The sequence below is a fragment of the Gambusia affinis genome, linkage group LG05, assembly GCF_019740435.1.
Source record: "Gambusia affinis linkage group LG05, SWU_Gaff_1.0, whole genome shotgun sequence".
Taxonomy (NCBI): domain Eukaryota; kingdom Metazoa; phylum Chordata; class Actinopteri; order Cyprinodontiformes; family Poeciliidae; genus Gambusia; species Gambusia affinis.
The window spans coordinates 7,911,361-8,199,718 of record NC_057872.1 but is presented as its reverse complement, the minus strand read 5'-3'; the positions used below and the strand labels follow the sequence as shown (position 1 = coordinate 8,199,718).

At 41.7% G+C, this 288,358-nt stretch overlaps 2 protein-coding genes across 6 annotated transcripts; both read left to right on the top strand.

Annotated features, from left to right (window-relative positions):
* The first annotated feature begins 27,144 nt into the window (after positions 1-27,144).
* On the top strand, positions 27,145-44,222 carry has2 (hyaluronan synthase 2). Its single transcript, XM_044117839.1, has 4 exons — positions 27,145-27,215; positions 38,480-39,106; positions 40,194-40,295; positions 40,425-44,222. Exons 2-4 carry the CDS (start codon positions 38,480-38,482, stop codon positions 41,352-41,354), a joined length of 1,659 nt encoding a protein of 552 aa, XP_043973774.1. The 5' UTR covers positions 27,145-27,215; the 3' UTR covers positions 41,355-44,222.
* Positions 44,223-73,195: 28,973 nt separating this feature from the next.
* znf407 (zinc finger protein 407) lies at positions 73,196-264,500 on the top strand. Of its 5 annotated transcripts, none has more exons than XM_044117749.1 (11): positions 73,196-73,292; positions 76,478-77,109; positions 77,301-79,502; positions 87,648-87,762; positions 155,950-156,024; positions 188,140-188,306; positions 199,270-199,353; positions 200,824-200,944; positions 206,373-206,551; positions 223,511-223,635; positions 263,137-263,318. In XM_044117749.1, exons 2-11 carry the CDS (start codon positions 76,545-76,547, stop codon positions 263,167-263,169), a joined length of 3,666 nt encoding a protein of 1,221 aa, XP_043973684.1. In that variant the 5' UTR covers positions 73,196-73,292; positions 76,478-76,544; the 3' UTR covers positions 263,170-263,318. The 5 variants fall into 5 exon arrangements, 4 of the variants coding, with proteins under 4 accessions (XP_043973684.1, XP_043973683.1, XP_043973681.1 ...); XM_044117748.1 differs by having other exon boundaries at positions 223,511-223,641; XR_006370709.1 differs by lacking the exon at positions 223,511-223,635 and having other exon boundaries at positions 200,824-201,048; positions 263,137-263,270.
* Positions 264,501-288,358: the final 23,858 nt, after the last annotated feature.

The following is a 288,358-nucleotide window of genomic DNA, read 5'->3' as shown; positions in this document are numbered from 1 at the left end:
ACACATGTGCTACCGATTTCTTGTGCTACCGCTGGTTCTACCCCCCAACCCCCGTCTCCCCATCTCCACCCCCGTTGCATGTGTGTCCACGATTCTACCCCCGCCAACAAAAAAAGAAGTGTCCTCCTTTTCAGAAACCCAAATCTGGTGACCCTACACTTCTTCATCACGGCTGCTTCTCCTACAGTTTACAGCTGTCCTACCTATGGCAGTCTACTCATCATAAGCCTTCTATAACAGTACAGCGGCTTTTTTAACCCGTCAACATCTTTATCCTTATCCCTTTTCCTTTTTTTGTTTTGCGCCCAGGACAGTTTTTTTGCACTGCCGCTCCATCTTGTTGCCACTAAATAAACATTATATTTTCGACTAACGTTAGTCCCAGGCATCGCTAAATCATTACACATAAAGTTAACCTCAAAACCTGGACTTACGGATGAATTATACGGCCGAGATAACGAATATAAGTTTGCTAAAAAACAGTGGGACTTACCGTGACAAAACTTAGCTGCAGCAACCGCCGTATTGTTGACAGTTTGGTGTTTCTTTCAAACACGTCGTCACTCGTCAGTGTCCAATGCGCATGTGCGTTCAACGAGAGCTGCCGAATGATGCCGAGTTTTCTGCTGGTTATGCAGATGCGTTTTGCTCACTCATAACTCCAAGTTCGGGTTACTTGCTGCTGATGAGTTTGATTACTTGCCTCAGTAGAAAGTTGTCTTTGCTAAGTTTAAGTTAGTATAGTCAACAGACTAAGCTGGAATGAGTTCAGGTCACTTTTCTTTTTGAGTACACTTTACTTTTACATTTTACAGTGTGGTATAGAGGTAGAAAAAGACAAGTACAGATTTTCGTTTTTTTTCCTTTTGTTCTTGTTTTACAAGGCACTAAGGCTTTGGATTTGACATGAAAACTGTAGAAAACATCAAACACCTTTTTTATACCCTTTTTGTAAGACATCGACTGTCACGCAGTGGAGGCCGTTTAGGTTCTTATCATGTACTTAACAGGCTCCCTTGAAGGCTGCCTGTTTGAAACTGCGGCACTAAAACACATGGGATTCCCTTTGTAGTGCAAAAGGAGGAAGTGGGGTTTACCATTTAGTGAGAGTGATAAAGCTCCAAAATGTTGGGAGCAAAAAGTTGCTTTGGGACGTACACATTGGTCCTTTGAGCAGGAGAAAATCACAAGGCAGTCTTCCATCAATGTTTTGATAATAATACTTGATCCTAAGAAGAAATCCCTAAGAACAGACCCAAGTGCTTAGAGAAATCCAAACTCTTCAAAGTGGAAACAACGGTGGTAGAGGATGGCCCTTTCAGACCTTCGCGGTTTGGCTTTTGAGGTTATCCAGGGTCCAGACCCCTTAATTTGGCGGCTCTTTCACACACAACTTTCAAACTGGTTCTGTGATCATAGGCCTGAAGGGTCAATTGCGGCCTGACACTGTGCACTCTGACCCCTGAGGCTAGGGGCCACGCAGGCGATTATGTCTGGCCGCTGACTATGTCGGAATCAAAGGAAGAGCTGCGATTTGGTTTACGTGCAAATCGTGTTACGCTAATAACTGCGGTTGCCCAGGAAAGAGCATCGACTGTCAACTCGAGATGAAATGACGCATTCTGGTGGCTCCCATGTTTGTTTTAAGGCATGTGTGTTCTGCATTAGGAAGTATATGCCTCTGGATAAACATGGAGATTGTTTAACAGAAGTTAATGGACGTTTGACCTCAGACTAAAGTAGATCCAGTTTGGTCACTTGTTCATCTGGATTTCAAAATAAAACTAAATTAAAGAAAAACAACTTGACATAGTTGCTTGTTTAAGAAGAGATAATATTAATTGTGGGTTCTCTCCAGGTATTCCAGCTTGATTATTCTAAATTTCCCTTAGATGGTTGTGTGTCTCTCTCCTTTGATGGACCGACCTTTTGTCCAGGGTGTGTCCTGCCTCTCAAAAAAAAAAAAAAAAAAGACTTCTGGAGACAGGCACCAACTCCATCTGAAGCTACAAGGACAAGTGTGTATAGGCAATGATGGACAATATTAACTGGTGTTTATGAGAGTGCAAACGTTAAACCAAAATAGCCGTAAGAAACCCTGAAAGTAACAGCAATAAAGTCTTAAACGTGGGAATGCAACTTTGAAGAAACATAAAAGGCCCTTTGCTGTAACGCTTTGAGTCTGCAAATTAGAAAAGTCTGTTCTCAACTACACAATGCTGCACTTTATCCATTCATAAAATTAATGATTGTTTGACTAATTAAATCAATGTTTGTTTTTTAAAAGGAAGAAGATGTTGGTGAACCAAACTGTACTTTCTCCCTAGAAAAAACATCTCATGTCTGAGCCAACAAGTCACTTTGTGACCAGATGTTAGAATCGTTTCAGATGCCTCTGCCAAACACGATTGTGGTTTCAAGCAAGTTTTTAAGTTGTTTTTCTTCTAGATAGGAGATCTCTTTCATTACTTATAGGCACAACAAATGATTAGAGAAAGTGTGTTAAAATGTCCATTGAATTTTTTGAATCTCATATGTCAGGAAGCACCAGGAGGGAGATCAGATTGTTTTTTTGTTTTCGATCAGATGCGTTGCTGTAAAACTGAGTGAAATTCAATTGAAAGAAAATTCTTGTATGATTTAGTCTCATGTTCGCAAAACAAATCAACGGAAAGTGCATGCATTTAGTGTAATAACCTCACTCAGGATTTTTTCAGAGTGAGGCTCAAAAAAAAACCATTAATGTTTTGAACGTGGTTAAAAAAAAGATGCTAAAATGTAGCAAATGATGCATGTTGCTCACTTTAATGGAAGTAATAATTTTAACATTAAATCAGTACTTAAAAAAAAAAAATCCTCCTGTCCTCATATCTGTATGCTGACTAATTAACGGATACACATTTTATTTTTTGTGTCGTCCATTAGAGGAAGCATCGCTTACGGAGGCCTGTTTCCTTTTAATATCAGCTTCCAGTGGCGCTGCTGTTGGTGGAAACTGCTGCCAGGTTCATTTGACAAGCAGCGATTTGATCCCCAAAGCAGTGTCTGGAAGTCGTTTCCAGCTGAAGACTTGATACTGAACTCAAGGCCAGGACCTGACCCCCAGAGTAATGTATGGAAAGAGAACTAAGATCGTACACACCATTTCTGTTTTAAATCATCTTTTTATGAAGTTTGTGTTTGGTTCATTTTGTACCAGATTTTCAGAACAAGTGCTTGATTCATGTAAATCCTCCAAAAACTTCATCGGTGACCGATGAAGTTTTTAACCACTCCACATCTGATACCCGCCGCTTTAGAGGCACGCTAAACACACGGGTAGATTAGCCTATTATTGACTTCCAGCCTTCATCAAGATTTCAGATAAAGGCCCCTGAGTACCATGAGTGCAGCCATTTTTTTAGTGACAGTAGCTCTTTGAAGCACCGGAGCGGACAGCGGTTGCAGTAAAAGGGCCGATCATTTAGACCTGTGCAGTTACGTCAGTGTTTGTTGAACCAAAAGGCATTCTTGTAATGACCAACAAATGTCGCTTTGACACAAACCACCCACCTACAGAGTCAAATCCACCCCCACGTCTGTCGACGGGCACCGACAGCCCCGGCCCCCTGCCTAAGAGGACTTCCAAACGGCTGGTTGGAGACCGGCGTCACATGCAGCATAGCCATGCACCCTTTTCAAGCCCGAAAACTAGTAGGAAGCGTTACAAACTGTACATGCAAGCAACAGCGTAAATACAAGTCTTTCTATGCCACACGTGCAGCCGCTTTGGTGGTCACCAAACAGACAGAGGTGCAAAACTGTTACTCATCCCTCAGTGTTCGTTGTTTGGTCACAAGGCAACTGTGCCAAATCGCACCATTGTTAAATTACAAGGCAGCCATTTTGGATTTTATGGATCTTAACACGTTTACCAATGAGTCTGATGAGATACTTTAGACGTTTTAGGAAAGGAGTTTGAATTTGGGGGTATTTGAGTTGACTTTTTAAAAATTTTTAACTCAAATCTTCCAATTTGGGTTGACGTGCAATGCCCCCTAGAGGACATAGGGGAAAAAATTATTTTGCGTTGCCTCGCAAAACTTTTCATTTACCTTGTAAAAGTAAGTAAGTAAGTAAAGTTTATTTATAAAAGCGCTTTTCACAGACGTAAAATCACAAAGCGCAGTACAATAAAAATCGACCTTAAAATCCCTAAAAAACACAAAACCACCAGAAGAAACAACAAAATCAAGAGATAAAAGCCTGGAAAAATAAAAATGTTTTTAGATGCTTTTTTTAAAAAAAAACAGAGTCAGCAAGATTGGATTTCTTTAAAAGAGGGGTCACTATTTTTTAAAATACAATCAGCTGTTAATTATTGACAAGATTGTTGGACCGATGGGAGTTAGAGCCTGGACAAGCAGACAGGGGGGCAATATTTCCAACGAACAGGTAGAGAGTTTCATTTTACCAATTAGTGAAGTCAGTTCATTTAATGTAATTGGAACAAAAGAAGAGAATGAATCCGAAAACTGAGGCTCATCAGGAGCTCGAAGGTATTTTCAGGTCCATCACCTTCTTTATAAAAAAACCGAGGAACACATTGCAGTCGTCATTTGAGGTCAATAAAACATGATGTGCTGGAAGAGAAACAATAGCACTGATAGTTTTGAATAACACTTTTGGATTATTTCTGCTCTGGTGAACAGTGATGTCAGTAATGTGTTAATTTGTAATGCGTTACTGACGTCGGACCACTTTTTTCAGTAACAAGTAATCTAACGTGTTGCTATTTCAAATCCAGAAGTCAGACTACAGTTACTTATATAAATCATTTTTGCGTTACTGTGCATTACTATCTTCTTTTGTTATTTAATCGTATTTCCTCTACGCGTCTTGTCGAGTGACCGACGTCTCTATCAGATTTTGGACCACATATGGAAGTGACACAAATCACTTTTTTTGGGAGGGTGAAAAAATTGCAATTTGGCTGTTCAGACAGCGATTAAACGGTCGGCTTTGGATCTGATTTATCCGTAGTGAGAACTCAGCCTAAGTTGTCTTTTCCATCATAATGTGAAAACAGGGAGAAGCTTTTTGGAACAGCGTTCCCTATGGACTGAGGTCCAGCTTGACGGAAGTAGATCCTAAACTCAATCATGGTCACTTGGTCTTGACAAGGAGCTGGTACAAAAATCTAACTTTTGTCATGTTGTTGCTAATTAACTTTGGTGTTTTGAGGATTTAACCTCAATGTTAAATTAGCATCTTTAAACATTTTTAATAATTCTTGATTTATCTGAACCCAAAGAAGCCCATAGCAGTTGATCTGCATTGTGCAAGTAAAAATGTAGAATTTAAACAACTTTGTTCTACATAGCAATACAAATATTCAGAACAGTGCCATTTATGTTAAATATTTTAATAATGGTGCTGCTACAAATGAAGTACAAAAAAATGTCAGCTCGCAGTTCTCCTTTAAGAAGCTAAACTATCTTAAAACTGGTTCCATGCTCAGGTCATATTAGTTGGAAATTTAAATTTATTTCATGATCTGTAACATTTAAATATGAAATCTGTAACAAATGATGAAAGCCATTTCACAGCTCTGTAAATCCTACCATCAGTCCAGTTTTTGACACTCCATAGGTCCGTTTCCGGCCAGCCATCTTGGTTGTGTTCCCCCGTTTTGGCAGCGTCAACGAATCGCCTCATCAGTACCGCCATCTCGTCCTCTGTGATGTCGTCGCTACGGAAACGCTGCTGGAGCTCCAGGCTGCACTTGTTTAGGGTACGGCGACCAGCAAAGCTTGAGACGTTCACCACCTGTCCTAAAACGAATGCAGAGATGACTTAAAGTTACCAACAAGTTCTGTATCATTTCCAAAATACTACAACAGATCAAAATAGATTCGTTCTCTCCATTAACTACAGTTAAAATGTTTAGTAGGGAGGCAGTAAGTAGAGGTGCACCGATAAATAGGTTCCGATTTCCTTAATTTAACGCGGTTGGCTGATATTTGCATGTCATCCGAAAATGTCTGAAAATCAGTCGCTATATTTAACGACTTTACTGGCAAAAAAAAAATAAATTAAAATAATAATTGGTATCGGCCACAATCAGAATTTGCAGAAAGTCTGCAGGTCCAGCTTTTTAATGATTGCTGATTGGCCAGAAAACTTCTACGAGGAAGTAAAGTCCTTAGCTGCTGAGCTAAAGATAATTTGGCTCATTTGAACATGAGCTGAACCTTAAATGAGTTCCTGTGAAGGAGGAGCCTTGTGTCTCACTTCTTCAGATGCAGCTGTGTGTTCGTACCGCCTGGTTTGATGAGCGGCAGGAAGTGAGTCAAGAAGTCTCTGGCAGCAAAGAAGTTTGTCTGTAGGGTCACTTCTGCCTGGACAGCCACCGGAGTCGTGTCTGCAAATAAAGACAGTTTATAAGATCTAAAATCAGCCCCTCATTACACAGTGAATTAAAATAATATTCATGCCCTTGGATTTTTAACATTTTTTGCCGTTTTCATACAAAATGTGATGCATTTTATTGTAATTTTATGTGAGAGATCAACATAAAGGACTGCATTTAAGGATGTACTGATCTACTTTTGTTCCTTTCGACATAATATCTGAGGTTTATTATCGGCCAGTACCGGTCCAATACAGTAAAACAGCTGAATCGACTTAAAACATTTCTTTTTATAAACACAAACAATAATGTACTCCAGTTCTTAATCCAAAGTTTTAATTTTTGGTTACGTCTTTTTAGGGTTAAAATAAGTCCTCAAACTAAAGTTACTGCTTCAACGTTGTCGTCCATGTTTGTTTACTCTAAGTTCAAGTGTGGTAGCGCAGAATTTCAAGGGATTTCATATCTGGAATTGGAAAGTCCTTGAGTGAAACCTCACACTCTACAATCGAGTGTGTGGTAATACCTACAATTTTTAATCGACCAGTGTGTGGTCTCTCACGTCTTGAGAATCGGCCGACATTTCTAAAATTATGTAGTGTGAACTGGGCTTAAGACGTATATGTGCTTGTAAGATTTGGCTGTTTCTACAATAAAGTTATATATATATATATATATATATATATATATATATATATATATATATATATATATATATATATAGGCTGGAAAGTGAGCTGGCTTTGCTGTTGCCTAGCAACATTGCATACATTAGATTTTTTCCACTGATGGAATCTGATGATGTCAAAGTGTTATGATGTCATAAGAGACAGAAGCCTTGAATATCCTGCATCTGAATCAAACTGGCAGAACGCAAGCAGCAGCAGCACAGACGGTGGAGTTGATATAGTGGATTTATCGTTACATTTTTTCGTAGCTTTGTGAAAGATCAGTTGGATAATGAAAATGTCGTCATTTGATACAGATTCATTGAAACTTTCCCAAATTAGACTATTGTCTAGAGAGGAATTGATTACATTGGTTGTAGATTTTCAACAAAGGTTAAAAGAGAGACCTGCCATCCTGATCAAGGACAAAACACTGGCACAGGAATTGATTAAAGCCCATGATCAAATTGAGCTTCTAAACGAGAAAATTGCTCAGGAAAAACGGAGAAGCAGGATTTTACAAGAATGCTTAATGAAAAAAGATCGGCAGCTCAATGAACTCCTGTATGAGCAGGCAAAGAGACGACCCTCGAAGGTAAGGAGAGAGGCTGAGACACACAAAAAAAGTTTAGAACCTACAATATCGGATTGGATACAGTTAAAAAAAGACAATGAGGCTTTAAATGCTGAAATATCTGTACTAATGGAGAACAGCCAAAAAGATCAGAGTCAAATAAATGAACTTACCAAGCAACTGTCAAAGATCAGAAGAGAGGTGGTCATTGAGAGAATTCAACTAGAGGATTTGGAGAAATCCATAATTAATACAGAGGAGGACATTGCTGTGGTGAGACCGGATATCGAAAGCAGTATAAAGCCAATAACTGAAAAGAGAAAAAATAGATATCTACCACCAATTGTCCAGCCACCCAAACCAAAGTCGTCTTCAAATCAAAGAACTTTGTGTTCGGATGAGGGCATGCCAGATTTGAAAGGCAATCTAGCAACTCAGTTTCAGCCAGAGCCCCCCAGTGAAAGGAACCCGGGAAGACGTCCGTTTACAACGGGAGGCAGGAAGCTCTGGAAATTTTGAGGGGAGATAAAAAATAGCAGTCAACCTGGAGGGAGAGGAGAGCGGTAAAGTTCCCTCATTAGAGGTTGAAGCCGACAGAATATTATGAGGTGCGATTGTGAACATCGCATACAAGAGGCGTATACACCTTGGGGCTGGGCTTTAACCCATGGAGCCCAGCAGGGCACAACCGAAGAGGAGACGGGATTCCCTAGCAGAAGGTGGGGACCTTGGTGATCTGATCCTGGGCTACAGATGCTCCCTGTACTTCCAGAGTCTGGTCCTCATTGCCGGCAGCAACTCGGGCTCGTTTCCAGTGAGAGTTGGACTCCGCCAAGGCTGTTTGTCACTAATTCTATTCAATACTTTTATTGACAGAATGTTTAGGCACAGCCAAGGCGTTGAGGGGATCCGATCTGGTGACCTTAGGATCGCATCTCTGCTTTTTGCAGAAGATGTGGTCCTACTGCCTTCATCAGGTCGTGATCTACAGCTTTCACTGGAGCGATTCGCAGCCGAGTGTGAAGCGGCCGGGATGAGGATCAGTGCCTCCAAATCCGAGGCCATGGTCTTGGATTTGGAGACCATCTGGTCAGGATGCCTCCTGGACGCCTCCCTGGTGAGATGTTTCAGGCACTTCCCACCGGGAGAAGGCCAAGAGGAAGACCCAGGACACTATGGAGGTTTCTCAGCTGCTCTGGGAACTCCTGGACCAAATGGCTGTGGAGAGGGAATCTGGACCTCCTTACTTAGGCTGCTACCCCTGTGATCTGAAGTGGATGATGGATGGATGGATGGATGGACAGTTTGTATACGCCTCTTGTATTAAATAGTAATGGTTAGACTTTTATTTATTCTTACTGTTTGGCCATAGCCATAATTTTCTGTGTTAATCTAATCAACTTTAGATTAACTCATCAATAACTTGCATTCCTCCCTGTCCTGGACGTTGTGTTTTTTTCTACGAAACACTCATTAAACTCAATACATAGGTTTTCTCCGGGTGCTCCGGTTTTTCCTACCTTCGGGAAAAAAGTGATTACGCTAATTGGTGTCTTTTAAATTTATTGTGGTTTCTTGCTCACTGACTGTAAAAAATGAACTTAGGGGGTTATCAGATTAACAAAAGAATATCATGTACTTTTAACTAAATAATTTCATGTTTCAAACAAAAACGTGATACAATCATGTTGGATAAACAAGAAATTCAACAACTTCACGTTTATGAATTTTAATCATGTTGAGATAACACGATTCATTATAGTCAGACTGATATAGTGCTGAAGACGAGTGAGTTTACGTGAGACAATCGTTTTTGTCTCAACTTGAATAACGTATTCAAGTTGAGACGATGTGATTCAATTTAGTCAGATTCATTTCCCTCCGAAGAGGATCTACTGAGATCAGGGGATCACGAGAGATTATACGACATAAGTGTTTTGCACCTGGGAAAACTTCAAAGAGGTTTTAGTTACACATTAAACTATAGATATTTGTTTTTCTCTGCAGGGCAGAGAAAAACAAATATCTGCACTGTTACAGAAGTGCACTGTAACAGTGCAGTTCTTAAATGGACTGATACAGTGCATTTAAGAACTGTAAAAATTTAAGAACTGTAAAAAAAAGTTCTCAAAGACATTTTTTCTAAAAAGTCAAAAAGGTCTTTGACTTTTTAAAGAAAAGTCTTTGAATTAACATAATTAAATCATGGAAAGGATTTTCACACGATTAAATAGTTTTCTTTCAGCATGATGTATGTTTGTTGAGCTAATTTCATTTTCATGAATTGGATCAACTTAATAATTAGTGAAGGAATCACTGTAACATAAGATGGTTTTTCCAGCGTGCTCTGGTGGCGCAGGGGTTTAGCACACTGCACGTTTGGAGGCCTTAGTCCTTGATGTGGATGTTGCTGGTTCGACTCCTGGCAACCTTTGCTGCATGTTCTCACCCTGTCTGCCTACTGTCTCAAAAAAAAATATGAGCCACTAGCGCAGCAAAACTCTTCAGAGAAAAAAAAAAAAAGTTGGTCTCAACTAAATTGCCGTTAATCTTGGTCAAGTAAATTATTTGGTCCAAAGTGTTGCACATTAGTTGGGCTGGCTTTATTAAATTACATTGGATCCAATCAACCTTAAAAAATTAAATTGAGCCAACACATTTGCTTTAAATTGGAATAACCATAATACAATAAGTTGAGCCAACTCATTTTATTTAAATTAGAATAACCTTAATAAATTAAGTTGACCTAACACATTTGCTTTAAATAGGAGTAACAGAATTACATGGTGCTGAAATAAAGTAATCAGGTGGAAAACCTTTCCATGATTTTTTATGCTCCTCTTAAAGAGGTATCTTTTTCAGTGTATTTATTCTTGCACTTTGACCATAGTCATAATTTTCTGTTTTAATCTAATCAACTTTAGATTAACTCATTAATTAATAACTTGCATCCTTACCTGTACTGAATATAGTGTTTCTTTCTACGATACACTCTTTAAATGGGATGCATAAGTTTTGTCGCAGCCTTCCGAAAACTAAACTTTCCAACCAAGGCCTCTAGGGGGCGCAGAGTAAGCGACAGTAACAGCGAGCGAGCCATCCAGTAAAGTTAAGTGTAGCCATATATTTATAGTTTTCTTCTGTTACCACTCTGTGCAACAGAAATGTAAACAATGGAGGGAGATGCGCATTTTGTTGGTGGAAAAACTGGAACTATTTTGAGTTTCTGTCGCCAAGTCCGATTATTATAAACGGCTTTGGGCTTCATTTTTTTTAAAGTCGCTTGAAAATTTAATGAGTGGCAGGTTGCGCCTTTTTGGGCTCGTTTTTGAACGTGAAGTTGCTCATTTGGGCTTTGAAATAAGCAGAGACTCATAATAAATCCCAGAATTTGTCCGTCATTATGGTAGTTTTAGTCAGTCTCTCCCTTTTCATCATTTCCCGGCTGATCCGTCCCGCTTTGTCTTTGTTAATGTCAAGTTAATGTATTACCTCTGAATGACGTCGAGCTTCGCGTTGCGCTCCAGAAAACTGCAAACATCGAGACCAATATGAACAGCGCAATAAACGTGTCCGTAGTTGCCAATAATTGTAATGGCAACTTAACGTCATTATAATTATTAATATTAAGATAAGTGTCACAAGGGGCGTGCTCCGGTGGCGTAGAGGGTAGCGCGTCCCACGCCTGGAGGCCCCCAGTCCTCGACGCAGCCGTCGCGGGTTCGATTCCCGGACCCGACGACATTTGCCACGTCTTCCCCCCTCTCCTTCCCCCCCTCCTGCCAGCCCACCATGCAAAGGGACACCAGAGCCCACAAAAAGAACCCCCTGGTGGGGAAAAATAAATAAATAAATAAAAAAAGATAAGTGTCACAAATCTGTGCAGCCATCTGAGCTGTGGAGCTGCAGGAGGAGTTTTGAATTGCAGTTTTTACATTACAAAAATTGTTCGCTGCTCTCCAACCTGAATGGGGTGTGTGGGAAGTGGGTGAGAGGCAGGATTCATCCTGGACAAGTCACCCGTCTATCAAAAGGACAACACAGAGACTCACAACTGACCTCCTCATTAACATATGCACACCATTTGCACGCCGTCCTCATTTGCTCTTTTCTCCTGCTTTGGGCTCCATCCCCCACGGCAGGCAGGAGCAGCTCATGCTCCTTTCTTAAAGCAGACGCAGAAAAAGACTGATGCAGGTTAACCTGCTTAAATACTGACTGAAGAATTTTAAAAAATAACTAAACAAGTGAAATCATTTTAATATTATGGTCAGCCAAAAATACAAATAATAACATTGTTTGGAGCGGATGATTGATGGAGACGATGGAGGCAGATGATTAAATACTGACAGATGATTCACCGTAGCAACCCTTGGAGGAAAAAGCCGAGTAAGACGTTTGTTTTCTCTGTTTTGAGTTCAGTAGCCATAACCTTTATAAGAACCTGTTTTTACTTAAGATCCCCCAATTATTTAAGAGGTAATGATGCCTCTTTTTCCAATTCAGTGATAAAAGTGACAGTATGTCTCCTGCAGGCAGCTTTTTATAAGGCTACCTACCTTCACAGCAGGACTTCATCTGTTTACTTTCACACCACTACGCTAAACTAATAATGTGATTTAATCTCTACTCGGTGTTTAAATGTATCAGTTCAGAGGAATGTTGCTGGTTCCGTGTCACATATCAGCACAATAAAATCTTTATTTTTTTCTACTTTAATGACATCATAGGAGGACTGAGAGGTTTCTATTTGTTTGTACAGTGGAAATGTTAAGTATTAATAAGTGGCTTAAATTCCAGCACTTACAGCTGGAGTTAATTTTACAAAGTCCGACCCCAGATGGACTTTTGTTTTGGTTTCCTGTACAAACCTCATTTTATCCCTTGGTCAGTGGTGTGATTGTTGCAGGTGCTTCTTATAACCAAGTAGCTACACGGCAACGTAACTTGTCAAAAAAAATGTCTGAAACATTGGTGGCATGGAATGGTAGCTAGTCTAGCTATTCTGAATGTTTGCTCACCTCTGCTTAACATCTTCACACACATTTACAGTTTTAAACGAGAATCCCACCTCATCCTGCAAATTTACATCTGAATCTGGCTCAATACGTTATCCGGTCATCTTTAGATTTGAATAATTGCCGCCAAAGGTCAGACACTTGAGGAAAAGCAACATTTGATGACAGATGTAGGGGGCAATGTTTTACCAGCTGCTTTTACAGAAGACCTGTGTCATCGACAGATCTGGAACATGGCAGATTTTATAAAACATAAAAAGAAGTGGGCCAAGAGCTGAGTGTTGGAGGACACCTTTGTTAAGTTTTCCTCACAGTTCACAGTTTTCAGAATATTTTCATAACCAACGTGAACTTCCATCCACCCATCCATCCGTTGTCTGTACCCATTGCATTACCTCTCCTTCATAGAAAAATATGACCTAAAGATTACCGTTACTGAACAATATGGCCATCTGAGAGAGTTAGTGCTCTCGCTGTGGCGCTATGAAAGACTTTAAAAGAAATATTTGATCACTAAGACGTTGGTTATTCATTGTCTAAACACCAACGAACAACCTCGTCATTTCTGGAAACGCTTGTTCTAGATCAGGGGTCTCAAACTTCAGTCCTCGAGGGCTGCAGTCCTGCAGTTTTTAGATGTGCCACAGGTACAAAACACTGGAATGAAATGGCTTAATTACCTCCACCTTGTGTAGATCAATTCTCCAGAGCCTTAATTATTCTATTCAGGTGTGGTGCAGAAGAGGCACATCTAAAAGTTGCAGGACTGCGGCCCTCGAGGCCTGGAGATTGAGACCCCTGTTCTAGATGGTCTCGCTTTCAAAATACTTGAGAAGCAGTTTTAAAATGTTACTCGAAGAAGACTACGGCGTCTTGACATCAGAATAGTGAAGTAGCGCGGTCGACAAACAGACCGATGGCCCACAGAGGACCAGACCGGGAGGCTGTAATGACATACTGATGCAGCGTATCGCTGGAGTAATCCATCAATCTCAATTCGTAACGCTGGGTTGTACTGAAAACCCAGAGGATTGTCACTAACTTCATTTACTTGGCTCGCCCTTTGAGTTGTGTCATAAAGCGTTAAATCTCCCCACCACTACGACCCCCTCGCAAGGAATATTTGTCTGCTGCAAATAATTTTGGCCTCTAACGGAGAAACTACACGTAATAGACAGTAGCAGGCCATTAATCCCGTGTTATAGCTTTTGGTTCCTAATAAATAGATGGATGACCCTGTAATAGTCGATGTGTAGCATGTGACGTGAAATACAACGGCAGGGCTTCTAATTTATAACAACGTTCATGAGAAATTATGTAAATAATCCCTAAACGGATATGAAAACACACTAGAGGGGATTTATTAGAGTAGGTTATGGGCACAGGCAACCCTGAGGTGAAGGAAGTGTCACATTTTACACAAATGACAACACAGACATCCACATGTGATGAGAAAGTTGCAGCGCCTTCTGCCTTCCAAAAGGAGAACGTAAAAGAGAGTGTTTACACAAGGTAGCTGGGGGCGCATGAAACCAAAACTAAACTAATAAATTCTCACAGCAAATTGAGGCGAAGTTGCTTTTTAAGATTCACTTCCAGGTTTTGTGTTTCTAAGCACTGACACATGCCATGACGCATACTGTGTTTTTCAGACGTATTCAGGCCATTTTTATTTATTTTTTTATTGGATTTTGTCGCATTACAACCACAAACAGAAGTGTATTTTATCAGGATTTTATCTTTCATCCCAATGCAAAATAATGCACGTTTGTGAGGATGAGTGACAAAAAGAAAGTCATTGTCGAAAGAAAGCTGTCGGGCGTCCTGTCAGAAGACCAAAGGAACTGCAAAACCCTTTGTGGTGGAAAACTAACACCCATGTTATTATAATATCCATCCAATCTGGTTGAGGCTTTTAGTCCCTAGATGAGCAAAACTAGAAGAGCCGCACCACAAATTTTCAAAACAGTAATTTCCCTTCGACTTCAACAATTTCACACTACGTTGTGTTTGCCCGGGACCTAAACTTCCAGTGAAATCCGTTCCTGTAACATCAAACCCTAACGAAATGCGAAACAAGTTGAAACGGAACGATGTTTTTGCAAGCCACCGCGTTTCATGTCTATCGGTATTAATCAAGGTTAAAATTTGCATTTAGCAGAAACTCTGCTCTCAGGCTCAAAGCACAGGCCAAAGTTGACATAACAATTGGGGTACTTGGAGAGCTTTTCTTACATGAAATATTATATTCTCTCTTTGTTGCCATGTTGCAAACATATGGAGCTGTTGGTAAATGCAGCTCATTGTATTGTGAGGTGGAGGGGGAATGATTGAGTGCGTGTCGACTGTAATTCTCCCAGGTTGTGGCCCTGAGGTCTGTGTGACCTCAAAAAAAACACGCAGCACTGCCCTGAGACGTCAGGCTGACGGGAACAGAGGCCGACACAGGAGAAGGGAACAGAAAGAAACGTACAGAACAAAGGGAGGGGTGGAAGAAGAGAGCAGACGGAGGCAAGAGTTATCCTCTAAAGCTCAAAAACTGCTCCTCTAATTCAAAATGATCTGCTCTGGTTTTGAAAATCGCCATGGCAACCTCAGCGAAAACAACCAAATGGGTGGGGTATTCCCCATCCAGTCCCCATTTCCCCTCTTTTTCTCTCCCCTTTTTTTTTTTTTTTTTGCCTCTCAAAACAACATCTTTGACACACACATCTAGCTCGGCCCCTTTAATGAACATGCCGTCACGGAGCACACCAAGACCAGCGCCACCGGCGCTGATTGCTCCAATCTCCTGCTCTCTGTGTCCTTTCTCTCTTAGGTGGTCACAGTGACACGCGCATATGGGTGTGTGTGTGTGTGTGTCCCACCACAGCTTTTGTCCGCAGATGATAGCAGCTCAGCGGGTCATCGTGGCGATAGTGGAAACTCTGAGCCTTTACCCGAAGGGAGGAGGTGCAAGATCAGGAGGAGGAAGGTTAGGGAGATGCTTTCCTCTTGGGATCAAAGGTTACCTCTATCCATTATCACCACTGCTCCACCTCAACTTACTGTGTGGTGGGAGAGATTAACGTGCCTGTTGGTGGGTTCACCGGGGGTGAAGAGGATTCACTGCTGAAGGATCAATCGGGGACGTGGAAAGCAGCACAGATGGAGAGACGTCGATCTGCGGCACATGGAGTCCTGCAAAATGCAGGGACGTCTCCATACGGGTTTCCATTAGCCAAGAATTGTGCAAATTGAAGACACAGAAGTATATTTGCTTAATGGAATCGCGGCAATTTCGAAAAACAAAAAACCTTTTTTTTGATAACAGTTGTTGCTCTAGCACAGCGCTTCTCAACTCCAGTCCTCAGGCCCCCCTGCTGTGCATGTTTTAGATGTACCTCTACTGCAGAGCAGCTGATTCAAATGATTGCATGACCATCAAGTGCTGTAGAAGCCTGTTAATCACCCACATATTCAATCCAGGTGTGTGGCAGAAGGGAAACACCTAAAATGTGGAGGGCAGGGGGGGCGTGAGGACCGGAATTGAGAAACACTGCAGTAGCATGAGGTGGTTTTTCAGCTGCATCAAAATAGATGTATTTCGCAAAACTGCAATGGAAACACGTTTTCCGCATCACTTGAGTCAAATGATCAACCAGACGAAGACAACAGAATGTAGTCTTCTTTGTGGTCTGTAGTTTGTTTTCGTTAAGTTTACAGTTTATTTTTGTTTGTTTTTAACATTATATATCTCTCTCCACCAGAGTGCTCATAACATTGAACAGTTCATAAAACATTGTGTGTCATTTGGTCTTGTGGAATCCATAGCTCTTCTCCTACAATTTCCCCCAAAACGCTACACACGTAGCCGCTCCCAACCATCAGGAACTTGACACTCCAACGCCTGAATAAGACGCTGACGTCTCTGATGGCTGCTGAGAGCTAGCACCGTGGCTGGATTGTGAATATGTCTCATGTACATCTGTCGCTGCCACAGTAATTTGTAGTGACTTATCGCGTGAACAAACTTAGTCACGCATGATTTTGAGTTCCTGTCTTACTTAATGGAAATACCACAATTGGGAAATAGTGTGGGGAAAATATAGACATGGATTTGTGCACATTTGTGAATGTCACCTTACAGTGAGTCGTAAAACTGTTATACCTCTCACGTTTTTTTTTTTCATCTTATATGATAGAGCAACACAAAGCAATGCACAACTGTCAGGTTTGTATTATAAGTATATTTGTATTCTTGACTCCAAAGCAACTAAATAAAATCTAGTACAGCCAATTGAGTTCAGAAGTAACTTAACTAGATTTTCATTCAGGAGTATCCTGCTTTTAGCTCTGTCCATCTTTATTCATTCATTCATGTTCAAGAATCCACTCGGAGGCGCCTAAATGCTTGCTCTCGCAAAGTGCCGCCTATTTCCACAAACTTCTACTCGGAGCCTGCAGTCTCCAGCCGAGCACCTCGCCTTCGCCACTCAGCTCCTTCAGACTAGTGGCAGCAGCAGTTAGCAAACACCTGGTGGAACTGAGAGTCTGCTGAGATTATCACATGACATACTTCTCAGTCTAACGCTCCTAAAGAAGGGTTGTAAACCGTATAACGAAGGAGAGCTGTTGTGATGACGGGCTGAAGTGGGAGTGTCGGAAAGAGCAGTAGCTTCTTAAAGAGACGGAGTCCAATTTCAAGGCTTCAAATTGCAAAGTCAAAGTTATTTTATGTTATTTCTGAGAGTTATATTTGCATATAAATATGGTGTGTAACATGTTGAAATTATATATAAACATGCTAACATCAGTAATTATTACCGAAGATAACAGTTGCTTGATTGTGCTATAAAATGGCACTATGTGCCTGGAAAATACATAAAAGGGCCGCTTTAAAAATATTTGACACCCTCAGATACAGCTGGATTCATAGTGATATTAAATTACACACAGGTTGTATTGACTAATTCAGTTACTCTCCATCTCATTTGGTTGCCCCGGGTTTTATTGAGAGCAGTCTGAGTCAAAGGGGCTAAACACAAACGCACAGAACACTTTTTAGGTTTCGATTTCTAAAATGAAATATTTGAAAACCATGAATCAATTTTCTTCTGTTTCACAATTATGCACTACTTTGTGTTTGTCTATCAAATAAAATCCAATAAAACACTTTGTGGTTTGTGGCTGTCAAACTGAAAAATGTGCAATTGTCCCCCACCTCCAAATAAAATTCAGTGCAACCAATTGCATTTAGACGTAATCCAATAGATACAGTCCTCCCCGAAGTTTGTGTTCATAACATTGTAAAATACAGTGAGGAGAATTCAAGGGGTAGAAACACAAGCTTAGCAGGTTTAGTAAAACTACATTCGTGACACGACAGCAGTGCTGGTTTATTTATGGTGCTGAAACCCAGTTGGAATTGCACTGCAAATGAAACGTTGGGCGGTTGTTCAACTTCCAGACTCTGGGCTCGTAAACATAAGGAATGTGATCTAGTTCCATTTGAAACAAATATATTTCCATTAAATAAAAACAAACAACAACAAAAAAAAACAAGCACACACACTTGCTCCTCGACAGCTATTGCATCATCCTTCAGTCCCCTGTAAGCATCTGATGAGGTAAAGAAAACAATAAGTAGGGGTGGGATTTACCACATAGGAGAGACCAACGGTGGGGGAAGGGTCTGACAATCCAAAGCACACATTAAAGACTACACACAACCCACATGCTCTTAAGTAAAGCAGTCTGGAGGGGGTCTGGACTCTATTCTGGTTGTCACTACAGGCAAGAGGTTGGGATATACCCCGGACAGGTCAGCAGTCCATTATAATGCTAACATATTCAGGTGAGGTAATGTATATACACATACTCACATCTGAGGTCAGTGTATAATCACCAATTAACCCAACATGCCTGCTGTTGGACTTTGAGAGGAAACTGGAGCACCTGGAGAGAATCAACAGCAGGCACTGAGAAAATATACAAGCATCAGTCCATAGCAGAGCTTTTACACGTAGATCTTCTTGTGTGGAATTATTGCTAAGAAGAGCCGAGTCTGTTGCCTTATTAACTTTTGAAATGTGCAACAAGCAATATTATTATTCTCCTGTATGATATCACTTTTCTGAGATGTCTCATACGGTACACATATGCCATACTGCAACAGAAATTAAGCAAGTATTACTCAAATATCGCAGCAATAACCTGATAACAATCCCATTCCAAACTATGCAGATGCTCTGTCTGCACCAGTGAAAACACTCACCTATCAATTGCTTGGAGAATCTCCTGCTGATGGCAGCCCAAACTTTTTTCTGAAAAATTTGACAAATAATTATTTGTGTACTTATAAAGTATTGACCTTTGATCCTCAGTTTGTCGGTTGATCCTTTAACCAATTAATGATTTATTTAATTTTGGGACAGCTCTGTGGGCTACCTTTATAATCCTCAATGGCATCCTGATGCCTGGAGGCACCGAGTTGGTGATCCCTGTTTTAAACCATTCACCATTACATCCTTGCCTTTGAAGACAAAGGAAATGTGCCTAATTTTTTCATGCTTACAGCTGTGTAACATACATTTTTACACAGTTATCAATCCTAAATGATAATTTGGGAATTCATCATGGACATGCATGAACAGGAAGGGAAACGGGGCAGCAGCAGCTTGAGGAAACACTCATCTTGGACAGAGGTGAAATAGGCTTGTTTTTAACTCTTAAAATGACTTAGTTTAACTCAATTTCATGTAAAAAGAAAAAGGAAGCAATAAATGGCAATAAAACCTTATCATATGCAACAACCTTTCTGAATTAGTCAATACTGTTCCAAATACAGAGACAAGACTGAGAGAGCCAAAAAAGGCTAAATAGGAGAAAAGGCAGCTGTTCAACTGGTGATAGGAGACTGGGGATTTGGTAAAGGCCACCCACTGTGGTACAAGAGCCTGAGAGCAGACTTGGAAGCCAAAGCACTGAATGAGGCTGGTGTCATGAAACCTTGAACATTCACTGCAGAATCATCTCCATTAAGAATGTCTCCCCGGCCACGTTTGAGTCTTTTTGTAAACAGACACACCGTCAGATCGCACCAGTTGTTTTAAGAGTCCTGATTTGCATGAAAATTGTGGCTTTACAGCTTTGCCCTTTCATTTATTTAGATATGGAAATGTCCTGTTAAACTGCCCTCGGGCATTTTCAGTGGGGAACCTTGCCTTTCAGAATTTCCTACACACCTTGATCTTTTTCTATTACTAAACAGCTTTAGATCTTGTCTGGACATGACAATTCAACATAAAGAATTTGCCGGGTCACGTACAGTGATGACCGCTTATGTACAAGTTCATTTTAATGACTATCTGGGTTTGTTAGGTTCTTGAACATAAAGTAGCCCCTTCCCCCCCTCACACACACACACACACGCCCACGCACACGCCCAGACACACACACACCAGCTAAATGAGGCAGCTGCACACCATTATTGAGTCTCTTCCTGATAAAAGAGTCTTTCTTCTCCAGTGTCACCATGGGCTATGGTCAGAATTGAGGATCAAGTCCAAGTCCAAGTAATTGGTTTCTCGAGATTTTTAAGAAGTGACACAACACAAATATTGCCACATAAGACTGAAGCATAGTAATAAGATTTGGATTATGATTTCCATAAACTTTATCATAATTGGTTCCCTCTCTGTTCTCCCACAGCCCAAAGAAATTCCGTTCTGGTCCAATGTTTACATCTACTGTGAAATTCAGTGTGAACGTCACACTGAATTTGGTTAGAGAAACCAGGAAAGCAATCACTGTGTGCATGATTTAGGGAATCGTCGTGGTTCTTCTTGAACTTACACGGGTTCAAAATTATACATGCCGGCACAACAATATGCATGCATTGTTATATGGTTAAATATCCATTAAAAAGTTACTCCCCAAGCACAAAGTTTTGGTAGTCATTAGCGAACTCCTGGCTTAATTCTGGCAGGGTGTTGGAACACTCATCTTGGCACAGTCACTGGATATTATTTAAACTGGTTTGTTTTCCTGCTACCCAGCTTTTAGGAATAGTCCATAAAACTCAAATTGCGTTGAGGCCAGGGCACTCAGGAGGCCATTCAGGAAGTTTAACATGAGCCTTCCCACCAAAGCTTTGTTGAGTAGGTGGGATTATTTTCTTGTTGGAAAACCAAGTTTCAACAATCTCTCACCCTCGCATGAAAAGAAATTGTTTTTGTTTTGTTTTGTTTAATAAAAGTTTTACACTCAACGATGAAGCTTTTTGGACACAATAACAATAGCGTGAAGGTTTTGGAAGTCTAGTTTGAGGTCCGTTCACTTTATTTTCAGTCGTCACACGTCTAAAAGGGCCTGACCTTCTCCATGTTGGAAAATTTATGGGCTGAGCATGACCGTCCCAGGAAACCACTCAAATACGATGAGCATCAACAGATATGAAGGGGGGTGCAGAGGGTTTACATTTCCAGCCAGAATGATGCTGGCGCCTTTTTGGTGGCTAATAAAAGCCTGAGCAACTTTCCCTAAAAACATTTGAACAAATATTAGTGAGGGTGTATGTGTTATGCTTGCTAGTTTAAGGTGGGACAAAAGTACAGACATGACTTCAGGATAACCATAAAACATATCTTTTATAAACAACTGATGAAACTAACTTTCTTACGACCGGGCACATGAGTTAGAACACAGAAGGAGCTCAGTGAAGAACAATGAAACCGGAGAATTACATATACTCAGAAAATGACATGGGCAAATGCCGAGGCAACCAGGTGAAAAGTAACACCTGTTTCTGGTGGGTTGAAGGGAACAGAGGAGGGCAGACAAATGAAATTGAGTAAAGGGGATTCCTGAATCTAAGATTAGCAGAAAGGAAAAGTGGATCCAAATGGAAAACAATAAGAATAAACTAACTAATTAAACACACAGAGGAATGAACAATAAGGCAAGCTTCTAACACATCAAACACATACAGATCCTAACGGTAATAAATTTTAGAGTCTGTATGGAATTAAAAATAGATCAACAATAAGTTCACATTTGCGTCAATTCTTGCATAAGAAATACATCAATCTTGTTGGTGGTATAATAGCTCCACCCTGAAAAAACTGCTCAAATGAATCACCAAAAAGCCCAAATTATTATGATTCATTCCCATTGTGAGAGGAAGTATACAGTTTCAAACAGAACATACATTTGTAATAGGCTGCATTTGTCAGCACAGATGATTTAGTTTTCTCTGCGTTAGTCCGTCAGCTCAAATTGGCTGTGTTCAGTTTGGAACTGCGGATTTATACGCATGTTTAAGTAATATTTGGATTTGAAAGGCTCTCATCTACTTTATCGTTCTGCGTCTTATTGCATCCATCAATGAGTGAAATAACATAATTGTTGTTTAATGAGACAAACTCAGCTGAAGGTCTCTGCCTTCCCTAAATATTATTCCATCCTGACGAATGATTGCGTTTCTAGGGAGGAGGGCAAGCGAGATTTTCCCAATTTCCCTAAATTTGGTCAAATGACAGTTTGACAAACAACACCCCAGAGACATGTAAAGACATCACTTATAGAAGGTTGTGATGAATTTAAGAGAAGGAACACATGGTACCAATTCAACCTGACCTCCTTCGAGTAACATTCTTTAAACCCAGGGAAGAGCCTGCAGATCTACTGCGTGTACATGTGTGTGTGTGTGTGTGTGTTGGGTGTCTCCGCATCCCACCCAGCCTAGTCCTTTGTGTGTATGTGTGCATTTAAAATCCGATGCCGCTAACATAACCCCTGCATCCACAAGTCCTAATGTCGACATCCAGTCAGAGGCCAATCTTTGGTGGCGTTTCTGACTGAGATTTGCACACCCTGAAACCACACCTCGAAACGCCCATTACTTCACATCCCAAATTAACTACACGAAAACTTAACTAACCCTGGTTTCTCCCTGCCAACCCCACAACTCATAAAAATGTTAACATTCTTAGTAAAAACCAACCAAGGGATATATTGGCGTTCTGCTATAAATTATTTCATGTAATACGCACACTAACACACAGCAGTGAAAGTGTTTATGATGAAGTAAAAACAACATCCAATTTGTCTGATGAGCATTTAGCCGAAACGGTAAGGTACCATGTTTAATGGCACAGTTGGTAAAATATGTGTAGAATGCCTGAAAATAAATGGATCATTTATTACAACAGCACATCTGCTGTAAAATGTTTAAAAAACAAAAAAATCCACCTTTGATTCTAGTATCTTTATTCTATAAGTAAAAAAAAAAAAAAAACTGTGGTAAGAAATGTTTGTTTTCAATAAAATCACCAGTGGCCCATATTGCTAACATGAGCCCAAGTAAGGACCAGCGATAGTCAGGTTGACATGCCAAAACCGGCTTTCATCGCAGTTGTGTAATGAAAGTTCTGTCATTTTCTTCTCGACCTCATATCGTCCACTGCTTCTTGTCACACCCCTGCTACTTTTCGCTCCCTGCTACATGCTAAGCTATTGTGCGTTTGGTCATAATTTCGTGGGCGTTTGTTTAAGTGGAAAACTGTTTGGACATCGATGTTGTCAAAAGTACATGAAGTGCATCTCACTATCCATCTGCCGTAACTGTTGGACCAAAACACTGAACACCCCCATGCAGCGGGCAAATGTCCCACCGACGCCTTCTGTTCTTTTTTTTTCTTTTTTTCTGGCTTCTAATAACATGGAAAATAAAATGAGATTTTTCAGCTTGGCAATCATTAACTCCTCAAAACTTGTGAACACGTAATGGTTGTTCCTCATGATTGCTGCTGTGTTTACTGTACTGTTGTAAACCACAGCTTTCGAAGCCAAAACACCATGGCATACACTGCAGTGGTAGGGGTTTCACAGGAAACCACACAGGGTGTCTTGTGGACCGTGAAGGGTGTGTGTGAAAGCGAATGACCACATATAGACCGTTCCGGCTTTGACTAGGCCAAAGTAAGTCTTCCTCTTGCAGCGATCTTTGTCTTCTCCTAACTATCCATTCCCTCTGGATCACCTAGAATCTCCTGTCCTCCTCTCATCTCTCAGGTTTTCTATGCGCTTTAGATCTGGGATATTGTAAGCGAAACGGTGAATCAAATTCCACCAGAAATAACCTCCTTGCATCTCAAAGAGATCAGTTCAAAGTGCTTCACATCGTGAAAACAAAGAAACGTCACAAACGCATCTTATAGTCAACAGTTGTGAACTCCAATTGGAGCCATTACATTTTGTCAAGAGCCATTGTCAAAACCATCAACACACATAAAGTAAGTTGATCGATGTTCCTACAGGTTGGCATGCATCCTGTGTCAAATGCTTGTTCTGGAGACCTGGACACCCGAAACAGTTACCAGGCAACCATTGTTACAGCTGGATTTTTGTTTTGCCCATAACATCCAGATGTTAAATGGTCCCTTCAGTCATTACACTAGTTGAAAGATCACTCCTCTTGCTTGGAGAGTTTTTCCAGTTAGAGAAGTTCACATAATCAACTCAAACCAAGCATGATTTTTTTCTTTTTCTTCTTCTTCTTCTCTTGCCTTGGAGCTCTTCTGTATTGCCCGGTGTTGGACTGGCAGCCTGTTCAGGGTGTAACCCGGCTCTTGGCCAATGACCACTGGAGAGCGACACCAGCCAAACCACGACCCAGTGAGGATAAGCGAGTACCGGCAATAGATGATGGATGGGTAGATGGTAGTCAAACCAAATCAATTCTCAGGCAAGGCTACATTTACAAATTAATTTCTGTCATCAAAGAACATGAACTCAAAACTTTCTTTGCAGTTTGGGTGCAAGCAGTAAAGCTATTTTGAACAAGTGCCACTTCTTCATGACTCAGTTGCTTACATTGTCACTAATTTCTCAAATTAACAGCCTTCATGTTGCTGAATGAAAGTGCAATATCAGTGAATTACTAGGAGTTGTTCCATCTCCTAAATCTTACTTTGATATCCAATGCTCATCCAAGAAAAAAGCTATAAAAGTTGTGTTGTGCAGCAGAAGCTGCTCTTCCACTACAAATGTGCATAAAACTTTAATATTTCGCTAATGTCACTAATTAATTCTTATTTAATTGCAGGGTTTCCATTAATTAAGAAAAAATTAGTTAAAATCATACGTGAATAATAAACATCATCATCCTCCCACCATTCCTGTCGTCTTCTTCATCTTTTCCGCCAGGAGTGACGTCCAGATGTTGACACAGCGGAAAAGCCGCCTCATTCTAGCGCAAAAATGTTTTATAGGACAATGTATTTGTCAAAACTGACGTGTTTCCACTGAGCAAATTTATTTTCTTTGTGCCATTAATGGAAACGCAGCTACTGATGAGACAAAGAAATTTATCTGCGTGTTTTGCTCTGACTCTGTCTTCTGCAGATAAGGTACCGACTTCACATAGTTGTGCCACAAAACCACAGCAAAAATCTAAAATGAAAATGTCAAACCACCCCCTTCGAACGTAAGCTGCACAAGTGAAATAAATCATTATCTGCCAGCATGAAAGATTTGTGAACAAAAGCACAAACAGAAAACTTTACCCTCCTTGACGATTGCTCAATATAGTCACCAACACTTTGCTTCTTCTTGCCTTCGTAGCAGCTGACAAGGGGATCCAAGGGGATCTTGTCCTGATTTCCCATCTGAACAATGACCTCAAACAAAGAGCAAAGAAGCTACAATAGAAAGGTTTAGATCAAAGCATTATTGTGAGTTGGAATGGCCCAGTCAAAGTCCAGACCTGAGTCCATTTTAGAATTTATTCTGGTTGAAACTTATACCTTATTATTGTGATTTTTCTCACTACATCTTACAGAAAAATCTGTTGCTCCTAGCCACCTTCAAAACTGAAGAAGCCTAGTGGATGGGATGTGAAACATCCTCAAGAACCAAGAGAGGAAGTTCAGTTGGCTTTGACTTAAATGTGCACTTTGATTTTCATGCTCCGGAGTACTTGGAATCTAGACCAACGTATAAGTTTTACTTCACTAGAGATCTGCAACGTAATTGCTTAAATGAGAAGTCAAGTGTTTTCTGGTGCAGAAAGTGAAGTTCAAAAGCTAACTTTTTGATTTTGCAGAACGTGCATGTAGATTGGGGGTTCCTTTGCTCTGATCCACTTCATATCAGTCACCTTAGAAATCCACGTTATCACTGGGGTGATGGAGTGAGACTGAAGAGAACGGAAAAGTGTTATTTTTGTCTGATTTTCACAAAAGCAGACTTATTTATGTGAAAGTTCTACATGTTCTATGTACAATGAAAGAGTTCACTGTATTGTTCTTCAGCGATAACCTCTCAGACTTCCGCAGCGCTACTGTAGTACAAACAGGATCTCCTGAGCTGCGTTCTGTGTTGAACAGCACCCCGTGCTGGTGAAAAACGTGAACTGCATGCAGAGAATCAATGAGATGACTGAGATTCCAGCATTCCCCGTGCGTTATTTCTATACAACTCAGTTGTGATCTGGTTCTTCTTCCAGAGCCTCCTACTTTATAAACTAGTTTTATCTACTTCGGACTCCTCCACTGTCTCTTTGCCAATCACCCGCTATTTGTTTTAAGCATTATAATTAAAAATGTTGAAAGGCGGGGGGATGAATGGGTTGCATGCATCTATTGTGTCGCCACCTCTGGGAATCTGAGTGAGTTTCGATGGGTCTCTTTCTTATTCTGCCGCCTTTTTATTCAACCCATGCTCCTCCTTAAACACCCCCCCCCCCTCCCCCCCCCCCCCCCCCCCCCCCCCCAAAAAAAAAAAAAAAAAAACTTCCCCCCTCACATTAAAACAACACGCCAATCTGTTTCAGCCCGGTAAAAAAAAAAAAAAAAAAAAAAAAAAAGTTTTCGAGCCACAGCAGTCATAAAGGAGGCTCCACACACAGACACACATACACACGCAACCCGTCTGGAAGGAATTAGACAGCTGAAACAGCGGCTGAGAGAGACTTTGGCCACTCTGTGTAACCTGGATGCTTGAGGAGACTAAAATACTTACCTTGATGCTCCCCAAGAGAGCTGAAGCCGGCTGCAGAGATTTAATTACCAAAAAGTTACTTCTATTTTTTTTTAAATTGTAATTCATTTTTTATGAAGTTTTCTTACTTTCTTTTCTCTCTTTTGTTTGTGCAACTTTTATAAACCTTTCTTAAAATATGACTGAAACTATTCAAAGCTGATGAAGATTTTTTTTTTTTTTTTTTTAAAGCTTTGGTTTGACAAACTTTTTTTCATATAAACAATGCCAAAGCTGACTGACAAGAGGTTTGAATTCGTACACACTAAAGATGCACGTGGCTCCCGACTGATTAGTTAAAGGAGAAGCAGTGTCCTCTTTTCCCGAGGATAAGGATTTTTAAAAAAACGTTTATCTTTTACTACTACTAATAATAATAACATTATTATTATTATTCATGAGGACAATATTGAGCGGATTCATGAGAATCACTGCAGCTCGAACTTTTTTGCCACTTTCTTCACCGGTGGACCTCTACCAGAGCTGACGGAGGTGACCGCATCCCCTCTGCGGACCAACTAGCGGACTGCAGCTGCGACAAGGTAGGCGGTCACTGTGGTGGAGTGACCCTAATACCGAACGACTGTTTTTAATGTCAACAGAAGATTACAAAAAAAAAAAGAGTTTCTATCACCTTAATTAGTTATGTGAACATACCAGATGCTCTCATATATTGTCTGTTTAAATTATTTAAAGGTTAGTTCGTGTATTTGAATAATAGCTCGTGTCTGATAAGAAGGTTGTTCAAATACAAGGACGCTGAACGCTTGGTGAGCTGGTTCACGTTTATCCGACGCTACCTATTATAATATATTGAGTGGAGTTTGCGAACTTACATCATTCATTGTACTTTGCTATAGCCTACTCATTTTTCTTTTTATATATAAAAAATGTTTTTCACTTGGCTAGAAAGGTATTTCTAAGTCTTCAGAAAGAAACGGTCTAGAGCTCGGTTAAGAGTAAATACAATTTATGGGGAGTGCTGCGTCATTCCTTAGTAAACTTTCTGAGCCAATGGGAAGGTTCCATCAAGATATTAAAAGTAGGAGCGCGTAATTTGATGTCTCGCGTGGGTTATAAACACGAGAGACCGCGGCATGGTCTTAAAGGGATACAGTCCAGCTTTTTGTGAGGTTAAAAATGGGGGTGTGGCAATACGTCCAGTTCACAAGTTCTGACATCGGTTTCATGACAAGGAGATGAGATTTTACGGATACTTTAGGGGAAACCCGGTATTTGTGTTTCAGAAATCGCTATCTGTGTTGTAGAAAATATTTGCTCAATGTAGAAGGAACAGGTTTGGGATTCTTTGTTTTGAAGGAGAGCTGAAGAGTTTGCCAGCTGCTGTCTACTTCCAAGGCTTACAAATCCTCTGTCTTCTCTGGGTCTTTGTCACTGTTTTACCTTTTGGGGTTATTAAAAGTTTGGAGGCGACTTTTAATGATTTTTGTAACCAAGTGTTGTCGGCCAGCTCAAGCAGCCCTTATTAGTAGAACAAATTGTATGCACTTCAAATGCACTATTTTCACTACTGACTTTGAAATGCAAAAACATGTGCTATGGATTAAAAAAAAAACAAAAAAAAACAAAACGACTGGCGGACAGTTAGCTTAAACTGCTATGTTACATTTGCATGCTACACTTATGTTTACTTTTGAAATCAGACAGCTTAGTGGAAAATGGAAAGGTCTGTTCTCACTGTGCTTCAAGCAGGAAGGTTATTGGTTGTGTATTGTCTCCTACATAATAATTTTTTTTTATGTAAATAATCTCCCAATGCTAATCTGACAACGGTTTAAAGGTTAAAACGATAGCATTAAAATAGTGTATCTTGAATTAAGGCCAGTCGTTTTCTTTAACTCCAGAGTCCAACTAATCAGCAATTACACTAAGTGAAGATAACAAGAAAGTCATCTACTGCAGGGAATGCATTTACTGTTTTTAAATTATAAACAGGACCTAATGTCAAAGAGTCCGAGCCATCGATACAGATGACATCATTTTATTGTTATTGTGGGTCTGGATTTGTTCTTGACACCGGGGGCTTCCCGGCATACGACAACCACACTGGCATTATTATGAACATCTGTGCACTGCATATGCACATAAAAATGGACATCTGTCACACTTTGACCTATTTGCTTCCTCTCTCCACCTACTGGGATCTCTGAGCGTCCAGATAGCCTACCACTTTTGGCTCCTGTACTGTATAACCCACACGAGGAATGCCCATCTGTTTGTTGGATGCCTGAGCATTCCTGACATTTATTCAAGTCGCACAAAATAAAATAAAAAAATAAAAAATCCATCCCACACATGGAATTCACTTCCTACTGACCAGGGATATTGTTTCTTGTTGCTGTTTAATTCCTCAAACATGCACCGTCAGCACTTCATCATGCTGGATTTGTAATGAGGAATTCACTTTTTCTTTTTTTCTTTTTTTACCCAGTTTTAATAACAATTCCTAACACCTTTTTTAAGATGCACATGTCAAAAGCAGACAACAAACATTCTCTTCTTCACTTTTCTGTATTTGTGAATGGACACAAACAGAAATATGCAGAGATCCTAATCTCGGCCCCCCCTGGGGGAGTTCCCATGCAGAGTGCGGTCAGGAGCGCTGTCCCACTCCGGTGCTTTCCTGTGGCATAATTTTGCCTAAATTAGAAAAGTAGGTTGTCTGGTAAAGGTAATATAAAATGACAAATGTAGAAAAGTAATAGTTTTGTGCTTGTTATAGAGTCATGCAAAAGCGCAGACTCATCAGTTTTCATCCACACGCGGCACTCAGCACTTTACTGCCTTGCACAGGAAGGCATTCCAGGGCTTACAACAAGTCTCACGTGACATTTCTGCTCTCAGCAAGGGTCCTTCAGCGCACATAAGCCTCTGGGCTTCAGACTGCCAGGGTATGACTACTGAAGTTGGAGGACAGAAGTGCTTATATGTATAGCCCCCCACCCCACCTCTTCTACCAGCAGCACCAACTACCTCATGTATTCTCCTGCCATGTTTTATTTTTTTGTTTCCAGGTTCTCATCGGCAAAAATGCAGTGAAGTACCACAGTCGCCAGCCAGTAAAAGTGAAAATTTGGACGTGAGCGAGTGTTGGATTTAAATTCCCACTACGTCACACTGAGCCATGCAGAGTATCACGGGGAGGGAGGGTTGATGCCAGTGCACATTAAAAGCTGGTAATGTTAGTTCATTGCTGGACATCAAAATTTGTTGGTCTCTTTTAGCACTTGTAATTTTTAAGGTTTAACGCCGTATTTCTTAAATAGTTTTTAAAAATGAAGGCAATCCAGAAACAACTTCCTAAAAAAATATATATATATAACCAAAAACGTTTCTCGACTTTACCCTTTCAACTTTACAAGTGCAACTTTTAGATTTAGGAATCGGGTCATAAATTTCAAAGATAATGAAATCAACGTAAGCACAAGAGCCTCGTTTACTTGTATGTTTTTTTTTCTTTTTTTTTTTTTCTTTTGGTGAAGCCACATGCAGCTTTGAAACAATCTTGTCAGTGAAAGTGTTGATGAGGACAACACAGCTGATCAAGCCGTCACTGTGATTGTATTAAAGAGATGAGCCGTTAGCTGGAAAGGGAGGGGTGCTTAAAACAACCCTCCTTTTGTCAACCATTACCTCCAAGAAAACACATTCAGTCATCATTGCTTTGCATAGAAAATGCTTAAGATTTGGCGGTGATGTGATGTTACAGCTGGAATGATTGCTTCCCAAGTCATTGTGCCCAAGGAGAGAGGAGAAGGCAGACTAAAAGCACCCAAAAAGAAAGAGCATCCACAAGGTGATCACAAGAAGATGACTTCACTGCCTTCGACAGTGCAGAGATTGGTTAATAATGGCATTAGGCAGGTAGAAGAGTTTCTGTCAAGAAAAGCAGCAAAGAAGCCCTTTGTCTTTAAGAACAAGATCAAGACAAACTGGAGTTTTTGGAGAAGTGCCAGGATCGGACTGCGGACGGGTGTAAATGTGTTTTCTCAGAAGATTGCTTTTATCAGAGGAGAGGTTGACACTGCCATCCGTCATGTTGCAAGGGGCGCATCCTGAGTCGCTTCCTGCATTGGATTGGCTCTTGCCGAAGGTGGTGGGCTCGCTTACAGTTTTGGATAAAAACAGTGTGACCACTCAGGAGTGGGATCACAGCATCTTCGAGGAGCAACCAAACCCAACAAGCCATGAGCAAATTGATAAAATACAAAGCTTTATCGTGCACAATGAGGCACTGTGCCATAAGGTACAGTGAAAGATTTTTATTACGCAATGGACTTATTTCACAAAAAGACCCAGGAAAGTGGACATTTGTGGAAAAACAACAGTTTCTGTCAGTCTTCAAACCTCCCCAACTGTCTTTCTGCTTGTCCACTCAGGTTTTAATTTTGTCCATTATCTGTTTGCCTGAATTAGCCGTTGTTATTTGAGTTGCCAAGCCAAGAGTCTCCCAGTCTGTGTTGGTGGTGGTGGTGGGGTGGAGTTCATCTATTTTAGAGCACCACTGATAGCAGACTGGTGTCTTTGTTTGACCACTGAAGACACTTAACAATGTGGGTTAAATTGTACTTTAAATTTTTTATTTTTGGAGACTTTTTGTGGGAAACTTTTCATTGGCTTCAGACGCAAGAGTAACAGAACTCGCTGGAGTCATATTACCAGAACTTTTAAGAATTAAAACACTTAGTCCCATATCAGATGCGCAGCAGAAATGAATAGCAAACAGCTGTCCGGACAAAGATCTCGCTATACTAGAAAAGATTTTTGGCTGCACCACATTTGAACATCTGGCTTCTCAGAATCTGCCACAGCCGTGGAGCTGGGTTGCCTCAGCTGGCAGTGGACAAAGTTAGGTGTGCTAACAAGGACTTAAAAGTATTTTTGAGCACGAAAAAAAACAAAGTAAGAACTAAAAGCGAACTTCTTAAATTTTTGTCCACAGGCACGGAGTCTCAGGGAACAACTCTGGAAAGGGGAGGGAAGTGATTAGCATAAAGCAGGGGGATTTTTTATGATGTGCTTTCTACATCTCATCTCAATCATGTAGTGGCATTGTCACTCAGTGGGAGGTGGTAGCATTTAGTTCTGGCTCTTGTAATGACAAAGATTCCACAAACAGAGGCAAACCGTGACCACAGAGGGGGTTTATGAATGGGGCAACAGAAGAAGAATGGGATAGATGATGTAGTGTGGGGGTTTTACCACTGTCTGGCTCTGTCTTTGAAAACCCACTTGACCTTTTAGTTCATTCGGAGATGTCCATTCACAGTTGGACAATCTACATAGTAATGCAGAGCTTTCACTATGGCACCGGTGAAGTACCAATTTCAAGCTGGGTCTTTTGGGCGCTTTGACACCATCAACCTTTCCCAAAAGCAGCCGATTCCAATTCCTTTGCATTCATGTATGGGAAGTTACAAGAAGAAGGCTGTCTATAGCGCAGGTCTTTTCATAAGCAGGTTGTAGGGTCAGTATCAATGCAAAAGCATGTTGTACAGCAGCTGTTTGGAACAGTAGCCGTTTCTAAGACGGAAACAGCCCTCCAACAAGGCAAGGCAATTGATTTGTTTGGCACATTTTAAGCAACAGGGCGATTCAAAGTGATTAGAAGGAAAATAAAACGAAGTCACAAAAACTGGCAGAGTGAAGAAAAACGAAACAGATTATAGTTTATAATGTTCCAGTGATAATAAATCAAAGACAACTCTGAACAAATGGAGTTGAAGTCTTAATTTAAAGTAACTCAATGTTTCAGCTTTTTTGAAGTTTCCTGGAAGTTTGTTGCAGGTTAATGGATCATATAGAAGCAGAATGCTGCTTCTCCATGCTTGGTTCTTGTTCTGGGGATGCAGAGCAGACCCAGAACCAGAAGACCTGAGAGGTCTGGAAGGTTGATACAACAACAGCTTTAATGCATTTTGGCGCAAAGCCAATCAGCGATTTAAAAACTAACAACAGTATTTTAAAGTTATTCTCTGAGCTACTGGGAGCCAGTGAAAAACGTTAGAACTGGGGTGATGTGCTCTGCCTCCCTGGTCTTAGTGAGCAGCATTCTGGATCTGATGCCGTTGTCTGACCAAAGTTTTTGGCAGACCTGTGGGGACACTGTTGCAGTAATCTGTTCCATTAAAGACAAAAGAATGGATGAATTTGTCAAGATCTTGTTGGGATATTAGACCCATAACCCTGGAAATGTTTATCAGGTGGTAGAAGGCCGACTTTGTAATTGTCTTTATGTGTTTCTGAAGAATCAGGCCCATCATCAGACCCAGATTTTGGGTCATTTGTAGCTGTGGAAGCTGAAGCTGTGTGTTGACTCTTGATCATTCCTCTTTTGTTTCAAAAATAAATAAAAAAAATTTTTCTGTTCAGCTGAACAGAACCATTGCACGTGGTCCAGTTTCAGGTTGCTGTTCTCATTTGACTATTATTTCTTTCTTGATTTTGTTACTGTGACTATTGCCGATTTTTGATCTTGCAATCAAAGAAAAGCCAACCACGCTGCAGCAGTGTAATCCAGACAACACTCTTAACTGATAAATGTGCTCCATCTCGTGTTTTGCTCAAGGACGTCTCAGCCTTTCATGCACCACAACAGTCATGGGGATCACATCCACATCCAGTCCTCTTTAACTACACCCTGGTCTTTTGCAGTGCAGGCCAGACACATTCATTCTGACAACTTAGTGCTCACATCAAAACATGCAGACGTCTTTGCACACATGGTTTTTGTATTGGCAAAAACAGCGATACACTTGAGGTTTCAAACATGTATGAGCTCATCTGGTTGCCTCTGCTAACATGATAAAGAGCATAATATGAAATTGTACAATGTTTTGTTTGTTGATCAAAACATTTGATCCAACCAATCGAATAGGTCTTTTTATTCGTATGTAGCTATTTTTGACTTACACGTCAGTGCCTGTGTGTGATCACATTAAGACGATTAAATTACTTTCCCCATCCCCGTGGCTAAAAATGGAACCTGGCAAAAGTTATATTTGTAAAAAGTTCTGAGCTGTTGAATTGTGAGCCCTTTTTGAAGCAAAAAAAAAAAAAGTTTAAAGTTGTTTCAGCTTCCCTGAGACCAGCAACGTGCCTCTGTTGACTCAAGGTGCCTCAGATTTACACCCTGACCAGACCGTACAGTAATGACACATACGCTCCGATGCGTGTGTAGCACGACCCGCATGAAGAAACGCGCAGAAACTCTGGTGAGCCTTGTTATATTTTACGTTCCGTCACAGGCCTTGACCTGGAACCCTGCTGAAAGAGACTGCACTGCTCTCCTGTGAGTTCAGTCGGACTGTCTCCTCCTTTCTGCAGCAGCAGCAGCAGACACAGCACATCTCTTCATACTGTACAGATGATGCTTCGATACGTTTGTTATTGAAACCCTTGGCCAGCAGAGATGTGATGACTTTCACGTTCACCCCAACAGCGTGCATTCACAGCGGCCTCCTGTTCTGTAGCCTAATGGCATTTCAGCACATGGTGAACACGTTAACTTTGATGAATCACTCAGAGTTCCATCCAAATGTTTTCACGCCCCATTTTTTAAAATGTAGTCACATACCAACCGCAGACTTAAAGCAATGTTTTTGAGATTTTATGTGCTAGAGCAACACATTGGTGCATAATTGCTGGAATTAAAAGAAAAACAAATCCTCCAAAGTGTGTCATGCATATGTATTTAGCAATGACACTGTGTGTTTGCAACCTGCATGTAGGCCACAAATTTCAAAATCGTACTTTTCCTTTTGGTTGCAGTGACCTGTGACTCAACAGGTTTTGTAATCCAGCCCCACTTTAAACCTGTTCAGTTTCCACTGCATACCTGGAGTCCATTTTCTAAATATGTGCCTTTTAAAGACAATTGGATCCACTAGATTTTATTTAGGAGGACTATTTGTAAAAAAAAACAAAAAACTTAAAAATCTTCTTTGACTTTATTGCTGTTCTGTGTTGGTATATTATATCAAATGCATTCAAACTTGACATGACAAACATTCCAGGGGGTATGAATACATTTGTACCTCCAACCAAGACAAACAGATGTAATCTGAAATGATGAGTTAATGTCACCTACAGCTCAGCAAAAGAATTTGAGTTTGAGTTTTTGTGGCTGTAGCTTAGCACACTGAACATGCAGACTCCAGTAGAACTCACAAAACATATTTATCTATGCTTGTGCAAGGACATTTTTAGGAATGTGCTACAAAAAAGTAATCGATTTTGGCAACTGTGATATGTAAGAAAAAAAAAATGTTGATCCAACATTTTTGCATTTCATTTGCTGTATGATCAGTGGGAGTTTCTGAATAGCCATGCCAACTAAAATTGCCTGTGAAACATGGTATTCCTATTCTATGTTCAGCTTGTAGTTCCTATAAGCTGAACTACTCTGACTTCTAAGGATGTTCGAATCGGCAGGAAAAAGATATATTGCGATATTGCTGCTGCGTTAACGTTCAATGTACTGTTTAGACAAGCAGAAAATTCAAAATATTCAACTTTATTATTACAATTTAATCATATTTTTTTCCCCAATGTTATCTTCTAAAGATGTCAAAGCCATGTACACCTAAAAGAACACTAACATACAGATAAAGAACCAAAACCTTTAATTAAAAGTTTTACTCTGTAGACCAATAGTAAATAGCAAATAGACTCCCAAAACATTCAATGTTTTGTATATTCACAGTTGAATTTGTCACTTGAACCACTCTTCACAGAGAAGAGAGAGATATAGGGTGTTGGGGACCTTCGGTGATTCTCCCATGTCTGGAGACATAAAAACAAACAAAAAGCTTGGGTTGATATCATCCCGTGACGACGACACTCACAGCTTGAACAGATAAATGTCACATCTTCTGACACGCAAAGATGTGTCCCGAAGAGACAACATCATCGCCGTGCCGATGACAACCTCCGCGGTCACGGACAGCGCTCCCTCGGAAGTTTTATCTCTCAGGGACTCCCCGCAGTCTGCAGCTAATCTTTCTGCTCTCTGAGCTAATTGTTAGTTTGACCTTTGTGAGATAACACACACCCAGGGCAGCAGATGTAACGTGAGGAGGATCAAGGCTTCCTGATGTTCATTTTGTTGGTTGCAAAGATACAGCACAACTCCGGTCCTTATACTTTAATTATATATATCCATACCAAGAATTTCTCATGTGTACCTTCAACTATACACGTCGGGACAAATTTTCTCCTGAGTTCTTTCAAAACTGACTCCAGGAGACGAGGTCACAGGGTTCATTCCACTCTCCCCGATGTTGCTGTAAACCAGTATACACACATGCCCACATCCAAAAGCGGGAGCCGGAGGAGGTCATAACAACTGCTGAAAATGTACATTCTCACAGACTGACTGACTGACTGACTTTCTTTCTTCTTTTGGCGTAACGGCCTCTTTAAAATGACCGCTTTGTGTGTTTTGCATGGGTGAGTATCGGGGGCCTCGTAAAAGAGTGGTTGACGTTAAGAGCCTCGCCACGTGCCAGAGCAGCCGCGCTGTGCTTCATGCGCTTTATGTAGGGGTGTGTATCAGTCTGTACTAAAGTTATCTCCCTGTTGTTACACTTCTCTGTTCATCTACGTCTGTCACCTACTTTTGTTTGCGTCTTTCGCTTTAGTTTTCCTTCCCCTCCCGCCATCTGTCTTGCAAGTTTAGGCGCGGTGTGTTGAAGTCTTGCCAAATCACAAACAGCACTTGACTTTGTGCATCATTGTTCTGATGACCGTGTTTGCCAGATTTAGGGTGCTTCACAAAGTAATCACATACCTTGAACATTTTTATAGGGTGTTTTTTTTTTTAACTCCTCCAATTGTGAATTCAGTGAGTCTGATGCAAAATGCATTACATTAAATCATATAGGCAATTTATGCATGGCACAAAACCTCAAAAGATATTCACACCACTCCTCATGTAAAAAACACAATCTTTGACTTTATTTGGGTTTTAAAATAAAAAAGATTAAAAGGGGAATGCTCTTCTTCTGCTGGGGCAGATAAGATGAAGATAGAGTTGAATGTAGGGCAATCCTCGAAGAAAGACTTCAGACTGAATCAGATCTTATCACGAGATAGTCGGAGTATCAGGCTTGTCAGCTGTATTTATACTGAAGATATTTAATGATGAGATCAGGCTGTCTACACTTTATGAACTCCTGCCCTTCTTTTTATGCATTCAGGATAACAATAAACAAGAATCCACCCATGTGCTGCAGTCAAGGTTGACCTTCCAGCAGAACAATGATCCTAAACATATAACCCGAGCTACAGTGAGGTTCAAAGTTAGCTTTTAAAGGATTATGCACTGCATGTTTTAGATGTCACCTTGATTCAACACTCCTACACAAGGACCAGAGTTGTACACCAAAGGTTTGGATGGACTCACATTCGTCCCTGTGTGGCTTCTGGCACGTGAAAAAAAGGTTTTGGGAACATGAATACTTTTGCTAAGCACTGTACATATCCTTACACAGGAGCTGCCAGTATGATTTCACTTCATGTTTTTTCTATTAGACTCACTGTCTGCACACATGGAAAAGCGCCTTCGTCTAGCGCACCTAAAGAGGCACCCTACTGAATCACTGACTCGGTAGCATTAGACCTGAAGGTTACTGAAGGAACTAATTTTCCTTTAATAATGTTTAGAAGGAATCACAGAAGGGAAGAGGCACTAACAGACTAACAGAGCATTGGGAAATGGAAGAGATCTCGTCTCCTTCTTCCCACAGAGATACAAACAGATGACATCAGAGGGTGGTCCGCTCTGCCTTGAGCCGAGCCGAGGCCACGCAGAGTGGGTCTCCGTTGGTCTGCCAAACAGATGTTGGTAGCAACATAATGAGGGCTTCAAGCAGACCTCAGGAGTTTGAGCTGAAGATTGTTTTCTTTGTTTTGTTTTTTTCTTTTGCAAAAGGATTAGACAAAAGAAAAAAAAAGCAGGACAAACATTCATAAAAAAAATAAGTTATCTTGCATACTGCTTTGAGCCCTTACTGTATTCAAAATCTTACTCAACAGTTTTTTCTTTAAACGTTACACAACACTGATATCAATCACCAGTGCTTTCTTACTCCCTGTTGTGATAGATGGCTGCAGCATCCACTTTGCTGGTCAATTAGAAAACTTGTATTGTGCACCCACCCACATTAAAAGAGACATGGGACAATTGCCTACTCTTCACTGTGTGACATTTAGACGAGGATTGAGGGGAAGCACAGCAAGCCAGAGAGAGTACAGGGAAAAGAAAAACAACTTCCCCCTTTGCCTGAGTTTGTTTGTTTTATAGAAAGGTGGAAGGCATTTGGAGTTACAGACAGTCTGACATCTTTGAGGTGAATACTGAGCACAAATCAACAAAGCAACCAGGTATTACCTGCTTGTTCTTGTTAAAACCTTAAAAAGCGACCACACAAGCGAACTAATCCGCAACAAACCATTTATGGTGAACATTAGCTATGATGAATTGTATTTACTGAATTCTTGGGTTTTATCCAATGCGTAGGCATGCTTGTTCTCCCTTAACAAGAACCAGTTCTAACTTCAACTTGCCCAGGTTAAAATGAACTAACTCCTTTTCATTCTTCACCTAAACATTCGGACCCACATTCAGAGCTCCAACATTTTTATTCTGTCCAGTTTCGCTGACATAGGATGTATTTTACTGAAAAAGCAGCTGTTGTAATCGTAACATTGATTTTTGCCCTCTTTTCATTCATCATCGCTCCTATCAAGCTAAATAAACGCCTTCCTGTCTCCTTCTCCGTAGATGAAGTGTCAGAGAGTCCTGAGCTACCTGAGGATATTTGGGACCACCATGTTCGGCGTGTCCCTCCTGGTGGGAATCTCCACAGCCTACATCATGGGCTATCAGTTCTTCACCACAGCCCACAATTATCTGTCCTTTGGCTTGTATGGTGCTATTTTGGTCATCCACCTCATCATCCAGAGCCTCTTTGCACTCCTGGAGCACAGGAACATGCGGCGCTCCTTGGAGACGCCGATCAAACTGAGCAAGTCCTTGGCGTTGTGCATTGCTGCTTACCAGGAGGATCCAAGCTACCTTAGAAAGTGCCTGGTGTCTGTGAAGAGGCTGACGTACCCGGGGATCAAAGTTATCATGGTGATCGATGGGAACTCCGACGATGACATGTACATGATGGAGATCTTTAAGGAAGTCATGGGATGGGACAAGTCAGTGTCGTACGTGTGGCGGAGCAATTACCACGTCAAAGGTCCAGAGGAGACTGACGAGAGCTACGCCGAGAGCCTCCAGCAAGTCTCCAGGACCGTGCTCAGCAATAAATGTGTGTGCATCATGCAGAAGTGGGGAGGCAAAAGAGAGGTCATGTACACAGCCTTCAAAGCACTGGGAAGGAGCGTGGACTATGTACAGGTAAGGCTTAGCCATTTAAGCAGGATAAAAGGTATCAGTTCAGCAGATTAACTCCACTATACCAAACATTAGGTGGCAAATGAAGAGGGGAGCGCTGTAAATTAGACCAGGGGATGTGCAGTCAACAGAAGCATACATTGAGCACGAGGAGGAAAGAGAGCAGAAAGACATGTGGTAGGAGAAGGGAGAAAAGGGGGGCTGCACAAAGCCAAACATGAGCTCCACAAAGAGCCTTTTGTGTTTCTTTTAGCCAGACGGTGACTGGATGCATCGTGTTGTGAAGTGAGGCATGAAAAAGGGCAGCAGCAGCTGATGCTTAAGTGTAATAACAGATCGGTTTCATGGGGTTCAGAGTTACATCACATCGCCGATGTTCTAAATCAAACCCTGAACCTGTGAAAGACAAGTGATTGGCATGGGTATTCTGCGACTTACTTACAAGTTTAGCTGGATTAAAACTTAATTATTATAAAAGAAACACAAAGTTTGTAAATCTTGCAATGAGTCTCTTAGTGAACAAATGCTAATGACACCAACTGTCATTAGCTGAGTGTTTTCACATTTGTCATTATTGCAAGTAGAAATTGAGGTAAAATATCACATATAATAAACTAACACAATGCTTTTATCAATTATTAGATACAAAAAAATTTGGCGTTTGGAAGTAAACAAACCAGACACCTGCAACCTGCCTTCCAAACAGCATCTGTTAAACAGAGATCTTGAAGGATCATGTCGGTACTCTCCAGCGTTTAGGAATTAGTAAGAAATCCCTGCACTCCCACTACCATCAAGTTCGGCTGTAACAGATTCCTTTGTTAATGGGGATTTGGCGGCAGGTTTCTTTTCTATTTTTTTTTTTTTTCCCCCATCAACTGATTTTCTTTATCAGGAAAACGACCTTTTATAGAAGAAAATGGAGTGAGCATCTGTAAAAGACCGAACAGGAGAGGGAATTATAGTTGAAAGCAGATCTCTGGTGGTTGTTGTAAAACCTTTGGCTGCACTATTTCTCTTAAGTAAGGTAATGAAGATTGTGTCTTATCTTTGATGTATAAACGCAGCTAACCCACTTTTTTTTTCTCAGGTGTGCGACTCGGACACCATGCTGGACCCAGCATCATCAGTGGAGATGGTGAAGGTTTTAGAGGAGGACCCAATGGTCGGTGGTGTTGGAGGAGACGTACAGGTAGGGTAACAAAACTATGTACTCGTGCTTTTAGATTTCTTGAACTTCAGTGTTTAACAACAATAAAACTAAGCAAATACTATGTTTAAGCTTAATATCTGTCCCTTTGCCCTCTCATCTTTTCTATAGATCTTGAATAAATACGAATCGTGGATTTCCTTCCTGAGCAGCGTTCGCTACTGGATGGCCTTCAACATTGAGCGGGCTTGCCAGTCATACTTCGGTTGCGTTCAGTGCATCAGCGGACCTCTGGGAATGTACAGAAATTCTCTGCTGCATGAGTTTCTTGAAGATTGGTACAATCAGACCTTCATGGGATCCCACTGCAGCTTTGGGGATGATCGCCACCTTACGAACCGAGTACTCAGCCTTGGGTATGCGACCAAATACACTGCACGGGCAAAGTGCCTTACAGAGACACCCATTACGTATTTGCGATGGCTAAATCAACAGACTCGATGGAGTAAGTCTTACTTTAGGGAATGGCTTTACAACTCCATGTGGTTCCACAAGCATCATCTGTGGATGACGTACGAGGCGGTGATCACAGGATTCTTCCCGTTTTTCCTCATCGCCACCGCAATCCAGCTCTTCTTCCAAGGACGACTCTGGAATATTTTGTTGTTCCTGCTCATTGTGCAGGCAGTGGCATTGATCAAGTCATCGTTCGCGAGCTGCCTCAGAGGCAACATTGTCATGGTGTTCATGTCTTTTTATTCAGTACTGTATATGTCAAGCCTGTTGCCGGCCAAAATGTTTGCAATTGCGACTATTAACAAGTCAGGCTGGGGGACCTCTGGGAGGAAAACAATAGTGGTGAACTTTATTGGTCTGGTTCCAATAACTATTTGGTTCACCATCCTTTTTATTGGGCTTATTTACACAATAATCCAACAGGCCAAAAAACCCTTTCCTCAATCTGAGGAGATTGTGCTCATCGTTGGGGCAGTAGTCTATGCCAGTTACTGGGTGATACTGCTCACACTATACGCCGTTCTTATAAACAAATGTGGAAAGAGGAAGAAGGAAACTCATTATGACATGGTGCTGGACGTATGACCCAAAGACAAAAACACACCACTAACCACTGAAATATCTTCAGTAGTTTTATATTCCTGTTTACAAAGATTGTCTATGCAGAACAACTCTGGTGGCAAAACTGGACAAAAAAAGGTTTATTTGTAACCTTTAAGTCCCTAACCTTGGAGACGTGGAGGCTAACTGGGCATCTTCGGGAAACAAGAGGGGCAGGTTTAGGTTATCAAAGTTGGCATAAAAGAGTGCTAGGCTTTGTAATATCAGCTACCTCTTACTTTTGTCGTATCCACTGGGCATCTGTCTAATGTAAGTAACTTAGCCAGAGAAACTGTGGATTCGTAGCTATTCGCTTGGGGTTTAAACATGACCAGGAAGAAGACTTTTCTCCCAGAGAGTCATTGTCACCAAGAAATATTTGCACCCCACAAATTGAGAATGTTCCGTGTGTTTCTGCGTTGAAAGGGAGCCATGCGACTGCCAGTTTGTCTCCACTGTCAAGCAACTGCACAAAGACTGTTGCAAGAGGCGCCACCTCTGAGCAACTAGTGTTACTAAAGCACCCAAGTCGTTGTTCTTGTTTTTTTTTTTCTTTCTTTCTTTCTTTTTACCACATCAACACACAGTGGGGTAACAGGCATTTAACATGAAAATGCTTTTCTCACCAAATATATTTTTACTGGGGCCTATTGAAATGACACAGGGAAGCAATGAACGCATTTACTGAAATGCATTCAGTGTTTATTAGGCGGTTCTGTTTTAATTGGATTCAAGTCCAGAGATTAACTGGACCAATAAAGCATTTTTATCGTCTTTCTTGGGAAGCAGATGAGAATGTTCTTGGCTGCGTGAACACTGGCCTTCTTGAGAAATCCATCATGTCATCATCATCTTTAGATTCTTATCAAGAGATCCAGTGCCACCTGAACTGGATTTCCTACCGTGATGATCCTACCTCCAAACCTCACTCCCAGTACAGACTCCCAGTGTTTTATTCACTCGTCCAAGTGTTCTGCTGCAGAGTCATAAATCTCAACAGGCGTTTTCCTTCAGCAGTGGAGTCTCGTGCAGTGGCTGGGCGTGGAAATCTGAAAAGTGAAAACTGATTGGTTACCTTTTCTCTCTTTTTTTTGTTTTGCAGCTCCTGTTTTCATATTTTTGATAATTGCCGTCTGCGTCACTTCATTTCACTAAATATGATTCAACATTACAGACACACTTCTGTTTTTGAGTTCTTTATGTTTGTGTGTTTTATGTTGGTGGCTGACAAACGGTGTGACTTTCACTAATACGCTGTTAGCATATTTACAGAGAAAACGTTTCTGTGTTTCATACCTGTTTCCCCAACCTGTACACACAAAATGAATTCGTTTTCCTAAAACGAACCACTGCACTGGTTCGCTTTTGTTTCAGTGTATTTGTTGCTTTCGGGGTGATGTACTGGTGTGCCTTCTCAGTGTTTTTTTTTTTGTTTTTTTTTTAACAGTTACAGTGGAAGTTTACAAAGCACAAAGGGCTTTAAAATGAAGAGCTGCTTTTCAGCTGCACTCATGTCGTATGGGATGCATCCGGGGCCAAACCTGTGAACGGCACCTGCTTTTAAGGGGTCAGGGACTGTCTGAAGGGTATTAAACTCTGAGAGGCATCGGCCAACCTGCGAGTTTCTGTTCACAACTATCGTACTGTGAAGTATCAATGCTGCTCATGGCACTGTGCTGCAGGAATAGTGGAGGGATTCCATGCATCATGCAGCGGCTCATGAAACACTCTTCACTTTTTAATTTTAGCAGACACCATAAACATCTGAAAGCGACAACAGACTGAGGTAAAATTCCTTTATTTTAGTGCCAAGAGAAACAGAGTACTTGCTGTTGTTGCGTTTGAATGTCAGACACATCATCCATCACAGTAACTGCAAACGTTCCTCTTCCGTCAGTAGGCCTAAATTTAGCAATGACTGATGACTCGCTTTTAGTAACTTTCGAATTAGCATTGATGTTGAATGTAAATCGGAATATTGAGTAATGTTTGAAAATGATCCCATATGACATGACTGCAGGACTTCTCAGTGTTTACAAGATGAATCATTGTATGATATACTTTTAACTTGATCAGATGAACATATGACCACAAGCGAAAAAGACTTTGTATTGCTGCTGCTGTGACTTCTTTCTTTTTTGCTAAAAGTATAAATTAGGACCGTGTGTTACAAAAAGAAAACAGTTTGTAGCAGTCCTACTGATAATATATTTATTACAACCTAGTTGACTGATGACCACCAAGATGATGAGGGGACCGGTTCCAATCCGAGGACTGTGATATTTCTTCTTTTTTTTTTTGCTTTCCACCGACCTTTGGTCCTTTTCCAGAACTAAGCAGAACGCGGCCACGCCTGCTTGCACTGCTGGACTCTGTGCAAGAAATGGAGTGTAGGTGAAAGAAGAAGTTGTTACTGTGGGGAAAAGTACTACCTGATCATAGGAATGTAAATAAGGGCACTTGATGGAAGGGAACATCATTTCGGGATGAAACAAGTCCATCGTTTCCTGTGGATTAGGAGCTGATATGAGTTTAAACTTTATGCACTTTTTTTGCGTCCTCTCCTGTCCTCCAGTGTGATGCTTGACATAACCAAGATTAAAAAAAATACCTCTCTGCGTTGCATCACGATGTCACGATGCTGTCCAAAAAACTGATGCAATAGGATGGATTCTAGGAGTTTATGAGATGTTTGTGGTAATAAAACTGTCCATGTTTTTCTACAGAGTTCCACTTAAAGAACTCTATAGAGCTGGAAGAGCTGGATTTTATTTTTTTTTTCCTGCCGTGTGTCATTTCTTTGCTGTAGCAGTATTTTTACTTTGTATTTCAATGCCTTTTTGTATGTAGACATTTGCCCTATTTTTTTTTTTTTTTTTTTTTTGCTTATATACCAAAGAATTTAGTTTTTATTTTCATTTATATTTTGGTAAGAAAAGGAAAGTATTTGCTGTACTTTTAACTGTATCTACAGATACTTGTATATCTGACCAAACAATGTGAAATGTTTGAGCTGGGAGAATGAGTTTTTTCTGCAATAACAATGGTAAAAATGCAATTTGTTGGTATAAATTATTGTTTTATTATTATTACTATTATTATTTGTATTTGAATAGACAAGCATCATATTTATTTAAGATGATCCTGTGCTTTATTGCAAAAAAATCTCGAAAATATTGTCAACTACATATCAAATCATCAGATTACATTTCTACACTGCACAAATAAAATGGATACTTTCAGTTTTGTTACATTTATCGCACAGCAAAATAATTCTTGGTCTTTCTACGTCAATAAATAAAAATCTATGGAGCCTTCAATAATTAATAAAGGTGAAACAGACTGATCAGTTTCGTCTCCATTTTGTAGGCTAAATACTTTATTGTTTGTCTGAAAATGCCTTATGGAAAATGATATATGAAACAAATGAGGTTTGGTATTATTTACCTCTAGAGATTGATGTAAAAAAAAAAAAAAAACATGTTTCTGTTTTGCAAAACTAAATTGTAAGTTTTGTTAACTTTCATTTTGTGCAGGACTTATTTGCAGTGTTCCCTTCTGCTATTTTATATCCTGTTTTTTTTTTTTTAAGTGTTAAAATAAATCCAGTTACTAATATACTCTTACACTGACAAATCCAAACTTTTCGCTCAGTGTTTGTGTTAGACGTAGTGATCGAAAGGGATCATTACAGCCAACAGCAAAGGTGATGTAGAAAGCAGGGGCAGACAGAGGACAAAAACTGGAATCAGTTGAAGGTTTAGAAAAATGGCAAGAGTCAAACGGAAAATTGCATAACCTCTGAAGAGTTAACCGTTCACAGCAGTTTTGCATTGTTTGTCCTCGATGGTCGAGGGTGTTTCTCAGAAATAACTGTTTGTCATGGATGCAACAAAGAGTACCAAATTATCACTGAGCTGCAACGCAACAGAAACGACCAGACTTTCTTCTTGGTGCGTCAGCATTCGGCCCCATCACTGGGCCGATTCTGCCAGACGCATTACGGCATTGCTCAGCGTTGCTGCTAGCAAGCTAATGACTCCCTACAGGCAAACCGTCTCCAGCAGCTGAGTAACTCTTACCATGCCGCTGCTTCTCAGCTGGATGCTACTTTTTCTTCTTTCTTTTTTTTCCCCCAAAAAAATACAGAAGCTGCACCTTAAGGATCCAGCTATAACTTAAACCTGAAAACTAAATTTTCGAAGAGCAACTCAGTCCTGACCTTTGCACAAGTTGGAGGACATACAGTTCAGTTAGCTTCAGAGTTCTCCACCAGGGACAAATCTTTTTTCATGAGATGGAACACGAGCACTGGAAAGTTTTAGCCCTGAAGAGAAAAACGTTAATTTTGGACATTTATTTGTTTTGAATTTTATTTTATTTTTTTTTTTAACTCAAAGGTAGTCACTTTAACTTTGCGGTTTAAAAGCAGGGATCATTTGTGTTCTACTGGAGCTCTATCATCACATATGTGACATAAGGTAATTAAAAATTAGATTAATATGTAAATAACACAAAAATGTACAAAACAAAATGCCAGCAGAAGCATTAATATGTGGGAATCACAGACTTAAAAAAAAAAAAAGACAGAAAGTGCTAGATTTTGTTTGCAGCTAAAGGTCTGTTTTCTATCTAAATATTGCGCAAAGTGCAATGAATCAGTAATAAGTAGCAATCGCAGTAGGCAATTTTCTGAGCAAACTCATTAAGGCGAAACAGAAAGAAAGTCTCGATAGCGAGTCATGCTAACTGCTAGTTAGAGAGTTGCAATCGTAAAGCAAAGAGGAGAAACAAAACAGATTTCCACACTGGTGGTATATGACACTAATAAAAAAAAGAATGCAACTTGATTTTAATTATAAAAGCAAATACTGGAGTTGTCTGTTGTCTTTCTGCTTCTCCATGGAAGAGGTTGGGCAATGTATCTGCTGAAAATCTGCCTATAAAGTTCAGAGACGTGTTGTTCAAGGACAGACATTTATTTATTTATTTATTTCTGTATATTTATGGGGAAATTTGATGGGAGGCTATATTTAGATAAATAACTAAAGAAATTCTTTACTATTTTAAATTGTGAACGTTTTGAACTACTTTTGCATTTGAAAGTAACTCTTCCTGTATATGTTCACGCAGTTCGTTTGGCTGTTGTGACGTAAGGTTTCGTGAAATTATTCTCGTGGAAGTTCGCTTATCTGTGGAGGAAAAAAAATAAAGCTGCAATCTTTTGTTTTTAATTCAACTTGTGTTTACACAGATTCTCATTTCAATGCCGTCCAGGTCAATGTTGTGAGCGGCATTTTCCAAAAGAGATCAAATAAGCTTGGCGTGTTTGGAGGTTTATAGCGAGTCAGCGAGTGTTTTGTGTTTCGTACTTGACTCGATTTAAAGCAAGCCGTTATCCTGAGAAACGTAACCACCAGAAAACGGGTACACTGTGATCATAAAGGGGTTGATGTGGTAGTAGCTCGTAGTTAAGCAGACTTTTAAGCAGCAATATTTAATTGCTTAAACACCAATTACCATTTGACTACCAATAACAGCTCCAAAAACTCATTGCTTTAATATAATCCAAATGATCCATTTAAGATTGTCTTGCCCTGAACAGACCCTGAGAGATGTAATGATGTTAAATGACTATGTAGAAGCAGACTTAGCAAAAGAAGTTCTGTCTTGCAGGATTAAAAAATAAAGTTTTGTGTAATATAACATGTCTTAGTATAATGGAAACATGAAACTCTTTAAACACGCTTTGGCAGAGCCAACCTCTCTCATCTCTTGGCTAACAGCATAAAAATGTAATGATTCTAAATAATGAATCATAATACTTTTTCATGTGATTATTTGATGTAAAACGTTGGCCTACTTTGAAAGTCTCCTGTTTAACAACTAATCAAACTTTGATTATTTACAGCTTCTGACAAGATCTTATTTTGGGGAGTAACCCTACATCCAGCTCAAAAGACAGACAGTACGAACATGCCATATGAAGGACTGAAGATTTACAGAAGAAATTTATTATTCTTCTCGGCCTGCTGGGACAACTGCATGAAATTGTTTACTTGGCATCCTGATTGAGAAGGCTGAGTTTTTAGACCGATTGCCAAAAACAGAGTTGCACAACGTAAATTTGCCAAAAGAAAATTGTGAAACATAAGCTGCGGGAGAGAGGATTATTTGATGTACGCACAGTGCAAATAACTGCTAAAATTTACTAAAAGCATTTTTAGTTTTATGTTTGCATCATCTGCTATGGACTGAACACCTGCCCAGTGTGTTCTTCTTCTCTGTCGAGATCAACTCCAGAGTTGCGGTGGCCCTGAATTTGACAAAGTGTGTCTAGAAACATGAATGAATGCTTGAATGTTTTGTATTGTGTTTGTTGTATCAATGGTGCAACCAATATAAGCAGAGGGACAGCTATAAATGATGCCATGGACATGTGGAAAGACTTAACCCAGAATCGCTAGAAAGACTTCTCAATTGAGCCAAGCTAGTGATGATTTGTGGAAAAATATCCAGCTATGTCCCTATGGTTTTTGCAGTAATGCGTAAACAAAAAGCTGTAAACGGTGAAAGATGCATCATGTTCACCGAAATACTGCATCTTTGTTGCATGCCTGGTGTTTTAGGTCTCACATCATATGATCTCACCCAAGTAATCCACGCAAGGTTCATCAAGACCTGCTTTGTATCCTAGCAGCATCACTCTTCTTTGTCCACAGCAAGTGTGGGCTAAGAGAGAAGTGAGAGAGATGGAGGGTTCTTCTTTTGGCTCCTTCTAGTCCCCTAACAGCTCCTCTTCTAACCGGCCCACTAAGCGCTAAGAAGGTGTAGGCTCTATAGAGAGGAGTGGCTACTGAAACCCAATAGTACCTACATGGTACCAGCACCTTGGTACTTGGCAAGCTTTGTCTTGAATTCCTCCTCTAAGTAGTCAGTTTTGTTAGGTCAAGCTTTTTTTATGACTTTGATGGAATGACAATATTAATAAGCAAATGTTTTAAAGAGATGAGTACCTTAAGAAGGTCTGAGGCATTTCCACATTGATGTTTTAGCCTCTCTCTCTTCAGCAATGCCCTCTGATGGACTGGCAACCAGTCCAGGGTATACCCAATCCAATCTCTCAGCCAATGTCCACTGGACAAAGGCAAGGCATCCCGGCAACCACTTTCGTTACCTAATGTTGGCATCATTATTATTTGATTTTCCCTTCTTTTTGAGCAGGAGTTGAAAATCTTGTTTGAGAGTCCATCACCCAACGCAGACTGGGCACGCTGGTGAGACAGTCTTACCCCACAAATGTGTGGTTGAAAGGGTAACTAGGGTACCACATACTCTATGGACAAGGACCTTGGTGCATTGGGGCTTTGCTCACCATATGGGCCACCTTTGTACTCTCTGACCTCATCCCTGCTCCATGTTTCTTTATGTTTGTTGTCTCCTTGTCCAAGGTTTCCCTCACCTCATGCTGGACAAGCCGTCAGCTCTTCTTACCCTGGGAGTTTCTATTTTGAGGCACCAGACAGCTTGCCAGAGATTCCTTTTGCCACTGTTCCCACCACAGCTTTGTGGCTTAGTGACAACTTCTGCTGTCTCCAGCTCCCTAGAAGCACTTCACTTCCTGTTGGAGCTGAGTTTGAATCAACTGCAAATGCACTGGGATCAGTGGGAATCTCCAGAGAAGACTTGATTTTGGGTAACCTTGAACTCTTCTGTGAGGCCATTAAATTCTGAACTAACAAGTATGTATCTTGCAGCTTAAGACGACAGATGTTGCTCGAGACCACATGAAAATACCTCGATAGTTTATATCAGATTATTGCTTTATAGAGATCAGGATCATGGGAGGGGACGTGCTGTACTGCGTTCAGCAACATTCACTTGAGAATAAGCATAAAGCATTTCCTGTGGATTTCCTTCATATTACCTCACTCAGACTGTCCAAATGCAGTTAGTGTGTCTGTTTAATCCTTTGGACTGTGCTGATATTGCTGCTGTCTTTACTTTGGTAATATGATGTCGAAGTCGTTCTGCAATCCTTTCCCAACCTTGCAGGTTATGACCTCCACAGGTTTATAGCCACCTCTAAAGGTGGATCAGAGGCAAACCTTCATGTTGGAGACTTCAGATGGTAGCAGGGCTAAATAATCCTTGTTGATTAAAAGCATGATCTGATTCTGGTTCTCAAGGCTTTGATAAATCTCCAGGTGAGGAAGGTGATGAAATCCTGCTGCAGCTGCAATGGGTGCTGCTCGATTCACGCCTTCCTCATTTTGATCATTAGTGCTCAGATTTGGGACTTTTTACTTCCCCTTTTTAACCTTTATGATCATTGAAATGTGTTGCTTTTATATTTTACACACAGTTTATTGTAAGTAAATTAGGTCTACACCTAGAAGAGGTATTATCTAGTAGGTGGAAGTTGCTAAAAACTATTTTTAAAAAACAGTAGTGAGATGTTTGTTGTTTTTTTTTTTCATTTTTACATGTCTTATGACAGCGCCGATGGTCAGGACACTTACTTTCAAATTGAGGCAATTCCTGTCTCATATAAGCTGACTTCTGACAGTGTAAATGGTGCACAGCTCGAGTGGGTTATGTACCAATTACAGATGTTCGGTGCACCCAGCTGGCTGGGGATGCAAGGCAAAAAGACAGAGAGTACCTCTGTACAGTACGTATTTAATTCACATCATTTCTTGTCATGAACACACTCAGTTTTGCAGAAATTCAACGAGAAAGCTCAACAGACTTCATGATTGGATTATTCAAGCGTACTGAAGCATAGTTTCTTCAGTATGCTAGAAAATGCACTTAAACCTTTGGCGGTTTTCTGAGACTTATTTCACAATTAACATGCTATAGTGACCTTGTTGAGTTTCATTTTACGCCTCCCCCGCTTCTGTGATGGCAGCTTGACTTTCAAAAGTTCAAGATATTAGTGATGTGACTTATGGCTCACCAGAGGCTCATCTTTGTCAGTTTATGGCCTAACTGCTTTGTGGAAGAGACTTTGGTTATCTTTGTTTTGATCTGTCACGTTTCCCGAAACTCGATTGGCCCTAACATGGACCTACATGAAACGTAATGGAAATGTGGTGTAACACAACAGATATTACAAAACAATATGCAATTAGTTTTTAAACATTATTCACTTTTCATCTTTATTATTACTCGAGATGCTCGGCAATAAATATCTGCAAATATCTGCAATGCGAACAGAAGAAACAATGAACAAAATGGCAGCTCTTTGGTTTTGAATGGGGGAGGGGTACATATCGGCAAAGACTACTTCCTTTATTTTGTCATTTACAAATGGTATGCATTCATTCATATTTTTCATTGTAAAGACCTTATCTGTTTGGGATCTTTAAAACACAGTTCTCTCAGTGGGTTTGAGATCTGCGTTTGATAACTGATGCTGGGGGTCAAAGGGTCTGGGCAAACCCACATGTCAGGTTGGGGCGTTTCTCCCAGCGTGATGTGTCCCAGACACATCTGCCCCTGGGGTTTCTCACCGTGTCCAGAGGTTATAGGAACTATAATTTACAAAACCTAAGTAGACCCTCTACTTCCTATCCCAGTCCCAGCACTCCTGCTTTTCCTGCAACACGACCCCCTCTTTTCTCACCCACATCTTTCACCAAACACCTCTCCCCCCTCCTTCCTTTCTGCCACCCTTTCCAGCCCACTCCGTCTTACCTTTCTCTCTTCTGAACTCTCCAACCACATAATGGCCTGCATTCAAAAGGGTTAATTGTTTAAAAAAAACAAAAAAAAAAAAACATCTGTTCTCATGCAAACAGCAAAAGGTTAGGCTCCCCCACCCCCAAATCTCCTCTTTTGGAGGAAAACAAAACAAACTCAAATGCTTACATCCAAACCTAAAAGTTCCCATTTAAATTTGAACTTTTGTGAGAAACTTGAATGAGTGACATCGGTAGAGTCCCTATGTCTGCTACCTGAAGTGGATCACGGGCCACCCAGGCTTGAGCAAGCCTACGACTTTAACATGGCGTGCTTTTGTTGCAACATCCAGTGTCTTTAACTCATCATGTCCGATGGAAAGAGTCTCTGAACTTATGCGGTAGGTTTAAGTTGCAGAACCACAACGTCCACCTGAGTATTTTGAACAAACTGTTTGCCAAACATCGTCTTGGCAAACACTCATGTTCCATCAACGGCGTCAGAAGTGAAATGAGAAGAAGCTAACCGGTGCCAGATGGAGCCATGAGTATGTTTCTTTTATTCCTCCAAAATCCAACATAAACAAAGCAGGTCACATGCGTGTGTAAATATATATTTCTTTTTATGGGAGAATGCATGTGGTCATAAAGTCCTTATGTGAGTGGCATAAAAACACAATTATATTTGTTTGTTTGGCTGGATGATGATGTCATGCCTTTTTGATTTCAGATTATCAGCATACTCTTTGGGTCATCCTGATGCTCTTTGGCAAAGCTAAACCAACTCTATGTATATAGATATATAGATTTATATAGATATATAGATAGATAGATATATATTGTTCAGACAATAATAGATATTTTTGAATTTGCATCAGATGCCATTTGTTCTATTAATGAATTACAATATGACGTCATAAACCGAAGACAAGAATGGATCGATTTAGCTGTGGGCGCAAATAAAGTCAAAATTTATGTGAGCCCACAGCTAATAAATTTAGCTGCGGGCTCAGCAGCTTACCACATACATGTGGTAAGCTGAGTCATGAGACGTTTTTTTTTTTATGGAAATGCTATAGTATTAAAATAATTATGTTTGAACACATTCGGATTGTTTGAAGAGATGTATGACATCCTCTAGATATATAAGTTAGCGACCAAACTAAGATTGCCTTCCTGCAGTGACCCTAAATTGGAAAAAATGGCTAATTTTGCTCCATTCAACCATATATGTGTGTGGCAGTATTGTCTTCCCAGCCGAAGTGAACTGCCAACATCGCCACAAAAATCTGGACCGCACATGGAAATACGTAGAAAACTTGTGGGTGGGTAGAGATGAATAAATTTCGGCAGACTGTGAGGTACGGGTTAGACCAAGGTTGGTTTACATCAGCACTAGAAACCGATGATGGTCAGGATTCTGAACAGGAAACTTTCTCCTTGTTTTTTAGCATGGGCAGTATTTTGTTCCAAACGGAGTGTCCTCACCAATTCTTATCTAGCGTAGACAACATTCTGATAACCGTTCACCTTTTTGCTTCTAAAGATGACTCTGATCTGACACAGAGATGTGTTAAGCTTCTTCTGAGGATGTTTCCATCTGATGCTTTGTCCTGATTCACTCAGCTGCCTAAAATATCTTTCTTCTCAGCTTTAATGAGATTTTTGGACAATTTCACTTGTAATCATTACACATTTCAACTTACTTTTAGTTAATTGTATGGGGACAAAAACTTACCTAAAAGTTGTTCTCCAACATCATAACTTAAACTGGTAATTTTATAATTAAACATGATTTAATTCCAGAAGCTGTTTTGACTAAACCACTATGATCTTCTTAGAGAAGTTTGTCATCTCCACTTACCTTATGCACCGCCGTTTCCATCCATCCATCAATTTTCTATAAACCCTTTGTCCCTAATGGGGTCAGGAGGGTTGCTGGTGTCAATCTCCAGCTACGTTCCGGGCGAGAGGCGGGTTCACCCTGGACAGGTCGCCAGTCTGTCGCAGGGCAACACAGAAAACAGACAGGACACAACCATTCACACACACACTCACACCTAGGGAGAATTTAGAGAGACCAATTAACCTGACAGTCATGTTTTTGGACTGTGGGAGGAAGCCGGAGAACCCGGAGAGAACCCACCATGCACAGGGAGAACATGCAAACTCCATGCAGAAAGACCCCGGGCCGGGAATCGAACCCAGGACCTTCTTGCTGCAAGGCAACAGTGCTACCAACTGCGCCACTGTGCAGCCCGCATGCACCGTGGTTATTAACTAAAATATTTATTAGGCTAAATATGGCAAATCCAGCCACATTTCATTTTGGTGTGTTGAAATAGATTTTTGCAGCATATTCATGTTAGTTTCTCTCTGTCTTATGCACATACAGTGCATGCTGCCTGTGCTCTAATTTAATAAAAGCAAAGTGAATTTGATCTTCCCCAGTTGAAGATTATTAAAGAACCTCTAAGTCTTTAAAGGGAGGGTCTGCTGAGTGACCTGGTGACCTCTCCGCATTCTTGATATGTCAACAAATAGCTTAGGAACTTCTTGGTCCATTATCAGTAAAGTACACTTTAAAGTAAAATATATTTTTAACTGAGTTAAACCAGGTTATTTAGATTTGTTTCAACAAATGCAAATAATCTTGGAGCTTAGCACGCAGAGAAAAGCAGAGACATGATTCCCAGAGCCTGACGATGGTAGTAAATATGGATATGTTTATTGGAAAAAGGAAGGTTTTGTGTTCTTCATCACTCAAGCCCCGCTGGGATAAACAGTGAAATAATTTTTACGCAGCGACCCTTTATAGTGCTGGGAAGGGCAAATCTTGACAGCAGTTAGTACCATACGCAGAGGGAAATAATCTGCTTTGCTTCATACATGTGAGGGACATCAACGGAGTCCACAAAAAGCCCATCGACTCTCTTCATGGGTCTGTGATCCAGAACCAAAGCCGGGCCAAAGGGGAAACCAAATCACACACTTTCACTAAACTCACTGGAGTTCTGTCATTCTTTTTGTCGCTTCTTTGATGTGACAGATATGCAAAGATCCATTTGGTCGCGTCTCTCCACTTGATGTGTTGGACGACTGGGCCGGTTTTACTGACAGATTGGTGAGATGTGGCTAAAAGATCCATGGCAGGGCGTGCTGTGGTGGCATAGGGGACATTTGGAGGCCTTGAGTCCTCGACGCGGCCGTCGCGGGTTCGATTCCCGGACCAGCCTACTGTCACATAAGGGACACTAGAGCCCACAAAAAGAGCCCCTGGTGGGAAGAAAAAAAAAAAAATTCCATGGCAAGTTATAACTTGAGGGTTTGTCTATGAGTCATGTTTTACTTCAGTAATTTCCCCCCTCTAGTTTTTATTGCTTACAAGAATAAATGTTTCAAAGTTGGTTCAGTTTCCAACATAGAATGGGATCAGTAAGTTTCTTTGAACAGCATGGGAAAGTGTGAAACATTTTTTTATTTATTTCTGATGTTGCAAAGGAGTGAGCAATTTCTTTTTTTTTTTCTGACACAATGGCAAATAGCCAAACTAATAACTAGTTAACACCATTATTATTATTGATGGTGCCACCCACATTCGTCACAGTTGGGATAATGGCACAGACTTACCAGATTTAGCCAATGTCTTCACAAGGCTGAAGTTCTGGGCTGAATTTGCACATTTCAGAACAAAACCTGAGAGGTTCATATTCCCGTAAGCGTCTAGTATTGTTGGAAAAGATGAACGCGACCCTTTTGAGCATCTTGAAATTGTTCACAAGGAAGAACCAGAATTGTGCAGCTCCACGATTCTCTCCCTGATATATTGACTCATTTCCTTTGACTTTCCAATCGTGTCAAACAAGAAAGTAGAGTTTTCAAAATGTGGCCTTAAAATACGTCCACAGGTGCCTCCAGTTAACTCAAATGTGTCGGTCAGCAAAAAAAATAAAAAATGTCCGAAGGCGCGACATCACCCAGGCACCGTTTGTTCATCGGTTGCCTAAAATACCAACTACTTACCCAACGTTTTTCAATTCTTAATGTTTATATGCTCCATAATGAAAAGTTGCAAGCTTTGTTTTCAGAATGGTGTTTAACCATGGAGAGGGTGCATGTCGAATTATGTGTGAGCTCTGTGCAAATATTGTAAACCAACCAGAATGTACAAGTTTTTAAATTATTGCTCAGCATGTGGCACTTTTAAATGTCTGCTGGCATATCTGTTAAAAAAAAAAAAAAAAAAAAAAAAAACACGTAGTGACGCTGAATAAACACCAGGTGGCACCGGACAGCACGTGAATAATGGCCAAAATAGCTTTCCACACTTAAAAGGTACAGCTTGTAGTTATTTTTCACTTCCAGGAATTTCTTTAATGTGTCAATTTAATATGAATGTTTAAAAAGAAACATAGTGTTTTATAGTCATAATTCACCCTGTTTTGTATTTTTTTTTATGTTGCCCCAGATACAAATAAACAGAAATATCTTGCCCTTAGAAACAAACTGCTTCTATACAAAAATCTTTTCTTAAAAAAGAAAAAAAAACGTTTAAATGTCTATTTTGTAAGACAAAAAAGCTGTTCTCTTTATTTTTGCAACAAGATATAATGATACAGGTCATATCGAAATCATACAGTTGACTGACTTACTTGCATTGTGCAAAAAGAAACCTAACATTTTGCTTTTTTCCTTACTGTCTGACAGGAAAAAAATTTTGTCAGATTTAAGGTCAGACACCAAAAGTAAGGCATAATGTATTTTTCTCTACCGTATGTAAATATCTGGGTCCACCTGCAGGTGAAGTTGGGAGATAGCACGGCTAAAATCACAAGATCTCCAAAACTCGTACCGACTGTGCTGCAGAATCCTATGGCCACAAATGCAACGTTTTTTAGGCAATTGTTTTGAGATCAGAAAAAGCTACTTCACATCTTCACTTCAAGCAAAAAGAAAAAAACAAACAAAAAAAAAACTAATAAACAATAACAGCAAAGGACAGACTGAAGTTGTGCGGGACGTCCAGCAAGTGGATTACAAAAGACAGCTATCAAAGAATGTTTTGGTATTTTAGGTGGAATCGCTGGACTGCAGAAAAAGGGGGGAATGTTACCATAACTTGTAATTTTTGTGAACCGTCTCCTCTCATCTCCCCTGGATGAGAGGACTAAACGCCAAACTTCAGTGGTCAAAACTCCAAATGTCCTGCAAACTGGACATTTTTAAAATCATACATGTCAATAAAAAGAGCAGTGAAAGCTGTAAATGTTGCTACTTTCTTAAATATGATGAGTTGCTGACAAAGACTTATGTTAAATAATCTGCAAAATATGTCTTGAGAAAGGTCTTTGGTCATTGTTCTCATGGATGTTTAACAAACAACAGCAGCTCCTTCTTTATTATCACCACACTCCACAGATTTTACTAGAGCACACGAGCCCGTGAAGACACCATTTTAGCCCCCCCACCACCACCGAGTTCTCATGCGAGCATCTGCAAGTCCTCGGCAGGCTCATTTTATTAAAACCTGGCAACTTTTTAATGTCACAAAATCCAATTTGGCAACTGTTCTGCACCACTTCACAGCCACTTCTGCAAACCGCTCTGAACGCAAGTCACAAGGATCGGCCAGGACATGAATGCAGTCACTTCAGAAGGAAGACGACGAATATAGCAATCAAGGCTGGGAGTGGAAGTCATAGACGTCCATGTAGTTATTTTGGCATTCCTCTGCCTGCTGACATTCCCAGGAAGTCCACTTGGGCAGAGATGGAACAACAAGTAGCCATTCTCACTGGCTTTTTTTTTTCTCTTCCAGATAATAAATTTTAACCCAATTTTCTCCCAACATAGCAGCGGGATCTAATTTGGGAAAATGGGATTATTACATATTTGCCACAGCTGTAGCCTGTAGTCTCCTGCAGAATGACAATTCACACAAGCCAATTTAACTGGGAAGAACAGCTTGCCCACCTGAATCACAAACACTAACTGTTGCTAAGTTACTGGCCTAACCCGAATAGTCTCATCTACTGCAACCCTCAGCCATAACCGGCCGTCAAGATATTTAGACTTTTGTTATCCCGATGCAAAGTGAACATTGCCTTGTTTTCGTTCCTTTGTGTTAACAACGTAGACTCAGGAGTGATGCCAGTCTGTTCAGAGGCGACTGGAGATCTTGAAAGATTCACAAGATTTGTCACAAGAATTCACAAGAATTCACAAGATTTGTTGATTCAAGATTTAATCAACAAAACTTATTCCGACAGGCTTTAAGCTGAAGTGACGTGGAAAATGCTGCTTATCATTCGCTCAATTTGTTAAAGTACAACTATCCAAACCAACCCTATCTGAATAGTTAATTGCCCCATCAACCTAACAATTACCTGTTAGTTTGTTACACGATGACTATTTTACCAAAAGCTTCTACTTTTTTGTCATCAGTTCACTAAAGATGGGAACTTCGACTATTCAGAGAACGAACCGGCTCTTGTGACACGTCTCCCAAAGAAGAACCAGCTCTTCCCGTTCCCAAGCGGCTCCTAATTTATTAACATCTGCAGCTTCATATTTTAGCTCAACTTGGCAAAATATGAATGCTTTGCATTCAGTGTTCCTTAACTGAGAAGCCTTATACTTGCTTAAACATATGTTCTGTCACAAACTTCTGGGTTTTGTATAATTTTTGCATCAGACTTTTAATTTTAATTTTCATTAACACAAAAACAAATGAGCAAAACACAACACCCAAATGTACCAAACAGACTCCTTAGTTATTATTACTTTATGTACTATATAATAAATTTAAACTGCAACCACGTGTTAAATTTGATTTTGCGGCACATTCTCAGCCTTAACACCGTCTATTGGCTGAAGGGGTGGGATCGTCTGACTGTGCCCCTCTCTGTTTATAGCGGCATGATCCCATATCCTCACGTGTGATTGGCCACAGGGCTGCAGGGCTTATCAAAACAAAGTGCCGCTATTAAAGAGTGAGCAGCAAAAATGAAAAAAAAGTGGAGATTGTTCTCTCTCCCCTTAGCTTGATTTTTGCCCTCAACGTTTCATGTGGTGTGCTTACTGCCCTGCTGCATTTGTAGCCCTTACTTTAAAATTAAAAATGGCTCTCAGTGGGTAGTCAGCTCCCGTCATTCACGTCAAAGAGCCAAAACATTTGCAAATTAACTCAGATGTTGTTCTGGGCTCTTCTCTGAATAATTAAACTCCTCATTTAAAAACGTGGCACCGTCTCGCAGCGAAGCGTCAGGACATTTGGCATGTTTTTGGCATTGAGCAAAGAAATGTATCAAATCAACAAAAGTCCACACAGAACAACAGAATTACAATAAGGAAACACTGAAACAGTACAAAGTTTAAACAGCAAATCCGTCAACATGCATGAAAGGCCATGTCACTAAAACGATAGCCCAGGACAAAGAAAAGCAGTAATATTTTCTTTTTCTGGAGGAGTCCCAAAACCAAAGAAGGATAAAAAATGTATATTCTCAAGGAGGCTAAAAGGAGATGTCTGGGATTGGACTACAGAGGAATCTCCTCAGACTCTGGGCTCCCATGTTCTCTTCATCAGATGCGTCTCATTTGGTCTGGTACTGCCCACAGGAGACGTGAGTAAATTCGACTGTACTTCCTTACATGACCGCATTTACCAATGCACTTACCATTACACAGTTGTCAAAAAATACAATTTCAGAAAGGGGGGCACTAGCAGCTCATTTTAATTATCTATTTAAATAAAAGAAAATAAAAGTGAAATCTCTTACTTTATATGTCTTACAGACAGCCAGAAGCAGTGTGTTACATTTTAGTACAGGCAAGTGAGCTGGCTAATGATTTATTGCCACCAAGGGAACCTGGGAACCAGGGATGTGCTCCAGATGTTGAACAAAACGGGGGACTTCCTCGTTCCTAAAGGACTGAAGTGTGCACTCGAGTGCGTTCAGATCATTGTGTGTAACTTTGTTTTGGTATACTTGTGTGTGTGTGTGTGTGTGTGTGTGTGTGTGTGCGTGTGGGCGTGTGCGTGTGCGTGTGTGTGCGTGTGTGGGTGTGTGTGTGTGTGTGTGTCTATGAAGCTTCAAATGTCCGTCAGAGTTTTGACTTAAAAATACACTGCTGTACAAATGATCTCCTCTGACAGGAAGAAAACTTTTCAAGTGCACACAGACACATTCATATAAAAAAAGAAAGCCTCTGTCATTTCCAATACCCCCGTCACACAAATAACTTTACATTTTGTTTGACCATTAAATCCTTCTGATCCTCCCAAGTTCTTGCTTGAATTTTAGTCCCATTCAACAAAAAAAAAAAGACTTCATGACACCTACCAAAACATTTGATACGGTAGTATGCACAATTTCATCAACAGATAAGCTTTGATAAAGAATCTATTCAACTTCAGCTCAGAGATTGCAGCAACGACTCAAAGCTGCGCTACCCAAGGGCTTCACTCACCTCTGCATGCTGAATGCTTGAGACAGAACGTAAAACTGGCAGAAGGACTCTATCACAGAAGTATAGTTCTCATTTGCTTCTTTCAATGTGAAAAGAAAATGAGAGGGAGGTCAGACAGTCAGGAAAAGTAACGAGACTGTCTTGATGTGTCGCATCACTGTGAATTGCACAGATCTCATCACACATGCAGAAGGAACATTGGACCCATGTAATTTACCACGTAAGGATTCTGGTTCTGTGGGCAGAGTAGTCGTCTTGTGATCGGAAGGTTTAAAGTTCAATTCCAGCTTTCTCCTGCCACATGTCGATGTGGCACTTACTCCAAATTGCTTACCACTCTTACTACGGTTGTATAAACGACTAGGTGAATGTGACTCTAGCTTTTTCATGTGTAGCGGTCACTACAGTGGACAGGCTTGGATCTTGTGTTTCTTATGTCATAAATGCACACAGACCTGTAAAGTGGACACTAGTGCATCAGGTAATACACTGCCAACTACAGTCCATCCAGTGCTAGTGCAAGAACTTTTTTGTTACATCCATATGGCTTTTACATAGAAATTAAAAATTAACTAACAGTTCTGTGTTTCCATTTTGTTTTTCTGCTCATTCATAAAATTCAAAGGTAAGGCAGGCGGATTCTGACGGAGCTTTCATATGTTTCTTCCTTCCATTGTCACCACATGTTGTCCTGTATGAAGGATTTCTGTAAAGTTACTGACTCAATCGATTGGGTGATATTAGCTCTAAAAGGTTTTACTAATTCAAGTCTGTCTTTATGAATGTATTGGTCTGATTCTATGCGTCGGGGGAAACAAATTAGTTTGTAGAGTACGTTGACATGACAGTTGTGAGTTAGCTCTGAATAAAGACAACTAAACCGTCTGTTGAATGAAAGAGGAAAAGTCCACTTTATGCTCTTTCTTGGTCCATTTCATGATCGTTGATGGCGTTGCGCCATCGCTGCACATGCTGTCAGGGAGTGTATTCCTGATCCCTATGGCTCCTCTGAGAACATTCTCGTTTCACCTAATCTGCCAGTCTGGACAGTCTGGAAGGACAATTTAACTTCCTTTTCTACACTGCAAGAAATATCAAGGCGTGAAGATCAAAACGTTTCTTAGATTATTCATTAAAACTGAATAAGTAGGGTCATTTTTACGCTTACATATCCGACCTCCTCTGGAGTCGGGGGACTCTGTTTCATCCAGTGTGTAGTCGGCTCCTTATATCTCTGTTTTCTTTCTCCGACAGATGTTTTGTAATGTCTGTAATTTTCTTGTCAAAAGAAAAAGTCAGTGTTGATCTTAAATTTGTGCATTTGCACAACAACTCAGATCAGAACGGGTTTCTTTATAGGATCCAGTGGAAGGATCTTGGACACTACTGATGGGGTTTTCCTTTCAGGACAATCTGTTCTCAATAAAATCCTAAAACCCAGAAACAGATTTGATCCCGTTCCCTTCACAAAGTTTCGTTTAGATATGTTCTCCCTGCATAAAGCAGGACCGGTGAGATGTTTAAAGATTTTCCGGCATTTTCCCACATGATTTGCATTCACGTTCTTGCAGGGTTATTTCAGAAAGACTCTCTACTAAAGACAAAAAAAAAAAAAACATCCTTTCTACTCCTGAATCCCTTAAACAGTTGAGCAATAAAGGCTTTAACATTCAAGAGCACACAATTGAGGTTCTGGGAATAAAACAAAGAGATTTCCCTTTTACAGCTTTACCCAGTTCCCTTTTGAATCATGTCATCCTTTTAAATTAAGCTACTTCTAACCACCTGGCAGATTTGTTTTTTGGTGCCGCTCTAAACACCACATTGAAAACAAGAGTTGTATCAAAGGGTTAAGAGGGAAAATTTAAGGAATACATGAATCAGATACTATCATTTTACACAAAAAAGCAACGTACAACCTTGTTATCACCTCACTGATACTTATCTAAATCTAGCTAGTTCACTTTATGACTTGACATTGACAAAGCACTCCATTTAATCATGTTCCACTTGTGCCAGATTAGGAATATGATATATATACAATTTGAGCGGAATAGAATTATTTTTCAAAAAAGTCAAAAAATTGTTATATTACACCAATAAGAAGTCCAGGTGACTGGATTAGCATCCTCGTTAGCTGTGACATCATCTCACAAACCACACTACAAAACAAAAGAAACTTTCATTTCACTGTGTTTTTTTTCTTTTCTCAGTTGTTAGCTATTTTCATTCATAATGATCTTATGTTGCATAGCTTTCCCAAAACCTTGTGAAGTTCACTAAAGCTCTCACCACTGTCTGAACAATGCACTTAGCAACCACCTCTACTTCATTCTACCCTCCAACTGGTTTAAGTCACAGCAGCTTATCTATAAATGAGGCCATGTATTTTATTTTATTTATTTATTTATTTATTTTTACGAAGCCTTATTAACAAATTAACTTGTCCTGGTGACGGCATAACATTCGAATAATTACTTACAGATGCCGCCTGTTAACGGGCAGTGGGGCTGTTTTCGAGTCAACCTGGAGGCAAATCTTTTTAAACCCGTAACCATGAGCTCTTACAGTGGACAACTGTTGAAGGGCGAAAACTTAAGAGAAGATAAGAAAAAGGCTTCTGAATTTTGACTCACTATTTTCCTTCCAAAGAGATTTAGCAACGTGATATCAACTTTTTTCAAAAGCGTATCTACATCATTTAACTCTTTTAGACTCCTGAAACGGCAGAAGATGTTATCGCCTCTGCTTTACTTTTCAGCGCAAGCGGTTTTAGTGAAGCTCTGAGGGGATAAAGTCAAACTTTGGGGCAGTGACACATCTTTCTAAGGTGTGAGACTGCTGGATAGATTATGCATAAATCTCTGCCTTTTGTTTCTGTCTTTTCAGTTTCCGCAGCCATCGAAGCAGACTCATTTGCTCCCACTACCTCACGTTACAGCAGCAAATACGATTAGTTACCATAGCTACGCAGGCGACACGCGGCTCTACGTGACAACGTCACCAGGTAATTTTGAGCCCATCCGTTTCTCTGTATAGAAGCATGGATGGGTATTTTTTTTCTATCTGTATGTCCATTGCATTTGAAAAAAATCCAAAACAGTTTCTAAAGAAATGTATATATAGCGCTCGGAAAAATGAAGAGCCCACTGCACTGAACCCCATTGAAAACCTCCTGGTTTTTACACCAAATATTGATTTCTGAACTTTTCCTGGGTTAAAACATTGGTGTTGTTGTTTCTAAATGATTATGAGCTTGTTTTCTTTGCATTGTTTGAGGTCTGAAAGCGCTGAATCTTCTTTTGTTATTTTGACCATTTCTCATTTTCTGCAAGCAAATCCGAAATTCTTGCTTGGAATTTCGGACACATGTTGTCAGCAGTTAGTTCATAGAATAAAAGAACAATGTTAATTTTACTCAAACATATACCTAAAAAGTGTACAAGTATAGACGTTCTCTAAAATTAGTGAAACTGATCATTGTCAGTGGTCTCTTGATTTATTTTTTCCAGGGTGTACATAAGCCGTAATACTCCGCTTTAAAGTAAATCTATTGGTTTTCTTGTTGGTACTCAAGACAACAACTGTGAATGCTACAATGCCAAACGAAGGGCATGTTTAAAGAAAAAAAAAGTGCTGAAATACAAACTAAATCTAAGTCCGTCACGGCAACGTAATGTTTTGCTGTGCAAAGTACCTAAGTATCAGCTTAGGTTCTTGCTTTTTTTTCTACGTGTCTGTAAGTAAATTGTGGTTTAAGACTTTGACCAAATGGACAGTTAATCCAATCCAACATGATATGGGGAGGGCACCAAAATTAAATAAAAAAATAATAAAATCGTTTACCTTTTAGTTTTGTGGTGAACAAGTTCTCTTCTGCTTTATTGCATGTGCTTTCAAAGGCAGAGCAAGGGATCCTGAGCTTGGTGCTGTATATAGAAACAGCAAGTTATGTGTTATGGAATTACACAGCACTTTATCCATTCCCAAATCTTAATGTTCTCATTTTAATAGAATAGGGGGCGACAGAAGGAGGGCAAGATTTATGCTGGAACCAGCGTTGATGCATGTCTATCCCAATAAAGCTTTATTATACTCTACTAAATCAGTGTTCTTTTATCCAGACTTGGTTGAATGTGCATTGTTTTTTCTCATACATATAAGTGCATCGCTGTGTGCAGGTCTTTGAATCAGCAATGCAACGTAAACCCCCGAAGTAATTTTTTCTCACCTGAATGAGTTTCACTGAGTTTTTGGATCGCATTCAACAGCATAAAGCTCTCCAAAGATCAGCTGTTAAGGATCGAGAGGACTTCTAAACACTCGGGAACTCAAAGGGCCCATTTACTGGAAGTTACGAGAGTGTGTGTGCATGTGTGTATGTGTGTGAACGTTTGGGTGGAGAGCTTCTAAATGGTTTCTTGGGTTCGGCCCTAAGATCAGCAGACGTCATGACACCATAAACACCCTCGTGCACACGTGCACACACGTGCACACACTCATCAACTCCATGACTTAAAAAAAAATATATAAAATATTGAGACATTTAAAGCTGCAGGCAGAGAGCTTTTTTTTTTATTATTATTATTTTTTTAAAAGAAGGGAACTCTGATATGCTCAAGCTCTTTGAAATCCTGCCAGATTGTTTAGCATGTTGAGAAATCATCTGGACTGGTTTAAATGCAGGCCAGGATTTTGTTATATTTTGCTGTAATGAATACAAGCATTTTTGTAAATCTGCACAGAAAAAACCCCCCAAAACAACACTCTGGAACGTCCTGGGTACGCAGAGGATTTAATTCGGTTGACAATGGGCTCAAACATCTAAGCTTCAAATCTGCTAAAGAAAAACCCTTTTCTTTCCACCGTTCAGTTTAATGCAAAACGATTGTTGAGTCCTGTTTTTCTGTCTGCTTCTAGGTTTTTTTTTTATGCAAAGAAATTCTACATGATACATCATTTAGAAAACACCTTTTAATATATATCCTGTCTATTATTCAACTGAAAAATATACTTTGTAGGAACAAAAAGGGGGGGGGGGAGACATAGAGAAGTCTGTAGAAAAAAAAGCTGAACAAAACACTTTATTATAAAGGTTTGGACATTTTCAAATAAAAACAAAGATCAAACACTTTTTGATTTAATTTCAGCATTCAGTCTTACACCTAGCATCCATGACAGCAACTCACATGAACCAGGCGTAAAGTTTAGTTGTTCTAGAGGTTTTAACCGGGTTCTGGAGGTTAAAACATGGACACACACCCTGGTGGCAAAAAGGTAGTTGTACACACAACCAAACTTGCATTTCTTACATACAGGCAGATGCTTCAGTCAACTAAAACACACAAAACTTCATATTAGATAAATTTCTGTTTCCAGTGAATTCCACCTAAGACAGGAGAGTACAAGTACTATCTTGTTAGTATCTGGTACAGCCCTCTCTATTGACTTTGGAGATGTTTTCAGTTCTAATTTGTGGTGCATTATCTTCCTGAGCACACCCATCAGAAGATGAGTTTGTGTAATTCAGACACTCCCAGTTATCAATTTATTTAGATAGCTTCATATCAGATGGACCTTGTCAAAGTCGTGATCTTGTGCGGGTCTTTTTACGACGATAGACACTGAATTTCAAGACACAGAGCTCGTTTTAGTAGCAGGCCGTTACCGTGGCAACGGGACCGGAAATGACTTGGAGATTTAAATTAGAACTGAACCTGACGTGGCTCCCGTCAACGAAAACGGGAGGGCGGTGGGGGTCACATGAGGTGCAGCTGGCGCAAAGTAGGAAAACTGGGTCACCGATCCACAGGATGCAGACAATAGTTTAGGTAAGACCGGGGAACTGATAAACAGCACAGTGAGGGATGTTCAGGAGAACGAGCCTCCATCGGATTTCTCAGGTCTCTCTGGGTGGGCCCGGGGAAGCACTGAAATTTTAATCACGGCTGTTTGACGGGTGTTGTACACATTCACTCTCAAAAGAATCAGCGCAGAGGATGTTTACACGGCCGGCAGCAGTCATAATGTGTTGAGTTATGCTCCCTGTTTTATGGATTTTGTTAATGTCAACATCTGCCGCAAAAGGCCCTCATCTCCCCTTCTTTCAAACACGTCGTGTACTGTCTGCAAAAAAAAAAAAAAAAAAAAATCTCAATAATCTCATCCATATTCCGGATAACAGTTTCCGTCTTTCGCCATGTATGAATCTAGAGATCAGCAAACATCAGGGTATCACAGTGCCATCACCTTCTGTTGGCACCTCCGGCAAAGATGTGCCCAAAAGTTCAAAATAACCTCATTTTTTTTACTGCAGTTGCAAAATCGCACACTGAAAAAGTTACTATCCTCCAGTGTGTTATCAAATCCTCATTCTGCCTTCAGTTTTTGTTATTACCGTAAATATGAGCAATATTAGCAGAGCAGCTATTTTCCTGTTGGTGTTTAATTTTTTATGAAGATTAATATGCATTTACCTTATCGGAGCAGTATATGGTTTTCCTATTTTGAACTCTGAAGAGTAATCAGGAGTAATATGTTCCCTGCATGACATCACTTTTGCACCAAAGGAAACAGGAAGTAAAGTATTGATAGTTAAGCTCCTCCCTTTTAAAAACTGATCCATTACTTTAATACTGTAGGAATAAATGTATAGTTTTTTCCCCCTCTAACCACAATCATGTACGTCTTTGTGTTGGGATCTCACTTTTGTTTATTTACAAAGTTCAGTAAAAAAAAAAAAAACTCTGCTCACGTAAGTTACAAATTTGGTGACGTCTGAATGACGTCTGGATTCTATTTAGCGCTGTCATACTAAAACGGGTTGAGGGGAAGTGACTGCCACATGTCCTCGACCGTGTACGCCTGTATTTGTATCGTTGATGTGACAAAACATAAATAAGGGGCTTACTAAGTCCCAAGACACTGGATTTGTATTCTATTGGTACGAGCTTTGTTTTTTCGGAATCATCAGAAAAAGGGAATTCCAAGAAAAAGGAAAGCGACAAATTGAATCCACTGTGCTCCACCCTGCTGTGTTTACATGCCACTTTTAAACGGACATGTTTTGGAGACAGTTGCTTCTGCTTTTTACTTTCACTTACACACACACACACACACACACACACACACACACACCCACACGCCCACACATGATCTCCCCAGGTGATAGCCCCAGCTTGGCCTGATGCACTATGAGGTAATGATTCCAGCATGGACTGAGAGCTCTGAGAGGGAGCGACGGGGGCGTGCGAGGGGTGAGATGGACCTTTTAGTATCTTGCAGCTGTGGGTCTTGCACATGTTGTTGTATATGTTGCCAGAGCACCAAGCAGTTTCTGCTGTGAATGTGTCATCAGATTGTTTCAACCCAGACACGCCCCATAAACACAGAACAGAAAGTCGGATTTTAATTAATCATCAAAAACTCTGGATGTGCAATTTTGCTCCATAGCTTCTATGGGAGTTTTGTTTCTCCCCAAATGTTTCTTAGCCAGGTGAAGCCACTATCACCAAAGCAAGAAAGAAAGAGAAAGAGAGAGAGGGTACTTAAAAAAAGTCCTCTCTTTCCTTTCAGTTCAATTTTACTCTAATCCGCTGCACTCATTCCATTTAAGATCCTTTGATAGCAAGATGGCTTCATTCAGGCCCAGCAGAAACCCGAGCCGTGTTTCAGCCAGTGTTTTTGGCTCTGATCAGCCGGAGAAAATGTCAGAAGTTGATTGGCAGGGATTTAGACGCTGGTCTGACGGAATGTCACCGACATGCCATCCACTTGTGGCTGTGTTTACTACAGTTGGGGGAAATCTGCAAAATGAGCTAAAAAGGGCACCCATGCATTAAAAAAAGCTTCAATAAATCAGTTAGAGAAAATGAAAGAAACCAACGTTAGTGCAAAGAACAGGTACAACTCCTAGGACATGCACTCAGTGCATTGCCAAATTTTTATCCTCCTTTCACCCGAATCTGTTGGGTTTTTGTGTGGTAGACCGACACAAAGCAGTGCATAACTGCAGAGAACATTTTTTTGCAACATTTAAAAAAGGGAAGAAAAATCTGAAAATGTGGGATTCTTTTAATAATAATGTTGCTGTTTAAGGATAAACAGCATTAGGAAGAGCAAGAAAAATCGCGGACAGACCAGGGAGAACGTTGATGCGTAACTCGTAAGATGTGACCAGTTACCTACTCTTACAGGCTGAGCAAGGAAAACATTGAGCCGAAAAGCAGCTGGAAGGTCCTTGGTAACTCTGGAGATGTTGCTAAGAATCTGTTTCTTGGAAAACTATTACTCCCCTACTCTACGAACCTGGGCTCTGATGGACAAGAGGCCCGAGGAGAAACTTTTTAAGAAGTTTGTCATAATCTCCATAGAGGGTACAGCAGACATGTAGAAGTTGCTCTGGTCAGATGACGCCAGGACAGAACAGTCGCCCTACAAGTAACAAAGGCAATGCGGACTAAACCTCACAATAAATCTGTGGGGATGCAATCCTTCACCTGGAGCAAGGCAGATGGTCAAATTGGAAGATGGATCGAGTTAAATACAAGGCAACCGAGGAAGAAAATCTGCTAGAGGCAACAACACGCTGGGGTGGAGGCTCACCGACTGTCGAGATCCAGCCGTTCGCAGTCAGCGTTCCGTAACCTTTAGATGCGTTTCACCTTCAGGGCACTCGGATCAAATAATTGGTTTATTAGTGGGATTCTGTATAACTTGACCACATGCTGACTAAGTAATTGAGTCAATGCGTCCAAGTGTCTTTGGACTGAAAACACATGTAAAAGTTAAAACTGTGCCTTTAAAACTGGAGTTAAACACTCCTTGTTTCAATGAAGGCCTAGTTAAGTTGCGTTGGGCCGGCCTGTGGTATACTACACCAGTGGTGTGTCCGTATGCACTCGTCAAGGGGCTGGAGACCTACATGCCTGAGAAGAGTCCCTGCTCCAACACAACTGATTCGAATAAGCTCCTCGGCATGCCGTCCGGTTCTCAAGGAGCCTGCTAAAGGTCTATTCATTTGATGCAGGTGTGTGTTGAACCGGGATAATGTCTGAAGCACGCAGCACTCTGGCCCTTGAGGAGCGACTGAGCGCAACACTGAATCCAGCAGAGAATCTGTGGCAAGGCTCGAAAAAGGCTGTCGACAGACACCCTGCATTCAACCTGGTTGACCTCCAGCTGCTTTGCAAAGAAGTCAGTAGGGCTGAATGAAAAATGTATAGCAGAGTTTTCAGATTTTTGTCTGCAAAAAACCTTCAACGTTCCTGCTAATGCTCTGACACTGACGCCGTTGGCCTTGTGATGGACGGTGAGGGTGGCTATCCAGTTTGTACCCGGCCTTTGGACTGTTGAGATAAGCTGAAGTTTTCATGCTGAAAATTGATGGAAGACAAGAAACCTGGTCAAATCAGACAATGACAAGTAAATCCACAAAGGCTCTCTAACCATGCTAACCGGGTTTCTTTTTTTGGGTTCTTTGGTTGTCACTCTCAGATTTAGACAAACATCTTCTCACTTTGCATGTCTGATGGCAGCTACAGCTCTCCTTACTGCAGTTTTATTCACCAAATCGCAGTAACAGCATTTGCTGACAATTAGCCTCTCAGCAGATCATTAAAAAAAAACAAAACAAAAAAAAACCGTATTTAGAGGAAGTTTCCCATAGCAACAGATACACACATTGTGCAGCTGTGGTCTCAAGACAGCCAGCGTGTTAGAAAGTGGTCCCATTGCGCCCTCTGGTGGGCAGAACTTAACTTCAAAACGCCATGTCGGGAATTTAAACCAATTTTTTTCTAGGGTTGAATAATTTCACAAAACATTCTTAATTAAATTAACCAAGACACGTTTATTGGGAATTTTCTCTACTCCAAACAAGGTCAAAATAATTTATTCAGTTTTAAATATAAAGCACCAAAACTGTTTAAATCTTTTTCTGCTAGCAGGTTGGAGAGAAACCAGATGCTTTTGGTGGGCATCAATGCACCAAATATATATTTGGCCTCTCTTCTTAACAGGAATAATTGTGCTTATTTTAGGTGATTGATTTGTTTGCATAGACTGGAACCTCAGTCGGTGAGTTTGAAGTCAGGGCCCTTCCAGCATAATGTTAACATTTGCATTCATTTAAAAATAGAAACTTGAGTTTTGGATCATATTCCCATGTCCATGTTTAAGCCATCGTGAAACATGGATCATTTCAATGTAGCCTTCAATATTCCACCTGGAATGCTCCAAAAGTAGCTGTTGTCACTGATGCCAAACAGCTCAGTCTTTGCCCGATCTGATCATAAAACTTTTATTATGCAAAACATTTTTCCCAAATTCACTCAAACTGATGATGATGGCATATAAACTCTGGAGCAGCGCTCTAGCAGCATTTATGATGTTATCAACGTCGAAGAGACTTAGTTTCTTTATTGTCGTTGCACAAAGACATGACAGTGAATTTGGCAACGCCATGTTGTCACTCGGCTGCTGCAGTAGCCAAGTGACTTCATGACGTTATGAACATGGCGAACTTGTGTGGTTTGATTCAAAGTTAAGATTAGTCTGACTGGCCCTTCAGACCTACACATGTGCTTTCAGTTTATCTGCCCGATTAGAACTGCCTGGTTTCAGGTTACTTGTTGTAACTTAATAGCGTAACATGGATGATTAACGTGTAATTTCATCCTGCCCCAGGGCACACACGCAAACTAAAATCGGGCAAACTGCAGACCAGAGTTTTTAAATGTCGCACAAGATGTCACCCTTTGACCCCTTTTAGTCAGATATGTTTTAGTGTCCTGGTGTTAAGCTCCCTGACTCACTATCATGGCTTCCTGAAACCCTATAATGGAGCTGCAACATTATTAATACCACCTGTGCTTTTCCTACTGTATGCAGTTCTACCCTGCACTGTGAAAATACCTATTAAGCTTAAACAAATGGACAAACATTCATTCATTTGACACATGATTAGTTGTGTTAAAAAAAACTGAAACAAAGGAAATAGTTTCACCTTGAACTGTGGTGAGGTGCAGATCTGATTTAACTATGAACGACAAAACGTTTCAGCCTTATTTATTTAGCCCAAATGGTAGTTTTTATGTTGTTTGGACAGATGTTTGTGAAGTTTTAAGCAAATGTTTGGTCTAATTTGTGACCCTATTTTATTGCATTAAAAAAAGATACAAGACATAGTATCATTGTTCCATATAAGCTTCCATTTTCCAATTTGAAAAGCATTTAGAAACATAAATATTTAGTTTTTATTTTCTGCTTCTCTGTGGGATTTAAGTTGAATAAGATAAGCAAAGATATATATCAAAATTCAAGAGATTCACATTCAAATTTTAATGGTACAGAAGAACACCCACCAAACTCTGCCTCTTTTAAAAGTTAACTAATGGAGAAAAATGAATGATAAATCCTGGTGAAAAATGGAAAATGAGGCAGGAGGCCAGTTGTGTTTCAAACCATCCATGTCATATAAATTTGACTGTGATGAATTAAAGCAAATTACTGCAAAAAAAAACCAAACAAATTGTGTGTTGGTTTGGGGCCGGTATCATTTATCACCTCCTGACTCGTCGGACTGCTTAATCAATTAATGCTCACGAATTAATCCATCTTAAGTGTTTTCATAAAGCTAATGCTGGGTGCCACATGGAAGTGGTGATTCATCTGAAGAAAAGAAAAAAAAAGTAGACTGTGCAGGCAGTGAGTGGATTTCTTTCTCACACACAGTGTTTCTATATGGCACACAAACTAAAATTTTGAGTGTTAAGCAATGGAAAGTCATTCCTTGTTTTATTTTATTTTTACTCTCTTGTTTCAAAATCTTACAACCAGTTAGAAACATCTCTTTAGCAAAGGTAAAACTATTTTTTATAGACAACTGGAATCACATACAGCTTTCATTTCATTTGTTGACTGTAATTCGGACTAAACATTCTCTGTTTCAGATGATTCAGAATTACCAAAATGATCATTTCTTTAACGTCAAACTCATGAGTGAGATAATTATTTTTCTTCAAATTCCAAAGTTTACGTGTACTGGCATTACTATGCCTTTGAGCAATTTAGAAAAGCCCAGGTGATGATCTCATGGCTTTGGAGACGAACTTGTGGATTTGTTTTACGGCAGCAACTTATTTACAAAAAATAAATAAATCAAAGGCATACAGGTATAAACCGGGAATATTCAATCGTCCTTTTTATTTGGAGGTAAAATGGGGATGTCAGTCAGTAATCCTGAACACACCATCCCAACTGTGATGTACGATGGTGGCAGCGTGTTACAGTGTAGGTGTTTTATAGCAGGAGGGACTTGTGCACTACACAAAACAGATAATATCATAACGAGAGGATGTTATGTGGGAATATTGAAGAAATATATCAACATATCTGCCTGGAAGGTAAAGCGTGGGCATAAATGGGTCATCCAAATGTACAATGAGCCATTTCATACTGAAAAACTAGATACAGAGGAGATTGAGGAGAACAAAAATCAATGTTTTGGAGTGGCCATCAAAAAACCCTGATTTTAGTCCCAAATGGAAATCTATGTAAATGGGCTAAGATTCCACTTAACTATTGTAAGAATCCAGTGGATGGACACCCAAACCATTTTAGCCAAGTAATATGATCAGACAGAAAGTATAAAAGTGTCTTTTTATACAGTGTATGTAAATAAACGGATTTAAGTGTTTAAATCTTACTATATTCTTCCCATTGGATTTTGTTGCGTAGACACAATTTTATACCTTTTAGTGCTACACAATGGAATAATACAACATTTATTACAAAAAACAAATAAATAAAATGGATAGAAAAGAAAATTGGATATTTTTAGTCCATCTAATGGATGACAAAGAAGATATTGTAAATTTTATTGAAATCCAAGTGAAATTTATCTTTGATTGCAGACACAAAAAATGTCCTTAGTTGTTGTTGCTCATTGTTTTTGTTCATGCTTTAAATCTTTGAGAATAAGATTTAATTTTAAAAAAGTAACAGATGTGCATTTTGGCAGAATGAAAGTCAAACTCAAAATGTTCTTAAAAAAAATTTAATTTAGCTAGAACTGAGTTCATGGGTGGTTGTCAATAGAAAAAAAAATATTAAGCATAGATTTTGAATGCAAAACAAATAAATAAATAAAAAAATCTAAAATGTAAAACTTAAAATGTTCTAAATTTTTGAAACCATGTACATATACATATGTGAACAATTGATTATTTCTGTGGTATCAAGTTTAGGTTATATGACTATTTGTGCTTTTTACATTTTGTTTTAAATTTGTGCTGACTTATTATGTGTTTTTATTATTTCGAACTGTACTATATGCTCCCTGGATTAAGTTACAAAGATATTTAAAATGTTGATGCATCCTTATTTTATATAGACCGCCTGGTTTTATGCTTTATTTTATTGTTGGAAAATTGGCAAATTAAAAATGAGTAATGAGTTCACATTTTTCCTTTCTTTTCCAATATGTTTTCAGCTTTTTATCCATCATTTATTCACTATCAATGTATTTATAAGGCAAAATGCAAAGTGCTTTGTCGCTAAATGGTTTTAAGAGGTTTTAATGGGCATCTTTATTCAATATTCCCACGGTACTAAAATGCATCATGTGGTCTACCAGCTGATGTAGAAAAAACCCGGGGACAACAAGGCCGCCTGTAATTCTGTGACGCACCGCTCACGCTACGGTACGCCATTTGTGTCTAGCAGCAAAAAAGCGCGCACCCTAGAAACACTCACCTAACAAGGGGTAAGTCCGCTTGATTTATGAAATTGAGTCCGTATTTTTATTCAAGCTGCGTTTAAATTGGCAACCTTTATGTATATACGGTGTTTTAACGTGCCGTTGAGACTATATAGGTGACGAATTCAAAGGTCGACGTTAGCCTCCTTTTTGGGCCTCTGTGCTGCCGTCGTTTTCCAAACGTTCAAGCTTTTTAGACCCGCCTTAACCCCGCTATGATTGGCTGACATAGGCGAGGAAGGCATTTCATTGGACGAATTGTGAACGTACAGTAGAGGAACGTGTTGCTAGTTAGCAAGTTAGCAGCAGACTCCAGCTTCAGCAATGCTACATAATTTTACTCTGTCACGAGGACATAAACTACTGAACCCTCAAATATATGGATTTTTCCAACAGTGGCTCACCTTGCGGAATGTTTTTTTTAATAGTTTTTCCTCTGGTGTAGACGTTTTAGTGTGCTTTATAATCATCTGTGGCTAACTTTAACACGACTTTCAGTTAATGTTGTGTGGCTAAGGAACCAAAAAATCAAACTTATTTTAGTCAGCCGCCAAAATGAACAACTTGGCTGTGTTCTTTAGTAGTTTTGCAAAATATGAAGGACGTAAGATGTTGCATGCATCTATATCTGCATCTCCCCTCATAGCAGCTAAACCTTTCACTGTCCATTTGGACAACATCTGATCTTCTCAAATGTTATCCAGACAGGCGTTAGAAAATGTACTTTCACTTGGAGTTTTATAAGATTTTGTTGAAGATTTGTTGCCTCCACTTTTATTCCACACGCACAGTGGATAGAGCTGATGTTTCATTGTCAAAATAATGTCCCTGTAGTTTCTAGTTTTCACCTTTCTTGAAATGTTTAAGCTATGTTTTATAGATTTTTCCACTATTTGGATGCCACTGTAGTAGAGCAATTACATGTTGAGAAAATGTGTAAAGACAGAAGCGCAAACATTGTCAGGCATTTGTTTAATGTTAGCAATTAAAAAAAAAAAAAACCCAGCTGGATGGTCACTTTAGAAAGTGGAAATATAGAAGTTAATTTAGGAAATGAAATTAAAAATAAGTAGATAAATGGTAAATCCCCAGTCTTTGGCTTGTTAAAATAGCATGCAACAGTTATAGATAATTGTGTTTTCTGTCCATACCTTATGTATTTTGACATGGATACAGAATCTAAATTGTGGACAAAATAGTGAAAGGTTTGCCAAGGTTTGAAAATACAAAAACATACATACAAAAGTGAACAATTACACATTAACCTTAGTAGGATACACACATATGCCCATTGAAGTGTTATGTGAACTGTGCAGTTACAGTTCCCTAAATATTCCCCAAGAAAGAATTGGATGAAAAATGCTAACACAAAGTAGCACATAGCTGAATTATGTTCAGCCCTATTTACTTCTGATTAAAACCCGCTGTAACCATCCATTTTCTGTTGGTGTCTAGCTCCAGCGAACGCTTTGGTTGAGAGGCAGGGTTCACAGAGACAAGACAGGACAAACAACCATGCACACACACACTCAGGGAGAATTTAGAAAGACCAATTAACCCAAAAAGATGAACCTAGGACCTTCTTGCTGCAAGGCAAGTGCTACCAACTGCGCCACTGCCTCTGCAACCAGTCAACTAATAAGTAAACATAGTCCACTTCAGTGTAATTTAATCTTAGTATGAATCTCAGTTTTGCTAGAGACAACTGGTGAACAAACAGCATCATGGAGACCAAGGAGCACGACAGAGAAGTTATAAAACATGTCATGTTTGCGAAAATGGAAAGTCTATGGCATAACTTCAAACCTACTGAGACAAAACCACAGACTATTTATTTATTTAACTGACAGGCCAGGTAAGGTGTGCATTAATTTGAGAAGATAACTCTGCAGGTAGCTGCAGAAATCCACTGCTCTGTTGGGAGAATCTTAAGAAGTTTGATGGGAAGGTCACTGTAGCTAGTTGTGTAAGAAAAACCTGTTTGAAAACCTGGCTGAGACTGTGGCAGAGGCTCACCTCTCAGCAGGAGAACGACACTAAACATCCAGCCAGAGCTAGATCAAAGCACATGTGTTTAGGATGGCTTAGTCAAAGTACAGACATAGATCCAAACTGGGACCAAGATGTGCAAACTGATTTTCACGGATACTCTTAATCCACCCATCCAGTCTGACTATATAGGAATTAAAAACAAACATCTCAGAAGATAAATTCCCCCAGAGTCTCCTACACCCCCTAAAATAAACTGGTTATAAAATATGATATAATTGAATTTCCAATATTTATGTCATTAATATTACTCAATTAAGAGCCAAATAAAAACCTGCCTTTAAATATGTTTTCATAAGTAACAACAATCATTAATATTGCATGTTTGCTTTTAATTATTATGGTTTGTAAATCTTTTTTTATTTTTATTTCTAAATAACATGATGCTGAATATTCTGCAATCAAATTTACCAATCATATTTACTCCAACAAACCAGACTTTACCTAAATGTCTTAATCTGAGATAAAGTTGAAAAAAAAATGAAACAAGTGCAGCCTTGTGATGGATTACCTACAGTGGTCATTTGTTACTTACAGGTCACTCAGATAATAATGATAGCGATGTAATGGAACCTTTTAATTCTTAGAAACAACAACCTGTTATGTTACCAGGGTTTTAGTAACAGTTCGTGTCTATAAACACTAGATGGCGACATTTACTCATGTTTAACCAGACAGAGTTGAACTGCATTCACCTCTTCACATAATCTTGGGCCGTGATGTTCAAACGTTTTGCCATGCAGGCCAAAATTGTGAAGATGACAGTAGTCATGGGCCACAAAGATTAGATTTTTAAATAAAAATGCAAAAAGGAATGTGAGTTTTTTTTTCCAAAATGATACATGCAAAACAGTAGTCAAAAATGGAATATTTAAATGAAAGTAAGGCTTTTTGTAGGAAATTAATATGTAATTCATGGTAATTCTGAAATATGTAAAAAAGTTTCACATTGATCTTATTAAAAGAAAGAAGCATTATTTCTTAAATTATAGGGTCACTTGTCATAGGACATTATGACCTACATACAAACTCATTCTGAGAGCTACATCCGATCTTAGAGTTGGTATTAGCTGTTATGCAGTAATATATTCTAGACATGCCGCATATAAACATGTTGTATTTCTTTTTTTTTTTTTCCTCAGGATTTTGATGCGGTTTTGATGACAACACTGGATTTCACATTTGTGCAAAACTATAACAGGAAATGATATGGAAAAAAACCTGGAATTAGGGGAGGGGGATGCTGAGAGCAAATCATCTGAAAACGACTTTGTGAGGGTGCAGGCAGATGATATGGAGATGGAAAAAACCACAGGGGTCTCCCCTGGTAGCACTGGTGAACTCGATAGGGCAGAGGAAGAACGTGCTGAGAGACCATTGCCAGACGGTGGACGCGAGGGCGGGGAGAACGTTTGCAAAGTTTGTGGGTTCTCAACCATGTACCCGAGATCACTGAAAACTCATTACACAAGAAAACATGGGAAAGTCGTTGAAAAAATTCCTCGACCTCATGAAGAAAAGGTAAATAATCTTAATTCTAGTGAAGTCCAAGAGCAAGCCACCATAAAAACTGAGGATGATGATGGTGAACAAAACCAGAGTCCAGATTTAGACCAAGAAGAGACTAACACGGCTCAGGAGAGAAGAGTGAGCAAGCGAACCCCAAAACCTAAGATAATTTATTCCTGCAACTACTGTGGACATGAATTTAGGGACAAGGCTCCTCTGGATGTCCACATTCAGAGATACCATGCCAAAGATGTCCCTTTAACTTGTGAGTATTCCCTTATCTCCTGTTCACAGTTGACATTTCATCCATGAAAATATTTACATCCTCAACCATACAAGTAGTGAATTACATTTTTAAGTGAATTAAATATTAATATTGGATACTGATGACAATGATGTTTCACTGTACTTGTTGAGTAAGACTAAAAAGAAGGATATCTCTCTGTGTCTTTTTAGTTGAGGCGGAGGAGAACGTGGGCGAACCGGAGGAAGCTGCGGAGAGCTGCAGCACTGAAAAGGCTTCGCCGTCAAAAGTGGCACCAAAGCGTGTTCTCAGCAGGTTCCAGCTGAAATGTCCAATCTGTGATTTCAGGGTGGGCAGCACTGCAGTGCTGGAAAGGCACGCTCGCGATAAACACCCCACCCTAGAGTGGTTCCGCTGCAAAGTCTGCAACTTCTTTGCAGCGACTTCAGAGTGGATGAGTTCTCACCTGTCGTCGGATGGCCATTTGGAGCAACAGAAAGTAAAGAAAAACTCAGAAGCTTCTTCATTTGAACAGTGCGTTGAGAAGATTAGCAGAGACTGTGTAGGAGATAATGCAGTTGGGGGCCACCTCGATCAGGTGGTCCCTGGAGATGAGGGGACTACTTTGACAGAACAACAACAGAAAACTGATGAGCTGTCAGAGGCAGCCGAGTCTGTGCTGACTGAGGATGAAGATGAAGAGCTTGAACCTCCAAGAAAGAAAAGAGGAAGACCAAAACAAGGGTCTTCTACTACTTGTGGATACTGTGGCTTGGTTGTGTCCAATGCCACTAATCTCAGTGTTCATGTCCGCCGCAAACACAGCAAAGATTATGGCTACAGCTGCACTTTGTGCAACTACAGTTGTGTTACCAAGGGAGATATGGATCGTCACTGTTTTACTAAGAAGCATGTGAAAAGAGCACAGGAGAGTTCAAGTAAGAGCCCAGCAAAGGCCGACTCCAGTGCGCCGTTGCTTGAGCCAACCAGCGCACCAGCTACTGGCACACAGCCTACTGACGCAAAGCAAGAACAGGATGGGGAACTTCTTGGAGAACGCAAAGATGAAGACCAAACAGAGTCTGACACAAGCCAGCATAAAAGCAAGTATGACTCTGTTAATGCTTGCAGTCTTTGTGATTTTGTTGCCCAGTCAATCCCATCCCTCCATCTCCATGTCAAGAGAAAGCACACCAAAGATTTTGAGTACATTTGTCTAGCATGCAGCTACTATGCCGTCACTAGTAGGGAAATGTATCGTCATGCTAGCACAGAGAAGCATAAACAAAAGAGTCAGAAATACCTGGAACATCAAAAGAGCAAAGAACAAAGAGCTTCAGAACATCCTTTAAAAGGGACAGAGATCAATGAGCCTCCTGGGCAGAACTCCAGCACTGGCGGTGAACATCCGAACCCCTCAGATTGGTCGGGATCTTGTTACATTGACAGCCCGTGTGTGGAAATGCAAGATCCAGCTGTGCCATCTGTCACTACAGAGATTGTTCGTGTTGTGGTTGGTGGAACTGGAGGTGAAGATGAAATGCAAGTGACAACTAATACATCGTCGGCTGACAATGAACCAGAGTCAACCAACCAGACAGCTGAGATGACTGTGCAGCAGGCTTCAGCTGAGCTTCAGCTTCCATTAGATGAGTCTGCACATGAAGAGAATCAGAATGCAGAGTGTACACAAGCAGGAGAGGAGACTTCAAAGGAAGATGTAGCGGTTGTTGATATGCAAATGTCCAAAGCTCCCCCGTTTGATGCCAGTATTGTTTCCTTCAAGGCCCTTGTAGAGCAGGAGGTAACATTGGCAGAAAGTATGGCACTGGAAGGAGAGGCTCCTGTCATATCTTTGACTGGAGGGCCAATATCTAGCGTCATGTCCCCCAGCTCCACATATGTGAGAAAGCTCAAACCCAAGGAGATGAAGGTTAGGAATGAAGCCAAAGGCAGCAGCTCTCGCATACGCTGCGAGGACTGCGGCTTCATGGCGGACGGCCTCAGCGGCCTCAACGTCCACATCTCAATGAAGCACCCGTCCAAAGAGAGGCACTTCCACTGCCTGGTGTGCGGCAAGTCCTTCTACACCGAGAGCAACCTCCACCAGCACCTCTCCAGCGCCGCCCATCTCCGTAACGAGCAGAACAGTGTGGAGGAGCTGCCTGAGGGGGGCGCGAGCTTCAAGTGCGTGAAGTGCACCGACCGCTTCGAGACGGAGCAGGACCTGTTTGTCCACATCAAGGAGAAACACGAGGAGCTCCTGCGGGAGGTCAACAAGTACGTGCTGGAGGACACGGAGCAGATCAACCGCGAGCGCGAGGAGAACCAGGGCAGTGTATGCAAATACTGCGGCAAGGTGTGCAAGAGCAGCAACTCCATGGCCTTCCTGGCACACATTCGCACACACACTGGTATGTGAGCTCGCCTTTGCACACTCACTCACTGAATCTTCAACTCGCTCTCCTACTTTGAACATGTTGTGAAAACATGCATATCATTATTAGTAGTACCACATAGTTTAGCTGCTTGATTTGAAAACATCATTACATATGCATTCTTACAAATTCACTACTTTGCAGCTGCATACATTATTAAAACCTCTTGTAACTGATACAGATTACACACACTGCTCTTTGGAAGTCTGGTGAGCACTTAAATGTGACACGCTTTCCTGAATATGTCAAAACAATAATCTCCTTTAGTGAGTGTCTAGCGATTAGGCCTTTGTTTTTTAGATGCAACAGCATTAAATAGGACGAAACGGACTCCTTCGGTGGCTGCTTAAGCTATTGTTAAGGCCACTATCTACTTCAGCCAAGTAATAGTTCTTCTTTTTGTAGAGGTGAAGGTAAAGACTGATTGGGCTTCAAACCAACAGGAGAGACGCTAATGGACCCCAGATTGGGATTTCCTGAGCAACGCTTGGTCAGAGACATGTGCGACTCATAATTGATGTGTCCATTACCAAGACTCAGTTGTAATTATAGTCAATAAGTCTCTGTAAATGTGTTAAAGCTTAGGCTAAAAGCATTGGAGGTCCAAAGAGAGGTGGGCTAATAATTTAAAATAATCAATGCAGACATATTCAAAGCCTTTAATTTCCCTGGTGTCTGTATGTCCATGTTTGCGCATATATATATATGTGTGTGTGTGTGAGAGAGAGAGAGAGGGGTTGTATGCCTGGCAAGTGTGTGTGTATGTCAGCCTTCATGGCTAGCTGATTATCCTCAATCCATTAGGATTTATCTTGTCATTTATAATGCAAAGCAGGGCTGCATTGGTCAGGGCTTCGGCTGTGAGACGTCCGGCAGGTTAAGAACACAGGGCGCTCCATTACTTTTCCCTGACCGTGTGTATTAATTGCTTTTAAAATCAACTTAATGCAGGAACGAGATGTGAGGGCGCCATCAATAAATGCCCCTCTCTTCCTCCCATAGTCCATCCCCCCTTTCAGGCTAAACTTTAATGGGACTTTAATTGAAGTCCGTGCTCTGTGTTTACTGTGTGTGTGTACATGTGTCTTTGTGGGCGTGCGAAGCCTCCTTTTAGAGTCAGATAAAGTAAGGAAGGTTTCCACTTGGAGACAGTGGATGGCTTGAGTGGGTATTTTAGCTGACCAGCTAACCTGATGACTATTTATCCAAGTTTGTCTTGACTGTTGATTTGACCTTATGTATAACTGCCTAGCTAAAGTAAAAATCATTGTGATTATCATGAAAAAGGTAAATATTTTTTGTTGCTTCTTTCAGAGGATGAAACTCATGAATTATATAAACATTGAAGGCAAAAAAAATCACCCTGTTATGTTTTGTAGTTTTGATGCTTATGGCATACAGATAATAAAAACTCCCTGTGAAAATTAGAATATTGTGTATAATTAATATATTAGATACTCATGTTGTCACACCCTGGTCAGCTAATTAACTCAAAACACCTTCAAAGGTTTTTTTTGACCCTTTAAGTGGTCTTTAAGTCAATAGACTGGACAGATGTCCAGAAGACGGTCATACACACCCTCCACAAAGAAGGTACGCCATAAAAGATTATTGGTGGTTGTTCAGCATGCTTAATAGGAAGCTGAGCAGATGAAAAGTATTTTAGGTAGGAAAAGGTGCACCACCAACTTGGATAACTTCAGCCTTGAGCGGATCGTCAAACAAAATGTATTTAAGAATTTGTGGATCCAGACCCAAATTCAATTGAGAATCTGTGGCAAGACTTGGAAATCAAATTATATTTGCCTTATGCCTCACAATTATAGACTGATTTTGTGTTGATTCAGCCCAGAAATTCAAGGGGCATTCGCACATTTTCTTCCAGTGCAATGTTCTTAAATTTAAGGTGGTGTTGAGGGAAATGATGCCGTAGTCCTAGATTAATACAATTTATCTAATTTTACAGATCCTACATCACGGTTCCTCGTGTGCCAAAGTCCGATTTCTTCCTGCTGAACTCAAATGGCTTAAAGCTGTGAAAACTGGAGGTTAAATCCCAATGATTAATGCTTAGCTTCTACACTCTTCATATTAATGGTTACCCTACACATATTCATAATTTTACCCGGTGTTATAATTCTTGAGTTTTGAGGTCACTTACTTAGTGTTACTTAAGAAAATGAAAGTAGTGACACTGAGGTCCGAAAAGATGGCATCCAGTCAAGGGCACATTAAAGTTTCAAATAAACAGTTTGTTTTGTTTTTGTCCAACAGAGCTGTGGACTTGCTTAGGTGATTAAATCCTCTCTTTTATGTTCGCTTTCTGCTTCAAAGACGAACCTTATTTCTCCTCGTTTTGACAGCATATGTCGGTTGCTATTATTGCAAAATTCCCTCATTACAGTGAATTATTTACCTTTTCACGTGTGGCCATTCATTCTGAGAGTGTTTTCGCGGGGGCCGCGGTGGGGTTCTGCCAGTTTCTGAGCAGGGAGCACGTCCGGATCCTTTTAATTAAGACCTAGTTTTTATTCACTTGATTAATCAGTGAAATCAGGGAACGGTGGTGGGAGGCTGCACACAGATTTGTCAATTTGTCCCTTTAAGGAAACCCGTACACATGGCTTGCGTTTTGCCAATGAGCTGGAATTAGCATTTCGAGCTAAATTGGTCACTTTTTCACCAAAGCGAGCTGTCTGACCTCAGACCGAGGCTTCAAGCAATGCGCACACATGCAAGGCATGGGAGTTAACACACAGGGTGGGATTTGGCTTGCTATTTAGAATTGCTAATAAAAAATAAAAACACCCAATACAATGGGAATTTCTTTGTATGGATATTTTTTAAAAAAGTGGCTCTTAAAAGTATATGCACTCCCATTAATATGTCAGCCCTTTATGTTTTAAAAAAAATCACATGTGCTTTGCCCATAAAGTAAGGGAACTTTTGTTTGGCTTTTTTTTTTTTTTTCCCTTTGTTGAAACAACACCTATAGCTAACACTCCCTAGCTGTTTTTGCCAAAGTGACCAACATGACTATTTTGGCTAAAAAGCAACAAATGCTATTCGAAGATTAGGACGGTGTCCCACAGCAGTGTGTGACCAAGCTGGTGACCAGCATGAGGAGTAGGTGCCACTGTTAGCTCAATAAATAAACTTTTAAATTGAAAACGTGCCTTGTTTCTTGAAACGGCAACGATCCAATCAAACCGAATTCAAAAATGGCCTAATAAATGTGGCACCATTTAAGAGGAAAATAAGCAGGCTTTCCAACAGCATATTTACTGCCATCAAGGATTGTTGGGGCCTGCAGCCATAGGCAAATTGTTCCCATCAATGAACTAGAGTCGTTGAGGTTCATTAGTCTCTTCGCTTTTGTTTTGACAAATTTGTAGCAAAATTTCTGTGACGCAACACAAAGAAAAAGGTGTGCCTCTTTTACACTCGGTTGTTGTAATCACAATCTTACAAAGCCTATATTATTACCATCTACATGTCATGTCTGTATAAATGTTATAGTAGTTTATTTGTCAAAGTTACTGTTATGTGCCACAGTTTATTTTGAATTTTTGTAAAACCATAGCCTGAAAGCTGGATAAAATATATATAGATCTATATATATATGATCTATATACATACACATATATATATATATATATATATATATATATATATATATATATATATATATATATATATATATATATATCTATATATATATAATTTTTTGCTATAAAAAGGGAACATTCAGCTGCAGGGGGAATGAGTTAAAACATGCTACCAGGTTGCATAAAGCGAAGTGGAGGACGGCTTTGCAGTTTACTCGTACAGTCCTCCACATGTCAAAAATATTTCAGGCTCCATTGCATCATTATTTAATTTCCATTGTCATGTTTGTCAGTTGTGGAAGTGCAGTATTAACATACTTCATGTGGTTTTTTATGTTTTTTTTTTACAAAAATGCTGCCACGTTTTTTTTGTTTTGTTTTTTTTTTAAAGTAAAAATTCTCGGCTTTGTGTACAGAAACCTTTCACAGATGCCACGAAACTATATGGCGACACGCTGGCAGAAGTGCTTCTGTGGGTGCACTTTTCACAATCTGGTGCTGACAGGTGAAACGTTTCAATAAAGGATCATGTTTAATATATTTCTGACTTGGTGCCAAAATTTAGATCCACTCATTTCTATGTGTGGGAAGAAAAAAAAAGATATTTGTAAGCTGAAATAATGGAAAGGAAGGCAAAGAGATTGAAATAAACTTTACGCGGGTATCTTGCAATCTCATGTGTCAAAGAGAAATGGAACAAACATGAGCACAAAGTCATTTATTCATGTGAAATTGACATGTTTTTATTCATATTTTCCTCCAAACCTGAAAGCTGAAGGCTACGGCAGAAAGTGTGTGGCATGTAAAAAAAAAAAAAAAAAAAAAAAAAGCTTAAGACATCACGATATGTGAGGTGAAACATTGCATGAGGTTTCTCTCTCCTCTCAGGAAATGAATTAGTCATTCTCTGTCTCTTCTGGGATGTGAAGCAGCCACATTGCCCCTGTGTGGATGGCAATATTAATTTAACATGACACCGCATTGATGGTCAATTTCAGTTTCAGGGAGGCTGTTTAAGTAGAGTGGTGGAGTATTAATGTGATAAGATGTTTGAAGAGGGTTGTGGGGGGTGGAGGCGACGGTACATCCCTCTCTCTCTTTTTCTACTCTGCCATGTTTCATGCTCAGCCAGCCATCTGGACAAATCATCTCCCCACACGCCTCTCTCTCTCTCTCCCTCTCTCTCTCTTCTCAACTTTAGGTTGGATGTGTCTGAAAGTGTGTGAGTGAGAAGGGAAGAAAGGATGATTGTCTCTTTATGTTTTCTCAGTGGCCAATGTGTTTTGGGAACATAAAGCTCGGCTGTGAGGCAGGGCTCTGAAGCTACATGTAGGTGTGATGGTGGGTGTGGTGTGACCCTGTGCGACTGTCTTTTTGTTTTTTATTAGGTGTCGACGGCGGTATTGTTGTGTGTGATTTCTCGGCGTTTGGGTGTGAAGTCTGCAGCTACGATTGGGGCTGTAATAAGTTTTTCCCTGTCTTTATTAGCTCCTGTGTTTATGCCTATGTAAATATGTGTGGTGTACTGCCGAGATATGTGAAATCAAGAGGCTGGCCATGTGCACTCCACCACCTTCCCGCCTCCACACACCCTCTTTCGCTTGTCCCTTGTGTTTATGGACCTTGTTAGCACAAGCTTGCCTTTCAATCTTCGTTACTGGCGTAAAATTCGATGTGTCGTACTTCCAGCTCACAGCAAGTGAACCGTGTATGAACGAATTAGTAATCTACACAAAGTGCTTAATCAAATCAGCAGCTGCCCCTGGAATAAATATTGTAGAACGTCTTGGGATATTTGCTGGCAGAGGGTGAGGGTTTGCTCAAAGATGCATGCGTGGATATCATACCCGGCTGCCACTTGAGAGTGAAGTGTCGCACTGTGTCATGCCAGCCTAAATTCGGCTCAGCCTGCTAACAAATTCTACATTTGACTTCGTCGTACACATATGCTTAATTTATGTTCTTTGGGGAGGCTTTATGAAGTGTAGGTACAAAATAAATTATAATAATAATGGATTTAGGCGTTTTACTTTTTCTAAATATACCAATATTGAGATATGGTGTATTTCCTCAGTTTTCAAATATTTACATTTCACACCATTGCATACAACGGTCATTAATGGATTTGCATAACGGACATCCAGTCAGAACATACCATGTGTTACCTTATTATAGTGTAAAAAAATGCTGCTGAGACAGACATTCTTCCTTGACAGGGCTTTATTAAAACATACAATAATACATAAATCACAAAAATAATAATATGATGAACTACGATTTAAACAGAAATTAAGTGGAAGAAACCATGACTTGTTTACCGGGGTTTTATTCATTCAAATATTATTCACTGTGTAATTAACCTAAAATAAATGATAATTAGGGCTATTTGTAGCTGTACAAATGGCATAGCTCTTATGTATAGGTTTTCATTTTGATACATATAATAGAATAAGAATACCCTACGGTGTTGGAAGATACCTATAGACATGCATCCCACTCATTTACAGATTATTTTTAAGTTCAGCATTTCACTTAAAAGTTCTACATTTATCCACTGTAGACTGCTGGGGGCGATACTGAGCTGGTTTCTGCATTGTGTGCTCAGGTGAAGAAGAAAAAGTGTTCTTCAGCGGAATATCAACGAAGTTCTCGCATCCTTGTTAGAAATATCCTCCGAAATATGAAAACAGCCGAGATGCCTCGTCGCTAAATTTCTTTACAACAACCTTAGTTGTTCTCCTCATGTGAGGTTTGTTTTGTTCATCTGCTGTGCGCGTGGTGCCAGCCTCCGACATAGAGCTTCATTGTCCCCGCCGGCGTGCACAACCAAAGTCTTCACACAGTTCTAGGCGTCACCCAGAGCTTTGTTGCAGGACGGATTAGTTCATTTCACAAATTGTTGAATTGTTTTTATATGAAAATATGGAAAGCTTCACACATTATATTTGGTAAAGAGGACTAGGAAGTTTAAATCAGGCTGGAGTTTTTGTCACCTCTGGGCCAATTCGTCCCGTCACCCATTCATACACACGCATCGCCATTTTGCCCCTCCCCACTTCAATTTCATACACTTGTTCTTAAATAGTTGCATGTCAGTTTGTTTATTTTTGTAGTTCAGTGTATGTAAGATTGTAGTGGCAATCATAAAAATGCCTAAATCTAAAGGTTATGTCCAGTTTCCAATGATTTGGTCTCCATTTAAGAGATATGAGAAATTCAGAGAAGGTAGCATGACTATTTCATAATTGAAAAAGATAGAAATTTATTTCCAAGAGATTGAAAATGTCAATCAGCGGTGCTCAAACCCTTATTAAGAAGAGAAAAATGGGGGATTCTTCTGAAACTAATCAGCCGGGTAGAGCAAGTTTCAGCCACACCAGCTATAGAAATTGTTTAGGATGAAAAGAAACCCCCCAGAAATTAACTTCAAATGTCATACAGGGCTCGCCACTCCAAGCCACTTTAAGATGCACATGAAGAAAGACTGCGCTGGAAGGTCGAGTCACCAGGAAACAGCTGTTTCCACACACCAATGTGACAAGACAAGCCTCAGGAATTGCTGAGGGATGAGACTGAACTTTACGACCATGATTGCTTCAGTTTAAGATGAATCAACAAGGTCTATGATCAACAATGCTACCTCCTACTGTGAAACATGGAAGTGGAGCATTTGAGACCTAAGAAACTACAGCTACATGGGTCAAAATTAACAACAAAGATGGATACTGAAAAAGGATTTGCTTTCAACCTTCGACTGGTTACAGCAGGAGAAACCGAAGGTTCTGGAGGGGCCTTCTCTTTCACGATGCGCTTTTGATCAGAGTCATGTTGGTAGAAAAGCAGAAAAGTTTAAACTCCTCCAGGGCTATGCAAACTTACAAGCACAACTACATATAAATGATAAGCAGTTCCCTGCAGACGCTAACTGAAGGAGATGTTTTTGGAACGTACAGGACTAGTTTCTTGACATCAGACATCCAAATGTATCCCCTCGGATTCACAGAAGGTGACTCTTTTTTTGTAGTATGCTCCCTTTAAGTTGAGCTGGTGGCTGTTCATGCATCACGCAGATAGTGCAGGCATCTGCCCTCACTGCTCTGCGGTTAAATGATGGATGGCGAAGAGAAGCTTTGCCACTCTCTCAAACGCTACCCCGCCCTCCGGACTTATTAATGACAATAATTAGGAGGAAACCTCCCTGTGAAGCCCGCCAGAGTGATTAGTGCTTTAATGATGGAATGGGAGGTAGCGAGTGCACCCAGAATTGATTTACGTATTCGCCCTGACCTTTGGAATCCAATTTACACATCCACAGGCAAAGAAAGAGTCGGTAGGAGATGAAGGAGAGTGACAAGGATAGATAGAGAGTGAAAGAAAAGCTGCTTGGCACTTGAAGTGGGACTCTAGTTTTTATTGGTGCTGAATCAGAGACGTATGTCTTTTTAAAAAAAAAAAATCTTTCGTTATTTTTCTTTTTTTTTTGACTTATTGTTGCATCTGATTTGCTTTGCAGGATCTAAGCCCTTCATGTGTAAAATCTGCAACTTCGCCACTGCTCAGCTGGGAGACGCCCGGAACCACGTGAAGAGGCATCTCGGGATGCGAGAGTACAAATGTGACATTTGTGGGTGAGTGACAAGAGTCGGTTTTCGCGTGGCTAAAACACTTTTCGGTTAGCTTCCTTCCTTCAGAAGCCCTTCACTCAGATGACGGCGATAGTGAATAAACAAGCTTTTACATGCATAAGCAGAAATGTCTCAGGAGGAACTGTGTCCGCAGTAGCTGCCAAAGTGTTGGCCGTTTTGTCAATATGAGATGGAAACAAATCATCAAAAAGCCAGGATTTGTTCGGCGAGCTCTATGAAGTGTGAACTACAAATTATCTGTAGTAGAGCCTGCCTAGATTGTATTTGTCTCAGGTGAATTTAACAGTCAGCGCAGCGTGAGAGAGAAATGGAACCAACAGGCTTATGAATGTCAGAAAATAGTGTTCCTTTAATCCAGAGATGTCCCGATTTGATCACAGGTATTGATTTGGTCCTGATCAGATCTTCGTTAAATGAACTGAAACTGAGACTCTGAAGAAACTCAAGTAATGATAATGTCTGCGAAATATGTTTCGTACATATTTGTTAAAACCGTCACCATGTCAATGACTGTAACATGGACAATCTGAGAAAAGTTTGAGCTCCTCTACCTCCTCCCAGTGCCATCATTACCGTCTGACGAAATGCACCCCTCCCCATCAAAAACAACAATCAGAACCAGGAGGAGGGTCTTATTGCTGTCAATCAAACTTGTGTACGTGGTTCTAAATGAGCTAATAACTAGTCCTTAGGTTAAACATTCAACCCACGGGCTGGTCACATGTGAACTGATTAAATTACATTAAATAGTGAGATCTGTGAAATCTGCTTCAGTTGTGAAAACAAGAAAACAGGAATTCCGAGGTTTCCTCAAAATATGTCAGGAATCTTGTGGAGCGGCTAGCTTTTACTTTAAGCTCATGACATTCGCCGACTGTGTCGTTGTGCTTTTACACGGCACTGATTTAAATGAAGTTTTGAGCTGGGAGTCTTTATCAGCAAATTCCTGTTCTCAAAGAACTCTGAACTGTGCAAGAATAATCCTCCTCCTTGTCATTATTTTAATCTGTTTAAAACTGCCAACGACAGAATTGAACTGATTAAGCTACGAAGTGACACACTTGACATTTTCTATGTCTGTGTGTACTTATTGCTTCATGTCTGAGTATCAGCGGTCCAAAAATAACATGAAAATGCGTTAATAATGTGGGATTCTTTATTATACAAGAAAGGGGAGTGGGGGGAACAATCCTTTGCATCAACTTTCCTCTCAGCATAAGGTGAGAGAGATTATTTAGCCAGCTGTACAAATAATCTTAATTGGAAGTTTATGTAGGTTACCACAAGGCTATAAATACCCAGTAGTTGAGGAGTATGGCTGTTCCGGCGGTACGCCGTACCCCCTGCATGTTGACCATATGTTGTGCTCAGCTCCCTCCATTCCCGTGATAGACCTCCTCACAGCTTTGCCATGTTCAAATAAACGTGTTAAGCTGTTTAACACGCAGCCGGGGAATAGAGTAAATTGTGGGATTTTCAACCGTTTTTTTTCCTGAAGTTTCTGCAGGTGCACGTTCTCTGAGACGTACGCCGCTAACACATACATGTCGAAAGAGAGCCGTTAGTTTCTCTGTGCGATTTATTTTTGTTGTTGTTTTTTTGTGTGTGTGTAAACTGGCATCATTCGGCCAGATTTCTTTTTTATTTACTTATTTATTTTTTTATTTCTGTTCCTCCAAAGTTGAGCAGAGCAAATGTGTTTATTTGCTCCCGCTGATGTTCGCAAACATATTACAGCAGGAGCCAACAAGCTTTGCTTTAAACACAGCATCTCCTTTAATGAGAGGAGAGGCTCATGTTTCACAAGCCCCGAACATCCTCCCCCCCCACCCAACACACACACGCACACCCACACGCCCTAACCACCAGCACACATCTGAAAACCCGTTTCTCCCAAGTGCAGCAAACATGTTGGGCTTTGACCAAGTGTCTCGCTTTACAACGCGCGCACACACACATACATGCGTGTACGACTGGAGCGGTTCTCCAATATGCTCTTAAATGGGACTACTAAATACAACCCCTGGTTTCACAAATCATGCGGCTGTAGGAGCCGCGTGCTGCCAGTGCCAGCCACCGGTGACAAATCGGCCCTGTGTGTGCTTTCAGGACTGACTGATCACCAGGCCATCCCTCGGCTTGACTAAAGAGCAGCAAACACAAAGAAACTCCCAGCAACAACCTCATTAAGGCCAGAGCCATACATACACATAACCCGGACTTGCCTTTTTTTTGTTGTTGTTGTTTTTAAATTTTTTTCATCACCCCAAAACTTTTCACACTTTGATACGTCCCTAATCTGAATGTAAAGCATGGTACTAATGCGTGGCAATGGATCAGGTGTAATGTGTGATGTTATTAGCCGTTTTATTTTTTTGTTTTGGGTGAGGGGGTGACCCAGAAAAAGTGAGATCGTAGTGAAGGGAATTGAGGCGTTTTACTTCAGGAAACGGATGTTTTTTGGGGGGAATTTTTAGGCGTAACCACAATTCATCACGTCAATTAACTCACCACTTTGTTTTTGGACTCCTTTTTTTCCCCATGCAGTGTTGGTTTATGGTTTCATTAATCATTGATAAACCTTTCCTTTGCCTCTATAGCGTTTATCGTCATTTTGTTTCAGCTCCGATCATTTCCTATCCTTTTTCCTGAAGAAGAGGAGGGAAAACAACTACAACAACAAAAAAGATTTCTGCTCTTCCATTGATCGCCACGTTTTCCTTGTTAAACTCCCAGACTGGAGGATTACCTCGCCTCTGACTCTGGCTTCAATGAACGGACGCGCGGCGCCTCGGCTGTCCGCCTCGCTTTAGCAGCTGCCCGCCGCTGCTTTTCTCTTCCCGGGAACCTTGGGGGAGTTGTTGATAGTTAAAGATCATATTGTTTTGGCATTTAATTAAGAAATGCAAATGCAGGGCCAAGACAGATTAGAACCCCTGACCACGCTGCCAATCACAGCTGATTACGGCAGTCAGCGTCCTGCTCGCCATTCACTTCACGGGCATTTGGCTGCCGTCTCGTTGTTTCGTCTGCTTCTTTCTGTTGTAACCTAGGAAAGTATTCATGTCCATTGAACTTTTCCACATATGGAAATATAATTTAAATTCAGTTTTTGGAAGGAAACAGATCAATTTTTAAAATACTGCACAAATAATAATAATAATAATAATAATAATAATAATAATAATAATAATAATAATAATAAAAACAAAACTATGAAGTTTAGCCAAGCTCACTGTCACTCTGGAGGAGATACAGAGTTTCACAGTTGTGGAAAGAAAGAAACACATAGCCTGAAACGAACGGATGGAAAGTTTTGATCTTTCTGTGGAGAAAACGTGGGACTAAATGTTAGGAGGAAGGTGGACGGGAAATGTTAAGCAGAAAGTGTTTGCCTTAATTTTGCATGACAATGATGGCTGTCAAATTGAACTTTTCTAATCTTAATGGCCAATTTCTAAATTCAGATCAGAGCATGCCAAAAATGAATCACAAAAATCAACATATCGCTCCATGTATCGTCTCTCTACTTGGCTTTTTTTATGCAGCTAGACAGAACCCTAACCCTGCAGTACTGATTAAAAGTGCGCTACAAAAAAAAAAAACTAAGTCATACCAAGTACTTTTGATGTAGTTTTATGGTGCAAATATCTCAAAATAAGACAAAACCTAGCAAGATACAGGTGTTTGTTTTCAATCAATAATTCCTTATTGAAACTCAAGTACCTCATATTTCTTTGATAATACATTTTTCCCATGTTAGATGTAAAATAACCTGCCAGTTGAATTTATACTTCTCTCATCAATATTATGGAATCACTGACTTAAAACAAGCTGCTGTATCTTGCTGAAAAGTCACTTGGAAGTCAGTTTTGCCGTGATTCAAGTTTACTAAAACATTTGCACTAGAAACTAAAAAAGTACTTGGTGAGATTTAGTTTTTTTGTGATGTGAAAAATAAAGCAAATCTACTTGTAAGTTATAGTTCAGACAACAGGATCCGGGTACATGCTCATTTTTGAAACACCTGAAAGTCGTAGTTATCAATGTAAAAAATAACAGTGATAATTATTATTTATCACTGTAAGCAGTGATAAATAATAATGTCCTACATATATATCTGTAACTATTATTAAAGATAGAGATATCTCTAGATATCTGTAGAGATATTTATGATCTCTACAGCGAAATCATAAATGTAGAGGTGGTACATTGACCTATCATATATTGTAAAGATAACCACATACTGTGTGATGATGCGAGTCTCTTTAGAAGTGGAGCAAACGAGTGGAAAAGCATCAAAAAGCAGAGCGGCAGGAAGGAACCGTCTTGTACTGAGTCTCTGCAGAGGCCAGCTACTACTGGGTGTTGCACGGATATCATCGCACCTGAATATTAAACCTATCCAGGAGAAAGTCTGAGGCTTTCAGTACTCCCGGGAAGCACTACAACAGAATGGTTTTGAACGACACTGATTCATGTGTTCAAATGGCCCAGTCAAAGTCTCAAGCTTAACTCTAGCTGAGAATCTGAGGCAAAATGTGAATACTGTTGCTTACAAATGCTCCGTCTAACCTGACTGAGCTTATGTTGTAAGCTGTTGGAGAGAAACCCCATGAGGCTTGCGCCTGTGTTAACTCTGGGAAAGCAAAGGTGTGTGAATACTTTCCCAAGGCCCCGAATGCGCCCGCTGTCCTACATATCTATCTGCTTACTTTTGTTTTTCTTTCTGAAAAGCCTTATTTGTCTTAATTTGCCTATAAAGAATTCTTTAGATCTAAAAAACCAGCAGAAAAACACAAATTGGCTGTTAGCATGCAAGATCAGATTCTTCAAATTTAATTGGTTAAGAGAAAAAGAAAAAGGATGGCAGAATCTTGCGTTTCCTCCTGGTGTTTTTTTTTTTTGTCCACAGTGGGGCTTGGCTACTTAATGAGCCTCCTCTTCCTCTCCTCCATCATCTGGCAGAAAGGCCGTGGATTCAGCACTTCCAGCTCCCGCTCTCTTGTCCTCCCTAAAGATGCAGCGGACGTCCAGTGCTGTTGTAAGTGTTAAATTATGGATAAACAGTCTAAATGCTTTGAAGCATTGGTTTAATATCTCGGCTCAGGCCCCGGTAGCGGGAGCAGCATCCGCCGCGGACGCCGATTGTCCTCATGTGGATCGGCGTTTTATGATTATGGGTCACGAATCCCCCCCTCCTCCTCCTCCTCCTCCTCCTCTCTACTCTCCCCTTTCCCCGAGTGTCAATTGAGAAATTTGAACAACTGTTTAAAACCAACATCTTTCTGCCAACACACACAAAAAAAAAGTTTCCCCCAAGCCGCAAAAAAAAGTTTTGTTCCTCTCCCTCTCCTTAACTTGTTGTTGCAGAGTGTATATATATATATATATATATATATATATATATATATATATATATATATATATATATATATATATAGACACACACACACATGTAGGGGTGATTTCATGTGTGTGTGATTTGACTGTTAACGGGCCGGGGCCGGCTCGTGTCAGGGGTTTTTTATGTCGTGCGAGATTGTCTGGTTTGTTCCCAGAATAGCCCATCAGTTCCGCCCTGCGTGGCTCATCCGCTTGTAATGTGCCTTAATGCCCGGGCCCATATGAGGAGCGTGAGGCCCCGGCGGTGACAGCGGAGGAGCATCTTAGCTGGCTGCTTATCCAGAGAAAGCCGTCACTTAACTCAGCCCCTCTATTGTCTGTCCACACACCCTCTCCGTCTCCTCCGCCGCCCCCACCCGACGTGATTCTCTATAATCCTCAAACAGATTCTGGTTAGAAGTCCCTGAGAACTATTTTTATGTTTTTTTTTTTCTTCCTTCCTTCTTTCCTCCTATTAAAACATTAATGGCTGTTGCAGATGAAGAGAGGGATCCCTATGAGGATGATTATAATGTCACTCCGCTGATCTCCTGCCGCCCCGAAATAATTGTACATCATCGCTTCATAACGTGTCAGAGGGACACGTTGGTGGCGTGCAATTAAAACCGCAGAATATAATACAGCAAATTACGGGCTGTCAGGCCTACGAACAACACACTCGGTATTTGAGTTACACTTAATCATCACGTACATTAGTGATTTCACTAAGATCCCTTCAGCTCCTTCCCCCCCCTCACCACCAGCGCTCCTCCCTCCGCTCATGCAGCAGGACTGTGAAAGGAGCTGCTGCTTGCAGGCTGCTGAGGGATGGTGGAGTGATACCCCGGCTATGCGTTTATGTTGCTGGTAGAGCTTTTTAAAGAGTCGCCCAAAGTTGGTTCCCGTGATCTATAACATCTTCCGCACGCTTATAAACAGAGTTCCAGCTGTTTATAAGCTGGAACTGTGGAATTGTGGAGGGTGGCGGAGCAAGCAGTTACTCACAGTCTGTCAGAAGTTTAAATTGGGGTAGATAAAATAAAATGAAAAATGTGCAAACGCAGCTTTTACAAGACTTCTGGAAACGTGTAGAGTTTGATATATATATATATATAATGTATCATTTTAACTTTTATATAACCAGGAAAGTTGATTGAGAATTTTTTTAACAACCTATTCAGTACATACTAAAACATCATACTTTATTATACAAAAATGAGGAAACTAAGATACCAAACATGCAGTGAAATACCGTTTTACCGTTCTGTAGCTTTTGAACCTCCCTTGCTGTGTCTTGTATACAGATAATTAAACAAACCTTTTTACCTTTTACTCCTTACACAACTGTCTGTAAAAGACATAGAGTCTGGAAAAGTGTGAACATTTAGTCAGCATCCTGTAATAAAGATGCATGACAGTTCTTCAAATAAATAAATCATCTTACGCTAAGTTTAAAAGAACATCAAGCTTTGACTGGAGAACATTTATTCACTTGAGGAAACGTCTGCCTTTAAGAAAATGCTGAGAAAGAAAGACAGAGAGATTTATATTTACTTTTTCTTTAGATCATAATTGTTAGACTTTAAATTAGTGATCAAAACAATAGGGGGTTTAGACCAAATTCACCAATGTGGGGTCAAAAAAAAAAACAAGGCAACATTTTATCATTTAATATATTAATTGAGCCAAAGACAAAAACTGTGATCCTATCTCAAGACAGCTGAAACTCCTTGAAAACATTCAAGGAGTTAAAAATTAAAAACCTTAATTTTGAATTTTGTTAAAGTAAAACTGTGATGGTAAAAAGGAAATCTGTCCAAGGAACCTACTGGTCACATTTTTGGTGCTAGAGCTTCTTTATTGTTTCTTTAGTTGCATATTGTGCAAAAACCTCCTTCGCCCTCCCCCGCCTGTTGCTGCGAGCAGCCTGTCCGCTGTGCATAGAGGCAAAAACGCAAATTCTGAACTTTTCCCTCAGTCTCTGCTTTAAGACTTTTCCCATGTAGCAAAGAAGCATGGCTCAGCTAACAGAAGAGTTCCAGCAAGCACTTTTTTAAAGCTATTATTGTTTTGAAACATACGCTTGAAGCAAGCTGTAAAAATTAGCATGTGCATGAGTCTAATAAGCAGCTGCTTTCAGAAGAACCAATGCCGCATTCTGTGTAAAAACAACTTTTGCTGCTAGAACAATTGCAAAATTGAGTTGGCGTCTACTTTCCATGCTCGTTTAGGTCTCCTAGTGATAATTGTGGAGGGTGGCGGAGCACGCAGTAACTCGCAATCTGTCAAAAGTTTAAATGGGGGTAGATAAAATTAAAAAATACGCAAACGCAACTTTTACAAGAATTTCCCATTTATTTGCTTGATCCATCTCCTGTAATTTCTCTTCCTCAGACGCAGCACCTGGCACTTCCTGTCAGGAAGACAAATTAACGCTCGCAACCTCCGAGACTTTAAGAGTCTCTGCGCTGGAGACGCGGTCCTTGTCAGTCAGCGCGGACCACCCTTCGCCAAAATAAACACATTTTGCTCTAATGCGTTTAACTAAATCTAGTGTGCCATTATGGGAAATGAAAGAAGTAACGCCGAAAGGTCATTTGGAAAATAATGCAGAGAGGCTGGTCTGGAAAGGTTAAGTATGTGACGGAGCAGCTCTGATGATAACGAGGGCTGCGCGTACGGCTCGGAGAGCTGTGCGTTCTGGTTTGACTCGGCGCCGCGATCGCTCTTTATGACCGAGACAGCTTTACAGCCCGTTCCCCCCTCCGCAACCACCACCACCACCCCTCCACCCTCCAACCACCACCACCACCACCATAACACGATAAAGCGCGGCATAATGGATTGGATGTGTTTAGTAGCCTTAGGCTGATGTTTGTAAAATTAATGCTTTTTGCAATAGAAACACACTCTAACCCGGGCACACTTGCTCACACGGAGAAAGGCAAAAGAGAAGGGAAAGAAATTCAGACAGCGCTGATGCATCAGTGCATTTCCACTGGCCCCGTGTTCACTTTTTATTTATTTATTTATTTTTTTTTTGTACCTTGAAGCACAATCCCGAGACTTTTTACATATTCATAAGCTGTGCGCCCGTACAGGTAACTCTCAGCAGAAGAGACGGAGAATACATGGCTTCATTAGTTAAGTTTGTGTTGTAAAAGCTCAACAGCGAACAGAAGAGGCAATGAGCGTTATTAAATTTGTGTTTCAAATTACGCCGCACGAGTACTTGAGGGAGATGGTCTGTTTGCTCCGTCCGTCTCTGGTTGGGCAAAAGACTCTTTTGAAGAATCGGAATAGGACCCCACTCAGCATCTCTGAGCTCGAGAGACAAAAAGAGAACTCTCCGTCAGCATTTTAGTCCCATTAGGTTTTAATAACAGTCTCATATTCTGTCGCGGGCCCACAACGGGGGCCCGGGGGTTTCATAATCAAACCATTTTTCCTTTAATCAAAGACAAAGCAAAACAAACTCTCGGTCCAGACGCTAAGCGGCCAAATCAGTAGTAAAAACAAGGAGGCGATGCTGCGCATTAGCTCGTAATGGTGTGTTTTACAGCTCTTGAGGACTGTTGAAGTTAAGAGGCCGTTGTGTGAGCTGTGCATGACCAAAGTGATCACTCTACTTAAAGTAAACTTCTTTTGTTCCTCACATTCCTGATCTTTTTTAGCAAACGTGGGTGAAATTACTCTACATCCTCTACCGATGAAGGGAAGAAAGGCACACTTTCTTAAACCAGGTTAGTTGTGAATAAGTTTTTACTCTTATTGGCTGTTCCTGTTTCGTCACCTTAAACCTGCAAACTATAATGTGTTCTTATAGGATTTCATGTGACAGTTTTCAGCTTCCTACCCACAGAATGACAGTGTAATGCACAAGTGTTTTACAAGAGGCATAATGAGAAGATACACATTTGAAAGCAGTGAGCGTGTTTTGCTGTAAATAGAAGTAGAAAATTTGATTAACCCAACATCAAAATTGGCCAATTTTGTCTTAAATGACTCTAATTTCTGATTGGCAGGTCTGGTATCAAAATGTCAGGACAAGCCTCACCCCCAGCCTTTTTCATTAATGCGTCAAAGCTACAAACTTTCACCATTTTTGGTCATAACAAGCATCATACATTGAACCCTTGCGGATTCAGCCATTTGTGTATTTTCCTGTAGAACGTGATTCCACATTATTTGTGAAATATTTGCCTATTCGAGGATTTTTTTTAGAGTGTGTCTAAAATCTTTGAAAGAAAATGCATCGTACAAAGCCTTTTCTCGGTGCGATGCTACTTGACATGCTATTGACTGGTATGTGTACAGTGCCAAGGAAAAATGGCGCCGATTGGTTTGAACCCCCAAGTGTGGAAATAAGAAAGCCTGCAGATATTAGGTTCTGCTGTTGTCTTAACACGGTTTCAACTGTATGTGTATGAATGCATATTAAGATATATTTCCTGTTTGAACTGTTGAAATAGGCATTTATACATGTATTTAGAGGGAGTCTCAAGAATTAGTGGAGTTTAGCTATTCTCTAAAAGTATATTGTTGTAGTTTTAATAAAGAAAACTGGTAAAGGTTGGCAATGCATGATTTAATGTAGAGATACATTTATAACTCCTTCACTTTCAGTTGAATTTAAAATGATAACTTCTGCCAGAGAACCTGTAGCTCCTTTATGTGATGCAATAATGGAATTAACAAAAATGAAAAAGTGCAAGATTGTAGTCTGTAGCTCAGACACCAAAATGTATAAAATAAGTAAAATTGCTCATCAGTGCATCAATTATAGCAATCATGTGCTTTTACTACTTGCATCTTATTTACTTTTCATTTCTGGTGATGAGCTTTCCAACAGGGTCTTTACCTCAACTTTGGGGACCACTGTGGTAGAGAAACTCAAACAATGTTTTAACAAACGAAACAGTCATTCATATTCAGACCCCTTCAGTCTGATACCTACAATAAAATGCAGTGCACCCAGCTGCCTTCAGAAGTTGTCTTATTTGTAGATAGAGTTTGAGTTTGTACCGCGACAAGATGTGTGAAAGTAAAAGGTAAAAGAATGCTTTACAAACGCACAAAGAAAATAAAGAGCGAGAGAGAGAGGGGAAGTTAATGAGTGATTAACAGCAGCAATTAAAAGATGAAGTGAGAGGCAGATGAAAAAAAGGCCTGTAATTAAAATATCAGTCCGCTCATTGTCAGAAGTGCGTGTGTCATCCATTGTGCTCTTATTAAAAAAGCCGGGCGGAGGTGGGGGGAAGGAACGTGCTGCGCTTAATTCCAGCAGCACCAAAGTGTCTGGTAATCTGCCCGTGGATGGGGCTCCCGCGAAGGGCCGTAACTCACATTTAAGTGTTGGGGCCGTGTCAGGCCGGGTTCACAGTCTTGCATTTCCGTGTTGACACCCATCGGAGCAAGGGGATATTTGGCAGTCAGGAGTAATTTAACTTAATTAATGGGATGCATATTTGATGGAGGAATAAAATATCCCGGCTCAGCAAAGTGGAAAAGGCGAAAGATTTAGTGGGAGTTAAAGGTGGAGGGGAGAGTAATTTGTGCCTTCGGTTACCGGCTGCTTGAGAGACGAAGAGGGGAGAGAGCAAACGGGGGTGGGGGGGTAGAGGGGGGCGGAAGGGGAGATGGATGGTTGACACAAAGCTGGGCTGATGTGTAGACGGGAATGGGCCTCCATTGAGAGGACCATCAGAGTGACGGTGCCTGATTTAATTGATATCCGGACTGAGCTCTTCCTCAACGCAAACAGACACATTACGCTGGTTTGTAAACTTCTAGCCGAGCAGGCGACTGCCAAGGGCCTTTTTAATATTCATGAGAGGGCTTTTAAAAGTGTTCGCCGATGGTGTCCTCCCTCTGCTGCCACCACCGCCTGCTTTCTAACTTGTCTTTGCTACCAACACACTCACACGCACACACACATTACCTTCCACTCACACGCCAGACACGCAACATGCCGGTTTCTCTCAGACAAACCCGTGGCCTGACGAAAAGCTGTCACGCCGCTCTTAATCTCCCCTGGCACTTTTTAATTGACTTCCTGTAGGTATAGATTATATTCATGCCGAGTCTACCGCCGAGATGTTTGATACCGTCCCAGAGACTGGCATCCGGGTTGCTTGTAGCTCACCGAGGGTGACGCCGCTATCTCCGTCTCTGTCTCGGCCCCTCTTTCTCCTCCTCCATCTCTCTCATTGTGATCGCCAGACTTATTTGGGCGACAGGGGAGAAGTAAAACACTATCACTCATTGCCATCACCATAATTGAGCTGATGTACCTGCTGGGAGTGGTGGGGAAATTCTGGCTTGGGTGTAGGGAATGCTGCTCGCATCTGACCGAGGCTGTCAGTAGCACAAGGGCCCCGGCACATGGGGCAAGTTCTGGCCTTCTGTTCGGAGCTGGATGGCAGCCAGCTTGCGCTGTCCGATCAACGTGATGGATTTGTTGTGGTTGCTTTGATTATGCGCTGCATTTATTTGTACGATTGTGTCGCGTCGGCCCCTTGAGATGTTCCACGTCTTGTTACGTTGCAGCCGCAAATGTCGTTGGATTTTATTGTGATTTTATGTCGTAGTCCAACACTAAGTAGTGTATAATTGAGAAGTGGGAGTGCACTTTAGAACACAATCATTACAAAATGCTTGGTGTAAAGTACCAAACAAAGCTAGTTAATAAGTAAGAAAAGCTGCATTCGAAACTGAAGACAGGAAGGTAATCAGAATTGGACCACAGATCAGTCCAATAGAAAAAAAAATTTCATTTGTAGAACCACCTTACCATTCAGGCTTTAGGTGTAAGTATGTACCAGTTTTGTGCATCTACAAACTGAAAGTTTGCCCTTTTTTCTATGAAAAAGGCCTAAGCTCATTCGGATCAGATGAAGAGCATTTTTTAACATCTATGTTCAAACCTCACTGCTGATTCTCAATTGGATTTAACTGTGGACTTTGACTGGGCTATTGTAGCATGTGAATCTTCTTTGCTCTAAACAAATTCATTGTGGCTCTATCTTTATTTTGAGGGTTTTTCTTAAGGCAGCTGGCTGTGTCATATTTTAATCAACGTTATCAGAACATAATGGACCTTACACTTTTACGATTTTATTTCTGTCAAACAAACCTAGCTCCAAGGATAATTTTCTTTCCACAAAGAAATTTTTATACGACTCTGTAAGCATTTGTCACATAAATCCCAGTAAAATCCACTGAATTGTGTGGCTTTAATGCGACAAATTATCAGGTGAAGAAAGCCATTAAATCTGTTAAAGCTGTTTCACTGGATCTCAAATAATTATCTGTAGCGTATGATTATGATAATTAAAGTGAGTTTTTTTATTTTTTGAAGCACACAAGAATGATTTTATGGATGAATCTGATCTCTTTTATATCTTTTTTTTTTTTTTCAAAATGGCCAAACTTTCTAGCAGGTCTTAAGAATTTGCTGTTTGAAGTTTCAACTCTTTTTTTTTGTTTTTTGGCTTTATTGCAATTGTGACATTTTGAAGTTATGAAATATGAGCACAAACTGTCATCTGTCAAAGGCTCCAATCCAAAAACCACTATGTTTTGGATTCATGCAGCTCAAGGCAATCGACGCGCCAAACTCCACTCTCACTTTATGCATCACATGTTCCCTGGCCCACACATAGCAGGCACAGTAGCGCACAGGTCCCCCTCCTACGCACCGACGGCTATTTACACGTTTGTCGGATGATCGCTAACTTGGTTTCAGAGATGGAATAAAAGCCAGCTGATGCTACAATGGCATTTAAACCATACTTTTATCTCTGTTTGAATTTGTGAGTCCCATCTTTGGTGAAAATATGCCATCAGATAGACAATAGCACTGTAATTAGATGCTTGTTTACCTGGGTCATTTCCCGCCACAGATTAACTGCACACACCGGTGCTTAATCTCTTGCAGTAGCTTTTATATATATATATATATATATATATATATATATATATATATATATATATATATATATATATATATATATATATATATATATATATATATATATATATATATATATATATATATATAGTTGTTTGAGTTACCTCACTTCCTAATTTTGGCTCTCGTTCAGTGTTGGCCATTATTCGGTGGCCTAATATCACTGGATCCCCATGATTCTCCCATTTATGAAGTGATATTGACCATCGTCTTATGCGAAACAGATAATAAGCCGTGATGAATGGCTGACATTAGTGATGAAATTACATCAACCTTAACAGGCTATTGTATTAACACACCTTGCCGATTCCACTCCTCCCCTCCGCCCGTTTAATTGATTAATTGCTGACGGGGATGGATGAGGGGCCGGTTGGTACTGGATCGGTGGGGCTGATTGCTAGTCAACCGTAAACAAGGAGCGGCCACAGCAGGCCCTCAAGGGCAATATTCATGCTCCCCAACCTTATGGTGATTCCTTATCCAGCCGTGACAAGAGGAAAAATATTTGACCATAAAAAGGCTGGTATAAACCGGGCTGACATATATAAAGCCCCTCTCTGTTTTTCTTTCTCTCCCTCCCTCCTGGCCTGTGCCGCGTCTCCTTTAGTGCTCGGAGCACCCGTCGGACTCCGAAATCACCCGCCCTCGTCTGTGTGCTCGAGCCAGAGTCCCTCAGGTAACCCCTGAACATCTCCAGCTTTAAATATGAGCAAATAATGGCAGCGTGAGTGATGCCGCCCGCGTCCTTGACTGGGATCCTTGGTGTGCCGTAGCCACTCCTCAATGTCTCAGAGCCTTGCGGGACGCATAAAACACCCTGATAGCAAAAAATCCCGAAGCCTGACTGTGGCATCTGTTGGAAGGATGCGAGCCCACCCTGAGCAAGCAAAGGGGGTGGGCTCGCATAATCTTTGCTCTGCTCTGAGTTTGATGATGGGGACACTCTGTCCTCTTTAATGTGTTTACGTTTCAGAAGTGGCGCGACAAAGTCATTAAAGCGCAACGCCACACATCGCATGTTCTTTCCGTCTTTCCAGCCTGGTTTGTGGCCCCAGTAAATAATGCTGTGTTTACATCCGACAGAGGCTAGGGGTCGGTGTCGCTGCTGGCGCTTAAAGGCACATGGCTATTCTGAACTGTCCAATAGAGGCGGAGGGGGGTTAAATATCATTGTGCAACCAAGATTGAAAAAAAGGGGTAAGTTTCTACTCGGGCCTCCCCGACTGTCAAGACAGGAGAACGTGTGATTATAACAAGTCTGAGACCCTTCTGTCATCCACGGCGCCACGGCTCTGTCCGACGCAGCCCCATGTTAACCTCTGTTCCGATGAGGCCCTCCAGGCGGAGGCGTATAGGTCTGAACCCCCGCAGCCAGCCGTGAAAACGCTGACACATCGATTACCCCACATGAGGAAAAAAAAAGAAGAAGAAGAAGAAGAAAAAAAGCAGCGCTTGATGAGTTGGAACGCACGGCTCGAACATGAAGAAGATGCATTTATTCACTTATTCTGTTTATTCAGCAAAACAAACACGAGGTCAGGATTATGCTGCAACACCGACAGCCTGTTGTCTGTTAGAGTTAAATTTCAAATTAACCGGTTCACTCTGCCCACTTTTATGGTCATTTCAAAGCGTGCACGCTGTCCTCCTCCCCATCCCAATGAGATAGCCGGCCGTGTTTCCTCCAAGTCTACTCTGGAGCTCAAAGAAACACTGACTTGTGGGTTGCATTCTCTCTGCTGGACATTAGATGGCGCCATTCAACTTGGTTGAAAGCCCAAGCACCGGGCTCTTTTGCAGAATGGTACTGCCTGCTGTGTGGTGCATGTAGATGTCTAGCACAGATGAAATATAGTTAAGATTCAGTTTGTTCTGTTGAGAGTTGAGTTTGGATTGTCAACTTTATTTATATGTGAAGGTTAAAGTTAAATAAGATCCTGCTAGAGCAGGTTTTTGGTGTAAATGTGCAACAACCGAACCTGTTAGATAATAATGAACCTATTGATTATTATTTATAATACTTGTGTTTTGCTTTGATCTGATCAAAGAAATTCTTACCTTTGGTCACCAATTCTTAATAGGATATTTTCTTTGACATGGCGGACTGCTGCTAAATGTTAGATCAGAGGAAAATGAGCCAAGTTGGAGGTTGGGCTAGTCAGTGGCAGGTCAGACGGCGTGATCAGGGGAGTGGGGGATGGAGGGAGGTGGTGGTGTTCCTGCCGGTGCTGCTTTAACTAGGACAAGGCTCTCTATAGCAGCGGAGCTCAGGGGCCGATCAGCAGGTCTCAGGAGAGGCTCCCTACACCGCCGTCTCACCAGGGCCTGTCACGGGGGAGCTGACGCTGGGGCTGGCTGGCTGGCTGGATGTGGGGCTGCTGCGATGATGATGATGATGGTGCTGGTAGTGGGCGAGTGGGTGGGTGCGGGGTGACATGCCGAGAGGGCAATTACAGCAAGGACAAAGACTACACAGTGATAAGTCCCCACAGCAGCCCTAATGAAGAGAGCAGGTTAGCCTGTTAAGAGGAGCGGGAAAAGGGGGGTTGGGGAAGCGAGCCCGGCCTCGGCGCGTGCGCGTTTGTTTGCTACTGAATACATTTTGCGCGCGTTTAACCTACCCGGTGAGGATACGCTTCTAGAGGTCAGGTTGCTCACCGTCCCTCGCTAACCTCACTAACTGTTAGCGGCGCCTCTTCCCGAGACGCCGTTTTTTTTTTCTCCCTCTCTCTCTTTTTTTTTCTTTCCTCCTCGTGGAGCAAACGCAAACAACAACACGAGACTGGAAACCAGTCCCATCTGTAGGGAATTCTGTTCCTATGGCTCTGCGAGGAGCGTTGAGGGGAAATCCCGGTGCAAGCTATTAATGAAACAAAACATTTAAAATAAGCACGCCTCTGCCTGAAAATAGTTTCGCATTAGTGGATCTGAAAATGTGTTTTTATCATAAAGTCTAATTATAAATTTTTTTATGGTAACACTAAAACTTAGAAATTCATTGCGTTATTTCCTGATTTTTTTATTTTATTTTTTTTTTCAGAAACTGAAATAAATGAGTTTGATTTGACAAAAAAAACTCACACTCACGCAAAAGGTGAGGAGAAAAAGGTGGGAATGCTGGTTGCTTTACATTTTTCAGTAACGGGTGTGATTATAACCAGGCCCCCAATGCCTTATCACTTTTCATCAGCTTTTCTTGTTTTCTTTGACTTTCTTGTTGGGTTTTTTTTTTTTTACTTTTTTTTTTTTTGTTTTATTGGTGGGGGCAGACTTGCGGAAAGGAAAGATGGTGTGTACCTGATACTGCTGTGTTGGCACACCAGTCTGGGATCTGATAAGGGAGCCCCGTGGAGCGGCACTTATTCAAATCAGTGCATGTTCACAGTGAATGGGGAGCAGGTAGAGGCAATAAGATACAAGGCGATAACCTTTCTGGAGAGGCAAAGGGAACGGTTTTACACCCTGTTTTCACAGCTGCATAGGATGAGGGATTTTCAGCTCAGTCTAATTGATTAGCTTTATATAGAGTTTAATGCTATGAAAAAACAAGAGGCTTTTTTTGTTAAAGTTTAAGCAATTTTCTAATATGTTAGGCTGTTTTACCCTCCCGATCTTTGGCTGCTTCGTGCATTAATCAGCTCTCAACCTCTGCATTTACTGCTTAGAAGTTGTAGCGCGAGTACATGCGTGCGTGTGTGTGTGTGTAAATATGTAACTCCCTGTTTCTATTAAGCACACATTTAAATTTAACACCACCCATTTATTATTTTTTTTAGCATCCCCCACCTCCCTCTAAACTCTGGGGGGAAAAAGCAGAAGCGTACGCAGCATCGGGGTAAACCTGGAGAAGTAAATAAATAAATAAATATCAGTGTTTATGACACGAACACTGACATGCACACGCACATTACATGAAATCAATTAAGTTTAATAACTCTGATCCGCAGTGATCAGTTTTAGAGCGGCTGTGCAGAAGTCTGAGGCGAAGCTTTAAGCTTAATTGCGGCGCTCGGTGGTGGTGTGCCAGGCGTTCTCGAGGGGTGATGGGGTTGAGGAGGGGGGGTGGGCGGAGGAACATATGTTGCTTGAGCCTAACACACGACTCAGCAGTGATGGTTAGATGTTTGGCTGGGCTGCAAGCTTCGAAGGCCTCGGCCATAATGTGTTTGGCTTAGAAGTGCGGACCTGGTCTTTAATACTGCACCGCTTGGGGAGGGGGTAAAAATAAAAAATAAATAACACAGCTGCAATAGTGTTTCTGATCACACAACTAAAAGTGAAAAAAAAAGGTTTTAGATTTATCACTTTAATAAATGATCTACCTTTAATAAATTTGTTGTAAATTTACAACTTTGTTTTTTTGTTGTTTTTTTTTTTGCTACAAGCAAAAAACCGGAAAGTAACTCTTTTTAATTTTTAATTCTTCTTTTTTTAGGGTTATTTTGTGAAAATCTATTTTCAAATCTATATTTTATGCAGTTAAAAAAATAAAAGCAATACCTCAACACACACACTAGGAGAGGCTGGCTGTATTAATGGGTTTTAGATTTAGCAGAATACTGACATCAAGCACAATAAGACTAATAATGTATATGGAGGGCTATTGGGCAGCTCATTACTGTCAGGGGTCTAATGTGCAACCTCCGTATTTCTTCTAAGTAGCCCACCAAGAGAACAAGATAATGAAACACCCAACCGCCCCGCACCCGCTCCCCCATTTGCAACCAAACATCACTAATCTAATATATTAGTCGCCCGTGCTCCTTTATGCGTGAGCAATTATTCTAAAAAAAAAGTTTCCACGACGCGGCGAGGCGACGGAGGCAGAAGGACCGCGGACACGTATGACGGCTGCGTGGCGACGCTGATAGGCCAAACGGCTGTGGGAAGCTGCCACTTTTAATCACGCGGGAGGGCGACAGCTTTCATAAGAGCATGCGGCGACTCTGACTGCTCTAATAAGGAGAGGTGACAGAGAAAAAAACTTTGTGCGTTAGTGGCAAAACAGAGACATGGGGTGAGGAGGGTAGGCGTGGGGATGGATGGGAGGGGTGGTCATTTTTTTAATTTTTTTTTATTTTTCCCTAGTTCAGGTTGAGCATAACAGTCGAATTTCACTATCTGAGACTGGATTTGTGGTGAAAGAATGTCAGCATTAATAAAGGGCTTCGGGGACAAGGTCACGCGGGTGCCTGTGCAGCAGAACACCTCGAGTCTGTTTGTTCCTTTAGAGACGGGCAGAACACGCTAAGACGTCTCCGTGTGCGTAAGGTAACCGACCGGGACACCTCCCCACCCCACCCCACCCCACCCCACTCACGGCCTCATCCCCTCCGTCAATGTCTTATCGTAAAGTCTAATTTATGATTCCTTACCCCCCCTTCCCCTTTCTCCCTTTCTTTTTTTTTTTGATTCAAAGACAATCTGGGCTTTGCTTTAGACAAAAAAAAAAAAAAAAAGGAGCGAAAAGGAATGATGCTTTGAGGATATAATTAAAGATATCGTTCAAAGAACAACTTTTTGCATATTTGAATTATTACTGTCGTTAAAAACCACACAAAATATGGAAATATGATTGCCGGAAGCACATAAATCAATGATCAGCAAGGCCTCAGAGCCCAATAAATATGGGGAGTTAAATACTTTAAAATGCAAATCACATCTAAAATTTGCATATGGGTGAATTTAAAGGAAGTGTGCTTCCTTAAGACCCTCTGAGGTAGAAACTAGTGGAGCTGGAGGGGCTTCAGGGAGGGGTTGTGGAGGACACAGACAGACAGGCCAGTGTGGTAGATTTTATATTTATATATATAGATAGATATATATCTATCTATATATATATATATTGTGTGTTTTATTCCCATTGTCATTGGTCAAGTTGTTGGCTCGCTCTCGATGATAGCAGCTGAAGTGGGCTGACAGACATGACTGCATTGCTTTTTGTGGATCCAGAAAGTGCCTTAAGTGATCTGAATAATTAGGAGTTAATTATTCTTCATCCATCTAAATCAGAAAAGGACAGATATGGGAGTGGAATTATAATTTTAGCCCAACGCTCCGTCTCGTCCTAATGTGGTAAACTAAAGTGACTGTGAATAATACCTACTGACCTTCGAGTAATTACGCCTCGCTTGGCAATTTGCTTGCTGTTGCTAATTGAGGGTATTGATTCAGCGATATTCATATTAAAAATACATATGTTTTATGGCTGGGATTCTTTTTTTTTTTTTTTTTTTTTTACTTCTGGTTGTATTTAATGTATTATTAATCCTTATTATTATCTTATTTTTTTGAAAGCGTAATTAGGAGACAGGATATGCAGCACTTGAGGGTTGGAGGAGAGTTTCTTTGTCCTAATCACCGTTGCAGGTAGTTTATGTTTTGCAAAACTTTCTGCTGAAACTGCAAAGCCTTTCAAAAGTTTTCATACCCCGTTGCGTCTTGTTTTTCAGAAGGAAAATGCTGCGTCTTTTTTTTTTTATAAGAACAATTTTATGCACTGCATTTAATTCTGATAATCCTAAATAAAATCCGTCAGAAGCATTAAAAAGTTGCCCTTTTTTAGAAAAAAATCCCACAGAAAACCCCCAGTTTGTCTTTGTAGCATAGTGGAGAAAAGAAAGGCGTTATTGACAGAGTATCTAATTTAAAGTTGGGTCATGAGATCAGACGTAGGTTTGGAGTGTTCTGATCACATAAAGTAAACATGTGCATGCAAAATGCTAAGTGTTGCATTAAATTACAACGACACATCAGTCTGAGCGTTCTGGTCCTTACTATGAAACACAGTAGTGGCAGCATTTTGCTGTGGGGACGCTTGTCTTCACCTGGGACTGATTCTGCAGAGCATTCCTGGAGTAAAACCTGAAAAAATATGGTTTTGCCATATCTCATTGAAAACTATATCTAACTTTGCAATGTTTTTATTTTTATTTTTTTTATAAATGAAGGAGTTTATACTGTTGATCTGTGTGTAATGTAACCTCAGTATAAAGTATAAATACTGCTGTTTGGTGCAGGCTCTGAGGTTTGTTAAAGCATTTTAGGGTTCTATTTGAAATCATACAATTATAAATATGCATTCTAAAAATGCAAGATGGTCAAGATTCTCATAAAAGCAAATATCTCAGGAGCTCTGCAGAAACTCCCCCTGTGTTTTTTTTTCTTCCCCCCCTCCATCAGACATTTAAAGATTCTCTGGTGGCTCCGCCGGATCAATGGACATGATGTCTCCTTGTGCATTAACACTTAGGTTAGACTGTTAGGTTAGTAACCTGCCCTGCACCCTCCTGCAAAAAAACAAAAGAAAAGGAAAAAAAAATCAATTTCCCCTTTGGAGGGGTGGTCTGCTAGTTGTGAAGGCATACCTTTACCAATATTTGTGTGTGTGTGTGTGTGTGTGTGTGAGGAGTGTGGGGGCGGCCCTGGGACTGTGACTCGTGAGCTTCAGGACACGCGGACGTCCTTCCTGTGGCGCCTGCAGGTATTGACCAGAGCCGAGGACGAGGTGGCTTCCTTCAAACACATCTCGGCCCCGTAATATTTTAAGCCCAGCGGAGCTCCGATGGCATCTAGCAAGCCTCATAATAACCCAGACATGGATCGATGGCACTGGATTTAGGCACTTACCCCTGCTAAAACCGGTAAACTCATTTGTCTCTCTGGAGCAAGCGTTGCCTCCGTTGTTAGAGGAGACACTTTTAAAAGAATCCCCCTGAATTAAGATAATGTGACTGTCTGGTGTGTGATCAGGCAGGCTCAACCGAAACGACAAGCAGCTTTAGCTCTTTTATTAGCTCCGTGTTTAAGGGGCCATACATGTTTTGACGGAGTCCAACTCTCTTTATGTTATTTCTGTCATGCTGATTAATGTGCCGGAGAACACCCGCACTGCTCATGCACCCCCTACTCACACATATGTGCGTTGGCGTGTGTGTGTGTGTGATAAGCAATGCCAGCTCTAAATGAGATGGACCAAAGTGCGATAGCCCCGCTGCTCCGCTGGTTCAAGCCTGGACACAGATTCTTGGTGAAAGACTCAATGGATGCCGTGAAATCGTATTTGCGGTACAGCTAATGGCATGGGACTGGTTCTGCTGGAATGTTCCTCAGAGCGAGAAAACACGTCATTCTGCTGTGATGCACTCTGACCAGCCACACTTTGCCATGCGCGGACCTCGTACTGCATGTACGGTGCACCCAAATACATGTCAACTTGCAGAACAAAACGTCAGTTTTTCCTATAATGGGGCATTAGTGCCTCACTAAGACAAAATTAAACATTACAAAAATAAAGTCATAGTATTACAAGACAAACGACATACAAGAAAAAAGTTGCAATAATATGAGGTTAAAGTCAGAATTTTTCAAAATTAAAGTGGTAGTATGGGAGAATAAAGTCGTACGAGAATAAAGTTGAAATAACGTGAGAATAATGTCATAATATTATGAGAATAAAATTTAAATAAAACTAGAATAGTATATTTTAAAAATAAAATCATAAAGTGAGATTAAAGTTGTAATATTATGACTTTATTCTTGTACTACTACTACTTTACTCTCATAATATTATGACTCTATTCTCTGAATTCTATTAAATTTTTATTTTCTTAGCAGTGTCCCTAAAACTCTGTCATAACTTCTAGGAAATTATGTAAGAAATTTTCATTTAAAATATGCAGGTTTTTTTTTGTGTGTGTGTGTGTTTTCACCAGAACGCATAAGGTAAATATACCGTTGGAGAAACCTCAATAAACGGAGACGGTTCAAGTAAAGGACGCAGAAGGGTGCAAATAAACGGATGCGCCACCCACACAGCAGAGTGTGCTGCTGCGTGCCGAACACTCGGGGAAGAGAGCACCTCCGAGTGTTTAGAGGGGCCGCTAAAGGTGGAGGCGTCTGGAGAAAGTAGGACAAACTGACACCTTCAGTGGAGAGGAGAGAAAAACACAGTAAAGACAAAGGGAGGGAAGAAAGAGAGGCGACTTGATGAGTCAGAAAACAGTAAAACCTCCCATAGTTCAAGCAAATCTCGCTTTGCTTTTTTTTCTCCCCCTTCTTTTTACCATAAGAAGAAAAAAAAAAACCTACAAAGGGCCTTCCATCCGTAGGAGCTACTCTGCCGTGGGTGTCGCCGACTGCTGCTGCTGCTGCTGGTGGTAATTAGGCGTCACAACACTTAAGCCGGGCGTCTGGCGCAGCGCTGGATTCCTCCTGACGTGACGGAGGGATGGAGGAGTTGTTCAGTTCTGCACTTTCTTCTGCTCTGCTGGTCATCTGTCCTCTTCCGGGCCCATCAGCCTAAACAGCCCAACCAACACACACACACACACGCATTTACAAAAAAAAACAGGCACGCATGCTGTGTGACCCCCCACACCCCCACTCTTGCACCCCACTTCCAACCCCCACTAGTACCCTCAGGCAGAGGAGGGAATCAGTGTGTTGGAGGGAGAGATATCAAAGCCCTGGAGGAGTTAGGAGAGGGCTATGATGTGTGTGTGTGTGGGCGTGTGTGTGCGGGGGTGTTGTGTGTGTGTCTGAAGTTGGATGATGGCGGATGGGGTGGTGGTCAATACTTGAACCTCTGATTCACCGGCAGTTCAGACGATATAGATCAATATGAGGTGAAGCCACATATATTTTACTAATTACTGCAATAATTAAAAAGGTCCTTTGTGATTAAAATAAAATCAGTGCATAGTCATTTTTCTTTATTTTTTATTTTTTTATTTTTTTAAGCTAAGCGCATCTAGACACAGTGGACTAATCCTGTCTCAGCCTTGTTGCTCCCTTGTCATAAAATCATTTGACGAAATGAGATTAGCAAAGGGAAGCCTTTTATTCTGTCTTTCTTTATAGGTCAGCGCCGTAGAGACCGGTGGGAGAAGTTCTGGGTTATTATCACAACCTTCAGAGGGAATAATTTCACCTTAATCGCTTCGAGTGGTTTACTTCAATTGAAAGGGAAGCTAAAGTGTGATGAAACGGTGCTTTGGTTTCGATTGATACGGGCTGATTTCTGGCTTCACTGAGTTTGAGGAAGTTTTACTGTAACGTCTTGCTGGGACAGAGTTGGAAATTTGACCCAGTGTAGAGCATAACTATAAGAGTAATCGGAATCATGACCCTTCTCAGGAACAAATAAGTCAAACTTCAGATCTCAAATACCTTAGATATTAAATTTCTGTGATAATAAAAACAGTCAATGTGTTTTCACATTTTAAGAAAAAAAAAATAATTACTGTCCATAAAGTACCGCAACTCTTCAAATTGTCGAGTAAAACTTGTGATCTTGGTTTCTCTCCAGGGTGAGACCCCAAGCCAGTCACAAACATTCAAGAAGAAGATAAACAAAGGAAATTGTTGTAATATAAGTAAAGCAAAGCGCAACCGAGATTGTATGTTTCTGTTTTTCTGCTTTATATTAATTTTAGTGAGACACTAAAAACCATGCTGTCTCTTAATATGTATTGGTAAGCAAATGCTCTGCATTACCTGCCTGTTGCTGACAGTTGTCAGTCAGCTGTTTAAGATGGCTAACAATATTATTTCCTCCACTTTCCTTCTTCAATTCTTAAAGACCTCATTAAAAACAAGCAGCTAATTTTTTTTTCTTTGCTGCTCAAAAGACCACAGGTGATGTTTAACTACATAGAAACACCACCTTTCCTAGGGTTAGACGTTTCAGAAATTAACATTTGGAGATTTAGTGCGTTGGAAAAACCTAATTGATTTTGCTAAATCATGAGTTTGGAATTTGTAAATGTTGCTGGAGTTTATTTAATATTTCTGTGTCACTATTTGTGCTATTGGCTCTCTTTGTTTCAGCCGACTTTCAGCTGCAATTTGGATGGCGTTAAAGTCCACGTCCTGATCTTCAAATATCTCTCAAAATATGCTCACAAAACAGATTTTAAATCGGTTTTGTGAGTAAATAAATCAGCTTAATAGGGACTTTACAGAACAAATGTCGCCAACACACTGAGCAGTGTGTTTTTATTTCTTTGGTTTGCGGTAAGAAACGTTCCTTTAAATGTTCCTTTAAAATAAAAATCAAAGCTTATCAAGATTATAACTATAAAAATATCTGTAATACTTCAGCATCTGTACTAATAGTAGTTGCATTACTTTTTTTAAACGGTTATATGATAAATTATATGCTAACTTTCATTTATTTATTTTTTTATGTTTTTACTTTTAGGGCATTTTCAATCGAGTGTCATATTTCTGCTCAAGCTTATGACAACATTTAATTATCATACTCCTTTACTCTGATGCCTCTAAATAAATTCCTTCAGACGTATTGAGAAGTCACCTCGATAGAAAGGACTCAGTGGAATTCACCTGTGTGTTATTTATTAGTATCAACGAGGTTCGTAAAAAACATTTCTTTCTTTCGTGCAGTGATTGTGACGCAGTTCCAGTCTGGAGTGTAGACAACCATCCGTTCCACACTTTATGTATTTATCCTTATATATTATTCTATGTTTTGATTTTATTGTTAATCTTTTGAAAAACAATCTCATTGGTGCTCCATGTCTCTGCATGAAAGAAATAATTTGGCTGGCTTCTGTTTTTGTACCTGCAATAATCTGTCATTCGGCTCTTAATGCTGCATACAGTATTTCCCTCAATAATAGGTTTGATTGAATAATGAAAAAGTCATGGGGGCTAACAGAAACTTGCTGTGGCTGGAAATTCAGAGTTTGCATGGCGTGCCGAGCGCAGTGGCAGGCTATGAGAGCGAGAGAGAGAGAGAGAGGAGGAGAGACGGTGCTTTTATATCCCCCAGCCACGTCCACGTCCACTGAAGACTTCTGTTTTTACACAGGTAGGCAGTTTGGGGACTATATCTGTAAGAAAATAAGTGGTGAGAAAAAGAAGAAGAAGACTGGAGGAATCAAAGGATGTTCCCCCCTTTAATAATGTAACAAATATTCTAATTTCCAAAAATAAAACCTCCTCTTCATCCTTCCTGCTAATCTGAGCTGTAATTTATTCCGACCCAAGGCCATATTAGTATGCTAGCCAAGGGCAACATAGTTATGACTAAACCAAGATCCCCTCAGACACATAGAGGAGCTCAGGCTCCAACTTGCAGCCAACAATTGAATTTGGACTCCAAACTAGTTGGCGACAAAAGAGTGAAACTAGCATGCGACAGAAACTTGCAGCCTAGTACTTCCCTATTCAGCTTAATAGGGCTAAGCTGAATTTACTTTTGCACTGTTGCTCATCATTTAGCTCACTCTATTCTCATATCAGACAGAGAAAAGGGTCCAAGGTAGCATAGATTTACAGCTTATCGAAATGTAATATAATGTCATTCTGCTCTTTGCACATGTAAGCATTTTTATTTCTGATTAATTGCGTCTGAATTGTACGTTTCAAATTCGTGCGTGTGTGTGCGTGCGCGTGGGTTTCTGTCCACGTGGAAATATTTATACCATTTTATTAAAAGCATTTGAGCAATGGGACTTTGTACTAACCATCACACAGACACTTCATTACGGGAGCAGTGATAACAAATACATTGTGTAGGATAATGACGGCAGTGGTTCGTACTGTTCATTATATGTCTGGGTGTCACACGGCACTTGGAATTTATCTGTGTGTGTGTGTGAAGGTGTGTGTGTGTGTGTGTTTCTGCTTTTCGTCTTTTTACAACACCGTGTTTTAGCAAATGAACGCCTGAACCATCAGGAAGAAAAATATCCCATCATCTGCTATGGGTGACAAACAATATATTTTGGATAATGATTGCGTCTATTGGCTCCTGCATTTGTAAATGTGAGGCAATGAATTTCCTTTGTGAGCAATGGGAGCGCAGATATTATGCCACTTTCCTTCAACAGGCCTGTTGGATGCGTGATGTTCGCTCGTTCAGTGATGAACCGTTTCTCTTAAAATGTTCCTTCTGCGGTAAGAAACATGCAGCACATAAATATTTCCATAGAATATACTTCTGCTCAGGCACCTTGGCAGGAAGCGGGAGGTGCTTGATGTGGAGTAAAACTAGAGAAGGCCTCTGGCACGTTGAATGGCTTCGACTTGTGGGCCTGTCAAAGGGGTTTTTTTGGGGCACTGGACTGAATCGATGCCTGCCACACACACGTCATGCCCTCCCTCCCGGACGAGGCCTGCAGTGCCGCAATCAACAGTATTTTCGCTTCCAAATGTATATATTTAATTTGTGAACCAATGACAGTTTCGCTTGATTTATGGTCCAAGGCGAGATTTAATTAATTGAAAAACGCATATTACCCCGTGACTTAATTATTAGCTAATTAATCACCGAGTACTTGTTCAGCGCTCCCCTCCTTTTCCCTGCTACTTTTCGGGCATATTTCTGTGTGTGCCTGACACTTGAATTTCCTCCTGGGGTCATTTTTATGTGAGGTCATGGTTTTTCTTCCTGAGTGGCTGTTAAGATAAAGAACATGCGTCATAGAGAGCGCGGTTATCCAGACACAGTCTTCATGCAGAACACAGAAGAGAATTTTCTCACTTCTTAGCAATAAAATCTCGCTGAAGATTAGTGGTTTGGGGTGAAGTTCTCATCAGCGATGGATTCCTTACCCCTTGTAAACAAATGTCAGATGCTGAGGTGTAGACAAGGAGAGAAACTCTGGTACTGGTGGAAGGCAAACAGATAGTTTGCAGACATCACCTGTTGTAGCTCATTTTAGCTGTTCAAAACATCTGAAATGAACTGAGACTGTTAACAACCACAATATGAGGCTGTTTGCATTCAACATGGACACAACACTTTGTAATAGCAATTTAAAACAACCTAGACTGAAAATGTATACACTTCTGTTGTATGCTATATTAAAGTACAGTTTTCGTCTAAGGGTTCATAAGGTGGTGTTTTTTTTTTGTTTGTTTTTTTTGTCAGTCGAAAAATTTTATTGTCGCTGCATGGAGTTATGTTGTCTGTGCCTGCCAGCTGTTTTGATCTACCCAAACAGCTGATCAGTGACCTGTCGAAGCAGCTTTCAAAACGAGGGTTAGGGTTAGGTTAACCCACTTTGAGACCTGGACAAGCAATGAAACATACCAACATATCAAGATATAAAAAACAGCAACAAAGTTCAGTCTCCTGTAAAAGTGTGCCTAGTTTGCATCCGGTAATATGGTGCTGCACAACATTGATGTGAACATTTTCAGCTAGAGTTTGCATTATGGACAAAGGAGTTGTTGCTGATAACTTTACAGAACATTTCAAAATATCCAAACTATCCTTTTAAGACCTGAGCCTATGTGAGAAACACAAATTACAGATGGACTAAAGAATTATTGCCTCTACAATTTGGGATTCCTTCAGACTTTGCTAAACTATCTCAAAGCTGAAAATCAAGAATCTATCCCTACATTTATAGTTGCCTACCTCTTGTCCATGTCTACATCCTGTTTATCAGACTCTGCAGACTCAACCCTGAGAGCTTCGGCGAAATGGCTGCCTCACCGCCAACTACAAACACTCACACTCGGGTAGAGTCGTAACACTCGCCGATCACACAAGCATTCCCAAATTGCTCTCTACACTTCAAACCCTACGAGAAGCACAACTGCCAGTTTGTTGCACACACAGAACATATTCATATCTTGTGCGGTAGCCTTGGGAAGCCCAATTTGCCAAAGGTGTAAGTTGATCCTCGGGGTCACGGTCAGAAACGATGAATAAACGTCTCACTGTTACAGCTGTCAGTGGTTTACCTCTCAGCGGCGGAGGGTCTGAATGGTAGTTTTTATGCCGGGTGGTTTTTTCCACTAAAAAAAAAGAGAAAAAAAGCATGGCAGGTTGATCTGGAGATCAAGGATTTCCCCTGCCGTGAGAGCCTTTCCAGATATGTGCTGTTAGAAAATGATAGGGAACGGACACTTTGGAACGCAGGCATGCAGGAAGGTGGGCTGAGATGTGGCTGCTATCAAAAGCCAGCCTGCCAAAAACACCTTACCTCCCACAGCCGTTTGCCTCTTCTGACCACTATCTGGCCCCCATGTGTCTGTGCTTGGTAATGGTAAGCGTTTTAAACTATTAGAGCTGCTGTGTAAAAGGCCTGTTTGAGTGCAGGGCTGTCAGTCTGCAATGAGGCAATTGGGGGTGGGGGGCTGTCATGGCTGTCACTCAATGGGAGGATGAGAACTGTTTGGCCCTAATGGATTTCTCCAGGCGGACGGCTTGCACAGCGGTTAGAAGTAAAATCGATGCGTTGTCATGAGCGAGTGAGGCATCATCAAACGGCCAGGTGGACGGGGAGGAAAGGAAAGGAGAAAGCCTGTTCGGGCAGTTACATCTATATCTAAAATGGTGTGTGTGTGTGTGTGTGTATGTTATGGAATGGAGGGAAGAGACAGACAGATGCTCAGCTTGGCTTTACATGCCCAATGGGGCCTCCGCTATGATTGTTAGCATGAAAGGGGGCTCTGACCTCCATCATCTCCGTTGCTTTTATTTTCCGGTTCTCTTGGAATCAGACGCAGATGCACGCGGACATACCCCCCGCACTCACTCACACGCACACGGATAAATGTGAAGCTAAGCAGACAAGCGGTGTACTGCCCTGACAGGTCAAACATCATCTTGTAGGCAAAAAAAATCACTTTCCATTTAGCAGATTTCCATCCAGTGATTCCTGGTTTTGACTAGAACCTGCAGAGAATGACGCAGCCAAAGCCCAGGTAGTCTAACAGGATGTGACAGAAATTCACATCTGCACGTCTTTTGTGCAAACTGCAAATTATTCAATGTAGCAAGAGGAACAGACTGGAACATTCTGACAGGATAAGATGAACACGAGCAACCTGCAGGAGGAAAGTCAAAGGGGGGGGGAATGAAAGAAGAAAGCCATAATGTGTAGTGGGTCTCTGCTTTGGAAAACTAACAGTGTCACCCAGATTGCTCAGGAGAGGGGAAAATATGTCATATATTAGTACCCTGAGAATGCCATGCTTTTATTTGCTTTGAGATACAGACAACCGTTACCGGGTTTGAGGTTTTATTGTACAGCGTATTTACCCTGGTGGCCTGGTGTGTCTCTGGAGGGACCAGACGGGGGCCACACTTTGGCTTCAGATTGGACCTGAGGGAGCGGCTCTGGCTTATTGATCGGGAGAGTTGGAGGAGGTCGCACCAGGCTGGCGGACTGCAGGCAGGCGACTGATGCTAAGCAGGGGTGCGAGGGTTCAGTGTCTGGACTTGGCTTCTTTGGCTGGATGCCACTTGTGCTTGACGATCCGCCTGCCACTTTTTAGTTTAAGTTTAACTGAGGCATGACAAAAAGATGCCATAAAAACACCTGCAGCACTGATGTTCTGGAGGGTAGTACCAGTCAAAGCATGGGTTGGTTTTGGCACCAAGGTTCTCCATTATTTTCTGTCTTGTCCTCTCTTACATTTTGTCATGCACCCTCCTACCTACCTCGAATTAAAATAGTATTGAGAACCTGATAATATTTAATTATCCACATGTACAAACCACTGGCACCTTCTTTCTGTATATATTCAACTGACTGTCAAAACAGATTAATGAAATTAGCTGGAACCTACTTCATTGTTTTAGGTCTTAAAACAATTTCCAAGATCAGGTCATTAACTCAACGTTTAACCAAGACTGCTTATGCTATTAGCTTGCTTACAAGATAGATTCTGCCTCTTAGAAACACATCTAGGTGTGATTAAAAACCAGAACGTGGTGGTAGTGGTGAAAAAGTTCAAAAAATGACAGCTCTCTTTTATTAAGGTAATACTGTATTAAACCTACAAGTGTCAAGCTAAGAGGGATCGTTAAGCAACCAAATACAGATAGAAACAGGTAGATAAGTAAAGTGTTTTATTTCACTTTTTTTTAAGTTAATAACCTAACAGAAGCTTTTCTCCTTTCCACATTTTTCTTTTTGTCTCATTATTGAAGGCAGAGACTAACAAGAGCGAAAGTGTTCTGGAAACCCCGCGAAGTCACAATGCTTCTCGTCTCTTTCTCCAACTAGACTGATAAGCTTGTGTAAATCTATTCTGTTTGTTCAACACCAGTTTTCTGTTTGGAACTTGAGTCGAGACATCCTCCGCACCCCGTCTTGTTAGCCCTTTGGAAACAGGAATCTCTTCTTTTTCTTACTGCTGAACACATGAAAGAGTTGGTTTTGATTAAGGAGGCCTTTTAAGCCGTGAAAGCCCTAAATGTGCTTTGTCCTTAGGAAGATGAAAAGGAGCTGAAGTTAGCCCGAGCCACTTCTTACCTTAGCTCCTCCAATGGGAGAACCTCTGGGAGGATGCCTGAGAGAGAGGCAAACTCCAAGCCTTTATTCTCTATGCTAATTCATCTGCATTTTACTTGTAATTATGCCCCAGTATCCCTCTTTCTCTTTCGTTCTCTTTCCTCTCTTTTCTTTTCTAGCCGCACCCTCCCTGCTTGCCTCCTCTGGCAGATGAAACATTTTTTCTCGCCAGCTCCATCTTCTTCGTTTTTTTTTTAGTTTTTTTTGTACTAAAAGCCGATCCGTAGCTATTAGAACTTCACCAAAACTGTATTTGATTACTTCCATCCAACTTCCTGCTAGAAGAAAGTAAAGAAGAAGAAGAAAAAAGAACAGGACACCTTTGTTTCTCGATTCATAAGACATTCATTTGGAACATCTTGCGTCTTTATCAATATGCCGCCGAGCTCTGTTCAAGCCAAAGTGTTTCGTGGTGACGTACGTCCTCTTTCTCCTTCTGACATGTCACTTTCCCTCCATCTCAACGCTGCCATTGCCCATATTTATTTTATCGTGCTAATGTGGGTCACCCCTGCATGGCGGCCGTCAGCGAGCCGCTGTCAAACAGCCGTGTCTGAAGCCTACCTTCGGCATGATTTATGGGCCCGTGTGACGCTCGGCTCTCAGAAGGACCGCCATTGTCCTGCTCCAGCTCTCAGCTCTCGACGTTGGGGCGCTTTGTCTGCGTTTGAGGCAAACCAGACCCCTTTTCTTTAAAAAGAATCAAATTATTTCATCATGTTGGAAATGAAAAGGCTGTAATTACTCCTAATTAGAGCCTGACTTTTTTTTCTTCTTCTTCTTCTTTTTCCTTTCCCTCCTCTCATCGTGCCTCTCCCCCCCCCCCTTTCCGACTCGGGCGTTTCTGAGGTGAATACTGTTTTCCAGAGGGGTTCGAGATTGCTCTAAATCAGAGCCCCCTCTTAGGGCGGGAGAGTAGGAAACAATTTTCTGTTCAGTTTGAAATTGATTAATGTAGGCTCTTGACAGCTCTTCTGGCTTTGATACTCGGTGAATGGGGGGAAGGTCTCGAGTGATGTGATGACAGTGCAATGTTTGCTTTAGGATCTACCTTAATGAGGCCGGCTCCAGCTGTGTCACCGTGTTTCACAAGCCGGAGGGGAAAACGAGAAGCGAAACACACGCCGGTTGCGGGGCGTTCGTACGTGCGTCTGTCTGTTTGTGTGCATGGGGCGAAGTCTTGGTGCATCGTCTGGTTGTGGAAGGAGAGGGCCGTGTAGGGTTTCCCCTTTCCAATAACAGCTTTCCATGCCAGGGAGAGAGAGAGAGAGAGACCCAGCCTAATGGTCGGCCATCACTGAAAATCGTTTTCGGCCCGTCGACTATTTACATGTATCTTTACCGCACAAGTCTCGCCGTTTTAGGCAGCTCGGCAATTTGCTTAGCAAATCCACTTGCCGTTGATCTATCAAAAGGAGGCGGTTGGTGTGTGGCTGGAGAAAGTTAGGAGCTGATTGGAGGGGGGCTGAGGAGGCAGTGGGCAAATTTTTTTTTTTTCCCCCTTTTTTTTTCGGAGGACAAGGTGGGGTGGGGAGCACCGAGGGAGGCAAATATTTTCTCTGGCTTGCGACAGCGCAGTGAAAACACACTCGTGATGCTGATGTATATTAGAAGTGAACCGGGCAAATATTAGGACTGCCTTACAGTGGCAGAGCGGCGGCTTGCGGATGTTGGGGTGTGTGTGGGATCGGAGGGGCTCACTGTGCTGCTTTGTCAGAGTGGTGCTACTTTTATTAGCTTACCATAACACAGCCTTACATAGATGACTCATTTCATGGCTTAAGTGTGCATTTTTCTCCTCTTAAACCAAAGTAAGCCCTGAAAACTGGTCATTAAAATAAAGACAATTGCCACAAATTCTATAATTTAACTTCACAGAAATCTTGTAAAATAGTCACATTTTGTAACAGCTTGTCCTACAAGCAAACCTCTATGTAGGTTATATTGTATGATTGTCAGCATTAATGCCATGTTCATCTGAGGCTTTTTCCAATGCTACTAAACACCTAATAGAATTGGATGCATAGGTTTGAATTCAGTATGAATTTTTTGTCTTAAATATATTCATACACCCTGACTACTCTTTAGGTAACTTTTAATTACAAAGTTGAAGATAAACCATGTTGGTTTTTCGCAGCTCTCCACAAAGGTTCCAGGGTTTCTGTAGATCCACAACAGCTCCATAATGGCTAGAATCCTTGGATACATGAGACCCCTCTCTAAACATGCTCTATTTCGATGGTTCGAACTGCAAATTCACCGTGATCTGTATACATATGTACAATAGAAGCCCTCTTACAAGTACCGCTTAAGCTAACAATTACAAGCTTTCTTTCTTCCACTCTTGGGGGTACAGCCAGTCAGCAGCGAGGAAAATAAATGGCAGTCCTGGACAAATCTTTGGAAATTGTAAAGCTAAGTTGAAACGATAGAGTTCCTTAAATGGTATTTTAGGCTAAGTTAGTTCTTAATTTTAATCCTTTCACCTGTTTTGAGCAATGCATCAGTATCTCTGCCAGCTAAACAGCCCCTTATCACGGTGCATTTGCTTAACACTTGGCATTAGTACTCAGATTTAAACACTTCCACACATAATTCTTGTTGCTGTGGCCAAAAAAACTCAATCTCTGTCTGGGCTGGTGATAAAACCGTTCTCCATTTGGGGGGTTTGCTTCTGTGGGAAGCTGCATGGTTCTGTTCGGCAGGAAGAGGTGGATTTTGGAGCAGAAGTTTCTTTTTCTTTTTGTTGTTTGTTTGTTTGGGACAATTCAAGACCATGTGTACTGTCGGCTCGCTTCCCCAGTGTTCCAGAAGCGTCGTGTTTACGAAGGGCTTAGACCTCTGTGGTTCAGAGGTGGTTCTCCAAAGCCCAAACCAATTTCTTTTCAGTTTGGAAGGAACGTTTTTGGTGAGACATATAAAAACCCGTTGTGGGTGGGTGTCCTAAAAGGAGAAAGATCATAAACACACATCAGAACTGATTGTGTAAGGACTAAAAGAGGTGAGCGTTAAGCGGCTAGAATGACTCTGACTTTAAGCCTATTCAATATTTAAAGCAGGGTGTCTGCACGTCCTTAAAAGGTCTTTAAAAGTCTTAAATTCATTTTAAAAAAAGAGTATGTTGGCCTCAAATACTTTAATCGAAGGTCTTAAATTTTGTCATGGCTTCAGGGCGTGCTCCGGTGGCGTAGAGGGATAGTGCGCCCCACGTTTGGAGGCCCTCAGTCCTCGACGTGGGTTCGATTCCCGGACCCGACGACATTTGCCGCATGTCTTCCCCCCTCTCCTTCCCCCGTTCCTGTCAGCCTACTGTTGTATAAGGGACACTAGAGCCCACAAAAAGACCCCCTGGTGGGGGGGAAAAATTTAAAAAATTGTCATGGCAGGACTATTTAATCCTGTATGCAGTCGTCTTTTTTCTCAAAATTTGCGATCAGGCTAAAGTTGAGTCTCACAAAGACATCTTTTTTGTTTTCTGTGACATGAGGCCTAGCTCGCTGGGTTTTTGTTATGGGTAAATACAAATTTAGCAGCTGGACGTTGGTCATCTTGGCCATTGGCTCATTTCTGTCGCCAATCCATAGAAGGCTTGATACTTCCTGTTCCAATAAACTTGGCACAGTGGGAGTTATTGCTGTATAGCGAATCACAAAATGGACAATTTTTCATCTGTAAATTTCTTTTGTGATGCAGGTCCTAAATTTAATTCATAATTGTCTTAAATTAGGTTTGGTGAAGCCTGCAGAAAGCCAGTATACTGTAGGTTTTGTCTCAAGCAGGTGTTTTCCTCAAGACAGACCTACGTCCAACTGCAGTGGCCCCCAAACAATCGCTGGCATCGACTGAGCCAGACATGAGCTTGTTCAGGTCGGCATGTGTCCTTAAGGGCACAACAGCAGTAGAGGCCAATTAACTCCACCCACCATTTCTGCATAAATCGGACACTCTTACAGAGGAGGGAACGGGAGAGAGAGCTGCGAACGGGGCTGGTGGTGGTGGTGGTGGTGGGGGTCAAACCGAACAGTGACGCGTCCTGTTTGTCAGCGGCAGGCTGCGAGGAAATGTGACAGAGCGCTGGAGGAGGTTTCCAAATCCATTTCCTGCTCTTGTCTGTCCACATCAGGCGCTGACGACGGATCTGCTGGTTCTTATTGTTTTTTTGTTACGGTGGGGTGGATGGGGGAGTCGAGGGAGGGATGCGGATGTGGAGAGTGGTGGGCGCACACATGCCCGAAAATGATGCATCTCCTTTGATCTGTTCCAGTGCAAGGAACATGAACAGCTCCGCCGCCAGGCACGCACACACACACACACGGACACACGCAAAGCCCTGCAGTTTGGCCCTTTGCAGTTTTTACAGCCCTGCTCAGAGTATGCTTCTTTATGTATGTGGGATGTTTTTTTGTTTTTTTTTCAGCTACATTTGTTTAGTGTAATCAGAGCTGCTGTTTGAGCTACAGCACTTATTAGTTTCTTATCTCGGCTAATTACCCATTAAATAAGCACACACACACACACACCCACACCCACGCACGCCCACACACACACACTCTCTGGTTAGTGGGTAATTAGAAACTGGACAATTATGAATATGCATTTCCCACTGCTTTCTGCACAGAATTATGAATATATCCATTCTAATTTTCTCAATTGATTTGTCACACCTTTCATGACGCCGTTGCGCTTTTCTGCAGCTGAACCCAGGAATCGGAAGCTGAAAACGGGTCGGCTAGTCGCAGTACGAGTGGACTCTCCTCCATATGGGGGGTTATGGACATTCGCGGCCACTCCAGTATTTATATCTTGAGTTTTCTGTGCGTGGTCTGCTTGATACTTCATTAGTTGGAATCGATGCCGGCGGGCTGCAGGCGACCTCAGGAGTCGGTCCAGCAGCTGCAGCTGCGAGGCCTAATTCAGTTCCCACCGGAGTTCCACCAGCTGATTTCAAATGCTTTTTTTTTTTTTTTAAGTTTTGAATATTAAAAGCCACTTGACAAAGTTCCGGTCCTGCAGTTCTGGACTGTCTGCTTTCCATTTAGCTTTTAGTTGTTTTTTTAAAAAAACATTTCATCTGTTGTTGCACGCTCGGAGCGCCGCGTGTCACATCAGGCGCGTCAGGATCCCCATTGGCCACTGCTCGCTGACTGTGCTCGTCCCGGCCAATCAGCTGTCGCCGCGCTGACCTTTTCGCTGCCACCTTGACCCTGATGGGAGGTGAAGTGTGTGGCTGGTAGCAGTCAGTACTGGCACAGCAGGTTGAGGTGGAGGAGGAGGAAGAGGAGGGACGAGAACCACGCCGCAGGCTGAGAGGTTTTCTTGGCCAGCTTTTCCCGTCCTCCTCCTGGCTCTCAAGTCCCGTTCAGCTGGATTCATGACAGGTTCATTTGGCCCATTTGCTTTGAGTTTTACAAACAGGGACAAACTCTTGACTCTTGTTTTAAAAAGTCGAACATAAGAGACGAAGCAGGGGCTGGGGTGAGATTCTCACAATGCCATAAAAATAATATGTGTCGCATATAATCAAATGTAGGGCTGAAGCAATTAAACAGATTAATTTGTTAATTAATTCAGTCATGAGTTAATTAATAGGAGGATACAAACTCAAAAAAGGCCATTTGCTGAACGACCAACACACTCTGAACAGTAATTAAGTCAAAACTGTAGAAACATAAGTACATTTTTAAACCTTTATCTGTAAATATGTTCTATCCAGAACTCCTTAAATGTTACTTTTAGCTTCACCTGGTTCAAATTCTGTAAAATAAAATCTTAAAATCAGTTAATAATCGATTAAACAAAAAAAAAAAAGGCAGTCAACAGTCAATAATCAGATCATTGATTGTATTGATGTTACGTCAAGCAGAAAGACTCAGCTTTTCACATGCTGATGTTAAAAGTTTTTTATTTTTAGCTCCATTCTTTGCTACAAATTATCAAGTGTTCACTGAAAGAATGCTGCTGTCTTATAAAATTATTATTTTATTATCTAAAAAAGGAAATTTGAATTGTTAGTTTGCATCTTTTAATGTATTTCCAGTACTGTATTAAAAAAAAAGCATTAATGGGAAAAATCTTCCAATTTCGTCGCCTCATAATTCAATTACTAAAATTATCCATAACTAAGCTAATTGTGAGCTGCAGCCCTAATCAAATATATTTTACTTCAATGAATCAGTCAAATACAGTTTAGTCTGTTAAATCATGACAGCATACTTTATGTATTTTTGATTATTAATATTTGTAGGACCTGCCATTTAACCAATTTTGTACAACCTACATTTTTTGCAGAGCCAAAACTCTAGAAGTGTATTTCACATTTTCGTGCACTAATGTGCAGTCGAGCCTGTTTCTGCACCAATTTCCACGCTTCATTAGGATTTCAGCTGCACAACGTAAGTAAACCCTGACACTGCAATATCATTGTTTCATATTGCAGTGAGTGTAATGATTAACCCACATTCTCCTCACTGCGCTAGCGTCACAATGTCCCCGCTGTTCTCCCCGAGCTTTATTACCAAAAGCGCTGAGATCCGTATCAGTATCGGGCCTCAAGGACAGCAAAGCCTCGTCTCATTGGCCGAATGCGTTGTTGGAAAGCAGACCTTTCTGCTTTACTCACTGAATCCAAGCGTTCCTTGCGATGTTGCACACTTGAATATTGCAACAGTGACTCCAATTTGTTTGTGTAACATTTCATGTCATGGATGATACTGATTATCGATATTCATTTGTTGATGTTTTGAATTTTATACAGACTCAAAAAAAAAAATTACAGAGATGCTTCTTAGTAACGGTCATTTCAACGCAATGTTCTTTTAATACCAAAAATGGGTGATGCTAGTTTAGTTTGGCAAGAAATATTTTAGCCTTTGTAAGCAAATGAAAAGTGTGGCAGCCTTCCTTCAGCCAGCTGACGAGCAGTGAGCAGCAGCAGTACAGAAACCGTAGCTTCTTAATAGTTCAGTTCAGTTTAGATGTTAAGAAAAAAATAACTGCAGGAAGAGGCAAAAGCCCAACAGGCTTAAATAAAGCCTCCATGCAAATAGGATGGAAAAAGTATCAGAAATTTCAATAATACAATCCTTTATCAGTTGTCTATGAAATACTATTATGATGAAGAAAACATTTACAAAACTATTAAGAATATGTAAGAATGAAAGAAAGGTGCAATCCCAACTCTTTGAGTAATTTTAAATACTGTTGAAATGTTTTTTTACAGAAGGCTTGCCCTAAGTCACTTCAAAGTTGATCTCCCGTTACCTTATCTGACCTGTTCCTGTAAAAGAGATATTTCTACACGCATCGCTGTTGGACGACTTTTTGTTTTTTTTCCACTTAGCGGTTTAAAATTTGTAGCTTGTCTCGTCCCACAATACTTTGCGCAAGCCGTCCTCCGAAACCAGAAAAGAAAAATCAGATGAAGCTTGAAAACGCTCCAAAATGCCGTAATGACTGTTTCCGACATTAAGGACCGCTCTCCCAGCTTCCATTTGCCTGGCTCTGTCCTCAAAACAGCCCTTCTAAAGTCAAGTGATGAGGGTTAAGTTAATTATGCACATTAGAGCCAGTCTCTCTACCTCTGTTGCTTTTTCAATCCCTTCGTACATGTGTGTGTGTGTGGGTGGGTGCGTGTGTGTGTGTGAGGGTTGCAGTGGTAGCCTGGGATGCCAAAACTCTGCCTTTAATTAAACACATATGCATGCAGGGAGAGACTGTCTGTCACACAGACCTTTAACAACAGCTGCATGCGTGCAGACGTGTACTGTATGCAGCTACAGGAGATGAAAGACTCCTGATTGTGTAAGAGGAAGCGAGTTCTTCTCTGTCGCCGCTCTGCGAGAGGATAAATATCTTCATCTAAATTGGGCTTGAAATCTGCTGGCTTTCAAAGGAGAAATGTCAGATTTTTAATTGTTTTTTTGTTTGTTTTTTTTTGCTGTTGCTTTGCAGGAGTTTTAACAGCGCCTTAAAAAAGCTTTCTGCGTTTTGTCACGCTAAAGCCACTAATCCAAGTGCAACTTTATTGAGATTTCACGCATTAAGGTAGACCAACACTGTGTGCTACCACCTCACATAACTGTGAGGTGGTAGCACACAGATCTGAAAAGTGTGGCATGCATATTTCATTGTTTTTCTATGGCCGCCGTTTCCTTGACATATGCTTGTGGAATGCCTCTACCAGCTTTGCACATCTAGAGACTGATCATTTTTCTCCCATTTCCGTTTGTATAATCGGTTAAAAATGAGTCCGACTAAATAGGAAGTATACATATTCAGTTGGCATAAAAAAACAAGCTTTTGCTCTAAACCAAAGGTTCTCAATCACAGGGTTTGGTTTAGTACGAGTTGGACAGGCATATGTTTTGTAGTTTGACTGGGATTGAAAATCAGGCTAACGAAAGGAACATTTGATTTTCGAAAAACTTCTCCAAACCATACCGCTGCCACCACCACGTTTCAGGGTTCAGCAGCTTTGGCATGTTGGCCAGAAAAAGTAAATTTGGAAAATGAAAAGGAAATTCAGTAGTTGTCCCATTGACTAGTTTTTTTTTGTTAGTTTTTTTGTTTTTCTTTTTTTTTTCACTTGAGCAGTTCCCCAGTGGATACTTCTGATTGGTTTAGATCTGGAATCAGCAACTCTTACGACCCAAAAAGTAATTTCTGATTCCAGTTGATTAAAACTTAAATGTTACACAAGCTTCTGAAAAAAAGACAGCTTATGATTTTTTTATGAATACAGCAGCCACTATAGGAGGGGTTGGCAGCGGCTCCGGTGGTAGAGAAAGTTGGCCGCTGACCCTGAGGTTCCTGGCTCAAACCTCGCTCCTTCCCTTCCCGGGAATAATCCAGGGAGTGTTTTGTCAGGAAGGGCGACATCTTCCAAGTCTGTGCGCACGCAACTGTGAGGCAACTGAGGCTGCTGTCCTGTGGCAACTTCATGGTGGGAAGGTGCCGAAAGGATAATTAGTTGCCATAAAGAACCACTGCAGATTAAACAAAGTGGAAAAGGATTTCACAGTTTCTTTTTAGTTGATTGTATTTGATCTTCCAAGACATGACAGCTGATTGACTGTTTATGAAAAGGAAGGGAAGCCAGTGATGATGGCTGACAAGTCTTTTATGTACAATGTACCACATCAAGATCTGAAGCAACCGGATAACTACCAGAGTCCAGATGCTTGGAGCAGTTCTTTCTTGCTAACAAGTATTTAATGATTCAAGTGTTATGGGAGCTGGATTCCACTGCCTTACCTTTACCTACAGCTCGTTTAACAAAGATCTTAGTTTGTGAGAATTTCAATTCAGCAGCATATTAGGGCCACACTAAGAAAATAAAGGACATTATGAGAATAAAGATGTAATAATACGAGAATAAAGTTGTAGTATTGCGAGAACACAATACCTAATATTACGAGTCTTAATATTACAACTTTATTTTTCTAATATTACGACTTTATTCTTGTAACATTATTTAAACTTTACTTTCGTTCCTTTTTTTTTTCTTTGTATGGCCCTAATATTCTGTCGTAAATTCAAGGCACAGTGACCAAAAACATAAAACAGATACATATTTGATATTTTCTGTTGGCACTCTTTAGACCAGGGGTCTCAGACTCGCGGCCCGCGGGCCAACTGCGGCCCTCGGGACGATAGTTTGTGGCCCCCACCTTAATATGAAAGTTTAATGGAATGTCAGTAACGCGTTAATTTGTAACGCGTTACTGACGTCGGACCACTTTTTTCAGTAACGAGTAATCTAACGCGTTGCTATTTCAAATTCAGTAGTCAGACTACAGTTACTTATCAAAATCATTTTTGCGTTACTATCTTCTTTTGTTATTTAATCGTATTTCCTCTACTCGTCTTGTCGAGTGACCGACGTCTCTATGCGACAGAAATGTAAACAATGGAGGGAGATGCGCATTTTGTTGGTGGAAAAACTGGAACTATTTTGAGATTCTGCCGCCAAGTCCGATTATTACAAGCGGCTTTGGGCTTCATTTTTTAAAGTCGGTTGCCGATTTAATGAGTGGCGGGTTGCGCCTTTTTGGGCTCGTTTTTAAACGTGAAGTTGCTCATTTGGGCTTGGAAATAAGCAGAGACTCATAATAAATCCCAGAATTTGTCCGTCATTAAGGTAGTTTTAATCAGTCTCTCCCTGTTCATCATTTCTCAGATGATCCGTCCCGCTGTGTCTTTGTTAATGGCAAGTTAATGTATTACCTCTGAATGACGTCGAGCTTCGCGTTGCGCTCCAGAAAACTACAAACATCGAGACTAATATGAACAGCGCAATAAACGTGAAAACAGCCACGAATGAACGTGTCCGTAGTTTCCAATAATTATAATGGCAACTTAATTCTAATTATTAATACTAAGATAAGTGTCGCAAATCTGTGCAGCCATCTGAGCTGTGAGCTGCAGGAGGAGCTCTGTGCGCAGTGACACCAAATGCAGGGCCGTAACGCAGAACCTGGAGGCTGGGGGAGAGGGAAGGGGGGCTTTAAAATCCTTCTTAGAGTTTTCCAGACAACAGTGGACCACACAAACTACTCACGTTTTTTATTTTTCTACAATCTCCTCTTCAGTTCAACCTTATCAGTGGAGACACATTGTTGATGTTACCATTATAAAATAGCTTACAAAAAAGTTTTGGCAAAGCTCAATGTGATTTTCACAGGAGGCAGAGCATTGTTGTCAGCACCTGCTGAAAGTAACTAAAAAATTACTTTTAGTGTAACTTAGTTACTTTCCAAATCAAGTAGTCAGTAATCTAACTAAGTTACTTTTTCAAGGAGTAATCAGTAGTCCGATTAAAGTTACTTTTTCAAAGTAACTATACCATCACTGCCCGCGAGTTTGATATGATTGGCACTTTTCAGTGTTGTGTGCGGAGCTGAACTAACTTACCAATCACAGTGCTTCAAATGGAGCTCATTGACCCGCAGTGCCTCTCTGAACTCAAAGCCAAGTTCAGGGAGGTGAGTGGAAAAGCAGACAAGCTTGGGCAATTTTTGAGAGAATTGCCACCCAGCTTCCCTGAGCTTTCCCGAATGTTCAAGCGGACCATGTGTCTTTTTGGGAGCACATACTTGTGCGAAAAGCTCTTCTCTACCTTGAACTTCAATAAGTCCAAGTACAGGTCCAGACTTACTGACGAGCATCTTCAAGCTCTACTTAGGGTCTCAACTGCCTCCTCCCTTAAGCCAAATGTGGCTCGGCTATGCGAGAGGAAACGCTGCCAGACCTCTAGCAGTAAGAAGTAGGCAGAAGAAACAGTTTATAAACTGTTATATTCATAACAGTTTATGTTCAATGTTCCATTCATGTTCAGAAAGTTAAAGGTTAAAGAACTGTTAATACAGCCATTTGAATCTGAATTATAATAATTACATTTATCTAGTCTTCTATAGCTGCTGTGTTATTATTATATTTTATTTATTTATTACTGATTTTTTTTTCTTATGAATTGTTAATTTATTTTTTCATCTTATTTTGTGTTTAAAAAATAAAAATAAAGACATTTGATTACATTGGAATGTTTTTGTAAGAGCTTTTCTTGTGGAAAACCCGATGCGGCCCAGCCTCACCCAGACTCTACCTCCAGCGGCCCCCGGGGAAATTGAGTTTGAGACCCCTGCTTTAGACGCTCTTTGTATTTAATGTACACTTTTATTTTAATTTTTTTTGTCAGTTGCTTTTCTTCGAAAGCCTCAAAATTCCAACTTCTTCCTCCTTTTTCTTTTTTTTCTTTTTTCTCTTTGCTTCTTTTTGTCTCTCGGTCTCTCCTGTGCCGCTGCGACCGCCTCATTTTTCATTAGAGGATTGCCCCATTATTTCATTTCTTGTGATAAAATGACAAAAGATTACTCACGAGAAATACTAAATACAGAGCCGGGCCGATGGGATCTCCCCTCATATGTAACGGGGGCTGCGCCGTGGCTGAAGGCTTCATATTTCCTATTTCTCTCTCTATTATATATATCTGGCAGCGTTGCAGATATAAGGAGACTGGTGTTTGTGTGGGTCTTATAGGTTTGTGTGTACTGCATTGCATTCTGGGTGTCCCAATCTGATCAGACACCACTAGCTGGTCAGCTGCTCTTTTTTGTTCTTACTTATTTCACGAGGAAACTTTTTATGTTTTCGGTTGACTGTTTGTTTTTCTTTTTTTTTGTCTTTTTTTTTTTGTGTGTAAATTGAAAAAAAATTCAATGCCGTACTGACGGAAAAATCACCAGATTGTTGGAAGAACAACTTCTATATCTCACAGAGAAAGAAGCAGAAAGAGAATATAGGCACCAAACACGGACCAAAGATGGTTAACTGGGGATTGAAAAAAAAAAAAAAAGCCCGCATAATAAATAAATAAACACTGTATCTTTATCTGAGATGATTCATATTTTATTTCAAAACACCTCCTGCTTCGGTCATATTTTTCAGTGGTGGATAATAGAAAATGTAAAGATATGGGAGGTGAAATATGAGTCGGTTTGGGGAGGTAAGAATAAGAAAAGATTAGCCGAAGATTAGAATAAGAAAGATGGAGGAGGCCAAAGAGCCCTGTGGTGTGCTGCTTGACTGTGGGTGTGTGTGTCTGTGTGTGTGATTGTGTGTGAGGAATTTTGCAGGTTTCCTTGTCTCCCAGAGTGTGTGGGTGTGGGTGTGTGTGTGTGTGTGGGGGGGGGAGGGAGAGTGATGATTGGACACACTCCCACACTGCTTTGTTTTCTCCACCACTTCCACACCAGAAGAGAGTGGGGATCCTTAACTGACCCGCTCACGGCAATTTCATTGTGAACTTTTAAACTCAATCGCTCCCTTGACGATTTACCCAAAGGTGAACACGCACACACACAACAAAATGTTGTCGTTACAGGCTGCTAGCCATCATGCAAACTAATAAACCTTTTTTTTCTGTTTTGTCACGCTGAGCCCATCGTCTTTGCATATTCATTTGACTTTATGTATCGGGTAGCGCACCACGAGCTGAGCTGCTCCGGCTGGTTTTCTTGACCCAACGTGATGCAGCTTCTTAGTGGTTCAGACGTTGCTAAAGCTCTTCCTTTAGCGGTCTTTAATTGAACGTAAAACCAAACAAGAAGTTTTGGAGTTATGGCCACGGTGAGGGAGACCCAGCCAGACATTAGCACACACAGAGACAGAAGGTGCTTGTTTATCAATGGAAACTTCTACATCAAATCCTTCACGTTACTCCAGGTTTGAGCCATTTTTTGCTTGAGGAAGAATTGGCTATTAGCTATGCTATTTCTTGTTTTGTCAGCAACTTCAGTCAGGAAATTTTCATGACTGGGCTCGACTCTGCACTATGGGCTGTAACTGTACCCAAAGATCACAGTGTGTGTTCACTGTGGTCACATAATCTGTCTAAAGAGTATGTATGTTAAAAATTAAATATACAAAGTAAACATGCAGTCCTTAAAATCCACTTTTAGAGCATGATCTGCACCTGAACTGTTCCTGTGGGTATTTAACCATCAGTCATGAAGAAAGAAGCAAAAAGCTTTTGGTAAAGTTATGGACTTCTGCACCAATGTCATAGTACCAAGTGCTCAGTTATTTATTTATATTTGTTCTTCACTCTGTTTTTTGTCCTAATTTTTACTGTTTGTACTTCATTTTATATTATATCTGTTCGGAAACTGTACCAAACCACACTTTAAATTTTGTTGTTTATTCTTTGCGATAATAACAATCTTGCTAGGCTTACTGTTAGCCTAGCTTAGCTTAGTTTAGCTGAGATGGGTTTAGTTTTTCTTAGCTTATCTTGTCTATCAATGTTCTGCAGGTTCAAAACAACATGGCGTCTGTTCTGTCCAGTGCCCAATGAATCAAACTGCAGGTGTGTTTTGGATGAAACTTTCTCACTCTTTTATTTTCTCTCCGGAGTGAGTCACCTTAGGAGGAACTTAAATATCCTTCAGCGTAAGAGCTGCATCTTTTTGTATGAATAAATATCTGACAGGAAGGTGCAAAAGGCGTTTTTCTGCTAACGATTTAGCATTACATGCTCTTTGGTTCCTCATCTCAGATTAGCTTCAGAGTTTAGAGTTCTCATTACATCACCTTGAAAAATCAGTTCATATAAACAGCTCCTTGTTTCTTCTTCTCTCATTATCGCCGTACCATGCATCCCTTTTTCTTTGTACAGAGCCCGCTCCGATGGCATCTGGTTCGCTTTAAAAGGAGAGCTGAGTGATTCGCAGTGATGGACATGGTGGACTCATCACGCAGGGCTAATTTACTTTAACTTTGGCCACGTTTGCGATACTTCAGATCTGCCATGGCACAACGCAGACGTTGCCATGGCGTTATTTTGTTTTGTTGTGCACCAAAGAGAGCCGAAGAACACATGACGAATAATGCCGACTGACAGACGGGGCCTGTTGTTGGTGGACGTAGCTGGCAGAGGCCGAGGCTGCCGCGGGTTCATGTGTGTTGGTGTGCGAGAGTTACACGAAGAAGGAATCGAAGACAGAGTTTCTATCTTTTGATTGTTTTTTTTTTGTTTTTTTCTTTGGTTTTTTGTCACTTTAATTGAAGCAGTATGTTCCACGGTGCCCCGTTTCAAAAATGCTGCTTTATGTAACGTTTTATCTTCTTTGCTCATCTTTTGTGTGACCTGTGGCCTCGGCTCTCGAACGCCGGCCAGCATTACAGCTGCACCACGAAAGCAGCGAATGAGAAAGCCAGACAGCTGCTCTTAAAAATAAATAAATCTACATTAAAAATCTAGGATTTAAGATGCCCAACCAATGAGCTGATCTCAACTCTTTCAAATATAAATTTAAGAATAAATAAAAACACCCCAGTTAGTATTATTTCACAGTTGGTGTTCTTGTGCTTGAAAATGTTCACCTTTTCCTTTAAATACATAAGTTTTCTTTAAAGTAAGACACTTTTATGTGATTAAAAAGCAGATTTTTTACGTGTACACAGTGCAAGATCTGAATATTTCAACCCAGCTGTCAGACCATCCACCCATCACATAACTGTTATTCTCTTATACAACCGAATAAAAACAAGAAAAATTCCTCTAATGTTCAAATTACTTCTTGCATATGTAAAAAAAAAGAAAAAAAAAGAAAAGACTAGACCAGCTTCTTGAGACTTCTTACAGATGCTAAGGAGTTGTTTGTCTACTTAACACATGCACACTAGGAAAAAAAATCCACACACACTCTTAAAAACACTAATTAGAGACGGGAATCACTGTCATCTGTCTCATAACGAGGAATCACGATCGCTTTTTATTTCTTTTTAATGCCATTTGATATTTTACTGTGTCTACAAATGAGCAGCTTGAGTTGTTTCCATATTTTAAGGTTCTGCTGTAAACAGGGTCACTTGCTGTTATTTTTTTTTCTCTTCTTCTTCGTCTCTGCACTGTCAATTACGGAGTGGAAGCACAGAAACAGTAGAGTGGAGCGCAGACCGGCTGACTCGCTGGGCGGCTGACTTGGTGGCTGACTGGCTTGTCTCTCGGAAACCTCTGAAATGTGATTTACATTGTGAGCATGTTGTAGCGAACCCTATCCCACGTTATGCATATTCTCCCATTGTTTGTGACAGTTGGTTGTATCTGTACTGGAGGAGTGGCGGGGGAGAGGCACCAAACAGGCATCCGACTTTGCATTTCAGTGGCTGAGCTCGGGGGTCAGGAGCACATCTGGTTTACTGGGAGCTCTGCGCGTGCGGTGTGTGTGTGTATGTGTGTCACTTCCCCCCAGCCTGGCGCGCGCGTGAGCTCACTGAGCTCACTTGTTGCCGTCCAGCCGGATCCCCGCGTGCAGTAAAAAAAAAAAAAAAGGCAGCACAAACAGCAGAACCCGGCGCACTGATTCCCTCCTACACAAACAAACAAACACACCTGCTGCTCCTGGCAAGTCGCTCTGACAATCAGCCGAAGGAGGGGAGGCAAACAAAACAAACGGTTTAATTTACATGACAGTAGCCTGCTGTACATTAGCATGCCGTGGCAATGATAGAGCGAAGCTCCGCAGGAAGCGCTAAGTAATGAAAAGTGATGGTCCCTATTTGCGGCGTACTGTAAAGCGAAGGAATCGGAGGCTGGAACAGTCGGAGCTAATAGTACGCGCGCGCGCGCGCATGCACACATACTGTGCTCGCGTGTCTCCCATGAACTGCGTGTTGCTGTGTTGTTGGAAAAAGCAAATAAATAATATTAAAAAGAGGCTAACTTCTCTATTTCTGTCCTTTCTGAGGGAACAAATTCTTCAGCAGCACAAAATAAATGTAAGCAATTTGTTGTGGTGAGGAATTTAAGATGCGTACAAGTGTTTTGTGAAGAGAGGGCAGCCGTTCGCTTTTAAAAGCTATTTTCTTTCCCTTTTTTTTTTTAAGTTTTCACAAACCTTTTCGCTGGAGACAGAACATGAAAGGTCCCTGCTGCTTCTGCAAACTTTAACGAGCAATTAACTTTATCAATGGACAAGGAAAAATAATTTTTTTGGAGGGTGTTTATGGTTGCTCAGAATAGTATTTGTATAATGAAGCTCCTTTTTATTTATTTATTTATTTTTTACTTTGTTAGCATTATTTTTGAAGACACGAATCTTAAATTGTGTATTTGTGTGGACTGGGGTGTTGGTTTGGTTTGAGACTGCGTATTTGTGTTTTTCCATGGATGTTGGTGTGCACTCTTCATGCCATGTGTTCGTAGTAATGGTGTGTGTGCGTGTTGGTGTGTGTGTGTGTGTGTGTGTGCGTTCTGGCTCCAGTGGTCTGCTCCTCATGTAAAGAGATAGCATCTTTCCACAACAGATCAATAAGGGAATATTTCTAGATTCCCTGCTTCTGTCTCTGATTTAACTAGCTGTGTGTGTGTGCGTGTGTGGACATTTGAAAAAAATAAATAAATAAAAATTGAAGACAACTCAGACTGACAACCTTGCTTGTATACTGGTGGTACGATTCAACTTTGCTACCATTATCAAATCTATCGGCATATTATCAGCCAGGGAGAGGCTGGTGGAGCTGGGTTTTGTTTCGCTGCTGCTCTGTTGTGGAAAGATGTCCATAGCTGCCCAAACAAACACCTCAGCAGCCCATACTATAGCATATATGAAATAAAAAGTGGGAAGAAGTGCACCGTCCTCTCCAGAATCTATATCTGGTCTGGATAGACTCTCTCTCGCACTCAGGTTCTCCACCACCTCCTCTTTTCACGTAGCCCATGTTTACTTGCAGCAAATTGTCCTAAAGGGAGGCAGTCACTGATGATTTATGGTGTCTGATGTGATTAGATCTCATTCACATACAAGTTTCACATACTTTTTACCCGAGGTGCTTCAGTTGGAAGTCAGTCGTCATTAAGGACTGGAAAAAAAAACAAAAAACATATATATATATATATCAAAATGAAACGGCTTGTTCCTAACTTATTAAATCGCAGCTTTCACGTTTCCTCCGCAGGAAGGTGGCGGTGGCAAAACACCCTGGCAACTGAGGTACATCCCACTCAGAGGGAATGTGAAAGTATTTATCTGAGAATGAGGGCCGGGGGTGTCACAAAAGTGTGGAATGGATTCTGGCAATCGCTGGTAATTTAAACTGCTGAGTGACAGCTCGACTGGGCTCGTCCTGAACCGTAGCAGCTCAGGTCGTCCTGCACAGCACGATGTGCAAACTGCTGGCTGTGCGTTCGCAGAGGAAAATCTATAAGTGGATTCATTCGATTGAAAAAGTAGTTGCAGGCATTTTTATTGCTGTACTTTTATTACCAGTGGCAGCTGCAGCTGTAACATTTTAGAACTAGCAGAAGAAAAGATTGTTGTAGCTAAATGCAAGCTGCAACATACTTAGTGTTAAATCTGTAGCTGTAGCATTATAATTTCGTGCAAAAGGAAGTTCCTATTCGTGTCTTCTGCAGAGGTTTTCATGTAGCTTCCATCAGTAGTTTGTGGTGCAGCGCCACCAGAAGTGAGGGGGAGAACAAGTTTTTTTTAAGTGTGAAAATGCCCTTAATGAGGGTTAACAATGAAGATATAAAATTAACTGACTTTGACTCAGAAATAAAAGATTTTAAAAATTTTTTGTTAAAATCCTTGCATGTATGTTTATCTAAACGATATTTTGAGGTTTCAAGTTCAACTTTGTCAATTTTTATGAAAGATGGTAACACTGCCCCTCCCACTACTTGTTGCACACTGACGGTCAGCTGGCTTAAAGTAGAGTGCTAATGTGTTCTCTGGCTTCCAGAAAACGTATATTTAGCTATTCAGAAATATTCCCGGTTGTGAAAAACACAGAGGTTCACCATGTGGAAATAATGTTACTCTTATAGTGTTATTTTACAGTTGATAAGCCGATAACTGCAGGCTGGTCTCCATAGATTGTTTTTTTTTTTGTTTTTTGGAGTTTTTTTTTTTTGTTTTTGTTTTGCTAATATTTTGGAAAATATTACTGTGCGCAATAAGAATGTTTCCCAAAAAAACTACCAAACTGTAGCTGGAAAATGTAAGTCTATGTGTTCAAATCAAAGTAATCAACTCATCACTTTAGCAGCAGGTGTTATAATTGTACGTCTTTGTTTAAAAAAACAAAACAAAGCGCAGCATACTTTTTCCAAAGAACTACTGTTCCGATTCCATGTACTAAGTGACTAATTGTTCTCACTTGCTACATGGCAATGTCTCTCCTCTGTGCTGTTCCTCTGAGGTGGGATATTCTGAATAAAACTCGCTCTGTGGAATACTTCAGGGAGGCGCTCACAGTGCGCTACACGTGTTTACTTCCTCATCTCTTCATTCCTAACATCTTTAACCTGTTTACTTTTTGCTCAGGAGAGCGCGCCGGCATGTTGGAACAGTCTATATGCACTTTCTTCGTGTCTTGCAGAGGTTAGACATGCTTGGTTCAAGGTTATCCTCCAGCTCAGATAATTGTCAATAAAATTGATCTCTGTATTTTTTATTTATTTTTTTTACTCTACTTACATTTTGTTATCCTTCTCCCCTTGCTCTAGACACTTCCCTTCCCTTCACTCCCTCACTCTACTCCCTTGCCAGTGTCCTTCTCTTTTCATCTCAAGCCAGATAAGTCTGCTGCTCTGACTGCCAAGAGCAACGAGTATCACTGCCTTTTTTTTTCCTTTTCTTTTTCTTTTTTTCCCCTCCTCCTCTTATGTTCTTCTCACAGTGCACTGAAGCCATGTCGCAATTTCTCAGGGAGTTTTGAAGCCTGGATGTCTCCTGTCCGGGCCCATCTCGTCTGAGGCGCAGCGCGGGCCCTATGCGATCTGAACTGCGCTGCCTCGCTGCAGGTCAGCCTTCACGGCCGATTAGTGTCGAAGCGCCACTTTGGTCACAAGTTGTCGGGAGCGCTTATCGTGAAGATCAACAGCGATCAGTCTCGCTGCTGCCTCACTCTCGCCCTATCTCCCTCTCTTTCTGTCCAACTCCTCTGCATCTCCTCTCTACATTTTTTTTTCTGCCCTCTTCCCCTTTTGGCATTACCTCCCTCCCATCACCCCCCTCTTCATGCTTTTTCCTCCTCAAATCACCATATTTCCATCTCTATCTCATCATTGTCATCCTCCCTGCTTTACCCCCCCTCCACTCCCTCAGTCTCTCTCTCCTACCTTCCTCTGTGTTGTTTGTTTTCCGGATCCAACCAGCTCAAAATACAGGTCTCTTATTTTGGGTGGAAAACATCAGGAGGCCAACCGAGAGGTTGAGTCGATGATTGTTGCGAGATAATCTGAAGAAAGCAAATCTATAGCCGTCTTTCATGTGATGTCATTGATTTTAAGCAGGAGAAATATACATTTTCTTTGTTTAAGTGGCTGCAGGAGTGGATCGGTGTAGCGTGTTAGCAATAAAACTCCAGCTTTATGACGTCAGCACTTCACTTTTTTTTTTTTTTTCTTCTTTTTTTTTTTTTTTGCAAAGGATGAATTCTATAAAATACAGAACCATATGCAGAAAATTGGCCATTTTCTCACTTAGCCATTTTCTCGTCGGTCTGACAGAGTCGCATCCTGCATCTCAGTGCTCTTTCCTCCCACGTTTAATCCCTCCATCCCTCCTTTTCATGGTGTCTCTGCGCGCCGTCAGGCCTCGTCTGTGGCGGGAGCGGAGACGAGTCATGTTTGGCCTGTCAGTGTGGCTGCTAGTGTCAGTATCTGGAGCTGCTGGTTCCTCTGACAGCGCTGGAGGGGCTGCTGGTCCTAGCAGAGTGCAACCATCACCCGGTGACACGCTCAGTGTCACCGATCCCCTACGTCGGGTGACACGGCATCCCCCTCCTCCTCTCTCGTTCTTCTTCTTCTTCTTCTTCGCTCGCCCCAGCCTCCCCCCCCAGGCTGGTGGCCTTTTCACTGCCACTCTGCAGTCAGTCACTCCAGTCAGTCACTAACTGCCTCACTGAGGACTCTTTAGTAGAATTTGACCTACATGAATTTCTGAATGCTGAATTTCCCCTGTAGTTTTGGACTGATGTTGCTGTTCACTATTATTGTTGTTTTTTTTTTAGATTGTTTTTGTGGAAAAGGTGTCTGCTGATAGAGTCCCAGATGATTATAAGTAGGAAAATAAAGAACCATGTGTATGTTTGGAAGACCTAGCTTCAAAATACCATAAAATGACGCCAAATATCACCATTATTACAATTAATTCATAACTGGTTTTTTTAACCTGTAGTAGAAAGGTGTCACATTGATCCCCTCACTTCTGCTGACAATATTTTCACAAAGGTTGCAAAAGTGCCTGGCTAATGTTATGAATTGTTGATCATTTTGCTTGTGACATATTTTGTTCTGGGCTCAATTATTTATGTACTGATAAAAGTTACAGGACAAAAAGCTGTTCCCTTGTTTCCTAAACTCAGCGCTTTGCTTTGAACGTCATAGCGGTTAATGGCTAGTGTTTCAGCTGCTCTCTGTGCAGCTCCTTCTCCCAAACACCAAGAGTTACCTGTGGATCCTGAGCTGGCATTTGGGGTTAGATTGGAAGAACTGATTTCAGACCAAATAATCAGTCGCCACCTGCCTCGACACATGCTCTTCATGAGATTAAGAGATTCCTAGAAGATATTCTAACAAGCTGAAAATGCATTTCAATGTTCTCAGGCCTCTGTTCTAAAGTTTTACAAATCCCTGGACTAGAAGATGAAAAGGGGAACCAACACAATCAACAGGACTAACATGATAGATGGACGGATAGAAAGATAGATGGAGAGATGGATAGATAGATGTTATGTGCACAGCAGAGCTAAATATGTGTGTGATTTAATCTGGCCTTGGCGAACATGCAGCAGTGACAAATGGATGCTCACTATGAAACTCTCTCATCCAAGAGACAGTATTAGTTTTTGCTTTAATTACCAGCAGCAGTAATGTTTCCTATCCATAACTGTCGGCCTGCGAGAACGCAGCCTGGCAGAGGGGTGAGGGCCTTGTCTTTTCTCTCAGTGGGCTTCCTGTCTCGTCTCCAACCACCCCACCCCACAACTCCAGCCCCCCTCTCCCTTTATTCTCCCTCTCTCCGTTCCCTCAGCCCCCCGCTCCGACTTCCCCTCCTGCCCCCTGTGCATCTTTCATTTCAATATTTCAATATTTATGGCTCATCTGAAAAGTTCAAAGTCACAGTAAGGAGGCATAACTTTCTCTCGCCTCCCCGCCGACAGCGCAGGACCCTGCCCTGTGGACGGGAGAGGGGATGCCGCGACGGCTTGTTTCTCCTCCCTTCTTCCTCCCTTCTGGTGACAGAAACCGGACTAAAGTCTGCGCTTTGGGAGTCTGATGTACAGTTGAAACCAGATATTTACATTTACTGTATAAAGAGACAGATAGTCGTTTTTATTTCCCTCAAAGTTTTACATAAGTCAGACTGATTTTTTCTTATTTTTTTATTTGCCAACTGTCAAAAATAATGAGAGATAATCTTTTATTACTTTCTTCAAAATCAACTTTTCTTTTCACAGAAATATTACTTTAAGTGATCTAGGAAAGTCCAGATGATGATGGCATTACTTTGTACGCTTCTAAAGTGACATTCGCGTTAAATGAAGGCACACTTTTTGATATATTCTAAGCCGAGACCTCAAGCACAAACCCTCCTTGCGTGATGACCTTGAAAAATGGAAAGAAATCAGGTAAGATATCAGGAAGACAATTCAGGTCCTCCATAAGTCTGATGCATACTTGCGTGCAAACCGCAAATGCCAGAAGCAGTTGAATTTATCTATTTAAATTGTCATATCCTGTCTGTTATGTGAAATCTTCTTACCAAACCCAGAACAAAAGCAATGGACCTTGTGAACTGACTGTCTTGACACTAGAGTGCAATTATCTACAGTGAAAGTGGTCCTGACATGAGCTGAAACATCTCTCAGGGAGGTAGAAGTCATTACTGGACAAAGCAACATAAAAGGCAAACTGTAGTTTGATAATTCCCTTGGGGCTAAACACATGTTTGAGAAGTGTCCTGTGGTCTAGTGAAACTAGGACTGAAGTGTAATGGACAATGTTTCATTTGGAGGAAAACGGGAAATGCTTGCAAACCCGAGAACATAAACTTAACTGCGAGGTACGGCGGTGGCAGCATCTGCTGCACCAACGCAGCAGGTACGTTGGTGCAGCAGATGTTGCCGAAGGAACTGCTGCACTTCAATAGGTCCCATCAGTAGGAATCATTATTTGCAAATATTAAAATATCTGAAGACATCAACCAGGATATGAAGCTTGGCCACAAAAAGCTCTTAGAAATTAGTAATGAAGCTCAGAATCTGGAAGGAGCATCACAAAGAATTGGAAAAGTTATGATTTGAAAACGTTTGATAAGTCAACCTGTAAACCTGACACAAATAATTTGCAATACCATCACATTTTCATGAAATGTATGCAAACTTCAAAATGTATGCAAATAAACTATCATTATTTGGTCACTTTTGCAGTCTTAACCCGTATAAAAAAGGAAAAGTTTAGCCTGATTTAATGTCAAACAGAGGGAGATTATAACTTTATAAAGTTATAATCAACTTTATAAAGTTGATTAACATGAATGGTAATCAACTTTATAAAGATTGTCTGAAACAGTTTGTCAGCTTTTCAAATCTATATTCTTAATACTTGTTGATAGGACAAGTATTAATTATCCGTCCATCCATTGCCTCACACGCTTATTCCTAGTGGGGTCGCAACGGGTACTGGTACGTCAACAGACGAGAGGTGGGGTACGCCCTGGACAGGTCGCCAGTCTATCGCAGGGCAACACAAAGACAGACAAGACAAACAATCATTTATACACACACGCACACTCAGACCTAAGGACAATTTAAACAGACCAATCAACCTGACAGTCATTGTTTTGGACTGTGGGTAGAGCCGGTGTATTCGGAAAGAACCCACGCATGCATAAGAACATGCAAACTCCATGCAGAAAGACCCTGGACCGGGATTCAGTCAGTGCAACCAACTTTGCCACTGTACAAATCAAGCCTTTATAGCAGTGGTAAAAAGAAACTCATGGTTCACCAAAAGCCATAAGCAGTCGTTGCCCTAGTTTGCTGGAACGAGGAAAGGCTGCCCATCACCCTAGATACACTCTCTGGCCCTTGGAACCATGGTGGTGGCTGCAGCATGCTATGTGAAGACTTTTCTTCAGCAAGGACACAAAAGATAGTCAGTTATAATGGAGAGATGGATGGAGCCAAATGAAGGACAGTCTTGGAAGAAGATACTTTAAAGGCTGTAAACAACCTTAGATGAGGGGTTACCTTTCAGCAAGACGGTGTCGCTAAACACAAAGTTACAATGGAATAAAGCATATTGAGGGATTAGAATACCATTAGTATAGGTATTAAAATGTTACAAGATGTGGAAGTTCAATGCATATTAATACTCTATATTAATACTTTTGGAACTGTCACTTGTAACACCTCAGAGGTCAAGGGGCAGCACTAGTTCCTATGGGTTCTAGTACTTTCCAGAGCTCAAGTCAGTTTATGAGTATGTTTTTGCTGTACCACTTGCTGACCATCTCTTTAAGTAAAAAAAAAAAGAAAGAAAAAAAACTCTGCGGCCATTTTTAATAAATAAAGTGTCTGACAAGTCTGTCCTTTGCCATAAAGCTCTCTGACAGGCACCGTCTGGTAATAGATTAGCCTAATTACAGCGTCCCTGAGTCTAGATCACAACGTCACGTACTCAGCCTGTCGCTCTAATAGCCATTACAGCCACTGCTCAACACTCCCCTCCTGTTAATGTAAAGTTGTAAAAAAAAAGAAGAGGAAGGGGGTGGAGGCAACTTGGGGAGAAAAGAAAAAGACCCGGAAAGGTCGTTGTCATTTGCATGCAAGCCTTCATTAGAATATGCGAATATGCTAAGGACCAGAGCTGGCGGTTTGCATATGCAGGTGATGAATGGGCAGCGTGTTGAGGAATAGGCCGAGATGAAGGCTTCGTCACCCTCATCTGCATAATGCACTTTATTTACTTATTTATTTATTTCATAATTTACTTTTTGAGTGGTTGTCCTCCATTACGCATTTCATGTCTGCGGATGTTGACTGAAGACCTTTCCGATTTTAACTACCTTCCAATTCCGTGACGCATTAATAGGACGTGACTGAATGAGAGCTAGCTCTGGTTTTCAAAGAACGTTGAGAAAGGCCTTTATGTTGAAGTCTTTGTGTTTGCTCGACACCGAGCACAACGCCAGAAAGACGTACCCGACATGTCTTGAGCGTTGATTTAACCTGTAGCGCTAGCCAAAAAGTGTCAAATAGTGGGAAAGAGGGCCGAGCACTGGAACGAAGCCTCGCATTGAAGGATTTGGGGGTGGGGTGGCTTGGAAGGTGTCCGGTGAGTTTACAGGAGAAAAACTCTTCTCTTCACTCTTCTGCGCTGTCAGGGCAGCAGATGGTGGGTGTCAAGACAACGGCAGCAATAGGCAAACAAAGACATCTTTTGTGTGTGTGTGTGCACATATTTTTTCCGAAATATAGAAGTGCGATGGCTTTGAGTAGGAGGCATCAGCAGCTACAATAACACATGGACAGTGACTTGGTTAATTCCACATTTTTTTGCTCTCACTCGCTCTCCAAAGTGTCCATCGGAGACTCCAAAATGAGCCTGCCTCAACCGGAGAATGTGACAGATGTCACGTTTGTGGAGGAATGTTTCACTCCAAGAAAATGTGAACTTCCACTTCCTGCACCAAAATTTCATCTCCCTTCAACACGTCTTGTTTTCTTTGAGCCTAATAAGTCATCCTTTAATAGCACAGCGGAATATTAGATTAGTGCCTTTGCAGTTTATTTTGCTCCTTTAGAGTGTGACCTTAGCCGCCCTTCACAAAGGCGGGGAGATAATGAGAGTGGTAGCCCGGTCCGACAGATGGGCCTGACATCCCAGCTGCGCCCTTCACTCAGCCGGCTGAGGAAAAACGTCAATACGGAGGCCTTATGTTTTATGGATTATCTGCTTTTGCAAAACTACGGTGGGAGAAATCCAACTCTCGCTTGTCATGTTGCTTCAGTTCTTTTTAATGTGCGAGACCACTCTCCGAAACAACACCGGTTGAAATTAGAGGCTGTCTTCCGTCTTTGTTTTTCCAGCTCCCCCCACCTCACTTCTCTCTCCTCCTCTCTGATTCTTGGCGTCCTCAGATCACTCAAGTCTGATCGCGCTGACCTGGTTGTCTTATTTTTGTGGATAACATTTCTTCTGCCTTCATTGGGGAAAGAGCCGTTTTGCTTCACAGTTTTGTGTGTATGTATGGCTTGCCAGCACTCTCTAATGTGTCTGCTGTGAATTAGGCACTTACAGTCCTTCAGCTTTGGGATTTTTTATCTATTTTAGTGTACATTATTAATTCTAATCTTCTCTTATTTAACAGATTTGTTTTTCTTTACAGTCTATTTCATACATTTAATTTGTTCTCAGAGGATTATGTAGTAAACAGTCTGAATAAATCATGTTCCTTTTTTATTTTATTGGATTATGGAGGTGGGCAGGGGGGTACTGCGTTGCTTTTATTCCCCAGGAGGGGTAGGGGGCGAGGCCAGATCCGCGGTCTGGTGTTTCTGCTGTAAATGGATCCAAGTGCGCCCATGTTACATGCAGTTTAGTATGTCCCTCTGTGAGGGGGGGGGGCAAGGCGGGAGAAGTCGGAGGGCGTGGCGGCAGGCTCATCACGACTCATGACGGGGCTCAGAAGGGGGCAGAGGTTGTAAGGGGTGCCTGGTGCCTTTCCCCTCAATTAGGCTCCCTAACAGGGCAGAAGGCCCTACTGGGGTGCTTTCCTGTTCTAATGAAGCAGGGTGTAATGGCAGTGGTCATGCGGGGAAAAAAGTGGTTAAAGTTGCTGTTTGAGTTGATATCTGTAAATTCGGTGCCAATTAGGCGTCATCTCCAGTCTCAATAAGTCAGGGCCGATATCGCTTTTGTTTAACTGAAACTTTAACAGATTTATTAGGGGAAAAAAAAAAACTTTATCACAGTGACAAATTATGTTCCCTAAGCATGTTTACGAGTGAAGAAAGAGAAATTTGAGCATACGTTTTGCTTCTGTCTGTTGTAGGGATTGGTGACCTGTTTGGTTGCCTGCCAGCGTGGTGAAAACCAGCTCCTTGTTCTACGCTTTGCTTCGTACAGAATGTCTGGACACTCAGCTATTGAGAAACCACTGCTTGTTGAAGTGTTAAATGATTAGCTCTGATTTTACCCAATGGGTAACATTTGGCCGTGAGTAAAAAGACGACTGACAATGATTGATAATGTTTCATTTGGATTAATTGATGCATTCTGTTTGGAGGTTGGATTTTCCATTTTCCAAATCGGAAACATGATCAGAACGCCTTAAAGTCGGAAATATCAACTTGAAAATACGGAGCTTTCCGACAGACCCCAAATTTAACACCTAATATGACTGCACACATATGGTTATTGTTATAAATTGCTAGCAATTGTTAGCAATTGCAAATTGCTAATTTATAACAATTGTTATAAATTGTTATAAATTAGCTAATTTCTGCTAATTTCAGCAGAAATGATCAAACACCTGGTGGAGTCTGCTGATCTTATCATACTAACTGCTTCTCTGTTTAAGACGATTTACACGATATAATGGCAGAACAGTTTTCTGATGAAACTTTGATTTTTGTTGGAAAGAGTCGGAGCTTCTTAAAGCGACAGAGGCCAATTTCATGGCTACAAATTGCGAAGTTGAATTTCTTCTCAGCTATGTCAGGCATTACGTGCCTGGAAAAATGCATAATTCTTTAAGAATAAGCTTATAACCAGGTAAAGGGCGGTAAAGCGGTATTTCAGAAGGATGAGGAAAACATAAATTATAGTTCTGAAAAACCTTATAAATGTCTGCTTCCTGTAGATCACAGCCATTATTCGAGGCCTATCGTGGGCCCTCGGAGCCTTAACCTCAAGCTCATATTGTCAATCACTAATTACTGTTGTGGGCTTGTTAAATGTGAACAGAAGGAGATTCTGGGTTGTGTTGCTGTCGTTTAGTGTTCAAATAGGCCAGTCGTCAGAACGCCCACTGCTTAAAACTTGGAAACATGTTCTGAATTATTGGATAGAGTAAACGGGATGAAGCTTTCACCATTTAGATTTCTATCACATCTGTTATCTTTTTCAAGAACATAACATAAAATGATATGTCGATCCATTTATAAATTATATGCTGCTACGAGCTTATGAGACAATTGAGTGAAATTGGGAAAAAGTTTGGTTTTTTTTTCCGTGGCAGTTTGGCTCCAGAATAGTTAGCCGGTGATCTCGGACCACAGAAATTAATGTCCGGATATTCTAATTGACAGTGTTGTTTGGATTTTTGTTGTTTTTGTTTATGTTTAGTCAGTCCTTCTCATACTGGAAGATTTTCATCAAGGCTCCTTCAACAGCATCAGTACTTCAGTTTAGAGAGGCTTCTCAAACGAAGCGCGCCGAGATTTCCTTTATTTGCATCCCGCGATGCCGAAGAACTCTTTCATAAATCATGAATGATTAAATGTTTTTCTGTTTTACATCCCCGCAAACTGCTCACTCCTGGGAGCAGTGTTGATGCGAAGCTCTGTCCTTCAATCAAAAAAAAAAATATATATATATATAAAAACATAAACAGCTCCTTTTCAAAGACGGCACCAAAATCCCTCCAGTGACAGCGTGCGCTTTTTTCTCTTCTTCTTCTCCATTTTTGCAGGTTCTGGCGAATTTTCATCCACTTTATGAGAATATCGTTAAACTAATTCGGCCCGATAACACTGAAAGCGCGCGGAACGGCACATTTTTCACCTCTCCTATCCCCGGGCGTGCGCCGCACACACCTGAAGAGGCCGAGCGAACCGAGCATAAGGCGAACCTGCATTACAAATTACTGCACATCATAGAAATTGTGCAGCAAGCTTTTTAAAATACCAGCGCTGCCAGTGAGGCGCTTTGTAATTTATCCCTTCACGGCTGTTAGCTGCGCGGCGCAACGGTGATTTATTTGGTTTAAGAGAAGTTTTGTTTAGAGAGATAATGAGCAGGACTTCTCTTTAATGATTTAACACGGCGCGGTGGAGGAGAAGGAAGGGAGGTGGTGGGGGGGTAGGAAAAAAGGAAAGGCACATATATTTTTCATATCTTTAACTGCACTGCAGAGAGAGAGGGGGAACGGAGGAGAGGAATGAAAGAAAGAAAGATGCATTAGCGGCAGAAGCTAACAGCCCTTAACACGGGGCATTTTTGATTCATTTTTGTTTTGTTGTGTAAAAACGACTTTTTCACCTCCTTCGGAACGCCGCATCATTTTCCCTTGTTATGTATTTCACTGGAAATGTTTCTCGGGACGTGCTCCGTCTTCACAGCACTTCCTTCTCTCCAGCTTCTCTCCCCCCCGCCTTTTTTTTGTTTTTTTTTGTTTAATCTATAAAAGTAGATCATGTTTGTGCTGATACCACACAATATGCCAGCTTTTGGAAATCTATTTTGAAAAGTGCTTTAGCTGCTTTTGTAACCCCCCTCCCCCATTTCTTTCTTTTTTTCCCCCCCAACACCTCTTTTCATCTTGACACAATATACAGTATTATTCTTTCTTGTTCAGCATTTTCAAGTTTCTCCTCTCACTTAGGATTCAGACCCCAAATTAAAGCAGTTAATTAGAAAATATAATGAAGCTGAGGAGCATAATATGCAAACAGGGCTCTGACGCTCGGAGCTGGGGGCGTGTGTGGAGAAGGGAAGGGGGGTGGGGGGGGGTCCGTGATGCTGAAACTGCCATCGGCTCATAACGATGATGATATCAATAATGGATTACTTCATCAATCGCTGTTCCCTCTTGAAGATGGGAATGCGTTATTTGGAAGGGGACGGATTCTTTTTCTTCTCGCCGTCTCCCTTCCTGTAGCTTGAAAATGTGTGTTTCATCTCCCATTAGGGTGTGCTCTGCATAAGTGCAGGTGGAACCCAGCCGCCCCTCCCTCCCCTAAATGATCCTTTAATGGAACAGTGTGCACTGGAGCCGGGAAACTCTATGGGGCGCTGCCACCGTCGATGAGAACTTCGCCTCAATCAATCCGTCAAGCCCCATCACCTGCCTCAGCAGATGATCCAAAAACCCCTTTGGAGAGGCAAAGTGAGCTTTTTATGTACCTCCTCTAAGACTAGAGGACACACACACAGAGAGAGACACACACACGAGCGACGGCATCACAAGTGAGAGGTGTCTGTTTCACTGAGAGCCTTGACGTTGATCAGTCGTCAGAGAGCCACTTTGCCTCGCCTTTTATTTTTATCAAGATCATCTCAGAATAGATCGAGTGCTTCGCTTTCCACCGGCTGGCGCTCAAAAACACAATCAATTCGGATGCTTTATTCATTTATTTTCCTCTAAAATGTCCGTTAAGGTTACGGGATGTTTGCATAAGTGGATCCCTCTAGAGTCCGAGCGGTATTGACGCGCCGTCGTTTCCTGCTTCGGTCAAACAAAGTGACAACAACTCAGACTCCCCCAGCTTAGAGTTTTTCCCCTTAGAAGACAAACACTCTAAAGGGGCAGCATTATGGTATTTTCATACCACAATAAAGTAAGCATTACCTCTAGTTGTTTGTGTATATATATACATATATATAAGAAGTTTGATTTTGTGATTTAACATCTTGAAATAGGGCTTGTCTCTTTAAAATCTCCTGCTCTTTCTGAAACTTTGCCTTCAGATAGTCATCACAACTTGGCTCCTCTATTGACCCTTTAAAACGACATTTTCACCAGCGTTGCGCTGAGAAGTAGCTGCTACAATGAGCTCAGTAGATGTGCAGCTCCACCAGAGGTTTGCTAATTGCTGCTGGCTAGTCTGAAGTAGCTGAGCGGGGAAGTCGCGGGGGAGGGGGTGGTCTGTGGGGAGGAAGTTTAGAAGCTTGGAAGCTGCAGCTCTGATGAGGAGCTTCATCCTCTAAGGCGGTGCTATGTCTACCCAGGCATTTTGTATAGCTGAATTTTTGATGAAGAAGTAATATTATATCATGAGCTTAAGAAAGTCAATTTCGAATGACATCTGTATAAAGAAAGCAAACATGGTTTTAATATTTTGCAAATAAAACTCAAAATAGGAAGTAGCCTGGGAGTTGATGGACAGATGGATGGAGACATAAAGTAGGTGATCCTGGAAGAAAGCCTATAGATGACTTGAGACTTCCAGTAGGATCACGACCCTAAACTCACAGTAAAATGGCCCAGCCAAGACCTAGATCCAATTCTTAGAGTGTGATGTTGTCAGCTGCTCTGTATTCAATGTTAGTGAGCTAGATCTGTTTGGCAAAGGAACATTTCTTTGTCTCAATGTTCAAAGTGGGAGGAAACATATTTCTCTCCACTTCTTTTGAGACTAAATGTGTTCTTGTTTGTGTCTGAATACAGTGCAATTATATGCAAATTGAACTGATAGACTCAGAAAATGTCTTTTACTTACTGTATGTATATTCATTGTAAATATTTGTGTATATGTGGACATATACAAATATATTTTCTTTGTTTGTTCCGCTTGTTTAATTTATTAACGTGCATTTTTTTTCTCCATAAACAAAATACCGCATGCCTCACTTTTTAGATTCTTATTAGAATAAGGATCATTTTAAAATAGCCAATTATTCCCTTCTTATTCCACTTGACAGTTATCCCATACTTTGGGTTGGTCTATCAGATTATCAATGCAAAGAGACAAAATTCACAAAACTTCAACGGCCAAGAGAAGTTCCGCATGTCAAAACGCCCTTCATTTCCTGTCCTCCGTCTTTCCATCAGCCGCTAAGTCTGCTACGTGTCAGCGAATTCCACTTCACGTCTGCAGCGGTTCCTACCCATCCATCCCGGCCCGCTGAACATCGTTCAAAGCGAGCCGGAAACTTGGTCTCGATCCCCTCGCCGCCCCCCATCCCCAGTCTTTTGCGAGCTCCTCCGTCTCGACGTGTGCCCGTCTTCCCTCTCCGTCACAGAAGCAGCAGCCGCCGCCGCCGCTCTCTTCTGTCAATAAAAGTCTTATCTTTCGACTACATGTTCCTGTCTGTTTGTGTGTCTGTCTGACACGTCGGCAGCTGTCTCGGCGCTCCAGGGTTGCTGTCAGCCAAGTGTTGGTTTCTGTTCTTCTGTCAATTCACCTGCCTGTCACCGTCTCTCAGATTAGACGTGTCAACTTACCTCCAGCTTTTCCGCCTTTTCCGGGACGACTTTATATAAAAAAAAATAAATAAATAAATAAACAAGAAGGCAGCAACTTGCGTTTGCTCTGTAGAGTGAATTAGCGGTGACGTTGCGGGATGTGCTGTTTCATTTCACAGATCCCCTCTTCCTTCATCCCTCCTTCTCTCTTCGGTGTTAAATATAGTATGCGACTGCATGCTTTTATAAATCTAGCATGTCTCCTACAGCAACGAGAATTGTCAAGTTAATTGTAAAGGGGCTCGGTGCTTTTACAACTTCAAATTGTTCTGAGTTCCCAAATTTCCCCAGTTTGTTCTAAATGTGGAGTTTCTCCAAATTGAGTGGAGAAACTCCATGTTTAAAAAAAAAACTGATAATAGACGGATGAGGAAGTGAAAAGGAGGTATGGCCCAAAGGATGTAGAAACGGAGAGTCGATGTGGAGTGGAGGGAGATGGATGGGGAAGGAGGTTCAGCCGAGACGAGAGCTAGCAGAGGCAGAAGATGGAAGTGAGGGGAGATGAAGGAACGTGAGATGGCAGACGAGATGGAGGTGGGAGGATGTGGAGGGGCGCTACCTGCTGCTGATGGCAGTCAGAGTCAGTGAAGGATGGAGGGCGATCCAGCTGTGACATTAAAGCAGCAGGTGGGGGCTGTCATTAGGACTGGCACAGTAGGCTAGATGAGCCCGCACACACTCATTTCTTTGGGGCCCAGCGGACCACTGTGGGAGTAGGTGTGTGTGTGTGTGTGTGTGCGCTCACACCCACACACACGAAAGAGCTGAAACGTAGTCCCATAACTTCAGAGCTCATACCCACCTGCACTTTCATCTTCCCCCAGCCGAACTGCTCCTCCTTACTGAGATTTGTCGGCAACTCGACCCGCTGACGGTAGAGCCAAACCTGCATCTGATGACTTTTTGGATCTCGTTTTGGCCCGAAGACCTTAAACACAGAAAAGTTAAAACACATTTATGTGTTTTAACTTCGGGGTGTTTAGATGGTAAACAATGAAAGCATCGCAACTCAGTTTCTTTTAATTTGCATAAAGAAAACAATGGTAACTACTAGAAGAACGTTAACCTGGTAAAAACCAGCGTTTGTACAACACTTTGCTTCGTAAACAAGGTCTGGAAGCAATTGTCGGCTTTAAATGTTACGCATTTGTTAACGTTTGTCCGTGACATGTGAAATGCGCGAGTTCAATGTGTGACCGGAAATTGCCTCTTCCCACGCTGCTGTGGGAGAAGAGCCGAGTTGGACCAGAGGAATGTTGATGTTGATTTGTTATTTGGAAGCGTGGCCAACATGGCTTCGTTCGCTTCCTCCACTGCCATTGCTAAAACTCCAGGCAAACCACATTTCTGAAAATGGACGTCATTGTTCACAGCTTCCTCTTCTGTTTGCTGATTGGCCCGGTAGAAATTGTACCAGAGGAAGTCAGTGGGAGAAAGCCTCAGACTGTGGATCGAGCTTTGGATCAAGAAGAACTGCTTAGGAAGGCAAGCGCCAGGCTGGAAGGGTGTAGAAAATGCTGAAGATTTGAGTCTCCGCATGTTCTGCTTGCCGTTACCATGGTTTCGTAAAACTGTGGCCCCTAGAGTGTTAAGATATCTTGTCATTGTATTTATATTATTGAAATTACTTTAAATATAATGCCAGACAAAGTTTCAGATTGGTTTTCCTCATTAAGTATGGAGCATAGAGTAATGCAGCTCTGCCCGTCCCCCAAAGCCAAAGATTGCAATTATATTAACCTGGCCATGCAATTCTGCTTGACTCTAATCTCACTTCACTGACAGTCTCAGCTTTCTCCCATTGAAGTGAATTTCTCCAGTAGAATATCAAGCGTGCCAATCAGCAAATAGAAGAAAAAGTTGTGATTTTTGGCACTGCTTTGGAGTAGTCTGCCTGTAGCGTTAGCAATGGCAGCGAAGGAATTGAACGAATCCATTAAATATTGAGTTAGCATTTATAGCCTTCTCGTTCAGATTAGCTCTTCTCTTTCCACAGTGGAGGGTGGTTGTTTACAGTGCAGGCAATTTCCAGTAAGCTTCATAGCATTCAACTGGTACATTAGTGATTAGGTAAAATTTGAAACTTGAGTACTCGCCTTCAGGAAGAAATCATGTCTCAATAACAGAGGTGCCAGAGCCTCGATACCAGGGGTGGGCAATCCTGGTCCTGGAGGGTCGGTGTCCTGCAATTCTTAGACGTCTCCCTGATCCAACACACCTGAATCCAACAGCTGAATCACCTCTTAAGTGCAGTCAAGTTCTTCAGAGTCCTACCAATGACCTCATTATTTGACTCAGGTGTGTTGAAGTAGAGATACATCTAAAAGTTGCAGGAGACCGACCCTCGAGGCCTGGAGTGGCCCACCCCTGCTCTATACGGCGCAAATGGCGCATTACAAGGGGCTGGTTTTTACCAGGCTGCAATTGCAGTGAAACTTCAAGAAATCAGCATAAAAAATTGTAGCAAAACTTTGCGAGATACACTCTGAACATCCTTCCTCCATGCCGGCACTCCACGTCTAACGCCTAATGGGCGTGCGCCCGTTTTGTGGGTGTGGTGTTCAGGTTCCCCTAAGCCCAGTCTGGGTTGAGGCCTTTCTTCTTAGATCTTTCATCCCTTGCAGCAGATCTGTGGACGAGCCTATCCAGGAACCCCATTAGGCAAATGAAGTTGTTTGTATCAAATATTGACAAGTTATCTCTTCATCGTCAGGCGGCGGGTGGGAAGAGAAAGAGAAAGATGGTAACTGTGGGTAATTGAGCCGTGTCTCCCCTGCTTATCGGTAAAGCTCCGGCACGTCACGGACCTAACGAGCTGTGGCGCGCCGATTAGTCTGAGGGGAAAGTCGAACGTGGAACGCCAGAGCCTCCGTCTTTCTTTCTGCCTTTTCATTTTTTCTTTTCTTTTCTTTTTTTTTTTCCCTTTTCATATCCGCAATGGATATTATGAGCATCCCTGGAGGGCAGAGGCACAGCCTTATTAGTTCAATTCATGAGGGGGAAGAGAATTGATATGGATGAATGGCATGTTAAAGTATCCCTTTGTTACAATAACCATCAAGGTTGATGGTTGGGGCTGATGATGCAGCCCAAGGCAGCGGGACGACAAGCTGAGGCCTTGACCTGGATGGCGGAGGATGCACACACACCGTGGGCAGGGGGCTGATTACACACTGCCTTAAACAAATGGATTTGGCCCCTTAACATTTAGATACGGGATCCTTCTCTGTGTTAGTGCGTGCATGAGAGATTGGGTACTTGTAGATGTCTTTTCATGAGGAAGGATAACCATTTTTCTGCCCTTGTGTGTTTGTGTGTCTGCAGCCCACATTTTGTGTGTGTGTGTGTTAAGATAATCACATGGTGAAGAACTAATCGTGAACGTGTAATCGGCCTTTGTGTGCGTTCTCCACTTCCCGTTACGCACGGTTGCCTAGCGCCGTGCACGTCCCTGAATAGGAACGCACGTCGCCGTTTCTGTACGTGCCAGGTGCCTCCACAGGGCATTAGCCGTGTTGCGCTGGTGCCACTCCGAGAATAATCCTGTTTTTTTTTTTAAAAATTAAAAAAAGAAGTTGTGATGAAAATCTCACAACACGCCAGTTTGATTTGTACCCCTCGCTATCAAAGAGTGCTAATTAAAATCATATTTTGCATATGTCTTGTCTTTCATGCGCATATGCAAATTGCCCTTGTTGCCTTTCAGCACTCTGTAATTAGGTTTATGAAGGACAGCTGTAATACATAATTAACAGGAATGTTTGCAAGCTCTTTTTTCCCTTCATGTCTAAACACGACGACTTAAACAGGCTCGAGTGAAGTGTTCCAGAGGCTCACATTTTTCCCTCAAACATGATATTGATTAACTATTTTTCGCCCCACCACCTCCCCCAGAAATATCTTAATTTTGCTTGCATATTTTTTTTAATAGTCGACGGCGTCGGTCAAAAGCGAAGCCCAGCATTTTGATCTTGCCAGTCTCCCTTACTGGAACGCACAAGATTTAGCCGCGCGCTAGCTCCCGGGTTTAACTCCGAGGCATCACTCTGGATGGGTGGACGGATTGAGTTGGAGAGGATTGCGAAGATGTAGAGTGACGATAATGAGGCAAAACAGTGGAACATGTTTGAATATTTATATGATGGTGTTAGTTAGAGTCGGCCTCGGGGGCCTCCGTGACGGACGGGACTCCAGGGCCGTGGAGGACACTGCAGTGTGTGTTGGAAGGGGAAAAAAAAGGGAAGCGAAAACTGACATACCGACATAAATGGTGAAATAATTATGCTTTTGCTTCACAAAACACGACTACCGAGCGAGAAGGAAAGCTTCAAAAGCTAGAAAATAGAACAACGGTCGACTTGGAAGGAGAGGGGGAGAAAAAAAAAACAACATCCAGAAAAGAAGGAAAGGGAGGGACTGCAGCGATGGTGCCAGCCGCGCAGCTGCCGGTTCGACTCCCTCGCCCGCTTTCATGTTTCGTCGTTGCGCCGTCCCCGGCTCTCAGATGTGGTCATTGTCTCTCCGTGGCACAATAATGGGAAGTGATGGGTGCTAAATGAAAAGGGCCAGGGGATGAGAACACTGGCGAAGCAGCTTGGATGTCAGAGTAGTTATTCCTGTCATCTGTTCATTATGTTTTCATAAGCTGTTTCGGAGACACGCTAAACTCGGGGCCCTCGACAAAGTCAGGACGTTGTGGTGACTGTCGAGCAATGGTACTCTGCTGGGTTTTGATTATGTGCGTGCGATTGCATGTTCTGTTGATACATGTGCGTTTAAATTCTTGCACATGTGTGAGAGCGAGTGTATTGGTGGAACACGGGGCGAGACCCAGACAGAAAAACACCACCAAAAAGGTGCCGATTAAGTCAAGAGACTCACACTTTGTGCTTCTGGTTGTGCTAAAATTCATTAACAGCAGGTCGGTTTGGGTTGCATACTTTACCTTAAAGAGTTCATTAATATTGTTTTCTCTTTTATTAAAGCATGGCTAATCATGGACTGTAAAAGTCCTACCTACAAAACTCTGAAATATTCCCCAAAGATGTGAGCCAAAAGCTAGGTAGTAGCCGTTGTGAGGCCTTCCAAGCTGTTTGTAAAGCATTTAACTTTTGGTTATGTCATTGCTATATATTGCTGATTGTAGGAACATTATTTCCTATATTTTGAATTGGTTGGGGATTTATTTTGCTGAAAATCCAATAAAAATATTCAGATAATTTCCTCTAAAAAAAAAAAAAAAAAAAGAAACTGTCACATTTCTGTTCATACTTTGATTTCTTTCTAAGCACCTCTCCTGATAATCAAAATAGTTAATGTTGGACCTTCGAACCTCAGTAACAACATCCAAATTAAAGAGTGTTAGTCTGGCCGGGTAGCACTTTGATATGGTGAGTTCAGTGGTTGGAAAAAGATTTCATTTAGTTTCTCACCAATCAAGCTGATTATTACTCAAATTTAGTCACCAATTGATTAGTTAGGGCAACTGTAATTCTGTTTTTTCTTTTTCAAAATGAGGTGAATTCAAGTCCTACCTACTTCAAGTTAGATACTGACTGCTATAACCGCTCTTAGTAATCCCAGGCTACAGTAAATATTTGCTAAAATGTTTCTTCTTATGAAAAAAATTAAAGAATCTAAGCAATGAATGTGTGTTAATTCACGTTTTTTGAAAGTGATCTCTTTCGTCTAAATTGCAGTATGCACATTTGACCTTTTGTCAATACAGCGCTTTTGTTTTACTCTTTTATCACAAAGCTCTGGCTTTGATTGTACTGTTAACTTTGGTGCTGAATTTGTGCTTTTGTTTTGTGTTTTTTTTTTGTAGATGGGCCTTTGTGATGAAGAAACACCTCAATACCCACCTGCTGGGAAAACACGGAGTCGGGCAGCGTAAAGAAAGGTAAATCAAACGAGTGCGGCTGCATTTTTTTTTTTATAAGTCACTGTCTGCATTCAGAATCACGCTTTACTTAGAACCAACGTGTTTAAAAGAAACGCAAAGAGCCTCGATGTGTTTCTCGCCTGGATCTTGTAGAACTGTTCTGCTTTTTTGTTGTTTCTTTACGCGCTGACTGTCCTAAAGAGGTGACCTCAAGATTTTGGAGGATGACTGCAGAAAACTCTGCCGGAGCCTCTGCAAGCTCTCAAGCCCAAATTCCCCGCTAGTTAAATTTCCAGCTAAATATAACGTGAAATCCTCTCATTCCCTAATGAGTTAAATGGCTGTCTGCTGTCTGTCTCCGTCTCTTGCTTACATCATTCCCCTGCTCCCCCCTTTCTGTCAAACTTTATCTCACTCTCTCCCTCATCTTTCTCGCTCGAATTAAGGATGAATGATGTTGCTTTTTCCCATTTCTGTCTATGGATGTGAGTCTGGGGTTTGCTGCGCATGTGGAATGCCTCGCTCGCTTGGCCCTGTCTATCAGAGACGGAGTCCTGCTGTCAGATTGTGTGTGTGTGTGTGTGTGCGGGTGTTTGCGTGTGTGTGTATGTATGCGATGAGCAGATGAAGTTGTGAAGCACCATCCCTCCACGCCCCCCCGAAACACTGACAAGCCCAAATGAGACGTTAAACACCTCTCAATCTGTCAAGCGAGCTGCTAAAATAGAAACAGACGTGTTTTCTTTTTATTTTTTTCATTTCTCCGCAACCAAAATTGATACTTTTGACAACATGCTGTATTAGACGTGACAAGTGGCGTCAGATACAGCAGCGAGCGGTCCGACCAGACGGCTTTCAATCTTTCAGACGTTATCAGCTAAATTCCTACCGTCAGCTGCTGCTCTGGATTACGTGGCAACACATCCGGGGTCTCCTCAGCTGCTGCAGGTCTGGATGCTGTAACCTCCGTTTCTCTACAGGTTGCAGGAAAATGTTCTGTTTTTCCTCTCCCAAAACATATTGACCCTTTGTGACTTCCCGAATGCAGCGACGTTTTCCTTTTTAAATCCCTCTTTCCTTATGACAGGACAGTTAAAACCCATCTAATATGAAGAAGCAGGCGTCTATGAATATTACCACTACAAACTCTGGTAATATTGAAGGTTTTGTAATTTATCAAAAAAGACTAGTTGCTGGGGCTGCAAAGTGGTAGAGCTGTTGCCTTGCAGCAAGAAGGTCCTGGGTTCGATTCCCGGCCAGGGTCTTTCTGCATGGAGTTTGCATGTTCTCCCTGTGCATGGTGGGTTCTCTCTGGGTTCTCCGGCTTCCTCCCACAGTCCAAAAACATGACTGTCAGGTTAATTGGTTTCTCTAAATTCTCCCTAGGTGTGAGTGTGTGTGTGAATGGTTGTGTGTCCTGTATGTCTCTGTGTTGCCCTGCGACAAACTGGCGACCTGTCCAGGGTGAAACCCGCCTCTCGCCCAGAACGTAGCTGGAGATTGGCACCAGCAACCCTCCTGACCCCATTAGGGACAAGAGTGAACAGAAAATGGATGGATGGATGGATGGATGGATGGATGGATGGATGGATGGATGGACTAGTTGCTGTGGTTGCAATTCTACACACAATGACTTCTGGACCAACCTTGTAACATCTAAACAAACATCTTTATAAGATCGAAACCTGTAGAAACATGAACTTTTACACCTTAAACTTGACAACGTGATCCTAACTACACCTTTAAAAACAATGTATTGTTTTTTTTCTCACAAGTTATCTGTTTTGCCAAGTTGCATGTAGAAAACTTCATTGCTAGCTTCCTAGTCACATTTGCCTAGCTAGCTAGCAAGCTTTTTTGCATTTATCATGGGTAAGTGCAAATTTATCACCACTTAGGTGAACAAGTTCATACATTTCTATGGAGATGCATGTCTGTTCCTTTGATAGTGGTCTTAAAGAGGTCTCAACGAGTCTTAAATTTGAGTTGGGGAAACCTGCAGAAACCATGCCACTCCTCAGTTGGCTGGTTTTCAAACACCAGTCAATAGTATGTCAAGTAACTTCCTAAGTCACATTTTCTTTTGAATATTTTATAGACATGTTCTATAAAAAAAAATACACAAGTATTTTTTTGTGTGTCTAAATTATCTGCAGTCTGCAAATTCTTTGTCACCTCCACCAAACTGATTGTAATTCGATATTGATATGGGTTGTGTAGTTTTCCTACATTATCTGTAGGGACCCGAATTAGCTTTCATCATTTCCTAACTGAATAAGAGTGAGAGGAAGAAAATTAAGTAGAGAAAAGCTTCATGCAGGCATTTTCATAAGTAAGTGATTATCAATATCAATAACAAAAAGAACAAAAATGGAGCCAAACTTCAGCTGCAAATCAAAGTTCCAGGACAAAAGACTATCAGGTCAAACCTTGAAGATGATGTAAAGTTTCAAAGAAGTTTGGGAAACTAAAGTCAGTCTGCCCTGATTGATCCGCCCCGCAGGCCTGATGAGACAAAATGTACTCTTCTACATCAGCTTTTTTTCTGCCTGTACAAGGAAATGACAAAATCAAAGCAAAAATAACTGTTTAAATTCAAGTAGCGACATCTTCACCGACATTTACCAACCAAGGAAACGACAGATTTTACACTGATGTCTAACTGTATTCCACTAGAGACTCAACTCTTGCTTTAGTTGGTTTTAACTCTTTCAAATTTTGGGGAAAATTTGCCCAAACAGCAGATTTAATGCAGAATGTCAAAGTTCACAGAGCAGCTTGGAGACCCCTAGTGGTTTGATTTAATCAGTGTTTTTGAAAAAAGGAATAGAAATAATAATTAAAAAAAACATACCTACATGCGAAAACATTAGCCACCATGGCCTGCAAATTCTTCTTGCAAATGACCACAACCTCCTCTTTTCTTTCATTGCACACACGGACACACACAGACATGCCCCTCCACACACACACACACACACACACACACACTCCTGCGTCTCTCTTTGAGAGAGGACAGCCACAAGGTTTGTTCTATTTAAACCTGTAAAACACGGTGTCATCATTTTTCTGACAGTCCTGCAGACAGAATTTATCTCATCATTAATTAACCATCATATTTCCAACGCAGTGCAGCTTAATTAGCGCAAGGTCATTGGGGAGGGCTTATTAAGTGGAACAAATTTGGGCAAATGTGCAAGAGGAGGCAGAGGACGACGGGATTGGAAGAGTGAGACGGAGATGGAGGGATGGAAAGACAAGAGAGACTGGAGACAAAAGGAAGAAGAGAAGGAAACTGAGAAAGAGAGGAAGTGTGTGTGTGTGTGTGTGTGTGTGTGCGTGCGTGTGTGTGTGTGTGGGTGTACGAGACAGAGCTGGCTCAGTGATTGATAACCACACCGGTTTTGAAAGCCCAGACCTGGAGACTAGGACGCTTGCTGAGGGAGAAGGAGAGACAGCGAGAGGGAGCGGATGGGGAGTTGTGCATGCGCTGGTGTGTATGCGTGTGTGTTAGTGTGTAAGGGAACAGTTGGGGAGGGCGTGGGGGGCGGGGGGGTGTATCCGAACAGGCAACTGGGGACCAGTTTGCGGAGGGGTGGGGAGTTGAGAGGCAATGGGGGTGGCTGGGGGGAGCCAATTGCAAACATATGCTGGTTGGCAGGCGGTGGAGAGATGGATTGCAGTGGGACAGTGTCAGAGAGGCAGTTTCATCACCATCGCTGCAGCCCTGTTCACCAGGTATTTTTAGAACACTTGGGAGATCTGTTAGTCAAAAGTAGAGAGGAGGAGGAAGAGGAGGAGAGGAAGGCCTGACTAGCTGTTGGCTATGCTAGACTCCACTTAGCCAAATCTTCCTGGGACCACAGAGAGATTTCAGACATATCTAAAAAGTCTGACGAATGTTGATTTAAAGAAAAAAACTTTTAAAGTAGTCAACTCCTCATAATTTGTATTATTAGGTTACTGTATGATAGAGCTGCGTGATGGTGATCACAATTAAAATCTGATGTTTTCCATACCAGATCAGATTTGAGTAAATTTTTTTCTTTTTTTGTGGCTCATGTTATTTTCTATAAAAGAAAAAATAAAACATGAAATGACAAACAATTGAAAATATTTTTTTCAAAAAGTGTTTTTTATTTCGACCATCCCTTCTGTGAGTTGTACGACGCAGTACTGGGGCCAGGCTACGATCATTTTTGTTTCATTACCAGAATAGTCATAATATTAGCAAAAAAAAAACCCAAAAAAACAAACGACAACAAAAAGATGATGCAATTCTACCAGAAAAATCATAAAGGTTTTACTGAAAAAAATGGTTTGTTTATCAAGATCTGACATGAGCAGCTCGGTTTGTCTTCGAAATAGAAATAGAAATAGTTTCAAAGTTCTGCTAATGATAATAATCTGATGCTGTTGTGTTAAGAAATTAAGATTATTTCAACTAAGTATTATCTGTAACACTTATACCAAAGTATAACTTCACAAGACACTCGACATTCCTCATTGTATCTTTTGTTTACTACTTTACTGTCGTAATACTATGATAAAGTAAGTCTTAGCCTGGCCCTAATATAACAAAGTTAACCTGAATTTAAAGTCCAGTCCTATTTTATGTCATTTTCAAGACTTTCAAGACGATTTTTTTATTTTTTTTTATTTTATTTTTTTTTTGTTGGAGGTGCAGGTGGGGGGGTTGTAATATTTAAAAACCTTTTAACAATTTTTTAGCTCTGGTGGAGCGGCGGCGAACCACAGCTCAGGTGGGAAACTTTCTTTTCAGATAAGACCAAAATTGAACATTTTGAAATATATGGAACCATTTCCTGCACAAAGCCCCAGACAAACCGTCCTACAGTGATGCACGGTGGAGGCAGCATTGTGATTTTTCCTTGGTACGGCCAGGGAAGGAAGCCGGCTGGTGCTGAACACAAGCAACCGTTTAAGATTGAGGCAGAAAAACATGAGGAAAAATTGTAAAACAGAATCAAATCAGTTCAAAAATACTTAATTTCTCCCAAAAGAAAATCTTCAAAGAGCTGTTGCAGATGATACTGTGTGCTTAATATCTTGGCAGTGGAGATGAGGTTTCCAAGCAAAATGTCCTGGACGACCCCGTCCGTCACTGTCGAGCGTCGCTAACTCACCTCCTTTGCTTTTGCTTTAAATCTTTTTTCCTTGCTGCGTGGCTGGAAAGAGAGAGATGGAGCTGAATTCTGCTCTGCTTCGCCACTTCCTACTTGTCACAATAGATCTTTTGGGATTAACCAGGTACTTTTGAATCAAATAAGTTTTAATGTTTGATGAGGAAAACTGGCAACCAAAAAAAAATCATCAGACAAAATCCCGCAGTGTTCCAGTAAGCCTTAACCCGTATTCTCTCAAGCAACTTCCCCTCCCTCTCAGAGTCCATCCATCAACGGGAAGAACTACCTGTAGGAAATTAGGACACGGTGTCTCTATACAATCACTTTGCACTAATGAAGAGCGGACACTGCTGGGTGGCGCTGGTCAGATCTGTTTAAATAAAAAGCTAATATTAGTCCCTTACATTGTTCTACCCCCCAGAGGGGTGGAGGGTGGAGAGGGAGGAAGACGAATCGAAAAGGAGGAAGGGTGAGACGCCAAACTCCCACTACCTGACAGGTTCTGGGAAAGAGAGAGGGGGAGAGAGAGGTAGGGCTGAACTGTTCGGAAGTGACACAACTGGGTCTTTGTCTCAGTCACACCAGCACTCCTAACTGCAGGCACTGAGCGCAGATGAGGGCTTTTTTTGTCCTTTTATCTCCGTGTGTGTGTGCGTGTGTGTGTGTGTGTGCTGTCACAGAGTCACGAGGAACACACGTCCGCGCAAGTTTACCAGAACCGGCCCCGTTTGACGTTGCTGGAACGAGCAGTTCGAGCCATGCTGACTACTTCCGCGGATCCGATCTGGCGTTTCCAGTTCACGCGCGCGAAGCGTCGGAGTCTGCGGTGCAGCTCTTGACGCTTCTCGTTTTGACTGAGCGCTGCGCGTCAAACACGGCGAGTCGTCTTCATTCACACGAGAACAATAGGGTTGTCCTGATTATAAAAAGAGGGGTGGGATGAGGAGAGGTTACGGCAATCAGCCTGAAATGTGTCGCGCTAACTAGCGCAGCGAAGAATGAAGGCCCCCTCAGGAGGAAGTCGGGTTTAAATTAAGGAGAAATTCAGTCGAGTCGTAACTGGAATTCTCAGCTTGGATCTGGTGACATTTTGCTTGACTACATAATTTTTTTCTGTCATGTATGTTTGTTTTAAGGGGCCGTTTTATGTAAAATCAACTTTTTTACCCTGTGTTATAATGTTATTCTGTCATCAAAAACATACCTGGAGTGTTGCCTTTATTCTTTCATACATGTGTGAGAAATCCTTTAGTCTCCCTTGGCAACCACTAAGCCGTGCAAAACGCCTAGTTGGACCTAGCTCCGCCTACAAGGACAAAGCTCCTCCTCTAATTTGCGGCTTCAGAGAGCATCCCTCCCACACGATTTCCCTATTTGGCTCCTTCAGACTAGTCAGCTGTAATTGGCAAACAGCTGGTGGAACTGCACATCTACTGAGCTACTTCTCATAAAAACATTGTTAAAGGTTCAATCGAGGAGCCATGTTGTGATGATGTCCTGAAGGTGGAGTTTCAGAAAGAGCAAGAGTTTTTTTTTAAAGAGACAGAGGCCCAATTTCGACTAAGTCAAATTTCCTTTGAGTCATATTTGAAATATACAGCATTTTTATAACAACTGAAGGTGACAGAGTTACTTGAATTATACTATGTGGCTGGAAAACATAATATGGCCCCTTTATTTTACTGTAGAGGTGCATGTCTTCGAATTATGTTTGACTTCAGTCATTCAGATTTATAAAGCATATATTGCTTCTTAAAACAGAGTGATGTATTTCATGTTTAATACTGTTAATTGTAATAACTCCACCTTACAGTTGTTGAAGATCAAGATTATAGTTTGCTTATTTTTTGGAAATTAGAACATTACATTAAAAATGACAGCAGCTATCTTTTATTTGATCTTCTTTTTCAATTTCACCCCTGAAATAAATATTACTGTTTGAGAATGTTCTGATTTACACACATGGGCCAGGATTTTTTGCTCTTAGCAAAACTATTTATTTACCTTTTTAGCACATCTTCCCGTCTTTATGAACCTGGTATCTGCTTTCATATTTGCATGGGCTCTGCAGACACCTAAACAAACACTCCACCATAAAGGCCAGAGGTTGAGAGCCTGACTGACAGCAGCAGCCTTGACTCAACTGTTTGTAATTAGTCCTTTAAAAACAGGGCGCCGAAACACAACTGACCCGTCCCACATACCTATTTTCATAGGTAATTGTTAAAAACGCCTGCCATTTTCACGCTTGTAATAATAAGCATCCCCGACTAATACACTCGTCACTCTCGGAAGCGGAGTGCCGATGGGCCTGGGGGAAAGACGTATTTGTTTAAAGTGGATGATGGAGCACAGGGCACGGTATGCGCAGCTGGGGAGAAAGTTTTTACTGCCAAGAGGGGCACGCTTCCTTTTTTTTTAATTTTTTTTTTCTTAAAGCTACATCTGAGCTACGTAAGCTTGTGCTTGAAACTCGTGGAGGAAAAACAGGAATTCAAGGGGAAAAAGGCATGAACCCACGTCCAGAAATAACTTCCAGGATGCACGAAAGCAGCGCAGGTGTGGTGACTCACCGAACAGAGACGAGACTACAGCGAGAGTTGTGCAAACAAGGACTGGTTTTCCATTTAAGCTCGCTACACTGAAGCTGTAGGTGAAGGTTATGTAATTGATAACTGACTTCTTGGTGTCTGTTTTCAACTGAGGAGGTCCGGTTCACAAGTGCAAAAATCGAGTTTGGCTTTCTAATATTACACACTAAAATACCTTTAATTTGAGTATGTTTAGTTATGTAAGAAAAGTCCTTTGTTATTAAAAAATATTTGTGCTTTACTGAATCGTCTCTAGTACAGTGACTGATAATACTTTGTTGCATAACCACTTATGCCAAAAGAACAGGATGTCTCCGATAACATTTTTCAAGGTAGAATCATTCAGATAAGGGGATCTTTGATCGTTCAGATTCAGATCTTTATTCATGTCCCAATTGGCAATCAATTTTATAGCAAGTCACAATAAAAAAAAAATAAATAAATAAAAAGCAACACACCAACAATTAATGTTTAGCTAGAGAGTGAGGGGCAAAATTTCACTCCTTCAACCAATGGAGGTTAAAAACACAAAACCTGTTGATCAAAAACACTGAAGTGCTGCTAAGACTAAAAAGGTAAACAATAAATAAACTAATGAATACGTAATGCCGTGTAGAGTCTGTCATCAGCTCAGCTCACAGGGTTGGCGGACGGAGGCAGCCTGCAAAGAAAGTGGATTTAAAAATTTTTTTTCCATTTTTTTCTCCGAAGAGTTTTTGCGGTGCTAGTGGCTCGTATTTTTGTGACAGTAGGCAGAAAGGATGGCGAGGAGAGGGGGGAAGACATGCGGCAAAGGTCGTCGGGACCGGGAGTCGAACCTGCGATGTCCGCGTCGAGGACTAAGGCCTCCAAACGTGGGGCGTGCTAACCCCCTGCGCCACCACATCACGCCCCAAGAAAGTGGATTTAATGTCTAGCAATTACAGTGCATTTATCAAGTTTCCATCAGAGGCCACCATATTTTTATGTAAAATCTCTGGGTATTTTAAAGAGTTTATGATGCTACGCTGTTAACACGATTCCAAGACTTTTATAATGCCACCAGCATTACAGCCCCTCCACCATACTATGCTGCAAAAGTGCTTACTAAACTCTACATGTTACATTTGTAATGGTGAAGAATACTTTTTCATTACATGCTTCCTAAGCATTTCATTTCCAGTTCAGTATTTGCATGCTCACCTTCTTGTGAATTTTCTTGTAAAGCAAAACTAAAATATTCAAAAGAAAACACAACTTAGGAAGCTGAAATAACTAGTCGCAATGCTGCTTGGTGAGCTATTGGCTGGCAAAGCAGCCAATCCAGAAGCGCTATTCATTTTGCCTTTTTGTGACTCTCACAGCAAAGATAGGAAAAACTATAGATACTGGCTTCTGCCATAATGCTAAGAGAGTTTCCACTGTGTGCTTGAATGTTAAGATATGTTTGGTGTTGGCACAATTAAAATAGGGAACTATAAGCATTATTAGAGATAATCTCAAGAATTTGGAGATCATAGCTATCCATGGGCGACTCGAATATCGGTGGTCCAGACAGCATATTGTTTTGGAGACTCAGTGACACCGTGTTGTCACATTAAGCTTCTTTAACAGCGAAATTTTAAGATTAGTTTTCATCCCACTCTCCATATTTATACCTTTAAAGTTTAGAGTAGATGCACAGAAAATGTAACCTCCGTAAAACTCCTGTAACCGGTGGTGAGCGTCGCTCTGGTTGTGACTGCGCAGCATCTTTATTGCACGTGTCCACAAGACCGAACCGACACGAACCCGCGGTCGGTTGTGTTGCCGAGCTAAGGGCCGATCTCAGTCTCGCCGGAGCGGGCATCTGGCTCCGCGGCGCGGGGCTCCGGGCTCGGAGCCGCGTCCCAGCATGCAGTGCAGCGTGGCCATATTGCCCCGGCACGCAGGGCCGAGACCGTCCGTGCTGGATGGGGGGAGCAGGGGCGGAAGAGCCATGCGTGGAGCCAGCATGGTGGCAATATGGAGCACACGGAGAAGGCGGGGGTCATGTCGCACACAAACACCAGTAGCAGTGTGGGCGAGCGGCGGGTACATGCATGTGTATGTGTGAATATGTGTGAGGGAAGTAAAAGTGTTAGTAGCGTGATGGGGAGATAAAGAGTAGATAAAGACAACTCCTAATTCATTATAATAAATCCTTTCTCTTAATTATTGATAATGAAACTGCGCTTTAATCTTCGTCTTTCTTCCTTCTCTTATCTGCTCGTGTCAGCACTTTGCCTCTCTGGCTTGGTGTTGGGTGGTAAAGGCCTCGTTTTCAGCCACCCAGGGGCAGCAGTCAGTAGCATCCTGTGTGGCTGCTGCAAGAAAAGCAAATTTAACTGCATGATAAGGGAGGGAGGGTGTCTGGATTTCTTTAGCCCTTTTAAGTGATTTTCTTTTTTTCTTTTTCACTTTGCAGCATAAAAATATTGTAGCATAAATAAAACGAAATCTAAAATTATAAAAATACTGATAGGTGCTTCTCACGGTTGGGCAATAGATCAATAATAATATGTATCGCGATAGACACATGATCAGAATCAACAGATACGATAGAATTTTCAATGAACTCTGATTCAGAATTGCACAGCATTCTGGGAGATGTAGGCAGACTAAAGGCTTTAGCTGCTCAATCCTGGCCAGCTAAGCAAGGTTGGTGGCATCAACTCATTTACTCTTTGGTTACCTAGCAACAGTTTCATGTTTGGCCATGCTTGAAAATGTGAAGAATGATGTGGAGTGAAAGAGAAAATGAGGTCAGGAGCTGGAGAGGAAACTGTGGATAAAACAGGAAAACGTCATGTCACCAGTTTGGCAGCCTTTCAAATATTTAAAACTTAAAAAATAATCAGTACTTTTCAGTGTCGACTAATATGAATCCCTTGTATCGTGATACATTTTTCAATTTTATCATCCAGCTCTAGCGCACCTAGAATCTAACTGATGTGGAATATCATAGAAAGTTTTTTTCAACTCTTTAATTCAAAAAGTTAATTATTATTATGCTGTGTGATATTATTACTGGGGGTGTGCCGATACAACTTTTTCACTTCTGATACAATACTGATATACCAGCTTTGAGTATTGGCCGATACCAATATTGTCCTTATCCGATATCAGCATGAATCATACATACTTTTATTACTGATTTTCTGGAGTGTTATGTTAGAAAAGGCTTCCTCTAGTGATATTACTCAACCAAAGAACAGCATTTAACAATATTAGGTATGAGAACACCTGGACCATTTATTAGTTACCAATGGATCTGCGTGAGGAATGCTAGAGCTGCTGGATAAAGATGAAGGGGCTGATTAAATTCTGGAGCAGAGTTTTACATCAGAGATTTTAGATGCAGGCAAAAATAATCCGATACTTGTTTTTTTTTTTTTTTTTTTTGTTGTTATCCCAGTCCGATATTGGTATCGGAATGATAGATTATTCTTTCTTTTTTTTAGCAGTTTAATTGATCATAGTTTACAGTCATTGAAAACCCCAAATCCAGCTTCTCAGAACTAGAACTGTCCTGCCCCAGGTTTTTTCCTTTCACTCAACTTTCTGTGAGCATGTTTGGAGACAGCACTGCGAGAACGGTCATCAGCAGACAGGACTTTGCATTTTTAATATCCTCTAAATGAACAGAAACTCTGAAAATCTATCAGCTTGTGTTTAATGATAACGAGTATTTGTTTTTGAATTGGATTACTGAAATAGAATCCTCCGTCATTATTCTCCCCGCAGTATAAACAAAGCTCCATCTCGCAGAGGGCAGGCGCGGCGCGGCGCGTGCCGTCCCCGCTCGGTCCTGGCAGGCCCTCAGACCTCTAGCTCACCTTTGTGTTTCGCTGGCTGCTTCGTTTGAACGGGAGCCAGCGGACGCCGCGCCTCCCTGTTTACCCCGCTCAATATTTCATGGCGAGTGAACACTTGCAAAATGAGGGATCGCGCTGATATTGCTGTTAAAATTAAGCGATAATTAAAATTTGTTAGTTTAAAAGCCACCGCAGTCTATAAAAGTTTGATTACTGGAAAATTAGGTGCATTAAGTTTTTATAGGTTGGCCCCATGCGAATGCCTGGGAACCATTTTTATGCACTTGTCACGGGCATATGGCGTCGAATTGGGTGTGTGTGTGTGTGTTTGTGGCCAGGAAACGGGACACGTTTTAGAGCTAAAAATCTTCATTTCCTTTTATTAGCCAGAACGCCGCAGCAGGGCTTTGCAAGAAAAATGCCAATTATAAATCTGAGCTTGTGTCTCAGAGTCCGGGTCAGAGGTCATGTTTCTTAGCATCTTGGTCGGCCTGTGATATCATGTCGGCTCTCGTTTCAGGGCTGTGTGCTATTCCTCCTCGTTCTCGGGTGAGCCAGGGTGCTATCAGCTCCTATTACTAACAGTGACGCTGGTCAGCAGCTGACAGCTCGTCCCACAGTCAGAAGCCACTTTTCACGCCGGAGCAATGTGACCTTGACTCGTGGAATACACCGGCAGCAGTTGTTCATCTTCCACCTCATCTGGGCAGCGCAGTTCCAACAGTCCCTCCAGCTTTTGTATTATTTATTTATTTATTTATTTGTCTGATCTCACCCCCGCCGGCTGAAGCCTGACTGACATTACTCAAGGAAAGAACAACGCCGAATGTCCACACTTCACCTTCGTGTCCGTTTGGCATACCGCGGCACAGAACCAGACGGGTAATTCTGTGACGCGACTGCGCGGCTCAACCGTCGACAGAAGTTGGACATTATGCACGGAGGGATGGTGGAGCAACTAGGCTGCTGCTAGCCTGTGTTTTTTTTTTTTCTTTCTTCTTTTCTTCCCAATTGAAACATCAGACTGTCATAGCAGAAATGGATGTTGCCAGGCATCACTAATGAACCAATTAATCAATGAATTAGCCGAGCAGCGATTAAATTAATGCGAGCTGGACGAGCAAGCGGCAGTCCTGGATGTATCCTGGGGAAGGTGATTAACAGCGCGCGCGGAACAGGCAGCGATCAACAAGGCTGCTATTAAGTTGGACAACTTCCTGAACTTTTCTCTTCTCGGCTAAATAAGGAACGGCTTCATTCGTGTGATTTATAGGGGGAGCTGCAGAGCGCTGGGACACGCTGATGCTGTTATGTTGCGGAAGTGTCTTCAGCAGTGACAGATGACAGAAATAATCTCAGGAATGAGAGTTCAGAAAGCCTCGCGCTCAACGTTCCCAAGGCCGTCTGAGAGTAACAGATTTGCAGAATTGTACGTTATCCACCATACCTAACAGTGGCCATCACTTACTGTTCAAATTAAATATCTTTTGATTTACATCAGACTCACTGATAATGCTAGCTGCCTAAAATCTCAGCTGACAGTTCTACTGAAAGTGCTGGTATAGTTAAACAAACTGCTTTCTTACTGGCATTCTTCCCAGACAAACACATTGCATGTATAACATATTCAATGGTTGCTATGGTTACTTGGCGTTGATGCCACTCTTTACTCTCAGTCAGAAGGTTTCGGTGAGTGTTTAGCCATCCACCTCACTGTGACCGGTGGCAAGTCAAGTTTATTTATACAGCAAATTACGCTGTATAAATAAGAGCAACAAGGCAGTTCAAAGAGCTTTACATTATAAAAACAGTCACCAGTTATGAAACAAGCAATAAACATTACATTTTGTCAAATGCCATCGTTACGATTATCTAGCAAATGTACATTAAATATGTGTAGCAATGTTCCACTTGATGAACTGGTGGGTTTTTAGCCGTGATTTTAGTCTTGAGTTTTGGCTGTTTTGCAGTTTCCTAGAAGTTCATTTGAGATTTAGATTTTGTGCATAGAAGCTGAATGCAGCAAGATGCACTTGGGTCTTCGTCCAGCCTCCTTTGTCACAGGTTCAGTTGTTTTGAACTTTATTGCACCGAGTGTAGAAATGAGCAAGTTAATTTCATAATTATTGTTGCCATTTTGTCATTTTATTTGTTTGGTTGTTAGGCTACTGTAAGAGAGATGAGTTTATTTAAAGTGCCTTTGCACATAACCAGGTTAATTTCCTGAATCTCTGGTTGTCGATGCTACTAAACAACTAACTAAAAATCCAAAATAAATGAAATTTATTGTACAAGAATTGCATAATATCACATAGAAAAGCGATACACTATGAAAACATTTGGGGTCACAGACTTTTACTTTTGCATATTTCCATGAGTTCACTTGAATTCTTGTTCTTCGTTGGATATCTACGGGGTTTGCTTCTTCCATCTGCGAGCTTAGTTCATGTAAATCAAAGCAGGTGGCCCTCTGTGGTTTAGAACATTGTTTTTATAGTGAGTTTTTGGCTGAAGGCAATCTACAAATATGGGAACATTTCTAAGATTTCGTGTGGGATTTAAAAAGCATAGAAGGCTTTTAATGTCGCTAATCCAGTAAGACAGCGGTTACCTTAACCCAGTGATTCTGAACGTCCTTCATGGGAGACGTATAAAGCTGGCAGTTCAAACGTCCGCCTGCGCCGCCGTTGTCTGCCGTCTCCAGGCCTGCCGTTCTCAATCTCATCTGCAGTATTACAGAAGGCAGAGCCGGGCATGCCATTTTGTTTGGGGAGACGTCGCCGAGGCGGCATGTTTCAGAGGGGCGTCTCCCTTGATTATGTGACATCCTCCGGAAGAACGCTGGACTTGTGTCCTCCATTACTTAGAAGTGGAAGGGGGGCAAAAAAAAAGAGGCCTTTTCACTATTGAGACTGTCACTCTCAATTTGGACTAACAGTAAGCATGCACATGGTCTCCTGAACGCCTCCCCTCTAACCCACCTGCTCTCCTCCTCTCTCTCTGCGCACACACGCATACACACACACTCATAAACCGCTCTGCAGCCGCTGCTCCTCCCCTTGCAGCAGGTCGCCGTGGTGACAGTTTGATTAGATCATCAATCGTGGCCGTTAACAGCGGTTTTCCTGAGCACCTGGACCGGCAGGTCACAGCTGGCTCTGAGCTACCGCTGTCCCTCTGACCTGGCACAGTGTGTGTGTGTGTGTGGAAATATGCTCGCAGACACAAAATTGCACTTGCAGTTTAATTGTATCTAAGGTTTTTGTTCTCTGTTGGCTTTGAAGTGGAGCTTGGCTCATGTTTTTTTAGTCGTTCCTTGTGTCCTCGTAGCTTAAGCTAAAAGGAAAGTGAATCCTCTTTCAGTTTGAGGGTTTTTCATATCAAAACACGGTAAAAATGATCCAGTTCTTTCAAGGTTCTGAGCCAAAATGGAGAGAACATCTTCATGACTCAATACCTTCCATCTTCAGTAGCTAAAACTTCGAGTAGTTGTCTGACTCTTCTCAACTTCATTGAGACTTTAGTTTATTCAGGTTTGCAGGAACTTATTTCCGAAGAGGTATCATAAGGTTGAGCTATGGACTTTGATTGGGCCATCCCAACAGCTTATTTTCTGTTTTCAAGCATTCTCTTGTAGATCTGCTGTGTTATGCAGGATTATTCCTGCTGGTCAGATGGTCTCATTTTTAAAGCCGCAGTTCCTTGTTGTATAAGGGACTCCGGATCAGAACCCCTCCACTTCCACGCTCACAGTTGGAGTTGTCTGTGCTGATATTTTGCCTTCAGCATTGTGTGTGATGCTGAAGGTCGTCGTTCCAAATCCTTCATATTTAGTGATGCAACTACTGTTTATTTTAATATATCAATTAATATATTAATAAACTTTAACATTTGTAGCAAAGGATGCACCAAGTAAAAATTGGACAGCAAAAGACGCTTAATTTTTTTACAAGAGAATTTTTCTAGAATAAAACTATGAGAACCACCTGAGAAGTTTTGGTTAGAATTTCAATTTTTTTAATTTTATATTATTTTTATTTTATTTATCATAAATGCAAAATGTGTATATTTTTTGTAAAATTTTGGTTTAATTGCTGATTTGAGTGTGCCCTATCAGCAATACGTCCTTTTTGACTCTTTATGTTCCAGTTAACAATAATTTGATCATTTCAATTATGGATTCATCACGATTAATCCGGTTGATCATTTTGGCCCTACTCATGTCTTTCATCTATATTTTTTCTATTTTGACTTTTATTATAAATAATTAGAGTCTTTTATTTTCCACATCTTTATTTTGAATAATAAAAGTGTGGAATATGTTGTGTGTTTTTGTACGCATCAGGTGAGATTTGACTAGATTTACAATCTGCCTAAAACCAAATCTTTTTTTTTTTTTCAGTCCCAATCGGGTGAAACTCTTCTACCGAATCGGGGTGTACTTTCAAACGGTGATGCTCGTGTTTATGTAGTTAGTAGATATCTATTAAGTCATGCCTCTGCAGTGCAGAAGGGCTTTTTTAAGTCGAAACAAATATAAAATTGCATGAAAACTGGAGGGCCTTTAACCCAACGGTTTTATGAAAACCCTTTGTCTGACTGGGGAGATTAAACAAGTGGAAAACTCAAACGTTAATATAACCGGGGAGACTTCTAAAAGAATAAAATAATAACATTTTTATCTCCGTGTTCCCTCCCAGATGCTTCCCAGAGTCTATTACTCTCCATGTTTGCAGATACACAGATACCAGAGGATAACTGTTATGGCTATTCATCTGAAGCACCACACACACACACACACACACACACACACACACACATAACACGCCGAGTTCACTTTGCAAACACACTCGTACATAAATTCACCTGCTTCCCCGCGTCGTCTCCAGCCTCTGCGTCGGCCCCTTCCTCTGCGTTCAGGTAAAGGAGTTAAATTTATGGCTTAACAATAATGGGACAAACTGTGTGTCTCGTTGCGATTCCTCAGGTATTCTGTGATTAAATAAATGTCCCCGCTCTTTTCATAAAGCTTGTTTATGGCACTGTGGCACCATATGCTGCCGCTTCCACCCCACCCACCCATCTCCTTCACTCTCTCCCTGCTTAATTCTCTTTTTCTACGCCTCTCCTTTTCGCTCAGCGGTTATGGGAAAAAGCCAAAGTTGCGTGTGAACCTGCAAGCCTCCAAACCTTCACGGCCTACTATCATCGAGCCAGTCCTAATGGCTGTGTAAATACACGAAAAGCACAGAAAACCGTTTGAGTAATTAATTCTCCAAAGCGGTATCCAGCATCCTTTGTGTGTGTGTGTGTGGATGTGTGTTTTACTTTTTTTTTTTTTCTTTTTAAAGAAAAAGCAAAACCAAATCAGAAAAGCAATTAATTTCTCCAGCCACAACATGGCAGTAAACACATGTGATTGTTCACCTCATTGTCTCGTCGGGTTTCTTCTCTGTACTCCGTCAGACGCTTGAGAGGCCAACTCCAACTCCGCGTGACTTTTCTCGTGATTATTAATGGCCGCTTCACATTAACTTCGCTCTGGTAATATACTCCGACAATGGCCCAAATCACCTGAGCGATGAGGACGACGGCGGCGGCCCCCGTGTCCCCTTGTCCAGCCAGCTCTGTGGCGGCTACTCCGCTAACCCCTCCCTGTCCTCAATGACCAAGATTAATGAAACCCCCGCCGTTTTTAATTAGCATGGCCGCAGTCATCAATTACGTCTGCCCCACCCCAAATACAAATATTGTTATATTTTTTGGTTGGGGGGGGTTGAAAACTTCTTGATTTATTTCATTGTGGTGGCCGAAGGAGTGAGATGAATGGCCTCCCATCATGGTCATTTGTGGAGATGAGGAGGAGAAGAGAAGGGGGAGGCTGCAGTGGGGAGGGGTAAAAAGATCAGTGCAGGGAAGAAGGGGGTCGGCGCCTCTCACAATACGGTAGAGGACGTGAACATGGCTGGTTACAGATAAAGTCGAGTCTGTCCGTGTTGCTGGACTGCGGTCACAAAACTCAGAACTTCAGAATAGTTTCTCCAAATCCAAACCTGGAAGGTTCAATTCCCCCTTGAGGCAATTTAAGCACCGAGTGGTTCAGATTTTGACAGCCTCTGGTTGAGGCGACTGTCTGGATGCTGTCAGATACTGCAAACACTTTTAATAACACAGTTATGATTTTAAAAGTGAAAAGCTTACAAAGCAGAGGTGTTTAGTAGACCCCATCACACTGGAGCCGATGTTAATTAGATTTAAGTGGCAAGATACACAACCTCTTGGTAAATAACACTCCATTATCATCTCCCTACTTTCTTATGAGGCCCAAAACTCTGGTAGCACATAAATACGGCACATTTATACAAGTGCCCCTCACTCTGAATTGATCACCTTCACATTAAATGCTTGGAGTGGCTCCGATTGACAGCAAAGTGACGCAGTAAAACGGAGACATTTTTACCGTTCATTCAACTATTCATACGTTACACTAAAACAGACACATGTAGAAAGTGGCAGTAGTGCATCATAGCTGTGACAGGACACAATTTGTCTTTTAACGTTCTTCATTTCTCTCTAAATAGTTCAACTTCGGTGGTGAGGCAAGAATCTGTGACACCATCTTTAAAGGCAGTGTGTTCTCTACATGTTTCTTTCTCGTGCAATGTCCACGTTTTAAATCATACTTCACTTGGTATTTCCTGCTTCACAGGCATTGGCCAGACAGGCTGGTTGCCTCAATATGTCCCATAGGCATGGTAAACCAGGTGTAAATAAAAAAATAAAAAATAAAAAAACATGTCCCTGCTGGTTTTGCTCTTTGGTTTGTCTCTCAATGAGTTGATAAATGCAGAATGGACTTATTAGGAAATCTTTCCCTTTTTAGCTTCTTCCAATGTGATGAAGCAAAGAAGAAAACGAACATTTCAGAAACGGTGTGAGGCCTTCTCTTGCTTTTCTTTAAGGACAGTAAGTCTCAAAGTAAGTCCAGACTTACTTTAGACCTCTTATTTAAATTGATACATATATATATATATATATTTAAAAAAAAAACTCTCAAATCTGGGGTTTGAAGAGTACAAAAAAAAACCTAAAATATTATAGTAAACCAAACGATTCGATTTCTGCAGTTCTTCAAACTGGCTGACTCGGCTCTGTCATGATAATTGTGTAAAGCGCTGCCGCTTTATGACTCGAATATGTGTGCAGCTTCTTTTTGTGGTTTTCCTGAGCTCAGATGTTTACGCTGCGGTGAGCCACCAGCCGCTTGATACTTGATGGCTACAGACACACACACACACACACACACACACAGATTTTTATTTTATACCCCTGCCGACACAACCATCGCCCGCCCACTGGACTCGAGAGGGAACGGTGGGAAACATCTTGAATATTTTATGAGGCTCGGGAACCCCACCTCTCTCGTCTTGCCCACCCCGCAAAAACCGCGGCCACTTCGTCCGGCAAATTCGCACACATACACACACGCCCGCACCCCACACACACACTCCCATACACACCCGCAGAAAGAAATAATGTTTTAAATGCAATCATTGTCAGGCCCAAACAATGTCATTTATCAAGGGAGCATTTGGGACTGTATAATAAGTTTCACATTATTAATACAATTTTTCATCCTCTGTCAAGCCTATCTGATTTATGGTACGCGTGTGATCTAAGGTGATCATTGAATTACAATTCTAGTAATAAGAGAGAGAATGGACCTGGTTTACTTCTGCCCGCTGGAGCAAAACTCCTCCCCTCTTTCTCCCCCCCATACACACACGTACACAGATAGAAGAAACTATAAGATTTAAAACGGCTTAACAATTTACATACATTTATTTATGTACATTTGTGTATTTTTCCGAGTAGAAAAATATATACGTTTAACAGAAACAGAAACAGTTGAGGTGATTTTGACTTATTTCTCCGTTTACTTGACAAAATGAATTAGATTTAATCACATTTCTGTGGTGATTCCATTCAAATTGTTTAATTTCTTAAATAGAGTAGGTTCTCATTGTCGCTTTTACGCTGACTTAATGTTTTGACAACAGCCAATGTTTCTTGGGTTATCTTTTATTAATAAAATGGGAACCTGAGATATTTGTACAGCCAACAGTTTATTCAGAACAGATTATTAGTCTTTATTCAGAGCCATCTTTCTAAATTCATTTTTCAACGCTATTTACTCAGGTTGATTAATAATCTACTAAACGTCTTTGAAATTAGAAAATCTTAAAGTAAAGACGTAGTTTAAGAGCTGCGGTCATCAGGGTTCAAAAGCACATTTTTGTCTATGCAGAGGATCCCTCCTGTCCCAACAGACACCTCTATTCGCTCCTCTTTGGAAAGACAAATGATTAACAAGCACCTACATTCCTTTGTTAAAAATAAACAAAACTAGTTTACCATTGAAGACAAAATCTAACTTCAGTAGCAAAAACTGAGTTAAATCTGCTCAAAAAAGTTTTCAATTTAGAGACTTTCGCAATTCTTGAGCAATGGCTCTGAGTTAAGAAGCAAAGTTTGGCAGCAACTTTGACATTAGTATTAGCAACTTGCTAGAGTTTTTGTTCCAACACAGACACACTTTATCTACTTCAAGTCTTACCTACAGGTTAATATTTCTTTTCCTGATACAACTCTTATATATATATATATATATATCGTTTTACTGTACTCTTTGTTATGCCATGCCCCAATAAGCTACTGTTTTAAAATGTTCAGACCAGAATGAAATTAAAAAGCTAGCATTATTCAACTCGTATGCTTTATTAAAATTGTAATCAATTTAATTACAAATATGTAACGCCGTCCAACATCCGTTGTTATAGTGCAGCTGATGTTCTTGATATCTGCCTCCGGCCTAAGAAGCTCCGCTAGCTAGCAAGTTTGATTGTAGCATTAGCACTGTTGCTAAACCAGTTCACGTTAAATGTACACTAAAAACTTTCTCAATCTTAAAGTTTATTCAAGTTCTTATTTTTTACAAAAAATATATATAAATTTATAACATAAGCCATTTAGTTATATAACCCTCACTATTATTTACTAGCTGGATGTGGCGATAATGAATAACATTAGACTGAACCAACATGTTCAAGTAAATCCCAATCAAAACGATTAGGCATTATTTGTTTTTAAGAATACATAGTAAATTATCACGCTTGGTTGACTGTAAATACCTTTAGTGGTTTGTATTCGAAACCTGCCAATATTTTTACTTTCTTGTGGGCTTAAACTTTCTGATGAAAGACATCGACAGTTTAACTTTTACTTCTCAAGACTACGAAGCCGCTTTGCTTAATAATCCTGAGTTGAAGGCAGCGTGCCAGGGACCTAATTTTAGTGACAGAAAAGAAAGAAGAAAACAAACAAATGAACCCAGGTCCTGTTAATTAGATCAAGAGCAAAGCTCATTATTCTAAAATGATATTGGCGCCAGGAGAGTAAATATGAGTGGCCTGTTTGGGTTGGGGGGGGGAGGCGGCGGGAACTCCGTAATGGGATAGGGATGCAGGTCGTTACAGGGCCGAATGATTTACAACCACATGCTCTTTGATGTATAGACTGCACCTTTTATTAAGTGCCTGTCGTTATGGTCAGTGGCTCAGTCATTTCCCTTTGTGTCTAATCAAAATCCATATCCGCACCAACTCCGGCCGTCCAGAGCCCAGCTGCTCGGCGCAGGGAAAGCAAACTCTGTGGGAATGTTGGCCTTCCTGCTCGTCTGCTCCCTCCCTCCGCCAGCGGAGGCTTACGTGTTGCAAGTCGTTACAACCCGCAGCGAGCAACAACAGATAAACAAATGGAAATGCGAAATTCTCTTGAGGTAATTGAATAACAAAGACAGACTCCCGTCATAAGATTTCGGCTGCGTTTTTTTTGTTGTTGTTTTGTTTTGTTTTTGTTTGAGCGAGTATTTTCACTATTAGCGCTCTTGCTCGGCGCTTTATCGGATTAGCCCGTCGTTGAGGGCCCGCTGATCGCTGTCATACATCACCCTGTTTGATTTCTGTTTAGAGCGAATTTGAGGAGGCCGCTAATTGGATTGTGGCAGTTTAGCCCCGGTTAAAGATGGTAAATGGCAGAGCCGGCTCTCCTCTACTCCTCCTCTACCCCGTTCAAACTCTCAGGCTCCGGAGCCCGCCGGTTCTCCTCAGGATTGCCACAATTTATGACACATTTTCTCAGTATTCTTAAAAGATAATTAGGTTTATCGCTAGTTTTTTTTTCTTCCCCCCCACCCCACCTCCCATTACTTCTCTTTTGTGTACCTGAGAGCACACAATTGCAGCATGAAAACATAAATATTTCTGCAGCACAGCCGTGCTGGCAGGTGAGCCTAATGAAATTCTAGCAGTGTAATTTGATTTACGAGGTGCTAATGCGGCCTGATATTAGAGAGAAAAAGCTCTGATATGGCTGCCTTGTGCTGTATTTAAGGCCTATCAGAAGCCTGATAAAGAGCATCCTGTCCTCAGCACTGCGCCTGAGTTATTGTTGCAGATATTCATATTGATAGTAATTCTTCCCGACGCAATTTAGCACCGGCAATACATAAAAACGGAGATAATAGTTAATTTCGGTGGCTGTTGCTCAGATTGCGATGCTTTAAATTCAAGACTTTACAATATAAAAAAAAAAACTTTCAAGATGTGAAGCATGTGGACGCTTTTTAAAGTGTTTAAGCGATATAGGCATGTGGGTGCGTTGGCATGTGTGTGTGTGTGTGTGTGTGTTGATCTTGGATTGGCCTTTGATCCCCGCCACATCACATAAATCACATTTTCTCTAATTTTAGCAGAAGGCCTTTTTTTTTCTTCTTCTTTTCAAAGCTCTTGATTTGCAGCCAATTTGTTGAATCATTTTGAATAATTGTCCAATATCTGTAAGGCCTCTTAAGCTTTTAAGGTGAACCTAGAGAGGCAACAAGACATCATAAACACAAAAAGAAATCCTTTGAGGGGTTCATTTACGTCTCAAAAGGACTTCTTTCTAATTGAGGTTGGTGTGTGTTGTGGTGTATCCGCAGGGTGTGTGTGTGTGTGTGTGTGTGCGTGTGTCTTTATTCGTGTTTGCGTAGACTTCTGAGGGTCATATCCAGGTTTGTCTGTTTGGGACCATTGAGCTATGGCTCCCAATAAAAACAGGCAATAACAGGGCCACCACAGAGGGACCTGGCCTTTGTGCCTCCCCTCCTCCCTCCTCCCCCCCCCCCCTGCTCCTCTGCACCCCCTAAGTTATGAGCTGAATAACCGCGCAACAATATTAAGATAACATTTCCTGATTGTTTGTCAGGCAGGAGGCTCCTTCACCCCGCTTTCATCACGTCCACCGTGTTCATTAAATTGACAATTTGTATTTGCCCTACAGCGGGATAAACAGGAGCTTATCTGATGGGCTTGGTCTTTTATTATTTATTTCATTATCTTTTTTTCTCTCCTTCTTCGTTCCTCCTCCACCCCCCTCTTCTTCTTTTTCTTATTTCTCTCTTTCTTTCTCGTTCTTTCTTTCTTTCATTCTTTCTCCCGGGATTGAAGGTAAACACAAATCAGCAACAGCATCTCTGTTGAGGGCCGTTGTTTATATTGCAGTCGTATGCAGCAGCGCTCGTCTCGCAGGACGTTCATCTACTGCACTCTGCAGACGCATGCGGCCTCCTCCTGGAAGTTTTAGGATCCTCAGTAAGATGTAACTGTGAATTTTTCACCTCATCATTCTGTCCTGTCTTCTTGTAACTTTGTCTCCTTTTTTTTTTGTTTGTTTGCTTCAGAGTGTTTGTGCTGCAGTTCTAAGCGGCTGTGGGTCAGTTCAGGCTTTTTTTTTTTTTTGTTACCCATGGATTTCTGTTTTATCCCATCTACTTTCATTTCCTGCCCACACACGCATCACTTCCACTCAAGCCGTGGTGCATCGGTTTTAGTTTAACTATTTTCAGGAAGTATGGTAATAAAGTGAAAATGAAAACATTACTACAAACCAGGACTCATCATAACATGTTAACTTACTCTGTTTAGAAAAAGTTTTTGTGGCTTTTATTTAATAGCCGGACAGGAAAAAGGACAGAGACAGAGGGGCTTGGAATCAAACACTGTGTTGCGCCTGCTCTGTACGGCTTCCCCCGCGTCAACTCACTTTTTCAGCACAATGAAGAAAATGTAAATTACCTGAAGACTTTACATTACAGCCTATGACCATGTGCTGTTAATCTTAGTTTGGGCAAGTCCACTCTTCATGAAATATAACCCCTGTTTATGCCAGAACAGCTTAAAGGGACTTACAGATGCTAGTTATTGAGCGATCCGTGCTGTGGTTTTGAAAAACACAATTTATTTTGGTCGAAATGTGAAGAAATCATTTGGGTTTTTGTCATGTCTTTGAAGTATGCTGGTCACTTTTGATAGGCTCCTGTACTTAATAGTTTATGGAGATCGGTGGGGTTGAATTCACGGTGTTCTGCTGTCATGACAGGGTATGTTGGGGGTTTTTTCTGTGATGTCATGTCTAGTTGTTTGTAGGTTTTAAGTAAAACCGGCTACCTTGGAATGGCATTTTTTAATGCTCTGGGTATCAAATACTTGATAATCAATAACCAAATAATAAGACCATAAGTGGATGGTAAATGATAAATGGCCTATACTTGTAAAGCGCATTATCAAGTCCAGAGGCTTACAACGCATTTCACACAGTCATTCACACACACATACACACGCCCACACACATTCACACACTAAGTGAAGGCATAGGTTTCATGTTCATCATTCCAAGAGGAGTGAAATGCCTGGATATTTTTGAGATAGATTATGTAATTATACTATAGCTTTCATTGTGAGATCTGCAGCATTCGTATTAACATAAAAATTTTAAATAACATCGTATTCCAAGTATTCAAGATTTGTTTTTCCTGTGATAAAACGATTGGAGCCATCAGCACTGTAAACCAGTACTCTAATTCCTCCTACACTCTTTTCAGGCCTCATAATAAGCTAATTCAGGTTTTTAGCAAAGCTTAAACTGTAACTTTGGAAAAAGGCAACATACCTGGGCGCACTATGGCAGGGTGGTAGCTGGCCGCTGCTTAGCAAGATGACTTGCTTTCTTCTATGGGCGTCGTGAGAAGAGGTAATTGAAAAAGATAATGTAAGAGCTAAACCCTGTCTAGCTAAGGAAGAGTTACATGATGTAAAAAAAAAAATCTTAACTTGGGCAGAGATGGTGACGTTTTATATATCTATTCCTTAGGTCAGTCTGCGTCATTATGTGTTTTCAGTGAAAACAACAGTAAAACGGCTAAATATTCCTCCGGTGTTGTGGTAACCAGCGGCTCTAGCAAATCTCATGAAAACATATTTTTATAAACCCTAGATACGAGTGCTTTAAGTTTGGCTTCCTGTATTTATGCTTTTTCTACTTTGAAATGAAAAAGCAGGTCAGCTAGTTGTGTGAGAATACAGAGACTGGCTAAGCGTTAGCTGCTAGCAAATACGCTAGCATTTGGTTCAGAGCTTCCTATTGATGCTGTTTCTACACGTAGAGACGGCTGAAAGGAGTTCTATTTGTCAACCACATAAGAAACCATTTCTGTACTTTTTCAACATTAAAAACACTTTAAAATTAGACAAATACAAAAACAATACAGCATTGTAAAACCTGGCCTGAATATTCTTGACTGATTGGATTCTTTGAAGTAATGTTTCTAAGTTTGTGAAATCTTTAATGCACTTTTGACCACAAAAATGAGCTAGAGAACATTTTCTAAAAAAAAAGGGGAAGAAAAATAGTAACGCACATGCCCAAATCTTCGCCTCTCAACAAACCAAAATACTGCTGTTTGCCCTAACAACCTGTCTGAACAGATAGTACAAACGAAACGTATACAGGCTCAACCTTAATTGAATTAGCTTCGTTTGAATGTGAAACGAAGCATTATGACGAAAACTGATTTGCACCCGCAGACCACAAAGACTACAGCGCTTCCTAAAGCACTTCTCCTTAGCACTGTGAGTGATGATGTTGCCCTCCTCAATCTCTTACCTCCCGGGGGAAAACCCAGCCTGTCGTCGGTCAACGTTGAGCCTGCAGACGAAAACTAACGAAGCCTGTGACTTTACTTAGGAAACAGTTGTCCCAGAAATGTAATCTTTTACCCATTTTTTTCCCCCCTCCCCACCCTCTAATCAGGTTTCAATTGACTGCCACTGAAGGAAGAGCTTCTCCTCAAGACGCTTATATAGGTCCGAACCGAGTCAGACGCCATTTAGAGCTTACTCAGTCTTCCTCCCAATATCTCGGAGAGCTCAGGGCCAAATGATTTAATCTTCATTCAGCTAATTTAGTCTGGATTTAAGCTGCCGGGGTTGTCGAAGTGCAGAGTGATGGAGTCTGAAAACAGGATGAGAGGGAGAAAAACGGAAGGAAGGAGAAAGGGAAAAACAGGGAGAGATGAAGTTAGAGCGATGGAGGGAGGAAAAAAAAAGGAGATGAGGGAGGAGGAGGAGTGGGTAGAGGAGGGGGGGCTGCTGAAGATGATGATCCATCCTGACCCTAGTGAATGCTGTCATGTTCCCCCCTCTAGGTAATCTCTCTCACTCTCTTGCTATTTTACATGTGAAAATGCTCTCCTGACAGTTGCATATCAGATAAATTTTCCTCTTTTTTTTTTTTTTTTTTTTCTTCCCCCATCTCCGCTCCTCTCCCTTCGCCAAATAAACAACAGTCTTCACTTTGAAGTTGTCTGTTTGTGTCAGTTTGGCTTCGGGCGAGCGTCGGCCTCTCCCTCTTCTGTCTTTGTGCTGCAGCGCGAGAGAGCGTAGCGGATCGCTTCCTCTTTGCGATGGCCGGCCAGAACAATGCGGAGAGAGGCGGGACGGGAAGCGGTTTGGGCGTCCGAACGGGTCCACATCACCGGAACTGATCAAATTAATTAGGGAGAAGGGTTTGAAAACAAGAAGAGGCGGGTTGCCAGCGTGGACTGCGAGCTTTAAGATACATTTTGTAAGACAGAAATTTTCATGGACCGGGATAAAATCGCCCTTTAAAGAAAATTAATTAAACAGCATAGTTTCCAGTGAACACATTCTGCAGGTTTTTCCTCAACAGACACAGCCTCGCCACTTGGGGGTGGTAGTGAGTGTGTGGTAATGAACCAGATTTTATTTTTTTTTTTCCGCCCCCTTCTCTCCCCCCAGCCCCTATTAGAGGTGCAGTAACTCCTCCTGAGGGATCTCTGTCACAATTAAAGCCAGCGATGTTCTGACAGTTGCCCCACGTGCCGGAACTGAATCAGGATCACACCACGGTATAGATATGGTAATGAGTGACAGTATGGATACGGCGGCATGCCGCTCTCTGGATGTCGACTCGAGACGCTCACCTGTGTCTGTGAATAAATCGGCGCAGGACGTCAATCAGGTGACTCTGCTTCGCCAGCAGAGGGGGGAGGAGAAGGAGACACAGGAGGAGGGAAAAGGATAAATATAATGAATCAAAGTGGAGCTTGTCTGTGATTACAGATGAGCGTTTCGTGAAGTTATTACCTCGCTTTCTTATGTATATCTGATTTATTTTTGTCTCATGTATTTGCGCGCTAACACGACGATGTAAACATATGGTGTGGAAGTATATATTTATATATATATATATATATAAGGTGTCATATAGTTGTAATTTACTGAGTCTGAGATTCTAGTGCATTTCTGCACTTTTGCCAGTATTTTTAAAGCACCTTGCCAGACTTAGCTCTACAATATACCCAAACTAATTACAGAGATTGTTTGTCACCTATATATAAAAAAAATGCAATGGTCAGTGGTTTCATTAGTCTTTGTTTTGCTGTAAACCATTTAGTCTGAGTAAAACACTTCGATGTCCTCTTGTTATGTCACAACAGGCTGGCTGAGGAATCTGGAGCAATTCTGACTACGTTTGTTTGTCTTGTTCTCAGTGATTTTGATGATTTAATGGTAGGGATGTAACAATACACAAAAAGTAAAGTTTGGTACTTCGGTTTAAGGTCAAAGTCGGGAATGTTTTTGGTTTGCTCAAGAAAAATTGAATCTGGATGGATGAATGGGTGATACAACAATGAAAGCGCTTGATAATGATAAATGTTGTTTAGGATGTTTTTAAATTAGTGCTGTACAGAAATTTTAAAACGTAGAAGAGTTTCTTTTTACTTTGGAACTGACTCCTCATTACAGCACCAGTGTGTTGTCCGTCTCTCGTGCTCTGCAGCCATTTTGGGATTGTTGAATGCCGCAGGCGGCTGGATTTGGCGACTTCAGATTTTTCTCAGGTTTTTCTCCATTCGGCTCGACGTCGTTGTTTCCTTCAGTGCACATTTCTTCCTCCGCTGTAGCTCCATGAAAAACCTTAATGATCCCAAACTCCAGAGCGATAGCTCGGGAGTCCTCTCTGTTCTGTTTTGGTGTCACATTTTAAAGTTGCCCTGCAGAACATTGCATCGCACACTTAGTTCCGCATATAAACATTCTGCATGTGCTCAGGTATAAAACGACGCTCTTTTTCCTCAGTACATTTGGCAAAATGGCTTTATCGGGTATTTTCATTACTTCGGTATTTAATCGCGTTGACTTGTGTTCATAATGGCTGCAGCAAAACTTCAGAGCCGTAGGTGAAACACTGCGTGGATTTCTGGATGATTTGTTGACGAGAAAGAAGCAAAAGGAGTTCCTCAGAAGGAGCACATTTCTTCCTGGAAGACATGAAGAGATCATTTGTAGTGTCAGTCAGTGGGAGGGGAAATGTGGAGTTTCATGTCAACGTCCTGCCTGGTGTGATGTCATCAACCTAAATGCACATAATTTGGAGTAAACAGTTATTTAAAACAAAAAACAAAAATCTTTGCTTTTTCTGCACTTCCTTTAGGAAATGCCATACCATCATCATCACCCAACTGTGATTTTGTAATCATTGCACAAAGATAAGTTATCGCCTGTCGGTAAATTTAGAGGGATATGCTAAAACAAAGTGAATTTAGCATATGGTTGAATTCACTCTTATCAAAAAAAGCCAATTATGAGGCAGAGAAACATGCAGCTCTTCCTTTTACTAAAACAAACAACACACCACATTTATTTCTGAAGACATCATTGGAGCTCTTTGGAAGGAGGACATCTTAAAGTATGTGCTATATAAATGCCTTCTTGTGTAATTTAGATTATTATTGTTATCATTTTTTTTATCCGGGTGTTATATTTTCACGCGGCCCCTCATAGGGAGGACTTTGCAAATTTATTTCCACAATTTTGAGTTTAATTCTCAGAAGCACGATAAGTTTTCAGAGATTTCAAATGGACAAAAATAAAATTTTCTGTTCTTCCTCCCTCTCCCCTCCAAGCACACACATCTACTCTCTCCCGCTCTCCATCCGTCTGCCCCTCTGCCTCCCACCTTTGGGTGCAATCTTTTTTTTTTTAGCTCGTTGCCTGGCTGTTTAGAGGCGCTATGCATATGTATGGGCGAGACGGTGGATCATGACGGGATCTGACATGCAGGGACAAGATCAAAGTGCTCCATCTCATCCCGTAAAAACAGAAGCAAACCTTCCTCTCATCCTTACAAAACCCCCACCGACTCTGCCAGCTCCTCGACTCCTCCATCTTCCCTCTTCCTCCCGGCTTCCTGTTCTCGGCCACCTGGCCCCACCACGCCTCCTGACGCCACAAGGCCATGTCCCTTCAAGGCCCCTGCTAAGGCCGACTCTGCCGATTACGCCCGTGATAATAAACAATGCCCCCCCGCCACCCTGTTTAGCTCATAAAGCAAAAGGAGTGTTGTGCATAATGCTTACAATAAAAGATAGCATCTCTTCACTCATCTTATTTACCTCTGCCTGGCAGACGAGCTGTTGCTATACATACCACAGGGAGAGCGAGGGGAGAGGAGAGGAGAAAGGTGGAAGGAGCCGCAGATGCTGCTGGTCAAATAAAGTCTGGAGATGAGAGTTAGAAACCAGGATTCGCATTTTTAAGTCACGTTTCGTTCGTGAAGCACATTTCAGCAACAAGGCAGATCAAAGCTGCTTTACATCATAAAGGCATCATAGAGTCGAGCGATAAACATTAGTTTGTCGGAGTGTCATCATCAAGAAAACACACTGCAAACGCGTTGATCAATGTTTGACTGATTGCTAATCAAAGGCAACTCTACACAGGTGGCGTTTTAAGCCTGGATTTAAAGCGCGCGCGTCAAACTCGAGGCCCCGGGGACAAATCTGGCCCGCCACAACTTTTTATGTGGCCCTCTGGAGTCTAGAGGAGCACATAAACAAAACTTTCAAGATGACGGTTGTTTAATTGTATTTTATGTTTTAATCAGTCTAATCAAAGCAGTTTTTTTCTGCGTCCTGTCAAATTATACAGCTCTGGGAAAAAAATTCAGAGACCCCTTCACTGAACCTCGTTGGAAACGTCAAGATTTTTCCACCAAATATTGATTCTGAAATCTTCCTGAGTTAAAACAGTAGTTTTGTTGTTTCTAAATGAATATGAACTTGTTGTCTTTGCATTATGTGAGGTCTGACAGCACTGCATATTTTTTGTTATCTGTAAATAAATACATTTCTGTTTGGAATTTCGGAGACACGCTGCCAGTAGTTAGAATGAAAGAACAATGTTCATTTTACTCACACATATACCAACAAAGAGTAAAATCAGAGAAGCTGATCATTTTAAATGGTCTCTTAATTTTTTTCAGAGTTGTTTAAATTCTGATAAAAAGTTACGTAACTTTAAGAAGTACTCAGCGAATGCAGAGACAGCTATTTATTCATATTTAACCATTTGCGTGTTTCTATCGTTCGTTCTACGACATCCGTCATCTTAAAATGAGTTCGACACGCCTGATTTGAATGAACTCTGCGTTTCGGCCGTTTTGAGGTTTTCTGGAAGTTTGTTCCAGATCAGTGGAGCATAGAAACTGAACGCTGCTTTCCTCCATGTTTGGCTCTGGTTCTGAGGACGGAGAGCAGACCAGAACCAGAACCAGACGACCCGCAACAACAGACCCTGAACCCACTTTGGTGCTCAGCCATTAAAAGTGCGTCTGCCATCACTTTAAAGCCGCCTCATCCTTCCTCGCAATTGAGCCGAAAACGCCCTGTAAACCGTCGCTTGGCGACATCTTCATCACATTTAGATCCATCTCCATGGAGCATATGGATTGATACGAAAGCCAGCCTCCATCCCTCCACCCTTCCCCACACCTCCACCCTCTCCCTCTTCCTTTCCAGTAAGAAAGATGTATGAGTTTGAATTATTGATTCAGACACATGCTACATGCTGCTCGGAGTCATTATTTGTTCAGGTGAGTGTCACGCTGCTCGCTATGAAACAGATACCGCGGGGATTAAGCGACACAATCAGGACTTAAAGACAGCCGCCCTCCCTAAAATAACACGGCCCCTCGCTGCAAGACGAATGCTCCCCAAAAGCTGACTTCATTTGTTTATGACTCGCGCATTAGTCATTCCGCGCCTAAATTATCGCACGGGGGTAAAGATTAATTCAAGCACAGGCGGCTTTCGCTATTGTCTTCTGCGTTTTTGTTTTTTCTTCTTTCTCTCAAAGCCGAACAAGGCGGCGGATGAATATAGGTGCAAACCTCCTACACACTGATTAAAAAGCCAGAGCTGTGGTTTTTTCTCATCATCATCTTCTTCTTCTTTTTCTTCTTCTTCTATTTTTTTAATTATTTTTTTTATCAATCGTAGGCGTGAAGAATAGACAGATGTCCAGAGCAAAGACAGAATGGCGTGCATATTCACACGCCATATTTTGAGCGCCTTCGACATCATGCAACAAAAACAAAAAAATGAAAAAAATAAAAATAAAGGAATAAAAAATGCACCAAACAATGAATTATGTCTTACATTCATTGATTTGATTCTGACTATCTGAAGCTGTAGATGGCTGGTGATCTGAAAACAAACAGCTGCGCTGTAGAGCGGGTTCTGATAGGCAGAGACGCTCCGATTCAAGAGCCTTAAGAGGATAGCAGGAGGTAAAATGTTGCTAACTGTTCATTTAGCCCTGGCTAAGTGGTCAGGGACACTGGACAGGTGAACTCTATTCTCCCCACTGGCCCTGCAGGGTGTGTGTGTGCGTGTGCGTGTGTGTGTTGTGTGTGTGTGTGTGTGTGTGTGTGTGTGTGTGTGTGGACTGTAACAGAATTTCTCTAGTCCTCTGGGCCCTGGTGCAAAGCAGAGAATAAATGGTGGAGGTGGCAGGCCTGGACAGAAAAATCAATGCCTGCTTATACAGACATGACACACCAGCAGCCAACTGCATTCTGTGTGTGTGCGTGTGTGTTTGGATGTACAGAACACAATCACACAGCCCCGTGCTCTGTGGGTGTAAGTACTAGTGCCCAGCAAACCCCCCTTTCCCATCTCTCTCTTTCTCTTTTTCTCAGTAGATTTTCTACTGTTTTTTTTTTTTGTTGTTGTTTTTTTTTTTTACGTCAGCTTTGGGATCAGTAAATAACTCCTTGTTGTGTCCCCTCCTCCCTCCTCCTGGTCCCTCTCCTCTTGCCTCTCTTACCCTCCCTCAGGAAGTTCGAGTGCGAGCTGTGCGACCGCTCCTTCAGCGAAAAGTGGGCCTTGAACAACCACATGAAACTGCACAACGGGGAGAAGCCGTACAAGTGCATCTGGCCGTCCTGCCACTATGCCTTCCTCAACCTGTCGGCCATGAAGGACCACTACAGGACGCACACCGGTGAGACACACAGACGCCGATTCTCAGCGGCCGCGCCGATTCTCAGCGGCCGCGCCTCCCCACCTACCAAGGTGCAAAAACACGTTTTTACACCTTGAACCTCTTGGACTTCAGTGTGATAGTTTTGTTCATGCGCCCCCGTTTTAATAAAATCAAGCACAGCTGATCGTCTTCACTCACTTAATTCTACGCTGAAAAAGAGAGAATGGAGCGCCAACTTAAAACTTTTATGTGTAGTCCAACTGAGAGATTCTCAGCTCAGGCGGGAAAAATATAATGACACAACAACCATTAGTCATACATTCTGAAAATCTACTATTTGTAGAAGAAATTACTGGAAAGGTGTGGAAGAAGTTGCTCTGACTGGGCCCCGTTCTCTGTGGGAAGGAGCTTTGCTGTGTAACACAGTAGTGAGAGTGTCATGCTGTGGGCATGGTTTCCTTTGGCAGTTACAGAAAAATTAATAAGATTCCTGGAGAAACAGCCAGCAGAGACTAAAAAAGACCTGGGAAGAGGTTTCACCCTCCAGGTGGACGGTCATTATTATCCAGCTAAAGCTACAAGCAAACAATTTTGATCAAAGCACAAGTCAAAATCTTATTGAGAATCTGTGGCAAGACTTGAAAATTGACGTTCACAGAGTTTCTCCTTCCCGGTCTGTGCGTAAATTTATTGCCAAAGAGGAACGGGCAACGTCTTCACGTTTGTAAAAAACAATTAGCAAAGCGCGGGCCTTTTTCTCCTCTACTTGACATTTGTGCGCTACTTTGTTTTGGCCTCGTGCAAAATCCCAATAACTTGTGTGGATGAAACGTGCCAAAATGTACGCAAAAAAAACAACAAAAAAAAAGGTTCACGGGGCAGGAATGCGTTTGCGAGGCATTACGAGTGGCACTCTAAAGGGCGGATTCCATAAGATTTGACGTTTATGGGCAGTCAACAAGTTTGGGACAAAGAGCCGTTTGTCCATACTTGGATCCGCTAAAATCCACTTTATGGCTGCGGACTTGAGCGAAATCGAAGTTTATGTGAACTGTGAAAATCTCACATTTACCATGAATCTTCTCAGCCTTGGCTGGAAGGAACATTCACAAGTTCGGGCCAATAATAGCCGCCGCTCGTCCATCTGTAGTCGTTATGAACATCCAGGCGAAGTGGAGCCAGCACTTGGCAGCCAGTCGGACGGTTAAACACAATCTCCTGATCCTGATAGAACTGTGACTGTTATGAGATGCCTCGTCGGCCAATGAATAGTTTAAAGGGGAGAAGATAAGCAGTGCGGGGCAATCTTCGGATTCTTCTGTTTTTGTTAACTGCCGTCCTCTACACTTGGAGGAGTCACATTGCAGGGGCTAGTAAGGTGGCGTACGTTTCCAAATCCGACGGTTGAAGCTGTGTGGTTTCCCCCCACCACCCAAAAGGCTCCATCTGGACACAGAGTGTGTTTTCTTTGAATCCAGCTGGTCACTAGGCATGTTTTGGTAAAATCCATCTGATGCCTGAGAGTATTTTTTTCCACCTGGACCGGTTTGTGTTGCCTTTTGAGAGGGGGAGAGGGGGGAGAATGATGCAAATGCGAGTGTAAAAATAATCCTCAGAAGAAGAATGTTTGTACAAAAAAAAAAAATTGTCAGACTGAAGGAAAATGCAGAAATCTTTTTTTTTTTTTTTTTTTTTTTTTATTTAAACATGTTGTACATGCTGTAATATCACTGCAACTTCCCGCTAATAGGGCAACATCGGGATTAAAGTTGGTATAGGTAGTTTCCTTTAATTTAAATCAACAAGTTGATGCGGCGGAAAGACCCAACTTTCTTGTTCATCGTAACCGAACTGAAATCTCCAGAAAGGCGATGGATCTTTAAGCAGAGCTGAGATCAAACGGCGAGGGGGGGGGGATCTTGGGTTTTCAGATTAGTGCACATTTTCATTATGCCACTTTAATTCCGTGCAGCGGCTTGTCTTTCCAATTCCTCTGCTCCTTTTCGTCTCTGCAGATCCGATAAAACCCACTGTGGTGCGGCACTGAATGGTGTTTTTTTTTTTTTTTTTACTAGCTAAAAACTTTGGATCGACAGATGGTTCAGTGGGCGGTGGGAGGATACTGTCTTGAATAATAGCCCCTCGATAGGAGCCCAAGTCAGCCTCTTTGAAAGTGTCTTTATGCTGCAGCCCAGCGGTTTCCCCTCGGCCTCGGTAATGTCCCACACATGGCTCCTTGATGCCCTTTTAAGTCAATGACAGAAGCAGCAGCAGCCACCGGCCTGACAGGCTGACTGAGCGCTTGCAGCAGAACCCTCCATCCGTCACAGGCGCCCACTGTGCGCGTGGACTCTCAAGCCCGCATGTGTGTGTGTGTGTGTGTGCGTGCGCCCAAGATTTGCTGGATGTTATTCCAAATGTGTTTTAGCAGTGATGTAGCGTCAAGGCGTCTCTGACATAATTAGACGTTTTATTTTCATTAGTTTCCAGCTCTCATCACTCCTCATCAGGCGGCTGGCGTCACACTGTCACCGTAGCTGTCACCTGCGGAGGTGCAAGGTGCTGCATGCGTGTGTGTGTGCGTGCTCGGGTCTTTGTGTGAGTTCGGCAGGAGGGAAATGCGCTGGAGAGAGAGAGAGGAAGGGAGAGAGAGGGTGATTGAGATGGTAAAAAGTTATTGAATAAGAGAACTTGAAAGATCAGGGGGTGAGCAAATATGAAAGCGGAGGGAATTAAGAACAGACCTGAAACAACCTCATTTCTAGTGAGCGACAAGGCCTGACTTGATTAGCGACACCCGGAACGCTAACGCAATTTGCACCGCCGTGACCTCCAACACTCCTTTGTCGGTAATTGGTGCCGGGCTGGACGGTTAGCTGCAGTCTTCCCGTCGCCACAATCACATTCCGGGGGCCCACCTGACACGCTGAAATATTATCTGCATGTTTGTGATCTGTTTAGGGGTTATAAATCGACTCCTTTGCCGAGCAACGATGCAATACTAATAAAATAAAGAGATTGAGAAGTTGAACTGATCTGTCCAGAGATCAGAGCTGTCAGGAACGGAGGGGATGTGAGCTATAGTCCTAATGCCAGAGGCGGGAGCAACGTAGAGGAGTGGAGTCTGCATTGTTCTTGTGTTGAACACAAGCATAAACTTGCTGCTTGGTTAGTGAAAGTAGATATTTTTGTTTTGTTTCTAAAGGTTCGACCTGCCAATGCTGATTTGAGCCATTTTCTACTTTTTTTTCAGTACTATGGCTGATAAAAGAACATCAAATACTCCTCTAATCACAGAGGACTCATTCGCTAGCTAATTAATATGTACAGAGGTGGCCTCGTGATGCTGTAAATGAGTTTTACTATTATTTTAACACAAGTTCTGACATCATCTCTCTGATTAGCCCAGTTTGCGCAACTAGTATACATGAAACAACGTGTGTGTATTTTAGAGGAAACAAACTGCAAGTTCAAAATGATCGGTGCCACTCCGAGCCCGGGGTCTTTCTGCATGGAGTTTGCATGTTCTCCCTGTGCATGGTGGGTTCTCTCCGGGTTCTCCGGCTTCCTCCCACAGTTCAAAAACGTGACTGTCAGATTAATTGGTCTCTCTAAATTCTCCCTAGGTGTGAGTTTGTGTGTGAATGGTTGTTTGTCCTGTCTGTTTTCTGTGTTGCCCTGCGACAGACTGGCGACCTGTCCAGGGTGAACCCGCCTCTCGCCCGGAACGTTAGCTGGAGATAGACACCAGCAACCCTCCTGACCCCATTAGGGACAAAGGGTGAACAGAAAATGGATGGATGGATGGATAAATTGTATCAACATTTTACACTTCTTCTCCTCACAGCGCTGAGATGAAATGGAAAGCTGGGCTTCGTGTTGTTTACTCTATGTGAATAGAAGACTAAAATTCACTCAGTAAAACAAAGTGAGGCCCTCCGAAGGAATAATCTACGATGGGCATGCAAGCAATGAGTCCCCATTCTGAATTATCGGATTATCACATTCTGAGCTGATTGTAGTCATGAAAGGGAGCAGACCAATCCAGGGAATGTTGTAAGAGAAACACATTGGCATTACTGAGGGCAGCGGTAGTTAATCTGGGGGATGCTGACCACACAGCATGATACATTCTGTATCCAGGTCCAACCCTCTGCTCAGTCAGCACAATGGAAACAGCTTTCCAACTAGATCATGTCTGCCCAGATTTTGTTATGACCTAGATGGCTCCTTATGAGAAAGGTGATGTAACCAAAAGTTAGTAGTGCAAGATTTTTAAGGCTCTCGTTTCGTACAATGTAAAAATGCACAGGATGTTTCCGTCTGTTATGAAGCTCCTTCAAACGAGGGCAGTTATGGAGCCGCTGGACCAGAAACTGCATCACAATGGGTCTACAACTTTAATAGAAGACTGAAAAATTACACTCTTGAGGGTACAACCAATCAGCGTCAAGGAAAATAATGCAGACCCTCAATCGGATGCTTTGCAAATGCCAGCCAATAGTATGTCAGGTAGTATATGTTCTACAAAGTAATCTGCAAATACACACATTTTCTATGAGTAATTTACTTTCAAAATCTGCAATTAGGAGCATTCACAACTTTTGAACCGCAAATAGTTGGATGTCCACTGTAGCCAGAGGGAGCTGGTGCTAGTCTCTAGCGGCCATTGGATGAGAGAAAGAGTTTGTTTCATGTTTTTAATGAACCTGTTAGCTTCATAGCGCTGTTAGCTAGCACACTTACTTATTAGCCTAAAAGTAGAAAATGGAAATTACGCTGTTGGCTAGAAACACTAACGTATTAGCTTACAGGTAGAAAACAGAAATTATGTTGTTAGCTAGCAACTCTAACTTATTAGCCTGAAGGTTGAAAATGGAAATTATAACGCAGTTAGCTGGCAATGTTAACTTATTAGCTTAAAGATTAAAAACTGAAATTACATACCTCGTTCACTTTATGCCTTTGTCAGCACTGACTTTCAGAGATTCACTTTTTGGAGAAACTCATCGTTAAAGTCAAAGTGTTTGTTAGAAATATTAGCAATTCAAGCTAGATAGGTATGCATTTTGCTTTACTAAAACCAAATTGTTCATGCATCATTGTTCAAATATTATCTGTCGTTGTGTAAACAAAGCTTCTGGGATATGCAGATCTTTCAGTTAAAAAAAAAAATTGTAACGGACGGGGGTGGTGGTCGTCGGAGGGAGTGTAGGGGGGAAATTACACCTCTACCGTCAGTTTCCTTCCTCCTACAGGATTCATTGTCCCTCTCTTGATTTGTGTGTTTTCTATGTTAATCGCTCCCCGCTCACACAGCAGTCATGTCTGAGGAAGAGGGAGAAGGCCAGTGACGGAGGGGGACCGGGAGGGGAAGGGGGGTCTTCAGTGTTCGTCAGCTGCCAGGGTCATTTGTTACAACTGATGAACGAGCGACTCAAATAAATAAATAAATAAATAAGCGCACTGTATCTGACCCGCCCAGCTCTTCCCAGGCACTTGGGTGTTACGACCGGCCGGGAATGCAGGGGAGGCAATTGATTTCCTCATTGCTTCGGTTTGTCGCTTAATCTGGCGATCCGCTGATAAATCTTCGCATTTTGTCAATTAATTTTGCTGAAAAATGAGACCCAAAATGGCGGGCACATCAATACAGCGGCGGATTCCGTGTCAAAAATTAAGCGGTAAAATTAATTGCCCTCCCATCCGCTTCTGCTAAAACATAACTAATGAGGGAGGCAATTATAGCTGCATGCTGACTCCTCCGGGGTTATTTAAAAGACACACACACAGACAGACGCACTGTATGTATAAATCTGCACACACATGCAAAGAAAAGGTTGTACAGTTTGACTTTAAAGTGCTTTTATTGTCTTGCTGTTTAATTCGAAGGAGGAGCGGTAGGGTTGGAGTGCATCATGGGAACAAAGACGGAGAATTCTTATCAACACACAGCAAACGTAAAGGTTTCTCCTCTCTGCCTAGACGCATTAGCTGCTGTGTTTCCAGTTCAAACCTAAAAAGGCGGTTTTTGACCTTTGACCTGATTTATGTTCTTTGGAGCCTCAATCTGCCAAACAAACTCTGTTGAATCTTCATCTGAATGAATGTGAACTTCAGACATGAAATCAAACTTCGACTGAGTTCTCCCAGCGCATGAATGACTTTTCAACTTTATGGCTTTTTCACCAGGTATCCCAGCTTCCTCCCACCGTCCAAAGACATGACTCTTAGGCTAACGGGTCTCGTCATAATATGTGTAAATCAATCAATCAATCAATCAATCAATCAATCAATCAAGTTTATTTGTAGGGCACATTTCAGCAACAACAGGTCAAAGTGCTTTGCATCATCACAGCATAAAAACGTCAAACACATCATACAGTCAACAGTTGTGAAAACCTGCAACAGAGTCTACATTTTGTCAAACGCCAGAGTCAGAATCATCAATACACACCAAACATGTCGGTCAATGTTTCAATTATTATGGTTCAAAAGCAACTATAAGCTGGACACACCAAACATGTCGGTCAATGTTTCAATTATTATGGTTCAAAAGCAACTATAAGCTGGTGGGTTTTTAGCCACAGGCAGGGGCGCCTTACAGGGGGAAAAGTTATGACAATTCCAAGGCTCCTGACCAACAGTGGGCTCACCACCATTTTTATTATTTTTTTTTGTTCATAGAAATAAATAAAAATGGGGCCCTGCGAATTACAAAATTACTTATGTTGTATTTTCTAAAATTATTTTTAGCAGTAAAAATTAAATGCTACCCCTCCCAGGCCAAAATGTTTGATACAACAACAGCAGATCTATAATGTATTTTGGTGCTAAGCCGTTCAGTGATTTATAAACTAACAGCAGTATTTTAAGGTCTATTCTCTGGGCTACAGGGAGCCAGTGGAAGGATTTTAGAACTCGGTGATATGATCCATCTTCCTGGTTTTAGTCAGAAAGCCAGCAGCAGCCTTGTGGATCAGCTACACCTGTCTGATTTTGGGTTTTTGTTTTTTTGTTTTTACCAATGAAGACACCATTGCAGTCCATCCATCCATCCATTTTCTGTTCACCCTTGTCCCTAATGGAGTCGGGAGGGTTGTTGGTGCCCATCTCCAGCTACGTACCAGGAGACAGGTCGCCATTCTGTCGCAGGGCAATCTTTGCAGTAATTGATGCAATTAAAGGAGTTATAAAAGATTCTTAAATTGCTGATGAAAATAGCTCCAAATGTCCAGTTTGACACATAAGACGAGCTCTTGGCAGATGAAAGCAAAATTGGATTGTTTGCACATGGAAAGAGTAGAGGAAAACACCCTACATGTGTCATCCTGACTGTAGCACACAGTGGTGGCAGCATGATGCCCTGATGTTGGTTAGACATACAGCCAAAGGTGAATGGTTTAGGTTCAAATAAAATTAGCAAGTCAACTTAAAAACTGATGTTAAAAGAGGCTCTCCATTCAAAGCAGTCTGAACGTGCGATAGACATAAATATGTGCTACACGTTTCAGTGACTTTTTGTTCTTTTTGTTCCCGTACTTTAAAAAAAAAATGAAAAGGGATTTGTGTCACGTAAAATCTCAATAAAGGAAACATTGAAGTTTACTGTTGCCATGTGACAACAAGACAAAGATCAATGAGGTCTGAGAACGTTTTGGAGATCCTGGAAGTGCTGTGCTGATCCTCCAGTTTGATCGCAGTGTTGTTCCCACTAACACCCCCCAATTCCCCTGCCCCTGTCGCCATGGCGCTTGGCCCCGCACAGCAGCAGATGAAAAGCACACATGTAATTTATCGCCAACGTTTCCTCCTCAGGAATAATTGTGGCGACCGCGGCTGGGCAAAGGGATCGATGGCTATAGATTTCTTTTTTTTTTTTGTGGTGGGGTCTTGTAGCGCTGGTCGTAATGAGAGATGGAGAGGGAGGGGTGACTGGCGCTGTCCTTTCTCTTTTTTTTTCTAAGAGGCATAAATAACCTGAACAGATGATTGATAACTCATTGAGTTTACAGACCTGCAAATAAAGGTCTTGGTCACTTTGGTTTTTCATTATTTTTTTTCTCCAATTATTTCTTCATTTTTAAAATAAATGCCTTAAAAATCAATTCTTCCATTAATGTTTAGTTATGGCAAGAACAACAAAACATGGGAAAAATGTCTTGTTTTTTGTTTTTTTTCTTGATTTGTTTCACAAAATCCAACTTAGTTCTTGTCATTTTCGCTGGCAGGATTTCATCTGTGGACGTCTGAGAGATCCAGTTAAAAATCTGAAATTTGTCCAGTTCTGTTGATGCAAAGCATTTACGTTAAGAAACGACTTCAACCAAAATCCTCACAAACACCCACAGATGAGCATTTCTTTGTGATTAACTGCTCATTGTTAATCTGGGAAAGTGTGACGAACGTTTTATCATTTCTCTACTCTCTAACCCTCTAACTAATACAAAGAGTCTACTGTACTTACAGTTGTGTCACTTTTAATATCCATATCACACCACAATCTAAAATATATACATATATATATATATGTTTTATATTTATTTTTATTTTTGAACGTAGAAGAAACTTATTTTATTATTTTATTTTTTTGCTCTGAACACATCTAAGCCTGATTTTATTGTATAAGCACAGAGATGAGGGATTCTTTAGTTGATGTGGGGGGGAGGAACACAAAATAAAAAAAACTTTCTAACATATTTTCCATGATTATCTTTCAGCTGCATGTAATTATAATAATTAAAATGAAACTTTTAATGGATAGTTCTTTAACTTGTAGGATTGTTCTTTGTAACGACATCTGGGTTTGGATTGTCCGGCTAACAAATGTACCTTTTTAGGGTTGTTTCTTAAGTGGCACAGCATTAAAACTCCTCTCACAGTCGAGTGGCTTTAAATGGGCGGAAGAGAGGAAACTTGAGGCTGCCGGGTCTCTGTGGACCCGGTGAAAGCTGCTATCTGGGCCGAAGAGGAGCCAAGCAGCGCCAAGGCCCAGCTGGAAGAGTCGCCCCACATGTGTTATCAGTGTGTGGCGAGAGCCGTGCTGCACCGTCGGCAACTGGGATGAATGCTTAAGTGTGAGAAGCTCAGCTGCACGTAGAAAACACACACATAGAGTACATGCATATACGACCTGCATGTTAAACATAATCGTGGCACCTACAGCGTCTCCATACACACAAACACACACACACACACGCACGCACACAAACACTAAACAATATGTGCGCGTACAGTAGTTCACCACATGCAGCTTGTGTGTGTTTGCGTACATTTGCATACACATCTGCGTCCAATCTGTAAGTGTGTGCGCTCGTTTCCCTGAGTGAGCCTAATCACAAATGTTGCAGTCTTTGAGTGTGCGTGTGTGTGTAGGGGTGTGTGTGCGGTGGCAGACAGAGAGAAGCAGAAAGAGAGACCATCATGCCGTTAATGACGGAGCCAGATGCAGGGAAGAGAGGAGGAGTGTAAAAAAGCTCTCCACGCTCCCCATCTGGAAGGCATCGCCCCCAAATGAAGTTGTACAAAACCATCCCATTGATAATAAAGCTAATTTTTATGGCTCTGACAAGTATGTAATTATGTTCAGCGGTGCTTTTCAGATTTTATCACAGTCAATAAACCACACTGGCAATTTCCCGTCCCCCATTTGACATATTTACACGGATCCATCTGATTGGAGGAATTAGTTAGCTATGAGAGCTCTGATGGATATACACTAGTGATCTGTGACTTCTGCTTGGCTCATCTGTTAGCCAACTAGGCCCTCTGCTCATCTGCTCAATCTGTCTTTTCTTTTCTCGCTTTTTGCTTCGCTCCGACTTTACACATCTCTCCCTTTCTCACCATGCCCGTCCTCTTTGTCTTGTTGAACGCAGAGCTTCTCTCAGTGGCACTTTAACTGCTGCTCTCAGTGACAGGAATGTCACATTGAGGCATCAAGACTCATCAGTCTAATCCAGAGCCATATGGCAAGTGCGATTGCACTTGTGCCATTTGATTTTTAGTTTGCGGTTGTTCACGCAGCCTCGGAGTGAAATACACGACAGCTTGAAACGGGATCAGCGTGAGAGAAACCAGCTTTACCAATAAACTTTGCTCCATTCCAGGAAGGGATCTTTTGCATCCGTCCATCTAAAGTATCATGTTTATAAGTCATAGACAGAGAAGTCACACTAAGAGTATTTACACACACTCTTAGCCCGTACACTGCAGTGTATCAAACAATCCAAACCACCTTTACCACCCCTCACCTTTGGTGGTGCTGCACCAAGAAGGACTACAAAAACCTCAGAAGAAGACATGAGTACAACTTCCTTCTTCACAATATGCAAACAAAAATGTAGAAGCGCCATATTTTAGTGGTTGTAGGATTTCTCTTTGTCATTGGTGAAAGACAATGGGGCATTTCTCCCATTGTCGCGATAGTTTCAGTTGTATTTACCCAGAATGCCCTGCGCTAAGTCCACTTCCTGCTTTCGGAGTAGTCTCCAAAAGTACCCACTCATGAATTTGAACTGCGCCAGAGTTGTCTTTAATCAAAGTTCGCTCTACGGTGGATCAGTTTCATTTTTGTCTGTATCAGAGTTTGATTATGCATTCACACCTCCCCAAACGAACCGGACTTTCTAGGCAAACTGACTAGAGTTTGATTAAAGTGGACTAAACAGAGCCGGTGGGAACACACGCTAAAAGGGTGGTTAAGGTCAATAATAGACAAGCCCCTCTCTTGTTTGATGTTTGGTTCACTTAACAATCCATCATAACCCCTTGTTGAGACACGTCAAGACGAAACCTGAAGCCTCTTCTGCCATTTGGTATTTGTTTTTCATGTTTATTTTAGATGGCTTCTCTCATGTAGTTGAAATTAAACATGCTGTTCTTTTACACCTTTGATCAGCAAGCACTAAATGAAGCTATTAGAATTTCCTCTCATCTTTCTTTGTGTCCTCAGTGTGTTTCTTCCACTCTGCATTTACAGGAGAGAAGTCCTACCTCTGTGACCTGTGTGGCTTCGCAGGAGGCACAAGACACGCCCTCACCAAACACAGACGCCAGCACACAGGTAAACCACCAGACACACACTCCGAGCTCACGATGTAAACTGTAAACTCGCGGACTTTCTTAATCTCAGTCGTCGATTGACGCCTTCAAACGCGAACAGTCGTGCAGTTCAGGCGACCCGTTTGCTGCGTCTCGCTCTCACACGGGCGCTTCGGTCTGACACGCTGCCGTCGTTGCTGGGCATGTGTACAAGTATGGCTGACTGAATCTGAGATTTTTAATTTCAGTTATCATTTCACCATGTCATTCTGTCGCTTAGGGAAATTGCATTTTTCAGATGGGCTGTCAATAACAAGTGTTTGTTTTTTTTTAGTTTTTTTTCCCAAGAAGGGGAGAAATTGAGAGAGTGAAACAAATACTGTTTCTAACCCTCAACTGGCAGACTACCAACAATTATTAATGCTCTTATAAATATTCATTGCTAAATATTCATTCTTAGATTTTGTACCTCAAGCGTCCAATTTCTGTCCAGCCCTACTGTGCTGATGCGTGTCGGTTGATTTACCCGTGTGGTGAACAACAACAGATTTGACAATGTAACAACTGAGGCAACTGGGAAGCCCAACATTTTATTGCGCAAACTCCCAAGGGTCATATTGTGCCATTATTTTTGATGAATTCGTAGCTCTTACACAGCAACAGCGCAGAACAGGCAAGCGGACATCGGCATTCCTCTCAGCGTGGAAATGTCACCGAGGCAGTAACAAACTGTGTCCAGTGAAGGTCATGTTAGGAATAAAAAGAAAAGAAGCAGACTTTCTAGAAGATTTTGAGTAAAATACCTTCCTGCTAAAAAAAAAACAAAAAAAAACAAAAAAAACATGGAGGCAAGAAAAAGACGTTTTCTGGAAACCCCTGAAGTTTTCTGATGAATGGCAAAATACACGTGAACTTCAATACTTCAATGTCCAAGTCTTTTCACAGATTCTCAGTTGAATTTTATTCCTAGACCTTGACTAGGCCATTCTCACATGCAAGCAGGATGATGTTGCCACCACCATGCATTACTATAGAGAGGGTGAGACCTGTCTTCTTGTCCACCCAGTAGGTGGGCGGCCATGTTTTGGTTGGATTCCAGTTGTGGCGTACTCTTGCTTCATAACCTTAACTCTTCTTCAAATGTCTCCACTACTTTATCCCTGACCTGTGCGTTGTGTTTCTTGGTCCACTCACGTTCTGCGTTTTACTAATTAGGAGACTTCTGAAAGCGGATGAGAGCTGGATACAAATGAATGCACCATCTTTAAAATGAAACTATTTGAGTCACTTTGTGTTCTGCATACTATTCCAATAAAATACATCAAGAAGAGTTTTTTTCTTTTTCCTTTTTTGCGCGGTTATTTACCTATTTCATCTGAGCTGCAGCGTTTTACCAGTGTGCGCGTGTGTGTGTGTGTTTCTGAGCTTGTCTTCCCATGTCATCTGTTTCTCATCTCTAATGTCTGCCTCCTGTCTTTTTCAACCCCAACAGGAGAGAGACCCTTCAAGTGTAAGCTCTGCAACTTCGCCTCCACCACGCAGTCCCACCTGTCGCGCCACAAACGTGTTCACACCGGAGAGAAACCGTACCGCTGCCCCTGGTGCGACTACAGGTACCGGCTCATTGACCCACACTTGGCTGTTGGCGCCGGTGGCATCAATGATCAGGAGGTTGATAACAGGGGGCGCCAGAATGCAAAAGTGTGTCTATTTGACGGTGAGAAAGCAGGTGGCGTTGTCGGGTATTTTAAGAGGGAGCGTTTGGGGATAACTGTAAAAGCTTTGTGTGTGTGTGTGTTTATGGAGTTTTATGGTGTGTGTGTTTGTGTGTACGGTGCTTGAAAGCGGTGGAGAGCCGACAGGTCTAATCTCCGCAGCATGGCTCCATCTCATCACTCTGCCATCATCAACAAGCCCAGCCAGATCTCCACAACACGCACACACACAGCCACGTTCCCGCTCGCATCCTCACACACCGTGTCACTGTCACCGGCGGGTCCCTGTCATTAAAACACCATCACACCACATCAGTAATTACACAGGAAATTGTCGGTGAAATTGAAAAAGTTTTGGCCGGCGTTGCACATCTCTCCCTCCCTCTCTCTCTCTGTCTCTCTCTCACTCTCTCTACCTGTCTGCTCCTCTCTCCCCTTCACTCGTTCCCCCTTTCTCTCGGCCCGGATCGTGGCAGGAAAGTGTGAAAGGGAATGATCTCAAAGCCATCATCGGTTTTAGATGTACTCATTTGTTGTTTTTTTTCTCCACCGTCTATGACAAAATCATTTCAGCGGCTCGCTACACCTGCTTTGCTGAAATGAAGCACCAGACTCAGACTTTATCTGTGTTTTCGGGGCGACTACATACAAAAGACAGATAGAAGGGGGAAAAAAGAAACGCTGACAAGCTATAATTGTTCCCAAATTATTACTTTGTGTTTTAAAAAAGAAACCTCTGGGTCACCCTTTTTTTATTGTTATTTTTACAAGCCAATAATTTTTATAGTTTATACTCAACTTGGTCGATACTCTTAAATGTCCCTTTTACGTCTATTGAACCAATGTTTGAATGTTTGGATTTTTTACATCCAGATGTCTCTGCTTCCTTTATATTCATTAGTTCATTCAGTTTTTAACTCTGTGAGACGACAAGGACTGTTCTTATGAACTTGGGCACACACAGTTGCTTCTTGCAGATAAAGTCAGAGTTTGTTGTTAATGACCGATAATAAGCTCTAGTATCTCTAACAGATATTTGCTGGCATTATAAAAATATACAGAAACTGAAGCATTTCGTCCTCCTTGATGCAAATGTTTTACTCACTTAGTCAGCCACTTTAACCTGTAGCAAACAAGGAACAAAACTCGTCAGGACAACGGACGATGCTGAACAGTGAGCTGTAGATTGTGGCGTAGCATTCAGTTTATTCAGTCCCTCCACCTGGACGGGCATGTGGCGACTGTGTGCAGTCGATTTCATTCAGTCATTAGCTTTGCAGCAGATCCTCATGGTTTAAACTCTCGTGTGGTGTTAGCATAGCATCATTAGCTGCTTCTTGAAATTGCTGCTCTTTCTCAATAAAAACCTGTCACAGCTAGTTACATAGACTTTATTGTTGTAGCAGTAGTTTATGTAAATGTCCTGAACATTTAGGTTCAACTCCTAGTAACTGTCTTGTGTTTATAGGCATGTTTTAAAATTATTTTTGGGAATAGTTTCCCAAAAACAGTTGAGTATTTGCTCTGTCGACCATCCCACATAAAAAAAAAACATCTTACATTGAATGATGGTCGGTATTTTGTAAATTTTGTTCAAGCTGAACACACTTAAAATCATTCAAAGCTAGATCGTTTGTAAAAACTTGTGCTACTTCATGAGGATCACTGATCCACACGCTCCTTTGTGTGAAATTTGGGCCTCGTCTCAAACCACCAGGCTGAACTCGACTATAAGAAAGATACTTTCCCGCAGAACGAGCCAAATGTTCTCGGCCCTATTGTTCCCTGGCTGATACATAATGATCGTTACTGATAGCAGCAAATGAAACACTAAATTAGAAGCCAAATTAACATTTTGGTAGCCCCAAGGGTTCTGAGGATCCAGCGGGGGAGGAGGTAGACGGTGGAAACACCCTGCTGGCTTCCCAATATGAAAACAGGACGTGAGTGTGAGGGGCCGCACCTGCACCTTGCTTTTACACCCTCACCTGGTTGTAATAAGGAGCTGCTGGATGAGTTCGACCTTTCAGTGAATTTCGGGCTGAGGAAACAAAAACGACACTTTCGTAGAGAAATAGTTCAGCCTTCTGTGACTGACAGCCGATGCTCGCTGGAAACAAAATCCGCTCCAGGGATGTGATTCGCACAGCTACAGTATTGCATGTTAAATGTTCCGGGTGTCGTCCACGGTTCTCACTTGATACGATGCTCTCCCCATCAAAGCTGCTTCTGAAACGCATGTAAATGAGCGGGGAGTAAATGATCTATCAAATGCCACTCATCCACCATTCAGACAGACACAGATAATGGAGGGGGGATAATTATAGTTGGGAAATAGTGGTGAAAATATTCTAATGATATTGCGCTGGGAGTCCGTGGTTGTCAATTAATGATGTCTGTCTCACTTTTCCGCAGCTATTTATGCAAGCTGCTAAACTGCTTTATTTCCACTGTTTAGAAATGATTGCCATTGTTCACAATGAGAAGTTTCTCCCCCCGCCCGCCTCTCGTTAAAGTCACAGTGGCATCTTAAATGATCTAATTAATCCGTAGCCTCTGACTTCTCGCACGCCTGGGTCTACTATTACTTATTGGATGCTTAACCGTTTTTGTTTTAATCCGGCTGATGGCGAGTTTGACGGTGAAACGCGTGCCGTCAGCGGCGGTCAAGGCCCGCAACCCTGTAAACTGACGGAAACGATCGACGGAGGAGATGGAGCCATTAACCATTCGGCACAATATTGCACAAATGATTCGCGTTACAACCCCCTCCAAAAAAAAGAAAAAGAAAAAAAAACATACTCCAAACACACACAAGGAACACATTTAAATCTTTCCTAACAAAGTGCCTCTTCAATTACACCTCTCCCATTTGCATACGGTCTTGGGGAGGAGGAATGTGGAAGTGGCTCAGATGAAGCAGGGAGCCGCAAAGTGGCGGCGATGAGCTGACGTGTGCGTCGGATATCAGTATGGCTGACTCCCGTGGCGGGCGCATAGGTTGGGGGAGGTTGTCGAAACGGCGTTGGACTAATTAATCCGGTGTATAGTAGGAGGGTTAGTGTGGGCTTTCACTAACTGTGACACCTGCTGACTCCTAAACGCACATTGTGTTGTTTTAATATGACAATTACGCCATTACCATATCTGAGAGATAGCATGGCCCCCATAGGAATCCACCCGCGCTCTCTTTAGAGCCTTTTAGCTCTGCTTCAAATTTTATCTATTTATGCCGCAGTCCTAGAATACCAGATCAGCTCGCTTTTCAGCATTAAATGCTTTCTTTTTAGCAGCTTCGTTTGTGTTAATTTGAGTGCATGTGACAGTTTAAAATTCATTTTTTGTGGGGTTTTTTTTTTTTTTTTGGGTTGTTTTTTTTGTCCTCCATCAGGCTGAAGTGGATTCAACAGATGGCTGCAAGTTGCCTGTGAAGCTGTTTTGCTTTGTTAGTCACAGCAGATAAAACAGTAATCACAGACAAAATATAGTTATTTGTTTGGATAAACTCATGTTATTTTATTTTGAGTTCTATAAAGTAAATGAATCACACTGTGTACAAGTCCGTTACAAAAATGCTTTTTTCAGTTTGTCACCTTATAATGACAAACTTTTATCAGTCATTATTACAGTTAACTATGATTATTATATAGATATGAAGTAGGAGGAAGAATATAACATGGTTTTTTACATTTTTATATGTATTTAGCCACCTGTGGGCCAACTTTTGATTAAAATACATCTGAAAACATTTTGCTTCTCCAGGAGGGTGCTTGACCACGTCACTTTCTTCCACGTTTGTTGTACAGGTAACGGAGGCCGAAATACACTTGCACTGCATACATACATTTCTGGAACTGTTTATTTTCTTCAAACTCTGCAGAATATTTAACCCAGTGAATATTGTGCAAAATTAGCTGCATGCAAATAGGGAAGGTCTGGGTACTCGATGTCAGCTATGCAACGCTAAATTAAGATTGGCTAAGCTAAATCTATCTATGGGATGCTAAATATAGTTAAGGAATGCTAAGTTAAGTATTCTATCTATCTACCTATAGATGTCTATGTCTATATATATATATATATATATATATATATATATATATATATATATAAACATATAAATATAAGTGTGTGTTGGTAATTGTCAAGACTCATAAAGGTATTATATTTTTGGGTTGAGAGTGCATCAACATTAGAGCATCTATTCTCTACTTGTACACCACCCAGTGAGAGCTGGCTCCGTTTTTTTTATTATTATTTTTGGATTGCAGTGAAGCCAGGCCGGACCACAGACCTGTGATGGAGAGAGGCGTCTCTGCAAAAGTGAAAACAAATTCCCTCTTTGGCTGGCGTGAGCTATGGCACAGTGGGGCTTTATTGTCCCGGCCAAGGTGATAAGGGAGAATAATTGCGTATTATACTGTCCGAGAATGTCAGGTCCAAACTGAGCACGAGTGCCCCATCCATCAACGCACGGCGGTGTGTGAAGGAGTACTCCGTCCCGCACATGCGTACTTGTATGATGTATTGTGGGTGAGCACATGTCTGCGTGAGAGTTCATTGATTCATGTCTGTATATGAAGACCACTGCTGTCATTGGAGTCTTTATTCTTATTTTTTCTTTAGCTCACGCTTTTTATTTTGCTGGCATTCAGTCTAAATACGTACGCGCCGGTCTGGCTGTACCTTTAACATGAGCCTGTTTGTTTATGTGTGTATGGGGGCAGGTTAAGATACAGTCTGGGAGCAGATCAGGCAGCATCATTAATCAGCGGCGGGTTGCGTCTGACTCTCCTAGCTGACATTGTTACATCCTATCCCCCTGCAGTAGCTCACTTCTTGGCCTGGACTGTTTGACCAGCACACGCACACACACAACACATACACCACAACAACATCATCCTTTACCTTTCTTACAGCTGCTGAAGATGCATAACTGCATAAAGGATGTCCTCAGACATCTCTGTTTAATGCATTCAGTGGGCCTGGATCCTCTAGCGGCTCTAACATACTGCTCCCAGCATGCTCCGATGAAAGAAAAAAGTGTGATAAAAGGAACACAAAATAGCTTTGTTGTGTCAAAAGTGGATAAATTTAATGCTCGGGGACCTCGTCCGGTCTGTGTCTGGGGTTCTTGTCTCGTATATGTCCACATAACAATAAAATGTTGGACTCGATAGCAAATATTTCACTTATATTCTCCCTCTTGAAACATCTTTTGAGCTCTCGCTGTTTTTTTTATTTTTTTATTTATTATTATTTTTATTTTTTTTTACTCTAGAAGATAAGAGTTTGATTGTTTATTTTCCTCGGTTTGCCTCCCCAGGTCCAACTGTGCCGAGAACATCAGGAAGCACATTCTCCATACGGGGAAACACGAAGGAGTGAAGATGTACAACTGCCCCAAGTGTACCTACGCCACCAACTCCCCCATGGAGTTCCGTAACCACCTGAAGGACAATCACCTCGACATCGAGAACCCAGACCTTGCCTACCTTCATGCGGGTAAGGTTGCACAAATACCCACCTAGTCCCAGATTCTACTACGTTCTGGAAACAGATTCATCAATACGATAGAAGATGGCATGTGATCTTTACTAACTGTCTGACTTTATCTGTAATAGTCCAATGAAACCTTTGCCTTTAGCTCAGACTTAACAGAGCATTCCTGAATTATTTAGATTTCTATCAAAGACAAATTCTTTAATTTCTTCTAAAAGTCAGATGAGTGTCACTCTTTCTGTAAGTTCCTCATTACTTCGATGACTTTGTCTTGGTTACTGAGCAACTCTTCTGGATTGGCCAAAGGCTAAAGGGGCATTTCACCAATTTTACAGCTGATGATCTGTTCTGTAGTCAGAGGAGCCGCCGCTCTGCCTCTGAACACATTTCTTTGCTATCTCCAAGGGGACCTTTGTATTCTTAGATATCAACCAAGGTTGTGTCACACTGATGCTATCAGGGTGTTAGAGTCTTCAAATATTTGCTAAAATAAAACCAAAATCAAGGCATACACTGCATAAGCTTACAAAACTGGAAATATCTAAAGAAATACGACTGTATTACTGATAATCATCAAGTTATTTCCTCGTTTTGCCAGCTTTGTTGTGGAAGCAGAGTGCAGTCATAAAATATCTATATATAACTCATTTGGGGGATCATTTATAGAGGAGGGTTGCCTCTCAAATGTAACCTCTTCAATGACACTGAAGAATTTTACTTTAAGGTGTTTTGAAGTTTGTGGCGTACCACAGAGATCATTCCTACTCCCCCTTATGATTTTTCTGAGGAATGTGTCTCCAGAATATTTGCAGATTTTTTCATAGAGCTGATGTTTGCGAAGCTGAAATATCCATGTTCAATGTCACTTGGGACGCTGTTGGCAGCAAATGAGCCCTTACCAAAAATGCATCGGATACATTTTAAGGTGAAGGTCACAGTTTGTTATGATATAATAATAGTAATGAGATCATGCCTACTTCTTTTTCTCCATTTTAATGTCACTCCCACTCTTCCTTTATAATGGTGCTATACAAATATACTGTCTTTGTTGTTTTTTCTTCTTTTTATGTCTTCTACCCCACATCTCATGTTAGTTGGGAACATTTATTCTACTTCCAAAGCCTTATTTCTTTAATTCTTTTGAGGTTTTCAACCTTGATCTTGCATTACTTCTCTGAAGTGGGCTAGTCGACATTCTTGTCAGTGGATCAAGTCTTGTCATTAAGCTCTGATGGAGGTGCGCCCAGCCACAAAGAAGCGCTGGGTTGGTGTAGCCATCCCTGCCAATCACTCAGGCCGCAGAGACAGATGAAATCTCGTCCTTTCTCGATTGGGTTCCTTTGTGTTCCGGTGTTCCTCTTTGTCCTTGAGGACCTCCAAATCCAATCGGTAGAGTGGCTGTCCTTCAGAGGTGCAGTGAGGACAGCCTTTATCCTGTTATCCCTCTGACCTTACACAAAGACAATGGAACCAGAGGGGGGCACCATGGAAAAGAGGCCAGGCAGGGATATTACTGGAAAACCACTGCTTTCTGTTGATACGTATATTCCTCAAATTGATAAGGGTTGCGTCCTTGTTCGGACCCTGAAGTTTGCTATTCTAGATTAGTGACTCGTTCTGTTTCTTTATATATTTTTGTCAAATTTAGAGATCTTTCTTAACCTCCTTTACTTCCACCCCCTAACCTTCCCGTTCAACCTTTTTACCTTAGTACTTCCATATTCTCTGTATCCTTTCACCTTTAACCAAAGCACACATTTAGGTTTAGATTTTATTTCTCACCTCAGTATTGTTCTCACCTTTGTTTTGTCCAGCTTCCTATGTTTTTGTTTGTCCTGACCTTTGGTTAAAACAGATTCCGAATCCATTGTACTTTATGCCTCCCGAGTTTCACCTGTGAACCGAAAAAAAAAGAACTGGCTATGCAGACGGAAACCTATTCTTTGGCTTCCCTGATGAAGATGTGCAAGGCTAAAAATACATTTACCTTTTATTTTAGTATGGTAATCTAATGTTGAAAATTACAACTTTTATTGTGGTAAAGCCATCAATCCATCCATTGTCTATATCCGCTGGAGCTGGTGTCTATCTCCAAGAAGTTGAGTATGCTCTGGACAGATTGCCGCCCAAACACTGGGCAACACAGAGACGGACAGGATAAACAATCTTTGACACATACATGTACCTCAGAACAATTTGGAGCAACCAATTAACCTAACATAGTTTGGGACTTTGGAAGGAATCTGGTGTACCCGACTTCCATGCATGCACAAGAAGAGCATGCAAACTCCATGCAGAAAGTCCCCAGGCCGGCATTTGAACATATTTAAAAAAATAACTGTTTTCACAGAATTCCTGGTCGGACAATTATTTGTACCTCCTACTGTAAATACTTTCTTTAACCCACTTGCTGATAGCAAAGGGCTTAAGGAAGATGTTGATTGGGAGCACCCAAGTGCATCTCATCAACACATTATTTGCATTGGGTTGACAGGTGCCCATACACTACATGGTACTGGACTCCAGCCTTGGATAGATTTACCAGAACTTGAAGAGAGCAGGTTGGATCAGGACCATAGCCTGTGGGGTCTTTTTGGCGTGAAGTATTTGCGGCAATCCATCCTTCCACAATCTCACTAGATCCTTCATAGCATTTAATCCTCACTTAAGCATCCCACACACCCGGGCGTACTTCACTCTACTGAGACTCATGCGTGCCAATGTAGACCCAAAGAAGACTTCCGTGCAAGGGTCAGTTTGTACAGCCGTGTATGCGTACTCAGTGTCTGAACTAATGAGGTTCAGACTCAGCACAATCAGTCACAAGTAACCACATGACATGTGACTGACACTTTCTGTGCACGCAGGCGTGTGAACTTGACTAGTCGCCCAGCTAACTAATTTAAATAGATTCTTACAAGGATCTATGCAGGTTGTGGGAAATGAAGGGATTTGTCACAGCAAATGTAGCCAGTTGGTCTTCTTGACTGTGAGGTCTCAACCATCCAGGAACAGTGTGCAGGGATTCAACATGGCCGACAAAAATATGCACAATACACCCCAGTATGTGGAAGCCTTGAGGGATTCTTCCCTTCAGCTCATCCTTTAAGCTTTCCACAAGACTTAGTTCTGTGGACTGAGACGGATATGGGAGAAGGTTGATTTTGATTTTCTAGTCATTTCTCTTTTGACCTTAGTTGTTCATGATACCATGCACTCTAACGTGGTTACCAATGCCGACACTATACCACATTTTATAGTTGTCATAAGATGCTTTGCCACGTTGGATAAATTGTGTCATCCAAAACCTCAGAATCTGGCAAGATAAACCCAGGTCCGTGTCTACAGTGATGTGGAGACCCATGGATATTATTTCAATGTCTTAGGGGAACATAGAATCATGAAAACGATTATAATTTTTTTAAGTATAAGTAAAAAGCATAAATAAATAGCTAATTATTTTAAAGGACTTATTGTACCAACAGTTGTGCCACTGTTGATTTGCATTTTGTTGAATTATTATTTAGAACGAATGTTCTCTACTTTTTTTCTGTCCAGCGCTGCAATGGCTTCCATACGTTATCACAGATTTTTTTTAATTTTATTTTACTTTTTTAAGTGTTTCATGTGAAGGTCAGATCTCATCTGAAAAACACACCATCCAAAGGAAGCACATCCTCCTCCTTCAGTCAAATTAAGCAGCGCATTTTCAAGATGTCATCTTGCCTCTAATAGATATTCAGCTCACAGCTCACCACACGCAGGAAGCAAAGAATGACAGCAGCTGAAATAACCTAAAATGCAGCAGCTGGCCCTTTCAACCCAAAGAAGTAAACTTTTCTTCTGAAAAATAATTGCCTTTAATATTTTATCCTCCAGGAGTATCGGCATGTAAATAAGGACAAATTTCGTCGTTAAAACCCAAAAGCAAAACGAAGAAGCAGGTGATGTGAAACATTGAATATCCACTTGCGAAGCGCTCCTCTTTGAAAAGGAGCAGAAAGGGGAGGTGGAGGTGGCAGCGGGAAGAGGAGTTCTTCATCTAAGTAGACAGAACGAGTCCAAAAGAAAGAGACAGGGGGAAAAAAGATTAAGAAGGTAGATGTTGAATTAACCTGCTTGTGATTGCTCTCTGTCAGAGTGGCACCGGGGCCAGCAGCGAGAGGCAAATCGGCTGTGATGGCCCTTCCTGCTGTTCCCCCTTTGAAAGACACAGATCAAACGCAGCCCCAGTCACGGGGCCTTGTAGCCCCTCGCGCCGGATTGATTGACACCCGAACGTCTCGGCTCGCGCTTCGCCTTTCCATATCGCTTCTTCTCGTCTCCCCTCTCTCTCTCTTTCCTTCTTTATTCATCGTCGCACTTCGAATTAAAGCCTCTCTCAAGGATGAAAGCAGAGGTCCTTTGCAAACGAAGGAAGAGAGGGGAATTAGATCCAGCAACTGATGGAAGGGAATGGTGATTAGGGCATCAGAGGGAAGGAAGAGGGAGAAACAAAAGGAGGTTAGATACGTGAGGGGAAAATGTTGCTGACAGGAGTCATTTTGATAGAGCGGTAATGACGATTGTCTTTCATGTGAGGAGAGACGCCGCGCCCGAATCACGAGGCCACAGCAGCAACACGGCAGAGCTTCTGCTACACCTACAGTGTCTGCAAAAAGCATTTCTGCCCCTTTTATTTACATAATTTGTCAGGTTAAAACTTCAAATAATCCAGATTTTTTTTATTGGGATTTGAGGCGTTAGTCCGGGGGTCAGCAACTTTTTTCCATTGAAAGAGTCTCTGATGTTTTATTATGGAAGCCAGGAAAATTAAACTGACATTTATTTCTATTTTCAGATTTTACATCAAGATGAATCCTCTATTACTATAGAAAAACGCAACTTTGTGGAACGAGATGAGCCTTTTCTATAAATACAGAAGAAATATAGGTAGCTAGTTACTACCTAGATGGATGGAGCTAAATAAAGTGAAACCCTGGAGGAAAACCTGAGAGTGGGATAATAACCCTACACTTATAGTCAGTGCTACTATGGAAAGAATCAAAGTATATTCAGATGCCACAATAGTTTGGCCAAGATGTGCTAAGCTGGTAGAAGGTTTCAAAAGATATTTGCAGCTTTAATTGTGGTGACTTTGGTTATAAAAAAAGTATTTGCTGAGAGAAGCCAAATTTAAAAGTAGGCCACACCTTTCAGATTTTTCCTGCTGTTTTCTCACATCAGTCTGTCCTGTGAAACACAGTGAAGTTTTCAGGTGTGCCCTTAAAAAAATTTGTGGGAAATGGTTTGAATCCCTTAACAAGACACTGACTAACCTCGCTAAACTCCAGTTCCAACATGGCGCAGCGTTGCCACTCGTTCCCTCTCCCTCCTTCCAGAGAGGTCAGGTGCGTTGGTTTGTATTTAATCGGCCCGACGCGCCGCTCACAACCCGCACCGAAACGCAGGCGAAGCACCACCGTCAGCTTTGTCAGATCATCTCCACTGCCCCCATTTTTTCTTTTTCTTTTTTTTTTTTATTTGAAAAACTTTTCCACCTTTTCAGCTAAGGTTATAACCGCCCACCTCCAGGGCTCAGAGATCAAATGCTTTGTAATTAGCTGAGAGCGTCTGAGGACGCGACGCTCGGCGCCTGACAAAAAAAAAAAAAAGGTGAAACAAATAAATAAGTAAACTTCTTGGAGGCATTGTTGCTGCTTTATGCAGATTATGTTTTCCATAATAATCCATGATGGATTGCCACGGCAGAGGGCCAGAGGAGGCGCTTGCCTTGTAAGTGATGATCTTAATACATAGTTATAACCACGGGCAAATTCATTTGTTTGCTCGTTTTTTTTTTTTTTTATATTCCTTATTAAGCAAATCTGTAAACAAATATGGGTTTCGATGGCTTTTACTTAAGTAATGCATCTCTGTGGGCGCGCGGCTACCCCTCCTCGCTTTCACCTTCTGTTCATCATGTAATGAAACATTACTCTCATGAGTTTTACTTGCATATTGTGTTACAGCGGCGCGTTGGATTGTTGGAGGACAGGTGTGTGCGTCATGCAAATATGCCCCAGGTATTCCCGAGCACACGACACCGTGTTGACGTTGTGAAAGAAGCCGCAGACACCGGCGATAAAATCAACATCTGTTTCTAATAACAACGTGTTATAAGTGACAAGTTTTTGTACGGGCAGGGACAAAAACACACACAGGTTTTGAGAAAAAAAAGAGAAAACAGTGATAGGACTTCAAGTCGTCAGCTTCGGTGATAAACCCGTGTCTCCGTGTCACCTTCCTTATGTTTGCGTCGGCTTGATGGACGTTAATGAAAAACGGTGTTCTGTTTGGAATAATGTAAAATCTGAGGAGCGGGGTTGGGAAATTGTGCTGACGCCACGGCAGCAGCAGAAGACACTTGGTGATGCTGAGGTGAAGTTGACCCTGGGATTCAAACCTTTTCTTATCCTGTTCGGTTCCGCTGCCGACTTTAAAAGTTCAGAAATGTTTGTGTTTGCATCGTTTTCTGCTCTGGTTGAAGACAGAAAGAAGCAAAGAGTCTCAAATTTGCACATTGTATTGTTTTTGTGATGTTTCCATCCATCCATCTATCCATCTGTCCACTTATTCTTGTTTCATCCATCCATCCTTTTGTCATCAATCTATCATTTTCCATCCATTCTTTTTTTTTTACCAATTTTTCCTTTTTCATCCATCCTTTTTTCCCCATTCTTTCTAGTGCATTCATCCATCCATCCATGTAGAAATATGTGCCATAAATTCACTTCATCTTTTTGCATTCACACAAATGACTAAGAATAAAAAAAGAAAGCAACGCACACGTTATATTCTTTTCCAGCCATCTGTTTGCTTCACTTCAAGTTATTACAACCTGAAAGTGACTCACTTTGATTGCTTTGAACCAACTATACAATATTTCTCCCACCATCGGTTAGTGACCTCAGCATCCACGGACACAGAAGCCTTAAAGCAGCGATTAAAGCTCTGCAGGGAGAACGAAGCTATAAAGGATAAACCTTCCAGCTTCTTCTGATCCACTCACTTTGATCCGTTTATCCCAACCTTTAAAAAAGAGAAAAAAGCCCCTCTTTTTGATTGTTAATCAATATTCAATACCTGCTTCTCCCACATCCGCCGCCACCACCACCTCCTGTGTTGTCTTGTTTTGAGTTATGAGAGCAGAGAAGCATCTGCTCTGTCTCCGGTCCCCAAGGAGACGAACGCCAACGGATGTGTGAGTCTTTTTGGGGTTAGCTAAGCATTTTATGGAGGGGAAAAAAAAAAAAAAGCAACGCATCAGTTGCATGCATCTCAGAAAACCAATCCGGGCCCGGTCTGGGACGAGCAAGCAGCAATTCCTGCGTAATGACCTGCTCCAATGAGCGTGAAAGCTCTCCCAACTGGCTGCATTCATCACACATCAGCCACAACAAACGCTCTTTTGTTTCATCCTATTTCCCTCCCTACCTTTTTATTCTTCTTCTTCTGCTTCTTCTTCTTCTTCTTCCGGCCGGCGTCAATCCGACAGCCTCTGCTCGGCTGCTTAGCCACCATCAGGAGTCCTGACTGACATGTGGTGTTCAGTCAGACAGTTTAGGTGTTGCGGAACCAATGTCTACATTTCATGTAGGAAAAAAAAATGTATGTGTATATATAGATAGATATATATTGCTACCTTTTGGCTATCTTGAGCAAAATTAGTTCCGAGGGATAAATGATGACCGGAGGAGCGGCTGTCATTGTCGGACTGGGTCAAACCCGGCGCCTCTGGACACGTTCTGTCACATTCGGGACATCCGAGGCAGATTGATGACACATGATATATGCTCCCCGGTGTTGCCGGTGACACACTTAGGTTAGCTTTGTGCTTATGTTGCAGTGTTCTGAACCGTTGCAGATGGCTTATGTAGGACACAGCCGAACGGGACGAGAAATGAAAACTGTAGGAATCTGTTTTTAACAGGCGCTACATTCCCGATTATGACATTTGGAGGATAGGAAACTGGGCGAGGTAACGTGACGCAGTAGCCTCGGCTCTCCTGCTTTTGCTAAGGAAAATGGAAAATAAAATCAAAAATAAAGCTTTAATATGATATTTCCTTATTCCCTGAACTGGGAGCAGTAGTTAATGAGAAACTTTTTATACTTTCTTTTCCTTGAAAGCTGCGCTACCAGTTTTGTTTTGATGCACTGCGCCGGTTCCCTCATGAATTGGATAATCACTTATATAAACTACTGGTTTTTAGAGTCCCCAGGGATTTACCAGTGCTTATCTGAGTTCCCTTTTCCTGTTTGTTTTTTTTCTTCTTCTTCTTGTTCTGTGGAGGTCGGTGTAGCTGCCGGTTGCTATAAAGTCTCAATCCTTCTGCCTCCATTCTACCCATCCAGTCGCAGCAAACAACTAACATGCAAGAGAGACAGACAGATGCAAGTCAGTATTGATTTGAAAAAATTTGTTGATAAAGTTAAGAGACTTAACAAAAAGGAAGGGGGGAAGCAGAAAATATAAAACTGTCCTTGAGTGATTAGTGCAGCCCACTCTGCCCCGTCCTGACCTTTTACTGAGCCAACAGTACTCCGTAGTACCAACATGTTGTCCCTGATCGCCACTCTCATTGGCTGAAGTGCACTTCTGAGAACTCCACCGTGACCTTTGCCCCCCCTCTGCCGTGCCAGGGACCCTTGCGGTCCCCCTTCCTCTCTACCCTTCCGTGTGTCGCCTGTTTGGTGGCTCTCCAAATGTGTCAGCGTCCCTAATTAGCTACAGGCTCAACTTTCCCCAACTAAACAACCAATTACCGACACTTTAGCCCTGCCCAGTCCCATGTTTCCTGATACAGTGGCCTATTAGGGCCCCTTATTTCTTCCCCAGCATAATTGAATCCCCTGGCTTCTCATCAGTGGGCTAATTTAAGCCAATGTGCAGAGTTGGTAATCAGACGGGTTGCCCATTAGGCTATCAGACCCCAATTAAGTGGCCTCTTATTTCCACCATAACAAGCCACTAGCACTGCCGCTGTTATTGTATAGCCTCTTGTAGTTCTTAGGTTTGTTTGGGGAGAATCTGCGGTTTGTTTGGAGAAGGAAAGGAAAATGTGGACTAAAGAAGTTTTAATGTCAAGTTCTCACCGATGCAAGAAGCGTTTCACCAGAAACACTTACAAAGGAAAAAAAACGAAGTGTGAACTTTCCCCAACTAGTAAGCCAGAGAGAAAGAGGTCTCATCTTTAGAAAGTCCTGAGAGTCTTTAAGACTGTTCACAAAGTTTAATGTCTGTCATAGATTTAAATTTGTCTTGGATAATAATTTAACTCGATGATGTAGCTAATCGGTAGTTGCTCCAAGAAATCGTTTGGTGACTATCGTTGACCTATTTCCAGCTTGACTGGGCTCAACCTATGACTGTTGCTCAATGACACAGTAGTCATCTTGCAATTGGAAGGTTGTAGGTGTGATTCCAGCTTCCTCCTTTCACATGTTGATGTGACCCTGGGGAGGGCACTTCACCTCCAAAGCTCCCTACAATCTGCGTATTGGTGTATAAATGTTTCTGAGTGCGATTGGGTCAATGCCGACACTTTTTGAAAGAACAGTGAACACACCATTGTGAGTGGGGGCACTAGCATGACCTCGTAAAACTGGAGAAACATCATTTTAATCTGAAAATTGTAATCTTTTTTTTTTTTGTTAAATTTATTTTATTGTAAAGTGTATGTTAGAGTAATAACATGCTCATCTTCCCGATTGGTTGCCAAATCTATGTAGCTGCTATGCTCCTCAAGCTAGCTTAGCATTGCCAACTAAAATCAAAAGCTAGGAGGAACCATTTATGCTAAACGAATGAAATAATTACTGATTGGAGAATAAAGGTGAGGAAAACATTCTAAAACTTTGTGCTGCTTTACACATTTTGTAACATCTTCTGTGGGCTTACAAAGGGGATCTGTTTCCAGAAGCTAATGCTGTTTCAAGGGTCATGGTATGGAAAAACCTGAGAACCTCTGAATTATAACACCTTTTGGTGTGAATGCTGTAATTAAGTGAACAGTGTTAACCTTTTATTAGTCTCCTTGAAATGAAGTCGGAAGAAGTTGGAGTACAAAGCTTTTTGGAAAGGTTCTGTTTAAGTAGATATGATTGATCCAGGCGGCAAGGACAAAGAGTTCATAACTTCCAACATATAATAAGAAGGTTCAACCAAGTTCAACAAAGTTAGATTTTTGAAATGATTGATTTGGACTTGTTGGGTGCCTCAGAGAGGAGGTAACATCTTCGTTACCTAGGAAATAACTCAGAACCTGCTCTGTTAGCGATGCTAGTCATGCTAACATCAGGTGCTAAAAACATCTTGAACTTTGGTCCTTCATACCTTTATAGTTTAAAAAGAAATCAATTGTCAGGGGTAGTTTTATAAAATCATGGGAGTTTGAAAAATTGGCAGTGATTTCAGATCATTACATTTTCAGTTTCCATGTTTTTGGAACAAAACAAGACACTGCATAAACGTCCTAAAGCTCCCCGGTGGCTTGACTGAAACTAGCCGGGAATAAACTACCACACCTTGAAGTTTTTTTAAAAAAAAAACAACCTGTCATCAAATTATAAGTTTGTAGATGAATGCCTTCACCACGGGCACGCCTTTCTGTCCTCTCACAAGTGTGAGAAAAATCTTTAACTTCTTTTTTTTTTCTCTTTCTTCTTCTTTGCTCTCCCGGTTGCCTGTCCTATCTTGGTGACTGGTGCAGCCGAGAGGAGCCCGAGTGTGAAAGAGGCCCACAGAGGCCTGATGAGGACTGTCTCACCAAAGTCTGGGACATCTCAGTACCCCCAGTGCCAGTGTATGTGTGTGTGTGTGTGTGTGTGTGTGTGCGTGTATAAGTGCGCCTAAGGTAGCAAGAGTTCTGCTGCGAGCGCGTCTCAGTTTCTTTGTGAGTTTAGTGTTGGTGTCGACTCCCCATAGCCTAATTAAAAAGGCGAGAAAAGCCACTCACAGGGAGATTAAACCTAAAAGGGTAAATTAGTGCTCAAAACGGGTGTGGCATACGCACCCATATGCACAGGCCATGAAATCTCTTCTGACACCTGTAAGAGAGGGGAGCAGAATAACAGAATGAGGAGGATGGTAATAAAGAAATGCCTTTTTGGTGATTCAGTTCAACTGGGTCTTATGAATTTCTTCAAATGAGCTGCGCTTTGTGACCAAAAGAGAAGTAATAAGACTTTGAGGGTTTTGATAGTGTGTTTTTGTTGACTGAACAGCAAATCCAAACTATTTACTCTTTATTATAAGAGCAGTGTCAAAACTTACAAGTCCCGTGTAATGAAAACTGCGCGCTTATGATGTTGAACTGAATTTGATCTTCGGCTGTTAAGGCTAAACTGCAAATTTCTTCTGTGAAAACATAATTCACAAAACGTATCATGTTGAAATTGAACACTAAAATCGGAAAACAGCCAACCTGAAAATATATATTCAATTATTCAGTTTGTTTTTCCTTTCTAGCGGAAATGTCCCGACCTCGCTTGTATTAACCCCTCTTGTTTTTAATCAGCGCTCTAAGACAGAAGGGCTGCTGCACAGCGTGGCACTGGAGCTCTGAGCTTGAGGCGATATTATTTACTCAAGGCCCTTTTAGCCTGTTTACACTTGACAGTCCATTTTATTTGACTCAGATCTGCTTAAATCTAATATAAGCGTGGTCTCTGCATGCTCCGTTTTCGCACCTTTCTATTGTTTTTTTTTTTTAAACATTTATTATAATTTTTCTTTTGTTTTATCAAAAGAGGTTATAACTCGCGCTTTACCGCTATTTTTTCCATTCATATTTTATTACTACTTTTTCAGTTTATGCAGTTTCGATGTTTGAGGGGAATAATGCAAAATTAATTTAAAAAAACTTTCAGCTCTCTTGAGGTGCTTTTTACATTTATTTCAAACTGTCTATGTTAACAAAGAGGTTTGAAGAATCCAAAAGTGCCACAGTTTCAAAAATAAAACTCATTTATCTGCATTTAAGCAAAATCAATGACAAATACTGAGATACAACCATATCTTCATAGATTCAGGTCAAAACATTTCCAAAACTCATGTTTGGAGAATTGAATCAATGAATTTATTCTACAGTTTGTTTGGTTTGGTTATATCTAAATGTTTTTGCCAGGGGAAGTGTTTATCGGGTTTTATTTACAGCCTGCATCTTGCCTGCGCTGAACTTTAGTCCATCCATACATTTCTACAGTTTTATCTCTAAATCAGCACTACACTAAAATTAACTTAAAATCACCCTAAACTTGGTAATGTAAGCAGCTTGGGCAGAATTTCCTGTCAATCACAAAAAAATGTGAGATCCAGAACAACTTTATGTTGTAGTTTCCTGCTAATTTTTCTTCTCTATCTGCTATTCAAATATTCTGTTATTTTCTTTAGTTATGATCTGGTGTTGTATCAGGAAGCCATTTATATCTATCTATAAATGATAGATAGATAAATCTATCTATCATTTATAGATCTCTGTAGCAGCACATCCTCTTACTTTAACTAGACGACAAGAGTTTATTTCGCTCTTTAAATCCTGGTGTCTTTCAGTACCCTGAAATGTTAGCAGGAGTGCATTGTTGTCGTTTTTTTTTTTTTTTTCTTTAGTCAAGCGCCACACACACACACACACACACACACACACGCCGACACATGGATGTCACATCATCAGTCACCCCTTTTCATATAAACATCCCACATTTCAGCAGTGTGCAATAACCACCTCAGGCTACGCTGGTATCTCTTTACTACTATCTGCTCATTTTTGACCCCCTCAATCTTCCACCCCCTTTCTGCCTCGTGTCTTGTGCTTTTCTTGCACGCTGTGATGTTTTTTGTTTTTTATTCTTGCCATTTCAACTTGTCCGGGTTTCGTGCGAGCGAGCGGAGAGTGAGTGATGTGAGTGATGTGACCGTGGGGCCGGCAGCTCAGCTCTGCCGAGCGATCCGTCTCTCTGTCTGTTTGCCCGTCTTGCCTGTTTTGTTGTCTCCCCCGTGTTGTCTCTGCTCCGTTTGACTGCTATCAGACAAGTGTGCTGTTTGGGAGAGCAAGCGTACTCCGTGTCATCTGTCAGCGTCTTCCTCCTAAAATCAGCCGTCGAGGAGTAAATCTCGGGCTTGGCACGCGCACAGACACGCACCATTTCACCCCACAACTTCATCTCCCATCTTATATTCCTTGTCCCTTATATCCCCCTCCGCCCCTGGGGACTTGGGCGCGTATGATTGCATGTATGCGAGAGTCGGCGTGCGCGTTTGCGTGCAGCCGTGCGCGCAAACACACTCGGTATGAGAAAAATAGATCTCCGTTCTGTCACGACTGGGGCCTGCGGGCATAAGAGGCCTTAACGGATGTCTCTCTCAGCGAAACGCACACTTCCTTTCCCCTTCACTTCACCCCCCCACCCCCCAGCCGTTGCGCGGACGACGTGCGCGAGCGGGTCCCAGACCCCTCTCTCCCTTCCGGAGCTCGTGGCAAGCAATACAGATTCGGGCTCCTCTCGAGATAGTGATCGGCCCTGCTGTGGCTTCAGAAATGCTATCTTTACCGGTGTGGCTGAATTGATAATACCCCCTCCCCCAAAACTCCCGCTCACCTCCCCCACACACACATTTTATTACAAAGGCCTAGTTTGTAAAAAGGTAATCATTTACTGTTGCTACTATCTCCCCTGAGCCATACATCTTCTGTCTTCGCAGGACAAAGTTCTCCTGCTGCTGCTTTTTTCCTCAGTTTTTGTGTGCGTGTGTTTATGCAGACCGCCTCTGAGTTTTTCCCCACACACAACATTCCACCTGATCAAATTAGATCTTTTTTTGTTCAATCTCCTCCTCTTTTTTTTTTTTTCTTGTTGCGTCAATCTGCGTGGGCACCGTTTGTGTCTGTCTGTAAAGGACAGGGAGGCTGAAAATGACAGCGAATGAAGGCCTAATCCCTTTGGGCGCATTGAGGAATCCACCAAGGAAAGTACCAAAATCTCATAATTTCAATTATCATATTTATCATATTTATTCATTTTCCCCCAGCCAGACTTAATGCCGTCGCTCAGCCTTCCCACCCCCCCGATTCCTCGCCACTGCCTCCTCTGTACGTTAATCTATTTTTTTTTTCTCCCCTCCACTTCTCTTTCCACTGGCGAGATGTGAGCCTGCCAGTCACGCTGACTGACAGCACTCAAGTGGCCTACGGAAAAGCAGCTCGTCTTTTTTTTTTTTTTTCTTTTGCTTTTCCTCTTATTTTTTTTATATATTTTCTCTCCGTCCGATGTAGCGTCGGTGATGCCGGGGCCTTATCAGGAAACCCAATTTGTGCGAGCGCGAGGGGGATGCCACTCACTCTGACTGACAGCTCTCAGATTTCCAGGCGGTGGAGGGATTTCCTTTAAGTTGTTGGGTTCCACACTGTCATGGATTATTTTATCGTACATGGAGGTTGCTTTCACTCTGAACACACAAAGACTTACCAGACAGACTAGCTCATGTTCCCACTCCTCTTTTTATGCTTTCTTTTTTTGCGCTGCTTCGTGTCCATTTGACCTAGGCAGTCGTTTTGACAGACAGATGGCAGTTCACATCAGGTAAGCTTCAGCCTTGTGGACGTTATTTAATTGTTTTCTCCCAGAGAGGAGAAACCGGGGTAAAAAAAAAATAGGCCTCATTTGATTTGTGCAGAAGCAGGTATTTCTCTGATGTGTTTTTATGCAGCCGTGCAAAAGCATGTTTGACTTTAAGAACATTACATCTGGGAATACAGGCATATGTATGTACTTATGTTCTCGTCTGATCTGCATGCGTTAACATTTTCCTCCCCATCTGGGTATGCGTGTGTGTGTGTGTGTGTGTGTGTGTGTGTGTGAGGTTTTTCTGACTTTACGAAAGTATCACAAACAATCGCAAATTTGGCTTATTTTATTAGGATTGTATGTGACACACCAACACAAAGTAATGCATAATTTTGAAGTGATTGGACAATTATACATGACTCTCACAAATCTGAAAGGTGCAGCACGTGCTTGGTTTGTATTTGTATTTGTCTACGCAACCTTGAAAAGTCTTAAGAAGTCTCAAAGTCATATATTTAAAATCAAGGCCCTAAAATGTGTTGAATTGCAAAGAAAAAAAATAAGTTGGTCTTAAATACCTCAATCACTGGTCTTAAATGTTGTCATGGCAGGACTACTTAATCTCGTAATATCTTTGTTTGTTTTCATGTCGGACTTTTCTGTCAGGCAAACGTTTGAGTCACCAGCAAACAGTCATTGATTCAAGCCAGTTGTGGCTACCGCTGACTAGCTGCTAATATACCTAACCCTATATGGGTTTTTTGCGTCTATCAAGACTAAACTTACCGCCAGCGGGTTGGACGACGTTCATCTCGCTTCTGTTGCCAACCCATAATCCATCATTTGAAAATGGAAAGAGTGCTACACCTCTAAACCGAACCTCAACTGAATTGAGCTAAACACGCGGTGTTTAAACACTCCAGCAAGAAAACAAACTTAAACATGCAACCAGTGCTGATATGGAAAAGATGGTTTAGATCAAAAGATTCAAATCTGAAATTACACATTGATCCCATTGAATCCCATAAAGAAGCATTTCAAGTTTACTGGGAGAAAATGTGAAAAAGTTAGAGATGTGAATCCTTTCGCAGCATTCTGAGTCTTGCTCTTTTCCCTCGGTTTTAAATAAAAACACACTTTGAGTCTGTCACTGTTTTTCTTTTTTGTGATGCCCACGTGTATGCGTGTGTGTGTGTGTGTGTCGCTGCAGTGATACTCACGCCCGTGTTTGTCAAAAGTGACCTCCGAATCCAGAGGCTTATCGTGGCGGTGTTCCACATTATTGATGGCGAGCGGAGATATCGACAGGCTGAGCGCCGGCAGCTTCCAGCGGCGCCGGCAAGCGGGATGGGACTTTGATATGACATATTGTGCGTCTCAGCACAAGCCATAAATAATTCTGACACGTTTTTGTATGCATGGGAAAGTCCTTGATTCAGCCTCCCATAAAAATAAACTTCTATTATGGAAGGTATTTGTCAAGTGGGTGCGTGATGGATGGCCCGGCGTTTACCCCATGGCAGGACGATGGGTTATGGATGCCCGCCGCCCCTTGCCGGGGGAGGAGTCGCATCCGGCAACGCTGACACCAGAGTAATTACTGCCCTCCTCGCCACGGCAACGGAAGAGGTGGAGGGGCGGGGGGTTTATACACACACCTGCACCTCACTTCAACCCTCCTTCCACACCGCCCTGTCACACCATCAGCATAAAGGGTGATGAAAGCTGGACATGGACAGATGAACGGACAAACACGAGGATACTTAATGAGATTTGTATGTTGATTCGCTGAGTGATTGATTTAAAGAGGGACAGCCCCTGTTATCCGCCCATGAAGACGATAACTTGTCGTATATTAATCAATAACCTGAAATACATTGCTGAATAAGTTTGGATGTGTGATTGCTGATGTCTTCAAAAGGACATATTTTAGCTGTTTTTTTTCTCGTGCCCGTGCATCCTCGAGTTGGCACTCTCATGAATATGTACGGGCCTCCTGATTGCCAACAAGCACACACGCGTGTGTCGTCATTCTTCGGGCCCAGAGGACACGTTTAGCCGAAGCCACGCCGCCATCTGAGCAGGAGGAGGAGCGTGGGCGTGGGGTTGAGGGAACGGGTGAGGGGGCGGGTGCTCTCCGAACTGCCATTACACCTCGTCTACCTGCGTGGGCGTGCAGGTGGGGCAGGCAATCGGGATAAGGAAAAGGGAGGGCCTGGGGTGGCAGCCTGTCAGTGGGAGTGACACCTGTTTGCCAGTGCTCGCCGTTTTTATTCGTACAGCTGTTTCACTTCCTTTCCCTGAACCTTTTCCCTCCCTTCTTGCCTCTGCCGAACTCGCGCTCTTCCCCTCCAGCAGACGGAGCCAGGAAGAGGCCCGTCACAGCAGGCCAGGGATCGCTGAGTGGGGACCGGTCCAGATGTTGTTGCGGGCGAGGAAGGAGGAGGGTTTCTGACAGGATGCGAACCCAAACTGAGAGAGTTACGGTAACATCCACACGCCGCCTCTGTGCCACTGAGCCTGCTGTTAAAGGAGACGGTTTTTACAAGACGCCGGTGTGTAAGTCAGCTGCCATATGCCACGCTCCAACACACAAACTCCAAAATTACACATGAACATGGACCTAGAGAGTAGCACTCTGTTTTTTGTTTTTTTTCCCAACTGACTAAATTTAAAACATCACATTCAAACTGTATTTCAAGTAATTAGTATTTTATTTCTAAACCTTTCCATTTCAGAAGCCAGTCAAGAGATTGAAACAATAATATGGATGTCTTTTAGACCTTCATCCAGATTACAGTTGGAAGAAATACAATATTTAGCCATTCGATAAATTGTATTTTAGAGCCTGAAAATCTTGAAACCACAAAACTTAAAGACATAGCAATCAGCATTTTCTATTTTACAAAGCAGTAAGTATGTTCAAGAATACTTTTTGAGTTCTCTACAACAGGTGAATACTTCTATATAAGAAAGAGTCTGGAAAACTGACTTTTTTTTAAGAGCTTTTTATCAGAGATATGTGGAGTGGATGTGTGATTACTTACTAACAAGACAGACAAGCAAGCAGTTTTGCAGTAATGACCATTTATGCAAGAAACATTGATAACATCGGTGAAAAGGATGGACTTCTCTTCATCCAAGACAAACTGTTTCTTTGCCATAAACAGGATTTCTCCTGCCACATTTAGAACTATTTAAAGCTGAGGGAGAAGGAAACAACATGTAGTTAGATCGAGCAGGGAGTCGACAGCCAGACCAAAGCTTTTGTTTGTGAACAAGAACCTGGCCTTTGCACGTTTAGCTGCAATAATTAACTTCAGCTCAAACTTTGTTTCTTCTCTGTCTGAGCCAGGAAATCAGAGAGTTTGTACAAGACTGCTATCTGATGGTGTAGCACTGTTGGTAACTTCCCCTAAGTTCACCAAAAATGCTTGAAGTCACGCTTTAGGGCTACAAAACATGCTGCTGTAGGTTTTTTTTAACAGCTATGTTACTGTGGTGTTTGAGAACTCCCAAAACTAAAATCTGGACGTATTATGTGGAGAAAAGCAAGACAGACATCCATCAACCTGTCAGAGTGGTGAGAACTTATTAACCGTTCCAGACCGAATGGGCTGGCGCCGATCCTGCCGAATTTGCAGTGCCGTAATTCCGCGATACGTTGAGCTATCTGAAAAATTCCAACGGTTTCTGAAAGGGGAGACGTTGCGCTTTCCAGCCGATATCGGGTTATTGCGGTAATTTCACCCTTGCCGTAGCAGGAGGCAAAATTAATCTAAGGGGCGCACCTTTAATAGTCGGTGAATTGCGAAAATAACTTGGTAGATATTGAAAGTTCCAGTTGTTATGATAAATGGGCAAATATATTTACTCACAGGACATTTAAAGAACTGTTTAAAATTAAAATCAGCAAAAATATCCAGGAGGACATTTGAAACGTAGGTATTTAAGGGTTAAATCATTTGTCCATCTGAATGCAGTCATAATTGTAATGTTTTGAATTATAACAATAATCACACTCTGTGGTAGATTATTGGATTGAACTCACAACAGAGCACATTTAAATCCCACCTTGTGGTGTCGGTTTGTTAGGTCTCCACACTGCTCCTCTCAAATGGCATTTTTCTTTACCTTCTGATCCTGGCTGGATAAATTGTCATATCATTTCACATTTTGAACTTGAATTTGAATTGCCTCTTGTTCCCTCTCTTGTTCATTTTTACATATAACGAACATGGAAATAAATATAAACACCATGAGCCAAAAGACTGTACATAAGTGAACAGGACAGTTTTTAAGAAAGAAAATATGATACACTCCCTTTAAAAATACTACTTTGTCATTTCAGAAGGCTTCTGTGTATGGTCTTCACAGTTTGAATCGTATGTGAAGCTAAGCGCGTCGTAGCCTGCAGTTTAAGCGGCCATCCCTCCGCTACGCCTCCCGCATATCAATGCAGACAGCATTAAGACATGCTTGTTTGCAAGAAGCGCACCTTGTTTAACCCAGTAACCCGTTCCCCGGGTTCAGATTGGTGGACTGACGCTGCCGCTGGCTGCTACAGATTGGGGGTCAGGGAGAGGAACAGGCTTCGGTCAATAGGCTTAGAAGCCCATCAGGGACTATTGATTGTGGCGGACAGTGAGGCCAGCTCTGCACTAATTGTTTCTTTACTAGCCTGTGGCAAAGACAACAGTCACCGGCAGAGACTCATGAATCTTACATCTGTTTTGTTGCGAAAGCACCGGCAGTTAATAGCCTTTGATTACTGAGGGCTTTGTGTGTGCGTGTGTGTAGGGGTGTGTGTGTATTTGTGCAGGAGTTTGACTGAGGATGAGGCACATGTGAAAACGTGTGTTGGTTTTCATTTGTTTGACAGAATATCGAGGGCATAGGAAATAAGAGCAAGATAAATATGTTAAACATCTGAGGGTGAAAAATAAATCTTAAGGCAGAAATCTGAGTTTGATTCGATGGTTTTAGTGGACTTGCTGTTGAATGTTGGTGGGGAGCGTAAGTCGACTGTACACATTGTTTTGATGTCACCCAGCATTTTATTCAGCATTGTCTTAACAGTCAAGCTACACAAATATGGATGTAATTAAAGTAAGGGTTTAGAAATCACTAGCTCTCTTATGAAGAATCTTATTTTAGTGTTGAAATATTCACTACTGGTGTACTAATGAAACATTCATTGTATTCAGGTTAGCTAAACCATTGAATCACCTAAAAAATGCAGGGCACCTTCCTCTTAAGGACAGACATTGTACACCACAGAATTACGTATTTCAGAATTTGACCTCACAAAGATCAAATGCTATCCAGACTCTTTATGAAACTATAAAATAACCTTTTAGTTTAGTTCATGCAAGCCACATGTTTACTTTAGCGTTATTAGCGGCTAATGGTTAGCTAGCTTTGACATTCTCACTGTGCTTACAAATTGTATTTGCTCTGTTGCGTTGTCAGCATTTCTTCCTCCCTAAAATGCCAGATTAAGGCATTAAGGAGGCTTCTTTAATGCTTTTGTAACTCATTGTCGTTTTTCTGCTCACACTTGACTTCACCAGGGAAAGCTAACACAGCATTAGGATAGTGGTTCATGAGACAGAATCCCACTCAGAAAATATATTTGGTGTTTTGATATAGCAGGAGCTCATTACACCTTTAATCGTTTATGCTCATTAAACTGAATTGATCGTGTAAAAAAAATCTGGGTCAGCAAAAAGGGCTTGCTGTTCCTTTAAGATAAAAATTGAGCATATAAAAATCAAAATCTAAAATCAGATGGTAGCAAGACATGAGCCTGATAGCTTCAGGGAAGAAGCTGTTTCTCAGCCTTGCAGTTCAGGCTGGAGGCTACACTGCCTAAAGGCTATAGTAGGTACTGATTTTCCCCATTCTGCTGATTATTCCCAATGAGCACAACAAATTTAGCTGTGAAGGCTTCTTGACTACACGCAAAGTATTTGAAAGTTAAAAAAAAAAGAACAAAAAAATATCCATACATGCAAATAAAAGAAAAAATGTTTGCAAAAGTGAAGTTCTACCAAAACTTTGCCAACCCAGCCTTGACTTTTCTCAGTTGTTTATGATCCACTTCAGCACAAACCGTGGATGGTGCCAACTAAATTATGCCCAAAAGCAGTCATCTTGATTTAGAAAACTACGACCTGACAAGGTGAACATACTGTCAAAACTTCATCTTGGAAGGACTTTGTCTTATGTTTTTTGTTTGTTTGTTTTTTTTTTTCATAAAAGTTTCCACAGCAACAAATCCAGCTTCAAACAACGTTTCCAGTGCAGTTTTTTTGTTCCCCTGCTGCCTTGGAAATGATGTCGCCTCAGAACCATTTGCTTACAGTATTACACACTGCCACTATTTTTGCACGGAGCATTTCTTCACCACACTTTCGCCGTGGGGATCTCTGTGCAGCCGGTATCAGTTTTTCTGTCATCGTGGACCTTGTCAGTGTTTCAGAGGGCGATCCCGTTTGCCCAGGAGTCATGTCTGCTGTTCTAACCCCCGCATCCGCAGTGGCCACGCTGAAAACCGCACAAGGTTTGTTTATTGCATACAGCAGCAGAGTTTGTTTGTGGCCAGCTGTCAGAGCAGCCAGCCTGTTGTGATGAAAGACACTTGGACCTTCCCATCCATTTCACATTTGCTCCAATCAATTATTCAACAGGACAGCCAATTAAAAATGAGGGAGAGCGGTCAGGGCCTCGCCCCCCAAAGGCCGCCACTAGACAACTCTCTCCGTGAATAATTGGTGCAATTAATTTAGCATTGAGTAATAAAGGAGTTCTCACTCTCCGCTCTGCCTCTTTCCCTATATACCGCAGAACCTCTCAACACACCAGTCATTACGGACACACATCACAACAGCACACACACACACACACACACACTCTGCAGAAAGGTTGTAGTAGGAGATTTCAGGAGCTACTAGACTAAATTGAGAGATGCGGGTGAGATCAGTGCCTCCTACTGCTATTTTTCTCCTTTTAAAAGTGTTTGCAGATTCGTGCGTTGTGTGTTACCCGTCACTAGATCACTTTAGTGCGAATGGGTTACAACAAAAAGGTGAGAAGACAGAATTAAAAACACATTTTACTTATTTCATTAGGTCGGAACAAGATCCGGTTCCACCAGGTCGTGCAATATTAAAACACGATGGTGTTTGTTGTCGAAGCCTATCCCACTCAGCACTTTTTAGTTGCTTTGTCAGCATCACTTCATCTTGGTGAAGTAGGTCTTGAGCTGTTACGGACCACAGATATAAAGGTGGCTCCTTCAAGCGTGACACCCTGTTGCGTCTTTTATTTTGGTGGAAGAAAGGAAGTAGTTCTTAAATGATTCTTAAATTACGCTGCCGGAATCCGGAGACACAGCACAGCATTAAAGAAGATCCCACCATCTTTAATTGATTTACAGGGTAGAAAAGCAAAATGGTGACTGACGGAGGAGCTTTAAAAATACTTCTGTAACTTATTGTTGTCATTCTGCTCACACTTAACATCCCCAGACTAAGTGACAGTTCAGCTAATACAGCATTAAGTTAGTGGCTTATGACACAGAACCCACTCAGAAAATATATGTGGTGTTTTGATATCGCACCAAGTATCAAAGCTAACCCCGTCATCATGATGCTAAACTGAGCATGTCTTTTGAATAGTCATGCTAAGTCTAAGCGGATCTTTGATTGTTTCTGGTTCAAAATCTTAAAAACTCTGGTAGAAATGTCAGGCTGTGTCATATGCAAGATAAAACTGAATAGATTAAATGATGCAGAGCTGCTCTAAGCTCCCCAACAGCCAGCATGATGATCATGTTGACCTTTGCTTCATCAGCAACTTTTCAAATGAGAAGTGCTGTGGAGAAAATTTGAAGAGCTCGCAAACAGTGAAAAACGGGTTCTGGTGGGTATTTGCATTGTCTTCCAGTTACCTATGAGGTTATTCTCTTCACGGAATGACGTTAAATCCATAATAAGAGTGGTTTTGCGGAAATCTGGAAAACTAGTCGGATGTTCTTTTAATACTGAAAATTAAAATTTTATTTCTTTGCATTTTTTTTTGCCTTTAAACACCATAGCAGCATATTTAATAGAGGAGTTTGTGATGGTAAGTGTGAAAGACTATCACAAAATTTAAATGCAAGCAGCCATATTGGATTTCTAAGTCACGTTGGGGGCAAATGTCCCACTTTCCAAATGACAGAATCCTTTTTAAAACTTTCTTGTCTATTTTTGTACTTTAAATTTTTTAAGTTTGTGTAAACAAACTGCATCCCCTATACCAGTCATTTAATTTCAATGTTTTCCCTAATTTTAAGATTCAGATTTACAAATTCTTAAGTCTATTTAGCACAAACATTTTGGCATGAGAAACATTAGATGCTTAGTTTTAACATAAAAGTGGATTAGTCAGCCTGGGGTTTATTTATTCCACCTTAACTAAAAGTTCTCTAACACAGTTTGAGTAAAAATATGTAAAAATACAAAATAAAAAATCTTGATTCTTAAATTTTACCAAAAATATTGTTTGGCTCTCATCCTACGTTCCCCCCAAGGTTGTGTCGTCTCACGAAGTAGATGCACAGATACGCCCCTATTGCTTCATAATGATCACCTGGTGGAAGCCATGCTTTATGCAGCTTGTTATTCCCCTGCTATATCAATAAGGACGTACACAAAACCCAAACACAGCTGCGCCCTCTGGGACGCCGCCCAAGCCGATCCAATCTCGGGACGCAGCGGGAGAGGATCTGAGCTCGGGGTGAAGAGCCTCGGTCCAACCGTAAATTAAACCCACGCAACAAAAAAAAAAAGGAATTAGACAATTTACCCCGTTCTATATGTTTGCACCTCTTATTGTTTTCTTATGTTGCAATCAGGCTTAATTGGCTGTTGCCCTGGGAGGACGGCACGGCGCCCGCAGCTGGCACGAGCGCGTTTTGGTAGGAACGCTCAGGCGGGGATGGGGTAACGGTGACGGCTTAATCCACCACTGCTCCGATTTATTCAATCACAACAGACGTATGATGATGGACCAAATCCCCCCCCTGCTCCCTCGTCTTCATCTCGATTCTGACCCCCCGCATTCCTCCCACATCTTCTCTTTATTGATCAATCTTTAACTCTCAGTGTAAACCCACCACCACCTCCACATTCCTTCGTTTCCCCTACCCCCATCACCACCACCACCACCCACCTCTTTTGATAGCCAGATTGACAGTTGAGTAATTTCGCTGTCAGCGCTGACTGACGCATGGTAATGGGAAGACGTTTCAGGGGCGCATTACAACACAAAATAATTTCCAATTTACCGCTCATCAAAAGCACTCACAAAAGAAAGAAAGAGAGAGAGAGAAAGGGAGGACATGGGAGGGATGGGAGGAGAGGACAGGGAGGAGGTGAGGGGGAAACACAACAGTGGATTTATGGCTTCAATTACTGATATTTCACATTTAGTTTAAAGCGACATGTTTTTGTAATGTGACAGGCTTCACTGGATTTGAAAAGCTCTTCAGACCTCTCCACTTGTTTTTTTTTCTTCTTCTTCTTCTTCCCCCTCCTTCCTTCCTTTCTCTCGTCCTTCTTGCCGTAGAGATAATGGAAACGGCCTGGGGGGGTGGTGGGGGTTGAACCCGGTGGAGGCGGGGGAGCTGGAGGTTAAAGTAGAGAGTGATAGCCGTGGCTCCAGAGCCTCTTTAGAGACCCGAGCCGGAGAAAGAGGACGAGGCCCGGAGCTTCCAGGCAGATGGATTTGACTCGGACCTCTCGCCATCGTTCACTGGGTGGGCTTCAATCTCTGCCCCGCTTGTCACCGGCTAGATTTACAGCTTCACCTCACTAATCATTAATCAACTTTAACCTTCTCTTAATGATTGTCTTGGGTTGGTACAATACCCACGCTGCATGGAAGCAGATGGCCTCAATCAGTTTTTGCACTTAAAGAATTCCTTTAAAGAGTCATTTAGGACTGCTTCTTGTAAAACGGGAAAAGAAGATTGTTTTCAAAATGTTTTCTGGTTTTTTTTGTTTTGTTTTTCATAGATAAAGTCCGGAGGTAAATCAAAGTGAAGATCTTCGGAAAGATTTGAGTAAATATCCTTGCAAGTTAAGCAAGGAAATTTACAAATGTTTTTAAGGATGTTTTCAAGTCTGGTTTATTCATGTAGCACATTAATTCATGTACCTCAGCAACAAGAAAGTTCAAAGTTCTTTACATCGTCAACAGATCCTACAGTCACTGATCATGACACAAGCAATGGGGATTACGTTTTGTCAAATGCCATCATTAAAAAAAAACAATAAAGGAACTATCAAACAATCCAACATTTGTTCCATGTTTCAGCTGCTGCGGTTCACTTTCGCACTGCACTGTGTCAAACAAACCAAACACATTGAGTAGCCGGTTCACCTCCTCACCTGTGGCGGCGCTGCACCAAGAACTACTGAAGGAAGCCACACAGAAACACCTTCCTAAACAAACCAGGCATTCTAGAAAAAATGACTAGAGTTTGATCACAGCTGACTAAACATGGCTGGTGTGACTGCACCCTAAATGTGCAAAGCTTGTAGAAAGGCACGTGTCCAGGATTGCTGCAGAAGCATCGAGTCGGGGACAAATTTTAGAATTTTTAGAAAATGCTGAAGTCAATCGATTTCCATCTGCTTCAACTCTACGCAGTACGTTGTTTGATTGGTACATCGTAAATAACCACAATTAAAATGCATTAGTCTATGTTGCTGCGAAGGCCAAGCGGCTGCAAATACTTTAGCAAGGAGCTGTAAATATTTTTAAACATCCACACTGTCAGAGAGCAGGTTTCCACCTCATTTCCTCCTCCAGCTCCCTGTGCAGAGCCAACACAGTTCCCCTCTGCGCGCCGCTATACCGCACACATAACGCCATAATTGCTCCCAGGGACACCTCTGCAGACGGCTACGGCAGCATCCCAGCATCCTACAGGTTGCTGTGAACTACACTTTCTTATGGGCATAACTTTCTCAGGAAAAATGGTTTATTATGTTTGAGACTAAAATAAGCCTGACAGTTTGAGCCAATAGCGATGACTTTAACTGCTATGACTCAAAGCTTTTTTTCTTTCTTTCTTTCTTTTATTTTTATGTCTGTGAGCCTGAGCAAATTTCTGACGTTACGTTCAGTATGTTTTTGTTGGTGAATATGTGCTCATAAAGTTTATTTCAGATCTCCACTCCTCTGGCTGTCTTTGCAGCCCTTTGGAGTGACCGTGTTGTGTGTATCGACAGTGAGTCAGGTTTTTGAGCAATAAGTGATGCTGTCGTGGTTACTGTTTGTGGCAGCCCATAGAAATTCATGTTCACGTTCTATTCGTCCAGAATGAGTCAATTCTGTCTTGAACATTCTTAGGTTGCAATAAATGCAGGTTTTTTTCTTTTACTATTCTACCACCAGTGTTATGCACAAACTAAATCAGAACATCATTTTTAAAGCCTTGCTGCAGGTTCTCTCCTGGATTTAGCTTTGGACTTTAACTGCACCATTCTCCTACATGTTGACTGTGTCTTCATGAACGTTCTTTGTTTACAGCCACACACGTTCTGGGTAGAAACACCTTCTTCTACGTATATACTCCTTTACAACTACAGGTTGTAGCAAAACGAGCTCAAAGATGAGTAAACCCTTCATAGGTCAGAGCTAAGGAAGGATGCATGTGCTCAGCTGTGCGTTTCTCCCGTTTCACTTCAGCTGTTTCCATTCTTTAACCCATGCGGCCCTTTATTACACGTGCGTGTCTCGCGTATGATTGCAGGTGAACGTGCGCACGCCGCAGCCTTCACCCAGCTGTTAGTCGTGTCACAGCAGAGATTGATAAGTTGCCACTAAGAGCTCTTTGTTTGAGCTGCCTCCTGGAGTGAGAGAAAAACACCACCTGCTTGCTACGTGGAACTGAGAATACACACACACACACACACATTTGACGGTTCTGATCAGATGCAAATCCAGTTCAAAAAGCAGGTCATGCATTGTATTCAATCATACGAAGCCTTAACAGCAGATCACTGTAAAAGCTTACTATTAGTATTAGTAGTGTATCCTTCTTCCTTTTTTGGGGGTAAATCATCATGAATGATATGAATCCAGTCTGACAAATGATTCCTGTTTGTCATTTTCTTTTCTTTTTTTTTATGACAGTTGCCACCTTTAATTGCAAATAAACACGGTGATTAGAAACCGTTCAGCAGGATACAACAGAAGATGTGTAATCAACGCTCATTAACATTAATTATCCCAAGCCTAACAAACAAGCTAATCCAAAGCCTTTTTTTTTTTTACCTCTGCTGCCTATCTCCGATGGTAGATTATGTATACAGATGATAGGACAGCTACAAAGGCAGAGAGCAGCATCTCTGCTGATAAGGATAAGCAAATGTGCTGGTGACAGTAAGTAATACGTTACTGGTTGTTACTCTGCATGCTCGTGTTACTCAATTTCCCCGTGCTTTAAGCAATGCGACAGATTATGCAGGTGCTCTGTGGCCACCTGCTAAACAGAGCAACTCCCACCTGTCTCTGGCTATCTTTACACCGACGTAGGCAGAGTGAGTGAGTAAATGCACCGACGAACAAAAAAGGAAGAGGGAAGAAATAAGAAAACCGAATGGAAGTGCCCCAGAACCTCAGCGCATTATCAGTTGCAATGGTATTCAACACATAAATAATAATAGTTACCATATGCTTCTTTTATAAGAAATATTTTTTTTCTAGATTAAGGGATCTATATAACATTAATGTTTTATTTTAATATATTTGCTTGAACAAAATGTAACGTATGTTAGAGGAATTTCAAGATAAAGACAAAGAAATCCATATTATGTACAATTGGCATGCTACCAGCATGCCAGTACCGTAATTTTTTAAAAAGTTTTTATGCTTTGTTTTGTTTTTTAGAATGGGGAGCAGTTTACTGACATCCCCGATGCTCGAGTCATACCTGAACTATGACCCCGAACCTCAGAAGAGATTAAAAGAGCAGAGAATAAAAGGCAACTCTTCCATCTACAGCAGTGGGCAAGGATCGTATCCCCCACTCCAACAACTCTCTGCCCGGTTTAAAGGAGGAGCAGCAAAAGCAAACCAGACGGATTAGCAGTGCAGTCCTCAAGACGTGGAAGAAGGGACTCGTATGATCAGCTGTTTTGCAAAAAAATTAACAAAAAATAGGCATAAAATTATATCTCTTAAGTTGCAAAGCTGTTACAGACATTCCTCCAAAGACAGTCATGTGTCATTTTCCTACCAATCTGTAACAATGTGTTACATTATGTTGATTTTGTGTAATTTTGAGCTTTGGGGAAGTCACTATACTGATCCCCATTGCAAAAAAAAAAAAGAATTCCCTCAATATATTTCAGTAAGAATATAAAGTGAGTAAAATGAAAGTTATTCATCAAATTAATATGGCTATCGTCCGCCATGCTTCTGTCATTGCTCACTTATTTTGTTGCCGAAGCCGCATTGCAACCCTCATGAGCTGACGCATAAAGACTGCTGTCAGTCTGCTAGCGCTCGCCCCTGACGTCTGCCACAGCAGTTGCAATACACTCTGCATTCTTCATGCTCCTCGCGCATATGTCCTTTCGTATGAGTGTGTAAATATGCATGTGACGGTACCATATGTCGGTTCTACAAGATCTGAGCTTCCACGTCAGGTCCAGATAGAGCGGTCACCCAGTGAACGCTGCAGAGGCAACGCAAAAGCAATAGGAAGCAGAGGAAAACAAGATACTTACCAACAAGGGATGTGAAGGTTTAAAAATGGGTGCTGGGGGGGGGAGAAATGTGGAAAGGTTTTAATGCATGCATGTGTGATCCCGTGTGGGTTTTTTTTTGGTTTTTTTGCTTCCAGTTTTTTTTTTTTTTTTTAAGTTCTGGACCGTGACACTTTATCCGTCCTCTATTAGAATCCCTGAATCCAAACTTGCGGTATTCAATCATTTTGATTAAAAGCCTCGGTCTCTAACAGAAGTGTTGGGAGTGGAGCTGCGCGGCGGCCTGACACGTTTGAGAATTCATATATTTTCATAAACTTTTAACAATGTCAATGAGACACGTCTTCAATCTTTGGCCGCGCCACGGCGGGGCATTCAATCTTTCTTTAGCTTTTCGACAGAAAATTTGAATACGAGCGCGGTGTTATTAATGTGACAGTTCACGTTGGGGGGCTTGGCGGGGGAATTTGTGAGGAGGAGTATTTTTTTTCCCCTTTTTTTTTTTTTTTTGTATTATTGTTATTAGTTTTGGAGACACTTGAAGCAGAGAGGGGAAGAAACACGCTCTGCTAGGTCAAATACAGCTGCAGGAGCCTTGTCCACATTCCCAGCTTTGCGGCGACGTTAACATTTTAATTTTGCACGCCCAATTAACAGCGCTAACTAACCAGGGACATTAATTTCTGCCGGAGCTTCTGTATTAAAAAATGGAATAGATTGTTCTTGTTTTATTTTTTGTTGTTTTTTTTTACCTCATTGTGAATCTCCTATTTATTCGTCATTCCGTTTTGCTCCAGTTGTTTTCATGTTTTTTATTCAATTGGAGTCAAATCAATATTGCTCTATTGCAGATTTGTTCAAGAGGCTCACCTATCTGTGCTCTGAATCAGGAATTAGTAGTTAAGTGATTCTCTCACTAAATTGTGCAATCAAAAAAAATGTAATTTACCCACTTGGGTAGTTTAATCCATATTTAATTCTTGTAAATTATTAAAAATCCCTTTTTTTCTTCTACTTCTTCTTCTTTTATACTTAATGTTCAGCTTTTTCGTACTCTCTTAAGTGGGTCTGATTGCCCTTAATGCCTTGAAGAGCAAACCCCAAGCAAAATATGAAAGGGTTTGATCAATGTGCTCATCTTGGGCTGGCTCCGGAATCCATAACAGTAGGTAGAGAGCTGGGGAAGCAGCACAGCTTCGTATTGCATTGAGTGTCTGTTGTCTTTGACACATCTTTGGTGTCATGGGTGGTGCCACAGAGGCGCCTGAGAAGCAGGCCGGCCCCTATTCATATAGCTTTTATTACCATTCTCTTGTTACATGCCATAATAACGCGGAGCATTTTATCAGCATTAACTTCAGCGGTGTAGATATCCATCTGTCAATATGCAAACTCTAACTACTGACTGCGCTCACATTTATGGGATGGTGGTGTGTTTGTTTGCCTGGACTGCTTGTGTGCGCTCAGCTGTTTGCTCGGCCAGCAGCCGGTTAGTCTATTAAGATCCAAAACCCGATACAGAGGCCAACGCTGTGGAGGATCTTTGGTAAGACAATATAGATTGAAGTACTGGCAGGTACGCCAATCAGTCACAACATATAAACCACTGACAGCTGAAGGGAATGACGGCCATCATGTTGATGCGATGGAATTTGATGATGGAAATTGTTAGGTCTTGACATTTCGGTCGATGTTGTTGTCTGTTATCCGCCTGAACCTGGCTTCAGAACGAGGGGCGCACCGATTGCAGTTTTCTGGCCGATCTTTAAAAAGCCTAAGCTGCCGATTCCGATTTTGGTCGACACCTTTTTTGTTGTCTAAAATAACAAAAAAGTCGTTGAGTTGGTAACAGTGGGGTGACTGTTGTTAACTGTAAATATGCAGACATGACCCAGTGGGGCAGTCTGTCAGTGAAACCTCACTCACCAGAGAGAAGAAGACAGTGGTTGATTTTTATTTATTTATTTATTTATTTATTTATTTTTAGAACTTTGTTGAGGTAGATAAAATCGGCGGACAAGATCGCCTTCACATGTAAGTTTCAGCCCATCAGCGATCTCCCAAAATCATGGAAATCGGCACCGATAAATCAGTGCACCCCTGTTTAGAGCTCTCATTAGATGCCCAAGAAGAATCGTATCCACAGAGGTTCATGTCCTCCAGTGGATCAGTGTCCTAAATTAGAACACAATATTAGTCCTGTTGAGTTAACAAGAAACCTGGTGGTAGATGTCACCTTGCGGATATCGTCCCTGTGGTGGAACTTGGTGGTGGGAACGCTTTCATTCAGCAGGGACAGGAAAATTGGTCAGAGTTCATGGTATTGTGGGAGGAGCTAAATACAGAGCAGTAGTAGAAGAAGAATATTTGTTAAAGAAAATGGTTCAGGATGAATAGTTCAACATCCTGAACTATAACCAGATGAAAATCTGGGGTAAGTCTGATAGAGACATAATGCCAAAAGACTGGCAAAAAAAAAATGTCTTCAGTTAGGACAGTTGAATACAAATGTTCACAACACTTTTCAAACTAAATATGGTAAAAGTTAGAAAACCATATCATGGCAATTATTTTTATTTTCTGTTCTCTGTTCTTGTGAAATTCACCACAGGGCAATTCAAAGTCTTTACATCTCTTGCTCCTAATCTGGAGCAAGAGAAAACCGTCAGCCACATCATTACAGACATTTCTAATAAATTTCTCCACAATGCCAATAGAGGCTTCCTAAATGCTCATCAGTGTTGATGTCGAAGTTGACTCTTACGCACTGTCTCAAGCAGGATTTAGGAATGCCAGTCAGTGATTTTAACAGACCTGACAATCTTTATGAATAGTTTTAAAACAGCATTTATAGAGTCAGCAGTTGACCTGACTGAGACGGGTGATGATGTGTGAAACAAACAGCAGGAAGATCAAAACAGTTGCGATGTTTCTACTTCTTATAAGTGGTGACTCTTGGTGCTTTTATTGCTCTATTTTTCTTTTAGGCAGAATAAAAATTAAGCTATGGGTTTTATACATTGTACTCTCAACATTTCCACTGCTGTAAGGTCTCTGTAATTCTCGTCTTCTCCTGTAATGAAGCAGTTCTTGGCCAACAAAGTGTAGATGCTATAGTACCACTGGTTTATGCATGCTATGGATGGGGCTTTAGGTTCATCTAGCTGAAAGAATTGGTTCAAAGCAACCATTGGCCCTGGGTAAACACAAGACCTCATATATTTTTAATATTAGGACTACGATGTTAAATGTTGAGATTTTCCTCTACGAGCGCAGCAGTTCCGAGATTAACCCAACATCCATTCTACTCTTAATCTACTCCCACCTGCGCCTGAGTTGTTTTTTTTCTTTCTTATTCTTCTTCTTTTTTCTTGCAAGTTTCCTACAGAATATGTCTTGCACACGCTCTATCTAGGTACTCTGTGACTTACACAAAGCACGTGCGGTGTTTTTGTTTCGCTTCCGCGTGCCCTCCCCTGCTCTGAGCCGGGTTTTCTCCCAGCCTCGGCTGCACATCACTGGCCCGTTGTCACGAGAATGGATGGCGTCCGTCCCCTCCGGTGAAAACCTGGTCCGACACGTGCGCTAACCCGCCGGATAACGGATAGACACAGACGCCCTGCATCCCTTTTGGGAATTTGAAAAAGGAGGGTTTCAAAGACCCGTGCTGTGTGTGGGTGTGTGGGCGTGTGTGTGCGCGTTCTTAGAGGAATCCTGTGGTCGTTTGTAACCCTGGCACTCCCGCAGCACCTGCTGCCCAGCCCAGGCAGCCTGGTAATGATGCAGACTGATGATGCTAATAAGATGAGGTGCCCCCCTTCGGCTACACGGCTCAGGTCGGATGCATGTGATCACATGTTCACACACACACTAACACCCGCACACTTCCAAGAAGATGCACATGCAGTCACTTATATATAAACATTTTTGCAAGACTATCTAATCACCGGCTTTGTCCACGCACACAGTAGAGTAGAGTAGTATTCCTTTAATGTGGAGAGCAGCTGAGAAAAGATGCCACCAAAATCAAGCCTTTAAAAAAAAAGTGGATTTCTGTCCTCATAAGCCTTCCTGAGCCAGTTCTTTGTAGAACCACATTGTTTTCCAGCTCCAACCCTGTTTGAGTCCATCTCCACCTCCTTTTCACATTTAGAACTAGTATTAAAAACTTTTCACAGCCTTTTGATTAGGTTTAGATGTTTGACTTTGACTAGGCCATTCTTACATGTGAACATCTTTTGATTAAAACCAGGGATGCCATGTGTTGGAGCCAACTGGTTGGATTCGGTTAGCCAGCCCAGGTGGTCGATACAGACATTTACATTCTTTTCTAATAAGGGGGAAATTTTCACCAAGAACAGGCCTTTAAAAAAAATACTGACAAATTCAGTATCTAAAATGGAAAATAGAAACTACTCAGTTTTTATTTACCACATTTTTTGCTTTTAGTTGAAATGTATTTTAAATAAAACCACAAATGACCTGGGATTTCCACTCAGAAGCAGAGTGGGGTTAACTCATCTATTAAACTTGAGTGATAACAAAATAGACATTTTAAAGAGCAACCCTTCTACACTGTTCCTGAGAATAAACATGAGACCATTTTTTATGAATTGCCAATCTGCAATGATTTACTGATCCTTTTTTGCACACAAACCACCTTCTTTGTTTCATTTATTTTATTGTTGAACAGGTAAAAAAGAACAACAACAAAATAACATTACAATGAAATGAGTAACTTTTGTGGCCCACAGCTACTTGACACTTTTGGCCCCATGGCTAAAAATTTTGATACCTCTAATCTATTCTAATCCATATTCTACTGAGCAATGGGTGTGTAACATTTTGTTCTTGATGTAATTTGGCAGAAGAGAGATTAAAACTGCTTTGATATAATTGATAAATGTACATTTACAGCAAGCACCTGTTATCTTGAAGGTCCAATTTATGTGTGTCTAAAGTTTAGAGGTCATTGTAAAAAGTTATTCGAGCCAGATGTGGCCCCCAGGATTTAACGCTGACACATGTGGCTTATGCCAATCTCCAAGCAGCACTTCTCCTGGCTTTGTTTTTTTATTTTTTTTATTTTTCAACAATATCTTTAACTTTTGCCAATCCTCTACAAAAGCCAAGATTTGGGGAATCCAGGACAAGAACCTTTTGATCAGGAATCAAGAGATTCCTGATGAATATTTGCTCAGTAAGTTCCACCTGAGCTGGGGATCTCTGCTTCTCCTCCCCCAGACTAACTGTGGACCTCTCACGTATTTCTTGATACTCTTTACACCTTTCAGTTAAAAACAAGTCTTAATAAACCATGTATTGTTTTTACGCTTCATAATTACCTCCTACTTGGTGTCGGTCTTCTCCGTAACATCCCAAGCTCAAGGGACGTGAATACTTTTTCAAGACACTGTTTGTAGTCTTTTTCTTTCTTTAATTTTCTATCATTGTTAGTTTATGTTTAGGCCACCTTCCCTACAAGTATAATTATATACATAAATATTTTGTCAGCGTGTGTTTGTGCTGCAGTTTCCTGGCAGTGGAGGGTTCAATTTAGATCTATTTAAGCCCAATAGTTGTGATATAAAAAGCCCACCTAGCTCTGGTTAATAGCTTCTCTGTTATAGCCCCACCTCACCCCCTTTCCACTGTCTTTGCTTTTTTATTCCTCCTCACAATCCTAAAGAATTGATGGAGTCGCTGTGTTTATTCCGGCGATGTCAGCACTGCGCGCTCACTCCTTCACTCTCCGTCTTCCCTGCTCTCTTCCTCTGTCTGTCTCCCTTTCTCTCCCCTTCTCTCTCTCTCTCTCTCTCCGTTCTCACGAGGTAAACATATTTTGCAGAAAAGCTGACGGAGAGCTTGTTTTAACAACCTCAAGGTCAGCAAGTCAAAGTCTGCAATCGTCACGCCACCCACACCGCATGTGGCCTCTGTGTGTGTTACAACGGGGGATGGAGTCGCCGTGGCAGATTTATCCCTCTCTGTGCACCTTCAATAATTCAATAACAGCGCCTGTGTCTCCTTCCCCAGCTTTCAGTGTCATTATAGAGCAGGGCTAAATGCCACCGAGCCCTGTCCATCTCTCCGCCGGTGTCTCTTTAGTGCAGCGACAGGGCACACACTCGTATACACACGCATACATACACATGCATGTGGGTCCTGATTTTGTTGGTGCCCCATTTTCGTCTGCCTCCTGTTGCAATCGCTCCTTCAAAAGCCTGCGCTGTTCGTCATATGAGGGAACCAGCACCGTGAGCTAACATGGAATCATCTCATCTGGACTCTTTTTCGTCCACAGTTCCTCTCCGAGCATCAAAATCGGTCAATCTCGCCGTCCCCTCACCTCTTTTTATGGCCTGTCAGTGCCTCATCCTGCCATTGCAAGGCCGTTTTAACCCCGCTGACCCGTCTCCCAGCCCTGCTTAGCTTCACTCTGGACATCCATGACTCCTCCGGTATTACGGACCTCCTTCAATCTCCGCCATCGATCCGGCTCCCTCTCCGTTGCTATGTGCTCCAACCTCTCTCTGACCCATCTTCTGCTGCCTCATAGTCCCGTCTAGTAATGCGCCCCGTGCGGTGCCCTCCGCTTGCCTGCTTGTGTGTGTGTGTGTGTGTGTGTGTGTGTGTGTGTGTGTGTGTGTGTGTGTGTGTGTGCTCGCAGCTGACCTGAGTGATGAGTGGTGACCCTCTGGCTGGCGCCTGGCGTCCTCCTCGCTCCTATTGATTAGATCTGAGGTTTCATACAGTAGCCGCCTCACGTGACTCTGTCATTTACTGTCTCTCCACTGTCTCCAAACTGTCTTGCACACGCACTCACGCCCGCGCGCACACGCACACACACACACAGAATCATTCAGTCACTTAAGAGGTACATGTGTAAGCGATGAGCACGTTTTCATCAACACTAATTAACGCAAAAAGGGGTTAAAGGACCCGACTCTCCCCCTATCGTGTGTATGAATACGGTCGGGTATCCTGTAGAATTAGTTTAATTAGGAGACAACAGATGCAGCATGCTAACTGCCTGTATCGCTTAGATTACAGCCACAGAGTGAGTCAGCAGCAGAGTGACGTGTGAGTGAGGGATCAGAGAGAAAACCCGGATACAGCTGTCGTCCTTCATCTAGATGGGATTTGATGGAGTGAGATTTGAGGGTCTTTCATTCCCGAATGTGTCAGGAATTCATGGGTTGCTGTGAGATGTCACAGCATGATGATAGTCTTGAATAAAAGCATCAGCTTTTCTGCACCTTGGTAAATGGTAATTGGATTGGACTTGTGTAGCATTTTGTGAAGTCCAGAGAACCCAAAGTTCTTCACACTACATTCAGGCGTTCACACATTCACACGCTGATGGTTGGAAGATATTTGATTTTAGCCAGAGCTGCCCTGGGCAGTCTGACAGAGACGAGACTGCCATGCACCGACGCCATTGGGCCTTCTGACCTCCAGCTGGCAATATAGGTGACATGTATTGCCCAAAGACACACCGACGAAGATGGACGTTAACCAATTACGGGAAGAACTCCTAAAATAGTCGCCACCATCGCCCCTTCACCTCCTGCTATTGACATTCTAATTTATCTTATTTGAAATGTCATTATTAGACAGACGTAAAACAGTCTTTATTTGCCCCAACTTGTGTTCAGGCAATGGTGACAGGAGTTTGTCCAGTGATAGGTGGGTTGTTGGTTCAATCCCCACTCTGTTCGCCTCTGTGGTTGTATCCTGGGGCAAAACCCTTCACCCGCCTTGCTTACTGCTGGTCAGAGGACCACGCCTTGGGCAGCTGCGACTACTATCAAGCAGCACATTCACATACCAATGTGAATGTGTTCATGAATAGATGAATGGCTGAAGGCAGTGTGAAGCTCTTTGGGGTTCTCTGGAGTTGATGAGGCGCTACACAAATATAGGCCGTTTACTATTTACCATAGGCTGGGAACAACTATAGTAAAGTGACTTGAAAACCATTCTTCGGAGACTCTCTCCATTCAATTGAGTCAAGCGTGAGCAACTTTGCCAAAAGGAAATGTCAAATATTTCAATGTCAGGGTGCTGGGTGGGTCAGTTGGTAGAGAGCGTTCACCATGTGCAGAGGCTATAGTCCTCAGCGCGGTTGTTCTGAGTGGATCTTACATTCTCAGTCCATTTCTTCCCTATTTCTTGTTCAATAAGGACCACTAAAGCTGAGACATCATTGCAAAACATTCAAATAATTTCAGGTTCTTGATATGCAAAGCCAGTAGGAACATAGCTCATATTCCTGGAGCTGTAAATGCACCATATAGGTAGTTCTGCAAACACAAATGGACGCCATACTCACAGTTTGACTGAGGTTAAACTGGTTTTGCAGAGAGCTTTTGAGAATGTGGTGTGATATTCTTATGGTAATCGTATAAAAGCGTGGGAGCTTTCTTTCAGCCAGCTGAGTGGCAGTGCAAGGCAACATGCGAAGAGACGGTCAGTGTTAATACGCTGTGCTTTGGTCAGAGCAAATTTCCACTTGTTCCGGCACTTTCTCCGGCTTCTAACGGTGAGCTCTTTAATTTGCGGGTTTCGGTATCGGCAACCAGGCCTGGTGCCGAGTTGTTGTCTGCCAGAGTCCTGAGAAAAACCACACTTTCTTTGTGAGCATGTGTGTTTAAGGGTGTGTGTTTGTGCCTCTTCCACTCAGTCTTTGCCACAGTAATACTCAGGTTAAGTGTAGTTGCAGGCTATTATACATCATTAGGGTAAGTAAGGCTCAGGCAGCTTGGCAAGAGAAATGGGCCCTCTCAGATGCTTCATTTCTCTCCAACCTCGGCTGCAATTGGACCCGACGCGGCGCACAAACGCAGCGGTGGCGGCGGTGCGCATTGCTTGTGTACAGGTTGAAAGCAGCCTGTCGCTTATCCAGTCAGTCACAAATCACCCTGTCAATCAGGTGGTTTATGGAGGCTAAAGCCTCGCTGACGGCTGCTAGTCGGTCAGCCCTGCCTGCCACTCGCCTGCCTCTGCGGAAATTAAAGCATTCCTAATGGCTAGATCTGAGTGTTTTATTATGTTTTCACATTTTATGATACATGTTAACACCAGCCACGACGGACTTGGAGTGTAGTAATTTCTTTTAACCACATCAATTAGAGTCGGCCGGGTAGACGGAGGAGACATCAGCCTTTTAATAAAATGAGAGATTAGACATCCAGCATGATAGATAGGAGGCAATTCGTTCCTGTTTTACTCCAGCCGTGATTAATAAGGAGTTTATTCAGATAAGATATTTTTTTGTCATTATTATATTACGTCCTGCTTGGGAGTTTTAATCCAGACTTTGTAATGGAAATCAGTTTGGTGAAGGAGAGAAAAAAAAAACACTTGAAAACTTTCTTTAAATATTAAAGAGATCCAGTGCCCCACTTCCCCCCAAAGTATTTATAAAACTGGATCTTTTTCATATTTCCTCTTGTTACAGCCACCAACTTTAATGTTTAAATCAGGGTTTATGTGGTGTTCCAACACAATTTAGTGCACAGTTTAACAGGGGAAGAAAATAGGATACCTGGTGTTCAAAAGTATGCTACAAATCTAAATTGGAGGTGAATCAGTCTGAGGTTTTAGCCCATTTCTTAAGTTCATTCACACTGAAGAAGCAAGGTTAAGTCTGAACAAATTCTGACTTGGATTTAAGCCTGAACTTTGACTGGGCCATTCTAATATATTAATTTACTTTCATCTAATAATACTCAGATGTAGTTCTACACTCTAAAACGTGTATTTGGGTTGTAGTTCATGTTATCGACTTTTTTTATTTTTTCATTTTTTATTTTTTTACCTTAATCTCACTTAATTCCTTTGGTTCAGTGGTGACATTTTAACTTAAAGGAACTTTGTACTTTGACTTGGAAAAAATCAAGTTCAATGCCGCGTTCGTATCCGACGTCTCACGTCATGACACGAGCTTCGCCGGGGACAGATCCTGTCCTGACCAGGGTGCTGTGGTGGCGCAGGGGTCGAGCACAACCCACATAAGGAGACCTTAGTCCTCGACGCAGCCGTCACAGGTTTGAATCCCGGCCTGATGACCTTAGCTGCATGTCTTCCCTCTCTGTCATGGCCGACTTTCCTGGCTGACTGCTCTCAAACAAAGACCACTGAAACCTTTAAAAGAACAGGTTCTTTATTAGTTCCCTTCTTTTTCTGAAGTAACTAGATGATTTGAGTAAGACTGACTTAAATTTGTCAAATTAAACCAACTTAATAAATTAAGTTGGATAAACATAATTTAATTAAATTGAATAGACTTTTACAGTGTATCTGCTTATTTAGGCTCATTTTTCTGCCAGAAGGTAAACCTCTGCCACCACTCTAAGGTAACACGTCTCCTTTAAAGGGTCATTCTGTATTTAACGCTAGGCATTTTCCCTGTTCCCACTGGGGAAAAATAAGCATCACCACAGAATGATGCTGTCACCACCGTGTTTCACCATGGAGACTATATGTTCGGTGTTACTTTTCCGTTCTGCGTGTTGACCAGAGAGTTCCACATCATTTTATTTTGGAGTGTAAAAGTGAGATAGCACAAGTGCACCTTGCTTCTCTTCCACTTTACAAATACCTTCTACGCTGGGCTGCCTCATCTATACGCGGATAAATTGAGTTTGAGTTACTTTTCAAGGCACCCCAGTCCGTCAAAATTTAGTTTAGTCTTCCTCAGAACCCGAGATCGCGGCCCCTGGCTGGAGCGGCACATTAAAGATTTAGGCCACAGTCGGATGAAAAAGAGCAAGAAATGTCCTCTGTTATCTCTCTTCGCTGCGATTGTGACTCAGACTGCGCACGGCGCCTGTCCTCTGCCCGGTGAACAAATCTCCAGCTGGGTTTAAAGGCGGAGGCCGGATGGGTGGCACTGCCACGGCAACTTGGAGGCGATAGATGAAAGAGGGCAGGAACAAGACTAATTGTTCTCATTACAGAACAAATAAAAATCAATAGCTCTCAAAGCAAAAAGGGCAGGGGAGGGGGGAGCGAAGGCGCTGCGCGGCTTGGAGGGCGCTGTAGTTATTGCACAGGAGTGGATTCTGTCGGAATTGCGAGCGGCGGGTGAGGCGCAGTGGAACCGATCACATTTGAATGCTAATTCCGACGTAGGACAGTTAGATTAATAGATGTGGCGGTCCGGCGCTGGGCCTTTCCCCGCGTACAAGCTGAGGGGGCGTTCGAGATTGAAGTTTTAAAAGCAATTAAATGGGAAAACACATCGAGGGGGAGGGAGGGGGAGAAAAATAGAAGAAGAAAAAGCAGAGATATTTCCCCAATTTTTTCAAATTAAAGCAGGAAATTTCATTACCAAGGGGAGCGTATTTTACACAGGCAATTACAAGGTTAATACATCTTCGACACCCCTACTTGAAGTCCTCATATATTTGTTCAGGGATTTTCTTCTTGTGTTTTAGTTTAATTGGCTGAGGAGATGCTGGATAGAAAGTCTGTGTGGTGCACACACACACACACACACACACACCCACGCACACAAAACAAAACTTCACTACTACGTCATTTATATCAGATAAACTCGCACACATTATCCTGACCTTTTCTCCAAACTTTTTTATGCAGTAGCTCTCATCAATCTTTGGAATCTGATGAAATTTTCTGGATTTTTCCAGAAAATTTGGCTGTCGAGAACCATCGAAAGTCTCGCTGCTCACACACGCACGCGCACGCCCTCCCACCATTTCTGCTTAGAGTTTCGGTGACATATTGGCAGCAGAAAGTGTGTGTGTGGTTGTATCTCAAAACGGCTTCAGTCTGGCTTTTCTCTGACACAGATGACAGCATCATGTGCATGCATTTTAGTGTGTGTGTGCGTGTGTGTATACTTCCCCGCTGCATACACGTAGAACAGCTCTCAGTCATGAGTTCTCTTTGACACAGTGGATAACAAGTAGCTAATATTCACTTTTTGGAATGCATCTGCGACACTCAACAAAAACCAACTTTTAAGGTGTTTCCGAGACTTTAATGAGGAAAAAAAAAAACAACTCCCCTTAATAAGTTTGTAATGCCGCGCCGGTTCCTCGCAGATCATCTCATTGCCGCCCCTCTCAGAGTTTCCTCCCTGTCAGCTTGTTTTCGTCTGATTTAGCCCTGTCTTACATCCGCAGAGACGGCGCGCCGTATGATAGAAACTCAACAGTGAGGCAAATTGGCAGAGCCACAGAGGGCGGATCGACAGCGAGAAGACAAGCTGGGAAGGAGGCGTAGAGCAGAGGAGGCAGTGTGAAAAGATATGGAGACGATGACGGAGAGAGAGGCTGTGTTGGTTTATGTAACATCTCCACCGTGGTCTTTGGCATGCGTCAGGATTGGCTGGGGGTGGGGGGGGTTGGGTTGAGCCATCAATCACTCCATCTGTGTAAAATCACGAGCTGACTCCAATATTGCTAAATATTTATACTGTCACATACACACAGGCGTGCAGATGAAAAGAGCCATTCATTAGGGCCTTCTCAGGCCTGTCAGCCTTGGAGATGGAGATTAGAGAAGCAGCCTCCCACTGTGCCTGCGTCTCCTCTCACCGAGCTCCTCCAGCCCTATATATAGAGCCATCAGGACGATAAATATCTCCAGCTTGCCTCTTTCAGGTAAACACCCAGTAAATACGGCAGAGAGGAATCGGGAGAGGCTCGGCTAAACAGGCCGGTGCGTCCGCGGGTGTGTGTTTTGTGTAGTCACACGGCGGGGGGAAACGAAAAACAAAAAACGAAACGCAATAGGGACGTGCCGTCGTACGTTTTCTATGTAGAGCTATAGGCCAGCTTCGACGCAGCGGGGATCGGTCGTGCTGTAATAGGAAATGTTGATTTTACTTCATATTCTCCATTTAAGGTTAATGCAGCTCAGTCGGCCATGTTGCTGCGACATCATCAGTGCTTTCTGCTGCTGGGAGTTTTTTTTAATTTTTGCCCTCATTTTGTCCACAAGTTTTGATGAAGTTTGTGGGGATTTTTGTGAGATGGAGCAACACAGATTAAGGCAAGGCATGTTTGGTTTTCATAACACCATTCATACACACAGTTTTTCAAAGTCTATACAGGCAAAAAAAAAGAAAAATAAACAAAGGATAGAAGGGGTAAAAAAAAAAATTAAACACCTTACACTGGAAAAACAAAATCTTACTATGTATTTTCAGTCTGGTTTCTAGTGCAAATATCTTAGTACACTGGAAATAAGGCAATTCTAACTTCTTACCAAGATACGAGAGCTTGACTTAAGTCAACAATTCCTTAATATTTATGACAAAGTGCAAGTTATAAGTAACTTTTTGTCACATTCACATTTTGTCCAAACTATAACTTATAATATGGTGAAAAAAAACAAAAAAAAACTTGTTCCACTGGTAGATTATTTTCCTTATTATGTCCTGTATTATAACTTAAATGGTAAATGGACTGAACTTATAAGGTGCTTTCCAGTCATTTTGACCACTCAAAGAGCTTCACACTAGAGTCACATTCACCCATTCACACTCACAAACACACTCACATTTATACACCGGTACGCAGATCGGTAGGCATTTTGGGCTTAAGTGCCTTGCCCAGAGGCACATCGAAGGTACAACCTTCCAATTGCAAGACGACTACTCTACCATAGAGCCACAGTCGCCCTTAAGATATGAAAGAATAAAAAAAAAAGACATTTGCAATAGAAATGAGACCAACAGTATTTGGTAAGATTTTGTGTTTCTCCAGAGTATTTACTAAAGAGACAAACAAAGCAGCACATGGCTCTGAAAACAGCAGGCATTATCCCAGAAATGACAAAATATTAAACCAATAAAACGCAGAGATGTGGCAGAATGTACAAAATCGTGTACACCAGCGAAATAAAAATAAAATGGGACGTGGTTATCAGGGGGGTTTCTTACACATAAGAACCTGCCAGCAGTGCTGTATATTTGTTGTCAGCCTCCATTATAGAATATAATGTTGTGTAGTTTGGTCTCGGTCTAAATCCAGCTGTTCTGTGAAGGCCTCAGAGGTTTCTCAGCGAACATTAGTGAACAAACGGCATCATGAAGACCAGACACAGCAGACCGGCCAGGAAGAAAGTTGGTGGGAAGTTTAAACTCGGGGTTTGGTGAAAATGTTTCGACATCTCAGAGATTTCCAATCCGCAACCTGAAGCAACTCAGACAAGCTGTCCACCTAAACCGCAAGCGCCTGGAGGAAAGGAGGATGTTAATCAGAAAAGAGGTCAAGAAGTTGTGGAGAGATCCACAGTTCAGGTGTGAGAATATGTTGGCAGCAAAACTGTTATTCAAGTCAAGTGGCGAGAAGTAAGCTTTTATTTTTCAAAGAAATCCTCTTTGCAGTTTGCAGCAGGCCCATAAAGACGAGTCACATTTGTGTGTTTGAATGGCCCAGTCAAAGTCCAGACCTGAAATCAACTGAGATTTTGTGACAAGACTTGAAAAGAGTGGAGCATAGATGCCGTGTTTGTTGAAGAATAGGCAACAGCTTCAGTCTATAATGTTCCCCAAAATCCCTGCAACGTTAATCTCAGCAACAAATGGTCGTATGAAGTCTTAGATCAGGTTCGGCTCGGTAAACTTTTCAGAATTCTGTCAATGAAACGTTTCGAAAACCGTTTCCTTTTTGTTCTTGTGTGTCCTATCTTTGCACATTAATGTCTCAACGGATTATGGAATCCCAATAAGCTGAAGTTTGTGACTGAAAATTGAGAAATTGTTTTAAAAATATGTTTTTTGGAGGTTTTTTGTTTTGTTTTTTTTGCCAAAGAATACAGACTTGTTTACCTCCAATACAGAAATGTTTGTAGTGAAAGATCTCACAGATTAGAAAGAAAAAGATTCTACCTCTCACTCAGTTATGCTTTTATACCTGGAACGGATTCACCAATAAGGAATACTTTGTTTGCAGTTGCCTGAAATGAGGTAAAAATGCCATAAAAAGGCAACATTTAGGACGATAAGCGCTTCTAGGTGCTAATCCTACAGTTAGTCACTCATTATAAGTATTTACTTTTTAAATCAAATGAAAGTTGTGTGTGAGAATCGGGTTCAACCATTGTTTTCCTGGCATGGTGTCTGGTAAATTGTTGCTTTGATTAACTAATAAAAAAAATAAATGCAAGTTTCATCTTTAAACATCCAAACAGAAACAGTCCAAAGACAAACATTCTTTTAGCGTCGTCAGGTTGGTCGTTTCCTCCGTTTGTTTCCCAGTCCGGACTTTCTCTGCTGAGACGTTTCAAAGAACCCCGTCGTCTTTGCCTTCTTTGTTTGTCGCTTCTTGACATTTCATTTCATCCGCCATGACGGACCTCGGATCAGCGCGCCGTCCGGGGCCCGGCAACAAAAAGACATCAGCAACATTATCTTCACACTGTAATTACCCAAAAAAAGGCGGTGGGAGGGCGGTGGGGGGATTTCATTTTGATTAGCCAAAAAGCTTTTATTCTCTAACTCACATCCATAATTAATCATTAAATCATGGGAGAGTTACTGAGAGGGATAGACGGGGAGCCGGGAGAAGAAGTGGAGGCGGTGGGGTGTGTGTGTGGGGGGGCAGGGGAGGGATGTGAAAGGAGGATGGAGGGATGATGGAGGGAGGGAGAAAGGGAAGAGGCGTGCAATTATCTGCAGAAGTTTGACATCGCCAGTAAATCCACAGAGCTGCCTGACGTTGCTAATTAAAGAAGCAATCAAAGGTCCACCTCCAGAGCTTTTTGAGAGGAAGACGAGCGGGAGGGAGGAAGAAGGGAACGGGACAGAAAACAAGAGGACAGACGTCTTCTGGGAAGAGTTGGAGAAGAAAAGGAGGGTGTTATAATCTTTGTTATTGTTTCCATGTGTCAACCTCCCTGGACGCCAGGCTGAGGCTCACACACGTTTATTTCTTTATTTCTTCCTGCTGCATCCTGGCCATCACGCCGGGATCATCCCTGACCTTCATCTGGAGAGTCGCAAATAGCTGTTGATTTGCAGCATGAGGGGAAATAACCGCTCTCCAAGCCAAAGTAATGCATTAGTCATATCTGGTTAGTCGTTTTCAAACCTGAAACGATGCGTCTGGTGATGCTTTTTCCACGACGTCCAATCAGCGACGTGATCGTGCAGTCATCAGGTGTTTTGGGCCTTTCGCCGTCGGACGCCCTCTGCCTGGCAGTGGCCGGCGCGCCGAGCTTGATCGGGGAGGAGAGGGGTCTTCTTCTGTTAGCGGCAGCATCAGCCTCCCACACGTTTGCTCTTTTTAATCCACAGGCAGCGTCGGAAAATTCCAGCAGCCTGCGCATATCGTGCGAGGTGAGTCTCTTCTAACTTTGCCCTCGCGATTCAAGGCCGCAAATGTTGAGCTCCGAGACAAAGATCTTCTTTTTTTTTCTTTTTTTTTTTTCCTAAAAAAGCTGCTGAATTCATGAAGAAGTCTCTGACTGCCTAAGAAAGCCTTCATGCTCCTCCAGGAAACGATTAGCTCTCATGTTTTGGGCTCATGTTCAGAAATGAACTTGGACTGCAGAAATAAGTCAAGAAATGATTTGGTTTTAATTGTTTAAATGTTCTATAAAAGAGATGTAGATCAATGGAGATGTAGATCAAATAAAGGCGCATCTCTGTAAATGTTGATATCATTAAGAACTCATTAAATGCAACTCAAAACCAAAACGGTTTTTAATGCGTAAATGCAGGCCGACTGAGAAGTGTGTAACGTTTTCGCATTCAGAGCTCGGTGGATTCTCCTTTAGTGTGAATTACTGCACCAGTGCAGCACGGCATGGACGGGATCAGAGTGTGGTTCTGCTAAGGTGTGACGAACGCCTTGGTTGCTTTGGCAACAACCTCCATCTTTACTCCAGCTGCTGAGAATCTTTTCAAGCTCTTGATTCTCAAACAATCTGTTCCTTGTGCATCTTTTCCTACCGTAGGTTTTCCTTCCACTTAACTTTCCATTATTACAGCTGGATACAGTGCTAGCTCTGTGGCCTGTTTTTTACCCTGTTTGTGGAGATGCAGCCTGCTGGACAATTGTCAAGGCAGCATTCTGCTCCATGAAAGCCTCAACACTATATTTCTGTTTTTAAAAATCCTTCTTTTTTGCTTTATATGATACTCCATTTTTCTGAGAAGTTTAATTTTAAGTTTTTATTAGCGCCACGCCATAATCATCCAAATAAATAGAAATAAGCAGTTCAAATATATCACTCTGCGTATAATAAATGCAGCAGTGTCATTTTTTTAATTAATATTGCACTGCAATGCAGCTGTGATACAGGGTAATAGCTTTTACAAATGATACAAATTTCAAACTAAACTTGTGTTAAAAAAAAAAAAAAAAAAGATATTTTAATCTCCAGTAATATCGTAGCTGAAAATAGTTTTCTGTTTTGATTTTCTTTTTTTTTTTTTGCTTTGTTTTGTTTTTGCTTTTTAACCGCACCACAATTTTCTTCACAACGCCAGGAGAACGCCGTCTTGAGAGATCAAAGCCGGGATAGTTTTCTTCATTGTATATATTTTTCTTCTTCGCCTCCCTCCGGTCTCCTCTTCACCTCCTTTTTTTGCCTCTTCGCCTCCCCTCTGTCTCATTCTCTTTGTGTTTCCCTCTGTCTCTCCGGGGGCACCGACCTGGGGGACTGGAGGTAGATAGAGTTAGTGTGGACCAGATTACTCTCACTCCGGGTCATCCTCTGTCAGCAGAAAAAGAGCTGAGAGCAGGACACTGACCTGCGTTTCCTCCGACCAGTTCCACTCTGTGTGTGTGTGTGTGTGTGTGTGTGTGTGTGTGTTAACTCACCTCTTGAGCCCTCTCTACTGTATTTCATTGTTTTTGGGGAGGATTTGTTGTTGTAGTATTCTGTCTGAATGACCCCTTTATAAGAAAATGTTTTCACAGTTACGGTCAGGGACATGGATGTCATATGATTTTTTTCTTATTTTTTATTTTTTTACTTTTACTTAATTTATTTTAACCACTCTTCCGGGGCGGAATGGTTTGCCCAACAGTACAACTGCAATCATTTCCAAAATCAAGAATTGATTGGTGATCAGGACTTATTGCTGGTAGTTTCTCTTTGTTGGCATGAAAATAAAGAACAGTATTTTCTCGGCGAACAGACCACGGACAGACAGAAAGGGTTTTTTTTTTATTTTGGATTACGAACTCTTGAATTTCAGAAACGGTAGATTTTCAGACCTGAAAATAATACATCTTTTACTGAGACTGACCAGTTTGAGCTGTTGACTAAAGATATATGTTTAAATATCAATCTCAGGCGTTTAACCTGAAGACAACAGTATCAACTGTCAAGCACGGTGGTGGCTGGATGAGCTTGACGCAAATATACTGGCGAGGAACTTATTCTTGCATGTATATAAAAACAACTTTTCATCAGTCTATTAGCATTTTTTTTTTTTGTTCTTTTTAATTTTTTTAATTTTTTTGGTTTCATGGCTGTAATTGAACTTACTAACATTACTAATTAACCTCAAAGAGAAACCACACATGCACTGGGAGAGCATACAAACTTCATACCAAAAGAAAACAGGCTGGGAATTGAACCTGAAACCACAGCAACAACCCTAACCCTACCCTGATAACCCTAATGCTACTGAGCGGGTTGAAATTACATAATCATGATAGATAGATAGATAGATAGATAGATAGATAGATAGATAGATAGATCATTAAAAGCTTCATATTAAGTGTTTGTTCACTTCTGACTGCAGCTGTTCTCATCTTGCCACATACAGAGTTTTGTTTCAATTTATTAACGTGGCACGTTTTTCTAGGTAAATATTTGTTTCTATTTGTTTTGTTTTTTTTGCACAAAAGTCTTTTGGTTAGAATAAATTTCGCCTAACTTTCCTGACTTGTGGCCCGTCTCACCTGCTCAGGTTACCGTCAGTTAAAACACACAGCGCTATCCTCGCGCTACCGGATTACGGAGACGGCAGCTTCTTGATTACCAGCAGCTGACATTTGGTGGGTTTTCTGAAAATGCGACTAAAGTTTGCTCAGCTGTGTGTGGGAGGAAGCCTTAATATACCAGGAAACAAACAAATATTGTTTTGTCTTCTGGAGGGGTTTTTATTTTATTTTACTTGTTGTTTGTTTTGTTTCTCCAGGCAGCGTGGTAAGAAATATTTAAGAGTCTACTTGTAAAAGGTTTGAGCTTAAAGCTGAAAATGATCCCACAATAGGAGGTTTGTAAACAACAATGATTCATCCTCCTCGCTTCTATTACACATGGAAAAGGTGTTTGGGACAGAATTCTGTTTTCCTAGCCAACTCAAACTCCTCCATCGATCTGAGACGATGCTGAACAGTAGGCTTTTTACGCTGCCTTGCCACGTTAACTTAATACCTTTCCCACATTCTATCACGTTACAACCGCAAACTGCAATGCATCTGACTTGGATTGTTGGAACACAAAGTAGTGGAAGGAAATGGATGGATCTTTTGACAAAGTATTCAGACCCGTGGTATTCGCAGTCGTACCCTCTTTGCAGAAGAATCCTTGCATAAGTTTCCTTTGCTAAATGGGTTAATGTTAATCAGAGTTGATGTGAACATCCTTTTTGTCTTGCCACAGATTGTAAATGCATTTAGGTCCGAGCCATTCTAACATATGTATCAGGGTCCCTGCACGTCCTTAAAGAGACTTAAATTTATGCGTGTAAAACTAAGGCCTTAAAATGTCATGAATTCTTTTTTTAAAAATCATGAACGTTGGCCTTAAATGCGTTAATCGCAGGTCTTAAATTTTGTTGTGGCAGGACTATTTAATCTAGCATGTCCTCACTTGTTTTTGTTTCTTTTTTTTCTCAAAAGTTTGAGACATCTTCATTGTGTTCTGTGGCTTGAGACGGTTGGAGCTACCGCTAATGAGCTGCTAACATTCCCTCTTTAGGTAGCCAGGTGTTTTTTGTTTATTTGCATCTGTCTTTGTTTACGTTCCAGTTTATTGCCAGTTGGGTGAACATTTGTCTTCACCGTTGACTCGATTCTGTCGCCCACCCGTACGAGGCAACCCGTTCTGTTCAGAAAAGCTTGACACTCCAGGAATTAAAGCTGTAGAGAGCATCGCAAGATATGCGATTTTCTTCTGTAAAGTTTTGTTGTGAAATTTCTGTCAGGATAGTCTTCAACAAAGGTTTTAAAAGCCTTACATTTGAGTGAGTGAAACATGCAGAAACGCGGTGTATATACTTTGATCTAAACTATTACGTCGAGGTTCTAGCTTTAAGTTTTAGCGTCGTCTTGCTTGAAGGTGAAGCACTGTCAAATGTGCAAATTGCGAAAAATGCCGGCAGGAGAAAACCTTGCATATCAAGTAAAGGAGAAACTGTTTAAGACTTTAATTTGTAATAAAGCAGATTATGTAAAATGTTAATCTACAGCATTTTCTTCCACTATCAACCAAAGTCACTCAGATTAGCGCTGGCCTTCAGAGTCATTGGTGCTCCGGTCCTGAGGGCCTTCCATCTGTCTGTGCCCTCGTTCTCTCCTGGTTCTTCGTCCTTGGTGTGTTTTCAGCGTTTCTCCATCCGTCTCTCCACCCTGTCCGCCGGATGTCAATCTGGCCGCTGTGTAATTGGTTGCTTTCTGGTTGGCCGACCTGTCCTAGGTGGCGTTGATTCATGGCGTTTGTAAAGGTGACAGTAGCGACTGTCCCAAGCAGACAAAGTAGAGCCGTCACTGACTGGACCTCAGCTGACCTGCACACACACACACACACACACACACACGCACTCACACACACGCACAGGTAGCACTTTTGGCTTTGCTTGAGGGAGTCCAGGAGAAGAGAGGGATGCAAGGGAAGGTCATCGAGCGGCTCAACCAGAAAAGATGATCAAACATTCAGGAAACGACCACAGTTGGTCATCACTCTTCACGTCTCAAAACCTTCATTTGCTTCTCGTAAAGCTGCGACACAAATACAAAAGTATTTACTGACAATAAAACTAATGAAATAACATCTATTTGCTGACATAGAGTAAAACACCCACCTGTATAGGCGCTTACACACTCTCCCTGAGCACCCAGTCATTCACCCCTTTGCTGGTGACCTGGATACACCCAGAACTGACACTTTATCTACTTAACAGTGTCACCTTCAAATACACACACACACGCACACACAGAGGATCCTCCTGGTTTGTAAAGCATCTCCCCGTGTTTGTGTCCCGATCAGGCGTCTGCGTTTAAAGGTTGTGGCTTTGTATCTGTAATTGAAGGAAATGGTCTGGTAAAAGGATTGTAAAGAGGTCTTATTGTGGCGTCTTGATCATAAGCTCAGACTTTTTCATGGTGCTGCCATTGACCCGCTAATTGATTTGGAGAGCATCTCATTCTGCCTCTAGTTTGACACAGTTTAATTGACTTTGCTTGCTGTAGCGTCTGTTCAGGTTGATTTCTTTGTCTTTTATTTTCGTGCATGCGTGTGTGTGTGTGTGTGTGTGTGTGTGTGTGTGTGTGTGTTTCTGTACTTCTGAGAACCAATTAGCATTTACAGTGAGGTTACAGTTGAGGCTGATTTCAAATTTAGGGATTACAGCCACGCTGTCCTCAGGATGTAGCCGGGCGTGCGGCTCCCCTGATTACGCCAACGCGTGCTCGCGGGCTTACATTTGCGTCGAGGCTGACCTGTATTACAGCGGGTGTAATTGATTGTGTGTGCGCCGGTGTCTCCGTGTTAAGGTTAATTTCTCTAACTGCTGGTAAGTGCTGTCTGACCGCTCCCCCGGCGGCCTCTCCGAGCTGAAGTATTGCCACTTAGAGACCCCCTGCACCCCTCCCAACACAGGCCAGTCTATTGATCCGCTGATCAATAATTGCATCTGCGCCACACAGTGAGCACAGCGAGGCTCCTGCACTGACCTCCTGGTGCCACACTAACAGTCACACCTTGGAAACGGCTGTCAAACTGAGGCCCAGCGATCATTTAAGGGTCCTTGAAGGGGATCCAGAGGGGTCTCAAGCAAAACGAGCGTAACTTCTGCTGCCGCGCATCTGGGGGAATTACTTCACTCTCTACAGAGAGGATAGTTGGGTTGCGTCCATATTTCTTTGTCACTTGTTGCAAATTATATTGGGTTGTTGTAGAATAGCAAATTTGCATATTTCAGATTATTGATTTTTTTTTTTCAAAGCATGAAAAGGATTTATTTGACTGGACGATCATTTATCAGAATAGAGTTGGAGCTGAATACCGTGTTTAGAAAGCAGCCCGTTTGTGACACCAACATTTTTGTGGAATTTCTTATGAGATTTAATAAACAACAAGAAATTCTATGCACTTGCAATTGGAAGAAATGAACACTGTGAACAGCTCAGGGAAACTCTGAAGCTCAGTCGCGGAATGTTCTCCCCCCTAAACTCACAAAAAAGGGCAACAATTTCTCCTCCAGTCCAGATTTTACCTTTTTATACAGCTGAGCAAAGATTGTCCAAAGAATATCCTTCCCCCAAAGCTGCTCTACATAACTGAAAACACACTTCATACAGGAAATATCATCTCCAGGCCACAATGACGACACATTGGCATGGTGGTGGCACCATCGTCATGTGTGGCTGTTTTCAGGACAGCTGGTATTTCATCATTAAATGAATGGATGATTGGGTGGATAGACGGATTGGTGATTTTGCAGCAGAGATATCCTCTAAATATCTCCACTATCATTGTACAATCCAAACAGCATCAGTCACTTCCAGCCTCCGCTTCCCCGTCTTCCTCCTGTTGTTTCATTCCTCTCAGGGAGCCTCCATCTTGTTTCAGATCACAGGCAATAAAGCAGCCTGCCTCTCTGTGCCGATCTCATTCCCCCTCCGACTTCCTGTTAAAGGAATCAGTCAGTCAGAGCACTCAAAACACATATTAAACAGGCATCAGCCTCTCGCCGGGGCCAAATCACGCTGTTCAAATGTTGTTCTTCCACCGGGAGCGCAGGACAACTGAAGAGATGGGATCTGCAACATTAACTTGATTCACGGTCGCGGCGACTGAGTGACACTCCATAAACCTCAGCGGGGCCCGCCGCCGGTGGCCCGACGACGGCGCCCCGTGGCTAATGTGACACGCGCTAGCCCCGCCATCCCCGCAGCGGAGCGGCTCACACACTCTGAAACCCTCGCATAGGCAGGCACGTACAGAGATGAATGCAGTGCAGGGGCACACACAGTTCAGACAACCCAACGATAAAGGCTAACCTCTTACGCCACCCACATTCCAGCACACACACACACCTGTAAAATTCAGGCCTCAAAGCTGAGGATCTAGAGGTTTAACAACATGAAATGGCACCGCTCTCTCAGATTTCAAACAGCTTTTATGGTAATGCGGGAAGAAGCTGCACAGTTATAGTGTTATAGAGTAAGCCGACCTCTCAGCTCGCAGCGTTTCGGCGTAGGCAGTTAGCATCGGCCCCGTAGCTCCTGTGTAAATAGGTAACCTCCGCTTCTCAAAATGCCAACCTGTTCTGGCTCCCTGTGACAGTGCTGACTCCCTCCACTCTCTAACTATAGGGCTTGTCACTAGAGGTGCAAATGGAGGGGTCTGAATTGATATTTACCACACAATGCTGGCAGTGTGCACCAACCTCACTGCAAGGTCTTTTTTGGGGGGAGTGAATTTGGTGATGAGGAAATTAAGAATACCTTTGAAATATGTTGAAGGAGATGCAGATGCACAACAACAATTTTTTTTTTTTAAAGTGTCATAAAACCCTTAAAATAAATACAGTTTTTATTGCAGTAGCATATTCCTACATCTTTACCTTCCTTGTTATCCTCCTTAAATGTGTGTAGCAAAATAAACTTGGCTACTCCTCCGGTCTTGTTTGTCACATTCGTGGTTGTTTGAAACCTTTTGACTAATTCTGAAGAATAGAGATCAACACACATACGTCTTACCTCTTTTTTTTCCAGTTTCGAACATGGCCTTGGAGAAGTGCTCGAGAAACATTAGAAATGCGGTGATTTAATGTTTTAGGAAGTCGTGGGTTGCTAAAAACGGGGTTTTTTGAGACTTGAATATACAGTAAATAAAATGACTGTATGTTCAATCGTCTGCTCATCTCAGCTCTACTCGGCTGCGTGCCACCACCACCTTTATCGGTGGTATCGATACTGGGGTATCAAAGTATGCCTCGATACCACAGTGAAGTATCGAAGCATACTTCACTGGGGTTCCAAGCGTGTGGAGTTGAACAAGATGTCAGAAGACTGGCGGTCCCTGATTGACTAAACGGTGGATCCACACTCTGCTCTTCTTCTCTAGAGTGTTTCATCTCGGTGGCTTCCGCCTTTTCTGGGTCTCTCTTCTGTTTTGAGTCTGACAAGAAAAGAAAAAAGCAGCTTCAGCAAAGCTCCCATGCCCTCCATTGTTGGGTTGAATTTGTGTCGGATCACGTCGGACTCTGGTGACGACGCCACCCTCTAGAGTTGTTACTGTATTGTAGTGGAAAATCACCTGAACTGTAGAGAGTTAACTCGAAATCAGTTGAGTCACACTGCTAGGTGCTAGCAGAAAGTGGTCATGAGGTGTGTGTGGTTGTCCTCAATGGACTAGCGACTTGATGTACCCCGCCTCTCGTCCAATGACCACTGGAGATGGGCACCAGCACCCCAGTGACCCTACAAGGACAAGCAAGGACAGACAATGGGTGGATGGATAGCACATAAAGTCCATCTAATGTACAGTGAGGTGAAAAAAGTTCCTGGGCTATGAACACTTTTTGTAAGGCACTGTATATTTATGTTTTTAGAACGTCACTCCTTTGTGCCTCTTCTTAAAAGTGGTTCAATTAGCTTTAGGTCAGAATTCATCCTCACCTCTCCAAAACGAGAACGACTTCATCACTGTCTACTTAAAACAGCAGGGCTTCTGCCTCGTCAGAAGTACTTTATGCAACTGTCCTTTAGAGTCAAAAATATCCCCTGAGTGTGTGTCATGGTGTATGCGCAAGAGAAGAAACAGGAGTCTTATACCGGAGAGAAAGATGAGCAGTCAGAATGTCTCATCTTTAGCTGACCTATGAAATAAAAATCTGTAGTTTTATGTGACGCGCTAATGCAACAAGACGTTTTGGTGGATGGTGTTTCAGAGAAGTCCAGAAGACTCAGAATTTTGTGAAAATTTCATTTCTTGAAGCTGCAGGGCAAACTGTCAGACTGCTGACGAAGAATCAGTGGTGACCGCATGTGCTTGGAGTTGGAGGTAGAGCTCCCAGATCTGAGTCTAAATTCACAAGGGAGAAGAGGGCGATGGCTCAGATCCACTTTGTAGCACGAGTCTGACTTTCTAATCACATCGTCAACCTTGTGAGTTGAGGACATTAAATGTCAGGGGACGATGGGAGCATCAGTGATTGATGAGTTTGTTTCTGTATGTACCGTTCTGTTTGTGTGATCCCATAGCTGCCCTCAGGTGCAAACCTTGTATCTGTAAATGTCAACTCCTTCCAAGTAAAAAAAAAAAACAAAACAAGTTTTGGTGTATTACAAAGATTTGAGAGTTTTGGGGACTTTACAAGGTATCATAAACCTAGAAAGCTCCTCTCCCTGGCAGGAATTTGTGCCTATTCTCACCTGTTGTAAATTAAGTTCAGCTTTCAGCAGCTTAGTCGTGAACAGAGGCCCCCACCTTTTTTCTTTTTTTTTTCTTCTAAATGTCTCAAATCAAATCCCCTTTTTTCCTGCATAGATTAGCCTACAAGTGTTTGAGCTAGGTGCTGTTTAAACAATGGCATTTCTAAAACTGTTCCTATCACCTTGGAAACGCCATGGTAACCTGTGATGTGAGAGGGCACAGTGTGGCTCAATTAGCAGCAGCTGCATCTCACCACGCTCCGGCAGCAGCAGAGTGTCTCCATATTCTCTCTTCTTTCAAGCCTCTAAGTGACACAAATGTGTGAAGTGTTACATCGCCTTTAATGTCACTTTAGGTTCCCATGATTCTTTTTTTTTTCTCTTTCCTCCTGTCATATTTCTTCTCATGTTGATGCATGCATACACGAAGCAAGTCGAATAGATATTCAATAACCAGAACCAACAATTCAACAGCCTCCAGTTTTTGTTCAATTTTGACCTGCTAGTTTCACTTTTAGCTTATTGAGATTTCTCTTTGACATTAGCAAAGAATTAATTGCTCAAACTATTTATGTTATGCGCAGAGGCATTGCACTGTGTGTGACAGCGGAGTTGTAAAGTAAGGTGCCTCTGGGAAAAAGGACAAACATATATCATCTTTTTAAGTTGTATTTTGCACCTTTATTTATCAATTAGCACAGTTAGCATGACTAACTCTAAACACCCGTCTTTGTGCTTATTCCAGACCAATAGACCTTTGTACCTTTGCTCTGAGACTTCCAAGTCCGGCATAACATAATCGAAGGACTTGGAAGTTTAACCATAGCAACCTTGTTTTGCTCCATTTATCCATCTTTTCATCTGCTGATGAACTTCAGCCCCTTAGTTCACAAACTAAGGGGCTTCCCGACATTCATACAGCTTCTTTCACGTCTTGGAAGAACATCTTACAGATACTGAAAATAACTTTAGAGTCTTCTTCTCAAAGTAATAAAGTGTTGTTGTCAGGGTTACATATTAGCTCTTGGATATGGTTTGTTCTCTAGTGCACAAAAGATGATATTTTTCACTGTCCAACGAGCAGTGATGTCAGTAACGCGTTAATTTGTAACGCGTTACTGACATCGGACCACTTTTTTCAGTAACGAGTAATATAACGCGTTGCTATTTCAAATCGAGTAGTCAGACTACAGTTACTTATCAAAATCACTGTGCGTTACTGTCTTCTTTTGTTATTTACCGTAATTGTATTTCCTCTACTCGTCTTGTCGAGTGACCGACGTCTCTATGCGACAGAAATGTAAACAATGGAGGGAGATTTTGATGGTGGAAAAACTGGAACTATTTTGAGTTTCTGTCGCCAAGTCCGATTATTACAAGCGGCTTTGGGCTTCATTTTTTTAAAGTCGTTTGCAAATTTAATGAGTGGCGGGTTGCGCCTTTTTGGGCTCGTTTTTGAACGTGAAGTTGCTCATTTGGGCTTGGAAATAATCAGAGACTCATAATAAATCCCAGAATTTGTCCGTCATTAAAGGAGTCTTACTCCATCTCTCTCTGTCCATCATTTCCCCGATGATCCGTCCCGCTGTGTTTTTGTTAATGTCAAGTTAATATATTACCTCTGAATAACGTCGAGCTTCACGTTGCGCTCCAGAAAACTGCAAACATCGAGACCAATATGAACAGCGCAATAAACGTGAAAACAGCCACGAATAAACGTGTCCGTAGTTGGTAATAATTATAATGGCAACTTAACGCCATTATAATTATTAACATTAAGATAAGTGTCACAAATCTGTGCAGCCATCTGAGTTGTGGAGCTGCAGGAGGAGATCTGGGCGCTGAGCTTTGAGACCAAACGCAGGGCCGTAACGCAGAACCTGGAGGCTGGGGGGTTTTGGGGGGTTGCTTTAAAATCCTTCTTAGAGTTTTCCAGACAACACTTGGACCACACAAATTACTCACGTTTTTTTTTTTTTCTACAATCTCCTCTTCAGTTCAACCTTATCAGTGGAGACACATTGTTGTGTTACCATTATAAAATAATGTGATTTTCACAGGAGGCAGAGCGTTGTTGTTAGCAGCTGCTGAAAGTAACTAAAAAGTTACTTTTAATGTAACTTAGTTACTTTCCAAATCAAGTAGTCAGTAATCTAACTAAGTTACTTTTTCAAGGAGTAATCAGTAGTCCGATTAAAGTTACTTTTTCAAAGTAACTATGCCAACACTGCCAACGAGCCAATCACAAATCAAAACAGTCCAACTCTGGTCACTAGTCAATAGTTTTTTTCCCCTTGATCCATTTCTAGCAGTCTGCGTTGTTTCCAGAGGAAGTCTTGCTGCTTCACTGACCCTCAAACAGGTCTGGACAGACTTTCCCTTTAAATGGTTTCTTACATTTCTGTCCTTCCTCTGACTTAGCTAATGGTGAATGCTTTTCTTTAGTAACAACTTCCATAGAAAATAGGGACTGGAAAAAGGATCAGATTTTTTGAGTTTCTCACTCAAACCACACTCAACGCCTTTCCAGCTCTTGTTTCATTTCTGTTCTGGTGTTCTCTGAATGACTCTTCAAAAATGTAACATGAATGCGTTTGTCTTTCACTAGGTATCGTGTCCAAGTCCTTCGAATGCCGTCTGAAAGGCCAAGGAGCAACATTTGTGGAGGCAGAGTCTGTGGAATCACCCGAGGACAGGAAAGGCTCGTCGGAGGCATCCAGCCACGAAGAGGCCGTCCAGCAGGTCATCATCATCCAGGGATACGGTGAGGAGGACGTGGCCATCGACCAGGCCCTGGAGGAGTCGGCCGCCGCCACCCTGCAGACGCTGGCCATGGCCGGCCAGGTGGCCGAAGTGCTCCACATCACAGAAGATGGACAAGTCATAGCCTCGGGCAGGGAGGTGGCCTCGGCAGGGGCCCACCTGGCTGGAGGCAGCACCCAGTACGTGGTGGTGGAGTCCGGGGACGCCAGGAAGGACTTGCATGCGGGTCAGAGTCACATTGTTTCCGAGTCGTCCTCCGCTCTGGACGCTCTGCTCACCGCCGTCAGCGAAATGGGCCATCAGGAGAAAATGCAAGGAGAGGCCACCGTCGTTCACGAAGTGTTGGCCCCCGAAGCCTCGGAGGAAGCCCACACCGCCGTGGACGTGAAGCAAGAAGAGCAGGAGGAGGTGCAGGTCATCCAGGAGACCGGCCACGAAAACATGCAGGAGGTGCTGAAGCTCGCCGCCTCACAGATGATGAAGGAAGGCCTTACCCAGGTCATCGTCAACGACGAGGGAACCCATTACATCGTGACCGAGCTGGAGGACTGCACCCTGCAGGTAGAGGAGGCGGTGTACGGCGGTGCGGCCGCCGGGGACGGCGAGGCACAGCAGGCGGAGCAGCAAGCAGGAGAGGAGATGGTGGTCTACCTGGACGGAGCCTCTCATAACATTGTCCTGGAAGGCTGAGGCGCGCAGCAATGACAGTCCATGTCTCAAGTTCTGTTCAAGAGTGTCTTCAATATTGTCCCCCTCTTACAACTCAGTGTGTACATTATCTCTGTTTTCTCAGATGATTGGAGCTATGCAACAAAGGAGTTTTTTTTGGTGCTACTCCTGTCAACTTGCAATGGCGACACGCCGCCAACGACTCATTTTCGTCCATACCACTTAAGCAAACGTTTAAGTATTCTTCCTTATGGAATATGTTTTCAAAGCGCCTAACATATGAATTTTGTGTTCTAGAGTAACTACAATGTTCTAAGGTTTTGGTTCATTGTTAGCATGAGTTTTGTTTTGAGTCTGAAAGATGGAGGCAAATATTTGATTTTCCTTTGTCTGGAGTTCGTTCCTTATCACCGTGAACAAAACAGCGGTGATAATTTAGCGTTTTCTTTCCATGTTCGCCATCTCCGTCAGTCTCTTTGCTTTTAGAAAAAGCTTTGCTTCGATGTAATTTTTGACAATAAAGATTGTCTAATTTTTTAATCAATAGTTGCTTTTTTTGGTCTTCAGACAACAACATTGATTCTATAGTCAACACTTGTAAATTGTTTCACTATTCTGTCTCGTTACTGACCACAGACCCAAAGGTAGAATAACAAAATAGTGCTTGTAAAGTGAAAAGAAAACAAAGCCTGGCTTTCCGATTGTTTTCTTTTTTAAAAGAGAAATCAAGTTTAAAAAGCATGATCTTCTTCACTTTGACACCCCTAAATAAAATCCATACAATTTTTTCTTTCCCCTTCACTATTATGCTCTACTTTGTGTAAACACAGTACTGTACCAGCAACGCATGCACACACACACACACACACACACACACAATGACTGATGGCTCCCATCATGTCTTCCGAGCACCAGCAGTCATTACCTTCACCATTATCATTATCGTCCTCCTGATCACCATCATCCACATCGTCGTGCTCTCACCCCACCACCAATCTCTACCAGGTGTTCAACTCACTCTTCCCGTCTTTCTCTCTTTCTTTTTTCTTTTCTTTTCCACCCACAGCATTGAGCACTGGAGGGAGAGTCGATACTCATTTAGGCTCCAACTTTCTAATGGTTAGAGTGGGAGAGAAAGACAACGGCCAGTTGCTAAAGGTTGAGGGGAGGAGGGAGGCGAGAGTGAGCACGGATACACACGAAGGGCTTCAAAAGATCATCCGTTTAACACGCATATACACACAGGAAAGTGGCAGAGGGAGTGGGCAGGAGAAACGGATCTTGCAGCGGAAAGGCCAGAGAGGTGGGAAAGAGGAGCAAAATCCAGAATCTCCTGGAGAGAGGAACCTGTCATTTCAGCCGACACCTACACAGCCTCAGGTTGGACCTAGTTTTTCTTCTCTTCCGTTCAGCTAAAATTGACACATTCGACATGTGAGCACCAAGAAGAGCAACATCCACTAGTCAGCACACGTCTATGTTTTATGATGATGCACAGTCAAGCTTGCACTGGTTAGTCCTGGCTCGACTCTGGACGAGCCAGAAAAGAAAAGTATTGCACAGCGTCAGAAATTCAAAACGGACCCCAAAGCAGCGAGAGTTTGTAGCCAATCCCTGTTTCACCTCGCTGTACGGTCCAGACATTTCATTTTATATAGCCTAAAGCTAAACAAAATGTGCCTTGCCATGAGTATTCATACCCCTTCAACCTTTTTCACATTTTGGCAAAGCAGTGCCGCAGCATGATGCCACCACCACCATGTTTTACTGTCAGGACGGTGTACTCGTTGCTTACTAATGTTGCTTACTGTCACACATAGTGATTCGCATGCAGGTCAAAACATTTCATCGTCTTCCCATCTGACCAAAGCACCTTTTCACACTCTTACTGTCCCACACGGCTTTCTGCATGACATTTCCACGTCGCTAAAAAGTTACATTTTGGTAGAATGTTTGCATAGTTAGCATATAGCCTGGACTATATGCTAACTATGTGGCCTCTAGAGGCCATTGGTTGTACGGCATTTTGAGTTAATCTACCATGGTACTTAAAATGCAATGCTCAATCAGTCAACCAGTCAAGTTTATTTGTACAGCACATTTCAACACATAAAAGCACAAAAATGCAAAGACATAATAGACACCACACAGTAAACCCGTAAACATTACATTTTGTCAAGAGCCATTATTTATTATGGTTCAAAAGCAACTCTTAACAGGTGGGGTTTTAGCCTCTATTTAAAGGAACTCAGTGTTTCGGCTGTTTTGCAGTTTCCTGAATGTTTCTCCCAGATCTCTGGTGCACAGAAGCTCAATGCTGCTTCTTCATGTTTGGTTCTGGTTCTGGTGCTGCATGTTTTAATTGCAACGAGAACAAATGTGAGGATGATTACAAAGTGTATGAGTTGTTTTTCACGTAACAAGCGTCAATGTTTCCCCTACTGGACCCACAATAGGAATGTGTGTCTGGGCCTGTGCTTGTACATAATTCTGCATATCTTGTCTGAGGGATTGTGTACTGTACCGTGTTCACTTCCCCTGCCTGCCCCCCACACACACACACCCAGTGTTTCTCTGTAATCAGGGCTGGATGGGCTCATTATTAACTGCGGCAGGCCACTCCTGTGACATGGAAGAGGGAGAAATTAGCAGCTGTCATCCAGTGATGAGTTCATTTCCTGACAGGCCTCTGCTCTGAAGAATCTTGCTGCAGACGACCAGACAGCTGATGGAAACCTGCCGCCGGAGCTTAATTGGAGAGCCGGAAAAGGCCAGGAGGAAGGTAGTGGAGGAGGCAGTGGGTGGGGGGTTGGGGGGTTGGATGCAGAGCTGAGAAGAAAAAAAAGAAGTGAGGTGAGGAGGAAAGTAAAGCGTGAAATGTAATGTTTAGGGTGCATATCCTGTCAAAAGGGAAGCAGAACGTTGACATTCTTCAGTATTTCTCTTTTCATATTTACTGTAAAGGAGGTTGAGGAATATTTGGAGAGCTATCAGCTGCCTCGCTAAGTTCAGCGGCGCCTTAGAAAAAGAAAAACATCAGTTGGGTCCTTCTCATTCTTAGCTTATTAAGTTATTAAGCTGTTGTGGAACGTCCAAAGAGCCACTTGTGGCAGGCCTCTGAGATAAACCAACACTTGTTGTGGAATATTTGTTTAGTGGAAAGAAAAAATTGGCTTCACATTTTTAGATTTTAAACGGGAATGTCTAAAAATGTTTTCTTAAGCCATTGCCAAAACATTTGCCTTACATGTCCCTGCATTTCCCATCAACTCTGAGCAGTTTCCCTGCGCCTGCTGAAAGGAAGCGTCCCCACATCATGATGCTCCCACCACCAACAACTTGTTTAAGTATGGTTTTTACTTCAAGCCAGAAAGTTACATTTTGTTCTCCTCTTGCACATGTTTACTGTCTACTACAGACAAAATAACTTTTTTTTTTAATTGTTGTTTCCCCGCCACTCTTCCTCAACTTTTGTAGAAAACATATGTTTTCTATATTCATTAAAACTGTCACTATTTCATAACAGTATAGTATGAGACGGATAATCTGTTAAAAAACTGAGCCCCTCTGCCTTCTCTCTCTGCTCCTACTGCCATCGGCAGAAGAAGACCGCTCCGTCAGAAACAACCAATCAGAGCCAGGGGGAGGGTCTAAGTGCTGTCAGTCATACTTACTTGTTCTCTGCAACACCTTCAGCTTATTTCCAACAGCGGAACGTGCCATAAATGCTGAGGCTAGTTAGCTTGACCGATGATGACAGCGAAAAACAAGTTTCCTGAAACGGTAAATAATTTCTGTCCTTTGAGCAACGTGTACACAAGCCTGTTTGGCAGCGCTAATACCTTCCTGCTGCTGGCTCCGATTGGTAGCTTTTGTTTTTTGTACAGATTAGCTGCCTCATCATGCTGTTACGACAGTTTTAACAAATATGTCAAATAAGTAAAAAGAAAAAAACACGCTTAGTAGACTCCACATTTCTGCACTACTTTCTCTTAGCTTCGTATTTTCATTTTAAAGTCATAATCTAAATGGGAAAAAAATCTGTTCTCTTTGGACCATGTACTAATTAAGTCAATGAGACTGGATACATATTTATGCCTCACTTTACTTGTAAAATATTCTTATCCTTTTGCTTCCGCTTCACCGTTGATCACACAAGATTTCTAAAATATATAGAAGTTTGTTGCTGTCAAAAGGGGGGTAAGACTATTATTTGCAGGGAAACTAACAAAAAAAACAACTTGCACTCCGTCCTGAGGGGAACTCTCGTCCTTCTTATGAGAACATCAGACGGCAACAGAAGTGCATGTAAAGGTCTTCCTTCCTCTCTCCCTCTTTCTCTCTCTGTTTTCATGAGAGTGATAAATATGGCAATTCTGTTTAGTCTCCATCTCTGGAAAACATATCTGCCCGAGGAACATTTTCCTAATGTCCCCACTATTAGTTCTGGCTACCCCGTGGCAGTATTAACATGCTCTGTTTGTGTGTGCGGGTGTGTGTGTTTGTATGTGTGTGTGTGTGGGGGGGGGTGTCTTTGCGAGAGACAGGCGGAGTTCTCGGGGTTTCAGGTACAATTCTATTAAACCCGACTTGTTTGTTTATTTCCTGTCCGTCTCCAGCTCGCTGCGCTGCTCGGCTCTCGCTCGCTACGTTCGCCCGTGTTAACAGTGGACCCGCCGCTGCGTCGTGCCGTTTCAGAACCCCAGCGTTTGTTGTTTGTGTCATTTTGTTTTTATTTTGCGGCTATAAATCGATAGCTGTTAAGAGAGGCTGCGGTGGAGCCACGGTTCAGTGATGGTCCGCCTCCTCCCTGGGAGTTGTTATGGTAAAACGAACATGGGGGATATTTGAGAGGTGGGCCCTGCTTGAATCTTCTCCCCTTCTCTTACTTTTTGTGCGCTGTGCGCCTCTGCATTTGTGTCTTTGATCATGCTAATCCCTGCCTCGCCGCCCCGCCTCACACACACACACGCATGCCCACGCACACGCACACACACACACACACACACACACACACACCTCCATGCTTGACAGAAAATTGACAACCCACTCCATCCGAGACCCCGCCTCCGGAACGGCGAGTGTTCCTCGTTTCCGCGGTGAGCCGCCTCAATAAAAGAGTAAAAATAAAGAAAGCACTTTGCAGGCAGGCGTTCCCATTGACAGTCTGCAGCACTTCATTAAAGAGGCGCAGTGATTGAAAAGGGATCTGATTAGCCGCTTATGGGGAAACGGCAATGTTTCAGCCTTCAACCGCAAACTTCAGTAAGTGCTCTTTAATTAGCCACACAACACTAAGAAATAACACTTCAAATCCTTAAAGAAATTAAAAAAATAATAATGGATGTGAACGACAGAAAAAGAAAAAAATTACTCTCCAGAGAGCGGATCGGTGGGAGGCCGAATCCCCGCTACGCCTTTCCAAAAGCATCACCGCTGCAGGACCAGGGGTGCCACATAAGATATACAGGCTCCAATTTCACTTCCCAATTCAATGAGCAAGAAAGTATTCACCTCCTGAACCCAACAACTGGTTGAGCCACCCCTTCGCAGCAGCAGCCCCCATTTGGTGCTTGTGGTAATGATGAGAAAGGGGGATTTTTGGCCAACTCTTCTTTGCAGAACTATTTTAATCCAGCCATATTGGAGGTTTTTCAAGCGTGAGCGGATGTTGCGAGGTCAGGCAACAGCATCTCGATTGGATCCGAGTTCAAAATGTGATTAAGTCCTGGTGAAATTGGACTTTAAAAAGACAAACATTGTTTTCATGACTGGCAAGTCAAGAAATAAAAGATGGGGTTTTGTGTTTTACCTCAGATCTCTTCCTTATTGTTGAATCACAAAAACTGACAAGTGAGGAAAGGGAGGCTAGCAATGCTTCCAATGTTGCTCTGGGTTCTTTTTAGACCTCCTGGCTGAGTGGTTTTCTCCATTACCCATCCATGGGTTACTGTAGACTTTCACTTAGATCTAAAACCATTTCGAGATTTATCAATGTTGATTACTTTGTTTCTCATCTGATTTCTTGAGATCGGGGTGTAATCTAACACTTTTTGAGCTCTTTTATCCCGATTCATGTCGTCAGACAGGTTCTGTTTATACAGGCCAAGCAGCTATCAGGCCTGAATTTGGCCAGGAACACTGAATCAAAAATGTGTTTGAGCGGTTATTCTATGATTAATGGTTGCATAGATGTTATCTCATAAATAAACCAATATTTAATTCTTCTAGCTTTCCTCTAATCGAACTTCCTTCTGTATTTACTCTGGTTATTTTTGCCTTCTATTAAAATTTGTGTCACGATATGAAACATTCGGATGCAACAAAAATTCAAAACCAAGAAATCTGTAAGTGGGTAAATACTTTTTCTGTCACTCGGTTTAGTTTAAGAAAAAAAAAAAGAAAAAAACAGTGGCAAAAGCAGAAACATGTCAACTCGATCGGGTTCATTTGAGATCTGCACACGGTTTGATTCACGTGCATCGCCTCTGCGAATTCCACATCCTGAGCGGCGCCAACACATTACTCTGTTTAGATAGCAGATCTTCACTGTCAGTCTGTGATAACACCTTTCCACAGAGCTGATGCAGCCATCTGCTTCGTCTCAACACAGCCGCATAGGGGTTAATTCTGTTGGTTTAGTCGCTTTAGCAAAACAAACACCGTGACAGACGAGGAGGGGAGACCCATGATGGGATTTTTCTTGATTCCTGAAATATGTCAGGATAAAGCAAAAATCTAATTTGTGAATATTTCAAAGAGTCAGAAAACAGATTGAGCCTGTAGCTGCACTCTAAAGGCCAGTGAATATTGCACCTAATAATCTCAGGGAGGTCAGAGGTCGTTGATAATGTTCCCGTTAACGTCTTATCTTTGTTGCACTTCGTAGTTACAGGCCATAAAAATAAGGTGGTCAGCTGTGGATAGCGTAGAATAACCTTCCAGTTTAATGTCATTGGTACTGATATAATATGAGCAGCGTGTACAGCAGGATGATAGGCAGCGCTAAGACCTTCCTCCTGCGGCTTGGCTGGTTGTTTCTGGCCGGGAGCGGTGCATTTCTGCAGATGGCAGTAGGCCCACTGAATCTTGTCACAAGATAATGTCAATTTTAACAAATATGTAAAAAATAACAAAAAACATTTTTGTTTCTAAAAGTTGCTTTCTGCAGATTTAGCATGATTGATGTCTGGAGGACTTACAATCACAAAAGGTAAGAAGACTGATTTTTGTTGTATATGTTTTGTGGACTTGTGAAAGCAACAAGTACCATTTCTTAAAATATCAGTACTGTTTCTTGCCAAATCAGTGAAATATTACACTATTTTAATTTGAGACCATAACCCAGTTTCTATAGGTATGGACTTTGGGTGGGGAAACCCTTCACTATAATTATATTTATTGTACAAATAAAGTAGTTCTGACTAAAGTTTTTTTTTTATTCCAATGGATTCTTTTGTCTATTATTCCACAGCACTCATAATACTAACAAAAAATGAGATTAAGTTTGCATTTTAGACTTCTAAACTAAATACCATCTCTTTTTTTTCTTTTTTGAGAACATATTGCTCCTCAAAAACAGAAATGAGTCAGATCTTTCCTTAAGTTCATCCCAAACTCGTAGTTTTCCTTCAGCTCTCCTGCAGCCGTGTCTTTCAAAACAGGACGTAATTGCAGTGAACTTTCTTTCCAGGCTCCCTGACCATCAGCTTCTAACCATCTTGCATGGTGAATTCAGCCCCACATTTGTGGAGTCTAGCCCTGGGAGTCCCCTGGTGGCCCCTGTTTTTGCAGTAACAAGCATGGGGGGCCCCTGTGGTAAGTGCACTCAGGGGACGCAGGCTCTGATCTGGCCGTCCCAGGGGCCCTGTTAATTTCTGCTCTGCTCATAGAGCCTCGCCACCCTCTGCTGCTCTCTTTTCCTCTTCCTTTTTTATACTGTAACTCTTTTTTCCCTTCTTCTTCTTCGTCCTCCTGTCTCTCTCTCTCTCTCTCTCTCTCTCTCTCTTTTTCCATATGTAGAAGGTGTGCTGTCAACAGGGAACTTGGTTAGTCTCATTAAAGAGCTGGTGGAGGCTGTGATGGTGACAGAGACGTGCGGATCAGTGGCAGGGCGGTGTCATGGTTGGAGAAACAGTCCATTAACCAAACTCCTGATATTCGGTTGAAATATCATCTGGAATTAGCTTGGCGTCTTGGGGAATTTCCGCCATATTAGATCGGCACAGTACGAGGCCAAGGTGAAATCCTGAAGGGTGTAGACTGGAAGTGGAAGGGCATCCAGCACCTCTGGCTTTCTGCAGGAATATGTTTGGGTATGCTCATAGTGTGTATCGAAACATATGTCTATAGCATAGCATTATGAATATAAAACTAATGAGGTTCAAAACAAGAAGGAAAGTTTATTTAACCCACACAGGATTCAATTCGAGAAACAGAGGAAGCACCGGCTTACTGAAGTGATTTCCACACACATACTCACTTCATGTGTGCCCCATCACATATTAGTGGAGGCAATTCCTGCACTTACCTTTTCTTGTCACATGCAGTGTGAAGTTGTAGGGGGAACAAAAATCGATGGGGAAACGAAGACTCACGTTACAACACAAATGTCCCGGCACACACAAGTTCTGGCACATTGACACATAAAATTTAAAAGTGCTGGCCCACTTAAAGACACCGTTTCAGCCATTAGCAAATTCAGACTTGACCTTGATTTGGGGTTTTACACAATGAAAGTAGTCCAGATAATGAGCTAATTGACTCATAGCCAATTAGCTTTACAGTAGTCTACATCCCGACCTCCAAATGCCTCATCTACATATAATACTTATATACATAGTCACTATTGATCCTGATAATGGCTGGCTTGTGGCCACAGATGGACACAATGGTAATAGATGTGGGTAAACTAGTTAGAAGTGACTAATTTATCTTATGTTCTGTGTCTTAGTCAACTGGCAATCAGGAGGCTGAAGTTGCTTTTATTTCTTAAAGGAAACGAAACTTATCCTGAAACTTTTAATCCCATCCACAGGAATCACTCAAATTGTTCATGAGGAGGATTTTAACTCCGTAGATCATTGTTTTTGGTATCTCTCCAAGAATTTGCACCACAGCTTCTCCTTTTCTCCACTCCCCTCCTTCTTCCAGTGCCGTCCCTGGACCAGGCCAAGACGGGGCCTGAGCACAGCGAACCCGGGGAGGGTCAAGGGTAGGCAAGGGGGGAGGTGGACGGGGAATACGCTCATATCATGCCGGGCGACTCCACGGGAGTGATAAGAGCGAATAAGCTGTCAGCGTGGGCGTCAGATGGGCCTTATTGTTCATATTTAGATGGAGGAACAATGGCGGGGTGTCAGGCGCCTATAGTTCATAATCTGCTGATGCTGACCAAGTGTCAGTGTGATCCATGAGCACAGAGGCTCCTGAATCCTTAAGCAATCCCCCGTAGGAATGTCATGGGGGAGAGTACAAATGGGACAGCATCTGCTGGACTATAGATAGATAGGTATAGCAGTAAGATAGAGAGAGTAGGGAGCGTAAGGAGGGCAAGGAGAAGAGCGAGTACGGACGATAGAAGAGAGGAATGATGCGAAACAAAACGCATTGAAGGAATTTTGCCAAATCATCAATAGAGCTACATTTTTCTCCAGATAAAAAAGAAGGGAAATCTGCTAATTGTGAACGACTATGGAGGACAGCACCTGCAAGGAGAGAGAGAGGCAGGGTAGATGGGTGGATACTGGACTTAAAAGGGTGGGGGTGAAAAGGGGAATGGGTGAAACAGTGCACTGATTGTGCACAGGCCTTTAGCTGTGTGAGCTCCCTCCTGCAGGTGAGACAAGGAGGAGAATGGGTGTCAGATTAGAAGGAGGCCCTGAGAGCTACTTGCCCCCACAATGAAAGCTTGATTCCGGGCAGAGAGATGCCCCCGAGACGCCAGCAGCGCCCCAGAGCCGTCAGAGCCCATCAGCCACTCTTCCAGAACCGGCTTGATGGAAATGCAGCCGACTCTGTCCTCACACCACCTCCGCTGTGACAGATGACAATTAAATGGGATTCTTTGATGGAGTTTTTGAGCGGATCGTATCATTCTGGATGGTGTGTATATGTGTGTGTGTGTGTGTGCGTGTGTGTGTGAGTGTGGGTGAGCCCGCGCAGTGACAGAGCTTTGAAGAATTGTAAAGGGGCACGCAAAGCTGCACACACACATGCAAACTCTCAAGTCGCACATTGCTCCGGAGCTCTTAAATGTGTCACAATGAGAATGCCCCCCCTTAGGCATTCTTCATTTACTGTCACAACCATTAGACATGGAAGCGGAGAAAAATAAGAGATGGTATCAGTAACGCATGAGCTACAGTAATTAGCCTCCCGATGCAAGTGTGTGTACGCGTTTGTGTGACAGATGCTGTGTTAATACTCACACACACACACACATGCACACGCACACACGCGTGTGTGTACGCACACACATACCAGGATATTCTACATCTGCTGAGGGCTCTCATCAACAAGAGCGGTGTAAACTGGAATTACCGTTTTTAAGGCCCGAGATTTTCTAAATTATATATTATCTCCAAAGACTCACAGTCATACTATAAGCTATGTTAATGCTTCAATTAGTTTATGAGCTGACATGAGACTTAATGGGAGCCTTATCATGCCATGACTATTCCATTCAAGGCTTCAGATCTTTTTTTTTTTCTCCTGACTTATTCTTTTTGCTTCCACCTTAGCATCTTCCCACATCTATCTGTATATAGTGTCTAACTGTGTAGTTTTGTTTTTATTTTTTTCCAGCAGTAAGTCATTTCCCTAACCTAGCTTTGACGTGTCAAGGAGCTATGGGATCTGTTAATACTTCCTGTCATTAGGGGCTCGTTATCATGGCAGCCACAAGCAACTTCATTATCTTTACAGATCTGTTGTGGTAATGAATAATAATGGTATACTGATTACCAGATTGCATGAAGGCTCCATTTTGTGACAGACTGCTAAAGTTTGTATGCATCTGAATTGCTTATAGGGAAGCAAAGAGTTGGGCTAAAGTATTTGGTTATACTGATGACATTGTTCTTTGCTGGTTAAACTTCAGTAGATCATTTAATGACCAAAGAAAATTATTTTATTTTATTTTATTTTGATTGGGCTGTTTGTTCTCTCCAGTATTACAGGATTCTGATCACAAACAGATCTGTAAAAAAAACCTATAGAGATGGAAACATTAAGTCTAGATTCCCTAAAAAAGTAGGCAAGAACTTTTTTAAGTTTATGTCTGATAAGAATGTACAAAGCAAATCATTAACCAGTCGTGACGTTCTTACAATGCTAACCAATCGTTGTTACTCGTCACTCTTATTTTTTATTTTTTTAACTTTCTACTCTCCTACGCCTGGAGCGACGTCCTCCGACAACAACTGAGTGTCTAATAACACAAGAATCTTCATCACATTAAGACACAATGAGTTTCATTGATAGATTTTTTTCTAATTTGTCAGACGGTGCACCGAGCTGACTTTCTGAGTCTGTCAACACAAAAGGGCAACAGAAGAAATACTTCCTTTCTGGTTTCAAAATAAGTTTCAAACGTCTAGACTTATTCCACCACAAGAGGGCGTGTGGATAGAACTTCATGAGACACGGCAGGAAACCCTTTGGTATTTTATTATCGGCAGTTCAGAGGAGATTTAGGAGACAAGATCTAAACTACAGGAAAAACTGAATTTAATTTTTAAAAAAGGGACGTTCTTCATTCTCTTATATGTTTTCTGTTTCTGCTAGCCTTTTTCAGAACAATGAAGAGCTAGTATCTTTTCCAGCATTGAAACAGGAAGTAGCTGGGTCACACCTTCTAGACCATCACAATAAGTTCCCAGGCAGTGCACAGATTCATTCCCTCACTTCATACCCAACTCCTGTCATTTCATCCAGTTATCTCCTGGTCAAAGAGTTGCTTCTGCAGTCACAATACAGTCAGACATCCAAACCCAGTCATTTGTGCAGCTTCAAAGCCTAGCTTCTTGTAAACTCAACATTAAGATGATAAGTTTGTTCAATCAGGTTGGTTAAGGGTTAATCTCTTGTTGCATTCTCGTAAAGCAAAAGACGTGCAATCCCTTCAGTCACTGTAGAGATATACAGATTTAAAATGGGGTTTTGTGACACATCTTGAAGGAGTTCTTAGGATGCAATATGGTTGTTTTACGGCAGTGGCACAATACTCTCTTGATTCCCAAGTCCCAAGAACCTTAAGTTAAATCTATTTTACAAGCTGGGCTACAATCTGTAATACAGACTGGATAAAAGAGAGTCTGCAACGGCGAATATGACATGATTTTTTCCATGATAAAAGCTGATCCCGTGGATTTCTATTTTGTCTTAGCGTTACAAAAACAATAAAATGAGAGCAATAATAGAGGGTTTGTTGAAAATATGGAGTCATATCAGGTTGTACATAAAACAGACGATGCATGGAAAAAGACAGAGACCAAAAAATAAATAAATAAAACGTTTCAATCTAAATTCCAGCCAGTGTTATTTTACTGACTGTTTCAAAACATCCCTGATTGCTCTTTTGTAATAATATTTACATGTTCAGTCATAGGTGTGTGTGTCGTGTTCGTTCTGATGTCGATTGGACAGCTGCGTAACATCAATGAATATAAATACAGTATGCAGAGAAGCACGGGGAGCTGGTGCCTTCCAGTTCCTGGTCCCTGGATGTTGTTACCCAGCTCACCTCGGGGTCTTCCGCCGCTGCCGTTACTCCGTGTTCGCCTTAGTTCGTGATCTGCTCAGCATCAGACATCGCAGAGCAGCATCCAACACAAACACACGGCCGTCAGGGTGCAGCTTAGAACGGAGCAACACAGAGGCTCTGAACGCTACACCAAATGCCGCTGACATCGATGATAGCTTAGCCAGCCCTTTGAGTGCACTCCCAAAGGCAGGGGTCGCACACTCGGTAATCAGCGAACAGATCCCATCACTCCCGGAACACGCTCCCTGCTCACCCAGACACGCGGAGGAATGAACTGGCACCCATGTATTTAGTTGAAAAGCGATGGCTAAAAGCACAAAAGGGATATGAAAGAGTTGAGAGACAGAACTGAGTTACTTGGAAAAGTCTTCCCGGCGTTAGAATCTTGCCATCCCCCCGTTTCGGATTTTTAATCCTGGAAGAATTAATGCTGTTAGAGGCAGCAGGAGACCTGAGACTGGAGTGGAAGCTTGCCAGTCAGAGTGGCAGGGAAATGGTTCAGATCAAAGCATGTTTATGTGGTAGAATGGCGTAGTCAAAGCACGGACTTAAATCTAGCTGAACGAACTTAAATCTAGCTGAGAATCTGTAGCAAGACTTGAAAAATTAATGTTGCTTTTCCAATCAGACTGAGTTTGAGCTAATTTGCAGAGAAGATTTGGCAAAAAATTTGTGATCTCAAATGCATACATTAAAAGACAAGTGCAGCAAAAGAGATGAATACATTTTGAAAATTAATATATGTATAAAACTTTGACAGCCTTTGTCTTTTTCTTCCATGTTTACAGTTCCACCCTACGTCGTGTTTGATACTCTAATGTAACCCCAGGGAAGTGCAACTGAGCAGTGGACAGGATGTTACAAACTGAAAACTTTTAAATGTGTATGAACAATTTTGCAAGGACCTACAAGACAAAGTCAAATTAAGATTTATAAACACAAATTTAGATTCAATTCAAATTCCATGGAGGTACCACTTGTGAATTTGCGTTGGTGTGACAAAAGTGATGTTCAAAATTTACATTGATGTGTGCAAAATTTAGAACTGCAAGTCAAAAGTAGGACATGTTTTCTGTTGTCTTTTTATTCACCCGGTATTTTAGAATAAAATATTTAAAATCAATTTCTCATTACTGAAAAATACTTTCCTATATATAAAAAAACACTCAATATGACTCCTTTGCTCTCAAACTTCTCTAAACACCTGTGATGTACTCTCTTTATCGGGAGTGATTGCGTACGGACAAGTGTAACACCGATGCACTGCTGACACCAGCATGGTCACGTCTAAAATGTGTCACATTTCTCACGAACGGCTGAATGGAATAAAAACACGAACTCAGGGTGCACAAAAGCGGTCATTGTGTTCTCAGGACTCAACACTGGGCCCTTAATTGAATGAAAGAAGGAGGCTGTGGGTGATATTTGACATACATTCCTTCTTTTGCCCCGCAGGATGAAAGCAAGCCAACGAACACCTCCACATATCACGCGTTTCACTGAATTCTGTGTCGCCGACGTTGGACTTGTTCAGAAGAAACATTGTCTCCACAGCATACATTAGAAAACACACTTTCGCAGCGTGAAAGCATCATCTATTAGTCAGAAAGGCAACAGACGTCAGAATCAGACTAAATATCATGTAATGATCTTTTATGGCAACGTTTGTTTCTGAAAATACCAATCGCACAGGTTGGTCCAAACTTCTTCAGTGGCTTCAGGCGGTCTCAGCTGCTCCTGTCTGCGCATGTAAATATAGATGGTCCTGATGAAGTTGAGATGTGTGGGGGCCAGGCCATCTGCTGCAGGACTCAGTGTTCTTCTTGATGCTGAAGATAGCTCTGTATGACTGTCGCGGCCTGCTGTCATGCAACCAGACCAGTTTAGCTCCAATCACACGTCTCCCTGATGGTGCTGTGGCTGCCTGCATGTCCCAACAGCTTACAAAGCACCACTTAGTGTGAGGCAGAAAGTTTACAATCTTTAAACGCCAATCATATCGCCAATCGCCAACATAGTTAGCAGTGATCCAGTGGTTTGGTTAAATTAAGTCGATTTTTTTTTCAACAAAGAGAAAATGGTCCAATAGTAGTAAAAGTATACCTGGCCTAATTAATCCAATAAACAAGTTTTAAGATTAAACTTAGTTATATGCTGTTTGTTGAATTTACTCCAATTCAAGTCAGGTAAACTCACACCAAATGAATATCAGGCCACTGCTATTATCTCAGTTAGATTAAATGAGTTTTTAAATATAGGTTGCATTCACATCAGCCCTGTTTAGTCCAGTTTGATTAATCTACAGCGTAAAGGCCCAGTTCGTTTGGGGAGGTGTGAATGTGTAATTGAAGTCAGACCAAAATAAAGTTAGCTATGGTCCACCTAAAAACCAAGGTCTTGGTTCAGTTGAAGTGAACTCTGGCGCACTTCAAATACTTATGTGAATGCAAGTGGATCAGAGAACTTGACTATACTGCAGGGCATTCTGGGTAAACACATCCAAAACAAACACATAAGTGTAACGCCAGCGGGAGAAATTGGTTGTCGTCTTTTACCAAAGACAAAATTCTGCAGTTTGATTTGTAAAACATTTGAAAACCATTTTCCATCTACAGGTCAATAGTTTAATGCTATTAGGAATACAAGAACCCAGGTTGTGCACGCAGACAGTGAAACCGCTCCTTTATACGACCCATTCCTGCTTTGTGCCTTCAAAAGCTGTGCTTGCACTCGGTCCCTCAGCTGCTTAATGGCAATATGCCTGAAATATTACCCAAGTCAGTAGAAGAGCCTCTTGCCTCAGCTAGGTGTGGCAACGATCTGCGACGGTGGCCTCAGTCATCACTTCAGGCAAAAGAGGACGGTGGGAGTGAGGGCCCTGGAGAGCTCCTGGTGGAAAAACAGTGAGCAGAGCACCTACAGCAGAGCTACAGAGAAACTACAGAACATCCTCTGCACTGGAGGTGGCTGTCAGGGAGTTCGCTAACTGCCTCAGGGTCAACTTCAATACTCTGACTGCCGGTCAGCTCCAACCGTCCATCACAGTGCCATCACTTTTTTAAACAATACGTTTGCTGACAGTCAGACAACAAAGATGTAGAAACTTCCTCTACATTGTGAAGACACACAGTTACACAGTGCTTTGCAAAAGTATTAATGCCCCTTTTTAACATGTATTACAAGTCCACCTGAGTGCAATTCAATTTAAGTACAAATAATACATAATTTGTTAATATTACACAAAGTATTATTCCTTACAGCAAGCAGGTCAAGGATAAAACTGTGGAGAAATTTTAACGACTAATGGAGCACTGTTCAATCCATCGTCACAAAGTAGAACGAGTACGAAGCCACTACAAAACGTCCGATACATAAACTTACAAGACATGTTATGGAGACAATGCAGAGATTCAAAACACAGGTGGAAAAAAAAAATCTATGCCCTTAACTGTATCTCCTAAGTAGCAGGAAACATGGAACACCCTAAAAAGGACAGTAATCTACTACAGGACAACAATCAGACAACAGAATGAACAGCAATACAGTCGCTCCAAAGGGAAATTTAGAGATATAATGTGTTGGACTTTGGAAAGAACGTGAAGTACGCAGGGAGAACTGGCGTATTCAAGGGGAGAACTTTCAAACTCCACGCAGAAAGACCCCGGTTGCGAATCCAGGACCTTCTTGTTCCAAGGATTCAATGCCATCAGCTGAGCCACCATGCAGCCTGGAGTTGTAATCCGAGAGGAGAAAACAATAAACATCTTGGCTACATGGTACCTGTGGCAGAAGCAGCGTACATTACCATCAACACACCCTGGTGGGGATGTTTTTCAAAGCAGAAGCTAGGATATGTTTTAGAGTTAAAAGGAAAATTGTTGATGTACGAGGCAATACTGGGAAGAAAATTCAAGACTTGGGTGGAGGTTGTGAATACTTTTCAAAGGTAGTTTATGTCTATATCATTACTCTCTATAGCCACCATGTACCTTTTCTTTCATAGACTATCATGTATCATGTTGGTCATAGTAGTTTCTTAATTACTTGAGAAAAAATAATTGACCGAAAACTTGCTGATCTCTTGTTTGACGCACAAACAGTTAGTTAAAAAACATAGAAGATTATTATTTGAAAGTCAGTCATTATGGCAATAAAGGAGCTTTGTCACCAAAATGGAGTAAAACATGCACTCACTGAATAATCCCACATCAACACATCTGGATTTCAGCAAAAATAATGATTCTCAAACAACTCTCTCTCCAATTTAAAAGAGCAACTGAGGTAAATGATGGATGTGCCCTCCTGAAAATTGTGTGCGATAAAACATATTAGTCGAGGCGATGTTTTATTACTTAATTGAGTGCAGTTCCAGCAGGCTCTGTAAATGAGGAGCGACAGTAGGCGTTATCGTGGCGCCTACTGTGTAATTACGTTCGAAGAAGGTGAACCCGCCACAAACAGCAGCGTTTAGATGAACGTACAGCCATAGAAGCTGTTTTATTTCCCAGCTTCACAGCTCTCGTTGTCGGAAGGGGAACAGACAGTCTTCCACCGAACGGCTGCAGGTCCAGACGGTTTGCGTGTCACCGCTGGCACATGTAACACCTTGCTGTCAAAGGCAAAAACAAGCACAGTCCTGGTGAGAGGTGTAATCATGTTCAGGGCAATTAGACAGGTTTGTTGTTCTCTGCAGCCATGTTATGCACCTGTGGGATGCTGATTGACTCAACAATCTAATTAGGTTTCGTTATGTACGACTTGGCAACATGTTACAATCGGCAGTGAGGCTCTTACGGTATAGCGGGCCGCCCCCAGCCTCGTTGTGTTTTCTTCTTTAGCTCTGAACCCCTGCGATTGCCTTGTGAAACAAGGAGACATGCGTTAAAAGGGTTTCGTTGTTTCATAATGAGGCCTTTTTGGTTGTTTTTAATAGAATTCCAAATCAAGATAAGGAGAAGGAATATCAGCCAACTCTTCCTTACAGGGTTGACGAAGAAAACAAATGGGCAAAAAATGATAAAATTTGCTTTCAGTTTTAAATAATCTTTAAGGTTAAGGTTTCCTATGGGTAAAAACCTTAAGAAATTAACATTTTCTGCATCTTGTGACCATTTTGGATATCTCAGAACATGTCACATCTCTTCAAGACAACAGAGCAGTTTGTTTGAGAAATCTTTGAAACTCCTTGGTCAGCAATCTGCCCTCTGAGCTGCACCTTGCTGACCCAGCTAACCAGTTCAGTCTCCAAGCTAACCAACTTTTCTACTTACCTGTAGATGGTGGTAGTCTCAACTTTTATTAATGTGTTGGGTTTTAAATCGAATACTCACCACATATTTAAGATATTTATCTGAAAACTTGTGCTGTCACCTGATTTCAGCCAAAGCAGTCTCCTACATGTCCAACTTGTTAATGGTGTTGTTGCTTCCTGCAGGTCAGCTTTGAGGCATGCTAGCCTGACAACTCTACCAGCCTTTGAACCCACTGCATTCAACACGTTCTCGCTAGGCCAGCTCGACTTGTAGGGTTTCCCATCACCAGGGGCCCATGCAGCTACATCTCCACAACAACCCATCCTGTATCACTGAAGTCCTTCTTTTTTGCCAGGAAAAAAACCAGAAGTCTTACTTCCTGTCACATTGGGAAAGTGCAAGCTGCCATTGTAGAATCGGCAAGGTATAAATAAATAATAATCGATGAGCTTTAGCAATAAAAACGTAAATCTAATTTAGAATAATTGCATAGGCAAAAGTGCATGCTTCAAGATTATGGAAGACTCAGAGGACTCGTATTTTCATGGGAAAAACGTACAAACAACAACTCACGGTACTAAGTTCATGAGATGGATACTAAATAAGATTTAAGCAGTAACTTTTGGACAAATTAAGCTGTGCAGGAGAGACTTCACTTTGACGAGATATAACAAGGTATCATTATCAGTTGATCCTGTGCTACAAAAAAAAGCCATTCCCTGTAAAAAGTTGTTTTACCTGAATGAGTTTGATGTCGACTGTCATCCATACTATTCTTTCTGAAAAGTAAACAGACAGTAAAAATTATGCCCGCATGACAGATAATCCCAGCTGTTGCAGAGAGGAGAAGGATCCGGAAGCGTGACACGTCTATGAAAACGGATGACGCACGAAGATCCGAGGACGGACTCTATGAGGGGCAAAGTCTCCATAGACTAATTATTCCTGTGACAAAGTGAAAACGTCGCCTTCGTGGTCCTCGCTCCACCCAGTCACACATGTAGCATTAAACTGTAAAATAAATTTAAAAAATTACTTGTTCGTCTCTGAAACTGAATTTTTTTTTTTTTTTTTTTTACATAATCTTAAGCTAGTGCAAAGGAGAGACCCTGATTAAGGTGGCGTACGGTGAAAGAGAATCCATGACATCGTCCACCTTTGGGACCCTTCTTAAGTGGCCTTAAATAAGATAATAAGGACGATGGGCAGAAAAGAGAGGACTTTGTCTGCTGGCATTGGTGCGACGGCCATGTTAGCGGTGATATCTTGGAGGAGTGGGGGTGGAGGGATAGTGTGCCAGTAATGAGACAGGGTTGCCTTCCCTTGCCGGCCTAATTAATCCTACATTTTCATAGCGTATAATCACTGCCCACAGTGCAGCCATCCACTGGCTGGAGAACAGAGATGTCGGAGGAGTCTTTATCTGTTGCCCTATCTTTCTCTCTTCGTGCTCCATCTTTCTCTCCCCTCCCGTTTCTCTGCAATTTATTACAGTGGTAGAGTGAAGTGAAACCCCACGGTATGGACCTATCTGTCATCTCTACATTATCAGGAAAACACACTGCCTACCATATTGTGCTACAAGAGGCTCCGGCAAATTACTATTTTTATGGGACATGATAAAGGAAATGCGGCCTTACGTTACCGTCGTGGGGGAAAATGGGAAGGATTGAGTGCTTGAGGTTGCTATGTATTTTGATCTTTGTGTTCATGTCTGTGCAGGAACCAATAGCGTTACCTCTGATGGATAGCACACCAATTGGCCACAATCTCATAAAAATGTGCTCCTATATGGTTAAAACACAATAAAGCATTTAAAATGCAATACACTCCCACATAATATGGGTACACAGGGTAGTAGTTGCTTACGAAGAAAAAAAAAACCAACAGCACTGAGCTAATGGTAGTCATATACAACGTAAAAAAGTTGTAAAAAATAATCATTTTTTATGACTTCTTTGTTTCGGACAAACTTGAGGGATCGAATATCATATTTGGAAATGTTATTCTATTGTCTTCAGAGTTTTATTTTAATTCTATAGGAACAAAAGATCAAACTAAATAAAAATAGTTAAAATGTGCTCTTGTAATCTTGTATGTGCAGTGTCTTGTATTAACACCCGCTGAACTTTTTCATGTTACAGCAGCAAAGCGTAACTTTATTACTGATTTTTTTGTGACAATCCAACCAAAGTAGGAAATAATTGTGAAGTGGAAGGAAAACGTGAGTAAATTGTTTTCTTTTTTTGTTCTTGTATGTATATGTATCCTACTCCACTGAGTGAATTCTTTATCGAACCATCTTTCAATGGAATTACAGCTGCAAGTGTTTTAGGATATGTCTTTACCAGCTACCAGAAAAAGTTCCCATTTTTCTTTGCAATATGTCCAATTTCACTGTCCTATCTAAGGGCTCATTCACACCAGCCCTGTTTAGTCCTCTGTAATCAATCAAGTTTGTCTATAAAGTCTGGCTCATTTGGGGAGGTTTGAATACACAATCAAACTCTAATACACACAAGATGTAGCCCTGTCTAAAATATTCATTTCATACTAATGAGGCTAAAATATACCTAAACAGTATTAGTAGAATTAGTACGTGTAAATATGTTAAATATACATATATATATATATATGTATATATATATATATATATATATATATATATATATATATACTAGAAACAAATAAAAGTGCTGTAACATTGGTTAAAAGCACAAGAAAATCTAGTTCATTTAATAGTTATTCATAAATAGTTTTTAAAAATACTTTAAGTCACCAAAGGTTAAAAATACTGTTTATTTACCGTAAGTTTCTTTGACACATGTCTAAAAATGTGTTCTTTTCACAACAAAATATGTTGTGCTGTCCATTTTGCATTTGATTGGACAATGGTTCACCTAGTGAGAAAGGTGAAAGGTTATATTAGCCTCCCATGCTGAGCTAGAAGGAGGCTGAAAGAGCTAAGCTAACCAAAAATAGCAATAAAATACCTACGGATGCAGAGTCGACGTTTTTTCTTCCTTTATTTTTTTATTTTTTGGACTGTTTAACCTTCGGATGAGTAAATGCATAAATGAAATGCTGGAAGTGCATAATGCTAATCGCGAGTTAGTATTTAGCATTTTCTGCGAGCTATTGATGACTGTCTGTAGAGCAGTGGTCCCCAACCACCGGTCCGTGGACCAATTGGTACCGGGCCACGCAAGAAATAATTAAATATGTCCTTTCTATGTATTGAGTCTGGAGGAGCTTTTATTTTGAAAATCCCAAAGCGGATGCTGTTGGTTACGTCTTGCGCGCCAACATGGTCTCGATCCTTATAACCCGCACGTACCCCGTCCGCAGAAAATTTACAAAGGATTGACCGGTCCGCTGTACTAAAAAGGTTGGGGACCACTGCTGGAGAGTATATTAGCCTTATCCAGATATATGAAGATAAATGGAGACTTTTTTTCTCACAGTGGACCGAAAGGAATCTTCTAGATCAAACTCCAGTCCTCAAGGGCCGCTGTCCTGCAATTTTTAGATGAGCCTCTGCTGCACCACACCTGAATAGAACAGTTAGGTCATCAGCAAGGCTCCGGAGAACTGATCTACACAAGGAGGAGGTGATTAAGCCATTTCATTCCAGTGTTTTGTACCTGTCTTTTTGTACAGCTCTAAAAACTGTTCTAGACTCTTCTGCTGTGGATGGAATCGTCGAGTTTTGCCCTCTTGCCAGTGATGTAAAGCACCGTCCAACTCAGTTGTCCAGGTCCTGGTCCTGAACGAAGCCTCATCTATGCCTCAGGTAAAGGTGAGTAAACTAAAGCACCTGCACTTGTTTTCTGCTTGGTTTCAAGTGAAGAGGCTATTTTTAAACGTTTCTTTTTTTATTATTATTTTAGTAAGACACTGAAGTATTCAATCAAGTTCTGAACTGAGTTTAAAGGGGAACCATTTTGTCAGACAGACTGAAGAAAGCATTGTGTGCTTTCTTAAATTTTTATGAATTTGGTATTCCACTTGTGTTGGAACACACCCTAATCTTTTTTTTTTTATTGTATGCCCTAATATATTTTATTTTCTAAATTCTGCTTTTGATGTTTATCTTTGAGATGTTTCTTAATTTTATTACTATAGATGTAAAAGCTGAAATGCATTATTTTTAGTGAGTTTAAAATAAAGTACCTCCTATTTTTCTTTATTGGAGGGACCACCATAAATAAAAATCACAAATAAGCATTAAAAGGTGAAAACTGGTTAGTATAGGCTTCCACTTTTTACCATTATTTGTTTATTAGTGAGAGATTAACGTTAAAGGGCCCCGCTCAGAGCACAAGTATCACCTTAACAGACGCCTAGTATGTAGTTACTGGGTTGGGTGCTATGCAAAGAAAGCAAAACTCTGATCCACCTAAAATCCCAGGTCTCAGTTTGATTAAAGTGAACTGCAATGTGTTTCAAATGAATATAGGGATGCAATGCAACCAAATGCAACCAAAACAAACGCTTGTGTCTGTTTGAAGTAAACCACCCCCACATTATGATTTTTCCTCCACGTTGTTTCACTGTGGAGATGGTGTTTTCATGTTGATGTCCATTTTTAGTCTTTAAAAACACGAGGGTTTCAGATGGTGATCCAACCTGAACACCTTCTGAGAAGTTTGTTGTGTCCCTTCTATGTTTCCTGGTAAATTTTACATTTAACTACCTCCATCTTTTCTTCAGCTATGGTTTTCTTCTGGACAGTGTTTACTAAAACAAACCTTTGTGCAGAGCATGACTATTAGCAGTTATGTTCACAGGCTCTTTCACCTGGGCTGGGTCATCTCTGCAGTTTGTCCAAAGTTACCATGAACTTCTTGACTTCTTCTCTGATTAATGCCCTCCTCAGATAAGGAGAATGTCCATGACTTGGTAAGTTTGCAGCTGTGCCATTTTAAAAATATCTATTTTTAGATGATAGGAGCTAGATTCAAATGCATGGTACACTTGCACACTTTTCTGATTTTCTTTTCTTTTAAGTCTAAAAGCCAAGTGACATTTTGCTTCCACCTAACTTTGTGTTTGGCCACCACATAAAATCTCAATTATACACGTTCCAATTTGTGGCTGTAGCGTAGCAAAACTTGTAGAGTAGCCCGGTATATTTTGCACCTGTAGAGGCACTCTACATTTTTGACTCCGATTGGTTTTTGTTCCCGTGACGACTCCCGCTCCGCGGAGGCATCAAAGGCACCAGACTGTGCCATTAAAGCCTTGCTGTACAACGGCGGTAGCCGGGATGATAAAGAGAGGAAAGTGAAAAGTCACATCCTTGTCACATCTCATGATCTCCTGGCTGAAATGTGAGGGCTGCGGAGCCTTAAGGGTGACATCCTCTATATACCAACACAGCATAACGCACTGAGTAGAACAAGTGGATACAGAGAGAAAGAAAGAGGAGAAAGATGGGGCAGATGAAGAAAACTGGTGACTAGGGTTTGCTGTTGGAAATAAAAAAAAATGTGGGAAAAGCAAGTGATGTCCCTTTATCTCTTTGAAATCCAGCACTCCTTTCCATCTACTTCTGCCTTTTACTTTCTGCATCTCTCTCTCTCTCTCTCTCTCTCTCTCTCTCTCTCAATCGCTGTCGGAGTGAGACAGATACCCCAACCTCAAAGTGACAGGCCCTCAAACGACTTGGCGAGGACACCAAGCATTAATTAAGTCATTGCCGGACTGTAATTTCCTTGAGAAGGGAAAAAATGCACGAGAAAAGGTTACTGAGACCTTTTCTGTGTCAAAATTACCATTCGTCATGAATATTAATGCACCTAATGAAGACAACCTTTGCTTCATCAAGAATGTTCTGGAGCAGGGTGCCACGCTGATAGACTCTCCCTGGCTGTTTTTCTCCTTCAGTCAGGAGAGGAAACTGTCACACAGAAACACACGTGCACATACACAAACTGAGGTTTACTCATCTGAATCGCCAGCGTGCATCTTTTTATTTATTTATTTATTATTATTTTTTCTGTGGAGCTTCTCATCCATCCAGCAGCAAGATATAATATTTGACACGCTGTTTAGAAAAGAAAGGCACTAACATACAGCACCACAATGGTGATGGTGGGTATTTTTAACTTAATGCTTGTCTGCAGCAACATACTAACAGAAAGATTTGCTGAAAATACAATGCTAGTGATGGAGACAGCTGAGCAGAGTAACGAGCCTTTTGATTACAAATCTAAAGCTCCACATTTATCATGATTTTAGGATGATTCTACATTAAACTGATTGATCCTCTTTTTTTTTCTTTTTTCTTTTTTTTAACTAGCATGTACCATTAGAAATAATTTGAGTAATTGTAACCGAATGAAAACAGGAGATGTTTGATCAGATTTAACTTCAGA

What these genes read in the sequence shown, in the direction of transcription:
- has2 (XM_044117839.1), top strand. Translation starts at nt 38,480, where the DNA reads ATGAAGTGTCAGAGAGTCCTGAGCTACCTGAGGATATTTGGGACCACC. An exon ending in GGAGCGTGGACTATGTACAG is followed by an intron (nt 39,107 to 40,193) that starts GTAAGGCTTAGC and finishes TTTTTTTCTCAG; the next exon opens with GTGTGCGACTCGGACACCAT. An exon ending in GTGTTGGAGGAGACGTACAG is followed by an intron (nt 40,296 to 40,424) that starts GTAGGGTAACAA and finishes TCTTTTCTATAG; the next exon opens with ATCTTGAATAAATACGAATC.
- znf407 (XM_044117746.1), top strand. Translation starts at nt 76,545, where the DNA reads ATGGAAAAAAACCTGGAATTAGGGGAGGGGGATGCTGAGAGCAAATCA. An exon ending in ACACATTCGCACACACACTG is followed by an intron (nt 79,503 to 87,647) that starts GTATGTGAGCTC and finishes TTTGCTTTGCAG; the next exon opens with GATCTAAGCCCTTCATGTGT. An exon ending in CCTTGCCTACCTTCATGCGG is followed by an intron (nt 206,552 to 263,136) that starts GTAAGGTTGCAC and finishes GTCTTTCACTAG; the next exon opens with GTATCGTGTCCAAGTCCTTC.